The 243,793-nt window shown below is 46.7% G+C and overlaps 1 protein-coding gene, 2 long non-coding RNA genes and 1 pseudogene across 5 annotated transcripts; 3 read left to right on the forward strand and 1 right to left on the reverse strand.

Annotated features, from left to right (window-relative positions):
• The first annotated feature begins 36,622 nt into the window (after nucleotides 1-36,622).
• Nucleotides 36,623-47,201, forward strand: LOC139050516 (uncharacterized). 2 transcript variants are annotated; one of them, XR_011508914.1, is made up of 4 exons: nucleotides 36,623-36,983; nucleotides 37,964-38,068; nucleotides 40,748-40,892; nucleotides 47,092-47,201. It is a non-coding gene; the product is annotated as an uncharacterized lncRNA (long non-coding RNA). The 2 variants fall into 2 exon arrangements; XR_011508915.1 differs by having other exon boundaries at nucleotides 40,748-40,879.
• A 57,026-nt stretch (nucleotides 47,202-104,227) lies between these two features.
• On the reverse strand, nucleotides 104,228-107,872 carry LOC139050571 (uncharacterized). Its single transcript, XR_011508953.1, has 3 exons — nucleotides 107,827-107,872; nucleotides 107,691-107,749; nucleotides 104,228-104,426 (listed from the first exon to the last, which is right to left on the reverse strand). It is a non-coding gene; the product is annotated as an uncharacterized lncRNA (long non-coding RNA).
• Nucleotides 107,873-111,280: 3,408 nt separating this feature from the next.
• On the forward strand, nucleotides 111,281-240,162 carry LOC139050824 (uncharacterized). Of its 2 annotated transcripts, none has more exons than XM_070527600.1 (8): nucleotides 111,281-111,517; nucleotides 118,282-118,373; nucleotides 147,538-147,733; nucleotides 173,790-173,841; nucleotides 198,583-198,686; nucleotides 200,055-200,140; nucleotides 211,650-211,878; nucleotides 240,061-240,162. In XM_070527600.1, exons 1-8 carry the CDS (start codon nucleotides 111,296-111,298, stop codon nucleotides 240,082-240,084), a joined length of 1,005 nt encoding a protein of 334 aa, XP_070383701.1. In that variant the 5' UTR covers nucleotides 111,281-111,295; the 3' UTR covers nucleotides 240,085-240,162. The 2 variants fall into 2 exon arrangements, with proteins under 2 accessions (XP_070383701.1, XP_070383700.1); XM_070527599.1 differs by having other exon boundaries at nucleotides 111,290-111,517; nucleotides 118,276-118,373.
• Nucleotides 164,433-169,906, forward strand: LOC139046717 (uncharacterized; annotated as a pseudogene).
• Nucleotides 240,163-243,793: the final 3,631 nt, after the last annotated feature.

Below are 243,793 nucleotides of genomic sequence, written 5' to 3' on the forward strand. Positions count from 1 at the left end.
TTGTGCTGGCAAACTATTGCCCAATTGCTTATAATTTGTATTGTAGGCGCAGGCGCACGTCCACAGCATGCCGTAATATGATACAGAGGCCACATTTTTGTCAAAGAGAAAATAACACTGGAATAGCATTGCGAATGCCATCTGGTGCTAATATTTGTATTTCTTATTGTGTGCTCTATTTCGCACTTTTGACACCGATCTTTTTTATGTTCCGCCACAAGCAGTCGTTAATGAATAGTCTGCAGGTTCATCTACTTCCCACATAGAAACATGAGAGTGCATCGACCTAGCATGCCACGCACGCATTCTATAATAATGACTTATAGTTTCTGACATGAGGTTAGAGTAGTGAAAACTGACGAGCACGGTTATTATTATATTTTTATATGTATCACGTCAGAAAGACATTCACATATTTTAATATGCTTCGTAATACAATTAATATAAGGATTCCATCGTCTAGCATTTGCATAAATGAATTTGTGGCTCAGTGACGACAGTGTGACGCACGCATAATATGCAGGAAATTGATTAGCACTTGCTGACGCCAGCTGCGAATATACACACTATATGTGCATAAATTGAAGTCATAGCGATGGATGGGCACGGGCAAGAAAGACGACACGACGTGCGCTTAAATCAGTGGCCGGGGGAGGTAAACACGGCAGAAGCGCAGTCTTACCGATGTCCAAGAAGGACAGTGAACTTCCAGATTCGCTGCCGAAGTTGTAGGGTTTTCCCATGCTCATTAGCTAAAATTGCTTGTTTTTCCAGCTTGACATGAGGTAGAGTACAATGCACGTGTGTTACTGATAAATAAAATATGAACATTTAAAAATGGTTTTCACCACATATGCAGCAGTTCCCACTCACAGGTGACTTGTTTTTTGTTTAAGCTTGATGCACCCTTTCCATCAATGTAAATCAAACCAAACTGCAAAACAATTATTGGTTTCTCTTTTTTTTATCTTTTAGAAGCAGCTTAATTGATGTTGCGAGAGCCTGGCGTGCTGCTGCCGTGTTTTTCCCTTCCGGCAGATTAAATTTATAACTGAAGGAAATGTTTTTGTAGAGGGCACCTACAAAATCTTCTAGGCAATCGAGGGTTTCTCCCTGGGCATATACTACAGGCATATGGTGTGATTTCTTACCATAAAATTTCTCTACGCTGTCTAAGGCATTCCTTTTGTCTGCATGCTATTTATTCCTATAGATATATTCTATAAGCCTATTCTTTTGCAGGGTGAGTTCGTTCCAGTACATTTTGACTTATTATGCTTCTAGTTGGCAACTCATAAAGGAAACAACAAACGGTAATTAGATTAGATTACAAGTAATTAGATTTCATTCGAGAAGCACATGTATCATTTATACATATCCTGACAGCATCAATTAAAAACGTCCTTCTATGTGCTAAGGCACCTATACTATAAAGTCCACATATGTCCTCCCACGTGGGATGCATTAGCTTTGTAAATGACTACCGAGAGGTGGCACTGTCTTTCAAATGAAGTGTACTTAGCGACCATTGTTCCCGTTTTGTTATGCTCAAAACTATCGCAAAATTGTGCATTAATTAAAGGATCTTAACCCGTTCGATTCCAGGTAAGGATGACTCGATATGTGCAGGACGACTTGATACTGGCCGACGAACCGTGCCGCGTCATGCATCTAAAACTCAGTTCCATAACCCAAGGACGCAATTAGTGGGTGCGGTCCGCGACAAAGGAAAGTCGTAGGCAAACACAATTCGAGCCAATCGGAGCCGCAAGTCGAGCCGAGCGGGTGACGATGGCTGCGCTTAGTGCTTCGCTGAAGCTGACCTAGAGAGCGCGTTGGCGGTAGTGTCGTGGGTTTTCCTCATTAGCGAGAAAACCACCTAAGTAGCCGGTTCACCTGGCGTGCTGAGACCTTCGGCCTCAACAACGGGCCCGTTCTATTACCTAGTGAGGGTTACTGCATTACGTCACTTTATTGGTCTATTGCATGTTTTGTTTTTACTGCTCGGCACCTTGTTCGAATGTTGTATTCGTGATACTGGATGGAGTCTTTCAACCTGCAGCCTTGTCCTTCTCTCTCTTTTTGTGCACGTTTTGCATGTTTTGTTAAACTGCCTAGCTATTTCTTCCTACCCTGTTATAATCCCGATACCAGCATTGCAGCATAAATAAATAAATAAATAATAAAGCAGTACATAAATTAAATATAATAAATATCATTCAGGTCATTCAATTAATGAAGACCATTCAGATTTGCAACAAGTCACTGATCTAGATTACCAGTACCTGCCATCCATCGATGTAACAGAAGGCGGTATCGCCGGTCTCATAAATAAACTTAAGTTGACTAGTTCTTCGGGTGTCGATAATATGAACTCCAAAATTTCAAAGTTTATTCACACTATCTAGCAAAATTTTGTGCCTTTTTTCTGCCAGTCGTTATCATCGGACCAGTTCCACTCAGGCTGTAAATTGCAAAAGTGATACCAGTACACAAAATGGCAGAAAAATTTCTCAGAAAACTACCGGCCAGTATCATTGACAAAGATTTGCTGCAAAATGCCTGAACATTGCATTTCACATATATCGTCATCTGGAATCGATGAATTCTTTCTTTATGAACCTACGTAAGCTTAGAAAAAGGCTTGTCTTGAGAGACGCTGTTACTAGAGTTCTCTAAAGACATCCATTATAACATGCACCGTAGCTTTCAAACAGATAGCATTTTTCTCGATTTCTCCAAAGCCTTAGACCATGCTGTTGCTTAATTTCCAAATTATCCCTTCTCAAACGGGACTAGTTAACGCTATCCTGGATTTTTAACTTTCTAACAAATCATCAGCGATTTACAGTCGTTAATAATTTTACGTCACTCCTTGCATATGTCAGTTACGGTGAACCACAGGGCAGTGTACTAGGACTCTTGCTTTTTCTTATTTACATCAATGATCTGCCCAATAACAGCTCATCCTGCATGCGTGCTTTTTCCGATGATTGTGTAATATATCGACCAATTCGCAGCCTTGATGATGATATCATTCTTGAAGAGGACCTTTATGTCGTTCTCAAATGTTGGAAAGACTGGAAAATGACACTTCTCTCGTCTAAATGCAAAGTAATGACATTCACGCGAAATACGTGGATGTGTTGATGAGTTTGATGAGTTGACAGCTGCGCTGGCAGCGGAGCATGACCCATAAGCAAATCTATCGAGCTGCATAGGCGTGGGCAACACGCCACGCGCGCAACCAGTCAGAGCCGTTTAGTTTCTGGCGGGAAATGAAAAGGCAGCAAAGGATTTCTGGAGCGCTGCGCCGGCTTGCTTTGCATTCACTTCAGTCCAGGACAATGGATGGGATGCCCATGGGCTGCGCGTTCCTCCTAGGAAGAGACAGAATTCGCCGAGCCGCAGCAATAACTAGCCCTTTAAATGGCTTGCCTCGTCACACCGATCCAGCAGTTTAAGCCGCCCGAGCCCAGGCAATCCGTCAGCAACGAGAAGATCACGAGCTGAGGGAGTGAGAGGCCGAAGCCATCGAACACCGCTACCTGTGGGTTACTTAACTGTGACGAAGGCCAGGTGCACGCAGGATTCACGCAAGATAAGCGAACTTACCCCACTTTTTGTAGGAGAAACATTGTTGATTAGTTTGTTTTGACCAACTGGAAAGAATTTCCCACCGCTATGCGGCATCTCACTATAGTCGGATACAACTTTAGAAAAAAGGGAAGGTCCCGCCCAGATGACCGAAACGCGACAGCCGATTGCCTCCGCGACTAAAATAGTCCCGCTCGAAAAATCGTGCTCCTGAAACGCGTAATTATCTGTATAAATAAAGACTTTTTTATTTTGATGACTGGTTTAGTAGAACTCTCGTGTGATACAGCACATTCCGGATAGTGACAGAAAAAATTACCGACGATTACGTTACTTCCTAATGCGAAATTTGAGCGCAGCAAATAAGCTGTTTCACCTTTTCGACGAGTCTTACACTCACCGCATTAAGTTGTGGAAGGTGCGCTGGCCTCGAGGGATATTTGTAACCGTTTGTTGTCGAAAAATGAGGAATGTCACCTTTCCGCACAGATTGCATGCATGAAGAACACAGTCTGAATTGACACAAGTCCGAGTTCGGAAACGCACACCGGAGATTCTCACGGCACGTATCCGGAAGCGGTTTCACGTCATTTTGGAACCAGAGCCGATCACACACTGAACACAAACTTCCAAACGGATTGTCTGTAAACTATCGCCGGAAAGCATTTGTTGCACCCTGACTGTTTGCGAGCCTTTGTTTGCGTTTGGCCTCGGCCGCACGAACGGTAGAGTCTGCGACGGCGATGAGCTTCTGCTTCAGCCTCGCTTACTGCTGGTTGCTCTCGACGGCGGCGATGAGCCTCCGCTTCGGCGGTGCGAACGGCAGGGTCTTCTCGGCGGCGGCGATGAGCTTCTGCTTCAGCCTCGCTCTGCTGGTTGCTCTCGACGGCGGCGATGAGCCTCCGCTTCGGTGGCGCGAACGGCAGGGTCTTCTCGGCGGCGGCGCTTAGCCTCTGCTTCGGCGACGCGTACTCCTGGATCATCTCGACGGCGGCGACGGTAAGCTTCTGCTTCGGCGGCACGCACCTCTGGATTCTGACGGCGACGGCGCTGGGCCTCTGCTCTGGCAGCTCGTTTAGCAGCAGCAGCAGCAGCAGCAGAAGACGGAGGACTTCCATCGGTCGTCTCGCTCATGGCTCAGAAAGAACTGGCAGATAATTTCGCAGTGGCGAACGGCAGCGGCAATTTCGGCTCGGGCGGTGCACATATACAGATCCGCCGCCACCGATCTGGCTCTCTGATTGCCACAGCACAGGGCGAACGGCAGCGGCAATTTCGGCTCGGGCGGTGCACATATACAGATCCGCCGCCACCGATCTGGCTCTCTGATTGCCACCGCACAGGGGTTGCATTGGAGGAGGAGCGAAGAAAGGAATTAAGTTCGAGCCGGCGCTTTGACAACCGGAGACTCGCAGGAAGAGGGGAGAGGGGGCGGCGTGTACACCCAGCGGCAAACGATGGGGGCAGAAGCGCGCGCAGCAAGCGGACAACACGATAAAGGAAGGAGGGAAGAGATAGCAGCGACTGACTGATGCCGCTGACGCCGATAGTGAGTCAACCCCAGCTGCGGAGTTGGTTTCAGGGACACCGCCACCGATGCCGACACAAACAATATGATACCCTCGCTTCCGCAGCGCTAAGAACCAGGTCTAGCCGTGGGAAGGTGGTCACGTATTCGTCGACGTGCCGGGGCCTACGTGAAATAACCGGCGCGTCGGCAACTGAAGAGCACCCTATCCGCCACACAAGAACAGGGGGGGGGGACCCTTTCCTCCTCTTTCTGCATGGCGGCGACGGTGTTCTATGCAGTCACGTTATCTTGACTCTCTAGCGGCGTCAGCGGCATCCAGCGGTATCAGTCGGTCGCTGCTAGCGCTGGGGGGATGAAAGGGGGGCGGAGCTGGTTACGAGGCCGACGACAACGCCGACGACGATGCGAAACCCAGGAACGGACGCCAAAGAGCTGCGCTCTAAAATAACCCCGTGCCTTCTACAACGCTGCCCGTCGTCTGCTCTTTAGCTTTATTGCACGTGACAAATTTTGAAAGAGCGTCTCGGCAAGGCTTTTGCGCTTGTTCACATGTACACGGCGTATCCACTACCTACTTTCGAAGCTTAAAATGAATCAGTTGCTATTGAAAAAGTACTTATATAAAACAATGAATTTATCGCAACCATTACAAACCTGGGGCGAGTATACGACCGAGGCAGCAAGGTACAGAAATGCTTCATTGATTGTTATAAATAAATACTCTTGGTTTAAATGGCATAGCATTTATATTGTTCGGCTTTGTGTTTTCACAATTTCCCAGCACGCATTCTTCAGCTTGCTCGTGCAGTGAGCACTCCTGGACAGCAATCAAACGATGGTGCTACACAACGCTCGAACACCGTCGCTAGACGCTCGGCTACCTCACTGCTGACAATGATCGTTCACGCTAAGATGACGGCGACAAATCTCTGCGTTGAAGGCTTCTTCTGCAAATATGTTCTGGTGAGACACTCGTACGTTTGTTTCATGCGCGCATACTTTTCTGATTTCCCCTGAGAATGGTTATAACGCGAGAGCATTAAGGAGCTCGTGTCGAAGAAAAGCCGGTGTCATCGGCGTCCGCAGCCTTGGTCGTGAGCGATAAATCACGGCAGGCACTTCATAAATAAAAAGCAACTTCCAAGATGGGCTCGGTGGGAATCGAACCAGGGTCTCGGGAGTGTGAGACGGAGACGTTACCACTCAGCCACGAGTTTGATGCTTGAAAGCGGTACAAAAGCGCTTCTAGTGAATGCGGTGTTGCCTTAGGAACGGGCCGCAGAAAGTTATACTGCGGTGTATATCTGTAATTATGAGCATGTAACTTACAGAAGTCGCAGTTACAGGAGTTGCGAAATACGTTTCCGCTACATTTCTTCTGCGCTTACCGCACACGCAGAGCCATCTTGCGGCAAACACAGAAGACCGCCTCCTCTCAATGTACGGCGCTGCCCCGACAGGTGGCGCGCCACTCGCGCATTGAGGCTGTGCGGGGAACGGTGCCAGGCGCGTCGGGGCCCCGACTCCCTCTCTCCTGACGACGCTTCGTCGTGCTCCCACACGGGTTGCAGAATCAAGCGCCGTTCCTTTCTTTAGATTACTATCTATCTATCTCTCTGCCCGTGCCGATCACGACGTTCGGCCGGCGTAGATCGTTTCCCCCTGCGAGACACCGAGTTCTTTGGTTCGTTCCGTTTGCTCAGGCGCAGGTTTCGTTGCCGCGCCGAACGCTGCGTTGCTCGACGCTCACAGCGGGATAGGTGGGCGCAAAGTCCTATGCGGGGCGACTCGTAAGTGATCGCTGCGCCGTAGTGCATTGTCTTACACCCCTTGGCGGGTCGACGGGTACACTGTCGCGTTCCACTCTTCAAGGCGAAGCTTAAGCGTCCTCCAATTTTTGCTCCAACACTTCTCCCCGTCTGACGAAAAACGCAGCGACACAGTACACGAACACAACCACCGCTAAGAGTAGGCACCAGTCTTTGGAAAACTTTTCTCGTCCTAACTTCACTCGGGAGAGAAATAAAACAACATGGAACAAACACGCAGGATGTGTGTTCGTAGCGGTCGCCGCGGGATCCTGTTTTCAGACAAAGCGTATAGCGCAGCGCCAGCGATGCTCGCTGCAATGTTCCTTCACCTGATCACGGCTGAGAATTAACGCACGCGGCACAAATGCCCCATCGTAAGCTCACAGTAACATTTCCGGCATGATAGACCATCAGAAACAGTTCTGGAATTCACTCTGACGAGGGGCTGGAGCACTCAGCTGACGCGACCTCGCACAGTTCGAAGCGCGGGCGGCCATCTTCTCCGTCGGCGGGGTCACCAGCCGTCCGGCTCATGACGTTAGTCCAGAGTGCGCGCCCATTGGTGGTTGCTCATGTGCCTCCGCTTTGGTGGAGTAATCACCCCCTTTTTTCTAAAGTTGTGTCCGACTATAGATGGTTTGGGAAAATTTTGTCTGTTGCAATAATTACAATTATTATGACCTTCCTAAAAGGTCTCTTTGTAGCCATTGGAAACATGATAATGTGTCCAGCCTTAGTACATGTATAACCCCATGCGCATGTGTATATATGGGTATGCCATATGTGAACGTCATGTCCTTCGGTTTATGTAATGCTCCTGCAACATTTACACGCATGATCGACACAGTTTTACGTTGCCTTAAGTGGAGGACCTGTCTGTACTATTTAGAAGACATCGTTTTTTTCTACAACTTTTCTTCAGCACCTTCAGCGTTTGGACGAAGTTTTCACATGCATTTCCAATGCTGGGCTCCAAATCAACACAAAGAAATGCCATTTTGCCAGAAAGGACATCAAAGTGTTGGGCCACGTTATCAGTAAAGAGGGCGTTCGACAAGATCCGGAAAGGTGGCTGCCGTATTTCACTTCCCTCACCCTGAAAATCAAAAACAATTCAGAAGTTTCTTGGGCCTTACATCCTACTTCCGCTGCTTCATCAGTCATTTTGCTGCCATGGCGTCACCGCCGCACAAGTTGCTCACCTTGGGGTGCTCACAGAAATTTAGACCGTATCGTTATGGACGCCACTTCACGGTCATAACCGACCACCACGCCTTATGCTGGTTGTCGTCAATCAAACATTTTTCTGGACGCCTTGGTTGCTGTGTGGTATGCTTACAAAAGTACGATTTTGACGTTGTTTACAAGTCTGGGAAAAAGCACCAAGATGCCGACGCTCTCTCTCGCTGCCCCCTACCACTATTACCTTCGAGTACATCTCTTCGTGGCTCGCCCCTTGATGATGAGACGTTCTTCACTCTAGTTATTAGCTCTAGCGGATACTGGCATGTTATCTTCCGATCGCGTCACTCAGCTCCCCTCGTTTCAACGTTCTGATCCCTACTGCAACAGCATTATCCAACGCCTCTGCGGAACTACTTCTGCACCAAATGCCAGATTACGTCGACAACTGCGACTAATAAAGCTCGACAACGATGTGCTCCACCGCTACATTTACAACTCCGACGGACACCGCTGGGTACCTGTTCTTCCACGTTCGCTGCGCACACAAGTCCTTGAAGCCTTTCACGACGACCCATCTGCTGGCCATTTGGGTTTCCAAAAAACATAGCACCGCGTTAGGAGCCGTTTCTTTTGGCCAGGCATGTCTACCTTTGTGGCCATGTACGTCGCTTCTTGCGTCCAGTGTAAACGGCGGAAACGACCCACTTGGCCTCCTGGTGGACCTTTTGCCGTCGTTGGGATAGGCCTAGTCGGCCTTCTGCCCATAACGCCGGCTGGTCATCGATGGATTTTGACAGCTGTTGACAAGCTCACACGTTAAGCAGAGACCACTCCTCTACGCTCTAGTTCAGCCTCAGACACTGCTACCTTCTTTCTGGATGCCATTGTGCTGCGTCATGGTGCACCTCGTGTACTGTTAAGTGACCGTGACAAGATTTTCCTGTCAACAATGATCAAAGAAGTACTCGGAGCTTGTGGCACATTTCATAAGACGACATCCGCATATCAGCATCAAACGAATGGTTTAGCGGAGCGATTTCATCGCACTCTAAAAGATATGATGTCAATGAATTTCGGGCCAAACCACGACAACTCGGACAAACTTTCACCTTTCGTGACGTTTGTTCACAACACCGCTATCCAACGAACTACGGGGTACTCACCTTTCTACCTAGTTTACGGCCGTTCGCCGACATTCACCATCGGCGCCGCTTTCTTCAATGCCCCAACTAATACCTCGGCCAGTATACCCGAACAGTTCGTCTCGAGCCTTGAGGAATGCCGTCAACGTGCTCGCTTCAACAAAGAAGTCAGTCAGCTGGATCGCAAGCAACGTTACATCTCTCATTGCGACGTCTCCTTTCGTCCTGGAGGGGAAGTGCTCCTTTGGATGCCCATTCGTACACTCGGTTCGTGTGAGAAGTTTGAATCCCGCTTCCTTGGACCCTACATTATTAACGAACAAACATCGCCCCTGAACTATCGCGTTACACCCGTAAACGTTTCTTCGGATCACCGTTATCGTGGTTCGAAGATCGTTCACGTTTCGCCCCTGAAACGATTCGTTCGGCGTTACCCTACTGTCTAAGTCGCGGCCTGGCTGGCCCCTTGCGCGCACGGGGAAATGAGTTTGAGCATTTGTTCTCCCGCTTCATATTCTCACCTGTGCATACTCATCATCACCGTTTTGGGGCCTTATGACTCCCACTCGGGAGAATAAAGGGGAGGCTGGCTGCCTAAACCTTATCTCACAATAAATATATGTAGTGTAACCGCGGTATTTGAATTGGTAGAGCATCACACGCATAATGCGAAAGACGTGGGATCGTTCCCCACCTGCGGCAAGTTGTTTGTTCGTCCACTTTCCCTGCCATTAATTTGCAATTTCTTTATTTCAATTAGTAAATACAAGTGAATTGCCCTATGTTATCTTCGACGTGACTGTTTCTTGGCTTCTGATGATATAACTAATAAAAAGAAGCCCCTCAGTTAAGCCTCTTTCTTCTCGTTCATTGTGTAACGAGAGTCTCGAATCCGGCAACATTGATGCCTTCAGGTAGAACGGGTGGGTTTATTGACCAGTAGCTTCCCCCACCCCCCCAGAAAGATCACGTACTCATGTACGTGAAAGCATGTTCCACATCCGCTGCCAAGGTTTGTGAGTGGTGGTGCTGACTTACACTTCCAGGGTTAGTTGTAGTAGTAACCCATAAATAGCCAAGAAAGTGGATGAGAAGACAGGGCCGCGATAGCTCAATTGGTAGAGTATCGCACGCGTAATTTGAAAGATGTGGGTTCATTCCCCTCATGTGGCAGGTTGTTTTCCCGTCTGCTTTCAGTTAAATTAATTGTTAACTTCTTACATAGTCAGTAGTAGAGTATAGTGATATCCCTTGTGTTGTCCTCGGTGGCTTTGTTTCTTAGGTTTATGATATATATATATATATATATATATATATATATATATATATATATATATATATATATATATATATATATATATATATATATATATATATATATATATATATATCCACACACGACCCCATGCGTTTATATGGAGCGCAGCTCATTGCAGACTAACGGATGGAGGCACATATTTCCTAGGCAAGTAGCGTTAGAAAGCTTACGCATTAAAATTGCCAGGGCTTCGGGAAATACGCAGCACAGTCACAGCGTAAGCTGCAGGTGCTGCGTCTATGTAGCTCGACGTTAACATTTGCGCGATCATGAACCGCATTGTTCGCCCGGCGTTGACGGCGAGCAGCGGCTTCTGCTGCTCTGTGCACAGTGGTCCGCTGAGCCCGATGTTACCTGGCTGCAACTGCTGACGAAGCTCTACGCTTCGTTTCTTGATCAGCAGTCTGCATTTTGCGAGGAGGCGCCATTGCGTGCATCAAATAGTCAGGGCCGTCTCTGCAGTGCTATTAGGTGACTATAATCGATGTAAGCGCCCGCGCTAGCCAGGGCGCACAGTCAACGAGTGCAGTTTACATGGCGTAACACCTGGTGCTATAGTATACATACGCAATTTGCGCATGCAGCTACATTACAGCACACATGAAATCTTACTCTGGAGGACGTCTTTAAATGGCATCCTTTCGAAGCTACTTGCAAGCGCTCACGTGGCTGTTGACAAGATATTCCAATCGAACGCAGTGGTGCAAGAGTTTGATTACAGATGGAGTTTGGGACTTAAAAAAAAGCAGACACCGGCATATATATCCACTAAAAACAGCTATTGGAGGGAGCCTATGACAACTTGTGCTTTAAAATAATACATAACTGTTTCTGCGGGTGCTCTCATAGTCTGCCGGTGCCACATAGCCAAACACAGTGTCAATGTCTCGCCAATACTTTCAGCATCTGACAATGTACGGTGAAAACCTGTCACAATGTCTTCCGTCTCCTAAATGACGCGGCAGAGCGTGTATAGCGACTCGCAGAGGTATTCCTGTTTGCCAGTTTCAAGAATTTTATTTTCGTAGAGTCGGTGCTTGTCCAGCTAATCTAGTATGGCTGTGAGTGCTGCGGGTTGAAGCGAGGGCATTCGCAAAAAAAGTGCGCGATCATTTCTGCACCAGCAGAAATCAACAAGTGGGCTATTGGCCATTCTCTTATATAATAGCAGTACGCATGAGCAAATGCTTGTCTAAATTACATACAAGACAGAATAATGCAGCGACACAGTGGGAATTAGGACAGAATACGGAGCTGCATATTAGGCTGCCGGTTACGAAGCCGCGTGCTTATAAATTCGGATAAATTCACTGGATCGAATGTTAGGCTACTCGCAAGTGCGCGAAGATTTTTACGATGCGTCAGGTCTCAAGACAAGTATGGGGACGTAGTTGACGCCGTCGTTGGCAGATTGGGCAGCTGCTTCACTTGGCCATTTCAGTGTATGCCACAGTGTGTAGGCAACAATATGAATGTTATATTTTGTATATCGTCGACTACATTGCACTGGGCTTGCCTTATCTCTGATAGGAGCTGCTCATGTTAATGACGACGTAGTGTTGAGAGTAAAGTCTGCACGACTGACCTGTCATCACAGACGATTGAGATTGAGTTGGGTGGCTTCTCCAGAATGAAATGAAGAGCTGCAAGGAAACCTTCCAGTTCAGCATATGTCGATGATATTACATGTGATCTTTGTTAACCACGAGGTCTTGGGGTCGAATCTCGGCCACGGCGTCCGCATTCCGGTGGGGGAGAAATGCGAAAACACCCGTGTACTTAGATTTTCGTGTACCTTAAACATCCCCAGTGCAATAAAGCAGACAGGCAGCATTCCAACAAGCAAAATGATGACCGTGTATTTCACAGTGTACTTATATAAACAAGGGATCATGTGATCCGTACAAAAGGAATGCGCGCACTTGCTGCGCAGTGATATGCGACGTCACGCTATAACACCCATATGGTCCAAATTTGCAGTGTCCCCCACTACGGCATGCCTCATAACCAGATCTCGGTTGTGGCATGTAAAACACTATAGTAATATTTTAATTTTTACGTGTGACGTTTTTAGCTTATTCTGAATGATCTTGCCGTAATCACCACCTCGGCCGATGAACTTGTATTTGTGAATGAGCTACACGAATAAACATGAAGGTGATGAGCACCTCCTGCAAAAGTTGTTATCTGGCCTATTCATGGGAAAACGACGCCGTCTTAGCTTTCTTTGTGATCCTGGGATGGTGACGTGTACGTCAGGTTTGTGCAGGCATCTCAAGTGTTCAGTGGGTAGTAATTCCGGCACGTAGTTCAATGGCAACAAGGTGTGTTTGGCAACACGACTAAAAGTGGTGTGCGGCCTTTCTACAGGTAAAAAAAAAACAAGATGCTGAGGAGGTACACCCAGAAAATGCACCGAATATGCGGCCTTAAAACATATGTGACTGTGTACATTGATAGTAGGTGACCTCACGCTATGCCAATCGTTGCCGCTGTAGACGCACATTTCGGAAAACCTAGACGATTGATAGGACTTTAGCTTGTAGTTCCTGGAGTGCGCGCAAGTTTGTACTGCAGGCGATGGTTTAGCTAGACAGAGCCTCTATTTTGAACATTATGGTATGTTAGAGCTTTTGACATTTTTTTCTGTACCTCCTGAAGTTGCGGACGTCGGTAGTACACGACGGAGCTGTGGGAAGTATTGATTGTCGCCTATGGTCACCAATTTTTATCCGGCTCATAGAAGCAAACGGGATAAAAAATTTCCACTTTATTTCTCTTTACGCAGAGCTGTTACTGAGTGCCCCTTTTGTTAAGATGTTTGTCGTGTATATTAGAAAAATTTTCAAAATTAAGCAAGAATTATTTCCAAATGGATATACGTTAACCGAATATCTTCGTTGCTACTCACTTGCGGGTTATCCGTATTCAATTTAACGCACTGACAAAGCTTAGGAGTGAGCATCAGCGACGAATATCTTACCGACCCACTATTAGCAAATGACTCAGCGATGTTGGACAACGTTGTAGCCGACTCATACTTCTCGCAGCGATGTAAGCAAATGCCAAATCACAGCGCTCATTTTCTTTTCAGTATCTTCCTTTCCAGCGAGCCGCTGCCGACAATGCCCGCACATGACGTAACCCTACTAAATCTTTCAAGTTAATCCGCGAAAGACCACCATTGACAAAGATCAACCTATTGAAATGTTGGGCCGCCTTTCTAATTTGTTTATCCTTGTTTACCGAACTTCCATACTTCACTGTACTGCTCCATTTGTCGGTTCGTTTCTTGATTTGAGACTGATTTGATAGAGAACTGGGCAGAAAGGTTGATGTTTGCAAGAGAAATCTCAATGCTCTGGAAATAAACAAACAAAATTCATTTGAAATCTCCGCAAGTTCACTTTCACGTTTCTCACACATTTTCGATATCTTCAGCCTTTTCTTCATGATTATTTAAATATGAAATACAAACATACAATTAAAAACGTTAGGTTCGAGGACTGAAGGTTACAACACTCGCTGATCCGTCTTCTTTCGGTGGTCATGCATTCAATGCTCATTTTTACTCATTGAGGATATTCTCGTTGCCTTTATTCTTGCAGTGCGAGCTGTACGGTTAAGATATAGCGGCAGAAGATTTTTGGGTGAAGTAATTAAGGCAACTTTCTGTGGGCCCACTTTCAACCTGGCTGTCTCTTATTTGCATTTCGCAGTCCTGAAAATCTGGTAAAAGAATGATCAGAAATATTTTCAATCAGTACGCAGCTCAGATATTACGTACTCGTATTATGGCTGCAAATTCCGTGACAATTGGCAAAATAAATTTCATTAGTATGTATCGTATAGAAGCAACAGAAAACTTTCCTGCTGCGAAAAGCTCGAATTCAAAGACTGCGAATAGGTCAACGGGAAACACAGAAAAACACAAACGAAGGGTTATCTAAATTGACATGGTGTGTATCGCGTTTAAGTTATGTCTCCGCTTTTTCCGATCGCCATAAAAAGTGTTATCAACGGAATGTTAAAGTCAAAAAATACAATACGTTACCGCTCTGGCAATGTTCGTGTGTCAAAATTGCATAATTATTAACATCATTTGATGCTAACTGTTACTCATATGTACTGATTATGAGCTTGGTATGAAAAATGGTGACCTTTCTTTTTTTGCTACGCGACCACTGACCCGCCACGGTGGCTTATGGGCAATGGCCTTGTGCTGCTGAGCCCACCAGTTAGAGACGCGGTCAAGGCAGCCGATTCCAGTCGGGGGGCACCGCAATATAGCTTTTGAACGGAAATTTATGTGCAACTAAGTTATTTGCTAGTAAAGACATTAAAAATTAAAAATGTAACTGGGCAGGTCATGTAATGCGTGGGCCCGATAACTGGCGGACCATTAGAGTTACAGAATGAGTCCGAAGAAAGGATAACCACAGTCTAGTACGTCAGAAGTTTAGTTGGGGTGATGAAACAAGGAAACTTGCTGGTGCAAGTGGGAACCCGCTTGCGCAAACAGGGGTAGTTGGAGATCGCTTTGGCATTTATTTATTTTTTATTTCATAATACCCCTAAAGGCCCCCGAAGGAGTATTTCATAGGGGGTACAGATACATGAAAAAAATGTGAGCTTTGCGCGTTTCAGAAAAAAAAAACAACTGAAGTACACAAAAGTTATACAAAATTTTTGCAAAAGAAAACACAAAAGTTATACAAAAGTACGATATTTAGCAATATACACCAGTAAAACAAAATACGAAATACATTAGGCAAGTGAAACTCAGAAAATACAAAACTGTCTGAGAAAATAAATTAAGGGAATTAAATAGGTACAATGTAAAAGAAGTAAGACGGGGTGTTGCTCGAAACTGCGTCAGTTGTCACGTTAACAAATTAATGAGACATGAATTTACTTGTACAATGTGCACGCAGAATGGTAAGGCAAATGATCAAAACAATATATACACTGAACAACGTATGAAGAAACGGTACATGATGGATGTTTACACGTAACTATTGCGTAAAAGTTCCTGAAAAGTTGCGAAATCGGTTTGAGTAGCAATGTGTAATGGTAGGTTATTCCATGCAACAATTGTTCGGGGAACAAAGGAGTTAGCGTAGTTAGCTGAGCGGCAACTGATGCGTTTTATCTTGAAGATATGGTCTGTGCGTGGAAAGAAGGCTGTCGCTGGTTCGAAGATACGGTGAAGGTGCGGATGATGATAAAGTTTGTGCAGCAGTGAGAGGCGGGCAATTCTGCGGCGATGTGATAGGTCGTCAAGTTGAGCGCGAGCTTTTAGTGCTGAAATGCTAGTATAGGGTGAATAATCAGAAAAAATGAAACGGACCGCGCGGTTTTGCAGTGATTCGATTTCTTGGGTGATATATGTTTGAAAAGGATCCCAGATGGCTGATGCATACTCGATTTTGGGGCGTATTAATGTGATGTATGCTAGTCTGCGTAGTTTAGCTGGAGCATGCTTAAGGTTGCGTTTGAGGAGGCCTAAAGAGCGGTTAGCTGATGCCAACGTCAGGCGGATGTGATGATGCCACGTTAGATCAGACTGTAAGTGAACACCAAGGTACTTATATGAAGTTGTCAGTTCAATTATGTTGTTAGATATTACATGCGATGTTGGAATACGGTGGTTGCGCCAAGTAAATGATAATAACTTCGTTTTAGCTGTATTAAGAGTCATCAGCCATGTTGAACACCATGTGTTAATAGCGTTAAGATCGGTTTGAAGAATATCTGTGTCATTGTCGCATGCAATTAATCGATATATTACGCAGTCATCGGCAAAAAGTCTGATGTGGGAAGACACACAGTTAGGCAGGTCATTAATATAGATTAAGAAAAGTAAAGGGCCAAGAACGCTGCCCTGCGGAACACCGGAGGTTACTTTGGTATAAGAGGAATTACTGTTGTTAAAAGACGTATATTGTACTCTGGATGAGAGGAAATCCTTAATCCATCCAATAACGGTTGGGTGTATGTTAAGGTTCATTAGCTTCAGTATTAGTCTGTGGTGAGCAACGCGATCGAAAGCTTTCGAGAAATCCAGGAAGATAGCATGAACTTGAAACCCTAGGTCTAGGTATGAATGTATATCATGTAAAAAGCCGGCTAACTGTGTTTCGCATGAATAACCACGATGAAAGCCATGTTGGTAATCAACAATAATTTTGTGCTCTTCTAAGTAGTTAATGATTTCAGTATACAAGATGTGTTCAAGTAATTTACGAATAGTACTAGTTAAGGAGATGGGGCGTTAATTTAATGGGTAAGGTCGGTCTCCGGACTTAAAAATGGGTATTGCTTGTGCCACCTTCCAATCGTGCGGAATAGTGTTAGGTGGTAAACTAGGTGGCAAATGCTTTAACACTTTATTATTAATGCCAGTGTGATCAGAGGCGGAAGAAACTTTAAGTTTGTTTAGTAAAGAAGAAATACCTGCTTCGCTAAGAATTATTTCTGGCATTGATATGTTAATGAGATTGACAAGGGTTGGTGAAGATATGGTGTCTTCCTGTGTAAATACAGATGAAAATGCGCTATTCAATAAATCAGCACATTTCGAGTGGTGGACCATATCACCGTGCTCATCGACAAGAGTTAAATCGGGATAGCTCTTCGGGTTTATTATACGCCAAAAACGTTGAGGATTGTTAGTGAGAATAGAATATAGGTCATGGGCAAAAAAATGTCGTTTAGATGATTTTAGCAGTAACTGATATTGCTTATCGCAGGCCTTATAACGGTGCCAGGAATCTGAGTCGCGGGCTTTATCGGCTTTACGATATAAACGCTTTTTCTTTTTATTAAGGCGCCGAAGCTTTACGGTAAACCTCGGGGCTGTCGGGGTGCAGGCTATTTTTGTTAGAAGGACGTTAGAGGATCCCTTGGTCCAGGGTTCAGGTCCATTTTCGTTAGAGGATCCCTTGGTCCAGCGGTGGACCGACATAAAAGTTGGCCAATGATGATAGCGATGAAATTACCTAATGTGGTCTAACCTAACGCGCAGCCTCGACTAGGGGTGGGCATTCGCTACTGAGCAGTTTTCTGGCACTCACATTCAGAGCGCACTACGCATAATGTAACCGCTGTAACCAAATGAATGAGTGCAACGAAGGATGAAAGAGCAGATTCGGGGCACAGTGAGCGACGAAACACGGCGATATCGAAGAAAGTGCGAGGAGGAAAGTGTAGAAGGAACGTACGGCAAAAGGCGTGAGAAGAAAAGCATAGCGCCGCGCAAGACGTCTTTGGCAACGTTTGGCGGACTGACTATTGTTAGTTGGTTCGCTGTCGCCTTCACGGTCTAGTTGGAGCATTATAACTTCTGGAAAAGGGTGTTCTTCGGCGCTGAGCCACGGGCTCCGGTTATCATCACGGTCGTTTGACAAACGCTGCAGCTAACTGCGCAGTCAGCTCTGAAATCAAGAAGCACCAGGTTTAGTCAAGCTTGACCACCCCTGTCTACGAGGACTCTCTCCGCTGGATGTGTTCAGTGGAACAAAAGTGCGGGAGAGAGTGTGTGAACACTCGCCCTCGAAGGCGGGTACATCGACCACTTTGGGCGATGTACCCGCCTATATATTCTGTGTTTTTGCATTACACCAGGCGGGTGCACCTCCAATTGGTGCACTAGAAAAAAATTAACAAAGACAGCTTCCTCGCTTGAACCGTTGACACACGTTCTCCCTTCTGTTAAGCTGTTCACATGAATGCCGCAGAAACAGGTCAGGTTAGTCGCGTTCAGATTTGCTTATCTTTTATATATGAACGGTAGGCGATCCATGTTAGCGAGCACGAGTGCAGCCGGATCACTGCCACTGCAAGCAGTAGGTCCACACATTCCTAACCATTTCAGGTGGGTACGTCAACGCTGACGGGTGGGGTCCCAGTTCGCAACCAGCGAGGTTAAGCAGAGGCGTTGACCTATGTATTCCCTCACTGGAATCTGTCACCATAACTAATACTCAGATGGTCGGTGTTCGTGTAAATGCTGGCGAGTGTGAGATTGTTCGAGCCCTACTTATAACTAAACCTGCATGAGCTTGAACTGTATATTGTGCAGGACCCTACTGTAAAATTCAAAATCAGTGTCCCAGCATGGAGTGTCCTTCTGCGACACCTACAAAGAATAAATTGAAGAGGAATTTTCCGCCAAGAAATTTATACAGCCCTGTTCAGAATTTGTTACCTTGGAATCATCAGGCTCTTAGTAAATAAGGTGATACTTAAAAAGAAAGAAGGGGACTTGGGCAAGCTTCACACTGCAGTAGATGTACTACAGGATAAGGGTGTATTGACTTAGAGGAAATATCAGTTCGATCTCTACAGCGAGGGAACGTGCTAAAAGGTTTTAGGCCGAGCATGACACAAATAAAAATTTGAGCATACGTTAACCATGGAAATTCGAAGCCAATGTATTCTTTGCAATATTGCCATTATGAATGTCATTCCAAGAAAAAAAAGGATCGAAGACCCAGTACTTGTTTCGAAAACTGAGTCTATTCTAAAGCGCAAACATTTTTTATCATGCACTCGTGTGTGTCTCTATATGCTATCGCGCAGTGCTGGACGACATACATAACGAGTGTTCCGACTGATACCTCACACTACGCCAGCTCCTGAGGTTGATATGCAGTTTGCCTAGTAGATTTTAACGCGATAGTGTTAAGGAGCTCGTGTCGCAGAAAAGCCGGTGTCGTCGGCGTCGGTGTCGGCGGCGGTGTCGGCGTTTGCGGCGTTGACCGTGAGCGATAAATCACGGCAGGCGCTTCATAAATAAAAAGCAACTTCCATGATTGGCCCGGTGGGAATCGAACCAGGGTCTCCGGAGTGTGAGACGGAGACGCTACCACTCGGCCACGAGTTCGATGCTTCCAAGCGGCGCAAACGCGCCTCTAGTGAATGCGGTGTTGCCTTCGAAACGAGCCGTGGAAAGTTATACTGCGGTGTATATCGGTAATTATGAACATGTAACGTACAGAAGTCACAATTACACGAGTTGCGAAGTGCGTTTCCGCTGCATTTCTTCTGCGCTTTCCGCACACGCAGAGCCATCTTGCGGCAAACACAGAAGACCCCCTCCTCTCAATGTACGGCGCTGCCCCGACAGGAGGCGCACCGCGCGCGCATTGGGACCGCTGCCAGGCGCGTCGCGGGACTCCCTCTCCCCTGACGACACTTCGCCGTGCTCCCGGTCCTTTCTTTAGATTACTATCTATCTCTCTGCCCGTGCCGATCGCGACGTTTGGCTGGCGTAGATCGTTTCCCCTCCGAGACACCGAGTTCTTTGGTTCGTTCCGTTCGCTCAGGCGCACGTTTCGTTGCCGCGCCGAACGCTGCGTTGCTCGACGCTCACCGCGTGATAGGTGGGCGCTAAGTCCGATGCCGGGCGCATCGTAAGTGATCGCTGTGCCGTAGCACATTGTCTTATACCCCTTGGCGGGTCGACGGGAACGCTGTCGCGTCCCACTCTTGAAGGCGAAGCTTAAGCGTCCTCCAATTTTTTGTTCCGCGATGTAGGAAGTCGCATGCATAAGGAACAAGAAACTGTCAGGCGAGGCGATTTTCGGCCTATGAGGAAACTGCAGGAAACTCGTGGTGAAGAAAATAGACCCTTTAAATTGGATCTTATTAGGCGCGACGTAGCACTGCAGGTCCAGGCACCTTTTTTAGAGAGCAAGGGTGGAAGCCTGCTCGCGTACAATTCCGGAGGAGGCCCACTGTCACCTCATCTAAAGAACACACACAGACGGAATGGCATAATCATGAAACAGGGAATTCAAAACGCGGCGCTGTTGGTCAACCACCCTGCTCTTTTTTAGAGGGGTACATTGCCTACACTTATGCAGCCCCTCTTTCTGAGAACAATGTGGTTAAATTTGCGGGTTTGTGAAAGAAAATATTTCTTACCTCCTTCTTCGTAAACCAACATAGCTTTCGGTGGTCGATTGTTGGTATTTTCTCTCGTGGTATTGTCTATAAGTTCTCCAGTGTAGTTTACTCGTATACTGTGGGTAGCAAAATTAGTATAACAATCTTGTGCAGGTAAATGAAAATTTCAAAACTAAGTACAATAAGCTTTCATCAAACTTTTACTGCCTTTATCATGGCAAACATGGCAGTGCACGTTTCAGAGAATCAGCCGCTTTTTCATTATTATTACAAGTACTGTGACAACCTAAAGTGCTAAGCTCGAAAAATATTCCGGCAGAACAACGGACATCGACGTTTATGCGATTAGTATTGAATCAATGTAGCGACATACAGTATTGGGCCCACCAAAACGGGTCACATTTGAGTTTTGTTCATCTTTGTTCAAGCTCCGGCTGCTGCTTGTAGTAGTGGACATTTTGCCCAACGTATACTTGAACAGCTGAACAGAATATGAAAGTTTATTTCTGGGACTCAGGAGCTAAATCCGATGGTGTGTAACGCTAATCGCATTAACGCAGAAAGTCACCTTTTTCTCATTGAGCTCCTAAAGCCCCTTGTAGACGGAAGCAACCATGACCCCCGTGACTGAAGATGGCGTCAAGAAACGTCAATAGAGAGCAGAACCTACCAGATGACGCATAGGCAGGTACCAAAGATGGTTGAAAAGACGTTCATCGAAGAGAGGCACATTCTAAGCTTTATATATCCAGCAACGCAAATTGGTACGACGGTTAGCTTTCAACTGCGTTCCCTCAGCACAGCAGCCCCATGTTCTGTACATTAAACCGTGCACTAACGAGTGACTCAAGCTGGCGAAAAAACGGTTAGCCGTGGACATACATACTGACCGCCAAGTGGGTGATTTTTCCCCTACGAACGTCAATCACATTAGGATATTCTACTCAACCTACTAAATCCCGACCGTAGGTTTTATCGGAGTTGTCGCGTAACTCTCCCCAAGCATTTCATTGAGTTCATAGAAGCAACCTGAGTAAGCTTCATCCTGGATGCCCTTAAGTACGTTAATCACATCCGTTTAGGTCGCTGCCAACCTTTAATGGCGTTTTAAATCGAACAGTAGCTTCCCCTGGTCAAACATAAATAAATGTAGCGATAGCTTTGCCGAATACATGGGCTGTGGTGGTGCAGGCAGATGATGTTCACGTATGCTATTGGGCAACTGCGGCGAACATACACGATTGCAGTCTTGGCACACCTGCATATAATAATTTTCTACAGACTTCCCGTCCTCTTGAAAAAAGTGAGCTTTAAAGAGTGAAAAATCCCTTTCCGTCGGAGTTTCTGCGTGACGCTGCGACTCAGGAAAAATACTTCATTTTATCAGGACGTTGTGGTTCCTACTTACCCGCAAATTTCTTTCTACCGCAAGTTCGCACAAGAAACAATTCACGGATTTAAAAGGACATTCATTCCTTTCCCCCTTCTTTCCCCAAAATAACAGTTGTACAGAATCATTGGCGATACTACACAGACATAACACTGAGAAAACTGTTTTCTACAGCTCTGTGCGGCACATTCGCTCAATTTGATATTCTAGCTTGTATCAAAGTTATACAATAGAGTTATACACTAGTAGTCGCTTGTGGAAAGTGTGATGCACCTGCCGTCTGTAATGCTACAATTGTTTAAACATAAAGCTTCTATTCTTACCACATCAGTTCCTGCTCTAGTCTGTAGGAAAATATTATTTTCATCTCAGAGGAGACAAAGTTTGTAAAATGTGCAAAAATAAAACCTGATGGGTCTAAAAGACGCACGCCGGTCAGCCTTAAAAATAAAAAAATTTGGCTCAAAACACGAGTCATTCCACACTTTTTGCTGTACTCACTGGGAACGTACAACAGGGAGAAAGGGGAAAAGCACGACGCAGACTAGGTCAGGATCAGATGAACTTTTTGCTTGCCTGAACTTCAATGGGGAAACTGCTTGGAAGGCAGGAAATTGCGAAGTAGGACTCGGTGATACGGACGCTGACGTACAAGAAAGCGCATAATCTACATAAACAAGTCGTAAGGCCCACTAGCGATGTCCTTCCGCACCCGAACTGTTCAAGCCTGCTTGTTGCTCCAAAAATCAAGATAACAAACTGAACAAGTCTTTCACAGTTTAACTGTAGTGATGCACAAGTGGGTTGGAACAGATGAGAGAGTTTTTATTGTGGGTGAGGCTAAGATAAGTGAAGCGGTCTGCAGTTCTCGTCATGGATCGCCCCCAGTAGGTGGCTGACATGTCCAGATGTGGCCGCACCAGTCTTCACGCCCTGGTAAAAAATTACCGACGATTACGTTACTTCCTAATGCGAAATTTGAGCGCAGCAAATAAGCTGTTTCACCTTTTCGATAGATTGAGGCAAAGAAATCGAGCAACACATGTATGCGCTATCACATAATTTTTTTTCTTTTTCACACGTATTCCTTTAAAAATGAGGAATGTCACCTTTCCGCACAGATTGCATGCATGAAGAACACAGTCTGAATTGACAAAAGTCCGAGTTGGGAAACGCACACCGGAGATTCTCACGGCACGTATCCGGAAGCGGTTTCACGTCATTTTGGAACCAGAGCCGATCACACACTGAACACAAACTTCCAAACGGATTGTCTGTAAACTGTCGCCGGAAAGCATTTGTTGCACCCTGACTGTTTGCGCGCCTTTGTTTGCGTTTGGCCTCGGCCTCGGCCGCGCGAACGGTAGAGTCTTCTCTGCGACGGCGATGAGCTTCTGCTTCAGCCTCGCTTACTGCTGGTTGCTCTCGACGGCGGCGATGAGCCTCCGCTTCGGCGGCGCGAACTGCAGGGTCTTCTCGGCGGCGGCGATGAGCTTCTGCTTCAGCCTCGCTTACTGCTGGTTGCTCTCGACGGCGGCGATGAGCCTCCGCTTCGGCGGCGCGAACTGCAGGGTCTTCTCGGCGGCGGCGATGAGCTTCTGCTTCAGCCTCGCTTACTGCTGGTTGCTCTCGACGGCGGCGATGAGCCTCCGCTTCGGCGGCGCGAACGGCAGGGTCTTCTCGGCGGCGGCGCTTAGCCTCTGCTTCGGCGACACGTACTCCTGGATCATCTCGACGGCGGCGACGGTAAGCTTCTGCTTCGGCGGCACGCACCTCTGGATTCTGACGGCGACGGCGCTGGGCCTCTGCTCTGGGAGCTCGTTTAGCAGCAGCAGCAGCAGACGGAGGACTTCCATCGGTCGTCTCGCTCATGGCTCAGAAAGAACTGGCAGATAATTTCGCAGTGGCGAACGGCAGCGGCAATTTCGGCTCGGGCGGTGCACATATACAGATCCGCCGCCACCGATCTGGCTCTCTGATTGCCACCGCACAGGGCGAACGGCAGCGGCAATTTCGGCTCGGGCGGTGCTCATATACAGATCCGCCGCCACCGATCTGGCTCTCTGATTGCCACCGCACAAGGGTTGCATTGGAGGAGGAGCGAAGAAAGGAATTAAGTTCGAGCCGGCGCTTTGACAACCGGAGACTCGCAGGAAGAGGGGGGAGGGGGGCGGCGTGTACACCCAGCGGCAAACGATGGGGGCAGAAGCGCGCGCAGCAAGCGGACAACACGATAAAGGGAGGAGGGAAGAGATAGCAGCGACTGACTGATGCCGCTGACGCCGATAGTGAGTCAACCCCAGCTGCGGATTTGGTTTCAGGGACAACGCCGCCGATGCCGACACAAACAATATGATACCCTCGCTTCCGCAGCGCTAAGAACCAGGTCTAGCCGTGGGAAGGTGGTCACGTATTCGTGGACGTGCCGGGGCCTACGTGAAATAACCGGCGCGTCGGCAACTGAAGAGCACCCTATCCGCCACACAAGAACAGGGGGGGGGGGACCCTTTCCTCCTCTTTCTGCATGGCGGCGAGGGTGTTCTATGCAGTCACGTTATCTTGACTCTCTAGCGGCGTCAGCGGCATCCAGCGGTATCAGTCGGTCGGTGCTAGCGCTGGGGGGATGAAAGGGGGGCGGAGCTGGTTACGAGGCCGACGACAACGCCGACGACAACGCGAAACCCAGGAACGGACGCCAAAGAGCTGCGCTCTAAAACATTCGGATCAAAGACACTTGAGGTGTCCAGCCTACCTTGGACCTCCGCTTTGTCCTTACAGCGGCGTACCCGTCAAACGGGAACAGTGGGTAGTTCAGGAGCGATGCACAGGTTTCAGGCTCCGCTTCGGCGAGGTGACGGCAATGGGCAGTCCACCCAGACAATGCCTATTTACGAGCGTGCCCTCCTTGTACATTCTATCACCGTCGTTGTTCATTCGCTATGAAGTCGCCGCAAGATCACGAAATTTGCACTGGACGGTTCACCTCCAATACACCAATTATACGAGTGAAAATCCATCCCCTGTTTTGGTGCTGAACGTTATGAATCGCAAATGATATAGCCATGTTGACGATATAGAAGTAGTCATAGGATGCGATACTTCATGCATAGGAACCTGTCAGAACAATTTGTAACATCATATTTAAAAAAAATACATTGCTTGTTCCTGGTTTCGCAAACAACATGTTCACTCCTTATCTATAATGACACTGTCATCAATTGCCATAACTCGAAGCCCACATTATTCTGACAGTTCAGGAGAAGCAAGGAGCAGTACAACCAGGCACGTGCCCTATATCCATGGATTGATTTAACACATATGATGTGTCAAATTTACTTCTAGGTTTCACTGCATTTCTTGCCGAAGCCTTTTGCCAGCGAGTAACACGCAGTAGCTGAAAGGCGCCGCAGTGGAAGTAGAGCACAATATACTTCTACAATAGTTGTGGTGAATGACTGGCCACAATTTCTCACAATTTTATCATAGCCACTCAAAATCGCTTGCCGGTTCTCCATGCGGGAAGCCATCTCCAGTAGAGGCTCTGTGATTCGATCTTTCTCTAAGATTTGTAGTGCAACACATCTGGGTACTGCTTATCAATGACCACAATATTTAGCAGGTAGCAATACCCATATGAGAAAGTTGATGTTTGAGGCTTGAGTATAAAAAAAAAGAGCTAAAATGGTCAGCTGAATATGGGGATGCTTCCTAAACAGAAGCAGCCTACTTCATTGTTGAGTACGGTTCTCTGCCATACGTTACAGGACTTAGATCGAATATATTGTACTGTACTACCCGCCACTGAAATGTTTCGAGGACATCACTCGCCCACTTAATCTTCTGTGGCTAACCGGAATGCTGTTATGTGCAATCCTCTTAACCTGCGCGAAAATATGTCACGAACATGGAGTTGTTCGGTATCCCTCCTGGTTGATAAACGGCTCTACCGCAAGAAAACAATAAGAAGCATGAGCTCCCTGAAGGCCGATTGTTTAAAAAATAGTATTTTAAGCATGAAATGCTTTTAGCTCCCGTTGTTGGCGACCTTCAACTGAACTTTGTCCAAAAGCCAGAGTCATTATCCGGGCACTCAAACGAGAACATGCGGGCAAGTTCCGAGACCACAACGGTTTCTTCCGGGCAGCTAGTCAATAGTGAAGAAAATGTGGTCTCTGGGCCCCAACCGTGTCTCCAGGACCGCATTACATACGCCAGTTACTGCCTGAACAAGTTACAAAAAATATTGTTTCCGAGTTATTCCTTAATTTTTGTTTACAATATTGCTACGGAATAGTATTACCATGACGAAGAGGCGAGCAGTAAGAAGACCACGACGACGATTGGCGGCTAGCGCGAGCCTCTTGGCCAAGTGCGGCGTATTACGTTGTAAATATACTTGTATATAGCTTTTCATCTGCGTCTTCTTACGTAACATATCTGGTAGAGGTGGACGTTCCCTGTACCTCGTCACGGAGCTTCGCAGTGGACGGTACGTCGAGCCTAGCTTCATGGCTCCTGCCGATGACAACTCGACTCAGCCGCCTCCGACACCTGACTGCTGTCACTTCGATGACCTACATCACTCTCCCTGCTCCTCGTGATCCTGGCGTATTCTCGGGCAAAGATGGGGAAGACGTCGATGACAGGATCAGCCTGTACGAACACGTCAGCCGCAATAACCGGTGGGACCCTACTATCATCCTCGCCAACGTAGTTTTTTACCTCGATGGCACACCCCGAGTTTGGTTTCGGACGCACGAAGAGGAGCTCACCAGTTGGGATTCGCTCAAGCAACAGCTCCGAGACTTGTTCGGCAACCCCTACGGTCACCAACTTGCCGCGCAGAAGGCGCTTTCCGGTCGTGTGCAGACGTCAACGGAGCCCTACGTCACGTACATTCAGGACGTCTTGGCTCTATGCCGCAAAGTTGATGCACACATGACGGAGTCAGACAAGGTATCCCACATCCTTAAACGCATTGCCGATGACGCCTTCAACTTGCTCGTATTCAACAATGTCACGACGATGGATGCTGTGATAAAAGAGTGCCGCCGCCTGGAACTCGCTAAAGCCGACGTATCTATCAGCAGTTTGCCCGTTTGCCGAACACCCCAGCGACATCTCCCTGTGCCGACGCTCCTCCATATTACCAAGATCTTCCGGCGTGAGATTGAGGCCGCCTATCCGGCTGCCTTCGACTCCAGCCACACCAACGTACCTGCAGTCACGGTTTCCCTGATCCAGGGAGTTGTCCGCCAGGAGTTCGAAAACATGGGCCTTCACACCATCTGCTCGGCCCATCGCCCTGATACACATTCGGATTCTTCGCTTCCGCCACGTCCCGCATCTTCTTACCCACCACGTTTCCGCAACCCCTCTGAATGGCGCACCGCAGACAAGCCAATTTGTTTTCACTGCCATCGAATTGGGCACATTTCTCGGCACTGCCGCAGTCGCTGGAGTTCCCTGAACCACTCTACATATACTGCCTACTCTCGCCCCCCAGGTGGCCTTTCTCGTCCCTATGCTGCCCGCTCAGATAATGCCGCCACCGATTCTCCTGCGCCGAACCGCCCGTATACTCGTTCGCCTTCGCCCCAACGACGACAATGTCGCTCTCCCCAGCCCGGTCGTTCCTATTCGCCGACTCCCTTCGGACGCCGCTCCCAGCCGGAAAACTAGACGATGCAGCGCCTCGAGGTGACGCTGCATTGCTCCCTACGCCGCCAAATCCTCTCCTGACGTTGCCCACTCATCTGAACCTTCTTGACGTGCAAGTGAACGGTGTTCCTGTATCAGCTCTCATAGACACTGGGGCGCATTTATCGGTAATAAGCGCGGATCTTCGTAACCGGCTGAGGAAAATAATCACGCCCGCCACGACGCCTGTTGTCCGTGTCGCCGATAGCGGAACAGCCCCCGTAATTGGTATGTGTGCCGCCCGCGTCTCCTTCGCCGATCGCTCCACTACCGTGCTATTCACAGTCATCGCTCACTGTCCCCACGACATCATCCTCGGCCTCGACTTCCTCACCGCACATTCTGCTCTCATCGATTGCTCCGCCAGTACTCTCCGCCTCGACCTGCCTGTTCTGGATCCCGCTGAAGAACACCTTCCTCGCCTCAGTTCCGTCGACTTCGTTCGCTTGCCACCTTCGGCACTGACTTACGTTGACTTCGTGTCATCCCCACCAGTGCCCGACGGTCACTACATCGCGGCTTCTATGCAAGACGTCCTCCTTACACACGGGATCACACTACCTCACACTATTTTATCTATTACGGCGAATTGCGTCTGCCTGCCAGTGGTCAATTTTGCCTTGACGACATAAGTGCTGCCACGCGGGATGTCTCTGGCCCAATTTTGCTCATTCGAGGATCACTCTGTAGCATCGATTTCAGTAGACGACAATTTAACCGATCCTCCTCTACCATCGCAGTCGGCAACTTGTACCATCGCCAACTTACAGAAAATGATTGCACCCGACATGCCGTCCGAGCACGCTCGTGCGCTCTACCGCGTTCTGAATTCCTACCAAGATATTTTTGACTTTAACGATCGTCCTTTGGCCCAAACAACAGCTGTTAAACATCGCAATAACACCGGAGATGCCCCTCCTATTCATCGCCGCTCGTATCGAGTATCACCGGCTGAGCGTCAAGTGATTCACACCGAAGTTCGCAAAATGCTTGCCAAGAACTTTATTGAACCGTCATGTAGTCCATGGGCGTCACCGGTTGTGCTGGTAAAAAAGAAGGATGGCTCATGGCGCTTTTGCGTGGATTATCGGCACCTTAGCAGGGTTACCAAAACGGACGTGTATCCCTTACCTCGGATTGATGACGCCCTTGACTGCCTCCACGGTGCTCGCTATTTCTCCTCTATTGACCTTCGCTCCGGCTATTGGCAGATTGCCGTGGACGATCTCGACCGCGAGAAGACTGCCTTTGTAACACCCGACTGTCTTTATCAATTCAAGGTGATGCCGTTCGGCCTATGTAACGCTCCTGCCACTTTTGAACCCATGATGGACTCCCTTCTTCACGGTTTCAAATGGTCCACGTGCCTGTGCTACTTGGACGACGTTATAGTATTCTCCGCAATATTCGCTACGCATCTCGAGCGCCTCTCAGCAGTCCTGGACGTTTTTCAGTGAGCCGGTCTGCAACTCAACGCATCGAAGTGCCAGTTCGGCCGCCGCCACATTACCGTCCTTGGACATCTCGTTGACGCGAACGGAGTGCAACCGGACCCAGGCAAGATCCATGCTGTTACGCACTTACCTGTTCCGAAGTGTGTCAAGGATGTGCGCAGCTTCATCGGCCTTTGCTCGTACTTCCGCCGTGTCGTCAAAAATTTCGCGGCCATTGCACCACTAACCGAGCTTTTGAAAAAAGACGCCCCTTTCCAGTGGGGTGATAACGAGGCCTCTGCATTCTCGCTTCTCATCGATCTTCTCACAACGCCTCCCACTCTGGCCCATTTCGATCCTTCTGCGCCTACCGACGTCCGTACTGATGCCAGCGGTCACGGAATTGGCGCAGTACTGGCACAACGCCAGCGTGCCACGACCGTGTTATCGCTTACGCCAGCAGGCTCCTCTCGCCCGCGGAGCGCAACTATTCCATCACTGAGCGTGAGTGTCTGGCCCTAGTTTGGGCGGTTGCGAAGTTCCGCCCACACTTATATGGCCGACCCTTTTCCGTTATCACAGACCATCACGCGCTTTGTTGGTTATGCTCATTGAAAGACCATTCAGGAAGACTTGGTCGCTGGGCCTTACGCCTCCAAGAATATTCGCTCTCTGTCGCCTAGAAATCTGGCCGACTACACAAGGACGCTGACTGCCTGTCTCGCTACCCGGTAGACGAGTCTGACGACGCCGACAGTAGTACCGCCGACGGCATTTTCTCTGTGTCTGCCTTCGCTAACATCGCCGATGAGCAGTACCGAGACCTATAGCTGCGAGTACTCATCGAGCGTCTGCGCTCTAGACCTACCGGCGCGTCCGTTCACCGATATGTCCTCCAGGGCGGCATTCTGTACCGAAGGAGCTTCCTCCCTGATTGCCCTGATCTTCTTGTAGTGCCAAAACATCTACGACAGACTGTGCTCTCTCAGATGCATAACGCACCCACTGCAGGACATCTTGGCGTAACCCGCACGTTCGACCGCGTCCGCCGCCGCTTCTATTGGCCTGGTCTTGCTCGCTCTGTCCGACGCTATGTTGCTGCCTATGATCCCTGCCAGCGTCGGAAAACACCTCAGGTGCTACCTTCTGGTCATCTCCAGCCGATCACCGTCCCTGTGGAACCGTTTTTTCGTGTTGGATTAGACCTCCTCGGTCCCTTTCCCACGTCATCCTCTGAGAACAAATGGGTAGCCGTCGCAACTGATTACGCCACCCGATACGCTATCACGCGGGCTCTACCTACCAGTTGCGCCACTGACGTCGCGGACTTTCTCTTGGGTGACATTATCTTAGTGCATGGCGCCCCGCGACAGCTGCTTACTGACCGTGGTCGTAACTTCCTCTCGAAAGTTATCGCCGACTATGTGCGTTCCTGCTCTATTCAACACAAGCTGACTACCTCATACCATCCTCAAACCAATGGCCTGACAGAGCGCTTAAACCGTACTCTTACCGACATGCTGTCCAAGTACGTTTCGAAGGACCATTACGACTGGGACGTTGCTCTTCCTTACGCCACCTTTGCTTACAATTCTTCCCGGCACGACACCGCCGGATTTTCTCCATTTTATCTACTCTACGGTCGCGAACCGACCTTGCCCCTTGACACGGTACTTCCTCCTGCTACGACCTCAACAACCGAGTATGCGCGCGACGCCATCGCCCTCGCCGATCATGCACGCCAGCTTGCCCGTGCTCGACTGACGGACTCGCAAACCACGCAGCAGCGTCAGTGCAACGCCCGCCACCGTGACGTACAGTTTTCGCCTGGTGCACTCGTGCTCCTGTGGTCGCCCTGTCGTCAGGTTGGACTTTCCGAAAAGCTCCTTTCGCGATACACAGGGCCCTACCGCGTGCTGCGCCAGGTGACGCCTGTGACTTATGAAATTGCTCCTGTGAGCTCAACCTCGTCATCTACTCTGGCATCTAGTGATGTCGGGCACGTCAGTAGGCTCAAGAGCTACTACATTGCTTCAGAGTCCAGCCTTTAGTCGCTCCGGCACGGCGCTTTTGCCGCCGGGGGTAGTGTTACGGGGTAGTATTCCCAATGACGAAGAGCCGAGCAGGAAGAAGACGAATACGACGATTGGAAGCTAGCGCGGGCTGTTGCTTCTTGGTCAACTGCGGCGTGTTGCCTTGTAAATATACTTGTAAATAGCTTTTCGTCGGTGTCTTCCTACGTAACAATATGCAATTCGAAAATTTCTTACCAGCGATGATGTGCCCATCCATGGTACGAACGCTAACGGGCACCTGATCTACTGGGGTGTGTCCCCTAACACCTCGTCTAGCCCGTTTGTACAGCAGGAGGTACGACTTTCCAGGCGAGAGTGCCAGTCCCATACCTTCCAAGGAAGACTCTGTAACATCGAGAGCCTCCTGTAGAGCTTGTTCGACCATCGCCTCCGATCGTCCGGGACACCAGATTGTAATGTCGTCAGTCTATAATGCATGGCCTACTTAGGCAATTACTACAAGGCCAACAACTTGCGGATTGCTATATTGAACAGAAGGGGTGGGATAACTGCCCCTTGGGGAGTGCCCCTCCTTCCGAGTGTGAAAGGCTCCGAGGCTGACTGCTTCAACCTTATGGCCACCGTCCTGCTCTCGAGGAAGGACGCAACGAAGGAGAAGAATTTACCTCCTAAGTTCATGGCCGATAATCGTCTATATAAACGCCCACATAATGTTACTTCATAAGAAAGGGGATGCTAAGGACTTGAAAAATTATAGACCGATCAGCTTACCGTCCGTTGCCTACACTGTATTTACTAGGGTACTCGCAAGCTGAATCAGAAACACTTAGACTTCTGTCAATCAAAGGACCAGGCAGGATTTTGTAAAGGCTGCTCAGCAATAGACCATATTTGCACTATCCATCCGGGGATAGAGAAATGTGCGGAATATACCCAACCCTTATATATAGCTTTCATTGATTACGAGAAAGCACTTGATTCATTCGTAACATCAGCAGTCATGCACTCGTTACAGAATCAGGGTGTAGACGAGCCCCATGTAAACATACTGAAATATATCTATTTGGGGCTCCGCAGCCACCGTAGTCCTCCATAAAGAAAGCAACAAAATCACCATAAAGAAGGGCGTCAGGCAATGGGATACGATCTCTCCAGTGGTATTCACAGCGTGTTTGCAGGAGGTATTCAGACACCTGGACTGGGAAGAATTCGGGATAAGAGTTAATGGAGAATACCTTGTTACCTTCCGATTCACTGATGATATTGCCTTGCTTAGTAACTCAGGGGACTGATTGCAATGCATGCTCACTGAGCTGGACAGACAAAGCAGAAGGGTGGGTCTAAAAATTAATCTGCAGAAAACTGAAGTAATGTTTAACAGTCTAGGAAGAGAACGGCAGTTTTCGACAGGGAGTGAGGCACTGGAGGTGGTAAGGGAACACATCTACTTAGGGCAGGTTGTGAGCGCGGATCCGGATGACGAGACTGAAATAACCATAAGAATAAAATAGGCTGGGGTGCACTTGGCAGGCATTCTCAGATCATGAACAAGAGGTTGTCATTATCCCCTAAGAGAAAAGTGTAAAACAGCTGTGTCCTCCTAAAAGTACTCACCTACGGTGAAGAAACCTGCAGGCTTACGAAAAGGGTTCTATTTAAATTGTGGACGATGCAACGAGCTATGGAATGAAGAATGATGGTTGTAACGTTAAGGGGGGAGGGGATAAGAGAGCAGAATGGGTGAGGGAGGAAACGCTAGTTAATGAGACCTTGGTTGAAATCAAGAAAAACAAATGGGCATGGGCAGGGCATGTAATGAGGCGGAAGATAATCGATGATCATAAAGGGTTATGGACTGGTTACCAAGAGAAGGGAAGTGTAGCCGGGGGCGTCGGAAAGTTAAGTGAGTGGATGAGATTTAGCGGTTTGCAGGGACAACATGGCCACAATTAGCACAAGACCGGCGTAGGCGGGGAAGTATTGGAGAGGCCTTTGCTCTACTGTGGGCGTAGCCAGGCTGATGATGATGATGATGAGATATGCAGATGCATTCCACGCGGGGACTTCGCCTCGGCGGCGCTAGATGGCCCTACAGGCCCAGAGCACCTAGGCTGCCCACACGCTTCACACAACGCATTTAGGGTTTATATGTACAATGTTTCTGATGTTTCGATACGTTGCTTCTATGCTAACTGCAGTCGCGTCAGGATTCATCACGTGATGTGTTCAGCAAGACTCTGCTTTCCACACAGATACCGCGGCTGCGATAAGCTAATTGCAACACCGCGAGCCTGTCGTGATTAATGATGCCTTTGGTGATTTCTTGCCACCATAAATGGCAACAATAGCTGACTTCTCTTTTCAACCATTTGCGTATTTACTTACATCTCTGGTCAACGATACTGCAAAGACTAGCCTCGGGTACATTTTGGCCAGCGTGTGAATTCAAGCAGAGTAACTGGAGCGAATTTAAATGAATGCAACCTGTGGTCTTTTATATCCACATTCTTCTGGAGTAAGTTATGCGCCCGAAAATTATACCATGCTTATGCAGCTAAATATAGTCTGACGTACCAGCTTTCTTTGTGTCGTGTTATTCGTAGCATAGGACATATTAGCAAAATTATTCAGCTTGATATCTCTGACTAGCATGACAGCGGTACGAAATTTCTTTGAAAATGTTTGCAGACCATTTTTGAAAAAGATCATGGGAGAACGTTTATTACGCATACATCTCATAGCCTAATCCATTACAAACTGCAGCAAATGCCGAATTTCTAAACAGTCGTTTTATTTCTGTTTGACTGAAAGTATTGCCAAAGAATAAGAATTGGCTGGGGTGCGTTTGGCAGGTATTCTCAGATCATGAACAGCAGCTTGCCATTATCCGTCAAGAGAAAAGCATATAACAGCTCTGTATTACCAGTACTCACGTATGGGGCAGAAACCTGGAGGCTTATGAAAGGGGTTCTACTTAAATTGAGGACGACGCAATGAGCTATGGAAAGAAGAATGATAGGTGTAACGTTAAGGGATAAGAAAAGAGCAGATTGGGTGAGGGAACAAACACGAGTTAATCATATCTTAGTTGAAATCAAGAAAAAGAAACGGGCATGGGCAGCACATATAATGAGGAGAAAAGATAACCGATGGTCATTGAGGGTTACGGACTGGATTCCAAGCGAAGGGAAGGGTAGCAGAGGGCGGCAGAAAGTTAGGTGGGCGGATGAGATTAAGAAGTTTACAGGGACAACATGGCCACAATTAGTAAATGACCGGGCAGTTGGAGAAGCATGGGAGAGGCCTTTGCCCCACAGTGGGCGTAACCACCCTATTGGAAAATCCTATTTAAATTCAAACTGGGTTATACAGGTTTAAACTGGTTCTAACAGGGACCTGTTTAGCAACAAACAGGTATAAACAGGACCAGTTTACACATGAACAGGTTTGAACGGGGTCCCGTTTGGCATGCAAACAGGTATAAACTGGACCAGTTTACACATGAACAGGTTTGAACGGGGTCCCGTTTGGCATGCAAACAGGTATAAACTGGACCAGTTTACACACGAATAGGTCTGAACGGGGTCCCGTTTGGCATGCAAGGAGGTATAAACAGGACCAGTTCACACACGAACAGGTCTGAACGGGGTCCCGTTTGGCATGCAAGCAGGTATAGGCATGACCAGTTCACGCAGAAATGGGTCTTAACAGGGGCCCTGTTTGCAACTAAACTGGCTTATACTGGACGCAGTGGCACCATATAGGGTCGCCTGTTTGTCACAAAAGCTGGTTTATTCTGGAGCTTTCTGGCAACTATACTGGATGGCATCATGCATACCAGTTTAATGCTTGAATATAACTGGGGAGGAGCTTTTTTATTGTTCGACATCCTGACAATTTAACCCCTAGTGCTAAATTGGGCCATTATCAAGCTCTGCAGAAATTGCGTGAACACCTCGGAACATTCACAGACCAAACTGCGATATGCTAGCTGCGAATTTCAAACCGATTCCCGGTCCTGCCCAGTTGAAAAAGACAACAGGAATTCCTGCTGCAAATACAGAAATTTCTATTGTACGACAGAAGTTCCTAACGTTTCTGTAGCTGCGACAGACATTTCTGACGTTACGACAGCAATTCTGACGTCGCAACAGAAACATTCGGTCGCGACGGCCAAGAGTTCTGAAGTCGCAACAGAAGCACTTTCCGTCGCGGCCCTTTAAAATGTCAGCTTCGCATCGGTGGTGTACACTGTACTTTTCTCTTGCGCGGTATTCAATCGTGCTTCTCTGAAGCCGGCAATACTGATAGCACCGACACCGGTATTAAAGTCGACGTGGCCAATTGTTATAATTGTGCCGTGACGACGCGGCACCAGCAACGCGCTACCGGCCTCCTCAAAATCGGCCGCTGATCAAAATCATACCATCTGCGGGAATGGCTGCGTATCCGCTTTGTTTTATTTGGTAAGATGGGGCACACAGTCCTGTGGACTTACATGTGCGGTTACACTGACACATTAGTTAATTTCCCAGAAATATTGCACAAGCTTATGCGAAGCGGAAAAGAAGTTTTGGATTGTTCCACAAAGTTGCGTGAAAAGCTTTCTCGCTCGGGTCTCATTAATCTGGTACAGCGCTGCCGTGAGAAGCCAGTATACTGTCCGGATCAAGACTCACCCACGAGTGTTTATGTAGCTATTTTGCATTGAACGCACGAATTATATGCGAGCTCAAAACTGTAAAGAGCAAGAGACAACTGTCGAAATTAGCAGTAACAACCTGCAGTGTCCCCGGTCACCGTTGTCTATTTCTGAATTTCTTATTAAATATGGATATCGTTACAGCAAAATTGATGTTCTAGCATTCCACGATGTACCTGGCGATGGTAACAACACTTTTGCGCATATAGAGATGCGGCAGTTGACGCGGTGAAGTGAAAGCGCATCTTAGCTTTTAAAATGTAAATGTAAACAGCAATCCAGAGAAAGATTTATATTGCTAGCCTAGTCTAATTGTGGGCGTGTTCGGCGTGGTGCGGTGGTAAGCTGCTTGTCTCGGAATCGTGAGGTCCACAGTTCAAATCCTGTGCGAAAGCTTTTTTTTTCTACTTTCATTTTTTTTGTATTAATAATTTTTCTTATCCTTAAAGAGGTGTCTGTCAATTTTTAATCAAATATATTGTTCAGATGCTACAGAATTTTCGACTACAAGACGTCACACAACAGAGAACAGAACGACAGTCACAACGTCCCAAAATACGACAGACTGAAAATTTCCTGTTGTGTTATTCAAGTGGGTGAGCCGTCTATAAGGCGTATACGCACATTGCCGTCCTCTTCATTAAAAGCAACGTTGCTGAAACACGTCGTACAAGACGCTGTACGACTCGCATAACATCGAAATACAACGCCGTCACCATCCATGAGATCACCGAAAGCACGGTCGCTTTCGGTGGCGGCCTACAGATGGCAGCACAGGTAGCGCCGGTAAAGTTACAGGTGATATTATTTTGCCGTCTTCAGCCTTAGCTACATGTGAGTGCGCGCTGCATTGACGCCGTCCGATGCAGCTGTTTAATCGTGTGTTCGCTGTGCCGAGAGTAATTGTGGTGCATTTTCTATTCATTGAGAATCACAAAACCCCTGGGACCGCGTAATGTAGCCCGCAGTATCCTTCGTGTGGTGCGCCGATGTCGAAGGTATGAGCCTTCGCCACTTTCTTTGTTCCGGGCTCACGAAAAGGATCTCCTCCTCTGGCACTCTCGCATCGTGTCACACTGTACGGAAGAATTTGGTGAAAATTGTGCTCTTACGTCCTGTAGTTGATCCGCAATTCAACAGTGTGTGCGCCGGAAGGACCGTTGGTGCAGTCGATGCCGCGGCACCTGTGACGCTAAAAGGAGCGTTTTCCGAGTACGCCTAGAAAGGTAAGTCCGGCGCTTGCGCGCATTCTTCCTGTCTATGGTTCGTGAAGTGTGCGTTCTTGTACGTATCGCAAGATCCGTACAACAACCGAATCCGAATGAGTAAAGCAGCAAGAATTATAAATGTGCTTTTCAAATGGTTGTTCTTCATGTCGCAGTGCACATTTAGCAAAAAGTTCCATGGAAATTGCCCTAAAACGTATTCATGTTACCAACAGCTCTATCTGTGGTTTATTTACTTTCACCTATGAAGCACGCTAGCGCGGGTGGTTCTTTGATCTAAATGGGCACAAAAATTCAAGCAAAGAAAGTTACTGCTTGTGTACATAATTTTTCATTGAGAAATGGTATAGGCATTTCCAGAAGTAGTACGTCGATGTGTCGTCTTCACAGCTAACAGCTGCGCGAGATAGCACCCGATTTCTTCGTCGACGCATGGCCAGATTTTCAGCTTGTATGGAAATTCGTCTGTTTATAGAGTGTCGTCAGATGACGTGTATTAGTGTCCTGTGTGTTTTCGTGTACTTGTAAAGGGTTCCGATCTTGCAGAGAAGCCGAAATTACAAAAGCAATGTTTCTTTTTAATCGAAAAATCTTTCTCTTTTCTGTATTGTCTCTCCAGAAAAAGAAGTGGTCTGTTGAAATTTTGAGCGCATCGTCCTTTGGGAACAGTGCTTTGTTGCGCCGCATAAACAAATTAGGTTTTGGAACGCTTTTCATGTCCTAAGGAATTTTTTGATAGTACAATTCACATTTCACGTTATACAGCTGTACGTTTGTGTGAACCTTTTCATAGTAGATTCATGTTTGCTACAGTTCGATTTACGTGTTATTTAACCGCCTGTGATGTTACGGTCAGATATTTGCACAACCAGTTGCAGCTTCATGTAAGTGGTTGTATGAGACTTTTTTCAAAATATGACGTGATCAAGTTTGCAGTTTCAGCAGAGATTACAATAAATTAAGCATTTATTATTGTTTAGGGATGGCAAGATTTTGTGAACCAGAGGCACCTCCAGATATGCACCTGCGGCACTTCTGCAGCCTCAACAGCACGGCAAAGTACCTGATGTGCATGCTGTGACAAGGTGTGTGCAAAGCAGTTGCTGCCACTTACACGAGCTGCAGATTTTGTTGGTATCATACATGTTTGGAAACTCTCCTGAATTTTCCGTGGGTTTACAAATGTGGGCTCATTTTACAATTTTATGGATGTCACTTTAGAAAGACAATGAAGTTGTGTTGGTTAAGATATTTTAAAGCTGTTGAGAGATTAAGGGCATGACATTGTTAAAATGCACGTAAAAATTAATTGTAATGGTACTTGTAATGGTTTATTATTAGCGATGCAATATCTCTAACGAGAACATCAGAGGGGCACTTGCTTTAGGGAAGTTTGGTCAGATAAATTCATGAAGCAGCGTAAAGCGGCAGCAGCAAACACGCTGTAAAAGCTCTGTAATCTAAAGAAAAAACAAAGTTGTCAGTTACAGGTTTCAAGTTCGCTGCTGCTTTTTGTGCTGCACGACAAGTTAAATAATGGTTGATAATGTGTGTGTGACGTAATAGTTCTGCACAAACACACGAGGTGGAGAGAAGTAATTATTAAAGGGAAAATCAGACATCGTAGCATTTGCTACAAAGGAAACCCGTATGTGTTCCTCAAAAGGAAAGCCGCACAGTTGAAGAAAAATTCGTCCTGGTCCGGGACTCGAACCCGGGACTACCACCTTTCCGAGGCAGCCACTGTACCATCTGAGATAACCAGGTGGCTAGCACATGGCAGGGCGAAGTCGAATTAGTTGACAACACGAAGCAAAGGCAAGGGTTTGACGTAATATTTTTTCCCCTTTATTAATTACCTCTCTACACCTTGCGCGTTTCCGCAGAACTATTACGTCACACCCTTGCCTTTGCTTCATGTTGTCGACAAAGTCGAATTCGCCCGGCCATCTGCTAGCCGCCTGGTTATCTTAGATTGTAAAGCGGCTGTCCCGGAAAGACGGTGGTCCCGGGCTTGAGTCCCGGACCTGGACGGTTTATTTTTTTCAACTATGAGGCTTTCCTTTCGAGGAATCCGTACGGGTTTCTTTTGTAGCAATTGCTACGAGTGTATGGATGTGCGATTTTCCCTTTATTAATAATGTGTGTGTGTATGCAACAATGGGGGTGCTGAGAGCAAGCTTTAAAATAATGTGTGTTATGTCCCCAACAAAGAATTTAGTGTCTGCAGCATTTTTACAAAATATTATGTTCACAGGTTGGCAGGTATGACATAATGTACAACAATAATGTACAACACTTTTGCTGTAGATGCCATATTCATAACGTCCCTTTTCTGTCTACTTGAATCGTATACTTAGAATTTGGCCCACCTTCAGTTTGATCAAGGATCATAGGTAGCCCCCTCTGAAATAAATATAATTAGGAGCTATTGTAGATAAGCATGATATACCTACTCACTGTATTGTGACATATATTTTTAGGGACTGTGTTGTGAGGCATGCATATCCTTTTACCTGTATGTCTTGCAGCAGGTTGCCCGACAATAGCATAAATGCTCTGCCCACCTTTATTATTATGCTTTCATGTAGACATCTAACATCTGTGCCCACATAGACTCCATGTTCTTAATTACATTTTTCTAAGTATTCACTGTTGTGCATTACATGTTTTCTTTGTTTTATTTTGGAGGGGCTATTCATTTCTATAATAGTACAGAGAATAGGACTTCAAAACAAAAAACCACGAAAGGTGGCTTAAAAGTGTATGATGCTTGGAATTCTACATTCCATCCCCTAAAGCGCTACCAGTAGTAAAACATTCCTAATTGTCTTTTTTATAAGCTAGCTGCCAGATACATAGTCCCATTATGAGAGTATGTTATTTTTTTTCTTTGGTCTGACTTGTTTTGTTGAATGTTCTCCTTGTTAGTTCAGAATTTGTTTTCTTGCCACCTCATGCAATACTCCAACTGGAGACTATGAGCTATGTGTACAATAAATAAGTAAATTCCTAAAGCATGCAACAAACCATGCAGCATAGCATTTAAATGTTGCCAGTTTATAATGCTTCTCGAGTGCAGCGCAGCATGGAGCTTGAGGCTGATCTCTTCAGATGTAAAAAAAAATGCAGGTTATGAAAATGTGGTCCTACAAACTGCTGGTTACGCATGTCAGTCAGCCTGTTGCAGTGGTCACAAGTGAGAATGTAACCAAAAGCTGGGCGTGCTCGGCCATTTTGCATATGGCACAGGATAGAGCTTCGCCTCTGCTATTGCTTCTCTTATAATGATGGCCTCCGAGTATACATGCCGAGTTATGCTTCTGGGGACACCTATTAGTTAACCTTATCAGGTAATACCATTAGCCTTATGGGTGCTATAATGTTGCAGTGCCTGCAGGATGGCCAGCATTACAATACACATTAAAATTATTGTACAAGTCATGCAATGGTATCGAGATTGGCCCACCAAGTGACACCCTTTACTTACACTATACCTGGGATCAGCCCAGCTCACTCAGTCAGGGAGACATCCATGCATAAGGGGAGGGGTGTAGCAAATAGAGGGCGTTCGATTAATCTTTCTCACATAGATAGCTCATACATATAATGTTTCTTAAATTGGATGTTTGTTGCTCAAAATGAAGTTACTTATGTGCATAATGTCAGCAATGCGATCCTATTTATGCCTACCGAAAGTTGCTTTGTTCACTGCCACTTTTTATATTGTTTCGCTTGTTATTCTAAGCTCACTTGTTTTATAGCTGCTATAGGTATGGCTGGACCTGGAGAAGAAGTGTAAGCAGACCATGCTATGTTGCTGATCTGCGCTGATCTCCACATCCAAGTTGGTCCCGTGACATTTGGGCGCCATTGTGCCTTGCTTCATTGACAAGGTGATATAATATGGTGAGCTTGTACTTCAATATCGGTATTGAAAATTATGTTAAGGAAAAAAGACAAGGATTGGTCTTTATGATAGATACACTCATGTTCTTTCTTTAAGGTGTTCTTTTGACACTGTTCTGCATGGACATATTTTTAGAGAATTATAACAGTCCTTCATTGCAAAGTGCCACGGCGCTAGTTTATGCGTTAAACTAGCACTCTTTCACCAAAAAAAGCCGTATTTAGCACACAATTCACAAGGAAAGAAAGGAGGCAACAGGACAGAGTGCTACTAACAGTTCAGTATTATAGCTCGCACAGTAATATTGTGCAAAAGGTGAAAGGGGAAGAATAGATCTGAATACATATTGTTCGCACAGAAACGAAAAGGATGCATCACATGGTGAGTGTGACATTTGTTTTACAATGATAAGAAGCAGTCTCACTGTCTAGTAATTCTCTGCATGGGGAGCTAGTGCTAGGTTCCTCGTCATACATATAAGAAAAGTTTCAGATATCTCTCCAGCGCTTTTGTCTTTTTATTTTGTCACGATCAAGCAGCTTTTAAACATAGGTGCATGTGCACCGAGAGTAGTGCACTACCACTGCTAACTGACCCACACATCAAGTTTGCTTGGTCACGCTGCCAGTCATTTATACATTTGCCGGTTTATCCGATGTAGCCTCTACTGCACGAAATGGTATGTGATAGACACTTCACCTGTGTACTGTACGTGCTTTCTTACATTATTTTTTTCAGAGATAGTGATGCAGGCCTTCTCATTATTTACATGCCTACACAACAAACGAAGCATTATCTGTGCTTAGAAAGAATTGTAGGAAAATCCAGCATGAGGCAACTGTTCTCAGCACGAAACAAACTTGATTCGTTGGTTTTCGTTCATTATTGCGATCACACTAAGGCAGACAAGCTTGTAGGCTGTGCTTCTGCAATTTGTACAGCACACTGACAGCACTGGTGTGGGCCTCATCTGTGGGCTGACTGATGGCACCTTCTACGGCGCAGACCACTTGTGTTGGCCGAGGCACCAATGTTGACGTTTGTTCCCTTGTGCAAAACAGCAGTCCTAGGTTTAGAGTAGTTGTAGGAAGACAAGGTAAACATAACTTCCATGGCTTGAGTGGGCTCATTTCTCTTGGGGCATCTAGCTTTTTTTCTTGCAACTGTGCAGAGGTGCTTCCCTAGAGTCAGCGGGAAAATGGCATAGAGTTGTGCATTCGGGAACTCCTTAACAATGATCTGCCGTAGTTAGGGCCTTGCGAAAATGCACTGTCTGCCAAGTGGTAGAAGGTGCATTATTCAGCCACAGATTTCCTGTTGGCATGATTGCACTCGTGCTGTCAGTAATTTCTTGGCTTGCCGAATTATCTTGAGGCCCCACGCTGATGATGCTACCGATGTCTTCGTGTGCAGATTTTCAGGATGAGGTTTTTTGCTTTGCAAATGTTGTTGAAAGGTAGGTGGTGCTTACAGGTAGCTATTCTAAATATTAGTGAAATGAATTGGCCCATCTTGCTTCGTCAAACATCGTCACGCCGACATCAGTTGCACAAACAAAAAACCTGGCCTACTTGCAGCGTCGTGCACGAAGAAACAAACAAATCAGCTGCTGGATTGTCTTGGCATCGCATACTAAGCTGAGACCAGAACTGCTGTAGCTACAAACCAGGCAGAAACGATGATGATGAGCAGGGATTTGTAGTAGCGCCACTTCGTGGGGCACCAAGGAGGCTTCGTTCAAAACAAAAATGGCGTTCAGCAAGTAGAACCATGCCACGGTGAGAGTCGGTGCATGGTGCTCTCGATCAAGTTGGCTCAAGGAGTGTCCGAAAAATCAGACGAGAGGTTGCAAGGCGTCCGAATTTTCGGAAGTTGTTATATATTATGGTCCATGGGGAGAATGGCGGTGCCGTGAAGCAGACCGAGTACTCATGTCCGGAAACTCAGTCGGCGACTGTACCTATACCTATGTGTCTATGTATACCTAGGTGCAACAGTGTTTGCTATGATCTGTGCCAGAATTGCTGTTGCCCGTAGATGCCCAACATGTTGGGTGTCAAATTGTAAAATACCTTGCAAAAGTGATCTACGGAAAAATACCGCTTCTGCTATATTTCGCTTTTGCAAGAAATTTAGCGGCTGCTGGCACCTACCTTTCTTTCTTTCTTTCTTTATTGATTTATTTAAGACAATGAACAGATTGTCTTAGGGGACACGGCTAAAGGCAAAACATTTGCCTGACTAGGCCGTGCCACCCGTACATTGGCAGCAACATGACAGTGGCAGGCTTTCAGGAGGTCACACATGAAATTAAAGTAGTACACATTTTCAACACTTGAGTACACAATTCGCGTAAGAAGAAAGAAAAAAAAAGGTTAAAGTTTATACAGTTTTCTAATCAATTGAAGCACAACAACGACAGGGAAAAAAAAAGTATGTACGAAATTTTCCATACCTGTAGCTGAAAGGTTAAAGTTTACACAGTTTTCTAAAAACAACAACAAGAAACATGAACAAAATTTTCTATACGTGTAGTTCAACCTTTCTATTAGTCTTCGGATAGTAACAATTCTTTTACCATTTTCTTAAAGCTTTGCTTTGAAATTCCAGAATTTAGCAGGTCCAATACCAAGGGGTAGTCGTTTAGAAGGTTAGGAAGTTGAACTGCTAGTTTTTGATCTCCGTATTTCGTTCTGCAACGTGGTTTTCCTATCAGAGTTTTTCTGAGGTTATAGTTTGTCGTTCTGCCATGATATTTACTTTGGAAGGAACATTTGTCTTCCCAGAATTGCCGTGAAATTTCGAGGAATAATTTGTAAGTGTGAAGTTTTGATGCTGTTAATATTTTATATTTGTTATAGTATAGTTTAGTGGTATCAGTACGTTCTAAGTTACCTATCGCGCGCAGTGTGCGGTTTTGGAGTGTTTGAATTGATTTTAAGTTAGTTTGTGTAGTGGTTGACCAAACTAGCAAACAATACGTTAATCGAGAATGTATAAGCGCGTTGTAAATATTGCGCTTCACATTTATCGGTAGCAAATATCGCAACCTATTTAGCACACCGACAGCACGAGCGATATTTTTTCTAAGAACGTCTACGTGCGGTGACCAGGACATATTTTCATGGAATATAACTCCTAAAAATCTGGCTGTTGTTGCCTGTTCGAGGTTGACCTTCTGAAACTGGAGTGTTATCTGAGGGTGGATTATTGTTCCTTTTGATTTAAACACTAGATACTTAGTTTTAGTTATGTTTAATTGGAGTTTATTCGCATTTAGCCACAAGCTTAGTTGCTGTAACCAGATGTTAGCTCGCTCAAAAAGATTTCCTATTTCCCTTCCTGAGAAGAACACGTTAGTATCATCCGCGTATAATATAATATTGGAACAGCCTTGAATATTGACAATATCATTAATATAGAGTAAAAGTAAAACAGGCCCCAAGACGGATCCTTGCGGCACGCCGTACTTAATGTGCTGAATTTCGGAACTAACTCCATTTATTGTTGTGTACTGTGTTCTAGAGGTCAGATAGCTTTTTATTAAGGATAATGCGACACCACGAATTCCATAAAAAGGTAGCTTTTTCAAAAGGACATCGTGTTGCACGCAATCGAAGGCCTTCCTAAAATCTAGAAAGATACCTAGAGTTAACATTCGGTTTTCTATGTTGTCAAGGATTTGTTCCTTTATTTCAAGTAAAGCGGTTTCTGAAGATTTAGCCTTACAGAAACCATATTGCTCCTGAGCTATTATGTTATACGTGTTTAGAAACTCACAGTCTTCTATTAATTACATGCTCAGCAATTTTCGCGAAGACAGAAAGAACGGATATTGGCCTGTAGTTATTCATGTCGTTAACTGGGCCACTCTTATGAATGACTGTCACTCGGGCTAGCTTCATCCTGTCTGGAAACACACCGTTGGAAAGAATTATGTTACAGATATGTGAAAGAGGCGTGCTTACAATTTCACTGACGGCTTTCAACGGCTTCACTTTTATATCATCTTCACCTGAAGCACAACTGTCTCAACGATAAAATTATTGTTTGTATCTCGTGCTGCTCAGTAGGCGCCAAGAACAGCGTAGAAGAACATCGATTTAATATATATTCCGTGCAAGAGACGTGTATCATTTTGTGAGGACGCACCAGCATCAATAAAATGAGAATTCAAAGTATTTGCAACCTCAGTATCTGACAATTCACTATGCTGAAATGCAACTTTTCTTGTGATAGCGCCTTTGTTAATTACTTCATTGATCGCTTTCCACATGAGATTTGAATTTCCCATGATAGCAAAAAACTTGTTCACGTAATATTCTTGTTTAGAGCGTTTAATATCGGAATTCAATTTGTTACGCTCAGATTTGAAAGACCGAAAGTCATCTTCGCTTCTACTCAAAAAGATTTGGAAGAGCTTGTTACGACATTTTATCCTGTTATAGAGGTCACGAGTTATCCAAGGCTTTCTAGCTTTCTTGTGTTTTTTAAACTTCTTAAGTGGGAAAGATCTGTTGTATAACAACGCGAAGGTAGATATAAAAACATCGTAAGCCTTGTTTACATCAGTTTCCGCGGTCACTTCGTCCCACCGATAACCAGAGACTAGTTCAACAAATTTCCTAACACTTTGTTCTGAATAAATTCTTTTTAAGCTTTCAGGGCATATATTGGATGGCTGTCTATGAGGTAGCAGACAGTATATAGGCAAGTGATCACTAAGATCGCACATCAAGACTCCTGCCCTTACATATTCAGCAGAAAAACTCGTCACACAGAGGTCAAGTGTTGTCTGGCTTGTAGGTGTGATGCGAGTAGGCACGTTGATGACATTTGAACACCCGTATGATTCAAAAGTTTCCTGAAAACGCGTATATTCTAGGTTGTCTGGGCAAGCATCTATATTAAAATCGCCCATTAATATTGTTTCAAGTTTAAGTTCGGTGCTGAGTTCTAATAATTTTTCAGTAAATTCTAAAAACTTGCACATGAATCCAGATGGCGGGCGGTACACTACCGAAATCAAGGTGTTCATGCACTGAAGACCTATACATTCATAGCATTCGTTAACAATCTTGAGCTCGGGGATTATACTGTACGACAAACCAGAACGGACATAAATAGCAATTCCTCCTCCTAGTTTTTTCGTTCGGTAAACAGAGATGCAGTCATATCCAAAAATAGAAGCGCATTCATCCTCTGATGTAAACCACGTTTCACTAAAACAAAGCAAATCGAAGCAGTGTTGCAGCTCAGACAGATACAAACTGACTTCATCAAACTTATTTCTCAAACTTTGCACATTAAAATGAAATATTGAAAGTGGACATTGGTTCTTTAACGACGCGACGTCCCCAGAAAATTTGAATTCCAGGGTCGCCATTGTGGTTTAGTAAACATAACACATCTTTTGCTATCACGTATGCCGCCATCACTTCGAGGCTGTAAGACTGGCCAGATCCTCCTCGCCGCGTATGACAACAGCTCGGTCGCCGCTCCTTTTTCGCACCAAAACTTTACCGTTTGAGTGCCAGACGTATGCGTATCCTGAGGTCTGGGCCAAATACCATATAAAAGGCTTTATATGGTCTTCGCATGGCCAGGGCCTTCTACTTTTGTGAGTTTACTTATTTCGAAATTTACCCCGGTTTTTATAACTTCAAGTTGGCGGGATCCCTAGTCTCCTTTAACGTGTACCCAATAGACCTTACATAGGGGTTTTGTCATTTCCCTGCCATCTAAATGCAGCCATTGTGGCTGGGATTCAATCCCATGCCCTCTGTCTGAGCAGCGCAATGTCAAAGCCAGTACACTACGGTATTTTGCTGGCAGACGGGTTTAGTTTCTGAATAATTTATTATCTCAACCTGTCGGTGTTGTTTTTAAAGGTATTTCATGTTTGTATTCTGTTGCTTCAATACTAGTAATTATTGTTAATCAAACGATGTGTCCATCTTTTTCCTATAAGACTTGCTTCAATCGCCTGCTAATTATGACAGCTTATTCTCCCACAGTAATCCATGTTCCCTTGAAACATAGGCAGTGCATGAAACCACATATTTTTCAATAAGATGTATTCGTTATCTTCTATGACCGGAATGCTGAACCTTTCTTATCTGTGAGAACATAGGCAAATTTGCCTATGTGCTAACCTGTTGCATGAGTCAAGATAAATTATTGGCTTTACTTTTTCAGGTGCCCTGCTCGCTCTCACCCAAGCAACCCACTCCAGCGGTCTTCTCTCGGCAGACTGGATGCATCGAAATACCGTTAGAAGGTCCAATAAACAGTGCTTGAGACATTTATGACATGCTTTTATTTAGGCCGGAGGACTTCAGGCTTAATGAAAGCTCAAGTGGGTGTACAGAAATACCTACGTAAAGTATACTTGTCTTTTTCACTTACAAGTACATGCCAATACTTTGCCTGACATTTTTCACCCCAAAATTACACTTTACTGTGGATTTGTGTACAAACCATTACAGCAAGAAGCACTGCATTAAGACGAGTACAAGTAATCGAACATATTCTAAACTAGCAAGAATTACATTTGCATACTTGTAGTATAAATATGAAAAGGAGGTACAATCTTCTTCAGGGTGCATTTTCTTGTAGGTAATACATAGAGAACGTACTCGTGGGTCATACAAAACTTGTTCATAATGTATCACCTCAGTGTTGGTAGTGCTAATCAATTTATGCCGAAAATTGTGTTCATCTTCGTATCAAGCAATGTACCAGGCAAACCTACATATGAAAGTGGCTTCTTGTTGCGAACCTAATGCAGATCTACTTCTCTTCAATGCTGATCGCAAATACACAAGTGCACAAAATATGTGTAAAGAGTAAATTATATTAAGCAACATCAATCCATTCTGAAAGGACCTGGTATGAATGTAGCAAAAAATAGGTCTGAACAGGGGCAAACAGGTCTGGGTTAGATAGGACGGGATTAAACGGGTCAGGATTAAACAGGATTTAAACGGGTCAGGATTAAACAGGATTTAAACGGGTCAGGTTTAAACAGGATTTAAACGGGTCAGGTTTAAACAGGAACAAACGGGATTTAAACAGGTCAGGACTGAACAGGATCAAACGGGGTCCCGTTCCATAACCCTATTTGATGAAACCCGTTTGAAAACAAATAGGATTTTCTAGTAGGGCAGGCTGCTGCTGCTGATGATGATTGCCAAACTCGAGGATTCATGCACTTTTGCTTGTGTTGGACACCAGCATACTATACTAGTTACGGTTGGAGCGGTTCTTCTTGCTGTTTCTCGTAGACTTCCATTTCACGAAAACTGCACGCTGTCCCAACACGGTTAAAAACAGAACTGCACACCGCCGGTCGCCGGCCTTGTTCTCTACAGGATTCCACAACAGGACAACAAACGCCGAACGCTATTACAATATAGACGCACCAGTTTCCGCACGAGAGCTTCGTGACGTCTAAATGTTTAGACGCTGTGGCCGATGGTCCTGTCTTGCGCTTTTCTGCCATCTGAGCTAACCGTCGCGGCGCGCGCATCCTGTCTAAGTACGCTCAGCGTCTCTTGCCAGCAATGTCGACATGTACTCTTAGTGCATGGGTATTTAAGATTTTAAGGTCACATGTCTTTGCAAACCTATTTGCTAGTACTTCCATTGTTCTTAGGACACTATAGCGGTAACTTCTGCATTAAGATAAGTTGATTCCGAAATGAAATTTGCAATGCTTTTTTTGCTACATATGGCTTCACTGACCTGCATGCAATTCTTTAATTTTTGTTGCAGAGCAAACAGCCTTTCACAAAAATTTGCATGGCGGAGTTTTCTTCGTAAACCAAATTCCGAAGAGCGAAACTGGAAAATACCTACGGAGAAAGCTGCGTTCAGGACACCTGCGCGTTACGGGAAAAGCATCTGATGCGCCATAAATTATCCGCGCATTTCTGAGCTGCCCTCTAGATGTGCGCGCAGTGCATCGGTGATGTCTATAATGTGTTAATTATATCAGCTTTTCAAAACAATGACATCACGGTTGCAGAAAAATTTGTAAAAATTAGCATAGAACTTTAGCGGATGCTACTTAGGTTCAGAAAAACTATTATAATATTGTTACGTAGGAAGACACCGACGAAAAGCAATTTACAAGTATATTTACAAGGCAATACGCCGCAGTTGACCAAGAGGCAACAGCCCGCGCTAGCTTCCAATCGTCGTCTTCGTCTTCTCCCTGCGCGGCTCTTCGTCATTGGGAATACCACCCCGTAGCACAACCCCCGGCTGCAAAAGCGCCGTCCCGGGTGACTAAAGGCTGGACTCTGAAGCAGTGTAGTAGCTCTTGAGCCTACTGACGTGCACGACATCACTAGACGCCAGAGTAGATGACGAGGTTGAGCTCACAGGAGAAATTTCATAAGTCACAGGCGTCACCTGGCGCAGCACGCGGTAGGGCCCTGTGTACCGCGAAAGGAGCTTTTCGGAAACTCCAACGTGACGACAGGGCGACCACAGGAGCACGAGTGCACCAGGCGAAAACTGTACGTCACGGTGGCGGGCGTTGTACCGACGCTGCTGCGTGGTTAGCGAGTCCGTCAGTCGAGCACGGGCAAGCTGGCGTGCATGATCGGCGAGGGCGATGGCGTCGCGCGCATACTCGGTTGTTGAGGTCGCAGCAGGAGGAAGTACCCTGTCAAGGGGCAAGGTTGGTTCGCGACCGTAGAGTAGATAAAATGGAGAAAATCCGGCGGTGTCATGCCGGGAAGAATTGTACGCAAAGGTGACGTAAGGAACGGCAACGTCCCAGTCGTGGTGGTCCTTCGAAACATACTTGGACAGCATGTCGGTAAGAGTACGGTTTAAGCGCTCTGTCAGGCCATTGGTTTGAGGATGGTATGAGGTAGTCAGCTGGTGCTGAATAGAGCAGCAACGCACAATGTCGGCGATAACTTTCGAGAGGAAGTTACGACCACGGTCAGTAAGCAGCTGTCGCGGGGCGCCATGCAATAAGATAATGTCACGCAAGAGAAAGTCGGCGACGTCAGTGGCGCAACTGGTAGGTAGAGCCCGCGTGATAGCGTATCGGGTGGCGTAATCAGTTGCGACGGCTACCCATTTGTTCTCAGAGGATGACGTGGGAAAGGGACCGAGGAGGTCTAATCCAACACGAAAAAACGGTTCCACAGGGACGGTGGTCGGCTGGAGATGACCGGAAGGTAGCACCTGAGGCGTTTTCCGATGCTGGCAGGGATCACAGGCAGCAACATAGCGTCGGACGGAGCGAGCAAGACCAGGCCAATAGAAGCCGCGGTGGACGCGGTCGTACGTGCGGGTTGCGCCAAGATGTCCTGCAGTGGGTGCGTCATGCATCGGAAAGAGCACAGTTTGTCGTAGATGTTTTGGTACGACAAGAAGATCAGTGCCATCAGGGTGGAAGCTCCATCGGTACATAATGCCGCCCTGGAGGACATATCGGCGAACGGATGCGTCGGTAGCTGTAGAGCGCAGACGCTCGATGAGTACTCGCAGCGATAGGTCTCGGTACTGCTCATCGGCGATGTTAGCGAAGGCAGACACAGAGAAAATGCCGTCGGTGGTACTACTGTCGGCGTCGTCAGGCTCGTCTACCGGGTAGCGAGACAGGCAGTCAGCGTCCTTGTGTAGTCGGCCAGATTTGTAGGTGACAGAGAACGAATATTCTTGGAGGCGTAAGGCCCAGCGACCAAGTCTTCCTGAAGGGTCTTTCAAGGAGCATAACCAACAGAGCGCGTGATGGTCTGTGATAACGGAAAAGGGTCGGCCATATAAGTATGGGCGGAACTTCGCAACCGCCCAAACTAGGGCCAGACACTCACGCTCAGTGATGGAATAGTTGCGCTCCGCGGGCGAGAGGAGCCTGCTGGCGTAAGCGATAACACGGTCGTGGCCACGCTGCCGTTGTGCCAGTACTGCGCCAATTCCGTGACCGCTGGCATCAGTACGGACGTCGGTAGGCGCAGAAGGTTCGAAATGGGCCAGAACGGGAGGCGTTGTGAGAAGATCGATGAGAAGCGAGAATGCAGAGGCCTCGTTATCGCCCCACTGGAAAGGGGCGTCTTTTTTCAAAAGCTCGGTTAGTGGTCGTGCTATAGACGCGAAATTTTTGACGAAACGGCGGAAGTATGAGCAAAGGCCGATGAAGCTGCGCACATACTTGACACACTTCGGAACAGGGAAGTGCGTAACAGCATGGATCTTGCCAGGGTCCGGTTGCACTCCGTTCGCGTCAACGAGATGTCCAAGGACGGTAATCTGGCGACGGCCGAATTGGCACTTCGATGCGTTGAGTTGCAGACCGGCTCGCCGAAAAACGCCCAGGACTGCTGAGAGGCGCTCGAGGTGCGTAGCGAATGTTGGGGAGAATACTATAACGTCATCCAAGTAGCACAGGCACGTGGACCATTTGAAACCGTGAAGAAGGGAGTCCATCATGCCTTCAAAAGTGGCAGGAGCGTTACCCAGGCCGAACGGCATCACCTTGAATTGATAAAGACCATCGGGTGTTACAAAGGCAGTCTTCTCGCGGTCGAGATCGTCCACGGCAATCTGCCAATAGCCGGAACGAAGGTCAATAGAGGAGAAATAGCGAGAACCGTGGAGGCAGTCAAGGGCGTCATCAATCCGAGGTAGGGGATACACGTCCTTTTTGGTAACCCTGTTAAGGTGCCGATAATCCACGCAAAAGCGCCATGAACCATCCTTCTTTTTTACCAGCACAACCGGTGACGCCCATGGACTACATGACGGTTCAATAATGTTCTTGGCAAGCATTTTGCGAACTTCGGTGTGAATCACTTGACGCTCAGGCGGTGATACTCGATACGGGCGGCGATGAATAGGAGGAGCATCGCCGGTATTAATGCGATGTTTAACAGCTGTTGTTTGGGCCAAAGGACGATCGTTAAAGTCAAAAATATCTTGGTAGGAAATCAGAACGCGGTAGAGCGCACGAGCGTGCTCGGAGGGCATGTCGGGTGCAATCATTTTCTGTAAGTTGGCGATGGTACAAGTTGCCGACTGCGATGGTACAGGAGGATCGGTTGAATTGTCGTCTACTGAAATCGATGCTACAGAGTGATCCTCCAATGAGCAAAGTTGGGCCAGAGACATCTCGCGTGGCAGCACTTGTGTCGTCAAGGCAAAATTGACCACTGGCAGGCAGACGCAATTCGCCGTAATAGATAAAATAGTATGAGGTAGTGTGATCCCGTGTGTAAGGAGGACGTCTTGCATAGGAGCCGCGATGTAGTGACCGTCGGGCACTGGTGGGGATGACACGAAGTCAACGTAAGTCAGTGCCGAAGGTGGCAAGCGAACGAAGTCGACGGAACTGAGGCGAGGAAGGTGTTCTGCAGCGGGATCCAGAACAGGCAGGTCGAGGCGGAGAGTACTGGCGGAGCAATCGATGAGAGCAGAATGTGCGGAGAGGAAGTCGAGGCCGAGGATGATGTCGTGGGGACAATGAGCGATGAATGTGAATAGCACGGTAGTGGAGCGATCGGCGAAGGAGACGCGGGCGGCACACATACCAATTACGGGGGCTGTTCCGCTATCGGCGACACGGACAACACGCGTCGTGGCGGGCGTGATTATTTTCCTCAGCCGGTTACGAAGATCCGCGCTTATTACCGATAAATGCGCCCCAGTGTCTATGAGAGCTGATACAGGAACACCGTCGACTTGCACGTCAAGAAGGTTCAGATTTGTGGGCAACGGCAGGAGAGGATTTGGCGGCGTAGGGAGCAATGCAGCGTCACCTCGAGGCGCTGCATCGTCTAGTTTTCCGGCTGGAAGTGGCGTCCGAAGGGAGTCGGCGAATAGGAACGACGGGGCTGGGGAGAGCGAGATTGTCGTCGTTGGGGCGAAGGCGAACGAGAATAGGGGTGGTTCGGCGCAGGAGAATCGGTGGCGGCATTATCTGAGCGGGTAGCATAGGGACGAGAAAGGCCACCTGGGGGGCGAGAGTAGGCAGTATATGTAGACTGGTTCAGGGAACTCCAGCGACTGCGGCAGTGCCGAGAAATGTGCCCAATTCGATGGCAGTGAAAACAAATTGGCTTCTCGTCTGCGGTGCGCCATTCAGAGGGGTTGCGGAAACGTGGTGGGTAAGAAGGTGCGGGACGGGGTGGAATCGAAGATGCCGGGTGGGGAACAGGGCAATGGGCCGAGCAGATGGTGTGAATAGCCATGTTGGCGAACTCCTGGTGGACAACTGCCTGGATCAGGGAAACAGTGACTGCGGGTGCATTGGAGGGACTGGAGTTGAACGCAGCCGGATAGGCGGCCTCGATCTCACGCCGGACAATCCTGGTAACATCGCCAGTGTTGTTGGGACGAGGAGCGTCGGCACAGGAAGATGTCGCTGGGGTGTTGGGCAGACGGGCAAACTGTTGGTCGATACGTCGGCTTCTAGCGAATTCCAGGCGGTGGCACTCTTTTATAACTGCATCCACCGTCGCGACGTTGTTAAATACGAGCAAGTTGAAGGCGTCATCGGCAATGCCTTTGAGGATGTGGGAGACCTTGTCGGACTCAGTCATCTGTGCGTCAACTTTGCGGCATAGAGCCAAGACGTCCTGAATGTACGTGACGTAGGGCTCCGTTGACGTCTGCACACGACCGGAAAGCGCCTTCTGCGCGGCAAGTTGGTGACCGTAGGGGTTGCCGAACAAGTCTCGAAGCTTTTGCTTAAGCGAATCCCAACTGGTCAGCTCATCTTCGTGCGTCCGACACCAAACTCGAGGTGTGCCACCGAGGTAAAAGACGACGTTGGCGAGCATGATAGTTGGGTCCCACCGGTTATTGCGGCTGACGTGTTCGTAAAGGCTGATCCAGTCCTCGACGTCTTCCCCATCTTTTGCCGAGAATACGCCAGGATCACGGGGAGCGGAGAGGGTGATGTAGGTCGTCGAAGGGGCAGCAGGTGTCGGAGCCGGTGGAGTCGGGTTGGCGTCGCCGGGAGCCATGAAGGTAGGCTTGACGTACCGTCCACTGCGAAGCTCCGTGACGAGGTACAGGGAACGTCCACCTCCACCAAATATGTTACGTAGGAAGACACCGACGAAAAGCTATTTACAAGTATATTTACAAGGCAATACACCGCAGTTGACCAAGAGGCAACAGCCCGCGCTAGCTTCCAATCGTCGTCTTCGTCTTCTTCCTGCGCGGCTCTTCGTCATTGGGAATACTACCCCGTAGCGATATAGCGACAGCCTATAGTTTGCTCTCTAGCCAATTAACATTTCTAACATTCTTAACGCGCTTCTAACACAAATAAGCGCAACAATTAGCACGAATGTGCTTCATTAAGTTGTCTTCAAAGGGAACCTGCTTCCAACTTGTGGCGTTTGTTTTGAGGCATTGAACGATAACAACTGTGGTAGCTTAGACGATGTCGCTAGAGTCTGTGAGGAAAGTCAGCCCACCAGCATTAAAGAGGGGGTAAAAGTTCTAAGTGATGTGGTTGCAAGGCACGGAACATTCGCGATTTAATTAAGGAAAGATCTCGCTAAGTTCGGAGCTGCGGGAACCGAAATTCATGTCGAACTTGAAGGCATCTGGGATTCGAATACTTTCGTGAACGAAGGACTCGAAACCATCAGAAAAGATGTGGAGGTGTTCTGGTAGGAATTGGGAGCGCGAAATCTGAGAATCAACTTCGTCACAGGGAAAATGAACAGCTGTGGAAGGAACGTAAAAGTATAAAAAAGAAATTGTGGACCTTAAACAATACTCCATTAGTATGAACATTGAAATAGAGCGGCTTCGAGAAATCCAAAATGAGGACCGAAAGAAAACAGTAATGAGCATTGCTGATGCCTTGGGCATTGAATTGAATATTCATGATATTGATGTCATGCACCGAGTACCGTCAAAAGCAGGGACAAAAGTAAACCCAATGTCATAACGAAGTTTCTAACGCGAACTGCCCGTGACAAGCTCTTGTCAGCTGTGAACAAAGGAAAGTTAGGTGAAAAGCAGCTGGGTTTCTGTGAAGATTAACCCGTGCACATAAATGAACATCTCTGTATTTAAAATAAAGCCCTTTTGAGCAACAGACGACAACCCAGGCGGCAGAAGAGTAGGAAGTATGTCTGGGTGTCGCAGGGTAAGATCCTTATGAGAAAAGCTGAAAAATTGCATATCTTCGATATGACCAACGCTGCGGACCTGGAGCAAGTTCTTCAGGCGTATATCGTGACTAGGACGTCAAATTTTGTCATCATGTTCGACATGTTTTGCCATTGTTGAAATACAGAATTAATATCCATAAATGTTGCCTGCGATATGCACTTGATGATAGATGTGCTGAACAAATCTGCTTTGTGTATTGTAACTTGTGTTTTCCTCTTTCTTTTACAAACTGCTTACGGTTCGCGATATTTTGATGTTTCTTACGTACAACTCTTGCAGTAAAAAGGACAGCTGCCTTATCGCTTTTTCATGCATACCATGATGTTTCATGTTTTACATTGTGTAGCGATTTCCCAGTTGTGTTAAGAAATGACATTGCCCACAGCTTGCTCTGTGTACGCATGTGCGTTTTATTATATTTCCGTGCTTCAATATGTCAACTTTCACTTAGAAGAACGTATTATTAAAATACTCGCAGCCCACTCCCACTTTACGTAATAATGAACACAGCTTACATAGGTCCGACTGAGCTAAATTTACTAGTAGCGTACCAAAGCAACGAACTTTTACCATTTCTGCCCATTAGCAAGCAATCAGCGCGATCTAAGGAACACGACTTAATTGCCTTCATTAAAACATTTTGTTTGAAATTTTCAATTATTGTGGTTACGGAAGCATGGTGTCGAAATAACGCAGATGCTCTTGGTATTGAAGTGTGGAATCTGATTAGCTTAAATGGAGAAAAAAGAACAGGTGATGGTGTCTGCATCTATGTTAAAAATGAGATTACGTGTGAATGTATGACTGATCAGGTACTCTGTTCTAATGACATCGAAATGCTTTCCTTAAAGTGTTAAAATTTTGCGTACTCATTGGTGTACAGTCCACCAGATGGAAATTGTAAGAACGTTTTTTTTAGTATCTCCATAACTTCTTCACACTTATGAATGATGTAAAATACACAATAGTCATGGGCGGTGACCTAAGTATTGACATGTTAGAGCACGCGACAATGAGCTCCGAGTTGTCGGCTCTTCTTTATTCAAATTCTGTTTCAAATAAAATTTGAATTCCTACCAGAATTATGCCGACAACTCCAACTCAAATAGACTTGCCTTGTAACAAACGCTCTGACTGAAGAGATACATTCCGGTGTTTTTGACACGTCAATAAGCGACAATTAACCCATATACCTTGTTTTGGCTACGCAACTTTAACAACAATAACAACAACAAACAATAACCCCTCTCGACAAATAAAATTAAAATAATTAAATTCTTATTCAGTCCTGTCTTTACTAGATGAACATAACTCATTAGTTTGAGAGAGTGTTTTGCCGTTTTTTCGCCTGATATCGCGTACAACTAACTGGTTTACAGCGATCTATCCTCGGTATATAAAACGCACTTTACAACCTAAATTTCTGCGTAAACTACAGATAACCACATCAATCGTTAAAATAACAAAACCAAAAATAGACTTTACAATGTGTTCGTTATCGGACGCGGCCTAGCTGCTATCAAGGCTTTGAAAGATTGCACTAGGTTCGGTGGCAATAGACATCCGATAGAAACATCGATATCAAACAAGAAACTTCCGATACATGAAGGCGCATCCTGCGCTGAGCGATAGCATTTGTTAGACAATGAAATGCGATCATTCGACAAACAAGTACACGTGTCAATATGTAATCCAATATACAAAGAAATTGAGCTGGCAAAAAAATTCAAAGAACGCTTTAATTCTCTAGAAAATAGTACATACGATGCTGCTGGTTTAGGATTTCTAAACTATGTGCCCCTTTCCACACAGAATCCTTGATTTGTTCCCTAATTTCCTAATGAACATGACTTAAAAGAATATATACCGACGCTTTAAAGTGGGTGAGGGTGAAGGAATCAGTGGTTCAAAACTGAAACCTATTATTTGTGTTACTGAGCACTGAGTCCTTATACAAGGTGTTTCAGCTAACTTTAGCCAGAATTAGCGCGCTTCTTCGTAGTCTGGCCTGATATTTCTGAATCATGTTCGTCGCCGAAATCTTCTGAGCGCCTCTTCTCGATATGTGCCGTTCGGACTGGCCAGCTGGCCATAGGCCCGCTAAGACCAACAAACATAGTGCGTGGGACCTGCATGATCGTTTTCCTTTTGTAAGCTTATTTTTCAGTAACTGTTCTGGCCTGGTTGGTGCAGGTCTCCTGGCTCACTTCTATAATTTGTCACTCGTTCTAGGCGCCTTTCGAAAAGTACTGAAAAAGCATCACTCACACCAGGTATGTAAATATTGTTGGCCTTTGAAGGTAAATATTTTTAAGCACCTGCGCGAGAAGAATACACGCTTTTGCTCAATCCGCATAAAACGCATGCACACATACACCCTACATACGTCTCCACTGAAAATAAAGTGAACAAGTTCTACAATACATATTTCACACTTTGTACGTAATCGTGGGTGGAGAAACATTTGTTTCTATAAAAAATGTGGAGTATTTTCGCAGAACACATGGAGTACTTCATGTGTGTCCACATGGGGCACAGTGTGCTTCAATACCGCAGGATGTGTATGAAATGGCAGCTGCTGCGATGCGGTTCCACTTGCTGACAATTTAACAACACTGTGTGACGTCTCTGAAGACGTCATATATAACCAAATGCATCATATTCAACATCGCTCCTAAAGCATCAGTGAAATGCACACTGAAGCCTCCCACATATTCAGTTCTCGAATGTTTGATCATAAATATTTGGTAAGCCATCGCTTGCGTTCTATACAATGAAATATACACAACCCCCCGTAATACCTGCTTGCACAACGTTTTTGTAGGAAGAATAGCACAGAAGCTGAGCCTATTATATGTAGAAGTGTCTCTCTATGGAAACTTGTTTGGTTCAAGAACTCTCAATATAAAGTTTTCGTGTATACATTTCTTCGGAATATATAGCCCTTTTATGGGGATCGTGTGCCGTCCCCAAGAAAGCTTGTGTGCATATTACTGGCGCTTTGTTAAGGACATTTCACGCATCGCCGGGTCATTGATCCATCTTGCAAAATCAGATTTCCATCTCCAGTGGGCAACGCCACAAACTGAAATAATTTAAGATGCTTGAAGTCACCATTAGAGCTCGGTCACTTCGACGCGGTTGCGGATACCGAAATCCACGCCGACGCAAGCTGTGCAGAACTCAGCGCTGTGCTGTCCCAGACAGAAGACAGCCTCGAAATAGTGATAGCTTGCGCAAGCGTCTTGCCCTCACAGTCAACGCCAATTATTCTACGAAAGGAAATGAATGCCTTGCTATCCTATGGGGCAATGTAAGATTTGTGCTTTACTGCACTAACCCTTTAAAACTAACACGCCGAGGATGACGAGGCCGCCTTTGACGAAGATAGGTCCACCTATCGAAACGTTGGCCAGCCTGTCTGAGGTACTTCAACCCTGTTTAAAAAAGTTTATACCACAGTGTGCCATTCCATCTGCCAGCCCCTTTCTTGTTTTTGGACTACCTACACAGTAGGTAATTCAAGGTCGTAAGCGAACAACACACGTTGCACTGGCTGGAAAATTTCAAGGACCCTTAGACTAATCTGCACGATAGATCCTCAGGCTGGAAGAACTTGACGTCACCGGGATTTATAAGTTCGAGCGGAAGCACTCTGACGCGACTACATCTCTTGCGCCGCCATCGACCAATTACCGCAGGACATCCAAATCGAGAACGGCCTGCAGGGAACAATAAGTACCGACGCCTTCACCGAAAGGAAGAAAGCCGACCCCGAGCTTTGAAGCCTTACTGAGTACTTGGAATGCAAGATCTTATTTTTCCGCAGAGATATTTAGGCGCAGATTGTCTCGGTTTTTCTTGTGAAAAGACGTCAATGTGAAAACTTTTCACTAATTCGCGCTAACTACATTCTCGTTGTGCCATCAGAACTACGCCCTGAATTTTGTCATAAACTGCACGGCCCACCCACCAATGGGCATCTCGGGCTTTCCCGTACGCTATCGAGAATACAAGAGAAGTATTACTGGCCCCGCTTCGCCGCTGACGTTGCTCACTAGGTGAAGATCTGCTGATAGTAGCACAAGATAGCACAAGATAGCAGCACAAGATAGCCGACAGGGCCAGCAGATTTGCTGCAGCCTGTTGAACCTGCGTGCCGACCATCCCAGCACATTCGGATGGACCTATTCGGGCCCTTCCTAACATCAAAATCACGGAATATATATCGTCGGAGACATCGACGACCTTCGCGGTTATTCCGAAACAAAAGCAACGCCGAAGGGTCGCGCTGCGGGAGTGGCGACATTCTTCATCGAAAACATGCTGCTACAACGTTGTGTTCCAGAAATTCCCATCGCCTACCCAGGAACGCATTGTGCAGCGAAGATTACGTAAGCTTGAATGAAGGAAATAAAGGCGGAGAGTCAACCACAAGACCACTACCTTCCGCTCCCAGGGAAATTGCCTTACGGAACAATTGAACAAGTCTCTCGCCGATATGTTGAATCTCATGTCGACGTCATACACAAGATGTGAGATGCCGTCTCTCCGTACGCAACCTTTGCTTACAACACGGCAGGGCAAGAGACGGCACAGATGATGCCATTCAAGCTGGTTTATGGAAGCAACCGACGATGATGCTCTACGCCATGCTGCCACACACAGCCACGAAGACGATCTCAGTGTTGCCGCCCCAAGGACAAATCGGTTGCCTGCACATCATGACCCCGCAGCGGATTGACAGACGAAAACACTCTTCGACGACGCTATGTGGATTATGCGCCCAGTGAACGTATGCTGGTTTGTGCGCCAATAGGCCGTCGTGGACTGGTTGGAAAATTCATGCGGTTCTACTATTGCCCGTAGAAGATGCTCCGACGTCTTGGCTCCTGGACTATGAGGTTGTGCCTTACGGTGGCACTCGGACACAGCGGCGCAGCGCGTGACCAAGTCTTCCAAGTAGTGCGTTTCAGGCCGTTCTACGTGCGCTGAAGTGTGCTGTGAAAATTTTTCTCTAACCCATTTTGTTAATTTTCATGTGTTCTGCAATTTACTGTTCCATTCGCAGCGTGATTATGACAAGTGTTTGTCACTTTTTTTTTCTCTTTTTTTGGAGCTGCCACGCTGGTGCCGCTAAAAGCTCATAGATATCACAACAGATAGAGACGCGTGGACGCTTCGGAACATTCTCACACATTATGGTTGTTCTTTCTGTTGTCTACGTTGTCCATAGCGTTGTGTACACTTATTGTACCCATGACATGAACAGTGTTGCGCTTTCTTGAAAGCACTCGGGCACCAGCCATTCATTGGAGTCTTCGGTGAGTCAAGTGAGTCGGGAGTACAAGGGGCGTGCGAGAAGGAGAGTCTCGAACCATCCTAATAATCCCTGATTTTGTAGCAAAATCCAGAAGGGACTCCAAGCGTGCGCGATCACCTTCAAAAAATTTCTGGAATTTGAAGCCTTAGTTTTCGTGATGGCATTCACTATCTTCCTTGTTTGCAGCCTTTATCTTGTATGCATGTCTATTCGTCCAAATAACGTCCATTTCATATCACTAGTGTTTTGCTTATCTCAGTACTCATTTCTCACGCTGTTTCAACTACAAGATAAGCGACAAGTTGTGGGCCATGTCAGCGTTCTCCAAATTTCGCAACAGGCTCCTATTTCGCATTGTTATATCAGGCCCTTGGAAAACTGAAAACAGACATTGAATAATTATTTGCAACTCTCTAAAAACGTCGACTACCAGTGAAGAAAACGTGCGGTTGTGTCACGGAACTATCCGCTAAACATTACGTTCACATAGGTGTGCATAGTGGCAAAATCAGTCGCTGACGACAATTTTCTGGCCTCCCTCGTACTAATTTACGCTGTTTTACAGGTGTTAGTTCAAGCGTGTGACAAAGTGCATAAATTGACATGAGCGTATGGTTAGGGGTGCTAAACGTGAGGCTATTTCAAATGTTTCCATTCCATTTCTGCAATTTTGCCCTCCACGATTCGCCAATGCTTCTTCGGGCCATCCGCACTTCAGCGTCTGTCACTCGACGCCGCGAAACCTGCGAGAACTCCCCATCTTCTGTCACATTTACACACAGATTGTGCATGACTAGACCGAAGCAAACAAAATTGACCTTCTTTAAAGGTTTCTTTCAACACATTTTTTGTCCTCAAAAGTGCTCACGTAAAAACGTAAGCTGAACTTTTTCTTGATCACCAGCAGTCAATTACATAAGAACTAATTCCCGGATATAATCAAGTACCGACGACAATATTCAACAATGATATTAAGTTATTGTTTCAAGGCTTTCTCAAGGGCCCACTTTTGAGACATCAAACCACCCTTGTTCGAACAAAGTTTTTAACTATGCCAAATGCTCTAGGTTAACAAAATGCCTGCTTAGTGCAGATGGCTCTCCACACGTAGGCATTGTTTGTTAAATATACCTGCAAAGCCAACTTGTTCGACGCTTTCCATCAGTCACCAGGCAGGCTAATATGCAGCGTTGAACTTGTGTTGGCAACTAATGCTGATGTCCCTGAAGCACCTGTATTATGCACTTGAAAATTGTTTTTCTTAATACTTTAACACTATGTTTATTTCTTATAAGAGGACTGAGAAATTGCTCTTCTGTATTCCAGCAAACTACTGCACATTATATTCGAAATAAATAAAAATAAAACTTATGTGGTCCGTTTCCTATATTCATGCCAAACATAATTAAGAGGTATCTGTTCCAGAAAATAGACTTTCTGGACACATATAAAGTATTCGCCTAATAATCTCAGGCCATGATAAAAAAAACGATCGAAAGCATCAAGGGTTATAAATGCCTGACTGCTTATGTTCCAGTGCACAAACTCAAGGCCACTATGCCGTTCATCTGCAGCAAGCAAAGCAGGGAACGTAGCTGCCTGTTCAAGTACGGCTCGTATTTGGTGATGTTGAAAAAACGACAAAAAAAACGATTTCCGGCTTTAGCAGGTAATCTCGTGAGGAAAAAAATTTTAATTCCGTATGCACAAAAATTCGAAAAAGCGAATATCTACGACTTTCAAACAGTCTAAAAATCAATGAATGCGGTTTGTGCAATATCCACAAGCGCTACCACTATGTATTGGGCAGTAATCGAGCACAATTGTTTTTATTTATAAGTCGCGATTTATCAGTGTGTCACAAATGCTTCATTAGATTGCCTCGAAGCCCATCTGCAGTGTCTAAGGGCTTAACTTGCTTACGCTTTTCGCTAATTGAAAGCAGCTGGCATTTTCAGATATGCTTTTTCTTTGCATCCTGAAGGTTCTAATGAGATTATGAAAACTATAGAGATTTGTAAGGCCGTACGAATTCTCCACGCAAATTTCACCGAAGTTGTTTATGAAAGACGGCCACTCGTCCTTTCCTCGTGCCACTGTGAAAGGTGCTGAAGCACTGTGAAGCCAATGCCTCCAGCTACGGCCACTCACTTCCCTATGGTCCACGCGCATGGTTCTTTCGCTTGAAGCACAGTTGAGAGTACTGCAATACTCGTAAACTGCGCAACGTACCCGACGAAGCGATATCGGAGTAGAAAATGCCTGACTGCTTGCGATGTCGTCTCTACACACCCTCGATCAACCGTAAGAGCTTTGGCGAACAGTGCTAGGTAATCACTCTCAGTCACCTTCTGGGCACCCTCTGACGAACCCGGCGCTTGGTCGGCAGACAGCCTGAAGACAACGGCCATGAACGAACCGCTAGTAGCTGGTGTTAAATCTGAGACGAGCACGCAAGGTGACCGTGTGTGCACAAGGCAATTATTCTGCTGGAAGCCTCATAAAGAACCGCGCACCTTCTCCATCAAAGCTGATGAGGATGTCGACGACTGGCTGAAGTATTATCAAAGCGTAAGCGGCCACAACGGGTAGCACACAACGGCGCGACATGATAATGCCATTTCCTTTCTCGCTGGAACCGCACTGCTCTGATTCGATAATGACGAGAACACGATGACAACATGGGAAGCGCAAGCTGAAGAAATGAAGAGCTGCTTCGGTGACTGACTTTCAAAGAAAAAGAAGGCTAAGCGTACGCTTTCGCGAAGAACACAGTTGGGCGGGGAAACATGGAGAACTTTCTTTCAACAACTATTGAAACTGTGCAGAATTATGAACACAGGCATGTCAGATAAAGACAAGGTTGGGCATCTCCTGAACGACATCGCTGAAGATGTCACAATTTTCTTCTTTTAAAGAGTACCTATGTAGTCCATCTAATCTAAGCCTTTACGGAATCCTGTCTGGTCTTTTGCTTGACAGAAGTCTAAGGTGTTCCTGATACTAGTTGCGATTACCTTAGTAAATATTTTGTAGGGAACGGACAGTAAGCTGATCGGTCTATAATTTTTCAAGTCTTTGGCGTCCGCTTTCTTATGCATTAGGATTATGTTAGCGTTTTTCCAAGATTCCGCCACGCTCGACGTCATGAGGCATTGCGTATACAGGGTTGACAGTTTCTCTAGAACAATCTGCGCACCATCCGCGAAGTTGGGACACGACAACGCAATGCGTCGCAGGCGACGGTCAGACCTGCGACGCATTGCGTTGTCGTGTCCCAACTTCTCAAGTGTTTTTTTTTTCAAAGCCAGGCGAATCTATCACCGCCGCTGTCGGGGCGTATGCTTCTTCACCTGCACCTTCTTCATCTTCGAAAACAACCGGCTTAACGGAATAAAATTATTTAATCGTATCCTCTATTTGTCGTTAGAATGAACGCGGGCAATGTTTCAAGCTATGGCTCATTTTGATGACAAGTCGATTTATGAATGAACATGTTGCTTCAAATGGATGGATGGAGATACAGACACTAAGCGTCCCCTTTGAAATAGGCCAGTAGATTGCACCCCGACGCTCTTGCTCTTATTTTGCCGAATATCCTAACTCTCTGTAAAAAGACAGACCCACTCAAGAATTTCCGAGCATCAAAGTTTCTGAACCACGATTGCAAACTTGGTTTCTGTACGCTCCTGTCCTTTATAGTCTCCATACTTTATTGCCATCAAACTTCTAATCATGCTTATTCTCTATATCGCACATGTTTATTTATTTATTTATTTCATCCGAAGCGCCCAAAACTTTACAGAGGCGAGTCACACAGAAAGTTGGAGTAAAGGTGCCACGCGAAATACAGTGTACAAAAAATTTAATGCACATGTACACAGGCACAAACACACAATTCACGCGCCATGAAATAAGTAATTATGTATGGTTGCGCAAAATACCTCGTAGCCCAAAATGCAAATTATATCGGAGGGAAGGTGTTTCCAGACAGTGGACGTGTGTAGAACGAAAGAATAAAAAATGTTGGTGCGGCAAGTAGTAACATATGCCATGGGGTGATGATCTAGACGGACTGAACGATAAGATGAGGTCGAAACAAATTGACCTTTCAAAACTGGATGATGGTATATCTAAAGTAAAGGCGTAAGATGACATGCTTTGCGACATGAAACAAGTGACTGCAAGGGAAAGGAATTTTCATCGACGTGATGGTACTAGTGTGGCGGCAGTTAGATTACTTAAAACATGCGGCGTTATTCTGTGTCATCTTAAGAGAATGAGCCAAGTAAAAGTTAAGTACCGCTGACGATATGATAAATTCAGATTTCTGTTACAGCTTTTAAGTATTCTAAGTTGCAACGTTAGGAACTTGAGAATTTCCAAACACACTGCGAGTGAATGACTGACTGGAGGAACATTGGCGTGGCATTGGCGTAGCTGATGACTGCTGCTAAGATGATCCAACCGCGCCACCATGTAAGCTCGAGCATGACACTTCATTTTGGGAATAGTATACCAAGGCGTGATTATAATGTCTAAATATATGTACATGGAATGAAATAATGATGGCACGCACGCGGATATCCTTCTGTTAGCAGACATCGAGGCGACTGGTATGAAGATAACAAAGCAAATACAGTGACGTCAATGACGGCTGACATGTTGCGGGTCAGGCTTATATTCTGAGAAATTATGAAGACTTAGTCGGTGACAACATCTTCTTCCACAGAAGTATAATCGTTTTACTTGTGGCAGATGGCGCAAAAGTAAGTACCCTGAATGCCAATCTATCGCTGTAAGACATTGATGTCTATCGTGATGTCGAGTTGAATGTCAACGTTTGAGCGAGTGACGTCAAATATACGATTGTTCTGCTTAACGTCAATTAGGAACACGTTTTCTGTGCAGCTATGTGGCTAATGGAGGCATTTGCATAAATTTGTATATTATGATGCATTTTAGCATGCACTTCGAGCTGCACGGACATCTGAGCACAGGCTCTGCTCTGATTAAAACTTGTCGCACACATAAACCATGTCCGGGAATGAAAAGTTGCTAGTGACTACGCAATGGCTGCAACTATATGAGCCTAGTGTTGCTTTCGTAATATGCCTGTTTGCTTCGAAATTTTGCAAGGCATTCAGCAATGGACCACCGTAGAGGCTAACTTCGCAATATTGGCTGCGTCCAAAACTTAAATGGCTATATTGTACATCGTTTTACATCATCCATCAAGCCATGCAATAGTACATGAATCCCTTAAAACATGAGCGGCGAACACTTCGCTACGGTTACAAGCAGGCAATCACAGCTGTAAGCAACTGGCACAGGAAATCTTGTACAAATGTTTTGTACTTCACTCGCCGATATGCCTATCAGCGGTTTCATTTGTTATCGCACGGGCTTACCAACGGATGCTTGGGGCAGATAAGCTTGTCATTCACGTGGAGTGAATGCGCTCGCAATTACAGCTTTTTCTTTCGGTGCTTCTAAAACGAAACATTCTGTGCGTCTTGTCTCCTATCCGCGGATGCTGGCTGCAGACTGTTGGCTCCGGTCTTTCTTAGTGTACGACATCTTCCGCCACGTGTATTCGGCACTGGGTTTGTTACCGAATATACAACCTGAGCAACAGCGTGTGTGGTACTGGATATATTCCACTATCAATGCGCGCTAGTGCACAACTTTGAGCACTGAGTGTGTGAAACTGGGCACGGGCCACTCTGAGGTTACATATATCGCTCAACTCACCTACCCGTCCATGTAGTTGTTGTCTGCTGCATGCTGTCTTAAATTTTCTGATTATGAGGCACGCCGTAGTGGAGGACTCCAGAAATGTCCACCACCTGGGGTTCTTTAACGATGCTGTCTACACTTTGTTAGACCTATTCTAACATAAACGATAAACTTTAGGCGGCAATTAAATCTCCAATAGAAGTGGATGAAAGATGCAGGTTTCCTCAGCGAGTTGGGAGACAGATAGTGACGGAGCCACCGCACACTGCACTCTATCGCCGCACCGTTTACATGAGAGGAAAGAGGGGACCGTAGGGCTCATAAAATGTTACAGCAAAGGTGTTAAGGACTGCTTCCCTCAGTTTGGTGTCCATGTGTCGACACAAACTAAAGCCTTCTCCTACGGCGTACGCCACCTGGGTTTCGGTCTCCACTTTCTCGAGAATGCTCGGTAGCCCTCAATCTAGTGGAATATTGGAAAAAATTAATACATTGGCCCCTCAAACCACTGTACCATTCCACCGAGGTTTATTTATTTGTCATAATTATGCAGTCCATACTGAAGCTGTAAACATTACAAAATTAGCGTCTGCTATACCGTTATGAAGAAATCCTCGGATCCTAGCAATTGGCAGCTTCGTTGTAAAAGAAAGTAACAATAGGTAAGGCATTGCTGCTGGTTGCGCCTCAGCTGTGGAAAACGGTGTTTTAGTAAGGAATGGTTCATTAAAGTTAGCGTTACACTCTCTTTATGTGTCATTATTACTTACTTTACAGAACCGGGGACAAGTCTATGTGGTTCTAGGCATCACGCGCGAGTAACAACGTTTCAAGAATAGATCTTGTTGGGTTCCGTTGATATAGTACGTCCCTACCAAGGTCTAACGTCAAATCCATGATTTGATAATGACAGTCGCGGTAGTAGGAGCTTCGGAATGATTTCGACCACCTGGGTTCCCTTAATTTGCTCCTAAATCTATATACACCAGTGCTTTCGCATTTCGCCCCCATCGAAATGCGGCCACCGTGGCCGGGATTCAATCCCGCGACCTCATGCCTAGCATCCTACCATGGCTGGCGAGTGCAACAACATAATAGCCGACATAGGCACAATTTACCAGACTCACCCGAGGGGTGCTATGAACATACCACACGCACGGTGAGTTCAGCTTTCCGATAAAACACGCTGCTCGGTAAATTGGTGCATGAATATATACCGCAACGAAAAGACGAGGGACGATAGCAGCAAAGTAGACAGGCGCACAACGAGCAGTGTCCTTTATGTTGATTCTGTTGTCGTTCGTGTTTTACTGAGCCATAATTCCAGTTATCTAGGGTTTAGTGTACTTCTTTTAAAATCATAAATGACTGAGGTAAATAATCTATTGAGCATCTAGGAGCAGCATGGTCATGTTTGTCTACTTTAAATAAAGTAATATATGCGGTTTCACGTGCCAAAACCACGCTCTGATTTTGAGGCACGCCGTAGTGGGGGACCTCGGAAATTTATACCACCGGAGGTGCTTTAACCTGCACCTAAATCTAAGTACAGGGGTGTTTCCGCATTTCTTCCCCATGGGAATGCGGCCGCCGTGGCCGGGATTCAATCTATCAGCCTAACTTTATATAAGTATTGTGAGCGCGGAAAGATTTGACTGGTTGAGTGTACGACATATTTTATTTTTGTCCATTTCGCCTTATACGTAGATAATCTATGAACTACAGATATACGGTTTTTATTTTAAAATAAAAGCTGGAACAATTACCAACCCGCCTTTCTCATCTGCAATAAATGGGAAATGTAGAAATGCACGACACCACCTCTCAATATATAACATCATATTATGAAGTCAATTTCGTTCTGTTCAATCAATATTATATAAGTGTTTTGCGTAAATAAGGTATGTATTCCCATTCTTTCACGTTAGCTGAGTTGCTGTTGCAATTGTTTTTGTTTCAGGGTTTGTGTTTTCGCTCGAGCTAAATCTTTCAAGATGTTTGTATAGCTAAAATATTTATTAGCCTGAAAAACGTGCCAGGGAGCGGGAAGTGGGGTTAAGGGTTTTTGTCGTGGTGCGTAGAGCAGTTCCTATATTAGTAGGCCTTCCAGCTCTCCTGCTACAGATGTTAATTTGACCTAACTGGATGGACTACTCCACCGAACAAAAGGGTGATAGCGGAAATAGCCCGAGGAAGAAAGCGGAAGAGGACACTAAAGTGAAAGCATGAGGCAGAAAGTAGAGGAGGAGGGCGCGTCGAATTAGTGAGGATAAAAGCAGAAGACTGCGATAGGAGAATTGAGCGTGAGGAGAAATGCAGAGGAGGACACCTTGAAGCACCACCAGATGACGCTCACGTCGGCGCATTCGCAGACGTGTCGTGAGCTTGGTTGCGAAACCGACCACCCGGCTCCAAAAGGGAGACTCATACCATCCATCCATCCGCAGGAGAAATGGTGCCGGCGGTCGGGGGGAAAGAAAAAACAAAGAATCAGATAGCCCACCTTCGCGCAGCGCCCGCGGCAAGCGTTTCCCGCTACGTATTACCGCTGCGTAAGCTGCAGCTGCTGGGAAGCCGCAGCCGTGTAGCCGTTATGTATTATGCGAGTATAGCGCCACTCATCACGGCTCTGCCATTTGTTGCGGTAATGGGTGTGTGGCCTCAATATATCGCGAAATGAAAGCGCCTATATTGCTCCGCTCAAGTTTCACTTTGGGAGTTATTGTATTCTTCGGCGATTTTTTTTTTCTGCCACGGCTTTCTGATGAGGGTGGGTTCACACAATGAGCCAAGCAGGGCTCTCACAATAAAACAGTAAAGATGAAGGTGCAACACTTGCATTTCAGACAGGTTACGGCTAGCCCTTACGCTGCGCGTTCGACATAACGTTTCCGCACCGGCGTTCTAGCGTTCTTAAATTGTTTATAATATACGAACTACTGCTCTACGAAAACACGTTGAACGTTAGGAACACACATCGACGGAAAATAACGCACAAGAAGAGACACACGAACTGCCGAGAAAGACAGGACAGGAACCAATGTGTTCCTAGGCTGTTCGTATGTGTCTTCATGTGCGCTTATTTTTATCTTTGTCTCCGTCCCAGCCGCGCGGCGCCTTTTGAATAGTCATGAACCAACTCGCCCAAATCAAACTTTTACTGCGACATAGTGGCATCAAGTGCACAGATTTATCCTGCTATAAATAAACAAACAAATAAATAAATACTGAAAGACAGTTTATGACAAATAGTATTGTGTTAGTTATGAACGATACCTCGTGGCGAACTAATCAACTTCGTTCTCGGTATAGAAGCTAGAGTACTACGGTATTTGTGGTATTGCTTTGGATATAGTGAAATCTTAATTTAATCAGCGGAATCAACTTGTTTAGGGTAATGGCGTCGGTTGCCAGTTCAGGCAAGTAACAGTTGGTGTTCCCCAGAGGTGCATATTGGGCCCCCTTATTTTCAATATATACGTAAATGACCTTGTTCTTTTCGATACCGAACCTAAATACATCATCTATGCAGATGATACTACGGTGCTTTTTTCATCGAACAACATTGCAAGGCTGGTTTCAACTGCAAACTCTGTTTTGAAAAAAATACAGAAATGGTCACACGATATTGGCTTAAAAATTAACACTGACAGAACAAAAGCTTTTTATTTCAACCCAGAAATAATGGTGTGAACTTAGATACCGACATTCTAATAGGTTCTTCAAGTATTGAGCTGGTTCAGTCTGCGAAGATGCTAGGTGTCTTTTGTGACAGCCATGTGTTATGGACTGATCACGTCGACTTCCTTGAAGGCCAACTTGCGCAAGTTGCTTGGGCGCTCTCCAGTTTAAGACCGCTGCCACGCAAGGTGAAACTAATTTTGTACAACGCTCTCTTCCTGAGCCACGTACACTACTGCTGCCTTGTGTGGAGTACGACGTCTGTTACAAACATAAACCAGTTATTCCTTCTTCAAAAAAATGTAATACATAGAATCTGCAATGCTCCAGTAGATGCTCACACTGCACCTCTATTCAAACAGTTGAAATTACTCAAACTCCCCTCTCTGTTAGAGTTCATGCTGTTACTAGCCTATCGTATAGATGTAAAACAAAGCCAGTCATACATCACGTCTTTAGCGCAATCAATTAGAAACAGAACAGAATACAGCACACGGACACCTGAATACTGGTATGCGCCGCATCATTGCACTAACTATGCTCTTCAAATGTTGCACCATCGCTTACCTCCCGTGTTAAGCACGCCTAAATGTAGTAACATCGATGTCACTTCTTGTCCTATATCGCATTTATGTGAGAATTTCAATGATTTTTGAACACGAATTATTGTGTTGTTTTTTTACTGTTTCAGAGGTAGACTTTCGTTGCACATCTCCGTTTGACATTAGCCTCTGTGAACGGATCAATCATGTCTTATTCTTTCCTTACAGTGATTACTTGGTTAATGATTCTATCACTGGTTTTGTTGCTCTAGTGTGCACTGTGGATTGCGTAGTTTTTTATGGTTTGTAATAATTTTTGACATTGCATTTCTGTTTGCTGGCATAATGTCTAAGCCAACGTGTCATTTTTTTGCTTACGTATGGTTTTCGTCGGTCCTGAATCAGTACCTGTGCCTTCTGCTGCTGCCCTCAGACCGGGTTTAAGGCCCGTCAAGGTGCTGCGAGCAACTTTTTCGTTAAATCCCCCATAAGTTGTATGTTTATGGAAATAAAGGCATAATATAGTGCATATTGTATTGTATATGGAATTTTCTGTGTATGTACAATATCTCGTCTAGATTAGGAGGGTTAAATCATACGAGACAAATTTCTTCGGCTGATCAACGCTAGACGGAAGGTCCGACTCGTACGCACAGGGACCTGTTCAAGATGGGCGCTACATGAAAGTACCCGCTTGCACCTAGCTTTGCATGTTCAAAGCTGTTTTGGAGTATTTTCACTGTTAAACATTTATGCAGAGTCCTGTACAACGATGTCTCTCATTGCCTGTTCGTTGCTTGCTAGTATTAAGCTATATTGGAGTGAATCGACCAAGAAACTTCCTATTCTTCAAGTTTGTTATCCGCTTGCATTCGTTTGATTTTATGTAATGCCACAAATCACTTGCTTGAAATTTAAATTGCGTCATTTTACGTGGGAAATGCACGATATGATTATGGGGCACGCCGTAGTTGGGGACTACGGATTAATTCTGGCCTTTTCGGTTTCTTTGACGCACCCCCAATGCATTGGACACGGGCTTTTTTGCATTTTGTCACCATCGAAATGTGGTGACTGCGGCCGGGATTATGAACCGCGACCTCGCACTTAGCCGCGCCACAACATAGCCCCTAAGCCTATTCTATTGCTCTGGTAACAGCGAAGCTGTCTTAAGTCGAGCCATCGTCGTCCGTTGTCCGGCGTCACGCACGGGGATAGGGAGCAGAGTGTGCCGGGGAAGGAGGAGGAGAGGGGTATAGGAGCAGGTGTTTCGCGGGCGCCCGCCCTTACGCCCCGTGTATTCCGCTCGGCGAGGGCGGCAGCGGCACCTCGCACGAGAGTGGAAGCGCCTACGACTTCACCCAAATCCCGAGCCTGGGGAGCGAGACGCACAAGCGATGCGCCAGCGGAAGGAAGCGGCTATCGCCGAGGATCGACAACGGGAAGCGCCAGCCAAGCGCCGTAAGAGGCAAGCCTACCGCCACATTTAAGAGAAGGCAACAGTAGCCAAGCACCAGCAGAGTCAAGCTAACCCCCAATTTTAGGATTAGGGAGCCGAGCAGAGACGTCGACGCAGAGAGATTTCTCCCACGGTGGGTGCCGATGGAGAGTTCAAGAGAATTCCTCTTCCGTGAGTGCCCCACAGCTGCAACGTGTTTGATAGACTGTTGTTTCTCGAATCTAGCAAAATAACGGCAACGGGAATAAATATTTTCATGAAAATCGCGCTATCATCATCATCATCATCAGCCTGGTTACGCCCACTGCAGGGCAAAGGCCTCTCCCATACTTCTCCAACTACCCCGGTCATGTACTAATTGTGGCCATGCCATCCCTGCAAACTTCTTAATCTCATCCACCCACCTAACTTTCTGCCACCCCCTGCTACGCTTCCCTTCCCTTGGAATCCAGTCCGTAACCCTTAATGACCATCGGTTATCTTCCCTCCTCATTACATGTCCTGCCCATGCCCATATCTTTTTCTTGATTTCCACTAAGATGTCATTAACTCGCGTTTGTTCCCTCACCCAATCTGCTCTTTTCTTATCCCTTAACGTTACACCTATCATTCTTCTTTCCATAGCTCGTTGCGTCGTCCTTAATTTGAGTAGAACCCGTTTCCTAAGCCTCCAGGTTTCTGCCCCGTAGGTGAGTACTGGTAAGACACAGCTATTATACACTTTTCTCCTGAGGGATAATGGCAACCTGCTGTTCATGATCTGAGAATGCCTGCCAAACGCACCCCAGCCCATTCTTATCCTTCTGATTATTTCTGTCTCATGATCCGGATCCGCCGTCACTACCTGCCCTAAGTAGATGTATTCCCTTACCACTTTCAGAGCCTCGCTACCTATTGTAAATTGCTGTTCTCTTCCGAGACTGTTAAACATTACTTTAGTTTTCTGCAGGTTAATTTTTAGACCCACTCTTCTGCTTTGTCTCTCCAGGTCACTGAGCATGCATTGCAATTGGTCTCCTGAGTTACTAAGCAAGGCAATATCATCAGAAAATCGCAAGTTACTAAGGTATTCTCCATTAACTTTTATCCCCAATTCTTCCCAATCGAGGTTTCTGAATACCTCCTGTAAACAGGCTGTGTATAGCATTGGAGAGATCGTATCTCCCTGCCTGACGCCTTTCTTTATTGGGATTTTGCTGCTTTCTTTATGGAGGACTACGGTGGCTGTGGAGCCGCTATAGATATCCTTCAGTAATTTTACATACGGCTCGTCTACACCCTGATTCCGCAATGCCTCCATGACTGCTGAGGATTCGACAGAATCAAACGCTTTCTCGTAATCAATGAAAGCTATATATAAGGGTTGGTTATATTCCGCACATTTCTCTATCACCTGATTGATAGTGTGAATATGGTCTATGGTTGAGTAGCCTTTACGGAATCCTGCCTGGTCCCATGGTTGACAGAAGTCTAAGGTCTTCCTGATTGTATTTGCGATTACCTTAGTAAATACTTTGTAGGCAACGGACAGTAAGCTGATCGGTCTATAATTTTTCAAGTCTTTGGCATCCCCTTTCTTGTGGATTAGGACTATGTTAGCGTTCTTCCAAGATTCCGGTACGCTCGAGGTCATGAGGCATTGCGTATACAGGGTGGCCAGTTTTTCTAGAACAACCTGCCCACCATCCTTCAACAAATCTGCTGTTACCTGATCCTCTCCAGCTGCCTTCCCCCTTTCGATATCTCCCAAGGCTTTCTTTACTTCTTCCGGCGTTACCTGTGGGATTTCGAATTCCTCTAGACTATTTTCTCATTCATTATCGTTGTGGGTGCCACTGGTACTGTATAAATCTCTATAGAATTTCTCAGCCACTTTAACTATGTTATCCATATTAGTAATGATATTGCCGGCTTTGTCTCTTAACGCATACATCTCATTCTCGCCAATTCCTAGTTTCTTCTTCACTGTTTTTAGGCTTCCTCCGTTCCTGAGAGCATGTTTAATTCTATTCATATTATACTTCCTTATGTCAGCTGTCTTACGTTTGTTGATTAACTTCGAAAGTTCTGCCAGTTCTATTCTAGCTGTAGGGTTAGAGGCTTTCATACATTGGCGTTTCTTGATCATCTCTTTCGTCTCCTGCGATAGCTTACTGGTATCCTGTCTAACGGAGTTACCACCGACTTCTATTGCACACGAATTAATGATTCCCATAAGATTGTCGTTCATTGTTTGAACACTAAGGTCCTCTTCATGAGTTAATGCGGAATACCTGTTCTGTAACGTGATCTGGAATTCCTCTATTTTCCCTCTTACCGCTAACTCATTGATCGGCTTTTTATGTACCAGTTTCTTCCGTTCCCTCCTCAGGTCTAGGCTAATTCGAGTTCTTACCATCCTGTGGTCACTGCAGTGCACCTTCCCGAGCACGTCCACATCTTGTATGATGCCAGGGTTAGCGCAGAGTATGAAGTATGGGATATCATAGGGCTCAGTGAAGTTAGAAGGCCAAAAGAAGCATATACAGTGCTAAAAAGCGGGCACGTCCTGTGCTACCGGGGCTTAGCGGAGAGAAGAGAACTAGGCGTCGGATTCCTGATTAATAAGAATCTAGCTGGTAACATACAGGAATTCTATAGCATTAACGAGAGGGTGGCAGGTCTTGTTGTGAAACTTAATAAGAGGTACAAAATGAAGATTGTACAGGCCTACGCCCCCACATCCAGTCATGATGACCAGGAAGTCGAAAGCTTCTATGAACACGTGGAATCGGCGATGGGTAGAGTGAAAACTAAATACACTATACTAATGGGCGACTTTAATGCCAAGGTAGGCAATAAGCAGGCTGGAGACAAAGCCTTGGGGGAATATGGCATAGGCACTATGAATATCAGGGGAGAGTTTTTAGTAGAGTTTGCGGAACAGAATAATATGAGGATAATGAATACCTTCTTCCGCAAGCGGGATAGCCGAAAGAGGACGTGGAGGAACCCGAACGGCGAGACTAGAAATATAATAGACTTCATACTCTGCGCTAACCCTGGCATCATACAAGATATGGAGGTGCTCGGCAAGGTGCGCTGCAGTGACCACAGGATGGTAAGAACTCGAATTAGCCTAGACCTGAGAAGGGAACGGAAGAAACTGGTACATAAGAAGCCGATCAATGAGTTTGCGGTAAGAGGGAAAATAGAGGAATTCCAGATCAAGCTACAGAACAGGTATTCGGCTTTAACTCAAGAAGAGGACCGTAGTGTTGAAGTAATGAACGACAATCTTGTGGGCATCATTAAGGAGTGTGCAATGGAAGTCGGTGGTAACTCCATTACGCAGGATACTAGTAAACTATCGCAGGAGACGAAAGATCTGATCAAGAAACGCCAATGTATGAAAGCCTCTAACCCTACAGCTAGAATAGAACTGGCAGAACTTTCGAAGTTAATCAACAAGCGTAAGACAGCTGACATAAGGAAGTATAACATGGATAGAATTGAACATGCTCTCCGGAACGGAGGAAGCCTAAAAACAGCGAAGAAGAAACTGGGAATCGGCAAGAATCAGATGTATGCGTTAAGAGACAAAGCCGGCAATATCATTACTAATATGGATGAGATAGTTCAAGTGGCTGAGGAGTTCTATAGAGATTTTTACAGTACCAGTGGCACCCACGACGATAATGGAAGAGAAAATAGTCTAGACGAATTCGAAATCCCACAGGTAACGCCGGAAGAAGTAAAGAAAGCATTGGGAGATATGCAAAGGGGGAAGGCAGCTGGGGAGGATCAGGTAACAGCAGATTTGTTGAAGGATGGTGGGCAGATTGTTCTACAGAAACTGGCCACCCTGTATACGCAATGCCTCATAACGTCGAGCGTACCGGAATCTTGGAAAAACGCTAACATAATCCTAATCCATAAGAAAGGGGACGCCAAAGACTTGAAAAATTATAGACCGATAAGCTTGCTGTCTGTTGCCTACAAAGTATTTACTAAGGTAATCGCAAATAGAATCAGGAACACCTTAGACTTCTGTCAACCAAAGGACCAGGCAGGATTCCGTAAAGGCTACTCAACACTAGACCATATTCACACTATCAATCAGGTTATAGAGAAATGTGCGGAATATAATCAACCCTTATATATAGCTTTGATTGATTACGAGAAAGCATTTGATTCTGTCGAAACCTCAGCAGTCATGCAGGCATTACGGAATCAGGGTGTAGACGAGCCGTATGTAAAAATACTGAAAGATATCTATAGCGGCTCCACAGCCACCGTAGTCCTCCATAAAGAAAGCAACAAAATCCCAATAAAGAAAGGCGTCAGGCAGGGAGATACGATCTCTCCAATGCTATTCACAGCGTGTTTACAGGAGGTATTCAGAGACCTGGATTGGGAAGAAATGGGGATAACAGTTAATGGAGAACACCTTAGTAACTTGCGATTCGCTGATGATATTGCCTTGCTTAGTAACTCAGGGGACCAACTGCAATGCATGCTCACTGACCTCGAGAGGCAAAGCAGAAGAGTGGGTCTAAAAATTAATCTGCAGAAAACTAAAGTAATGTTTAACAGTCTCGGAAGAGAACAGCAATTTACAATAGGCAGCGAGGCACTGGAAGTCGTAAGGGAATACATCTACTTACGGCAGGTAGTGACTGCAGATCCGGATCATGAGACGGAAATAATCAGAAGAATAAGAATGGGCTGGGGTGCGTTTGGCAGGCATTCTCAGATCATGAACAGCAGGTTGCATTATCCCTCAAGAGAAAAGTGTATAATAGCTGTGTCTTACCAGTACTCACCTACGGGGCAGAAACCTGGAGGCTTACGAAAAGGGTTCTACTCAAATTGAGGACGACGCAACGAGCTATGGAAAGAAGAATGATAGGTGTAACGTTAAGGGATAAGAAAAGAGCAGATTGGGTGAGGGAACAAACGCGAGTTAATGACATCTTAGTTGAAATCAAGAAAAAGAAATGGGCATGGGCAGGACATGTAATGAGGAGGGAAGATAACCGATGGTCATTAAGGGTTACGGAATGGATTCCAAGGGAAGGGAAGCGTAGCAGGGGGCGGCAGAAAGTTAGGTGGGCGGATGAGATTAAGAAGTTTGCAGGGACGGCATGGCCACAATTAGTACATGACCGGGGTTGTTGGAGAAATATGGGAGAGGTCTTTGCCCTGCAGTGGTCATGACCAGGCCGATGATGATGATGATGAAGTCTATTTCATTTCTAGTCTCACCGTTCTGGCTCCTCCACGTCCACTTTCGGCTTCCCGCGTGCGGAAGAAGGTATTCATTATCCGCATATTATTTTGTTCCGCAAACTCTACTAACAACTCTCCCCTGCTATTCCTAGTGCCTATGCCATATTCCCCCACGGCCTTGTCTCCAGCCTGCTTCTTGCCTACCTTGGCATTGAAGTCGCCCATTAGTATGGTGTATTTAGTTTTTACTCTACCTATCACCGATTCCACGTCTTCATAGAAGCTTTCGACTTCCCTGTCATCATGACTGGATGTAGGGGCGTAGACCTCTACAACCTTCATTTTGTACCTCTTATTAAGTTTCACTACAAGACCTGCCACCCTCTCGTTAATGCTATAGAATTCCTGTATGTTACCAGCGATATTTTTATTAATCAGGAATCCGACTCCTAGTTCTCTTCTCTCCGCTAAGCCCCGGTAGCACAGGACGTGTCCGCTTTTTGGCACTGTATATGCTTCTTTTGGCCTCCTAACTTCACTGAGCCCTATTATATCCCATTTACTGCCCTCTAATTCCTCCAATAGCACTGCTAGACTCGCCTCACTAGATAACGTTCTAGCGTTAAACGTTGCCAGGTTCATATTCCAATGGCGGCCTGTCCGGAGCCAGTGATTCTTAGCACCCTCTGCTGCGCCGCAGGCCTGACCGCCGCCGTGGTCAGTTGCTTCGCAGCTGCTGGGGACTGAGGGCCGGAGCTTCGCACTATACCCGAGTTCAAACTTGAAAAAAAAAACAGCTTCGCCGTTCTGACTGCTTTCACTACGTGAAACTGGCTTAACTTTTCTTTTTTCGATCAAGGCGCGTTTCGTCACAAAGCGCACTCAGCCTTATGCGCCTAACTCAGTAAACCATCGGTAACTATACACATGTAGCACATGCACGACTCCAACTTTCACGAAGGAAGGTGGTGCACAACTTTGCGTCTTCGGCAGCCAGCTTCCTTATATAGCTAAAGTGGCAAAATACATGTCTGCGCAAGAAAAAAAGGCCTAGTGATAAAATACGTCCACCATCTCATTTGCGCATTTTCTCATTGTGCCACTTACTCATCTCTCAAAACCGCTGTCATTATTAGTGTTATGAATCTTGATCCGAAAAGTATAAATCCTTATCAAACATAAACTTTCACGAACCCTTATCGGTTTCTATAAATCGCATCTGACTGTATTGGAGCCTTATCAACCCTTATTTGCCGCTGTCAACCTTATTGGACATCATCAAGCTATATCTGCCCTTATCAACCTCATCGGACTCGATCATACCCTTATCGGTACTTATTAATCTTATCAGAATTGTCTCGACCCTCACCCTTCTTTAGTACTTTGTCCGCCGACATTGTACCATAAACCGTGACCAGACCTATATAAACCCTCACCGTTCCTTATCAAACAAATTGACTCCTTAGCTCTCTATCAAGTGAAGCGAATAAGGCCTGCTAGATCGAAAGTTCCTGAATGAACGCTAAATTGCTGCGCCATTGGCCGCTTAAGGTGCCTTGCGTGTATTCGCTGGCGTCATTCGCATTCGAGAAAACACTCTTGTGTTGTCCTGAGCATTTGTATATAACGTCGAAAAAATGCGTGTATCATCTCCACGTGCTTTATATTCAAGGAGATTTTCACGTGGATAGTAAGTTCAAATTTTATCTGTAAGCCGTACCACAACACACGGCGATGCAACAGGGTTGAATAGTTTTATTGTAGGACGCTCATGAAGCCATACGATGAACTGCACCATACTCTCAAATTTTTTTGTGAGTTTCAGAGCGAGTATATGGGGATGTATTATTTTAAAGATCAAAACAATACGTCCGGTACTTGTCCAATTCATATACCATAGAGTATTATATAAAACATGGAGGTAAAATGAAGCGGACATTAACGCACAAGAAGTATGCAGCAAAAGCTCTTGTTTTCTGAATTTTCTGTAGCTTAGGCTTTCATTCCATCGACGTCAATTCAGCTATTATATCTATGCCCAACTCTACCAAGCTTCAAAGCTATTTGAACATTAGCAGTGAAGCTGTATATAGCTATGGTTCCGTGCATTTTTGTTCGCAATGAACCAAACCATCATCAGTGGCTCATGCCCCTGTAAGCATTCGTGCTCCCCCAAGCAAGCAAAAAATGCAATGGCTCATAGCCCCGCCCCGTAGGCAGAGCCTACAAGTGCTCAGCCACCAGAAACAAACAGGTGTTTTTTTTTTCTAATCAGCATACAACATACAGAACAGCATGTCGAAACGGTGATCATCAATGGCTGATACATCCGTGAGCAATGGTTCATACCCTCGTAAGCAAGCAAAAAAATATAATGCCTCCATGTCCCGCAAGGTTCATGGCTACTCACTTTCCATGAATTTCTGCTGAGCTGCGATTACACTACACCTGTTGTCTTTGTCTCTGATTTCAATGTGGATGTGTCGGTAACCGAAAGGGAGCGCTTTACGCGTTCCGTGTAGCAAACATATCCCTTGTGATGCGACACCGATCCGGCCAAACCGACCATCCAGTGATGTAAGTGCTTTGTATTGACATTATGAAAGAATTTGATTGCAATAAATAAATGTGCACACCTTTCGTCACGATGACCACCACTTAAAATGAGTTCGTACCTTTGTTCACATTTATGTGCCACCTCGGTGTCGTGTGCTAAACAGATTCGCTGGTCAACCATCTTCACAGAGTTCAATGCCCCATGATTGTTTAGAAAGTTGTACTAGGAACAACGGAATAATGTTTTTTTTTCTCTCACTGGAGCCGCTCCCCTTCCAATTTCTTGTCTGCCTTAGGCGGTTTGAAAGGGAGGCATACCCAAGTAATATTTAAGAAGGAAATGCAAATTCGCCACTCGGTTCCGCCGCACACACACGTGAACTAAAATCAAGAACATTACTTTTGCATTAAAATGACTGCAGGGGTGGCTTCCATGGCTAGAGTCTGGACAGATAAGAGAATCGGAGTTGGGGAAGATAAGTCGCACACCTAAAGCGGAATGCCGGTGATAGCTCAAGAACTTGCACATCTCTAAGCGCTGCTCTGAAAAAAAGTTTTTATGGTATTTGCGTATACTACTATTTTATGACAATAAGGAGAAATTACAGGGATTGTGGAGATGGAAATACAAGACGATGAGCAAACTGAGAACAAGGTGAAAGCAGCCAATGCTTCGACAGGTAGACTTGTCCTGCCGACAAGAGGTCCTCAAGAAAGACAAGTCCACTTGTCGAAACGTTGGCTCCTGCTTTAACCTTATCCTTATTTTGCTCATCGTATTACGTGTTAAGGAGCACCCTCCGGGAGCCTCCAGCACACTTCAAAGTCAGAGTTCTAAAAACCTCCATAAGCATTCAGGAAACACGATCAGTGGAACAATAATAACGTACAATGTCTCGCAGAACAATACCATTATATGAACTTGCGGAGTATTTATATTCGAGAACGTCCGTATTGAAGAAGCTAATCATACGTTTATTTACATTAGAAAGCACAAGTTGAATACTCATCACCAGGCATCACTGAACGCGCGGCTGAAGCAAACCCTACGGAAGATATCCCTTTGTGCTGTATTCCGTATTGCACAGTAACTTCGTTGTTTCTCGTATGTGTGCCCAGCGTTCGTGTATTGAAACTACCATCCGACTTAGATCATTACCATTGAACAATTCCAGGTTAAAAAGCTGGCCACAGGCACAAAGATTTCATGCTGCCATAACACGGCTATGTATTATAGTTTCATGATGAAAACACTTTCCTGGGCATCATCAAGTTCCCTGTAGACTGAATGGTCGGAAAGGTGGTCGAACTTCATTATTATTCCAACAACAGTTCACCTTTCACTTGCCCAATTTCGCTCAACGGTGTTGTTTGCAAAGTACTCAAACCTACCGTATGTGCACAATTTGTTAACCAATTATGTGGTAACGCACTTTTTCACGAGCTCAGTGGGACTTTTTGGAGGACTTCTTGCGCGGATCTGAATTGCTTACTTTTATTCACAGCCTTTACCATATTCTTGACAAATGTTCATGCAAAGACGGCGTTTCCTGGAATACTTCTAATGTCTTTGACAGAGGATGTAAAAGATTCTGGCAGAACCCATCTCACGATCAATGTCAACCTTAATTAGCGTTAGTGATGACGATGATAATATTTATTGCAACCCCTTATTAAAACGCGGCCAAGACCAAAAGTCACCTAACCTCCTTGAATTATTGAGGTTTCACTACATGTCTCAGTTAGTTACCGTTTGTACCTAAGCATTCTGTGACTATGTTGTACTAATATTTACGCTTGCATTAACTTCGGTTCAATCCACCTTCTCCTGCTTTTTTTTCACCAATACTCCCATCGTGTCTTACTTATCTCAACTGTTAGCTAGTTCTATTGTATATATGGATATCTACGATAAGTAGATATCCACTATCCAAGCTAGGATATCGTGGTATTCCATCACGACAGCTGGGGATGTTTCCGTGCTTCCTTTGCAGCGCACAGATGCCTCATCCTATAGCGCATATTTCTCCTTGTATGTTCTCGTCCTCAGGCAACTACCTTGGGCCTCAAAAGCAAGGCACTGACCTTTGCATTCTCATACAGATTGTTCTTCCTTATTTTGGCCTCTCGATATCCCTAAATCTTCATGGTATATTAATTTTCCATTCTGTTTATACAGTTTGCCATCTCTATTTCTCTCAGCATTATTTCTATGACTCCTGGCTCTCTATTTACACTTCCAATTCCCCTCCACCTGGTCGCCAATTTTCTCTACCTTTTCCGCCGTTTGGAGTCAAGATCTTGAGCTAGGCGTATTTGCGCTCATTAGCAGGCCATTTCTTTTCATCCATGTTTCTTAATATTTCTTCAAAATTGATTCTGCTATGCACTTCTCTGATTTCAAAGGAAGGCCAAACCATGTCAACTTACGTTCCTCTGGACATGCTACGCCATCCAGCGGCAGCGCCGTGAAGTCCGCTGAGCTACTTGTGCAGACTTGTGGCCAGCTACTCTCAACCTTCAACATGCTGTCAGGAAAGGAGGAAGCCTAAATACAGTAAAGAAGAAACTAGAAATTGGCAAGAATCAGATGTATGCGTTAAGAGACAAAGCCGGCAATATTATTACTAATATGGATGAGACAGTTCAAGTGGCCGAGGACTTCTATAGAAATTTATACAGTACCAGTGGCACACACGATAATAATGGAAGAGAGAATAGTCTAGAGGAATTCGAAATCTCACAACACCGAAAGAAGGAAAAAAAAGCCTTGGGAGGTATGCAAAGGGGGAAGGCAGCTGGGGAGGATCAGGTAACAGCATATTTGTTAATGGATGGTGGGCAGATTGTTCTAGAAAAATTGGCCACCCTCTATATGCGATGCCTCATGACCTCGAGCGTACCGGTATCTTAGAAGAACGCTAAAATTATCCTAATCCATAAGAAAGGGGACGCCAAAGCCTTCAAAAATTATAGCCCGATCAGCTTACTGTCCGTTGCCTACAAACAATTTACTAAGTTAATCGCAAATTAAATCAGGACCACCTTCGACATCTGTCAAGCAAAGGACCAGGCAGGATTCCGTACAGGCTACTCAACGATAGACCATATTCCCACTATCACTCATGCGATAGAGAAATGTGCGCAATATAAACAACCCCTATATAAAGCTTTCATTGATTACTAGAAACATTTGTAACTGTCCAAGCCTCAGCAGTCATGGATGCATTACGGAATCAGCGTGCAGACGAGCCGTGTGTAAAAATACTGAAACTATGTATAGCGGCTCCACAGCCACCATAGACCTCCATAAAGAAAGCGACAAAATCCCAATAAAGAAAGGCGTCAAGCAGGGAGATATGATCTCTTCAATGCTATTCACAGCGCGTTTACAGCACGTATTCAGAGACCTGGATTGGGAAGAATTAAGAATACCTTAGTAACTTGCGATTTGCTGATGATATTGCTTTGCTTGGTAACTCAAGGGACCAACTGCAATGCATGCTCACTGACCTGGAGAGGCAAAGCAGAAGAGTGGGTCTAAAAATTTGTCGGCAGAAAACTAAAGTAATGTTTAACAGTCTCGGCAGAGAACAGAAGTTTACAATATCTAGCGAGGCAATGGAAGTGGTAAGGGAATACGTCTACTTAGGGCAGGTAGCGAACGCGGATCCGCATCACGGGACTGAAATAATCACAGTAAGAATGGGCTGGGGTGCGTTTGGTAGGCATTCTCAGATCATGAACAGCAGGTTGCCAATATCCCCAAACAGCTGTGTCTTACAGTACGGGGCATAAACCTGGGGGCTTACGAAAATGGTTCTACTTAAATTGAGGACGACGCAACGAGCTATGGAAAGAAGAATGATAGGTGTAACGTTAAGGGATAAGAAAAGAGGAGATTGGATGAGAGAACAAAAGCGAGTTTTTGACACCTTAGGTGAAATCAAGAAAAGGAAATGGGCATGGGCAGGACATCTAATGAGGAGGGTAGATAACCGATGCTCATTAAGTGTTACCGACTGGATTCCAGGGGAAGGGAAGCGTAGCAGGGTGGGGTAGAAAGTCAGGTTGGCGGATGAGATTAAGAAGTTTGCAGGGACAACGTGGCCAAGATTAGTACATGACCGGGGTAGTTGGAGAAGTATGGGAGAGGCCTTTGCCCTGCAGTGGGCGTAACCAGGCTGATGATGATGATGATGATGATGACTCTCAGCCTAGTGATAGGTGGTACACAGAGCTCGCAGTGACTGTAGGACATCGTTGACATACATAGACGACAGGTAAAGAGAGCGAGACTGCGAGCCGGCATTAAAAGCGATGTCGTCAGCGCTTACAAGGTCCATGACGGCGTTAGATCACCCGAGGCCATCGGGCTGGTTAGGACGTCGTACTACCGAAATACAAAGTACCGGTGAAGTGCGCCATATGCTTGCACGACATCGCAGTGGTTTGAGTTCCAGAGGCGCGTTTTCAAGCGACCACGGGCTACATTTGCATGCCGGTAGACAGAAACCCGCTGTTCGACCTTTGGAGAGCTAAATCTTCCTCTAGAAGAAACCCCTGGTCGAGACGACCAGTGGCACCAGCTGGTGTTATAGTTGGTTTCGTTCTCCATCGAGTAGTTGTTGTTCTCCATCCAGCATGTGACCAATACCCGCAATATAGCAGTGGACAAGGTGATGAGTATGATCCTGGAAATCTAGTTGGAGCGCAAAAAGCAACACTGCACATAGACATACGCCGACACATGCGATCTCTCCAAAAAGGCTCCTATACACAGGCGCTCATATCGGCTGAGGGACTGATCGAATGTGCACACGAATTTAAACAGTCACTCATCCACATTTAACATAAAAGCAACACATATCTAAATCTCCAAGCGAGATATTTTGTTAGATCCTTGAATAAAGAAACATTCCGCGAGAAACAGAGTTGAGGACAGTTCACAGAGACATTGAGTTTTATTCTTTTCTGTGAAAAAAATAAGGCACTAATGCCTTATAAAAAGCCTTCTAATGTAGCGCGAGCACTTTTTCTTGTGCTTCTGCTAATATCTTGCATCAAGCAGCAGCAAAAATGTGCCATGATGCGTGAATAAACTGGTATATAAGTGAGATAGCGTATCTGTAAATGCGAGGTTTGTGCCTCTTATTCATTGGCAATTTAACTGTTTTAAAGGAACCGCTTAGTGTGTATGGAAGTTTTAGTATTTGCAATATTTTCATTTTACTTTCAGAATCGCGATATCTCAGGACGGTGAAAAATCAACTCTGGACGGTTATGCTGAAACACAGACGTGTTCTTCCGAAGACGGGAACCTGACGAGTTATTCCGCCACAGGCCAGAACATGCACAGCCTTTCGATGTGTTCCAAAGAACAAATACGGCATTTCATGAGGTATCAATGTGGTTACTTTAAATGATAGCAGACCCGCCGTGGTTGCTCAATGGCTATGGTGTTAGGCTGCTGAGCACGAGGTCGCGGGATCGAATCCCGGCCACGGCGGCCGCATTTCGATGGGGGCGAAATGGGAAAACACCCGTGTACTTAGATTTTGGTGCACGTTAAAGAACCCCAGTTGGTCGAAATTTCCGGAGTCCCCCACTACAGCGTGCCTCGTAATCAGAAAGTGGTTTTGGCATGCAAAACCCCATAATTTAATTTTTTAAATGATAACAGGATCTTGGATTGTAGCGCGAAGGGACACGGACACAGACTAGAAGCAGACAGGACGAGCGCATGTCCTGTCTGCTTCTAGTCTGTGTCCGTGTCCCTTCGCGCTACAATCCAAGATCATATTACCGTACCAACTCGCCCACTTTCTATCTTTTACTTTAAATGATCCCTGATAGCCACTTGCGATAATGATGATGATCATGATGACGTCGACGATGATTATGATGATGACGTTGCATTTGGACAGGGTTATCAGACTTTTAGGCGCAGATCTTACGGTTCTTATTTGTAGATATACACTGGCTCATAAAAAAACAGGAAATCGGAATCAAGCCATGATATGTGTTCGCATGTGTAAACTGGAAGAGAAGTGGCAAGCGAGAAAGTATTTAGAAACAGTGCTCTTTCGGTTTTTATTAGGATATTTAATGGAGCAGTGTGACGATTTCACTAACTTACTGAAAAAAATACACCCTGGGAGGGTCTATACACCGGTCAGCGCCGTATAATCCGGTGCGAACTGCTAAACAGACATTAACACAATTCTGATACAAACTTGTCTCAAGCTAAGCCTAGGAGCCAAGAATGTCGAGTGATCAAAAAGCTCCGGAAAACACTCGATTTTTTTTTTCCGTTTGGTGCGAGAAGAGAGTAACTAAGAGCTGATATTACTGTATGACATGTTCCTGTTTTAGCTCTAACAATTTATTTGAAATCATGCGGAGCGTATAGCGCAATTCAAGCTGTTTATTTATTGATCCTCGCGTCTTAGAGCAAGCGTCACTGACAACAGGTGCTAATATAATGTCAAGAATAACGTGTACATACCAAAATATAATGGCCATGACTGTTCCAGCAGAAGGAGTTTGAATTTCTTTGCGACTGGTGGCTCTGGGCAACGACTCTGTGGGGATATTTGTTTCCTTTTGGGAGGTCGTCAAACCTTGTGCCGCTACCTTATAAACTGTTGCAAGGCGTGTCAGCTGGTACAATATTGTGTAAATGCAATGCAAATTCTACATATCGATCTTGCGCGGCGCGCAACTCAGATCGCATGTCTCCTTCTAGGCTACCGCATTCTTCCGGTACAAGCTAGCAAGCGCTGGCGTGACTCACTGGTATAGTAGCTGACTTCACTGCAGCGGGCGGGAGTTAGATCCGGGTGGGAACTGCGAATTCTGAGAAGCAGGACAACGCCACTTCGGAGCCAATACAAGCTTCTCTTGTAAAAACTTGCTTACTGATACCGTTTCCTCCAACAACTTATTCTCCCAACTGTTGCAGTCAATAACGCTTACGAGACTTCCAGCACTGATGCCAAATCATAAGATCGGTCTGAGCAAACACTGTTACTTTGCCAGCGACGTACTCTTCTTTTAACAGGGCAGCGACAATGCACGCTGATCGGCGTGGCACGATGCAGCGCTGAGGTACAATATTTCCCTCCTAATGGTAGTCATAATCACACCATCTTTTAATGATTACGCTCTACATCACAGGTGTCGAGTTGTTTGTCGAATCCTGTGACTTACAGAAATACTCTTTACTGTACCGCCAAAGAAAAGCATTTGGACAAAGGTTGCATGGATTAGGTTTTTAGGCCCGCAGGATCGATGACAGTAGAGAAAAAATCGCAGCCAAGTCCCTATTGTGCTATATCCGTTCAAATCAATCTGATTCCGTCGACTCACTTGGCGCTGTGTTAGGTGGCCACCTTCAAGTTATTACGTTAGGTACACCACGGAAAGAAAAAACAAAAACAAATGGACTCTAATGCTCGCTGTGAAGGTGATTGCAACGCAAAGCTGTAAACGACAACTAGAACGAGTACCCACTTCGACGTAGGTTGAAATTATTTACGTCGCGGCATTCACATGTACTACAGGTAATTAGTAGCTGAAGGTGTTGTGACAGCCTGCGAATTGGCTTGAGCTACTACGTCATACACCTACACAGAGAGTGGACGAGGACGAAAGAAATTAGCCCGTGCCTCGTATTCACGCTTCTCTTCAGGAGTCCTCAGTATAACTGGCCTTCCCATAGCGCTGTCACTACACGAATCACTTCTTAGAGGGGTTCTCCTTTTAGGTATGAAAGCATAGTTTCATCACTCCCTGCTTCCTATGCTAGTCAAGCTACCATCGAAAAAGCAGCTTGTTGAACAGTAATCTTAACCTGGAAAAGTATGCGGGGAACGCTGTGTGCTTGGCACTGCACGTATGTGCAAGAGTGCCTGTCATCAATTAGGCGGTTTGGATGCTTGGTTTTAGCTTGTTCTTTATTGAAACGTATGCTGCTCTGAATGTTCCACGTGTGATTTCAAAGAATGTATGCAATGTGTGCGTCATTTTGCTGAGCGCTTGTAGCCGCCGTCTTACGGAGGCATGAGCCATGAATTTCGGTGGCATAAGCCAATGATGATGATAATTTTCCATTGACGTTACGGTTTGAAGAAATCATGGGTCCTAGTCACTGGCAGCTTCATTGTAAAATAAAGTTACAATAGGGAAGGCATTGCTGCTGGTTGCCCCAGTGCTATGGGAAACGGTGTCTTAATAAGAAATCGTTAATGTAAGCGTTACGCTCTATTTTGAGGTAATTATTGGTTCCTTCACAGAAACGTGGACACGTCTATGTGGCTCCTAGGCATCACACTCGAGTAACAACGTCCCAAGAATATCTCTTACTGGATTCTATTAAAATGATAGGCCCCTATCAAGGTATAATGCACACCCAGAAATGGCTTTTTTTTATGGAGTTTTACGCATCAAAAGCACGATTTGATTATGAGGCTCGCGGCAGTAGGGGCTCAGGAATTATTTGGATCAGCTGGGTTTGCTTAACTTGCTTCTAAATCTATGTACACCAGTGCGTTCGCATTTCGCTCCCATCGAAACGCGGCCACCGCGGCCGGGATTCAATCCTGTGGCCTCATGTCTAGCATCCTACAATGGCTGGCGAGTGGCACAATATAATAGGTGACATATGCACAATTTACTAGACTCACCCGACGGGTACTATGCAAATACCACACGCAGTGCGAGTTGAGCTTTCCAATAAAACACGCAGCTCGGTTAGTTGGTGCATGAATATTTAGTAAACCCCAACTTAACGACGAGCAACGATAGCAGCAAAGTAGACAGGCAGCACAACGAACAGTGTTCTTCTTTGTGTTGATTCTGTTGTCGCTCGTGTTTTACTACGCCATCAGTGCGCTAATCTAGGTTTAAGTGTAATTCTTCTTTTCAAATCACAAATGACTCTGCTAGATAATCTATTGAGAATCTACGAGTGGCATCGTCGTGTGTGTCTTCTTTATATCAGTTTTGTGAGCGCGGAATGTTTTATCTAGTTGAGTGTACGACATATATTGCTTTTATTCATTTCGCCTAATACACATATATATAATCTCAGTATTACAAATATAGATTCTTTATTCAAAAATAAAAGCTGAAACAATAACCTACCCGTTTTTCTTATCTGCAATAAATGTGGAATGTAGAAATGCGCCACAACGTCTCTCAATGCATAACATCATATTCTGAAGTCAATTTTGTTCTGTTGAATCATTATTGTATAAGTATTTTGCGTAAATAAGATCTTTATTCCCTTTCTGTGACGTTAACTGAGTTGCTGTTGCAATGTTTTTGTGTCAGGGATTGTGCTTCTGCACGAGCTCAATCTTTCAAGATGTGTGTATAGCTAAAATACTTATTAGCCTGAAAAAAGTGCGAGGGAGGGGAAAGTGGGGTTAAGGGTTTTCGTCGTGGTGCGTAGAGCAGTTCCTATATTAGTAGGCCTTCCAGCTCTCCTGCTACAGATGTTAGTTAGACCTAACTGGATGGACTATTCCACTGAACAAAAGGGTGAGAGCGGAAAGAGCCCTAGGAAGAAAGCGGATGAGGACACAACAGTGAAAGCATGATGCAGAAAGTAGAGTAGGAGGGCACGTCGAAATAGTGAGGATAAAAGCAGAAGACTGCGATAGCGAAGAGAGCGTGAGGAGAAATGCAGAGGAGGACACCTTGAAGCACCACCAGATGACGCTCACGTCGGCGCATTCGCCGACGTGTCGTGAGCTTGGTTGCGGAACCGACCACCCGGCTCCAAAAGGGACGCTCATAACATCCATCCATCCGCATCAGTGGTGGCGCCGGCGGTCGGGGGGAAAGAAAAAACAAAGAATAAAAAAAGCCCACCTTTGCGCACGGCGCCCGCCGCAAGCTTTTCCCGGTAAAGATTACCGCTGCATAAGCTGCAGCTGCCGGGAAGCCGCTGCTGTGTAGCCGTTATATATTATACGAGTATAGAGCCACTCGTCACGGCTCTGCCATTCGTTGCGGTAATGGGTGTGTGGCCTCAATACATCGCGAAATGAAAGCGACTATACAGCTGCGCTAATGTTTTACTTTGGGAGTTATTGTATTCTTCGGCGATTGTTTTTTTTTTGTGTGTGCCACGCCTTTCTGGTGGCAGCGAGGTCCCGCAATCAGCCAAGCAGTGCTCTAACAATAAAACAGCAAAGATTAAGGTGCAACACTTGCATTTCAGACAGGTTAAGGCTAGCCCTTATGCTGCGCATTCGATATGTTTCTTTACCGGCGTTATAATGTTCTGAAATTGTTTATAATATACATACTACTGGTATACGAAACCACGTTTAATGCTAGGAACACTTAGGGGACAGATTGACGGAATATAAGCGCAGAGGAAGACACACACGAACAGCCGAGAAAGACGTAGGACATGCGTTAGTTTTTCTCGGCTATTCGTGTGTGTCTTCCTGCGCGCTTATTTTAGATCGATCTGAAATTAACACTATCTAGTCCGTCTGCAGATGTTGTTAAACTTAGTGGACAGTGACCTTTAAGACCTTCCACGCCTCTTATCTTTCATATGCATTTATTCGTTGATTGTGTACGGTGATCCTTTAGGAAGATGGGCATGGACAAAAATCAACATATTCTAGCAAATGTTAACAATAACGTGTCGTCATTCTTTAGGGATGACCTGGGGTATCAAAGTAGCAGCAAGAATTCCCCAGAAAATTATCGTCCAATATCATCGACAAGTATTTTGCTGCAAAATGCTTCAACATATCATTGCATCTCACATATATCATCATCTGGAATCAAATAATTTTCCTTTATTAACCAACATGGGCTTAGGAAAGGCTTGTCATGTGAAACGCAGTTACTGGAATTCACTACAGACTTGCATTTTCACATGAATTATAATCTTCGAACAAATAGCTTTTATCTCGACTTCTCTAAAGCCTTAGATCGTGTGGCTCACTGCCGCTTAATTTCCAAGTTAACCATTCTCAAATTGAACTACTTAACGTTCTCCTGGATTCGTAACTTCCCAACAAATCGTCAGCAACTTACAGTCGCTAATAATCTTACGTCACCTCTAGCATACTTAAGTTCCGGCGTACCGCAGGGTAGCGTACTAGGACCGTTGCTTTTTCTTATTTACATCAATGACCTGCCCAATAACATCTCATCCTGCATCCGTGTTTTCGCCGATGATTGTATATTATATCGACCAATAACAGCCATGATGACCATCGCATTCTTCAAGAGGACCTTCACCTCGTTACCAAATGGTGTGAAGAATGGCAAATAAAACTTAGCTCATCTAAATGCTAACTAATTACATTCACACGAAAAACATCAATTCATAGCTTTTCCTATTACATAAACACGAACATAGTATCTCAGACATCAGAAAATAAATATCTAGGCGTAAATTTTACACCGACCCTTTCCTGGGTCTTTCACATTGCAACGATATGCCCAAACGCTTCCAAATCTCTTGGGTATATTAGTCGCTACTTGCGTAATTGCCCATCTAACATGCGTAAATTAGCATTTGTATCATTTGTACGCCCTCAGCTTGAGTTTGCGTCCCCTATATGGTCTCCCTACCATGAATACTTAATCTGAATGTTAGAAGCCATCCAAAACCGAGCTAGTCGATTTATTTCCCGAAATTGCAGCTACCAGTCAAGCATTACTCAAATAAAACTCGACCTTTCCCTTCAATCACTGAGTAGCCGACGTGACATAGCACTCCTGTCCTTGCTCCATAGTTACGTTCACCAAATGAAGCCATCAAACCTGCCACTGGAACGCGCGTCTTGCACATCACGACGACTTTATGATTTAAGCCTCACTCGCATTTGTGGCAACACAAACGCACTTAACTTCTCGGCTCTACCACGAGTGATTCGGTTACGGAATTCGCTTCCTAACAGCACTGTCGCTCAAATGAGCAATGATAAATTCAGACAACTACTGAACCTGCAGCCTTCATCATAACAAATGTATTCATCTGTACATATGTCATGTCATATAATACGTGTCATATATGGGTCATGACTTTCTTGTTGTTTTTGTTATTTTTGTTTCAATTTTCTGTGCTTTATGTGCTCACGCTATATACGTTATTTTGCGCGAGTATTACATTGCTTTTTATGTTACCGTCAATTGTACTTTTCATTCTTTTCCCGACAACTTTATGTATTGATTTACTGTTTTTATTTGTTACACTGTTTTGCAAACACGTTATCATTATCAGCATTTTTAGCTCTCACATTTTTTAGCGCTCATATATCGGTTTTCTCTTGTCAATTGTTCAATGACGCCCCCCTTACTCAACGCTCCCCTTGGGGCCTGTAATGTACTTTGAAATAAATAAATAATATGAACAACACAATTCACACCAGTGCGATGGGTACGTGTGGAATGTTTGGTATATATCCCACTATTATGTGTATTTTCGTTTGGTTTTACGTACATATTCCCTGCGAAGGATAAAGCGGCACCTCGCACGAGAGCGGCAGTGCCGACTTTGCCTAAAATCCCGACATTCGGTAGCAAGAAGCACAAGCGATGCGCCAGCGGAAGGAAACCGCTACCTCGGAGGATCAAGAACGGGAAGCGCAAGCCAAGCGCCGAAGGGGGCAAGCCAACCCCCAATTTTAAGAGAAAGAAACCCTACCCGAGCACCAGCAGAGTCAAGCTAACCCCCAATTTCGAGAGTAGGGGGCCGAGCAGAGACGTCGACGCAAACAGATTCCTCCCATGAAGGGTGCCGATGGAGGCTTCAAGAGAATCCCTCTTCTGTTAGTGCGGGCACGGCTGCAAGGTGTGTGGTAGACTGCTGTTTCTCGGATCTGGCAAAATGACGACAACGGCACAAAAAGATTTTGTGAAAAGTGCGCTAAACACGAGTTCAAACTTGAAAAGACCACCAGCTTCGCTCTTCTAACAGCTTTCACGACGCGAAATTGGCTGAAATTTTTATTTTCGTCGGTCAAGGCGCGTTTGCTCACAAAGCGTACCAAACCTTGTGCTCCAAACTGAATAAAGCATCGGTAGCTATTCATATGTAGCACACGCACGAATCCGAGTTGCACAAATCAAGGTGGCGCACAATTTTGCATCTTCGGCAGCCAGCTCTCTTGTATGGCTCAAGTGGCGTAATACATGTCTGCTCTAGAAAAGAAAAGCCGAGTGATAAAATGCACCCACGACCTCATCGCGGCATTTTCTCATTTTGCCACTTCCGCATCTCTCAGAACCCGGTGGCATTATTAGTGTTATGAACCTTGATCCGAACAGTATAAATCGTTATCAAACTTATAGACTCCCATGAAACCTTATCGGTTCTTATAAAGCGTAACTGACTGAATTCGAGCCTTATAAACCCTTATTTGACGTTATCAACCTTATCGGACATGATCAACTCGCATTTGTCCTTATCAACCTCATCGGATTTGTTGACGCCCTTATGGGTACTTACTAACCTTATCAGAGTTGCCTCGACCATTATGAGCCCTTACCCATCTTTAACACTTCGTCCGCCCACGTTGTACCATCAACCGTGACCAGACCCTCATCACTCCTTATCAACTAATAAGCTGCTCAGTTCTCTGTCAAGTTAAGCGAATAGGGTCTGCGAGATCGAAAGGGCCCGAATTAACGCTAAATTGCTGCGCGACTGGCCGCTCGAGGTGTTTTGCGTATATTCGTGGGCGCCATTCTCGCTCGAAAAAACACTCTTATGTGGCATGTATTCAGCAACAAAAAGCTCCATCGCGTGTTTTTTTCCTGTTGGTCTGGAATTTGGTCATTGACACTTGTCATTTAATTATATTATATGAGAAGTTTATCACCTAATAAGAGTAATTATCTAATTAGGCTGAATGCAAAAAATTGTCTCAGTACCTCCATGCGACGACAAGCAACATCCCCTTGCTACGTGCTGTTTAGGCGCCGAATTAACCACCACAAAAGGCCCGGAACGGTTGTTGTACTTTGTGGTTCTAAATTCTGCTCTTAAACAGTACGTAGTATGGATTACCAATTAGCCCGAAGCAACACTTTACTCCGTGAAATTACCTTGGTTCCGTCAAGCTACGTAATGTTTGCGTATATTTCAAATCTTGGGGCGTGACATTGTGTGTGTGTGTGTGTGTGTGTGTGTGTGTGTGTGTGTGTGTGTGTGTGTGCGTGCGTGCGTGCGTGTGTGTGTGTGTGTGTGTGTGAGTGTGTGTGTGTCCATTTGATAGATGCGGCAGAGTTTACTTTTAAACACAACAAGCTTGCGCAATTGGCACTGGGGTATCTAATAAATACTAGTTATCCATGCATGTGTTTGAATAGAACCTCCGGAATACACCTTCTGCTTGAGAAGCTATATTTTTGTTAAAAAAGTTCTTGCGACTATAATAGGAAAGGAAACACTTTACCAAATTTGGACTTGTGACACACTTCTTCAGGAAAATTCGGACGGTTTCGCCAAGAGAGAGGCGGATTTCGTAGAAGCTCTCGGGAGGCGTTGCGAAGATTAGAACCAATATGGTGCCGGTGGAGACCGCGTGCCCACCCGGAAACGTGGGCTTCGTACTGAGGCATGATTAGAAGCATCACCAGTGGTGTTGAAAACGTCGCATCTCGATGGTGAACGAGATGAGACCAACGGGAAATCGTCGGCATTATTCAGTGCCCAGGAAATATCGTTTACTCTTCGTTCCACACAGACCAATGCATACGCACAGCAGGTGAACAAAAGTGCTAATGTGCTTACAGTTTGCCTGAACACAACGCTCACGTTAGCAGCCGAAGGCGGAATTCTGGGGCATGGTTCCGCCAATTAACAGTTTGAGCGGAGCGACGATAGCCAAACGCCCACTAATCGGACATCTGCAGACCCTCTAGTCATCCGTGTACGAGCGGCATGTATGCCGTGAATTGCTGAATACCGTGACAACGCTTATAGCGCAAGCGCACCTCTAGCTTCCATGTTATTGCTATCGCACTAAGACGAGCAAGTATCATTAGCCGCATTTGGATGTCAAAGGGTTCAAACTGTACTGTGTGCTGGAGCGAATTGTGAATTTATTCAGCATAAGTAGCACGACATCATGTGATGACACCTTGTCGTGTCGTACTGGAGGCTTTTACTGATCCGCTGCCTGAGATTTCATTCATTGCGTTTGTAGAGCGCTTGTGATATTGCTGTGAAAAAAAAGTTTTTCCAGAATGCTCACAAAAAAGAGACTTAAGTTCGCACTGTCGCACATATGGCTTGGGTTCCTGAACTGAACTAGGCTTTCAAACATTCTTGACCTGTGGCAACCAAGAGTTGACTCGTTTAATGTTCACCCTTTAGGAATAAGTGCAGAGAGTGTCCAGTTGTACGCGTTCGGAAATATCAACATAATTCTTCTATCTCACGGACATGTTTCAATCGGTTAGTGTTGTTATAGTATTCACAACTATTCCCAAACTCAATTGAAATTTCATTTGCGTGCAGGATGAAGCAATGCTAAAAAATATTTATAGTAATGCTCCCAGATATACTATGCGCATTCTTTCAACAAATGTGCGACAAGAAAATGAAAAAAATTCAACCAATAAAATTTTCAAAACAATAGCTAAAGTCAAAATAATATTAATTCAAGCTGCCAATACAAATATATTGCGAAAGCTGAACGTTAAGCTAGTAATGTCAATGCCTTGCTGACAAAATAAGTTTAAGAAGGTATTTAACTGATACGAATAATAGCTTTTGCGGCAAATAGCGTTGGATATTATGCATTTGTCTCAATATTTTCGCAGATTTCTCTCATACCATCCAATATTATCATGCACTCGTGTGCATTGTTTTTTATAGATCGGTTGCATATATTCATGATAGGAATAAAACAGGAAGACTGGCATTACTTCTTGATGGAACTATGCCTTCTCACATCGGTTTTGGTTGTACGCTTTTAAACTCATAGCAGCCACATAAACACTTCCTTACAATTAACTTGCCCACCTGTATTTTTAATCACCACTGGATAACTACTTCATAGGTATTGTCCTGAGCATTTCAATATTACGAGGAAAAAACTGCGTGCATCATTTCCATGTGGTTTATATTAAATTCAAGGAAAATTTCACGTGGATGCTAAGTGTACATTCTAGCTGTAAGATGTACAACAACACACGGCGATACACCAGAGTAGAATGGATGTATGGATGCAAAATATTATTGAAGGTCCTGAGGTTCGCGACTCAGCGTGCTGCGGGGTGCTCCCACGTTGGGACAGTCAGGCCACGCCCGACCGCCGCATCGTGGGCCCTCTGGACAGTCCATAGTTGCGCCTCGGCATCGGGGCTTTTGATAGCGGAGAGCCACTTCTCATTGATTTGTTCTGTGCCTCATAACGAGGGGCAACGCCAGAGCATATGGTCCAGGCTAGCGATGAACATTTTTATTTTAGGACGCTCATGAAGCCATTCGATGAATTACACCACACAATTCCGCAAACGTTTCGCTGACACGCCGAGGTGACTGGATTCTCGTGGTCACGGTGCTTGACCCGAGCAGGCGCCTCAATCCCCGAGCTGACCTCGCACAGTGGCCGCCGCGGCTGTCCATTGTCTGGCGTCTTCAAAGGCCCGTGAGAAGGCACCACAAAGCATCTCCTTCCAGGAATTCCCCCTGGTTCAGCCCAACCGTGAAGGCGTAGGCGATTTAACTAACAATAATTTGTCCGCCGACCATATTTAGTCATAGCGGCACTGAGGGAGTGTTATGCGGCACACCGTCGTCCCTACAAAACGAGTCGCCGCGGCAGGTGGGGAAGGCCTCCATGGTCGCTTCGGGGACGCTCGCCACGCTCGCAGCTGCGGCTGGCTGGGAAAATTTTGTAGGTCGGTACCCTTGCAGGCCGTTCATAACAGCTCCTCCATAGCCCGGAAAATCTCGACTGGCCAGTGCTGATAACCGCTGGGCAGGAAGAGAATGGTTGGTGGCAAGGGGGGGATGCCTTGGCTTGCAGCGACCAGCTGTGAAATGATAACGCTGCCCCAAAACATTCAACAAGGACAGGCAACTGCAAAACGAGCCCCACAACACAGCTCTGCGCCGAGATGACGTATCTCGGATCTCACGTTAGACCCGCTAGGCTTCAAAGAAATTAGAGGTGCAGAAACCAAAAATGTTGCATTTCGCTACGCCAATTTTTGAAACAATTTGGTGCTGACAAATTGAGCAATCACAGATGGTGTCCTGCTAAATGAGAGGGGACCTTCTTGGCTTAACAAAATTAATAATAACAACCCTAAAATTTAGACGGGCCCCTAAACGCAGAATTCAAATTAGCCTGCTCAAACCATCCGCATTGCTACGCAAGTTTCCCTTTTTATGTCTAATGAAGAACTTGTACTCTTGAAGAGTGAAGCTCCATCGCAGCAAGCGGCCATTTTTGTGTGACATTTGATTGAGTCACTTCAGAGGACAGTGATCGGTCTCGAAGATGAACCTCGCTCCGTACAAGTAACACGACAACTTACGGGCTGCCCAGACTAAACAAGCACATTCTTTCTCTGAAGCACTATAGGCTTCCTCTCTTACAGTTTACGGCTAGCATAGAGGATAGGACGTGCCTCATTATTGTCGCCGACCTGACTAAGCACTCCGCTTATACCTTTGTTGCTTGCGTCGCATTGAACTATGAATTCCTCTGCGTAGCCTGGCGCGCGAAGCACCGGACGAGAAAGCAATAGTGTTTTCTAACTTCGGAAAGCGTTCTCTTTCTCCTTATCCCAGTGCACGCTATTCGGTGCTCCCTTTCGGAGGGCATCAGTTAAAGCACTTTCCATTTGCGACTAATTCGGAATATACCAATGACAGTACCCCACAAGTCCCTAAAATGAACGAACGCCTCGTTTCATACGCGGCTGTCAAAATTCTCCAATCGTAGCTATTTTCAGCTCGGCCGGCCATCTCATGCTCTGGCCGACATGGCCCAGATAACCAACATGCGAACAGCCAAACCTACACTTTTCCAACTTCATCGTTAAGCCGGATTCCCTCAACCGTTAGAACACCTGTTTGAGGAGCGATACGCGCTGTTCCCAGCTGTCCGAAAAAAATTGCTAAAACATAAAAATATCTCAAGGCGATCTGCTGCATGTCTTTTAGGACAGCATCTATTAACTTAGACAAGCTAAACGGTGCGTTCTTCAGCCCTAAGCTGAGGGCGAGAGGGGGAAAAGTGCCTATAGGTGAGTTAAATGCGGCAGAGCGCCTGTCAGTTTCTGAAAAGGGAACTTGCTAGTATCCCCGCACGAGATCTATAGTTGAAATGTATTTAGCCGCGCTAACTATTTTAGTTTGTTCCTCAATGTTGGGTATCGGGTACAGCTGATCCATAGAGATGGTATTAAACTTCCTGTAGTCAACACACGGACGAGCGTCGTTGTTAAGGGTTTCGACCATTATTAGCGGTGACGTGTAGTCACTCTCAGCAGGCTCAATAACTCCCAACTATTGCTTGCGCTGTATCTCTTCCACCGTAATTTCTCTCTGTCGGGAAGGCACCCTGTAAGGCTTTGATCTTACGGGTTCGGTTGATGTCAGCTCTATTTCATGTGTTATTAGTTCGGTTTTACCTAGCCGATTGCTGAATTTGTCGAGATATTCCCCTATCACGCCTTGTAGCTCGTTTAGCTGCTCGGGTCTAAGAGCGTGCGAGCTTACCCAATGTTTTACTACTCCTTCTAGGCTGATTTGAGAGTTGGAGGTCCCCTTATACTCCTTAAACTCGGTATTAGTGTCATCCTGCTCTTTGATGGTACAGTTAACGACTCCGCTCCGCTGTGCGTACGGCTTCGTCAAATTCCAGTGGTATATCCTCACCTCCTTCCTGTGACCGGGCCTTTTCAGAGCATAGTTATTATCTGAATGTTTGTGCAACACTTTAAAGGGCCCGTCCCAGTGAACTTCAAGCTTGTTCTTTCTTGAAGGTTTGAGGACCATTACCTCGTCTCCGGCATTAAACGTACGAAGCCTCGCATTCTTGTCGTAATAGAATTCGGCGTTTTTTTGGGCTACTAACATGTTCTTCTCGACTACTTCTTGGGTTGCACTTAGCTGTTCCAGCAGTTTTAGCATGTATTCTACCACTTTTGAACTCTCTTCTCTTTCCTCCCACATCTCTCTTAACGTTCTCAGTGGAGAATGGAGTTCCCTCCCATACACTAGTTCTGCTGGCGAGAACCCTGTAGCCTTATGAGGTCTGAGTCGTCTGGAAGGTTCCGTTGTTAAGGGCACTGCCTTTAGCGGAGTTTGTTTGTTTGTATCTTTTGTTTCTCCTGGTTTACCCGAGCGCTGGCAGGTGTCGCATGATCTTACAAATTTTTCTGCGTCTTTGAAATAGCCAAGGTGTAGTATTAAATAGGCAATTTTTCGTTCGATTTGTTTATACCTCATTGGCCAGACCACCCATTTCTATGACAGAGACTCAAAAGATCCTCGTGGTACTTAGTAGGTACGTCTAACTGATATAGGATCATACCTTTTCGATCTCTGTAGTGCCAATACAACAATCATCCTCTCTCTTGTATCATCACGTTGCGCATAGCAATGCCTTCTTTAACTGTGTGATATAGTCTAGCTAAGCTGCCATCCTTGTTTTACTCGGCTGTCAGTGACCTGCGCCCACTGGCCCGGGGGTCGATGGGGCTCCCAGTGGGATTTGGTTGCGCCGGCTGTTTCCAACGCCGGAAGGGCGCGGGGAGGGTGAGGCAGCCTTCGCTGCGCCTATTTTCGGGCCCGCTATAGGTCCTGCGGGATCGCTGCGTGCAGCGCAGGTTGGCGTAGATAACACTTGTGGGGCCGGCAACCCAAGGGTAGCCTGGCCTGTTTGCTGGTTGGATGGAGTAGGCTTACCTTCTTCCACCCCGGCGGCAGGAGCCAAATTATACCTGCTCGCTGCACGCGGTCTTGGCACTTGGCAATGGCCACTGCGACGCGGCTCCCCGACGCGCCGCATCAGCACAAGGTGCGCTGTGGAAAGCTGAGCACCTCTTACGGGCTTCCTTAAACGAAATGTTTTCTTTGACTCTGAGGGTGATTATTTCTTTTTCTTTCTTCCAGTTCAGACAGGACCGTGAGTAGGCTGGATGGTCACCATTGCAGTTCACCATGTGAGGTGTGTCACTGCAGTTGTCGGAAGGGTGGCCTTGGACTCCACATTTTGCACAAGTTATTTGACCACGGCAGAACTGCGAGCTATGGCCGAACCTCTGACATTCGAAACACCGTCTAGGGTTGGGGATATATGTTCGGACAGTTAACCTGATATAATCTGTTTCGATTGTTCCTGGCAGTACGCTGGATGTAAACGTCTGGACAAGATGCTTGGTGGGGATTTTCTTGTTGTCTCGTGTAAGTATAATACGTTTCGCCTTGGTGACATTTTGTTCTTTCATCCCTTCCAGGAATTCAGCTTCTGTAAAACCTTGAAGGTCTGCCTCTGACACGACTCCTCGTGAGCTATTCATTGTTCGGTGTTGTGTAACAGAAATTGGTATGTTACCAAATGTCACAACGCTGCCGAGCTTCTCTTACTGATGTTTCTGAGGGATCTCAAGAAGAAGGTCTCCGCTAGCGATTTTCGTTACTTTGTAACCTGACCCTATGGCTTCGGGTGAAAGTTTTGCAACTATCAAAGGGGAAATGAATCTGGCCTGTTTTTCGGGGCTCTCGCTGTGTACAACATGGTATTTCAGATAGGTCTCTCTTGTTCTGTTGAAGCATGTGATTAGGTCATCGGTGCGTCCCCTCTTTGGAGGGTGACGACCAAGTAATCGGGGAAATGCGGGTGTTCCCACAGTACTTTCTTTTCTTTTCGGCGGCAATAGCGGCCACCCACCATAGAGCCCAACTTGGGGACGTTGCAGCACTTAACGGGTGAGGCTGCAGGCGCCAACCATACATTGCCACTATAGCCTAATATATTATACCCAAGGGAGGGCACTTACGCACCGTTAACCCTAGCCGCCTAGGAAAACTAGCAAGTGACGCAAGAGAAGAGACGAAAGGACAGTAAAAGAAAGAAGATACGAAAGAAAAAGGTTGAAGAGGCGGACAAGAAAAGGTGACTGCCAATTTCCCCCGGCTGGGTTAGTCCGGGGGTGCCGTCTACGCGAAGCAGAGGCCAAAGAGGTGTGTTGACACCGCCGGGTCGGCACAAAGTTATTTCCGTCAATGTTGCACAGCCATTGCTGCTAGCACACGCATTCACGCTTTCGTTGTGGTATTATAAAAAGTGCATAACCATCTTCAGGAATCTTGCTGCAATTATATGCGCTGCAGCACAACATAGAGCTAGCACAACTCCGTAAGAAAGACAGTGTGCAACGTTCGCTGCGCCGAGCCAGCCGAGCTAAGGAGAAAAATGGCAACAACGGAAACGAAAACACGAGCAAAACGCAAGATCCGCGCGTTTCCAAGGGGAACGGCAAGGAGACCAATCGTTGTGCAGAAAAGCGAATGCAAAACTGGTCTCCGCAGAGAAGCGCAAGGCGTGAGGAGGAGGCGAGGAGGTAACGCGGCAGCATCAGATTTCAAAGGGTGGCGATACTTTCAAATTATCAAGTGACTTTATGCTAAAAGGGCTCCCGCGTTCCCGGTAGCAGTGATCGCGCCTGTACATAGATATGAGTGCAAGTACACGCACTATTCGACGTACCCTACACTATTTTCCTACATAGTCCCGACAGCGGCTCAAAAATCTGTCCTATAGCGACAATAAATGTGAGATGTCGCTGACGCAAGCGGCCTCCCCGAACATTCATCATGCTAGTCTTCACGTACTTTTGCGAACTCACACACTGCCTCCTCACACTTGTCAATACATGACGCCTTGCCGCATACTTAGGCTGCATTTTCCTGTGTATTTATATTGGCGTTCCTTCCTTGCTCCAAAGAAAACGAATCACACTTCGTCGCTCGCTTTCTGTGGACGTGTGAAGCACAACTGCCGTAATCAGCAACTTACTGCAGCGCCGTACCGCGGTGCGTCCGGCAGATAAGGCAGGGCAGGTTTAAGATGCACTGCTGATAAGGAATATACTGACTTTGCATTTACAGCTGTAATGTGGCTAAAACATAGGGGAAAGAACTTTCTCGTTTGCCCTAGATTTCACACTTCTGATGTGCCGCTAAACCATAAATACCCCCTACATGTCTATTTTGCCAAGTGACACTTCGTACCTCACCTACCCACCGTGGTTGGTCAGCAGCTGTGGTTTTGGGCAACTGAGCACGCGGTCTGCGGATCGAATCCCGGCCACCGCGGCCGCATTTCGATGGCTGCGAAATCCGAAAACGCAAATGTACTTAGAAAAAGGTTCATGTTAAAGAACCGCAGCTAGTCGAGATTATTCCGGAGTCCCCAATTACGGCATAGCTCATAATCAGATTGTGACTGTGGCATGTACAATCGTTTATTTTTTACACATACATCGGCTAATTAGCGCCCCTCCGCCTCCGCCTTTCGTTGACCGACGTCATTTTTTTTTCAGCCCTCCTACTCAAAATTGTCCATAACAGCCAGCTGCTCCGAATCTCGTTGATGCGATTCGGTCAAGCCCTACATGCTAGTAGCTTCATCACTCAGCTATGTTTATGAATAAAGGGAAAATGAGACATCCACCTGATCGTAGCAATTGCTACAAAGGTGGATGTCTCATTTTCCCTTTATTCATTTCTTCTCTCCACCTTGCGGGTTTCCGCAGAACTACTACGTCAGCTATGTTTGAGCTCCAGCCATTGTTCCTGCTTGTGCCCACCCTGCATGTTTGCGCAATAAATTGTACCGCCTCTATTCTTATCTTTGTGCCCATTTTCTTGGATCGTTGTTGTGTCATTTTTCCCCTTGATGTTGGGTGACTACATTTAATACTTGACCTTCTTTCCCGATTGCCTGCTGCCCACCTCAAAAACATATATACTGCGCGTGCCCCTAATCGGCGCTCAACCGGTATTGCTACGCTATTACTAAAATATGTCCTGTCACGCACATCCTCTCAGTGCTTCTTATGCCGCTATGCGGATACATGTGCATGTTATGATTCTCCCTTGCTTTCGGATATCATTGGTTTGTTGTTTTCTATTCACTGGCGCATGTGTATATGTTTGTATTTATGGATATTTACTACTCCTTTCTTTCTACACCTACCGGTACTTCTAGGCACAGTCCTTTGTGAAGCTGATTTTTCGCTTCTTGGTTGTGTCACCGCGACATTTTGGCGTCGGAAAAAAAAGGTATGAAACAGGCTCGCTGAACGAGCAGGAAGGCCTCAAGTGGTCCTGATACACGTAATTTTAGCACAACGTCAATAAACGATTGGTCGTATCCTCGGGCAAGTTGGCAATGTACATGCATACAATTATTCCATGTCTTCTTTTCTAGATTACAAATATTTTTTTTATTTTCTGTGGATAATTATAACGGCGTAAGTGGGTTAATCCTAAACGCTTTAAGCGTGCTGACGATGGCGAGAAGAATAGGGGCTCATTCTGGAGGAATGAGCTAACCATTGTTTCATAAAGGGTTAACTTAAAGGAAGTCGCTGCAGTGTAATAATGGTGCATAGTAAATGGGTAAAAATGTGAACATTGTGCCCACCTCATTAGAGCTGCATAGTTATTCTAGGATCAAGGTACTGCGTGCATGCCGCAGGCAACTTACATGCATTATTTAGATGTTTGCCCTAGTAGTTCAAGTGGTGACTCGTTTGTGACTGGAGATGTTTCCTTTACAGACATTCATACAGCGTTTTGAACACCACTGTGTCCTTCGTTGACATCGTGTCACTGCTTATTGTACCGAGATGTAATAGTACCGCAGGAGCGACATTGTTGTATATGTTGTTAAATAACGGGTTCAATTAGAAGCGCACATTTCGAGGTATATATATATATATATATATATATATATATATATATATATATATATATATATATATATATATATATATATATATATATATATATACAGAAAGTGTGACGCTCGTCGAAGCACGACGAAAGTCTCAGACGTAGGCTATTCTACAAATATTAGCCGTGATAGTAAGGCACAATCACGATCTATTCAAGAAGGCGAATAATTGCCCTATTGCTGCAAATATATCTACGGAAATTTAAACCGCTGTGAGCGAGCGGCGATTTCCACTACACTGTTAAATAATTTACACCCCTAAGGGTTTTTTTGAGTGTCTATAACCCCTTGGCACAATGGAAAAGGCTGGTTTTTCAAGGGAAGTACACCTGATGATGGTTCTTATATATTCTAATAACACGCTATCCCTTGAGGGTGTTTTGAACAAAATATTACCCTCTGACCCAAGGGGTGTAAGGGTGTGATGTGCAATATAATAGCCTTTGCCATGAGGGTGTTGAAGTAGAGCATGCCGTAACGGGTACATATGAACTTCATTGTATGTTTCGTACGTCTACAGTCAGGCTAGCAGACGAGAAATGTTATGTATGGTATGCATACAATAGGTAATGTGTTTCCAAATGCACGGCATAACAACTTTGAGAGAAAATACGTAATCACATGTGAGTGTTCTGCCTGAAATGGTTCCATTACCACAGATACAGAAAGAGTGACTGCATTGAGGGTCATTTATTCTCGCATTAAACCTTGTACGCAGTGACAAGTCTTGTGGTCGTGCTACATTGAAGAACAGTCTCATTTAAACTAATGTTCCAGGGCACAGGCGAGACCGGTGATGCATTTACGTAACTTCATTCCAATGTCTAAAGGAGAGCCATCTTACATGAAGCCATTTCTTCATTGATCGCTCTAGCCAAATGCTTCTTTTCTGCCTGCAAAATGATTTTTTGCAGTGTAATATCAGGAAAGGTACCCGAAACATGACAAGCATGAAACTTCCCTGCATTATTCACTCTAATATTTCAAGATCTCATGACGACCAGGATAAAGAAAATACAAGCACAAATAATGCTTACTTCCAAGAAATTGGTATTTGGAAAGAATGAGGTATTTCATACTGCCACATAATAAATGTAGGAGAGACCGGCTGCATAATTATAAGAGGGCGATCCAGGAAGTAATGACTTCAAGTCCAGTACTTTGCCCATAGTACTACAAACATTTCGAATTCTTTATCATTATTGCATTGATGCTTAGGGTATAGAGTGTCACTTGCCACACCTTCCGATCTCTTCTCATTCCAGAGTAATCGAGCAATCTATGGCATTCAGTGGTGACGTCCAGTTGAAACAGAAAGCTGTAATTGAATTTCTGACTGCGGAAGGTTGTGCGCATATCAACATTCATCGCCATCTGACTGTAGTTACGGGGATGCCTTTGCTGACGTCAGCACTGTGCAGAAGTGGACAAGGACTGTGAAAGACCGAAATCCTGCGCATCAAATCTCCAGGATTAGCACCGAAGTAGACGGCCCACAACGGCTTCTAATGAGGATAATAACATCAGGCGGACGAGTTGACTCGGGGCAATCGCAGGATCAAGCAACACCAGACTGCTACAACACTCGCCATTTTTATTAGTTCAGTGAATCACATCATTAAGGACCTTCTGGGTTACAAGAAGATTTGAACTTGTTGGCTATGCTTCCTCGACTTTTTATGTCAGTCGTCAGTTGCCGTGGTACCCAACAAGCGCAAGTCTTCTTGTAATGCAGAATGTCTTTAATGATGTGGTTCACTGAACCAATGGAAATGGCGAATGTTGTTGCAATATCGTCTTGCTTCATCCAGCGATTGCGTCGAATCAAGTCGTCCACCTGAGGTTGATGATCCTCATCACAGGCATTTGTCGGCCGTCCAATTTGGTACTGATCCTGGACATTTTATGCAGCTGGAGTTTTATCTTTCACAGTCCGTGCTCACCTCCGCATCATGCTGACTTCAACACAGGCATCCCCGTAAACTTCTGTCAGACAGCAATGAATGTTGATGGGTGCACAACATTCCGCAATGAGAAGTTCAATTACAGCCCGCTGTTTCAAGCGGATGTCACCACTTGATGCCATGGATTGCTCGATTACTTTGGAACGCGAAAAGATAGGAAGGTGGGGCAAGTGACATTCTGTAGCTTAACCATCATGCAATAATTATTAAAAGAAAATGAGACATCCACCCAGACTAGATAGTTATGTGGCACTGCGCAGAACTATTATGTCAAACTCTTGCCTATGCTTCTTAGTTGTTGATAAATTCGACTTCGCCTGCCATCTGCTTTGCCGCCTGGTTGGCTCAAATGGTAGAGCGGCTGCCCCAGAAACGCGGCGGCCCCGGGTTCGAGTGTCAGACCAGGACGCATTTTTCAACTGCGAAGCTTTCCTTTCGATGAACCGTGTGGGTTTCCTTTGAAGCCCTTAGCTATGTTTGGTTGCATGTCACATATTAAATTTATTAAAAGCTTCTCTCTACCTTGCGGGATTCCGCAGAACTATTACGTCAATCAGTGCATTAATGATAAAGAGTTCAAGATGTTTGCAGTACTATTGGTAAAGTAGGGGGCTTGGAGGTATTACTTTCTTTATCACCCTCGTATTACAGCAATAACGCCGAACATGTTCCTGTGTGTGACATCTGACGCAAAAGTACAATTTAGAATGTGCACAAATACAAATACTCGCGTTGAGCACAATCAGTTGCTCACAAATATAGCAATCCTTTCTTAATCAATAAGGTTACAATGAGAAGCCACATCATCTTACTGCAACTTTTTCCTACAAGCAGGTTTTAGTTAATATAAGGTGCAGCCATATGCTTCAGTATGCATTGCAGAGTAACCATCACGAGGTACTCTGACATTAATGGCTGGTTCCTTAAACCAGCTGTTTAAATGCGAGCCAATATCTCACAGGAAGTGGTGGCCACACGACAAAAAAAAACAATAGAGGTGTTTACGGGCCAGAACAATGATCTTGCATGCATCGGTTGATATAACACTTGGCATTGTTGTGCCTGCCCCCTCTGGAATTTTCATTGTCAATAGGAGCAGAAATCAACTTACATTTTCACAGCAGCTTGCTCCTTTAACAAGGAGCACAAACGATGCTGTTCTTCAAGTTTCCCAGTTAAGCAATGCAAGCGAAGAAATCAAATGTTGTACTGAAGGGCGTTGGACCAAGAAATGTCTCACTATATATTTGAGTCACCAAAAGTCCTAAGCTGTAAACATTCTAGTTAGGATAAAGGCGGATGTCACTGCGCGCTACTATTCATTCTAGAAAAGCTATACAGAACAAGAGACAGACGAAATATAATGACAGCACATGCTGCCCTTCGCCTTGACGTTTGTTTGGGCATTTTGTAAACTGATCCCATGTCAACTTGCCGAGCTAGCTACTGCTCCTTTCCATATGCTAGTGCTTTCGAGAAAGCATTACAAACAGATATGTCAGTGTCCAAAATACTGCCCTAATGAAGACAAAATATAGCAAATATAGGGTGATCGGTGCTTTGCATGACTGCAAGGAATGCAGATGCAAGCCCATAACAGAAGCCTTAGTTAAAAAACAAACAGAACAGACATTATCAAAGCGGCTGACTGCAAAGTCGAATTAGATGGACATGTGTTAGTAAAAACTGGACTGCACTCTTTGAAAACAAAAGCCCCTTCGTACATGTACTATATTGTCCTCTGGAACTCGGCAACATAAATTGTTTCTCTCACAGTCACGGCAGCCTCTCCCTATAATCGTCGCCATGTGACATATGAAAGCACACAATACACTTGGAGTGCGATCTTGTACGCGTTCCAAAATAGAACGGAGGTGGTTCGTTCCACCGAGCCAAATGTGATTCGTCAATTTGAACCGTGCCAAACGCCATGACGTCAATTGTGACGTGATATCTGCTGTCAATCATTCCGTGTCGTCTGCTATCGGACGAACGCAACGGAACATACCACTTATTTCGTGACGTAAAGAACGAACCGCCTCCGTTCTATATTGGAACGCGTACAAGATCGCACCCTTGGTGTCTAAAAAAAAAAGGTTATTTGAAGTAAGTTCTATGTGGTGTCTTTATACACTGACGTCTTTTTGAGCACTTGAGAAATATGAATAAAAAATATGCCATACCGCCACTCACCAACAGCCTGACTTGTAGACTGCAGTTTTCTGCATCCAGCAGGAAGTTTTGACATTTTCCTGGAACAGAGATACAATCATCTTGACAATAATGACGAACAAGATAGTCACAGTTCCTTAAAGGACCGGCCCCTCACCAGGTCTGGTCATTTTGAGCAGGCACGCGCAGAGCATACACTACGTCATAACAATCGTGTCTGCAAAGTATTACATTGCTACGCGCCGCACAAGCCTCCCCCGCGTCCCTCTCATGTACATTATACATGCTCTCAAACCACCCAACGACGCGGCTGGCGAGGCAGTCACAGCAGCAGTAGCAGCAGAATGGGAAAGGATGAGGGAGGAGGCATATAAAGCTTCACTTTAAAATGTGGCATCCAGAGCTCTGGTATTTTGACGGAGTTCAGTTTTATTCTACGAAGTATTTCTTTCCCGCATTCAGCATGTGCACCTGTCGTACCCGTCTCGCGAAGGGAGACGGGCGAGTCTCTCGAAGGTCTGCATATGCCAAGACATCGCGAACGTACTTGGAAGGTGGGAAATAGTGCGCACATTTGAAAAATGTCTCGACACGGTCCCGTGAACAAAGATGGTTGTGCAAATGCCCCCCCCCCCCCGAATACGCTGTATGCATTGCAAATTGTAAGTTAGTTCTCTATGCGTTCTCACATTCTTCACCCTCGCTTTTTGAGCACTCCATTCGGACAGCCGTTTGCAAGCCAATAGAAGTTTCCTTTCTAATACAACTACTAACATAATAGTTTCTTTTTGTACAGCCAGCTGCGTAAATTGATGCGCACGCGAAGCCATGAGCGCTCTGTACGGCTCTTTCTGTAGATGCTGCTTGAGCAAAGAATTGTGGTAGGTGAGAAGGCTCAAGTTTGCCAACGAAGCTACCTTGATTATAAATGTGAGAGAAACAGAACGGACTGGGGTTACTGGTTCGGCAAAAGAATGTCAGGTGAGGTCAAAAGTTCCAGAATCGGCGTATTTTTTGTCCGCATATATCATCACGCCCTTTTCTGCCTGTTTTGTTGTGCTTGAGAGAAACCTAGACGACCGCATAGCTTTGGAGAAATAGTGGCACGCCCAGCTGCATGCTGTCCCGTGGCCTATCTAATTTCCTTAATTCGTGGCGTCCCAAAAGCAAGAGGTGCACTATTCTGCCTTGCTGAAAACGTTTTGAACATTTCCATTTTGGTTAAATATGCAATATAGAAAAAGTATATCTGTGGTTTTCGATTCCGCGGAATTTGTGCACGACGACATTTGAGAGCTGTGTCCCACCTAGCCCAATACGACATAATTGAGAGTAGTGCTTCAGCGGCACATTTTTTGCAGGACATTTTTTAAAATGGCTCACCAAAACCGACAGTGAAACGGAAGGGGACTCTCTTCAGGAGTTTTGTCGGCATTGAAAGCACGACATGTCTCGAGGGGAAGGGGTTAGGGTAAGGGAGGGCCCGCTTCTGGATCCGCCACTGGTTTTTAGTGCCATGGGACACACTGTCTCTTCGTACAAATGTATGTTTGTGAATGTAATAAAAACAAACAAAAACATTCTTGCACCCACCCCCAATATTCTTAGTCAATGCACCCTTTTGGTGGGTAAAAGGGTGTTATCACATCTAGAACCGTCCTATGCTTCGCAAAAAGTCATGATGATGGGATGTTTCTTGAATGAAAACAACCTTCAAGGATGTTATGATTCGCAATTCTAACCATCAAGGGTGTAAATTATTTTACTGTGTACAGCGTGTGAGGCCGCCGTGGCACCGGGCACTGTCAGTAAGGCAGAGTCACGGTCTATTCAAGAAGGTGAATAATTGCCCTATTGCTGGGTGTAAATGTGTACATAACTCTGGCCCTTAGGGTGTCAGTTATATGAATCACACCCTAAGGGCCTGAGTTATAGACACATTTACACCCCTTTTCACTTTTGAGTGGGTAAATTTTTTCACAGTATACTGCGCGTGAGGCCACCGTGGCGCCGGATACTGTCAGTACGGCAGAGTCACGATCAAGAAGGCGATTATTTGCCCTATTGCTGCACATATCTCTACGGAAAGTTATACCGCTGTGAGCGAGCGGCGAACCACTATACTGCGCGTGAGGCCGCCGTGGCGCCGGGAACTGTAAGTGCGGCAGAGTCACGATTTATTCAAGAAGGCGATTATTTGCCCTATTGCTGCACATATCTCTACGGAAATTTATACCGCTGTGAGCGAGCGGCGATTACCACTATACTGCGCGTGAGGCCGCCGTGGCGCCGGGAACTGTCAGTGCGGCAGAGTCACGATCAAGAAGGCGATTATTTGCCCTATTGCTGCACATATCTCTACGGAAAGTTATACCGCTGTGAGCGAGCGGCGATTACCACTATACTGCGCGTGAGGCCGCCGTGGCGCCGGGAACTGTCAGTGCGGCAGAGTCACGATTTATTCAAGAAGGCGATTATTTGCCCTATTGCTGCACATATCTCTACGGAAATTTATACCGCTGTGAGCGAGCGGCGATTACCACTATACTGCGCGTGAGGCCGCCGTGGCGCCGGGAACTGTCAGTGCGGCAGAGTCACGATTTATTCAAGAAGGCGATTATTTGCCCTATTGCTGCACATATCTCTACGGAAATTTATACCGCTGTGAGCGAGCGGTGATTACCACTATACTGCGCGTGAGGCCGCCGTGGCGCCGGGAACTGTCAGTGCGGCAGAGTCACGATTTATTCAAGAAGGCGATTATTTGCCCTATTGCTGCACATATCTCTACGGAAATTTATACCGCTGTGAGCGAGCGGTGATTACCACTATACTGCGCGTGAGGCCGCCGTGGCGCCGGGAACTGTCAGTGCGGCAGAGTCACGATTTATTCAAGAAGGCGATTATTTGCCCTATTGCTGCACATATCTCTACGGAAATTTATACCGCTGTGAGCGAGCGGCGATTACCACTACTGCGCGTGAGGCCGCCGTGGCGCCGGGAACTGTCAGTAAGGCAGAGTCACGATCAAGAAGGCGATTATTTGCCCTATTGCTGCACATATCTCTACGGAAAGTTATACCGCTGTGAGCGAGCGGCGATTACCACTATACTGCGCGTGAGGCCGCCGTGGCGCCGGGAACTGTCAGTACGGCAGAGTCACGATCTATTCAAGAAGGCGATTAATTGCCCTACTGCTACACATATCTCTACGGAAATTTATACCGCTTTGAGCGAGCGGCGATTACCACTACTTCGCGTGAGGCCGCCGTGGCGCCGGGAACTGTCAGTACGGCAGAGTCACGATCTATTCAAGAAGGCGATTATTTGCCCGACTGCTGCACATATCTCTACAGAAATTTATACCGCTGTGAGCGAGCGGCGATTACCACTACTGCACGTGAGGCCGCCGTGGCGCCGGGAACTGTCAGTACGGCAGAGTCACGATCTATTCAAGAAGGCGATTATTTGCCCGACTGCTGCACATATCTCTACGGAAATTTATACCGCTGTGAGCGAGCGGCGATTACCACTACTTCGCGTGAGGCCGCCTTGGCGCCGGGAACTGTCCGCATAAGTCAAAGTTAATTGCCCCCTTCTTTCGTAACAATGATGCTGTAGCCTATATGGGGGTTCGGCGCTCATTCAGCGAAATCACTGGGCTTCAGAGCAGACGTGCGATAACTGGCCTGCCTGCAAACGTTGGAAGCAGACGGAATCGATACGCGTTTTTTGTCAGGCGCTTACCAAAGCTCGAAATGTCACTCGGTACATCCAAAAAACGAACGGCATATCTCGCATTCCTTGGCGAGGTTTTGCAGCGGCCTGGCCATCACTACATGTATCACGTAAGTATTCGACAGATACCAATCCTGCAGCGCGTATTGTGAGGGGAAGGCTTGTTCCTTAATCACAAGTTGAAATGGCCTTGTTTACTCTCATTTCCGCCAACAGTTTTTTTTAGAGCGCAGCTCTTTGGCGTCCGTTCCTGGGTTTCGCGTCGGCGTTGTCGTCGGCCTCGTAACCAGCTCCGCCCCCCTTTCATCCCCCCAGCGCTAGCAGCGACCGACTGATACCGCTGGATGCCGCTGACGCCGCTAGAGATTCAAGATAACGTGACTGCATAGAACACCGTCGCCGCCATGCAGAAAGAGGACGAAAGGGTCCCCCCCCCCCCTGTTCTTGTGTGGCGGATAGGGGTTGAGTCACTATCGGCGTCAGCGGCATCAGTCAGTCGCTGCTATCTCTTCCCTCCTCCCTTTATCGTGTTGTCCGCTTGCTGCGCGCGCTTCTGCCCCCATCGTTTGCCGCTGGGTGTACACGCCGCCCCCCTCCCCCCTCTTCCTGCGAGTCTCGGGTTGTGGGAGAATGCGGGAAAACATCCCGTTCCTCTCGCTCGTAACGCGTCCCACGGCTGTGACAACCTCGCGAGGCACTTGTATAGATCTCGTCTTTGAGAATCAAGCATTGGTGTACCAAGTCGAACATATATCAGCCTATTTCTCCGACCACAAAGCTTCCTTCATGACTGTCAAGAACTGTTAGTGGAGTCTTTGTTAAAGGAATACGTGTGAAAAATAAAAAAAAAATTCTGTGATAGCGCATACATGTGTTGCTCGATTTCTTTGCCTCAATCTATCGAAAAGGTGAAACAGCTTATTTGCTGCGCTCAAATTTCGCATTAGGAAGTAACGTAATCGTCGGTAATTTTTTAAATGTCGATGTATATATCCAATTCGATTTTCAGAGCATTGAAGGACGTGACTTAGGAGTCCGTTGTTACTATACGTGGTTCTAGAAGCAAATTACAAGTGGCTGATTATCTAACTGTATATGCTTCAGAACCACCATCAAAGCAGTCACGAAATCTATTACGCTCGTTGAGAATCATCAGCGCTGTGGTTATGCCATCTACCCGACAGACGAAGAGCACTAGAGATGTCGGGTCGCTAGTATCGACAAATCATTTAGCTCACCTTGAGGGTGGCACCCGGGAAGCCTTACTCCCTCTTCGACATGGCGAATTTTAGAAACATGTTCTTGTCAAATGTAAAATACTAAACTAAGGATGATGCATTTAGGGAGCTAGAAAAAAATTCAAATAAAGTTGGCCGAACGTATATTGAAGAAGGATGGGAATCGAGCCGTACAGTTGTGGTTATTCACGACCACATAAAGCCAAGAGTCAGTGAACCAACAGAATCTTAGGGGAAATGATTTCGCTATCTGCAAACGTTCCGTAGAAATGATGAGCCGAGGGCAAACAAAAGGGAATGAAAAAACAACTTGCCGCCCTTGGGAACCAAACCCACACCTTCCTCACTACGTGTTCGTTACTCTACCCCTTCACCTACGCCGACGGCTGTTCCCTCGATCACATTCTCTGGTGTGTATGCATTTATACAAGATCTAAACCCCGCAGCGTGAGCCAGCGCGGCTCGCACTGATGGCAGCGGATGCAGGACATCCTAATGATCTCAGGCCTAACGCAGCAGCTGAACTTCATAACAAGGCGGCTGTAAGAATAAATCCTCGTTTATTACCGCAGTCGAAAAACAGATACGGTGTCTGAAAGGCGCCGTCTATTTGCAGGGCGAGTTGACCACGAATATGTTCGGGCTTCATCCCTTTGCCGGCTGGAGCACTTCAGCGTTGGGTGGTTATCATTTCCTGTCGTCTACAACCACAGCTCAACACGCAAAAAAAAAGAAAACGTATTGCCTTGCAGCTGCAAAAATGCATAATTTGCGAAGTTTAGGCATTTAATCTTTATAATAATGCAAATGTCGATGATTGGTACCTTCATAGCGATAAAGAACAAATGAAACAGAAGATGTTGATCAGAATTATTACCCATAGGGATCCTTGGCGCCCATAGAATATGCGTGGGGAAGCTTTAGTAGGCGTAGGCAAATAAAATTTGAGGCTTCGCTTACGCATGCTCGGACAACTATAGATGAGTTTCTGCCACTATTTGAACACTGTTTTGTTCACGAACAATCACCATCACATTATTCCTGCAGTATAGTGCATCATTCACACGTAAATATGTATCCCGTGCATTTGTGCACGGGTATTCGTGCATTTATGTTTCTTGAATTTTCGCCCAAGCGTGCCATGTTAACCTTCAGTACGCTACGTGGACACTACTCGGCACAATTCAACGTTAGAATAGAGTAAGTTGAAAGATGCTCTTGATTAAAGTAACAAATAATAAATCTAACTTCCGCGCTTAGTAGGAATGCGCTTGCTTGGCAAGCATGCTAACCACGAACATCGCTGCAATTGGCAAGCTGTCGTTTCGCGCCTTACGCACAGAATTCGAAAAACTGCACTTCGCAACAGCCGGGTGGTTTTACACTTGTCATAATATTGACCACAAATCTGTTTGGGCTTCATCCCTTTGCCGGCTGGAGCGCTTCAGCGTTGGGTGGTCATCATTTCCTGTCGTCTACGCACAGAACTCGAAAAACTGCACTTCGCAACAGCCGGGTGGTTTTACACTTGTCATAAACCATGAAACACGCTGTCGTTACACTGGACCTCCACGAGTTGTGAACCACAATAAGGTCTCCACAGCGCTAATAAGCTGAGTGCTTTAGGCGGCTAAAGCTGAGCTTGCTTCCTAAAGTATCGTCAGACGCTGCGACTAGTACACAGGCAAATATGGGACAATTTACTAGCGATTCTATTGAAGAGAAGCACAATGTTTGAGTCGCATCGCGCATGGAGCCAGCTGTTGTCATTGACCCCCAGTAACCCGTGCCAATTCACAAGAAAAGCGCAAACTGCGACATCAAAAATCGCCGGTCCCGCAACGCCGTTCAGACACCTTATCTGTTCTTCCACCGTATTTAGTACCGACACCCTCTCGACGCAGTGAGAGGGAGGAAAGCGGAGTTGAGGTTCCCAAATATTGTTAGCCACATTATTAAGAAATCAAAAGTTAGCGAAGCGAAGGAACGCACGCGATGTCTTTCTTTAAATTAATGTGCAGAAATGAGAACGTAAAAGGTAGATGAAAGTGCAACAAAAAATTAATCGCCAGTTACGATTCCTTAATGTCAAATTTCAGCGCAGCTCTATACGTGTTTTCACTTCGCGATGTACCTAATAGCTGGCGCGGGCAATTTGTCGCGCGCGGCCCGTTGCAAACGACACGAAACGAAGTGTGGCCTAACTCCCTCGCCAACCGGGAGATCGCGAGAGACAGCGCGTGGGTGACGTGTGGGCGCGATTGCCAGCAGCCGCCGCAGACATACCTCCCCTCATGCAGCGCTTTGTTTCCCTATAGACGACGCATGCTACTGTGGCGCCATCTCGTAGCCATCTGCGCCGCAACGCCCATCTTCCGCGGTGCTTCGCTTTTCTTATCACGCTTTCACCCTACTCTCTGCTCCCGCATTCCTGCTGATCGCTGCTGATCTTCCGAAGTAAGTGTGCGGGCGAGCTTTCGGCACTCTTCCGCGTGTGCAGCAGTTTCGGACAGGGTAGTAGCCTCTGTTGCGTCAAGGCGATACAAAGGATGGCGTCCATTGTGCAGGAAGGCTCGCGTCCGTAAAGAAGAAAGAACGGGGAAAATCCTGTAGTGGTATGTGTGGCGGTATTATAAGCGTACGTCACGAAGGGTAGGATTCGGTCGCAATTGGTTTAGTCAGATGCGACGTACATGGCTAACATATCGCGAAGAGCTGGTTACAGCGCTCAGTCATGCGATTAGTTTGCGAGTGGTATGCAGTAGCAGTACGGTGAATTACGTCGCATTCCTTGAGCAGGGCTTCTATAACATGAGACAGAAAGACGTGGACTCTGTCGCTCAGCAACTCTATCGAGGCTCCATGGCGAAGTATCATGTTACGCAGAAGGAATCCGGCAACATCCCACGCAGAAATGTTGGGTAGAGGCTAAGTTTCCGCGTAACGCTAGAGATGGTGTATCGCTACTATCACCCAGCAGTTGTCATCTGAAGTACTCGAAAGGGCCCCATAAAGATCAACTCCGACCCGGTCAAAGGCATCTGCTGGACAAGGCAATGGTTGCAGCGGAGCAGCTAAGACATGAGGGGTATTCTTGCGGCGCTGGTAGGCGAGGCAGCAGAGGACATATTGGCGCACGAGTCGGTGCATACCGCACCAGTAATAATGGATTCGAAGGTGCACGTATGTTTTTAGTACTCCTTCATGTGCGCATTGCGGGTCACCGTGAAACGCTGCACATATGTGGCCATGATGCAGTCGTGATCACGGCATTGCCTTCATTTACGCTAGGTCATCCGACTGTCATCGTGCCATCGTCCTCCTGCTACCATCGGCAAACTGTCATCGTGCGTCCATTGTTGTACCATCATCGTGATAGCATCGGGGTCATTCTACATGCGTCACTCCAGCATCATCATCGAACTCTCGCCATACCGCCAACCTCACGCCGTCATTGTCATACAGCCGTTACAATATCGTCGTCACACATCTGCCTTCTTTCCACTCTCCTGATGCCGTAATCATGCCACCATCCTCCTTGCTTCGCTACCTCACGGCCGTCATCTTGCATAGTCAACCGTCATTCTAACTTCGTCACTCGACTCCCGTAATTCCTTCGTTGTACAGCCGTTGTCATACAACTGTAGTCATGTTGTCGCGCTAACACTCCTCTTAGCGTTGTCATTCCTTCAGAAACGTCAAGCGACTGTCGTCATGCCATCGTCACCATACCGATTTAATTCTTTCGTCGAAATGATTTCGCCTTCGTCGTAGCCGTGCAGTCAACCTTGAAGCGGCATTAACGCCATTTTCGTGCCATCATCATCAATTCACTTTAGTCATACTGTCGTCGTGACAACATCGTCCTGATATCGTCATCAAACCATTGTCATCATGCCCTCGTCGTCATGCTGTGTCGTGTTACCGTCATTATTTTAGAATCGTCATCTCATTTTCGCAATGCCTACTTTTTCGTTCAAATTATTTAATTTCTTAGTTGTCAGCGCGACGTCGTCATGCCGTCATGCTCATAGAGAAGCATGGCAAGCGAGTGGCGCAGGGAAGTGGACTGATACCGGAGACAGGGCATACCGCATATAGCTTAACAAGCGAAATACTCAGCATGACCACTGCAGATTTCAAATAAATGTGACCCCCTCAATAAGGTGAGTCGTTACTTGCGTAAATGGTAATCTCATTGCCGTCAACATTCATCTAGAGAAAGCCTCTGCCACATTTTTTCTTCCTTGTCATTCTTGGAAATCTCCCCGATCTTTTTTCTTTGTAGCCCTTGCATCCAGTTTACCATCTCTTTTTCTTTTGTCACTTCTCTTTTCTAACTACTGCTTGTCTATGTACACTTTTAAATTTTGGTATTCGCTTGAGAGCTCCTTTCACCTCTTTGTCCATTCAGTGTCCACTATCTTGGAGTACAGATATTTGTTAACTTTAGCCACCCATGAATTTTAATACGTCTTCCTTAGTGTTTGCTGAAAACTAATCTTGTTCTGCGTTTATAAGATTTCAAAAGAAGCCGAAACCATGTCACCTTGCAATGCCTCATTTTTGATTTTACTGTTGGCTCGCAAAACCTCTCGGTCCACCTTCTTCTGGTTACTCTCCATCCCTGACAAGATTTACTACTTATAGAAAAGAATTTCATTTGCAAACATTGCGCTTGTACCATTAGTCCATTTCTGTGTTCCTCACACCACCTCATGTTTATAGTAACCACAAAGCGTTTTGTTTCATTACTGCCGCCTTCCGCTACCCTTTCATTCTCGGAGTACGGCATCCTGTTAAATTGATACCACGTCATCACTCATCTTGTCATTGAAGATGATGATTCCCATTCACTGTGCTATGCTTTAATTAAGCCTTGATTCGCCGCTACATTGCCGCCAATATTCGCAAGTCTGAGCAAGTTACTTGCATTTTCCGCTAGAAGCGCCGCATCGTCCGCATACAAGAACTTCATGGATGGCATCGTCACCTATTGTCGAAGTCGAGAGCAAGGCACGACGGTGCGTGGCCTCCGAGATCGGGTGATCTCAGAGGCCATGAACGGCAGGATTGTACTGATCTCACCGCAGATCGACAGACTTTCCATAGAAAGTACCGACGCAGCGTACTTCCGGCTGTCATTGCGCTGACTCTCCTACTTTTCGGAGGCACGCCCAAAATTTGACCAACAGACAGAACCACTTATACGTGCTATGCATCCGAAATTTTAGCGTGCACTATCACGCCATACTACGAGTCAAGCTCGGTTTCTGCAAAGTTCGTTTACGGAACGGTTATTTCCTTTAAACCTAACGGCAACGTTAAACGAAACTGGATAATATTCCATCGAGTCACTGTGGCTGACGATCTCTGTATTCTAGAGTGTGACCTTATGTTTGAAGCATTGGAGCTGTATGGTTATTCTGCCTACGGTGGCATCACTAGATTTGACGTAGACCAAATTCGTCCTGTGGTTTCAACGAGCTGAGGAGGTCGTACGTTTTGCAATAGTGTTTCGGCGCTCGGTGGTACACTTGCAAAAGCTGCTAAACAATGTTCTTCAATGTTGCACTTCAGATGTCTAAATGCAGCAATAACAGGTACAAAATGTTTTATTCCTTTTCAAGGATCAGATGGAGTACAAAAGTGAACAAGTAATGGAGCACGCGCGCCACATAAACCCTGGGTTCACGGCACGAGCTTTTTTCTACAACAAAGAAGGCCGGTAAGTTGCTCTTTAAATCAGCTACAATAAGCAAGTCGGATGTTTCTTGTAATTAGTTGCCACTATTCTGACGCTAAAGCGACAATAATGCTCGAATGAAGTGAGTACTTTGGCTCGTAGACGTCACTCAACAAGTAGAACCGGAACTCTGCATGTGTTTAGATACATTTTAATGCTGATTCATAATAGTGGTTACGGAAGAAAATGAAATAAATTAAGTGTTCATTGCAATTGTCTCTGCATAAAAAGTGCCAAAAGAAAAGCCACCTGACGAAGGGGCCCTGAACCACCCCACCCCTCGAGTTTGCTGAAAAAACATACTCCCCGGATAGCATACACTGCTGCGCACACTTGAGCAAAGTTTTGTATGGCGTACGCGGTACATGGATCCCCCAAGCGTATCGCTCGTTCACCTTTCTCTCAAATGTCCTTATTTCAGCAGGAGGCCCAGTCCCCACTATCTTCTGGACGCTTTAGTTCGTCATCGGACGCTTTATTGCGTCATTCCCTTAGATGGCTGCTATTGGCCGATAGTCGACATCAGGATGCGGTCGTCTACACGGCGTAGGTACCGTGGACGCCGCGGGGTGCCACCACGAGTCCACTGGTTAAGCGCACTGCGGCTCGCCGACAACAACCACGTTTGGCTGATGCTTAGCGCCTCATCGGCACCAGAGGTGGAAGTCGTGATCTCTACAATAACATCGAAAACGAAATTTGAACTGCGAGGCACGGTGACGCTTAGAATGCGGAGAATTGGGGCACGCGCCACTGTGCCGTAGTCGCCGCAGTGCAAGGCATTGCAGAAGGAACGGGGGGCACAGCGGAGGCAGTGCTCGATTGCCAGTAACTGCGCTTCTGCTGAAAGCACTAAAGTACTTTTTTGTGGCAAAGTATTTCTGAAATAACCTATTTTCACTTCAAATGCCTTTCTCCACTCCGACAAAAAGTGGTTCAGGGCCCTTATGGTTGTATTGGCGAATATCGCCGCGACATGACCGTAAGTAAACACATACTAAGCTACCGGAATAGCTTTATGACGGCAGTTTGACATATTACAAGTCATATATTTGTTAACCTTCTGAACGTCATGTCGTTGACAGCTTTCGCCATATTATCACTTGTAATTAACTTATTGCTGTCTACAACAAATGTTTTCCAGAATTGAATTAACGTAGTGCTAGGCCTGGGCTATATATCGCTTAACTTCTGCATTACTTGAATAATGCTTGGCCTCGAACCTTTTCGTATAAGATTTGGTGGAGCGCACATGAAGAAACTTAGGCGAACTTCAGCACCAGCGCTCTACTTTCATTTGTTTTTGATGGTAGGAAGAATACTACACGGTGAACACTCAGACTTATACAGCTACGCCGTTCTACTATTAGCCTTTTATTCTCATAACCGCTAATATGCCATAAAAAGCAAAATGAAAGTACCAGTTTCTCTCACTAGTCGGTACCATTGCAACTGGGGCGCGCTACGCTTTTAGTCGCAGGACACGTGATTCAACTGCAACATTATGGATGATTTCTTCTGACTGAGCTTGATATGGGGTAGTAGGAAGCTCTCTCTCTCTCTCGTTATATATATATATATATATATATATATATATATATATATATATCAACGAGAAGAAAGGGGGTTAACCGAGGGGCCCGATTTTTATTAGTCATATCATAAGCCAACAAACAATGACACCAAGGACAACAGAGGGGAAATTACTCGTGCTTAACAAATGAAACAAAGAAACAACAAAAAATGCGAACATAAAGTGTATGAAAAAACAACGTGCCCCAGGTGGGAACCGCACCCACAACCTTCGAATTTCCCATGTGATGCTCTACCAATTGAACTTCCGCGGCGTCGCTTTCCCATCCACTTTCCATGGGTATTTATGTGTGCTAATAGAACCCTGGGAGTGTTAGCGAGCGCAACCACTCAAAAAACTTGGCGGCGGACATGGAACGTCCTTTTTGCCGCAAGCTTCACGAGAACGTGAACTTTCTCTTTCTCCGGGCAGGCAAGTGGACAAACAAGTGGACAAACAGCCCCTAAGTTTGGACAGGTAGGGACAAGAAGGAGTGGGAGGGAATGAACTGTTGAACGTTACCTCGCTCGCTTGTTCATCGCGGGAAGGGCTGGGAAACGACGCATGCACTTGGGAAAGCGAGCATCCCCTTAGCGTCGTTATCAGCAGTTCGGACTTGCAAGCAGCAGGACGCTCGTCGTACGCTCTGAGGAAGAAGAACGTGCCCTCAAAAGCGAAAACAAGAGCAAAATTGCCAATTGGCGCGAAAGCGTTGACAAGCCGCGTCCGCCGAACGCTCAGCGACTGGTCGGGACCGTCGAGTATGTGCCGTGCAGACGGAAGATGGGACCGTCGTCGCGACGGTCTACCTCCACCCGGCTGCGTTCAAAGGAGATATTGAGGCGTTTCACCTTTGGTTGCATTGAATCCGAAGTTGACAAGTCGATGGTAATAGTGGGAGGCTTTCACCTCGACCTAGCGCGCACCCACTGGAAGTGTATTGTATTCTCCCTGTTGGAACGCTTTAAAATTGAGTGCTACACGGGCCTCAATGTGCCGAGAACGCGTCAGCTGTCGTGTGTAGATGTAACCTTTGTCAAGAGCGTGGCTAGCATAGCATTACAACCTATCACGCTGTACCACAGCGACCACACAGCTATGGTCACTGTGGTAACGAGTGAGACAAAATAAAGACGGTACCAACCACGTAGATACGTGTATGTAATTGTTAAATCAAGATAGCAACGAACATATATGTCACTATAGTCAACATAGTTATCCCAATACAGCTTGGCTGACTATCCTTCTTCGCAGAGTGCAAGGGCAGTAAATTTTCTTCGCACGCTTTCGCAGAACGATGAGGGCTAAGTTCCGCCTTCACTGGCTCTGCGTTATGATTTGACGTTATGCCGTCTACTGCCGATGTCTTGTAGCCACCGCGCGAAACCTATCCCACCTCTCCGTTATCCGCTTGGCCGTAGATCTCCAGCAAAAGCTTTCCATGCAGCGTTTGCAGTGTAAGCTTTGTCGTAGCATCGAGCGTGTGTGAGCTTTGTTGTAGCACCGAGCGTGTCCGGCGTTCGGGTCAAAGCAGGCGAGCTGGGCGTTCGGAGGAATGGGTAAAGTCGTAAACTAAAGCCATACTGGTCCCGCTGAGATCGAGGGCGTTTAGCGCAAAGATGAGCGGCCTGAGCGGCCTGTACTGTGCAGCCACCACCTGGTACCGTAGAGCTTGAGAAGCCACACACAATGTTAACGTTGCTGCAAACGAGGGTAAACATTTTAAACATTTAATACAACTTGCTTACGATTGCACTGTTACCGAAAACCTACACCAGCAGCGAAATAGAATACACTAGGTAAGTGGTGTGGCTACATGCTACCAGGTAGCTGCAAAGTGCACGTCCGTCTTGCGTGAAAGCAAAATGAACCTCGTCTACAAAGACAAAGGCAATAAGGATAATACTAGCACGTGCAAGCCAGTTACTGTAACGTCGGTGATATATTGCCACCTGGTGTTTTGAGCCAGAAAACGGTCAGCAATGTGTGCCCAGCAAAAACGGTCAAGAAGACGACGAAGTCAAACATCCCACGCCAGCTGGAGAACCATCCCTTCGTGTCTGGTATTTTTCGTGTCTGGCTGCTGGTACTGTTGCTTACTCTTGCCTTAGCGCGTGACAAACTGGTGGAGGTGCAGGATAATCTAATCTATGCACAAAACCCCTCCGAGCAGCAGGAGCTCCAGCCCCGCACCGGTGGTTACGTTTCTACACCGCGCCAACAGAAGCATCCGTGGACAAGCCCCTAAGTTTGGACTCCTCCCAGAGAAAATGGCAGCTCCGACCGCCCCAAACAGTATGGAAGGCACAGCGCCGATTCATTGTACGCAACTCAATCCGCCAACGGCGAATCCCTTCTACGGCGCCATACATGAGGAAGCTGAAGATTGGCTGATGCACTATGAACGTGTTGCCGCGTTCAACAAGTGAGATGACGCAGAGAACTGAAAAAAACGTATATTTCAGGCTTATCGATGACGCACTTGTTTGGTATGAGAGCCGTGCAGATGCCCTAACTTCATGGGTAGAATGCAAACGCCGGATTCCTGAGACGCATGCGAGCCCTCATCGCCGAGAGCGAGCTGAGCGCGATATCCAGTCCCGTAAACAAATGCTGAACGAAGGGGTCGCAGTGTATGTCATGGACATGACGCGTCTCCTTCGACAAGGCAAACCCAGCATGTCGGAAGAAAAGAAGGTGCCGTACCTGATGCGCGAGGTGAAAGAGCAGCTGTTCGGCGGTCTCGTGCGCAGTATTCCTAAGACTGTGTCAGAGTTTCTTTCCCAGGCCGTAACCAACAGACTCTTCGGCAGCAGTCACCATCATACGAACGCCAACTGAACCCTGCCTCACCTACGGACTGCTTCGGAGCTCTCGGGGGCCACTTCGATTTCTTTCGAGAGCTCATTCGTTCCGTAATCTGCTAAGAACTCCAGAAACTGTCGCTACCCTCACAGCCGACGCTCCGCTCCTTGTTAAGCGTTCTCCGTGACGAAGTCCTGCATACGCTAAGGAAACCACCCTTCAACACAGAAGGTCGACCGCTAAGAAGTGGCAGCCCCCGTATGTCATATTTGCACGCTTTGAGCAACTTGCCCCACCCCACCTTCCTCCCCACTTCGAACCGCGTGCCCGGCCTGGACGGGCTGTCTAAGCGGGCAGCCCGTCCAAGCGGCCTCGTATTACCAGGACCACTGACAGGCTCCAAGAAAAGCAGACGTGTGGCAGGCGCGTGATCACCGTCCCCTTTGCTATCCCTGTCGAGAGCTCCTATCGAGAGCTCGGACTACGCAGATTCTCAGCAAACTCGCCGCGGCCTAGGCTCGGTCAGCTTCCTCACGAAATTGAAGGATACGTTGCCCAGCAGCGCTTAGCGCCATCAGCTCGACACCAGTCACGCTCCCCTTCGCCGCGGCGGTTTCCTCCAACTCGTTGTACGTGTTCGGGTGCGGTTCAGGGTCGGTCGCCCAGCCCGCGCCGGGAAAACTAACCACAGCGGCCTTCGGTGGTGAGGCCGCTCACTCTGGACGTGCTGAAGGACACCGTACTGACGCGTACGGCGACCGACCATACATCGACGGTGACATTACCTGCTGAATACGTAAGAAGAATTTCCTTGGACATTCCTGTACTGCTCGACGGTCGTGAATTGACTGCTTTAGTGGACACTAGAGCGGATTATTCTGTAATCAGCAAAACACTGGCCAAAGGTTTGAAGAAAGTGACGATGCCTTGGAATCAAACGCCATTTCGTACAGCTGGCGGGCACACCTTCACACTACTCGGCATGTGCACGGCACGGTAGTAAAACTAAGTGGGCAGGTAAGGTGCACAAGTACGTCTGCCTGTAAGCGTAGACGCAGAATGAAAGAAGAGGTCAAGAAAGCTGGCATTCAAGTACAGGGTAATTGAAACAGTATAGGCAATCACCAACAAGAAAGTTAGCGAAAGAGAGCAAGTTAATTGGAATCCAAAGAATGGAAACAAAAACGACCATGGTGATTTACAAGAATGAGCACAAAGAAATTGTACGGAAAATGTTTACGATAATACAAAGGGCAGTGCGTTGCCACTTCAGGATCCGGCCGACCGGCTAAGGACAAAAACATACCGGAGCAAACATTCGGAGCTTGATGAGGCATGTGTATCCTGCAGCAAAATCCGGAGACCACTCAACACACCCTTTTAAAATGCGAAGGGTTCACCCAGTGAGAACAGTGGGTAACGTACACCTTCCACAAGCGCTGGTGTTTAAAGTGGATGGAAGCGTCATCCTGTCGGCTGCCGAGATAACAAAGAGACGTTTAGAATATTGGCGGATAAATAGTAGGGAAGAGATTGAAACCACCGGATCTCTGACAATCATAGCTAGCGTTACAAGGTAGATTTGGAAGGAAAAGGAAGATTACGGAGATGTATACAAAATGCTGGATATTATACCTGTATTGCGTTCCTGATTAAACCAAACAGGTAAGTCACTATTTTTTATCATCGCATTTCAAAAGAGCTGCAATGAAATCATTATAATCATCTTCGCGTTTACACCTCCGCCCATGAATACCGAACAAGTTAAAAACCATCGTTTTTGGTAGTAGTCTACCAGCGGGAAGCTGCGACCACAAAGGCATAGATTCTGGTGCTGATGGGCTACCGATAGCCTCATTAGATGCCGCCAATCCTCCCTTCTGTTGCCTTGACGAGGGACATGACATCGCAGCTTTAGTTGTCGTCAATCACTAGTTTTGCAACACATAACGCAACAAGAACAATTCAACAAGGAGAAAGCGGTAGCTGGCCCATGCCGTCGTCCTACTCATCCACGCTAACGACGTTGTTGAAGGGAGGAACGTTTCCTCATCGAGAACGAGGAGCACGGGATTTATGAGTGCCTACATGAAGGGTGCAGAACGTTACATTTCAGGATTCTAGCATGACTTGAACGAAGTGCACCGAAGAGACTGAAACGGGTGCGCAAAACCCCCTTTCTCTTCCCTGCCTTCCAACCTTCGTCCAGTCGGAGCGTTCAAAGTCGTCCAAGGACTCGCTTTTGAGGGTGAAAGTTCGCACACTCACTCCCGCACTTTTGTTTCACTGAACACAACGAATGGAGTGGGGCCTCGTAGAAAGTGGTTGCCATGCTTCACTCAAGCTGGCACGTCTTGGTTCCAGAGCGGACTCCGCAGTTAGCTCTCGTGTCTTTCAAACAATCGTGACGATGACCGGTGTCCGTGGGGGAACGCTGTAGAACACCATTTCCCAGGAGTTTTCTTGCTCAAATGAGTCAGCGAAGGTGACAGCGAACAAGCTAACAATACTCCGTCCGCTAAACGTGCCTAGCATTACTAGTTTACTATTAGGCCATTACTAAGCCATCCAACAGCGCACCCCCGAAGGGAGTGCGCTGTTGGCTTCACGAAGTGATTCGCCACAGCGGGGCAGGAGAGGCCAGAAGGTCACTACCCTCGTCGGCCGAACAGTTGACTCAAGCTTGATCGGTGCAGTTGGTGTCAACACAGAGCACGTTGTAAGACAAGCAGGCGTATTCTTGCCCTTCGCCGGGAGTTCTCTAGTGTAGCGATACATTGTCGCTTTGCATGCTCTTTGTGCTGCTTTTTGCAAAGAAAGTAATCAGTTACCATTGCAACTATTAAAATATTATTTCGCCATACATGAAAAAAATTCTCGATGATGTTGCATGGGTAGCCAACGGGAATTACAGCTCCACTGACGTCAAGTGTACCAGCTTCCTAGATTTTAAGTGGGTCACTGGAAAAAACATTCTGTGCACCGCAGAGGTACGCGGCATGGCTACGGTTGTGTCAAATAGTTACGAGACAGTAACAGACACCCCCACACGTATCATACCAAATTCGGCTACTTTAATTGATGTTTTTATTACCAACATAAACAAAGATAACGTGGAGTCAGGTGTATTGTGTTGCGATATGAGCGACCACCTAGCACTTTATTTTATTACAGACAGTACTACCAAAAAACCGACGGAGTTACCGATGCAGCCGCGATGTGCACCGCGTCACAACGCGATAAAGCCGCGATGTGACGACAAGAGATAATTGTAACGCAAGGCCAAGAACCCACGATCTCGACGTGGTTCTCGGCGGCCACGCAGTCACCACCTTAGGAGACACAGAAGCCGATTACTCCGTCATAAGTGGACCCACCGCCGCCAAGTTGAAGAAAGTAAGATAGCATGGAAAGCCCTCACATTCGGACCACTGGAGGACACATCATAACACCGACTGCTGTCTGCACGACAAGAATTACAGTCCATGACTGTACATACCCTGCCGCCTTCGTTAGCCTCCAACAGTGTTTATGAGACTTCATTCTCGGCATGGACTTCCTGTACCAACACGGTGTAATCATCGACCTGAAGTCTAAGTCAATAACGCTCTCACAAGATCAAGGCATGCCGCCGGAGAGCTCTCGCAGTCACCACGCTTTGAGTCTGCTCGAAGATCAAGTGACCATCCTCCCTTGCTTCAGCATTCATAATTATGTCGGCCGATGATTCCGTCGGCTCGACTGTGAAATTTGTGTCGCAATAGGGATCACGCGACTACATGGAGGGAAATCGGAAGGGACGCTAACCAAGTTCAGCCAGAGAATGCGCACATCAACAAGGGCATGACAATCGCGTACATCAAGACAATTGGCGAAACCAGCAATGCGTTTGTCGTCTCGGATTCTGCCGCTTCTATCCCGACGACCACAGTTCCCGAAGCAGACTTGGATCACTCCAAGTCTCCCTATGAGCAAGCAGCAACAGCTCAGGACTTTTCGCCGACGATACAAAGACTGCTTTTCGACGTCACGGAGGATTCGACGAACACCAGTCGCAAAGCATTGCATAATAACTGAAGTGTGTGCTCGACCACTCTGCCAGAGCCCTTGACGAGTTTCGACGCGAGAACATGAAACTATAAGACAACACATCAGCGAAATGCTGCGCGACGACATCGTCAAGCCGTCTAAAAGCCCTTGGGCGTCCCCTGTTGTATTCGTGAAGAAAAAGGATGGAACCTTACGTTTCTGCGTAGATTATTGTCGACAGAACAAGATCACTAAGAAGTACGTATACCCCCTACCATGGATAGACCACGCATTGGATCGGCTCTGCAACGCTAAACACTTCTCGTCGAGCGATCTGACGTCTGGCTATTGGCAAATAGATGTCGGCGAAAGAGATCGCGAAAAGACTGCCTTATTCACTCCAGACGGCCTCTATGAGGTAAAGGTTATGCCATTTGGACTGTGCGCGGTTCCTGCAATGTTCCAGCGCTTGATGACGTGGTTTTAACAGGATTGAAGTGGCAGACCTGTCTTGTTTACTTGGATGATGACGTTGCCTTCGCTGCAAATTTAGACGATAAGCTTAGGCAGCTTGCGACAGTAGATGAGGCCACCAAATCAACAGGACTCATCTGAAGATGTAAAAGTGCCGCTTAATTTAAGTTTATTTTTCTTTACATACAATGCATTGGTAACATACAATATACAGACGATGGTTCCGAAGTCAACGACTGCAACGGGACCCTCGGTAAATAACAATGTAGAGAAGTATTAAAGAATAGCAAGCTAACTAAAACAAACGAACACAATCGCGAAAATACAACATAGAAAAATAACATAAATAAAAACAAATGGTATTTATATAAGCCTGTAGTGCATAAAAAAACTGTCAATACATACAAATGACAAATATAGTGTAATGAATGATGTAAAATTAGTTACAAATATAAAACAGCTTAAGGGTATGACTGAATATATGAAAAGATGAAGATTTAATGCTAACGGGATAATCATCCAACATTTTTAGTGCAGCGAATGAAGATGTCATTTTTCTATAGTTAGAATGAGCCATAGGTAGTAGAAAGTTAGAGGTACGTGCAAACCTGGTATTATTGTTATTTTTGAGGTGCCTGGATCAATGAATTGGTATGAGAGCTGTTTATAAGTTATTTATAAAAAATATTGATTAGATGATATTTCAACAAGTTCGTTTGAACAAGGATGTTATTTTCACGGAGTCGTGGAGTAGCACTCGTGAAAAACCTACTGTAAGTGATAGTGCGTATTGTTTGGTTTTGTAAGTGCTGAATGCATGAGATATGACATTTATGTGTTTCCCCAGTAAGCAATGCCATAATAATGTGACTGTGAATGAAGGCAAGGTATAATGCTAATAATGCGTCTTTCCGTAAGTGTGGTCTTGATTTATTTATTTATTTATTTATTTATTTATTTATTTATTTCATGTACCCTCAGGGCCATTGCCATTGGAGAGGGGAGTGGTTACAGGCATACAAAACAAGAAAAAAATAGGAAATGTGATACAAGGAATAGGAGTATTGCAAAAAGTTAACAAGCGTGTCTCCTCATACAATACAGTGAAAGCTCGTTAATTCGAACTTCAATCATTCGAATTTATGTATAATTAGAACTGTAAGGCTTGGTCCGGCCAAGCTCCACAGAAGTTCATGTATAAAAAAGCCCGTTAATTCGAACGCGAGAAGGTTCCGCTACGGATAATTCTAACTACGCGCCACCGTGCTGGCGGCTTGGCGCCTGGCACACGGCCGGAGAAACGCGCCTACTGCTTTAGCACAAGGCTGCGTCGCCTCCGAAACGGAGAGAACGGCGAGAGAAGGCGAAATTGGGAAAAATCTAACCGGCGCGGGGTCGGCCAGAAGGCAGCGGCGGCTGCCTCCTCTCCGTTCTACGTTGACCTCCGAGACTTCTTGCCCGTCGCAAATATGGAGGCTTTGCAAATCTTGTGTAGCTGCTAATGTTGTGCGGCAGATGGCGCGGCAAGCACCAAAACACAGCAAGTCAAGTGCGTCGCAGCTGCGCTTGCAATCAAGAACCGACGAATCGGGGCCTTCGCCACCTTCACATGTTCAGCGTCTTTGTCTCGGCCGTCTTCATCGGTTGTGCAGGTCTGTTTTCAGCTTAGGGTGTACCAGCTGTCACGATTCTTGGTGATGGTTTTAAGCCTCGGTAACATTCGTTTTGGTGGACATCGGTGGTGTGGCACAGTCGGACCCAGAGCTGCGACGATTTGAAAATGGCATCTGCCCGCGGCACACGCTATCACTGCGCCAAAACACTGCAAGAAAAGAGTGATATCCTGCGGGAAGTGGACGCCGGACTCTTGCCTAAGCAAGAAATTGCAAAGAAGCATGCAATACCGAAAAGCACGCTATCTACTTACATAAAGAATAAGAGGGCTATTGAAGATGCCTTGGCGGCAGAAGTTGCCAACGAAAGGAAGAGGCTGCGGCCCGCAAAGTATCCCGACCTCGAGAAAGCGCTACTGCTTTGGATAAAGGACATGCGTGCTCAGGATATTCCACTGAGTGGCCCTGTGATACTGGCAAAGGCAGCGGACTTCGCCATGCAGCTGCGTTACAGCGATTTTGCTGCTTCAGATGGGTGGCTGCACCGTTTCCGCGAGCGCTACAACCTTGTTTTCCGTGCTGTGTCGGGAGAAGCAAAGGCCGTAAACGTTGAAACGTGTGAAGCTTGGCGTTCGGAGGTAATGCAAGGCCACATGGAGAAGTACTCTCCGCAGGACATATTTAATGCGGACGAAACCGCTTTATTTTTCAAATTGCTGGCTTCCAAAACAATAACATATAAAGGCGACAAGTGCACTGGAGGGAAAAGAAGCAAGGAGAGAATAACTGTATTGGTTGCAGCGAACATGGCAGGAACTGCAAAGCTGCCGCTTTTAGTGATCGGCAAATCTAAAAGTCCGCCTTGCTTCAAGAACATCCGGTCCCTCCCAGTGGACTACGCGGCCAACAGAAAGGCATGGATGACGGGGGAACTGTTCGGACAGTGGCTAGCGAAGATCGACAAAAAGTTTGAGCGTTGTGGCCGGAAAGTCCTCCTGCTTGTTGACAACTGTTCGGCTCATAAGGTCGACGTTGAGACGAAGGCCTTTGAGCTAGCCTTCCTTCCACCTAACACTACAGCGGTGCTGCAGCCCATGGACCAAGGCATCATTAAAAATTTGAAATCATTTTACCGGCGCCATCTGTTGGAGCAAATTGTTTTGTGTAATAATTATCAGGTGACGCTATTAAGTGCGCTACACATGCTTGTACGTGCTTGGGAGCAAGTAACTGCGGTTACGATAGCAAATTGCTATCGCCACTGCGGCTTCGGCGCGCAAGCTCTACGAGGAGGAAACCAGCCACCTGCGCTCGAAGATGGCGTCACCGCTCCCATGGCAGACGTTTTGGATGACATCTCCTTTGCTGACTATGTCGACGTGGACGAGAATGCAGTGGTGTGTGGTGCGCTGACAGATGAGGACATAATTTCTCAGGTCAGAAGCGCTGAACCTGTCGCTGTCAGTGACGACGAGGAGGAGGAAGACGAAGCACCAGTGCGGCCTTCCGCTGCGGAGGTCATGGCTGGATTGAATGCTGCTCGTCTCTTCTTCAGTGTTGAAGAAGGCGAAGAGGAAGCCTGCCGCCACATTCGCTTGTTAGAGCAAAAAGTGATAGCTGTCGCCTTCAAGGAAAAAGGCAGACTACGATCACAGATTTTTCTAGCATTAAATTTCTGACATGCCCTATTGCTTCCAAATCGCAGTGTACTGTTATTCTCCTTCACTTTCGTTAGTTCGAACTTTCGTTAATTCGAACTGAAGCCGCTTCCCCTTGCGGTTCGAATTAAGGAGCTTTTACTAGCTAAGGCGTTCTTGAAAAGCTGGCAATCTTTGATGGTGGCTGTCAGTGCGGGAAGGTGATTCCACTCTACTGCTGTACGAGGTATAAATGACTGGAAGAAAGCGTTAGTTAATGCTCTAATACAGAAGATACACTTTTTTCCTAATGAACGCAATGTGTTGAGAAAACTTAAGGTTAGATTCTAATTTGATGCCCAAAAATGATACACAGTCGGAGACGGGTGTATGATGACCATCTACAGTTATCTCAGGTTAGCCAGGTTTCTTCTTCATCAGATCATCAGATCAGGTTTCTTCGCTAGATCGAAAAATCATGAATTGAGTTTTTGAAGGATTGATAATTATGCGATTGGACGAACGCCAAGCAGCAATATGGTCAATCTCATTGTTTAGTTTAATGATTAGGTTTGTTAAAGAATTATTACGCAGCGAGACAGTAGTATTGTGTGCGTATAGTACACAATGTACCGACTTAAGACAAGCGGGTAAATCATTATTATGAAGAGAGAATAGTAAGGGACCTAGTATGGAGCCTTGTGGTACACCTTGGTTAATAAAGTTAGTATCAGAATAATCACCTCCAAAAGAACTATTTTTTCTCTATCATCTAGGCACTTTTTTAGGAGTTTTACAACTAGACCGGTAACTCCCATGGCTTCTAGCTGATTAAAAAGTATGTCATGATTAATTGTAGCAAAAACGTTAGTGAAGTCCAAGAATACCGAACCAACGAAGTTACCCGTATCAATGGAGTGACGATTGTAGTCGGTTAGAGATATTAAAGCTAAGGTATTCGAACTGCCTAAGCGAAAACCAAATTGAGATAATTGCATCAGTTTTTTTAATTATTTAGGCACTTACAAAATAACTTGTCAAATAATTCACTAATCGACGAGAGAATAGAAATAGGACAATAGTTAAACACCTCCGTTTTATCACCTTTCTTGTGTGCAGGAATAATTTTAGCCCTTGTAGGCGAAGTGTGAACAATACCACATTTAAATATTATTAACTATAATACAAAATGTATCAGAAAAAGGCGGTGCAACAAGTTTAAGATGAAATACAGAAATATTATATAAGCCAGGGCTAGAATTCTTTAGAGCTAATACCATGGAACATACCTCATCCGCAGTTACGGGAAAGAGAAAAAAAGAATGATTGCAGCGATAAATGGGATAAGTAGTAGTCACGGACGACTGATGTATACATTGTAGAGGAAGCCACTGAAACTATTTGCTATGCTGGAAGAATCTATACGAGTATTATTGTTGTAGTTTATTTTATCAGCAGTATTACCAGACTTAGGTAAGTTCATGAACGCATTAAGAAGTTGCCATTGCTTTTTCGGATTGTTCTTGTGCTTAGCAAATTTATTTTCTGAATATTGTCATTTAGACTTCTTTAGCAAGTTATTCAGAATGTTACAATAATTTTTATAGCGTGCCGCCAAGCGTACATTAAAAAGTTTCTTTTTAGTCTTTTTAGATAGGTTCTCTTTTTTTCTCATACTAGTCAGTAGACCTCTTGTTACCCAAGGGTTACCGGGAAACTTAGAATGTCTCTTGCATAGGACGGTAGTGGTGTTAGCATGAACGGCCTGTAGAAAGATGGAACATTTTCAAGAGCTTGATAGGGATCATGCAAGGAGTTAATCGCAGACCAATCAGTATTTGTTATAGAGTTAACAAAACTGTCTCGGTAAAGCTTGGATGAAAAGTAGCAAGGCTCGGACTGAGGTATTTCAGCCTCAAAGGAGACGAATATAGGGAAAGGGTCTGTGATCTGAGTATATATGACACCAGAGTTTGGAGTTGGCGCCATGTTAGAGCATGGTGAAGAAGCGTATTGGTACCATGAGTAGAACACCTAGTAGGACAAGCACCGTAGTTCCAAGTCCAGCGAAAACGCACAGTCAGCCTGCTGAGTGCGCGCACTATGCTCTGCAAGGCAGCTGGCAGGATGAGGCCTTCTGCTGCGTCAGAGGGGAGGCACGGTGATATGGACTGCAGACAGCGGGAAACACGAGCTGTAGTAAAAAATGTCGGACGGTTAGGCTGCGTCCTATTTTGTTGCAGCCGCTGCTCGCTAATTATGAGCTTCTGTTCCGAGGCCACGTAATCAGCAAATCTGGAATCAACCCCGACCCGCAAAAGACAGCTGCGATCGCAATGTTCCTGCAGCCCATCGAGAAGAAGGTAGTGCGTAGATTCCTTGGCATGTGTGCCTACTACAGGGGCTTTGTCAAGGACTTTTCTCGCATCGTCGAGACGCTCGCTCTTCTGAGCAAATGTGATGTTAAGTTAAAGTGGGAAATGCCTCAGGCCCATGCATTTCAAGGACTCAAAAGACGCATGCACCCACAACCAGTACTTCCGCACTTCGACAAGGACGCCTATGCCGAAATCCACACTGACGCCAGCAGCTTAGGCTTCGGTGCCTTCCTAGTCCAGAGGAATGGCGGACTTGAACGGCTGATAGCTTACGATAGATGGTCGCTGTCGAAAACGGAAGGCAAATATTCTAGAACTGAAAATGAATGCCTTGCCACCATTCAGGCTACACCTAATTTATACCGTGGCTTACATGGCAGGCCATCCAAAGTGGTCAGCGACCATTGCACATTGTGTTGGCTAGCAAACTTAAATGACCCTTCAGGACGGCTCGCGCGGTGTATCCTCATACTGCAAGAACGTCGCATCACTGTAATCTAAACGTCCAGAGGAAAATACTCTGATGTTAATTGGCTGTCACTCGCCCCCATTGACCCTCAGCCGCTAGATGACGAGGATGACGACGCCTCCCTTAAAATAATAAGCGTGCAAGGCTTCGCTGAACAGCAACAAATAGACACTGAGCTAAAATGCCTCGTCGAGAATTTGGAAGAGAACGCCATCGTTGTCCCTAGGGCATTTAAGCGAGGATTGTCTTCGTTCTCGCTTCAAACAACTACTCGTAAATAGCAACTTCTCACCAGTCCGCGCCAACTACCTTCGTGTTGTCCTCTCAGCGCTGCGTCCAGAAGTACTGCACACCCTACATGACGATCCGCCCTCTGGGCACGTCAGATTCTCCCGGACGCTGCCGAGGATAGATGAAAAGTATTACTAGTCGCACTTGACCACCGACGTCGCCCGTTACGACAATACATGCCGAGACTGTCAGCGACGTAATACAGCACCGACAAAGCCAGCGGGATTACTACAGCCTGTCAAGCCTCCTTGCCGACCTTTTCAGCAGATCGAGATGGATTTTTTCGGACCCTTTCCGACGTCAACATTCGGAAATAAGTGGATCGTCGTGGCGATGAACTGCCTTACCCGCTTCGTTGAAACAAGATCTGCCAAAAGGTAGCGCTGCGAAATTGGCGAAAGTTTTCGACGAGAACAGCCTGCTGTGACACGGTGCCCCAGATGTCCTCATCTGCGAGAGAGGAATGTCCTTCACAGCAGAGATAACCCAAGCCATTCTGCAATACGGCTGGACAAGCCACGGGAGGACAACTGCCTACCACCCGCAGACGAACGGTCTCATGGCGCGCCTGAACAAGACCCTCGCCCACATGCTAGCAATGTACATCGACGTCGAGTACAAGACGTAGGACACGGTCCTTCCATACGTAACCTTTGCTTAAAAAACACGGTGGTGCAAGAAACACAGATCACGCCGTTCAAGCTGATTACGGCAGGAATCCGACGACTACTCTCGACGCCATGCTGCCGCACGTCTGCGACGAAGAGAATTTTGACAGCGCTACCTGTCTCCGCCGCGCCGAAGAAGCCCTACAGACTGCCCACCTGCGGATCAAGAACCAGCAGAGGACCTTATTCCGACACTACAAGCTTCGACGGCGCCAACACAACTCCGCAGATGGCTTTTGCCGTCTGCGGAGTTGTGTTGGCGCCTTTTTCTTCGCGCGCAATGCACTGTGGTGCGAGAGTTCCGCCGACTTCGACGCGCGAATGGCTCCGGAGCCAAATCGGCGCCGGGCCCGTCGGGGCGCGTTGGAAGCCGCCGGTTACGTTAGCTGCGCCGGTGCGCCCGACTATAGAGGTGTCGTTTTCACCGACGTGACGTAGCGTGCGCGCGTGCTACGTCACGCAATGCATTGTGGTGCAATGCATTGTGCAATGCATTGCACCACAATGCGCACAATGCATTGTGGTGCGAGAGTTCCGCCGACTTCGACGCGCGAATGGCTCCGGAGCCAAATCGGCGCCGGGCCCGTCGGGGCGCGTTGGAAGCCGCCGGTTACGTTAGCTGCGCCGGTGCGCCCGACTATAGAGGTGTCGTTTTCGCCGACGTGACGTAGCGTGCGCGCGCGCGCGCGCGCGCGTGCGTTACGTCGGACTATAAACGGCCCTTTAGTTTCATCTTTCACAGTGTTGCTACTGTGTTCTTTACGGTCACTACCACGTGACAACAGACATGTTTAGAATACCGTTTGCGCCTTACGTATGTTCAACATAAGCGCCTTTGCGGGAGATTACGGTGCGTATCCTTTCAAGTCCTTTAGTTTACCTAACCGAAGCACGAACGTAAATAAAACGGTATAAAACAGGGCGCCGACTGGTGCCTCGTGCCAAACGTATCCAAACTGCTGTTAACGTAACCATCGCTGTTGACGTAACCATCCTGCTGTTGGTATGTGGACGCGTCTTGTTAGGCGTACGGGCGCCAGAATCGCCGAACAATCTCAGAAAATGCGCTCATAACTAGCCTTTCAGGAGAGTTTAGAGAAAGCTAAAGCTCATTACAATAGTTACTGGCGATCAACGAGAGTGAGAGCATAACCACCACGAAAATTCACGCTCAAGTGGGAACCATGGGTCCCGCTATGTTCGACAACGCTATTTCTTGGCGTCTGTAAATATTACGGACGTTAAACTCACCAAATAGCGCGTGTAAACCACAGAATCTCATTAACGTTTCGCGCATGCGCATTGAGGACGACGCATTTCTTTACGTACGTAATGCTGTTACATTCGGGTGCAAATGCTAAACTAAAACTGCCTTATATAATCATAAACGTCGCAAGAGCTTTTAACAAATATTTGTTGCTTTGGCAAACTTAAGATCACTGTGTATGCGATAGTATATTGGGTGCGTCACCTAAGTTTAGCCAGAATCCGAAAATTTGTAAGTACGACGTAGCTGGACAGAACAAAGAAAATGTGGTTGCCGTCGCAGTTGATACCCAAAGTATTTTTCTTCTGATTCCGCCTAATTTGATATCACTCATAATAATTTAATCAACTTCTCCAATATTATAATTACCTAGATAAAAAATGTCAATCCGAAAATTGCAGAGCGACGTGAAAACCTCCCGGTGTAACTTTCCATTGCTAGATTCTTGCTGCATAACTGTTTTCCGAGCTTGAAAGAAGCCCCTAAATGCATGCAGACGTGCCGCGTCACTGGCCACTCCAGGAACTCTGCATGTATTGGCGGGCTCTCGCGCACTCGGCAAAGCACTTTTGTGTGGCACATATCGAGCAACAGAAAGCTTAACGGGAGTTTTTGATGTCACTCTGCAGTTTTGTCAATGATACTTTTCATCTAATCGTAGTAATACAGAAGCTGAATAATTATTTAAGACTAATTATCGCATTAGGCGGACTGCACAACATAATATGTGTATCTTTGGGCGACGGCAACTGACAGTAGGTTTGTTCCGCCCAGCCACGTTGCATGTGCATATTTTGCACGTGCATGTGCACGTCGCATGTGCATGTGCAAGCCAAGCGCAAGCTACCTGGCACAGCCTGTATAGTAGTACATGGCCCAGAACGGGAACAACCTTGAACACAGTTTGGAAAATCACGTCCTAGATTAGCACTGCTTGTTTTCTTGATTGTCTTAATTTTGACCAGTATGTTCTCGCCACGGTAGGAATGCAGTTTGTCGGGAACAACAAGAAGTACCTCCAAAATTTGGTGAAGTTGCAGCTGAGAGAGTAAAGCGTACATGCAAAACCAACAGCATGCCATCAAGTTTGCCTGCTTTTAAACGGCACTGAGAGCTGCGTATCTTTTATTCCGATTGAAATTATATGGAAAACCCAGGTGCATTTCTGCCTTCGGCGTCGCCATCATTGACATGTTCCGCATAATGTCTAAGGATAATATCACCGTCGCTGCTCGCCCTACGCTATTGGGGGAGAGCTCCACCACTGGAACAGCTGGCGCCTCCGTCGCCGTGACGTAGGATGAGGGATTACGTGGACACAGCAGCCGCGTCGGCTGCTTCTGAAGTGCCGAAGTGCGCTGAAAAGGAAAGTTTCAATCCACCACCTGTGCTATAGGGTTCTGATTAGGTGATGTCATTTTCGCGCTTAACGTCTGCGCTTAACACTTGAAAGCACTATAATAGATAGTGGCTGCAGTTGAAGGCGTCAAACATAGTAGGCCACTGATTGGTGCCGCACCAGCGGACATACACAATACGGCCCGGTGTCAGCCTTCAGATGTGCCCGCAGGACAAGAAGCTGCGTTAGGCCTGGATTATAGACAAAAAAAATTCAACAAGAGCGGACACTCCCAGAGAGCCCAGCGGCCGAATTGACTCTAGCGCAACAAGCGGATGGTATTAATACATTTCTGTTTCGGTTTTGGGAGCACGCGTTTTGAACGCCAGTTGGTGCGCGCCACGCCCGCTCCTCTGATCGGCATGGCGTGTATTTCGTCTTTCGCTTCTACTGCTGAACCACGTGCGGCCTTGGCGCGGAATCATTTTATTATTTCGTAAAAGTGGTTGTGAACGATCTTCACAAGCCTCCACCGTTATGTGTCACGTGCAATTTCATAAAAAAAAACGCAAGACTTCGTCTGAATTGATGAAATGTTTATTTTGCTCTATATAAATGTTCGTTCCGGGCTTCTTGTGCATTCATCTCAAGTTGTGGCAACAGGTAAGCAGCAGTCGTTACCGTACGAAGCTCCACCGGATGCCATCAGCTAAAAAAAAAGTATATTACAAGCGTGTATCATTTCGGTATCTTGACCTAACAGGTATGTTGCGTGTAGAGGTGAAACGTGCGTAAGTGGCAAATGAGCGGCATTGCAGATAAATTCACTTTTACATACATTTCGTAGCAAATAGACTCCAGCCAAACAATGCCTTAAAATCTGAAGGAAACATTAATTTCAAGCATCCCTCCCTTCCTGGGCATTAAGTGCACTGTAAGAGCACAAATACGCGGGTGGCTGCTCGTTTCCAAAACAACTTGACCTCAGTCCACGCGATGGCATACCTAGTTGTACACAGAGGTGGCTACCATGCAGGGTCTCAGCCAGACCATCTTATACGCTCGCAAAATGTCGTCTAGTCACATATAAGACGGGTTCGTTGGTTCCAAAGCCTGTTTTCAGCTCCTGAGAAGACAGAAATGTCAAGTTCTTGAGCTTCTCGGCGTTATCTTTTACGCGTCCTGCCGGCGCAATCAACATACTCCCGTGTAATCATTCTCGGTAATCGCTCGTTGCGTTTTCCACAAGCGTGAGCCCCGAAATAAGGTAAATGTTGTTGTAGTGTCATAAAAACCATCACAAACTTGTTTTGCTAAAATTCAGTACACGCAAAAATAACTCACCATAGCCTGGTTGCTTTTTTGCTAACAGCTTCACAACCCCAGGCGCGGCGAGCAGGTCTCAAAATTATCCCCTAAAGTTACGAAAATACAATTATTTTTTAGGCCAGAGAATGCGTCACGAACTTCTCCCACTAAAATTCAGTACACGTAAAACTATCTGCGGCACACAGCCGCGCTGCTTTTCTATCTGCGCCACTATGCCGAGCGCGGCCACTGTGCTTGAAAAGTACCCCAAAATGTAGTGAAATTAGTTACAACAATGTGTGGGGTGAGAGAAAGCGCCAGAACTTGTCTCGATAAGATTCAGTACAGGCGAAACTGCGTCACACGGCCGAGGTAGTTTTCGTCAGAAAGCCAGGTGCGGCGAACCTGCCCAAAAACTACCGAAATAAGTTATAATAATGCCTGGGCTCATAGAAAGCTTCGCAAACATCTCCCAGTGCAAGTGATGAACTCAGATTAAATAGACGTAGACGGCGGAGCAGTTTTTCGATAACTGCATCATTATATAGGTTCAGTTTTGGGCAGTAAGCATAAATGTGCTTGAAATGCGTGGCAGACAGTCAAACCAAATTTCTCACACTGCTACAGTATAGTAGTGGAGCTGTGCCGTGTCGAAATACAGAGAGAACGCAAGAAAACGCCGGGTGCCCGACTAACGGGCAGCATCGAAAAGGTCGCCAAGCAGGCGAGCTTCACATGCGCAGCCGGCCTGGCTCGCTGCTCGTATAAGTAACTTATACGAATGACGCACGCCTATGGCGCGTCTGGCATTCAACTAGCTTGTTGGTAGGTTACGCAAGAAAAGTAAGTCGCGAAGTATAAGTTAATTTATACGCAAAACTTTTTAGTATTTGTGTGAAAGATTAAACTAATTAAACGTTGTCTGTAAGTTTATTTCACATGCTTTTTTCCGATGCTCGCGTCAACTAACGGATGGAGTTGACACTAGGCGTGACGTGTTTTCTGTTGCCAGTTTTTGCCGAGTGTCCCCTGTTGTTGAATTTCAACCTCTTTGCTTGGATCCCGAAACTTAGCTTCGGGCTGCGGTGTTCGGTGAGCAGCAGAAAGCGCCCACTGAGGCGCTCGCCCATGTGCGCTTCCCGGTTGTCATGAAGCTTTGGTCTATGAACTCGTTGCTTCTAGATACTAGGAAGTTCACTGGAAAGGAAAGGGAGTAGTAAAAGTAAATAAAATGAGGCATGGCATATGTTCATGCCTGTGTAGCACCAGACAATGAATATTGTACGGGATTAGCAAAAAAAGCAGGGGCCAATTGCTCGCTCCGACGACCAATAAACGTACATTGCGATCCAACTTCAGAAATATTGATCTTCAAAGTTCCATAACTTTAGAAGAATGCAAAAAGAAAAGATTGAATTGTCACGACAACACATCACAAGTCACCGTAGGCGTTGAAGTCTCTAGGTATAACGGAATTATTGTTGAACAGCTCTGATAGGGTCCAGGCAACCATGGTACTTGCTTATTGTATAATGCTCATGTGCTGCGGCATAAAGCTCACGGCACGGTACGACAACTCGCTCGTATCTAAAGCAAAACATTGTGCGCTGACATGCATGCAGACGCTGAGTCGGTCACAGCGAATCTATGCGATCAGTGCATTGAAGCGTCATTCTGTTATAATCAGAATCAGAACCGCCAACTATAAAAACATACTTCACATTGTTTTATCTGAATGACTACCTTCCTTTCACGCAAGGAATCGGTTCAAACGAATCTGTCGCGGCGATGACGCACAGTGTCCTAGCTTAGTCTACGATGTAGGTAAAGAGACCGTGTGTATAAACCACTCTTTGCTTTCTATTTTTCCAAGATCATTATTTTAATCATGAAATGCTTCTGTCATTTCGAGAGTACTTGAAAAAAATTGGAGGACGCTTAAGCTTCGCCTTCAAGAGTGGGACGCGATAGCGTTCCCGTCGACCCGCCAAGGGGTATAAGACAATGCGCTACGGCACAGCGATCACTTACGATGCGCCCCGCATCGGACTTAGCGCCCACCTATCACGCGGTGAGCGTCGAGCAACGCAGCGTTCGGCGCGGCAACGAAACATGCGCCTGAGCGAACGGAACGAACCAAAGAACTCGGTGTCTCGGAGGGGAAACGATCTACGCCAGCCAAACGTCGTGATCGGCACGGGCAGAGAGATAGATAGTAATCTAAACCGGGAGCACGGCGAAGCGTCGTCAGGGGAGAGGGAGTCCCGCGACGCGCCTGGCAGCGGTCCCAATGCGCGCGCGGCGCGCCTCCTGTCGGGGCAGCGCCGTACATTGAGAGGAGGGGGTCTTCTGTGTTTGCCGCAAGATGGCTCTGCGTGTGCGGAAAGCGCAGAAGAAATGCAGCGGAAACGCACTTCGCAACTCGTGTAATTGTGACTTCTGTACGTTACATGTTCATAATTACCGATATACACAGCAGTATAACTTTCCACGGCTCGTTTCGAAGGCAACACCGCATTCACTAGAGGCGCGTTTGCACCGCTTGGAAGCATCGAACTCGTGGCTGAGTGGTAGCGTCTCCGTCTCACACTCCGGAGACCCTGGTTCGATTCCCACCGGGCCAATCTTGGAAGTTGCTTTTTATTTATGAAGCGCCTGCCGTGATTTATCGCTCACGGTCAACGCGGCAAACGCCGCAAACGCCGACACCGACGCCGACGACACCGGCTTTTCTGCGACACGAGCTCCTTAACGCTATCGCGTTAAAAGTGTCCAGAAGGGCTCACGCATAGAGCTTTTATTGAGCGCTGATAGCCAAAGGTATGCGGAGGAGGCCACGTTTTCCCTCAGACTACGGAAGTGAGGCGCTTCCGACAGATCGTGACGCCATAAGTGCCCCCCGCCCCCAAATATGGGGAGAAAAGCGGGGATGAAGCGTGCCATCTTCGCGCGCAAGGCACCCGAAGTTGCCTGGCGCCAGGAGTAGGGAAGGGAGAGAGGATAGCGCTCTACTCCGGTTGAAACTGCGTAGTACGTGGCGGCTGCGCGCGGTATCTTGAGCGCGATCTGGGTAGGGATCAGATTCTAGGTATACGTCGACGGCTTTGTGCGTGCTGCGTGCTCCTGGCGCAGAGTTTCCCTTGAAGCGACACACAGCACGAAGGTCACTTTGTTCACAGCTGCGGCCCCTATATATCGCGCGAGCGTTTTGACAGCGAGTGTCGTAGGTCAGTAATGGTTGTGCGTTCATGGTTTCTGTGCGCGCTGACACCGTGCTTGTTAATTTAGTTAGAAAGCGAACGATTAAAATTTGACACGGCCGAAAGAAGTACAATCCTTGCTTCATATAACCGTCTGCAATTCTGTTCCCGCAATGTATGCTGTCCCTTCCGGACGAAACAGCGACATTTTATTATTAAATTACTTTTTTATTTTTTGTTAGGCATACTTTGCTTTTTACTTCTCGTTCGACATGCGAAGGCCCCCTCTGCCAATAAAACTTTAGACACAAATGCGGCCGTGGTTCAAGCCGTGTACTAAAATGCTCGTAATAACGACCTACAGCCTTAGAGCGCAGCTTTAAAGCTCGCCGACGCTCCCATAATAGTATGGCGAAAGCGTGATATTATTGTGTCCTTGTATTCAGTGCAGAAGGGCAACCAGCGAAGCTGGACTGGGATGACTATATCGACGACTGTATAGATTTATATGGTTATTGCTATATTGAGATATATAATGATACATACACGTAACTTCGTGGTTTATATCGTCTTTATTTTGTCTCATTCGCTTCCACAGTGACCATAACTTTGTGGTTGCTGTGGGGCACCGCGATCGGTTGTATTACTATGCTAGGCACGCTGTTGCAATCGCCAAACCTATATGAGACTGGTGACGGGTGGTTGGCACGTCTGTGTAGCACTTAATTCCCAACCATTCCAACAGGACGGCTACAGTCCAGTTGTCGAGTGCGCTAGGTCAACGTTAAGGTCTTCCACTATGACGATCCACATGACCGATGAGATCCAACCAAAGGAGTCTGTTAGAAATGTCTCAATGTCTCCTTTGGATGTAGCCGGATGGACGTAGACCATCGCGACGACGGTCTCATCTTCCATCTGCACACACTCAATGGTCCGTACCCGCGGGCCGCTGAGCGTTTGGCGGCTTCTCGTCGCTTTCGCGCCCATTCGCGCTTTTTCTCTCACTGACGCTTTTGAGGACGCGTTCTTCTTCCTTAGAGCGTACGACGCGCGTCCTGCCACTTGGAAGTATTGTCTGCCGATGACGACGCTAATGGTACGTCCACACTAGCGACAAAAACACCCGCGACACAACGCGCGGGGCGAGCGGTGCTGTCGCGCGCGGCAAGATTCGCGAAAAGCGGCAGCAACGCGCGGCAAACGCGCGAATGGGTGCGAGACCAGGGTTGCCAGGTCCAAAATGTGAAAAGTAGCCAAAAAATCTCGGAAAGTAGCCAGAAAAGTAGCCAACTTTGGCCACATACAGAAATGTAGCCAAAAAAGTAGCCACGCTATGGAAAAAACGTTGTATTTTCATTTATTATGCAACTATGAAGACATTATCACAGCCAACACTTAAAGTTGCTTTTAGTAAGTGTAGGAACATACAAAAAATATTAAGAAACGTGTATAAATGACTACAGCTTAGAGCGCTTTGATCAGCATGTAATATGACTAGAATATTATCACTAATCAGAATCACAGTGTACATGTTTGAGGTAATCTTGGCGCACATTTCTCGAAGAAGGTCAAAGCTCGAGGCATCGCGATCGCTTTCGCGATTATTTACGTGCGATTTTGCGTCTTGGCATCGGACGCGTCGCAGGCCGTTTGTTACGCTCTGCAAAGTGAGATGCCCAGTCGCGCGAAATCTCGCAAAATGATCGTATTCCAGAATGCAGCTGTATATTTTCAAGCTGGGAACACATAAATGGACCGACTACGCCGAGAGCGCGCCGGCCAGACCGGCCGCTGACATGCTGGTAGCATGTTTACGTTTATCCCGTGACCAGCTGTCCAAGTGTTCGATTTTGCAAACTTCGAGCAGCTTCGGGTTGTCTTAGGATCCCACCTCGCGTTGCCTTCCCATCAGGACCGGCACTAGCGGGCTGCCGTCTGGCTGCCAGAACTCCGAAAATCGAAGAAGCCCTATGTGTGGAAGGTAAAAGGCCTGACGCGGAACGTCAATGCGAAGATGGAACACGCTGTGACGTCACCAGTGCGAAATTCTTTGCACGAAATGAAAGCGCCAGAGTCAGATCGACAATGATGATGGACCAGCTTGAAAATATTTGAAGTGTCATTGTTGCGGGTTGGCCTAAATATCTGCTAATGTTGCTGCGTAATATGAGCTACACAAGTTTCTATCCAATTTTTACAATAGTCAAGCTGTTTCAAAAGTAGCCAAAAAAGTAGCCAAGTAGCCAAGGCATTTTTTCCCCGCCAACAGCCTCAAAAAGTAGCCAATTTGGCGCAAAGTAGCCAAATGTGGCAACCCTGTGCGAGACCCATTTTTCGCGGCAGACGCAAAACGACCACCAAAAAGAAGCGAGCCGCTTTACGAGCCGCGCTGTTGTGGCGCCACCTGTCGCATAAGCAAAGAATGATAATCTACGGGCTCGGAGACTGAACAGTGACACGCGCGCCGTAAAATCTCAGAGGCCGTTTCGAGTCAAGGGGCCTGTTTTTGTTAAGCCTTACCACGCCGCCACTGAGATGTCGACGAAGAATTCGTCTTGCAGGAGGCGTTTTTGGAAACCGTTCGCGGACATGCGTGCCTCTGATAAATCGAACGTCGGACAAGGAGCTGCGCGCCAACCGTTGGCACATTATTGGACAGCAGTTTGGCATGACATGTGCGTAATTGGTGAAGGCGGGGAAGCAGAGTGTGCGCCTGGCCCTCAGTGTCCGTGTACCGCACTCAAAACTTTCTCGTCCGCTTTCTGGCCCGTCGGCGTCGCACAAGTAAAGAACAAATAAGTATTATGGTGTTCACAGTCACCAGTATAGCCCCTCGTCCGTATCCGACATGCCTGAGCGGGGTCGGCAGTGGCGCAAAAAAAAAACAAACAGACACTTCCGATGGAACGCGAAATGGGCAGAACGGAGAGCGCGTTGTCACGAGAAGTATCAAATGGAACGAGACAACGCCGGACGCCACGGGCCGTTGCCCCGTGTCGCAAAGACTGTGTACTTGCCCGCACGCGTCTGCCGCGCGGGCGCTCGCCGCTTGCGGCGTGTCGCGCGCGTTTTTGTCGCTAGTGTGGGCGTACAGTCGAGCGCGATTTGAAGGTTATCGCGCGAGCGTCGACCGGGAACGCGAACAGCGCCATCGCCCAGAATTCTCTGCCGAGGCGAGGGAGGCACAGAACACCTATCCAAACTTAGAGAAGGGAAACTGTACCTTCCACAGTGCTACGGAAATAAGCGTAGCGGTGGCGTCGTGAACTAAAGTATGCGACCACGGGTGGCGCTGTACAACAGGAAACGGAAACGGGGTTTTGCACACGCTTTACCAGGTGTACTGTGGGTTTACTGGGTTTCTGGCTGCTGCGCCAGCTGCGCCTCGATCGTGCTCCCGCCAGTTTGGTTGCTGTATGGCAAACGTAGCGCCTATGTGTATATGTAGGCGTTACGTTTGCCACACAGCAACCAAACTGGCGGGAGCGCGATCGAGGCGCAGCAGAATACATGTAGCGCTGAGTCATATCGAGTTAAGGCACACTCTGAACTGACTTTTAAGGGCATCCCGAGCGGTTTTTCGTTTATTACGTCGCCGTTACCCCGAGTTGTGCCGCCGCGCTCCAGCTGTTGCATTTCGTGTAGGGCTACTGACAGAATGCGGTTTCCAGGTGGCACGATGGCCTCGACTGGAATAAACGCACATGTCACCAAAGATTGAGTAAGCCTGAAAATATTTTATTTGCATTTTACAAGTACAAACATAAAGCACACGTCTACGCATCCACATAAACGCGGTTACATAGTCAAGAACATAATCAAGAAATGGCTCATTAATAAGGGTAGCACAAACGCACAAGAAAGAAGACCGAAACTACAAAACGTACGGTCGGCTGCTAAGTATAATAATTTCCCTGTCACCGCGTGTCACTTTTATACAGCATCATTACAGCACTACCAGGCAGGGTAGTTTGGCCGAAAGAACGCAACAGCTTACGGCCGTCAGCTGCCTCTTCCTTACGGGTGTCATAATTATCCTAATCTCCGCATCAACGCCGTGCAATCTGAAACATATGTGCCAGCTTAATACATGTGTAGTGAAATTATGATAACCACTGCGTCTTATCAAACGTATTGGTTTTGCAAATGCGCATTACAGCTGACGGAACGACATACTGTGAGTGAAGCACAAGAGAACAAGAACAAAAGGAGGGTACAACACTTGAAGAAATGAAGAATTAGTAGGCGTACAGCAAACAAGCGATGACGAAGAACACACGATGCATCGGGTGTTCTGTGACATCGGTTTGCGTACTCACGGTGTTATGGAGATCAACGGCATAAAAACGTACCTTCAAACGTACTCCCTCAACCTCCGCCGCATTCATTATGATAATGAACGCCTAAACAAAAGGAGGCACTATTTTTTGCCAAGAGTAGACCTCTTTACAGCAAGTCAATGTATTGACTCGCAGACGAAACCAGCATGCTTTCGAAAATGTTTTACCGGTTTTACCGCCGCAGTATTCGAACGCCAACGGCCAGGAAACACATCAATACCAATAGGCTGTCGGCTGCCGGTGGTTAATCAAGTACAAAAACCTTGACGCTATGACTAAAAAGCAGCTTCAACAATCAAATTTAAAAAAAATCAACTGCCTATTTGCCTGAGGTATCAAAACAACCTTAGACGCCTCGATTGTTTATGTCAATGGCTTGTGTGAAGTAAAAAATTCAGCGTGTTCAGCGCCCCTAGCAGAGAAAGCACAAATTAAAGTATTCGACCAAATTACAGTAGCTCCACTTACGCGCTTACGCTGAAACGCGCCTCGATTGATTTTTCGCCCTCTGTGGCCATTTGTTGAACTTGAGAGTGTACGGGGCCTGAGGGAGGTATCAGGCCTGCTTCCCTCACTCTTTTTGCTGTTCCTTCAACAGCCGTCACTCCCTGCTGGGCTATCGATTTCTTTCTTTTTCTTTTTTTTTGGGATCTGCGAACAGGCAGTGATCGCAGTGCGCACGACGTATTCTTCGGTATTATCTGAAATTGGACGTTACGAAGCTGCATCTAGCCTATGTAACGTCATTGCTGCTGAGCCAGGAAGAATGGTTGACCAAGGACATTAGCTTAAGCCCGCGAAGATACGGGGTAACCAAGTCCACACTTTATCGCAACAAATGGAAAGCGTAGAATAGAGAGAAAGGGCGGTGAGTTTGTCGCGGGGTGATGGTTGTTGTATGTAACAGCGAACGAGGGAGAGAAGAGTGCAAAATCATGATTTTTCCTGTCCCGAAACCGGCCGCCAGGTGCCTGGAGTGCTGGGCTGGTTGACGCTCGCGCGATAACCTTCAAATCGCGCTCGACTGTACTTTAAGGGGATGCTCGCTTGCCCAAGTGCACGCGCCCTTTCGCAACCCTTCCCGCAACGAACAAGCGAGCGAGATAAGATTTGACGGTTCGTCCTCTCCCCCTCCTTCTTGCCCTTCCCTCTCCCGTTGCCTGCCCGGAGAAGTAATACATTCAGAGCTACCGCCGCGACATCACGCGGAAACAGTTCGACGAATGATTGCCCCAGCGCATTGGCAACACCTTCGGCAGCTGTTTTCCCAGATACTAGCCATGGACGACTGTGCTGTAAAAAGCTTCGGGCTGTGCACGAAGGCCTTTGCCACGATGGCTACGAGATGGCGTTAGAGTCGCGCGCATCGTCTGTATGAAAAGAAAGCGCTGCATGAGCGGGAGTTGGCTGCAGCGGCTGCTCTGAATTGCGCCCACGCGTCACGTGCACGCTTACTCTCTCCCGATTATCGAGGCCGTCTCGCCACACTTTGCTCCATGTGGAACCTGCCGCTCGAGACAGATTGTCCGCGCCGGCAAAGATATCGCGAATGAAAGCACGTAAACATGTGCGCTCAATTTCGCATTAGGCAGTATCGTAATCGTCGGTGCATTTTCTAGACACCGCTTTGCGGCTTCTTCATTGTTTCTCTTACATTTTTGTGGTGTTTAGCCTTGAGAAGTCTTAAAGATGATCAGAAAAGCATGCACGTGCGCAATTGTAGTGTGTCATTCCACGCTTTCTGTTTTTCAGGGGCTTAGCAGAAATCAGTATTTATTATAAAAGCGGCGCCTTTGTGTGGTACATGGAAATGAAGTACGAAAATGGTAAAATGCATGCTATACATAAAAAGAAAACCGACGGTAAATCTGTAGAACCTGACATCAACATAGAAAATGACTCTATCTACTCACTCATGGTTCATTGCAAGGACGAAGAAAATATGGAGGTAAGTTTTCACCACCAACTGAAGCTAAAGAAGGCCTAACCGGTTCAAGAAGCCTGGTTTTTCTATGTTTTAAGGTTCTCAAAACATGGGACCAGACTGTTTATCAGACTTCGGCGACGTGTCACGTTTGATGAGGTAATGTGTGGCGTAATCGGGGCATGAGAATTTTTTTTTCGGTGCTACCCACTCTTTAACCACTCAAGCATAAAACCACGCTCCTCTGGTGTGCTTGGCCTTACCACACATGAAGTCATTTCGTGCTCCCCGAACAGCTGATCTTTAATGACATTGTGGTAACGCACAGACTTCAAGCATCGTTGCCGTATCTTTGCCGCATCGTTGCCGTATCTATCTATGTTTCACGTAAAATACATCCCTAACTTGATCGCCAACTCGCGCTAGGTTCCTGGAGGCAGTAAATGCAAGCTTGACAATAAATGCGCGCCTCCAATGTACCCAAAAAGGTGGTCGAACTAACTAGCGAGTTCCGTATTATGAATACGGCCGCTCCACATTAGAAGCGAAACGGCTTTAAAACGTTCAATGCGAGTTGTTTTGCAGTAACTAGAGTTAAAAAAAAACTTTAGATTATTGTCACGTGTAGCTTTGCATCCATACTACCAAAGTACCATGAAGTTGTATGGCTGCGTCGATAAAAAAAAGCGTGCCTATCTAGCGAACACTTTAGAATGTTTTTTGTGGTGAAACTTTTGTTATGAGTTTAATAAAGTGCTATATATTTTCCAGTTTCTTCCTGCGCCTTTCAAATAATGGAAACTTGTGCGCCCACGTTCACTCGCTCGCTCCTGATACGGAATGTGAAGAGGCTTATGTTAGTATGTGGTCCTTCACGTGTTTTTTTTTACATGAAACGGCCGGTACTAGGCCGATTGGCCGTTGTGAGTATCACCTTAAATCATCATAAACCCGCACCACCAAGGTATGGTAGGTTTAGGCCAATCGAAAATAAATGACGAGGGGTAGGAACCGAAAGTGTAAATTGAGAACAAGATAATTGAACAAAGAAAAAAAACGAGGTAAGTCGACCTAAAGTGAATACAAATGAAAAGTAAGGAGCAGGAATTACCGCGATGTATAGGTCTGCATTGGCACGGCATGCGGCGACTCGGGATTCCGACCAGTTCTTCATTAAGTCACACAGCAGAAGTATGAAGAGGGAAATCGAGGGAGAAAAGGGACAGCGAAAAACAAAGAAGAAAGAGTCAGTGCGACAGAAGAGGGCAGGGCAAGAGGAGGCCTGGGCAGGTCCAGCAGGATACCGGGCAGCAGATGTTCGGTTGAGCCGGGCTGCAGGAGGCTGCAGATGGACTGGCACTTGGTAAGTGGCTCCTTGTTGATTAACGCAGTGGTATATGCGTGAAGGCTCGTGGGGCGGCGCGCATCTGGTACAGGTGACCGGAGGTCTCAGGTAGGTGAGACAGTGGGCCAGGCAGCAGAAGCAGAGCACAGGGGCCGCTTGACTGAATATCTGCGCGACTGAATATCTGCAATAGGCTTGAAAGCGGTAGCAAAGCAGTTTCATTAAGTGTATATTTAGCATTCAGCAAAGGAGACAGACAGGAAAAGGAGGGAAAATGAAAGGGGCTGAGCCGGGAGGTCTGGCATTCCGTCTATCGTGTCCCTGGAGACGAGCTCCACCTTAGTTGGCTTAACTAAGGACACTATAGAGCGAAATACGAAGAGCCAGGTGGAAACCGTAAGGCAAAGAGAAAAGGAGATAAAAGGAAAAAAGACCAATGAAGAAATATGGATGGCTGAAGGAAAGAGCCTATTAGGAGGGATCAGGAAAAGTGAACCAAGGGATGACGCGATAAAGACGAATAAGGAGTGCCCGGCTTTTTTGGTCAGTAAGAAGAGAGTTATAAAGATCAGGTGTCACCGTTGTCGAGTGATTATCTTTAAGGAGATGAGCAATATGAGAAGTGAGGGGACAGTCGTTCAAATAATTTAGCAAGTCTGACCAAGGAGTGCCACATGCGCAATTACAGGTAGATGAGAGATGAAAGCGGAATTAGTAAAAAGGGAAGCTGCCATGAGCGGTGTTGAGGTGAACGATGGGTCTTTTTGCCAGGAAGAAAGGGGGAATGCGATTAAACTTTTTGATCCATTGAAAAATTCCAGTGTCACTTTTCTCTCGCGTCCAATGAGCATTCCACTGGGCGAAGGACTAGGCACGCATCTTAGATTTTATGGAAGAAGGAGTGGCAAGGAGAAACGTAGAAACACCATGGGAGGTGGCGGAGTTAGCAAGGAAGTCCGCCATCTCATTTCCATCGACTCCCTGATGTGAGGGCTCATGAAGAAGAGACACCCGTCGCAAGGTAGAAATGGAAAGGAGGAGCTGCTTGATGTCCCGGACATAGGTATTGGTGATTGTAAAGGTGTTCAATGCAGTGAGCAATGACAGACAATCGGTGTAAATGTGCTGAGGGGTGAAATGAGGAAGAGTCTGTAGGCTAGTGCCTCTAATAAAGCGAAAGTTTAAGTGGCGCAAGAAAAAGTGGCACCAATGTGTATAAACTTGCCGACCTTGGTGATATCGCCAGTTGGATTACAAAGTATGAAAGTAGCGCCAGCAGGGTGGGAAGTATATGAGCCATCAGTATACAGTTGGTAGGCGTGCACAGCGGTAACAGAGGGTACCTCTTGAAGTTGAAGGCGATGATAAGAACGAGATTTAAGGCTGGGAGGACAGTCGCAAGGGTTCAGGGGGTAGGGGACAAGCGACGCATGGTAGGTGTCAGGGCGATAAAAGTTAAGCGCCATGAGCGTGAATAAGGAAAACTTAGCATTTAGGCAGTCGAGTTCAATGGGGAGCGGTAGTTCATTAGTCAAAAACTGAAGAGACGAGGTACGCGTCGTAAGAAAAGCACCGGTTATTGTAAGAACAATGGTACGTTGGAAAGAGGTAATTTTGAGTTTAAAACTGTGACGTAGGGAAACGTGGGCCACCGGACAGGGGAAGCATGTGTTATGGAAGGAAGCAGAACCTGATTATGGAGGAGACTGAGAGCGGAGGGAGGCATCAGAGAGTGCATTCGAAGGAACAGGAGAAGAATGGAAGAGAGAAGGTCTGCTTTAGCACGGAGATACGTTAAATGCGCCTTATGTGTAAGATGTGTGTCCAAGATACGCCAAGAATTTTGATACTCGACCGAGATTTGAGGGTGAAACCGTTAAGGTGAACAATGGGAAGAAGGGTCCGTGAAGGGGAAGAGGAGTGGCTATTGGGGAAGTAGAGGAAAGAGGATATATCGGTACTGATTGTGAGTTTAGTGCGCTGCGCCCAGGTCGAAATAAGAGTGAGAGTGAGACATGCTTTCGATTCTAAGGCACGACGATTGGCTGCAAACAGCGCGACAACAGTGTCATCGGCGTACGCTGGCGCAAACGCGTCCGGGGCAAAGGGGAGATCAAGTAATACGTAAATAACAATATTCCGCAGTACCGGACTTAGGGGTGTCGCTTGAGGGCTGCCGAAAGTAACCGTGGCAGACACCGCACCAGCCTGCGATCGGAAAGTGACCACGCGGTGCTCTAAGAAGGATTTTAGGAGCTATTATAGGTTAGACAGGCAATTGGAGGGGCGTAACAAGTGGCGAACGACCGGGTGCCAAACACTGTCAAAACGCCTTTGAAGTCTAGGCAGATGAGAATGGCTTGCAGTTTTAGGTCTTTGTTGGTGTTTAAAGTTTTTCGAAGGCAGTACAAAGCGGTGGACGCACTCTTTCAATGCGTAAAACCAAATTTACCCGGATGAGGTAGGTTATTGGAGTGAAGAAAATAGTGGAGCCGGAAATTGAGAAGACGTTTCAAAATTTTTCTAAATAAAGAATTCATAACAATAGGACAGTCTGATGAAGGAGAGTCAGGAGGGCGGTTGGGTTTGGCAATAGACAGTTTTAGTTACACGTACGTAGAGGCTTTGCGGACGTTGAGCTCCTACATGTGAGCAGTGCGCATGCGTAGAACGTAGCGTGCGCGCGCGCGTCTCGCGGAGGTACGTGAGATTCAATTCTTTGCGTGCGTTTCTAGCGCACGTAGACAGCTTTGCGCGGGAGTTCCGCGAGATCACAAACAAGCGATAGGGGGCCGCGCGCGTGCAGACGGCTGGCATCGAAACACGGCGACAGGATTGAATTGGCTACCGCCGTGCTCACATTTCCCGATAGATGGAGATACGGGGTCGCTCTTGGCGTGCGTCGCGCACGTGTAGCTAAAAGCCTTTCAGATGGCGTGCAAGTAAGGTACGTAGGCTTTTTGCGTTTGCGTATGTGAAGCCTCTACGTATGTGTAACTAAAACTGTCTAATAAAGATGACACGTCCTTTACGCCAATCAGGAGGGAAGTAAGATAGATTGGGACATTGGTAAAAATGAAGAGGAAAAAGGACAAAGAGGACGGGTGATGGGGAAAAAAGCGTTTTGAGCATGACAAGAGCCAGTCCATCAAGGCCTGGGGCAGCGTTCGTGTTGCTTGAATTGAGGGCATGTTCAATCTGGCCGATGGAGAAAGGGAGGTCAATAGTCCTCGTAGAGTAAGGCGTGTCGGTTAAAGTACGAAAGCGGTCGTTGTCACATCATCCGTTCAGGGGGAGTCTCTAGAAACGTGAACAGTAAAGATAAAGCGGTCAGAATCAAGCACGCTGCATGTTGAACGACCATCGGGTAAAAGGAGGGAGGAGAGTTAATTGGTGCGAGAGAGTTTATCAAAGCAGATGCGGAAAGGAAGGCGGAAAAGATTACGTTTCGAGAGATGGGAGCAGATAGATCGGGAGGCAGAAGATTGGGCCTGGCGAATGTGCATTTTATAGTTGGCACGGGCATTGTAATATTAAGCCTTAAACGTCTGTCGAAGGAGAGGTTCAGTGGTGCGTTAAAAGTGCCGGTGGAGAGACCGGATGCGTTTGCGTTTGACTGTGAGCTCCGTTGTCCACCAAGAATTGGTCGGCAAGAGGCACAGCCTAATCCAGCGAGAATGGAGATTATAAATCTGGTCAAAGAGTGTGTAAAACTTCGCTAAAACCAAATCGACCGCGTTGGGTGATAGCAAAGTCGTCTGCTGCACCATCGAGAACCATGGAGAAGTAATGAGTGACTGCAGGAGATGAGATGTAGTCGATTTGGTTAAGCGTTTCTGCCGCGGTTTGGTATAGCCAAAAAGATAAACAAGAGATATTTGTGGTCGGATACCGTTTCGGCATCGTGTATCGAGAGGCTGTAGCTGCATAAGGCGAGAGGATGCAAACCGATGCAAAGGAGACATCGCTCCAACTCTCAGCAAGGTGGAATTGGAAGGTAGGCGGCCAGCGTGGATCGTTCAATGCTTAAAAGTTGTTTGCGGCAGCAAATTGTGCGATCTGCGCGCCACGGGTATCACCTTCCACGGGGCCCCACAGTAAATGTTTGGCATTAAAATCACCCGCCATCACCAGAAATGGCTGAGTGATACAAGACAGGTGAGCCTCTAAGGCATAAAACAGGGGTTCCAGTGGTTCGTGGCGGGGGGGGGGGGGGAGGAGGAGGAGAGTAAACTGGAGGATGACGAAAGAGACGGAAGGGGCGACACAGGAGACCATGACATTGAGAGGATGGGAATGTATTAGAAATATATCATATATATATCATCATATATATCAGATATCAGATATATCGTCATATATCATATTTAGGTGCTAAGAAATCCAGGCGCGGAACAACTGGTGAAGCGAAAGTGATGTGAGTGTGAGGTACGTCCGGAAGAGAGTTGCCTCGTGTATATGTCAATGTGCTACTGCTGAATAAAATCTGACCACAGCAATGTTGGTTGTCGGGAGTGCGCCAGATTTGGCTGCAGGAATTTAATAGGCGTGGAATGGGCCACGGGTGACAGTATACGCGATGGGGGAAGAGAGCATTAAGATGGATATAGATGCGGAGATGCCAGCAATGATGGAAGGTAAACTGAACGGAGTAAAGAGGAGACAAAACAAACAGATAAAAGGAAAAGAAGGAAGAAAAAGAGAGAGAAGAAAGAAGGGCAGCAACAAGAAAGAACGAAACCACAGAAAAGAAAAGACGAAATGTTGAGCAACAGAAAACGAACGAAGATGGAAGAGGAGGGAGGGACATATGCACCCGCCTTGGAGGGAAAAGGGCTGCACAGTGGCGAACTGACCCTAGCGTCAGGTCCAAAAACCGAGGGATAGTGAGCAGGCTGATGCGTCTGACGGCAGGAAGTACAAATGAGAAGACCCACCAGGAAGCCCCCAAGTGACAGGAAAAGGGGGTGCGCGTTTGCCTAGCCATAGCCGTGCGCATGCGCATACGCGTAATGCGTTCCAGCAAAACCTGTCAACTCGCATCGCCCGTGGAATGCGACGACGCCTGAGCCACCCACCGCGTCCCCCTTGCGGACCGAGCACGTTTCCGCAAGATGTGACTCTGCACACTTCGTGCACCCTATCTGCTAGGGGTCCGACTTGTGCGGGAAGGCGCGTTAAGAGGGCCCGTACATCGAGCAGTTGGTGCACGTGGGGACATGAAAACTTCCGGCACCGTAATTGAAGTCGATCTAATGATTAACCTTCCGAGGGCGGTAAGGAAGCGGAAAGAGGCAAGGAAGTGGGTAACGTTACCGGAGCGTTTGCGGAAAGAGACTCGCACTTTACAGGATTCAGGGTCGAGCTGGACAGATGGGTTACGCGCATTGATGGCTGCGAGGAGGCCATGAGTGGGCACGTCAGGATCGACGCCTGAAATGCGAACATGGTTGTCGTTTTTCGGCTAGCTTGATGGATATCTCTGTAATAGTTAGTGGGTTCCTCTCGATTGCAGCCATAAGATGGTCGAAGGAGTGTCGCTCATGAGTGAGAATTGTTATGCCGTGGCGTGTACGGCGCATTGAGACGTCTACTATCTCCTCAGTGATCGGGTCTATATTGGCCTTCAGAAGGGCCACGAACCCGCGTGCAGGCGAGGCGGATGGCGCAATAGTTCTCAGAAACATGATAAAATCGTGCTCTCGCCTGAGTGCACCATGTCGTGGAGGAGGTACGCGCGGGTCCGGGTCAGTGTGTAGAAACTACTATGGAGCAAGTGTTGGGGGTTGCCGGGTCGTCAGCGGAGAAGCCTGCATCCCAAGATGCGCCGCAGCACCGTATGTTGTGGACTGGCTGGGAGCTGGCGCAGGAGCCGCCAGCGTATCAGCAGCAAAGCGCCTCGCCTGCTGCAGCTGGTCCCGCAATTCGTCGACGCACCCCGACTGATGGGCAGCAATTGCGCGCAAATCGGAACATGCCTGCAAAATCTCAGCCAATCAGGTGGCAGCGAAGGGTGACCATTCGGTACTTTTGAAGATGGATGGAAAATCAAGTCGTTGATTTGTTTTTGTTTCGCCACTATACGATGGATAGAGGCGGTAATCAGTTGTTCGTGATCCGGTTGTATGGTGGAAACCGAGATGCCACAATCGAAAGGCGGGAAACTGCGGGCAGCAATATTAGGAGGTAAAAGCGCGGTAGTGGGGACATCCCTTCCAGACGGATCGCGTTCCCTCCCAGGTATCTCGGCATCGCTAACTAATGCGTCCCCATCAGCAGAAAAGACTGACTCGTTTGAAACGTCCGAGAGAGGCGATTGGACCCCACTATGGATGTCTCCCGCGGACGGCTGCACGTCCTGGAGAGTCTCAGGATTAGGCATGGCGCCGTACATAGGCGGCCATGGCAATCGGCTGGCCTGCAGCTCACGGTACGAGATGGTTCAGAAAAGCAAAAGGAGCGCATAAAAGGCTCCAAACGTGCGATGGAGTGACTGCTAACAAACTCAAAAGGAGCCTCAATGCAAGATTGCGTTGGCGGGTTCGAAAAAACCTCGCCTTTTTCGAGTAAACCGAGGAGCAGATACAGCCGCTGAACCGTACCCACTGCCACGGCATACAGAATATTTCCATTGTATGGAAATTATCACCATCACCAGCATATAACATGCCCACTGCAGGATGAAGGGTTCTCCCTGCGATATCTAAAAACCCCTGTCTTGCGCCAACTGATTCGAGCTTGTGCCTGCGGATTTCCTAATTTCATCACCCTACCTAGTGTTGGCCGTCCGCGACTGCGCCTTCCTTCTCTTAGGACCCATTTTGTAACTCTAATGATCCAGCGGATATTCATCCTACACATATTAATGCCTGCCCTGCTCCGTTTTTTGCTCTTTATGTCAACTATAATACAGGGTGTTCTGGTTTTCTCTCTGATGCACATCGCTCTCTTCCTGTCTCCTAGCGATACGCCTAGCATTTTTCGTTCCATCGCTATTTACGCGGTCAACTTTTTCTGGAGCTTCTTTGTCAACCTCCGAGTTTCGGCCCTATATCTTAGCACCAGTAGAATTCAGTGATTGCACACCTTTCTTTTCAATGATCCATCATCCTAAACAGCACTTGGACAAGCCTGATAGCCGATCGTCAATTGTGGGTACAGGGTATGGCAGAGAACTTATTATCATCCTCAACATAAGGCAATAATTGCATATGTTCTAGTTGGTCGCACGATATCTAGCGCTCCTCTCTGAACCAATCTAACGCTGTGGATATGTGCCATAGTATGCAAATCATCATCATAATGAACACATGGCGACTTGTTATTGGAATAAATATTTGATACGTCGAGGCGCGCGGTTGTGTGATGAAGTGCTCCGCTCGAGCAACTGTAGCGTCTATGCCTTGCTGCGGGACTATGGAGCTGTGGCAAGTGATGAGCATTAGGTTGTTTTGCCTACGCTTCCCATCAGACTTATTGCAAAGGGTATTGTTTTCTTACGTAGGTAATTTCCGTGCGAGGTCATACAATTTCGAAGGCTTTATAGACATCCTTAGTCACCTATCTGTGCTCCTTGAGGTTTTGCTTTTGGACTGCACTGCATGAGTGATGCCTCGGTTATCACATCTGCTAATCTTAAAGCCAAAAATCTGGTCAAATTCGGTGAGTTGAAAGTAGAAGAGCCACGATGCATCTTGATAAATCCTGGGAACCAAGGTGTAGGATGAAGCTACGCTGACTTCTACACAACATTCCTGACGAAGTTGTCCGACTGGCCTTTATTACTAACGGATAGGTCACAGCGATTGGTAAGGAATGCTGGGGTACCCTTGGTGTGGCTGACAAAGTATCCACTCTGAGGTAACCCACGTTGGCACTGTTTCTTCGAGAACTACAGCTGGATGACTTGCCGCATCTCGAGAAAATTGCTGGTAAGGTAGCGCTGGTGGCCGTCACGGTTGGAGCGCCGCTTTGGCTGATGTGCATGGCAAGTACCACATCAGACGCGAAAGCCATGTTCCACGATGCTAAACTCGTCACCGGTTTGGGAATAATGAGCGGCAGTGCATACGCACATACGCTGGCGCAGCCAGTCCTGAGGGAAGCGAAGGGTTATCTGAACTGTCCATTAACGAGATGGACGCCGAGATGGCCTCAGCGTAGAAAGAAGGCGAGACAGAGACGCCGCCATCGATGTTGTGTACAGACAATACAGCCCCCACGCGTCACCAAGGACTTGTCGCTCGTTGCTCTGCTCCGTGCCGCTGCAGCGAGAACAGCCAAATCCCTCCTCCTCGTTCTCGGTGACTGCAACGTCAGGCATCCGGACTGGGGATATGCCAAGGCCGAAGGCCCCGGAACGAGGCTGTGGCAGCTCGCACACGACCTCCACCTCTACCTGCTCACTGACCCCACGCAACCCACGCGCAGCGGCCACAGCGTGTGCCGCGACACCACTCGGGATCTCAGCTTTTGTCATTACGCGCAGGACGCGCTGGTCGAATACACATCAGTCCCTGGGCAGCGGCCACTACGTCCTCGCCATCCAAGCCTGTACTACCCCGTGCAAGCCGCGCCCACACACGACCCGCTATACGGATCGAGATGTGTTCCGAGCCCGCCGGCTGCACTCTTCCGCCCCCGGCATCGAGGGCCTTTCGATGTGGACCGACCAGCTACTGGCGGACCTCGACGGGATCACCGCCTCAATCCCCACCACGGAGGGCCATCCGGCACTTGACTCCCACCTCGCCCACCTGTTAGCCGCTCGCACGGGCCTCACCAACCGTTGGCATAAGCAACGTCGCAACCATCGCCTGCGCCGCCGCATCGCATACCTCGATCGCGAGATCGAGCATCACACAACTGTGCTCGCCCGCCAACAGTGGGAGCAGCTTTGCTCAGGGATCTCCGGTAAGTTCGGCCGCAAGCAATCCTGGCATCTCCTCCGCCACCACCTCGACCCTGCTTCCGCCAAATCAGTCGCTCGGCAACAATTACAACGTGTTGCCTGGGCCATCGTCGCGGATGGCAGACCTGGCCATCAAATACCTCCAGCTGCCATCCCCTGGCACCTCTTCTCCCCTTCTCGCGTCCTACTCCGGGGCCCCCAACCCCGAACTAGATGCCGATATCACGGAAGCTGAAGTCCACGCGGCGCTGCACAAGCTCCGCACCCCCTCCGCTCCCGGTCCAGATCGCATTCCCAACAAACGTCTCCGAAATCTTGATGCCCCTTCTGTCGTTGCCCTCACGTCGTTCCTGAATGAGTGATGGTGCTCCGGCAACCTCCCCCAGTCGTGGAAACACGCTCGTTTGGCTTTCATCCCGAAGCCGGCCAAGAAACTCACAATTGAGAACCTCCGGCCCATCTCACTCACCTCGTGCGTCGGCAAGCTCATGGAGCACGTCGTCCGAGCTCGCTTGCAAACGTACACAGACGCTCACCACCTCCTTCCCCACACCATGATTGGTTTGCGCCCCCGCCTCATCCCACAAGACGTCCTCTTGGAACTCCACCACGACCTTCTTGATCCGCCCACCTTCTCGGACACTAAAGCTCTCCTTAGCCTCGACCTTCACAAGGCGTTCGACAACGTCTCCCATTTGGCTATTCTTACCGAACTCGCCATCACCAACACCGGCACTCGCACCTACCACTAGATTCGCTCCTTCCTCACGGCCCGCACGGCCGAAATCATCGTGGGAGATCTCTCGTCTACCACGTATGCGCTTGGATCTCATGGTACCTCTCAGGGCGCCGTCTTGTCACCTTTCCTTTTCAATCTCCCTCTTCGCTCACTACCCGACAAGCTCGACCGTATCCGCGAGCACCCGAGCCGTATCCGACGGGCACATTGAGCAGACGTTGCAACGCGCAACTGACGTCGTTACAAGTCACGTGCACGCGGCCGGTCTCGCTTGCTCGCGGCCAAATTGGTCCTCCTCCTCATGCGGCCCCCGACCGGCGTCGTCACAAGACGCCTCCCCCCGCCATCATGATTCATGCCAATTCTACTCTCGTTCCCGTCGTCTCGCATCTCCGGGTGCTCGAGCTGAAAGTACAGTCAAACCGCCATAATGCTCACACCATCGACCAGCTCTCGCTTTCGGTTCAGCAAACCACGCGCATGCTCGCTCGTGTCTGAGCGCGGCGCATGGGCATGTGCGAACACGATCTCCTCCGCCTAGTCGACGCTTTCGTCGTTTCCAGTATCACGTACGGCCTTCCTTATACTCGTCTTCTCAAATCGGATCGCGACAAGGTCGACGTCCTCATCCGCCGTGCATACAAGACTGCTCTCCGCCTTGCCCCCAACGCGTCCACGGCGCGTCTCCCCCGCCTGGGAGTCCACAGCACGCTAGACGAACTGATCGAAGCTCACCGCACCGCTCAGGTGCAATGCGTTCATCTTTCGCCGACCGGTCGCTACATCCTCTCTTCCATGAGTCATGACACCACTTCTAACCCGCCAGACCTGGTCTCACTACCACATGCTCTTCGGGCAGCCTTTTCCATCAAGCCACTACACAAGGATATGCTCGCGGCACACCACGACGCCCGTCGCCAAGCCCGTGCGGCCATGCTTCACGTCAAGTACGCCGACCACCCGGCCATCGCCTACGTGGATGCGGACCGATACGCCTCGCCCGGGGACGCTTTCGCAGTCGTCTCCGTATCGCCATCCTCGGCACCCTCGGCACCTTCGTGGCAGACAATCATGGCTGCCACCGTTTGAACGCCCTACGTCCTCGAGGCTGAGGAGGCGGCCACAGCTTTAGCCGCCACCTTGACCGACACCAGCGTCATACCCTCCGACTCCAAGCACGCCATCTTCAATTTCGCCCGAGGTTTCGTCTCGCCTACCGCCTTACGGCTCCTTCGCCCACTCCTACTGGAGGACGATCCGTGTCACATTGAACTGGTCTGGGTCCCCTCCCCCTCGGGTCACCCCGGCAACGAGTCGGCTCACCAACGTGCTCGAGGATTGGTCGACCGAGCGGTGGGCCCCTCCGCGTCGGACGCCCCGGTGCCGGAGCCCCTGGTCACCTACCACGACATTACCCAACGTTATCGCTGCCTCGAGCGGTACGCCTACCCACCCCCACATGGCAGTCTTCTCAGGCGGTCCCAGATCGCCTGGCGCCGCCTTCAGACCCGCACCTTTCCGTGCCCCCTAGTGTATTCGCACATCCACCCTGGTGTTATTGATCCACGCTGCTGCCTGTGCGGTGACGTTGCCTCCTTAAACCACATCCTCTGGGGCTGCCCGGAAGACCCCCCCGCCCGCCGACCTCGTCTCGCCACCCCTCACCGACGAAAAATGGGAGGCCCTTCTCTCCAGCACCGACCGAGACATCCAAACACGGGTCTTGGCACGAGCTGAAGACTCCATCGTGAAGCACAACCTGGCAGCCTACGTATCTTAGCATCCCTTATCCCTTACCACTTCTAATAATAAAGTTGACACTCTCTCACTCTACCGACAAGGTGGACGCAGAAACAAGAGCTCCACCGTGCACAACTCAGCAAGGCTCTAATTACGACTCCGCGTTTATGCCATGCGATGTTAGTGGGAATTTGATTGATTTGCCTGTTCCGAGATACAGTGGATGGATGCCACGGAAGTCCGGGAAGACGAAGTCGCTAACGAAACCGCTATGCGCCATAGCGAAAAAAAAAACGTTGCCGCGATAGTAACGCCAGACGCAAGCAGCGGTCCATAGCTACCACCCAAAGCAACCATAACGTATAAGAAGAATAAAGCGAGCGACACCCAAAACGCAGCCAAATATATATGCAGATAAGTGCCAGACACCCAAGACGGACACCTAATCGCACTACTGTGTTAGGTAGGGCGTGTGGGTGATGATGCGGAATCAGTTTCAGTGACAGCAGTGAGTAGTGCATCGATGAAGAGAAGTGACTCTGCAGAACACTTGGAGGGTAACCAACGTGCACGTAAAGGGATGTGTAGCTACGAAGACTGACGCTATACTACACTGTGGGACACGATTTTGGTGAATTTTACCGATTTCAAGCAATAGTAATTCAAATTAGGACAACCCTTCGTTCCGCCATGCTGAATGTTAGAAGTCTAGGGATGGAACCATGCCAATGTGCGTTGACTTGTATTTTGCTTTAGATTTATCTAGATTTTGTTGCGGTGAAAGAGACAACAGCAGAAACGGAAGAGAAGACAAACCAAATGCTGGCTCTTTTCCGAGATCAGTATGGCGTACGTGTAAGACACTGTTAGATGTCAGGAGGATGTGCTGTCTATTCGAGGGAATTTAGAAATTGTAGAAGTTCTATCTGTATGCGCAAGTAGTCAGTTGTTGGTTATGCACTTTTTTATCTTGGAGTAACTTTTAGGGGTGCTTTATGTATTTATGCACGAAATATTCAGGTGGACCACTTTGTTATTTGGAAACCTTATAAAGTATATCGGTTCCGATAAAACGTTAACCAGTCTAGGTAATTTGAACAATGTGTATACCACTGCCCACAAAGCTACTTGTGCTGCTCTGAGTGCACGAGTACCATGATATTGAACTTGGTGGCAAAGCATAAGTTAGAAGATATTAACAGTACTATAACTGTCTCAGCGCCGATGTGCGGACGCACTGACGACGATGAAGCTGGCAAAGGCTCGAACGGAGCGAGCACTTGATCACTGTATAAATAAAGTAGTTGGTACTTGCATTTCAATGTGGCAACTGCGTTTCGTGATCCGCCACAGGGGTGACTCCGGATCACCAAACACAACGTTGACGAAATTTCCACCGGACCGCTACCAAGCACGGACTAAACCAAGTCCCCACCTCCGACGATGAATTACAACTCATTGCGGCTGCTTCCGTTCTGGTCTGAAAATCCGGACGCATGTGGTTTTTGAAATAGAGGCGAGTTTCCAAGTATCTAACATAACTTCGCAATACGCAAGGTACGGCTACCAACTCTGCGTGATACTTTACCGCTGAAATGTTCGACACAATAGTAGAGCCACCAAGCCAGACACCGTACGACACGCCGATGATGGTCATCCTTGACCGCACAGCAATTTCTCAGTCGAAGCGGCACAAACGGTTGCTATGATCAATGGATCTTGTTGATCGCCGTTCATCACCACTCCTCAGATAGATGCAAGCACTTCTCAGCACTCGGGTCGGATGTTTCGACGGCGGTATACTAAAGAAACTTTGTCCAGAGCCTACCACCTATGCTTCAGTGGGTCTTGGCATCAGCATCGGAACTGAACCTGTTCGTGCTCGCCGATCTCGCCGATAAGGTATGCAAAAAAGCGCCTGCCCAGCTATTCGTAGCTCCTACATTGTGGGAGCCGCACACTTATTCCACGCTTATAGGGGCATTGCCCACGAACCTATTTTCCATTCCGCAACCTACTTCGCCATAGCCAGATGACATCGGCGAGATTCACGCCGACGTTCAGCGAGTCACAGGTATTGTGGCGAGCAACCTCATCACAAGGGACGACGATACCTTAGCGAGATATTAGCAGTGGCGGTTGGAGCTGTTCTCCTGAACAAACTCATCACCATTTGGTCGTTTTACATATCCCCGCATTACCAATTAAACAAACATGAATTCCAGTCCTTTAGAGATCAATTGCCAGAACCCTATGCTGTTCTTTGCAATTACAATGCACACAGCAGCTTGGGGGAAGACTCTCGTACCGATGCGCGAGGTCGTCTCGTTGAACATTTTCTTTTTTCGTCCGGTGCATGCCTACTGAATAAAAAGGAAACCACAATATTATTCGCTTGCAAACAGAACCTCTTCTTGAATTGATCTTAGCATTGTTTCCCCGTCTGTACTGCCTGAATCGAATGGGAAGTTACCAACAATTCTTACGGAAGTGACCACTTTCCCATGCTGCTAAGAACACCTAAAGAAAATGAATATCTACCACAGGCTCCTAAGTGGATGATTGATGCAGCCGACTGGGAGAAATTCGGAATTCTCGCTAGTATCTGATCGGATGACATGTCCTCATTAGGAATTGATGCTGCTGTTGAGTATTTTGCAACCTTCATAATAGATGCCGCATCTAAATGCATATCAGAAGTAAATGGCTTGGCATGCAAACGGCGTGTCCCGTGGTGGAACGACGATTATGGGATCGCTCGTAAAAAACAGAACAAAGTGTGGGGGTTGCTACGCGCCTCTTCCATTGCAGAGAATCTTATTACCTTAAAAAGAGTAAAGTCCCAAGGCAGGCGAACTCGCCGACAGGCCAGAAGAGAGTGTTGGCAGAAGTTTTTACCGGGCATCAACTCGTATACAGATGAGGCCAAAGTCAGAAACAAAGTTAATAGGATAAGAGGGCGAAAAACATATTCACTCCCTTTGGTAAATACACAAGGCCATACAATGAAAGACCAGACAGACTCACTTGGGGAGCACTTTGAGTGCGTGTCGAGCTCAACCCACTATTCCCAAAACTTTTTTAAACGGAAAGAAATAGAAGAACGTAAGCCAATCATAAGTAAATCCAGACAGAATGAACTGTATAACCGGCCTTTTAGTATTGCCGAGTTGAGAGCTGCATTGAACCCATGCAAAAGCACTGCACCGGGACCTGACAGAGTAATGTATGAGATAATCAGAAACTTGCATACTGACACACAAGTTTACTGCTCACACTGTTCAACAGTATTTAGGCTGCGGGATACATCCCACCCACATGGAAAGAAGCGATTGTGGTCCCTGTTCTTAAACAGGGTAAAGACGCTTCCTTGGCAGCAAGTTGCCGTCCGATAGCTCTTACAAGTTGTCTCTAAGCTTTTCAAAAAAACTGTTAGCCGCAGACTCATGCATTTCCTTGAACTCACCAATATGCTCGATCCCAATCAGTGTGGCTTCAGAGAAGGACGATCGACAACCGATCATCTTGTGCGCATTGAAGGAAATATCCGTGATGCATTCGTTCATAAACAGTTTTTCCTATCATATTCCTCGACATGGAGAAGGCGCATGACACAGCGTGCCATTACGGGATCTTGCGAGACTTGTCGGGAATGGGCATCAGTGGAAATATGCTGAACACAATTGAAAGCTCTTTGTCAAATCGTATCTTCCGCGTGAAAATCGCCAATGTATTATCGCGACCTTTTATACAAGAAACTGGTGTACCGTAGGGAGGAGTGCTCAGTTGCGCACTCTTTATCGTCAAGGTGAACACACTTCGTTCTTCACTGCCACCAGCCATTTTTCATTCTGTCTACGTAGACGATATATAAATAGGTTTCAAATCCTGCAACCTTACAGTGTGTGAAAGACAGATACAGCAGGGCCTAAGCAAGATATCCAAATGCGTAGACCAAAATGGATTTAAAATCTGTTGTGTCATCACCTCTTAGATAGAACCGGCAGTGGCACTCTTACGTCACTGAAGTCTTGAATTGTGTATCTTAGATAGAGCGCACGTGCTTGTTTGTGTGTGTCTGTGATGTCACTGATTAGTAGCACTGTATAGCTATATAAGACGGCCACGTAAGTACCTTGTGGTTCTTTTTCGTTGTATTGCGAGTGGCAATGAACATGTCTTCTTGAAAGTAGGCTGCTGCGTACTTGAAGACACAACAGTGGCGACGAGGATGAGATACGCATAGCGGATGATAACCAGGCCATGGCTGAAGCGCTGCTTGCGGCTCCAGCAGTTTGGGAACAGCAGGCGTCTAGGCAGACTACCACAGCATGGCTTCCTTCGGCCGCTTCAAGCCGTTCACGGAGGAGGGAGACGAATACTTCAAATCTTATGTGGAACGCTTTGAACACTACATCCGTGCCACCCAGGCCAGCGACGACTTGAAAGTATCCGCTTTTGTGACGGCCATTGGAAAACAGACCTACCGCACGTTGAAGAATTCGTTGGCCCCAGTGAAGCCCGAAGACAAAACATGCGACGAACTGGTCAGGCCTCTCAAAGGGCACTATTCACCGAAGCCCTTAGTGTTAGCGGAAAGGTTCCGGTTCAACCGTAGGTCGCAGCAAGAAAACGAACTAGTTGCTACGTTTGCATTAGAACTGAAAAGGTTGCCTGCATCCTGTGAGTTCGGGCAATTCCTGGATCACACTTTGCGGGATCGGTTCGTGGCCGGGCTGAGAAACGAAATAACAGAAGCTGAGCCCCTCAAGAAGAGTGCCCTGACGTTCAAAGCTGCTTATGACCTTGCCAAAAGCGGGGAACTCGCTCGCACCGAAACAAGGAAGATTCATACAGCGAGGTGAACTTGGTCCAGCAACCCCAACAAAGGAAACCCGAGGCCACTGCATGGACAAGACGGGCAGCGAGCAAGCACACGGTGCGGCAAGCCGAATCAACTGACTGTTTCCGTTGCGGATCAACGCATACCGCCGCAACCTGCCCCTTTCGGAACTATCGATGCCCGGCCTGCAAAAAGGTGGGACACCTGGCAAGGGTCTGCAGAACGACGCCACGTTCGTTACGCGCCCTTGAAGAGAGCACTGGATTAGAAGGCTCCTGTGACTCGGACAATATAAGTGGTGAGGACGATATTTTGCTGAGGCATATTTTTTCATGTAACACTAATGACGGTAGCTACATTGTGAAAATTAGGGTGGCAGGTAGGAATGTCAGAGTGCAAGTTGACACAGGAGCATCTGTGTCTATCGTACCAGAAAAGTTGTACCGGCAATATTGGTCTGATTTACCTCTAGAAATTTGTAGTTTACGGCTAAGAATGTACGGAGGTGTCCCGCTGGCAATTGCAGGCAAGTTGACGGTGCGCGTAGAGCACAATGGCCAACCAGCGACCTTGCCTTTAATTGTAGTCCAAACACCACAAATGTGTGACACTTTGTTGTTGGGACGTCATTTGCTAGAGGCTTTGAAGTTGGGTTGGAGGAGCGCGTGTAATATCGGTCTTGATAAATCAGCCGCTGTCATCGAAAAAATTTCGGAAGTGTTTGAGCCGGCACTAGGACTGATAGGTGGCGCATCGGTGAACTTAGTGCTAAAAGAGCTGTTTACCTGTACACCTGTTTTCTGTAAGCATCGACCTGTGCCATTTGCACTCAGGAACGCCGTAGCACAGGAATTGCATTCACTGGTGGTATCGGGAGTACTGGTGCCTGTAGAGCAAAGCGATTGGGCTGCGCCCCTAGTAGTCGTACACAAGGCTAACAACAAAGTTCGCATATGCGGAGACAACAAAGTCACTGTAAACCGTTGTCTGAGAACCGATTATTACCCTTTGCCAACATTAGAAGATGTTTTTGTCACGCTGCACGGAGGCAAATGTTTACTGTTCTTGACCTTTCTACAGCGTACCAACTGTTGCAACTGCACCCTGATTCGCAACCTTTGGTCACTGTGAACACCCACTTAGGCCTTTTTCGATACACTCGTATGCCGTACGTAATAACAAGTGCTCCGTCTATTTTCCAAGCAGTGATGGATGACATGTTAAAGGGTTTACACAAAGTTTCATGTTATCTTGATGATGTGTTAATAGCAGGAGAAACAATGGAAGAATGCTATAACAAGGCCGAAGCTGTACTGACACGGTTCAAGGAACGGGGTGTGAAATTGCGGAAGGAGAAATGCAAGTTTTTTGCGAAGGCGGTGACCTATTTGGGTCACGTGGTAGATGACAGAGGAATCCGTCCTTCAGAAGGCAAGGTTCGCGCTATCAAGGAAGCACCAACACCAAAAAACAAGAACGAGCCTCGCGCCTACTTAGGCTTGTTAAATTTCTATAGGAAATTCGTGCCGAACATGTCAGCACAGCTTAAACTATTATGACTTGCTAGCTGAGAATGTTAAGTGGAACTGGGCGGCGTCCGCAGAAAAAGCCTTCAACGAATCCAAGGGCTGGCTGCTCAGTGCATCCGTACTCACCTACTATGACCCTTCCAAGGAGCTAGAGTTGGTTTGCGACGCGTCTTCGTACATGCCAGTTGACCCAAAATGTGGCACCCAAAGTTCCTGTAACGTCATGGGGAGTATCTAGGCGCCGGTGGGAGCGTGTGCACTCAGATTTTGCTCATCGTGACCAACATTGGTTTCTAGTGACAGTTGACGCCTATTCAAAGAGGGTTGAAGTGTTTGTCATGAAGTCAACTAGTAGTGAAAAGACAATAGAGAAGCTGTGCACAGTATTTGCCGCGTACGGGTTACCGGAAGAAGTGGTCACAGACAATGGCCCGCAGTTTACGTCAGCACTTTTCGAGACGTTCATGAGACGGAATGGCATTCGGCACACTAAATCGCCTCGTTATCACCCAGCATCGAATGGAAGCGCGGAACATTTTGTACAGACATTAAAAGAAATCTTCTTAAGCAGGTCATGGACGAACAAAGGAACGTGGACGAACTATAGGAACACGCTAACAGGGGTCACTGAAGACACACCAGCCCAGCTATTCTTATCGTGGAAACCTAGGACAAGGTTGAGCCTTCTCCATCCAGACATCGAGCAAAGGATGAAAGAAAAACTTAAGCGAACAAATCAGTCGGCAAATCAGCGATGAGGTGCGTGGAGGGACTTCGAGGAAGGAGAAGGCGTCCTTGTACAGGGTCTACGACCCGCGTAAGGGGAGTGGTCGAGCGGCAAGGTAAATAAACGTCTGAGTTAAAGCACTTATGTGGTCGGGATAGGGAACGAAGAGAGGTACGTTCATGTTGATAATCTGCGAGTGCGAACATTTCAGGACTGCTTCCCGCAATCGGTCCATGCAACATCTCCAAACACGCCAGCATGTAGCCAAGACATTGTGTCTCGCACGTCTCAAGCTGCACACCCTGTAAACGATGGCGGAGCGCGAGAGACGGTTCAGGCGCCGTTTCCAAACACCGAACCGCCAGCATGTAGCAAAGACATTGTCTCTCGCAGGTCTCTAGGTGCACACCCTGTAACCGACGAAGGTGCGCAACAGACACCTGACACCGATCAAGCAGGTGAGAAGGCAGTAGCTACCGACAAACAAGCCACCCCTCCGGACCCATCGTCTGCAGGCGGGGAGTCCAGCGGTGGCGCATCGCCATCTTCCCAACAAGAGCTTCGACGCAGCACCAGGCAAAGACGACCGCCTGACCGCTACTAAGAACACTTCAGGGGGGAAAGGAGTGTTGTGTCATCACCTCTTGGATAGAACCGGCAGTGCCACTCTGACGTCACTGAAGTCTTGAATTGTGTATCTTAGATAGAGCGCACGTGCTTGTGTGTGTGTGTATGTGATGTCACTGATTTGTGGCACTGTGTGGCTATATAAGACGGGCTCGTAAGTACCTTGTGGTTCTTTTCCGTTGCCTAACATGAACACATGTTTATTGCCTAAGTGGCAATAAACATGTGTTCTTGCAAGTAGGCTGCTGCGTACTTGAAGACACAACAAAATCAACTCCCACAAATGTTCTTGTGTTCAAGAAATAGAGGTCTTCTCCCAGATCCTTGTGTAAAACTGCATGGACAACAAATACTTGTGAACAATGAACACAAATTCCTAGCGTTTATCCTTGACTCTCGGCTTACTTCCATCTCACACATGAAATGTCTTAAGGCAAAATCTCTAAACACTGTTCATTTACTTAAATCCTATCCCACACAGCATGGGGTAGCGACAGGAAGTGTTTACTGAATATTTACAGGGGCCTAGTTAGATCCCGATTAGATTATGGTGCCGCAATATATCACTCTGCTGCACCGAGCGCGTTAAAGATGTTAGACCCCGTTCATCATCTGGGTATCCGCCTGGCCACTGGCGCATGTAGAACGAGCCCGGTCGAAAGTCTATATGCAGAGTCAGACGAGTGGTAACTACATTTTCAGAGAACGTACATCAGCTTTACCTATTCTCTCAATGTGCGCTCCAATAAAGAACATCCGTGCTTCAAAACTGTTAACGACATGACGTGTGAAACAATTTCTCATAATAAACCCTCTATGAGTCTTCCTTTATCACTACGTGCAAGAGAACTTAGCACGGAAATGGATATCCCAGTTCTCGAACGTCGCTTAATGCCTCCAGTTAAGCTATTACCGCCCTGGGGGCGGCAGGTGAAAGACTGTGACGTATCCTTTGTAGAGGTCACAAAGCACGCACCTGACCTCGAAATCGCTATGCATTTCCGTGAACTTCAATCGAGGTACAGCTGCTCCGAATTCTACACAGACGCGTCAAAATCGCATGCTGGTGTATCTTATGCTGCTGTTGGTCGCTCTCTTTCTAAATCTGACTTATTGAACCCGCTAACAAGTACGTTCACTGCAGAAGCCTATGCAGTGCTGTCTGCACTGAAATATATACAGAAATTAAAACTCGACAGAGCAATTGTATACAGACTCGCTAAATCTCGTAAAAGCAATAATTTCATGACGAAAGCATAAAAATCCTGTTTCAATGAACTTTACTCCTCTTATGCAGTACTGATCTATCCCATATACATGTAGTAATATGCAGGGTACCTGCCCATATAGGAATCGAGGGTGATGTACTGGCTGATAAAATGGTGACATCACTCACATCACTAAACACTATTCCTACAGCTGCTGTCCCTGTCACAGATCTGAAGCCTTTCTTGCGCAAGAAACTGCGACAACACTGGCAACGCATGTGGAACGCATACATAAATAATAAACTGCACATTATAAAGCCACAGTTAGGTTCTGGGCCTTCCCCAACAAAATCACGGCGAACATTCTGCCGCCTTAGAATAGGGCACACATTTGGTACTGACAATTTTCTGCTTACTGGGAATGAACCGCCAACATGTGATCAGTGTGGCGAGAGGCTGACCGTCCTCCACGTCCTCTTGGTGTGTCGCAAAGCCGAATCTGAAATAAAGAAACATTTTCCTCTTGCATATCGTTATTGCGTACCTCTTCACCCAGCTATGTTTCTTGGTAAAGAAGCATTTTTCAACACCAAAGTAGTCCTCATTTTTTTTAAATGAGGTTGTCCTACATGTTATAAGCCCAGTAAATTCGTAACCCATCCTCTTTCCAGAGGATGCCGCTGTGACAGTTGTTTTATATAGCACATGTCTCCAGGCCCTTGTGTCTCAAGGGCTCTAACGAGGCCATGGTGCTCTAGTGAAATTTAGAAACATAAACATTTTTTATATCGTATCATTATTTTGTAATGCACCTAATGCTCATAGTACACGTCATTTGTCATCGCCATAATCTTAGTACACGTACATTTTAAGCACTTCAGAGTAACTATATTTTAGGCCCCTTCACAGCCACGTGATATAAACTTCATAGGACCCATAACTCCACTGCGAAATCACTAACACTTGGCCTCGGCGGCCGCATTTCGATGAGGGCGAAATGCGAAAACACCCGTGTGCTTAGATTTAGGTGCACGTTAAAGAACCCCAGGTGGTCAAAATTTCCGGAGTCCTCCACTACGGCGTGCCTCATAATCAGAAAGTGGTTTTGGCACGTAAAACCCCAAATATTATTAATAAATCACTAACACTTGCGGGTCCCTCTTTGGCCATACCTGGCCCTTGCGCCAATAAAAACCACACATTCGTTCAATCAAGGGGGAGAGTACGGAGCCCAGCGGCGTGCACGCACCACCCATTCGGACCGCCCGCGGCGGTGCCCCATCGATGTTGACCGTCGCCTCGCGCCCATTCAGGAAGCTGCTGACATGTCGGCGGATCCTCGCCCCGTGATTGAGTGGGGTGATGTTGTCCAATATGGCCATGTGCTTCAGTGTCAAAGTCGCTCTTGGGGTCTATCCTGAGCAGGGCGCGCACGTGCGTGCTCCGAGCGTTTACGACGTGTTCATTGATCTGCTGCATGTCGTCCTGCGTAGAAAGTTCCTTCCGGAAACTGGTGATGTGGGTGCGGAAGGCGTGCTTGTTCTCGAAGAGCGTCGTCACCTTGTCGAGGGAGGCACGCTCCATCACTTTCCCGACGCAGGATATGGGGCAGATCAGCCTGATGTTTCGGTCCTCTGGCTGTTTTCCCGGCTTTGGATTGAGTATAATGTCCGCGGTTTTGCACTCTTGCTCAAATTGGCCCTCCTTCCAGCATGCGTTGATGTACTCGCAGAGCTTCTCGATGGCGTCCTCGTTCAGGTTCCTCAGGATTTTTGGTTATCCTCTCAGGGCCGGGCGCCGATTTTGTCCTCAATAGCTGGAGGAACCCTTTAAATTCCTGCACGGGAAAGTTCGCGCCCAGCTTCTCGTTGGGAGCCCAGCGTTCCTCTAGGTGACTGCACGATCTCTTCCGCGAAGACCTCCGGGTCGTCGTTGTACTTGTGTTGCAGCTTGGCCATCTCTGTACGGGTCGCGGTTCAGGTGCTTGCCGGATCGAGCAGGTGCCTGAGAATCTTCCAGGTGCGTCCCGTGCTCATGTTCCCATTCATAGAGTCGCACAGCTCCTGCCATTTTCGCTCGCACAGGCGGGCGCAATGCGTCTCGATCTCCCGGTTGATTTCGGCGATCTTCCTGCGTATCTTCCTGTTGATTTTTTGCTTACTCGCTCTCTGTTGCATGGATTTCCTGGCCGCAACGAGATGTGCCAGCCGGATGTTCACTCTGGACGGTTGGGGAGCGCCATCGTCTCCGGCTCCGCGGGATCTGTCTGCACCTTCTATGGGGGGTTCTTGTTGCCAGTCCGTACATTCGATCTCATCGGTAGCTTTCTCTACGTCCGCGAGCAGTTCTCCGCACCATTCGCCAATGTCTTCAATCGGGCCCTCCTTCTTGTCTCGTTGTCTATTTTTCCGAAATCTGTCGCAGTCCACGATTCTGGCCTTTCGGCAGACATCCACCTTGCTTTCAACTTCTCCCATGGTCACGCACAGGGTCCTCTGGTCACTCCCCACGTCCTCGAGAGTGCACCTTTTCGCGTACCCTTCTCACAGCTTATACAAGGCGGATCCCAATAGGTCACGAAGCTTCGGGCGAAAAGCGGTTCAGAACAAATTGTCACCGACATCAGCAAGGGTGGTTATGGCAGCAGCGATTGAAGCGCGACAAAGTTTGGAGGGAACAAACATTGGGAAAGGAAAGAGCGTGGCTTAATTAAAGGGAGACACGTATAGATTCAATCAATGAAAATAAAATTATTGGTCAATTTTGCATATGCATGACGAGTAAAGAAATAACTGGACCATTTTGTTTTGTTATTCTGAATAAATACATTTTTTCAGCGGCCAACGCCGCTATCACTTGCAATGCAACGCAGATCTTGGAGTGTGCAGAAAGGCGCGCTCGTAAAGTACCCTGCTACAACACACCCTCCCCCTCCCTCCTCCTCTAACACTTTGTGCTGTTTGGTTGTCGACGTTTGCCTGAATTTGGTGACGCGGGTAGCTTCATCGTTTCTTAACCTGTTCAGTAAAAGTAGTGCTAGCAGTAGTGCTGCTAGCAATGTGCTAGCAGCTATCACATTGCAGCGCATGTAGCAGCAAACAGTGCACCGCTCCAAGTCTCTTCGCACGCCAGTTCAACGCTGTCCGCTGGATTTCGAGTCGTTGTGCTTCTGCATTTCTCTGTAGCATTTCTCAACCAGACCAAAAAGAGAACGTGCTGAACCTGAACCCAACCAGTATTCTTTTCAGTTCAATACCCATGGTATATATATATATATATATATATATATATATATATATATATATATATATATATATATATATATATATATATTGACTGTGATTCCAATTCCATAACTTTATGAATTTTTCAACTGAGCCTGGTACCGTGAAAAACTGTTTCTGGTTCAACGATACGTGCAGGAATCCCGATGCTTAGATAACTCTGCGATGTGGATAAAAACATGGATTGATAACATGAAAAATCTCCGTTAAAGCGATCCTGTTAGCATTCATGGTATACTGACTTGTGCAGCTTTGGAAATATGACGTCATGATCCGCCCAGCTCAAGCTACGATGGACTTTAATGTTTAGCAAAATACGATGATATGAATTTTTATTCTGATTGCCTTTTGCTAACTTAAAATGCCCAAAAATGAATCAACAAATGTATACTATACATTTGGGCCAGCAGAGGTTAAAAATGAAGAGCAAATAATGGAGACAAGGTTTCCTGTAGAGAGAAATGTTGCCCACATCTTAATAAATATATATATATATATATATATATATATATATATATATATATATATATATAGAGAGAGAGAGAGAGAGAGAGATACGCAGGAAAGACACGACGAACTTTTTGGAAGACTTCCTTTACTTAACGTTTTCGGCTGGTGGACCAGCCTTCGTCAGAGTACAGTACAGTATATATATATATACACACCTACACACATGCACCCATATTGCTGTGTTGAAAAATTGGCTTAATTGCTTCATCGACAATGTGCATTTTTATGTGGCACACATAGCTTATTGCATGAACCAACTTCGTAATGTTGAATGGTCAAGGGTGAGTGGTTATGTTAACGGTAATGATTATTTATTGACACCCGCCGTGGTTGCTCGGTGGCTATGGTGTTGGGCTAGCTGAGCACGAGGTCGCGGGATCGAATCCCGGCCACGGCGGCCGCATTTCGATGGGGGCGAAATGCGAAATCACAAATGTGCTTAGATTTAGGTACACGTTAAAGAACCCCAGGTGGCCGAAATCTCCGGAGTCCTCCACTACGGCGTGCCTCATAATCAGAAAGTGGTTTTGGCACTTAAAGCCCCACAATGTTTTATTATATATTGCCGTTTTTATTTATGATCACCGTCCTATACAAATGACTGTTGTTCTCTCCAGGGTTACATAGACAAGACCATGGTACATGAAGGATCTGTAGAGAAAATCCCGGGTAAGTACTCTTTCTTACAAACAACAACTTTAGTCTAGAAACTGCAGAAGAATATTAGCACAATTGCAAGTAAGTATTCCTTTCTATAAAAAGCACATTTGGGTAACAAACTGCCACACAGTATAGGGCAGAACGTAAGAACGGGAATGCCTGCATGCCATATACCCTACGTTCTCGTTGCAATAATTTGTATGCAACGTGCAAGATATATTTGCGGTGGAGAACCTTCGAGGGCATTCGGTACAGCAGTTAAACGATGCGTTGGGTATCTTACAACAAAGCTTGTTGATGAACGATTTGATGCTTAGTTTGCATGGCGTAGCCAGCGCAAGCAATGCGAACACGAACGACAACCCCGCTTTTTTGTTCATCTGTGTGCTTTCGTTTGCGTCCCTATTCTTTGCGCTGGCGTTACCATATACTGTATTGACCACTTCACTGCATTCCGTTCGTTCTCTTTCTGCATTAGTTAGAGGGAAGTTTCTGATAAGTAATATCTTTAGGCGTGCTATGAAAATCGATGAGGTGCTAAACCGAGGAAGCTAACTTTATTTCAAATATTTAAAAGCTTCACTTTCCCCACCATTGTGTGCAGATGTCCATCTTCTGTTTCAGCTTTCTTCCGCGACTAGAGACGCCCAACCTGACATTACTTAGGCGCCATTCTATAATATTTATGTGCACATTGCTGTCTCTCACATTTGCAATATATCACCTAGTCCTTATTTTCTGAACGTTCTAGAGGGTTCATTGTTGGCATTAATCCGCAAGTCAGATTTGCTGTTCTCGTAGGATTGCATGGTGGTTTGTGCTATGGACGTTATTCGCTAATGGCTGATATTCGGATGCTGGAAATTTGAGATCAGGCATTCTACAAATCTAGTTTACAATAGTAATGTCTAGGCTTTATTGTGAATATTACATACTGTCTCCATAGTGCGTTTATTTGGCCACTTTCCTTCTATATATCGTGCGCTCCAAGTCAAGGATTTGCTCCTCTACTTCGCGCATATACGCTTGTTTTCGTGCTATGATTCCAAATTGTAGCCAAACGGCACAACCTCCTGGTCACATCGCTTCCCTTCGTTTCAGTGTGCAAGGCAGATTACCGAAGCCCATTTAGGGAGAGCAAGAGTTATGTTCCTTTCTCTTTTCCTTCTGCTAGCTTCCGTATTATTTAGAAAGCAATATTTTTGAAGTTCGAAGTCTTCGGCCCTCGACTACTCACGTGCGAGGCAACAGCTCAGATGGAATAGCCGTTGCCTCATAAAGAGCTGCTTCATTCAAACGCCAGAGTCCGTGTCCAAGGTCGAACCTACGCTCCTCACTCAACCACAGCGTGGTGGTAAAACCCTCGGTGGCCTAACCAGTCGCTCACCAGCCAATCACACATGAGTATTCACAACATTACCAGCAATAGCACCAAAGCTTTCGTGAAGAAGGCAGCATAGCTCAAAACAATGACAACACGCAAGGAGATATGTTCTTTTAAAGAGACGTCATTACACTCTTCCCTACATTTGACACCGAGTCTTCGCCTTGACGTCCTCCGGCACCGGAGGCCAGGCTCGAGCTCGCACTTGTGGCAATAAACTGTCCGCATGGTTCACTTTTGTCTAGGCACAAGCACACGTGTTGAACACACAGCACGCCTGTTGCTGTTTCCAAACAGCTACGTCTATTTGCGATATGGCTGACTGACAAGAACTGCCGAGGAAGCGCTAGAAAAACTTGGACACTCCATGCTGCTGTGGGCCGGGTGGCTTGAATGCCCCGAACACAGAAACTGCCCACAGTCAAGTTTTCTGTGCAACCTCGTCCAGTCAGTTAACATGTTTTACGAAACAAAACAATTACCGTCACTGGCAAAGTAAAAAGTATTAGACGTTTAGTGACACACACGAGTTCCTTGTTAACAGCGCTGCGGACAATTCATCGTGGTCAATTTATATCCGTATCACGTGACGTAGGGAGCGAAAATAAACTTTGGGCAGGGTACCGTAGGTCCTATTGGGTGTTTTCTGTTGCACGTATATGCAAAGAATGGAGCAGCAGCCTCGTGGTCACGCTCTTTTCCTTTCCGATGATTGAAGCGTTGTACCCGTTTATCGTGTGATTCGACTTGTGCACGTGTTCCGCCACTGCGTTCGACACACGACAATATTTCTCGACATCGAGTTCACGTTTTTTTTCAATCGCCTTGCGAAATTTCTACTTTCGATCATCTAGCAAGAAGCTCACGGTAGCGATCGCATACAATAGCACCCACCGGTCGCAACCGAATAAATGTTCATAAACAGATCTGCGTTTTCTCAAGGCGAGCGGAAAAAGCGCGCGGATGCCAAACAGCAGTACTGCAAGCGGGTCACCGTCGGCCACGTTGCCCCTCTTCCGTGCATACGCCTCACCGCGCGGCGACGACGCCCGTAAAGAGGCGACAGTAGCGGCCGCTAATGTCAACGTAGCATCTGGGATTCCCGAGGGCCCCTCGAGGTAGTGTGTGGCTGGCGCCACACGTTTTCATCTTCTGCTTACGCTAGTCTCACCGTAGGTTTCCCAATTAGGTCGCACCGTCCTCCAGCGAGGATTCGGCTTTGGCAACTCTTGCACAGCGCCGCTAGGGCATCTTCCACGCATACATATCGCCCGCATCCTGCATTTGAAAGGTGCAAACGCGAATGGACCATTATACGGAAATTGGCCCATTGAGCAGATAGAGAAGTTATCGAGCACTTTGCAGCATTCACATAAACTGGGCGATTCTGTTCATAAAGCTTCGTAACAAATCTGGGAAGCCCCTAGCTTTCCTGGACAATCTTCATTGGGAAACATTTCAGCTTAGCTCGTCGAAACACCATTGCGGCCGCTGGCAAATTATCGTGTTTGGCCACCTCGTGCAAGGTAACGGCGTGCAACCAGACCCGTAGCGAATCTACGTCATAAGAACATCCCTGTTCCCCGCCCTGCTAATTATATTTGTAGCTTCCTCGGAATAGAGTATTGCTTGTATTTTGTGAAATATTTTGCCGTCAACGCGAATCTGCTTACGGGGCTTTTCAGAAAATGTATCCGTTTTTGAAGGCGCATCCAAGAACCTCCCTGGTTCTTACATATCATGAACCTGCTAACCAGCCCTCTGATTTTCCTACATCGACCACACTGTACCTGCCAAACCTGGAACTAAAGAAATAAGCCACGTAGTCGGCGCTGTATTACACCAGCGCTAGCATGGTCATGATATTGTCATCGCTTACATCAGCTGGAAAATATCGATCGCGAAGCACAATTACGCCACCACAGAGCCCAACTTATGGCTTATGGTGGGCGTTTGTGAAATTCCTAGTCTATTTATACAGCAGGCCGATTCTTATATTGCCGCCCACCGCGCGCTCTGCTGGCGGTCCTCATTCAAATAGATATTCCTTATTATTGATAATTTCCCTCAAAATTGCTATTCGGCTCTTTATGAATCTGGCCGCCTACATCGTGATGAATATTGCGCTTCCCGCTATTCGGTCGACTACCGTAACGATGCTGATGTGCACACCATCCAGCCCTTGTCTGACTTGGCTTGCATTGGTGAGGAACCGAACCGATACTCCCTGCGAGCGATCATCGAAAGTGCGATATATTTTGCCTGACATGCTTCCATTCGTCAATTCGCGTTCCAGGATGGCATCTTGTACCACTGCTATTTCCACCATGACCAACCTGACACTCTTATTGTCGTCGCTAAAGATTTACGCCGGAGCATTCTCCATGATGCACCAGTGCCGGTTAACTCGATGTATCTGCTACCTACGAATGTGTCCGCGGTCGTTTCGTTTAGCCACGCCTTGCAAGCTGATCTATTGTGGCAGCTCGCCAGTCATGTCAACATCATCAAACGCACCCGCCGCTATCTGCTGGTTCCATTCGCTCGCCTTCCCTACAGAACCGTTTTTCTTGCGCTATGCTGAACTTGCTAGGGCCTCTTCCCACATTTATTTGAGGAAATAAACTAGCAGCCGTGGCTAATCATTAAGCTATGCGATCACTCGATCCCTGCTGACCAGTTCTGCAAGTCAGGTTGCGTTGTTTCTACTATCTGATGTTACCTTACTTCACAATTGCTTAATGACCACGGCTGTAACTCTTTGTCCGAACTTATTGTCCACATTCTAAATATTGCTCTACTCAACCTGAACTAACCAATTTTATCATTCCCATAGGAATGACCACACGGAGCGCTTGAACCCCACTTTCACATGTATGCTGGCTATGTATGTTCTGGCAGATAAACGGATGGCGACGAGGTTATAAGAGGTTTATACTAGTTGGTACTGGTAGAGCATCGCACGCGAAATGTGAAGGTTGTGGGTTCAGTTCCCACCTGCCGCAAGTTGTTTTTTTCAACCACTTTAATTTCCAATAGTTTATGGTTTCTGTATATCATTTATTAAGCACAAGTAATTTCCCCTATATTGTCCTTGGTGTCAGTGTTTGTAGGCTTCTTATGATATGACTAGTAAAAATCGGGACCCTCGGTTAACCCCATCTCTTCTCGTTGAAGTAAAAACGTAGCTTACATCCCACGATGCGGGAAGCTTTCTTCCCAGTGAGGCCTTCCCAGTTCAAGCCGCCGCAGCCCCATTTCAACGACATCTTCATGATAGTTAGAATTACCATATTTAAGTATGGTCACTCTAGCCATCATAAATAACTAATTAGTCATTCTAGTACGGGTGAACTTGAGTTTTCAGAGGCTAGTTGGAAATGGTTCTGATTTTTAGGTAAGGCGCCTGCAAACGCAACTTCGCACGCATAGTATATTTCATAAATTGCCTAAGGACGTTTCTGGCAAATTTACCGAATGACCCCTACACGCTACTTATACGTATGTGCTACGTGCAAATGGTCTTTTTTCTTGTGTATTTCGTGTGTATACCGCTTGACCGCACGCTCCATGTCAGTTGCAAATGAAATTAATTTGTACTGCACGAATGTGTGTTCTAGTCGCAGTTTCTAAAATATTAAAGTTATGTTATATTAAATTTTAAATGCTCCGATTTTGGCGCTTTATCTGGCCCACAACGCACTGCCGAGTCATGTAGTAGGCAAACATGACAGATTAAGACTGCAGATTAAGCAGGTTACTTTGGTCTTACAAAAGGAATTCAGCAGCCAAATATTGGTGTACCTGGTAGTTACAGCCAATTTCCATCCGGCGAGGACACGTTTGGTTCAGCGCAAATTCCAAATATCAAGGAGCAACACTTAGCTTTGTAATCGTGGAATGGAAAGTATCGCACAGCAGCTGGACTTTGCAAGGAAACGATATGACCAACATCTATAACATCGATACGGCACATCGATAGGCACATCTTTTCACGCATTGTTCATGTCTAAAATCTGGATGCGAGATGTCAGGTGATTCACCAGTAATGTTATGTCTTCGGCAGTTTTACTTCAAGACTCATATTATAGTCTCAGGTGACACAACGTTGTTTTGTTCCATTAAAATAAATACCTTAAGTAGTATTCCTAAGAATATAACACATGTTCTGCCTCGGAAAGCATTTTAGGAAGCGCTATCATCATTTGCCAAAAAATGGCCAAAAAACCTGCGCGACACGCGGCCCGATAAAGAAAAGCAGCCTCTGCAGAAAAGGCTGCTTCTCATATATATGCAAGTTCGCATTACGCAAACGTCAGCATTCTCCGCAAGACATGCCTTTACCGAAGTAAGAAGTTTTTGCTGTGGTACATATTAAAATATGTCCTCCCCATCCAGCGAGAAGACGTTCTCTCTGAGTTCGTTACTGCCAATGTGTTGGCATGCGTTCGTTGAAATTCTCGTACGAAAGGAATCATTCCCCGTTATCATAGAGTAGAACTTCATTTCGTTTTAGTAGCTTACAGACCACTAAGAAAAGATGTAATACACAGGAACAAAGTAAACACGTTTTACAGGTATTTCTCCGGCTCTGGGTTTGGTCGCTCTCCTGCGCTTTATAGCACTTTGATGCGTGATTCGATATTTGGCGGGTTGAAACGGAGCTCTCGAAACACGTTCAGCTGGTTCCATCGGTGCAATCGTATGGGGTGGGAAATTCTGTGAGAGAAAGTCGGAGCAGCTCCGAGGTCTTAGCGAACTCCGCTAACGTGGTGCCCGAAATTTCTGTTAATTGGGTGATGACCGCAGAAGTCGTCATCTTTTTCGGGTTTCTGGCGAAGTCGCGTAATTAGCGTGCGCTACAATGTAGTTAAGTGGAAGGGAAATCTTTCGCGATGACGCCACAAGACGGCGCCATCCGCAGCAGGCGCGTGCAGAATAGATCAGCTGCAACGCACAACCTGCGCTTACACATGTTGGAAATTTGTTAAAACCAAAAAATAGGCGTTTCTCTTGTATATACAGATTTTTTCTTCCGAGTTCATTCTCCTACACTTACATTTGCTTCCTAGAGAGAGAAAGGACAGGAAATGCAGGTAGGTCAACCAGACGACCGCTCGGTTTGCTACCCTACACTCTAAGGGTAAGGGAAAGGGGAATAAAAAGAGGGAGAGATGGAGCATTGAGCGCGCGTGGTGTTATGCACGGGGACACTATAAGCGGTCTTTTAGGCCTGTGCACTTCACGTAATATACAAGTGCAGGACTCGCTTTTTGCGCCAGTGTCGCGTTTGGCCACAGTTCGAGTGTCTTTGGCTCAGAGAACGGTCTCGAGTCCAATCGGTTTAAACTTGTCCGCAGAGAGCGGCGTTGTACGTCGTAGGGAAGCATGGTACACAATAGGTGCTCGATGGTTTCTTCGCGCCCACGGGAGTCGCACATCGGACTTTTGGCGATGCGTAATGCGAAGACATGGGATCTTTCCCCAGCTGCGGCAAGTGGTTTCTTTATCCACTTTCATTGCCATTATTTATCATTTCTATAATTCAATTACTAAGTATAAGTAATTTCCCATATCTTTTTTTCGTGTCCTTGTTAGTCGACGTCTGATGATATGATTATAGAAAATCGGGACCCTCGGTTTACCCCCTTTCTCCTCGTGTAAGAGATGTACGATTATATGCGGTCGTGAAAATATCTGTGCTATAGGTATCGCTATAAATTATGTAGCCCTGAAACTAAGTTAAAGTGTCGAGGTAATTCTCCATTCAAAGCACAGTTGTCAACGCCCCTACGCTCTCTCCAGGGCCCAGAAACAGCTTGGTCATTCTAGAAATGGGTTCTTCCAATGCACCCCAAGTTGCAACTTCTTCCACCTATACCTTTTCTTGCCCCTCAAGCGTACACTTGCGATTGCAATATCTCGGCTTTATGTACTTCTATCATGCTTCAATACTGACAAGGGTATTCGCTGCTAGTTTGCTGCCATGCTCTGCAGCTTCAATTTGGCCCTCACCGTACAGAAATCAACTTTTGATGTCCGAGATAGCGATTTATGACCAAGCTGAGGACACATTGAAACTTGAAAATGTATGTGCTGCCTTACTGGTATCGCCATTCTCAATCCTGAGGCCGTTTACGTTGAAGTTGCACATCTCAGACGCTTCGTTTTCAGCAGAACATCGTCGTCTTCGCTTCAGCGCAGAAACACTGGTCGCGCTGTGTTCTCTCTTAATTCTCTTCTATGTGCGCTTTTACAATTTCAAGGTACGTATAGCAACTCGTCAGATATGTTGCTTCCTCTCCTCTCCATTGGCAGCAAGCACTTCGGCGCGTCCGGAAATGAAGGAGAAACAGCGTCATACGTGAAAATCGGCAGATCACGGTCGCTCTAAGAGTTTCACCGCGAATTTCGTCTGGGAGGCACGCTCTGCAAATTGAGGCTTGAGCGGAAGTTCACCGACGACGCTCCCGTCACCGATGGTCCTGTCTGTTCTCTTGACGAAGCGGGACGCTTCGCGACGGTCAGATTCTTCTGCGGCATGAAAAATTGACAGAGCTTCACGCGAACGGCAGGCACGGTTAGAACATGCTGACAAGGCGGCCCTGGCTCGCTTGTATCGCCGCCTTATTGTCACCTTATTGACATTATGTTGCATCACAGTACTTCTTCTTACGCGATCAAAGACGACATAATGAAACAAAATAGCACAAGGTTATTTCGCAGCCGGCGACAGTGGACTAGCTCTCAACACAGGCGCGTAGCAGAGAGTGGACATTTCGTCGCACGCCTGCTGAGGACAGCGCCAGGTCGGTGCCCGATTGCTGCGTGGCCCCCCTCGACTTCTTTCTTTTGCGCCGCAGATGGCACACTTCCCATTATCCTTGTACATTGCAGCATGAATGCGTAATTTGCTCCATTTCAGTCTGCTGCACGGGCTCTCTTCCCGGGAAGCATGGCAGTTACACGGCCTCCATTATCCGCCGCGTTTACGCTCTGATTGGTTGTGAGAGCTCACGTGCCTTGATATTTGAGCCGGGAAGCGGAAGTTTTGAAAAATGTAATTTCGCGTTTTCATCAAGATAGCGAAACGTGACGTGTAGGTGCAATTTTTATCGACTAATACATTTTTCTGTTCCTTGACAGCTATTGGGGCCGAGGAGCACCTTTTAAGAACGCCTGCCTTGCGCAGTATAAGAGACAACGCGGCGCGGTCCTCACACATTCGGCTTACGGCGTTCAATAAAAAATACCAGGTGGCGGCCCTCCTAGAGATTGTTTGTATGTACTGTCAAAACGAGGGAAGTTTTTTACTGTAAAATAATAAAATTGGGGTAACTGAAAGTACAGAATCGTTTACAGACGCTATCTCTGCTAAATAGGACCAGTGAACGCCACTGCGCGCGGTCGCCGCTATGGAGTCTCCCGAACCGGCTTCTTGCGTGAAAGGTAGCCAAACGCTGAGAGCAAACTATGCGAAATATGACCTTACCGTGGGCTGTCTGCTTGACCAAATGTAGCATAACAGAATGAAGCCACAATGCGGCGATCGCACGGGTTCTCAGCTACCGAAAGCACGTCCGCATGAATGTCCGCGCGCATGGTTTTGCTTTCGCTGCGAGCGCGTTTTCGCACCGTGCCGTGATCTTTGGGCCGTAGAATACGACCATTTGGCAGTACACAAGCAATCATTGTTACGTGGTCGCTCAAAGAGCTGTTCAAAAATAATTTCGTTGTAGAGACTTCGATGCCTAAGGCGACTGTGATGCGCATCGCGACGATTCAATCTTTGTTAGAGCGACGCTGCATAGCTCTACCGTCCAAGGAAAGTTTCGTGTCGTTGGCGGGTAAGCAAAGAGCTCCCCATACATGGGCCGATCCCGGAGATAATGAAATGCCAGGCCGATTCGTGGCGGAGGATTGCGCCGTCCCTTCGACGCACAGTTCCCAGGTTTCCCAAATGTGCATGCAATGAGAAGAAATTATGCCTCAAGAATTTCGACGCTCGCCCGTTTGGCTGCACAGCGGTGGACGCACGAGCCGAGCATGCCTGCAAGCAACGCAGGGTGAGTCGAATCCTCGTACCGCTACTCCGAGGTCTCAGCACAAAACCTAAATTCAAGAAGAACATTAGGGCCGCAGTTATTCGGGCAGCTCGTATGCCCGCGATGCGTCCAAAAAAAAAATGAAGATCGTTGTGCGGCCACGCGGAGGGCTCGATATTTCCAAAGCAGGAGCGGCATGAGTGGCTACTGCCATCATGGCGGCAGCGAGAAGTGAAAAGGCAGATCGAGCTGAGGATACGGCGTGTCCCAATACCCAGCATTATGGCACACAACACTCGGAGCGAGGAGCGATCGGAGAAGTATGCTCGAAATCAAGCCATCAACGTCCAAGCCAAAATATACGAAGTGAGCGTACACAAAACGACCGCCCATGACATTCAAGGGCGTGATCCGGGGCATAGCGCTCGAGGAAAGCGAAGCAGAAATAATGCAGCAGATCGTTGCCAAGTGCAACCCCCTCGACGAGGGGGCGAAGCGTATGCGGAACTCGACGACAGTAATCGTAGTTTTTAACGGTATCAAAGTTCGCAAGTATGTGCGTAGCGCATCCAGGCTGTACCCATACAGTCTTTACGGGAAGCAAATAGAAGTTTGCAAAGTATGCGGCGAGGTCAGCCACAGGCGTGACGTGTGCCCCACACCGATCGTCTCTGTTTGTCTTGCATGCGGCGTTTTTAACTCTAGATAGGGCCAAAGTTGTCCCCAAGTGCAAGCTCTGCGGCGAAGAACACCCCACCCGGGGCCGCCTCGGCAGAGCCAAATACAAGGTTCCATACGTCGTGCGAAGAATAGCAAAAGCAAGCATCCGAGTCAAGCTCGTTTCCGCGTCTTGGACGCTCACGCTCGCGCAGTGCTTCCCGTAGCGGATCCCGCAGCGCTTCGTGCCATGCCTGACGCCACGCGCATCCCGCCGTCATGACTCTTCTGAGAGGAATAGCTGCGGCGCCAGGCGATCATGCTCCCGTGACAGAGTCAACTGGGCCGACGCAGTAAAGGGCGAAGTTAAAAAGCATAAGTGCTGGCTCCAGCAGCGCCACTAGTGGCTGAAGCACTCCGAGCAGCCGGCAGGCGTGGACTACCAGCACCTACTACAAGGAACTCGAACAACTCCGCGCAGCCAACGCGGCGCTGGTAGAAACCACGTGCCAGCTTGCCCAAGAGCTAGCCATGGTCAAGAAAGAACTCCAAGTAACGCGAACTCAGCCTAACACTGACCCAGATTTGTTAGTCTGTGCTCGTATTGTGGACTTGCTCTCGTCTTTCGTCCGAGTGGCGCTGCCCACCCATAGGAACATGTTCAGCTCTGTCACCAGAGACACCTACACCCTCCGTTATCCTGGAGCAGAACACTGACACGCCATCACGGCAAGGCACACAATCAATGGACACAACCCAAGACGAGCCCCAGGAGGGGAATACCATTGACCTGACCCCCAAGAAATGAGCACGCGCCGAACCTAGACCCGCCGTTAGCCCTGAACAGAACACCGTTACGCCATCACCCCAAGACACACAATCAACGGCCACCACCCAAGCCTAGCACCGGGAGGAGAAGACCGCTGACCCAACCCTCAAGAAACGAGCACGCACCTCAACATGACATTACAAGGACGTGACCCAATTGGAAACTAAGCTGGACGCCAAAATTAAAGCTCTCGCCAGAACCTACGCCAGCACGGCTGCCATCACCGACCAACAACTGGAGTGGCTGGAGGAGCTGATCACCACGTCCTTCCGTGCCATAAAATAGCATTTCGACTTTATTGAACAGACCCTCAAACCCATACCTGTTGTGCCAAGTCCCAACATCGCCACAACCATGTCCCAGCCGCAATTCACAATGGTAGCGCTACCGGGCCTTACGGTCTGGCAGTGGGACTGCCATAGTTACAAGAGAGCAGCGCTGCAACAACACATCACCACTGTAATCAAGAAACCTGACATCATCTTGCTGCAAGAAACGGCGACGGCGACCCCATCCTTCTTGGGTATCGTGCTCATGTTAGCCTGGTGGAGGGACCGGGCGTCTGCACGTTCGTCCGTAAAGGGCTCACGTTCCACGAGCACCAACTCATACAGGGCAGCATCAGGGTGGAATACACCTTCACCGAAATCATCCCAAGCAAACAAATGAAAGGGAGCCTGTTCATCGCCAACATCTACCATATCTCCGAGCACCAAACACAGAAATTAAAAACCCTACTACACATAGCTAGCTCCAAAGCCAAAAATAACACGTTGCTGATCGGAGGGTACTTCAACGCCGCCCATCAAGCGTGTGATTACGTGAAGGACAACGCCAGAACAGAAGTTAGCCCCTTAGGAGACAACCCACACCTACGGACGAACACCAACTGTGTCCTAAGGAGTAATTTCTGCTCTGGGAAGTCAAAACTCAATGTGAAAGACAGTGTTGACTATTTATTTTCCAATTATCTTACTTTGCTTGTGTCCGACAAGGAGGGCGGGTTTGTAGTGATGCCGAAGCAACTGCAAGGTAAATATACCTTGTAGCGAAGCTTCCATAGGAGCCCATAAGTTCAAAACATGGCGGTCCATCGCCGGTTCATGGGGCTTAGCGCCATCTGTATATGGTGGGAACACTTCCGGCGAAAGAAAAAATAACGTGACGCCATGTCCGTTAAAAGCAGAACTGACGTCATTTTGTTTTCGAAGGCGCGAAATTTGTTTTGTTGTTCTTCCTTTGGAGTTATATATTCAAATGCCCCGCCATTCGACTTGATGGGCCTTTCGAGCTTGCAGCGTGGAAAGCGATGCAGGAAAAAGGCCAGCCATACGGTTGTCGAAATCGCATCCCTGCACAGAGCATATGGAACATACTTTCTTTGGAGGCCGACGAAAGCTTTAGGTGTAGAGTGCTGATCCTATTGTCGGATGCCAAGCCCGTCGGCCAGCGCAGTCGCACAGAAGAACAAATATTGTTACTATGTAAATTCCGGAAACGATGTCAGACGTTATCAGGGTATAACGCTGCTGACCTCGGCAAGTACACGACATCGCAGTGCCAACTCTTCTTTGCTGAGGACCCATGCCTAAAGGCGTATTAAACTGCCCGTGCCACTCCGCAGCAAATTTAGAGCAGAAATGCCAAGCTGCGAAGGGGAAGCTGACCACTCAAGGACGCCGTTACCCCTGTCCCGGTTACCAACATACATTGCGGACGCTTGGCCCCAACAAACTTCTCTTTGCGCAGTCCTCGATAGTCGATTAGATAAGGTAAACCTGTCGATGTAGACAGTCCAAATCACTTTAAAACGAAACGTAAGACACCTCCCATGGTGAACGAGCGCGCCAAAGTGAAAATGGGTATGTCCTTTATGTTTAGTGTGTGTTTCCTGGAGATGGCAGGACGAAACATTCTTTGTATCTTACAAGTTGAAATTTGGCCACTGCTTTTATGTTACCTGCGTCTGTCCGTCCTTTGTGTATATTTTATCTTACCGTACTTTATGTATCGTAGATGTTGAAATTCGGGCACTGCTTTTGTATTTCCTTCATGTGTCCGTCCTTTATGTATCGTTTACGCTACCGTAATTATGCATCCTAGGTGATAAAATACGGCGACTGATTTGATGTTTCCTTCATGTGTGCCACCTTCTTGCGCCCTTTGTGTGCCTCTATTGATAAAATTATGTAGCTCACGTAGACATTCATAGATGAAGAGCTCCCTGTGCCAATTTTACACTTACGCACATTTTGTGAGTTTTAATGCTTCGCATTGGTGTTTACTATAAGGTTGCTGATATGTCGTGCCCTGGTATACAAGAGAACTGTATGGTGAACATAGAAAGATGAAACGTTTACTGTTAGCTTCGCGCAGTTTTATATATAGGAGGTCCATGACGTGCACATCACGTGCCTAGAGTCCCGGATGCTGTCTCGCGTTGTCAGCTGACGACACATCATCTTCTCCCCCCTACAGATTGAGGCACACAGGAACTCTGCGTTGTCGAATTGACTTTCGGACTGATGCCTCTGGGTTTGGAGCTTTGACCATTGGCACAGCCTCCGGGTCCGACTCTGACGGCTCATGTCTTTGTGCGGCCCGCTGGACGGTCCAGACACAGCGTTGTCTCTAGGCTATTGATATTGTTCCGTCTGTTGATCACTCACTGTTTGTGCAGAGGCTTCTCGTTGTCGTACTTGGTCCCATTGTCTCCGCTGAATCACCTGCTGTGACCAATCTTACTCAATGTTGTTCCCTCATTGCCGCAGGTATTTATTTCGCTCTCGCCCAGCTTCGCGTTCACACACATTGACCCTCTTCCCATTATTGTGCACTCGTGTTCTGCGCCACTGTATCCGTTGCGTGCTTGTTTGGTGTGATGCAGTCGGTCTTCGTCCTTATTTGGTACCCAAGTAGCAATTCTGCAGGAGACCCTACTTCTTTTCCTGCGGTGCGACGGTGAGCGCACTAGCATCGGGCCACCCGTGTCTCTAGTTTCACCTGGTCTGTTTTCTTGTGTCCTTATTTTACTGTGCGAAGTGCCCTTTCCGCCATGCCATAGGACTGTGTATGATATAGAGCCGTTTTGAAATTATGTTTGCAATTCTGCTTCTCGATGTCCCCGAAGAAAGTAACTGTGGCCCATTTTCGGTTTCTATGGTTTTGGGAAGACCTAATCTAGCAAAGATGACTGATGGGGCGTCCACAGTAGTTTCTCACGTGGCTGTGTTCATAGGACACGCTTCGATCCACTTAGTTGCTGCATATACCATGACTGATATCGCGTGCCCCTCCCATGCAGCCCGGATGCAGGCGGCTCCACCTTTCATTGTTGACTGGCCACAGTACGGGCGTATGCTGTGGGGGCGTGGATGCGGTTTCCATACAGATAGAACATGCGCGTAAAAGGCGTTCAATTTCAGCATCCACATTTGGGAACCAAGATAGGGGACCTGGCTGTTTTCATAGCAGCCATCCCTGAGTGACTCTCGTGTAACACATTTAAGACGTGTCTGACGGCAGCTGCTGGTATGAAAATACGGTGTCCCCAGACAATCAACTCCTGCGTAAGCGTCAGTTGCTGTCTTTTGTTGAAACATGGTTGGGTTGACTTGACACTCCGCTAAGGCGTTGGGCCAGCCTTTACCAATCCAGCGTCTGACTTGCTGCAAGGTAGCATCGGAGCCAGTGGGCTGTACTGGGTTTCTTGCTGTTACGGCTTTGTTTGCTAAGGAAGCAGTGTACAGCCCGTGGTCGGGTGTTTCTTGAAGACACTTGGCGTCTTCGCTGGTCGGAAGTGGCAGCCGACTCAGTGCATCCGCACTGGTGTTGTCCACACACTTTTTTTCTCTACGCCACGTCTGCTCACAGCAGACCTCGAATTTGGTGTCTGGATGGGAGCTCCCAGGGCCCCGAAAAACAAAGCACACAAAGGCCATTTTTTTTTCATTTACGAAATAAATTTCATATAGGCAACAAAAATTTACCTGCATGCTCACAGCTAAGAAACATTCAGAAGTCAAAAGGTAGTTCATAAACAAAACAACAGGGTAACACAGAAGCCTTATACTAACTGTTGTTTAAAAGAGACAGGGCTCTTTCTATCTGCCTGTTCAGGTAGGTATGAAACTGCTATTTGATTTCCTCAGTAGTTTTACTGACACTTCAACTGCGTTATCAACTGTAACAGCCACACATGAACGGTGGGTGATAAGAGTGACAAACATCGAGTGGAAAGCATCGCTTCAAAATAGCACACCTTATTTTATTACGCAATGCTGCAAGCTACTGCCTCAAAGCAAGATCACAAGAGCTGAGATGTTCTGCAGATGCAAATATTAATAAAATCAACGTCTGATTTATATGTCTCGATCAAAAAACAAATTTGGCTGTTGTAATATAGGCCTATGTTTGCCGTGCAACATGGAGTACAACTACGCGAGTACATTCAAGAATAGAAACAATGCAGACAGGTTCTCGCGAAGAAGGACTTACTAAACTGTATCTAGAAAAAGATCTTCACACAAGCGAATATCTGCTCAATTGTCAAATACAACAGTCGCGCACTCAATTGCGCTGCCCACCATACATCGACATACATTACACACGTAACCTGCGGAAATGCACATGCACGGAAGAATTTCTTGCCGGGAAACTACCAAACAAGCAGTAACTTTCACCGTTTACGTAAATTTTTGGCCTTTCAGCCCAACAATCAGTGGTGGTAACGCAAACTTCACTGCACAAGAAAGTAAGCGAGAAGAACACATTTCGGAGTAACTCTCGGGAAACTGATTGTTAAATATGTAGAATCGCATGAACAACCTAAGATCCGAAAGTGGTCTGTTCGCGCTGCACAAAGCTTATCAGATGAACTACAAGCTAAAAGCTAGAAAAATGAGCGCAAGCGTGAGACATGCTTACTTTTGAAGATGTAAACTCATCAGAAGCTTCTTCGTCTCGCTGTCACCACGGCACCAAAGCTCTTTGCGGCACGAACACTGTCGAATTGCCAACGAACTGCAGCAGGAGAAAGCGCAACTTACAACAAATTCATCCCGATACCGCGATTACAAGCCATAGTACCACGTTTTTCACAGGAGAACGCGGACAGGCGAATACAAAGGCAGCTCGTATGGCCGCTGTAGTACACACTGGCGTATCGCACAAAACCTACGGCGAAATAATAGCGTTACGAGTCCAGAGGTTTCGTGATGGTGAATGCACAGAATAGGGACCACATTTTATTTAGGCACTTCCAAGATATGGTTAAATTACCCTAATTCTGCAAAGACCACTCATGCGCATAAATGTGGTCCAGCGGCCGCGCTCAATATAACGTCCAGTACTTTTACCGGTCATACGCGTCACGCTGCGGCAGAGCCGCACCGTGGCTAACAAATGAATGTAGCGTCCGAAATCAACGTTCGCTTCTGGAGAATGCCGCTTGCGAAAGCACGGTCTTCGGGATCTAGTTTTTTGTTTTTGTTGTTACTGAGACGAAGTCTTAGCTGGAAAGACGGCTGGTGTTTAAACACTATTTATTTCCATCAAAGTACCTGGGTATGCTGTCGCTTTTATCAAGCATATAGAGGGATTTCAGGTGGACTAGGCGCAAACATTCGCTGGCGGACACGAGCCAATCAGCGCGCAGCATGTGCAGCTCCATCTGCTTGCAAAGGCGGACCGCGTCTACAGGTAACTGCGAGACCCGCCGAGCAGAAATTGCTGATCACCGCCTATGTACACGCTTCTTGCGGCGCTAAGTGTTGTGTTTAGGAGGCTATGCGACCACATCTTGAATCAGCGGTAAATATTTCTTTGTACCGTATCGAAAAAGGGTGGCAAAACGCGATGATGGCTCGTTTGCTACGGCAGCTGCAGCTTTGGCGGAAGTGAAATAGGCGTACTGCTCGCATGCACGTGCAAACAAATAAATAGGGCCATGCTCTGTATAGAATTTTCAATACACAGCCCACTTACAGTTACAAATTATTCAGTTGTGCACCCAAGCAAGCATTCGCGAGATCGGCGCTGCCGTACTACTACCCCTGCTAAGGTCAACAGAGCAATCACACGTAGTTTTCTGAAGAAATGAACCTCTACCAGCGGCCGTAGGTTCTGCATTTGTTAGTGCGCGGTCTTTATTGCATTAGATTATTTTCGTAAAGTAAGAGAGGGAAGGCATAATAACAAGACCGGAAGTCCGAAAAGGCCAAGCTCTCCTCCCCCCATGCTCTTTACCTGGAGATGCCAGGAAATACTATATATTGCAGTTACATTATCTATCTCTAGCATGTCTTAACAGATAATCACTGTGTGCACTCTATCTTACCTGGATGTGCACTCGAAGGAGTGCAGAGCTAAATAACATAGAGTGCACATACAGGTAACATCCTGCCGTAAGCACACAGGACACATACTACACGAAAGAATAAGTTTCAATTCAATTGCATTCTTTATTTGCACATATAGAACATACACAAATAGCAAAACTAGTTGGACCCACAGCCACAGCCTAGCTGTGGGTCCAACACACAGCCTAGTTGCGGGTCCAATGAAAAATGAATAATAATTGCAAGTACAAAGGAAGAAAGATACATCACGTGCATACACATATTTGTCGCATACCATTAAATTGCATGAGTATACATAATGAACTACGAAACAGTGAAAAACATGTCGTACTGTTAAACATTTCTAAGTAAACACATAATACATTAGTTAGGTGGATTTCAGGCAAGTTCCTGCATAATTATGAGCATACATTATTAATCTCGACAAAATTGAAGCACTAGTTAGATATGCTCAGAAGGTTTCAGCGAGTTAGTAAAGAAAAGAAAGGAAATCAAGATTGTTCACATTGAAAAGCATTATTGAGGCTAAGCAAGTATTTCTTAAGCACGGATGTAAAATTATTTGCTTGTGTTATTTCTGCTGGTAGACCCTGAAATCTATAGCAAACTTTGTCCCTAAATATTTTTAGTTGGAGGAAGATTAAAATTACCGCACGTTTGATTTCTGGTAGCACGAAACGATGACTAAAATGTAGAAACTTTAAAAGGCAGGTTGTATTTAACAATGTCGAAGGCACGCGTGGCAATTTTTAATTCGTGAATCTTATCATACGGCAAAACATTCATTCTATTAACTAAGATCAGACTTGGTTCATCGCAATATGAATGGGTAATTATTCTCAGGGCCCGCTTTTGAAGTTTGCGTACAAGTTCAAGGTAAGTTTTGTGTGTCGCACCCCATGATTCATTACAATATGTGATATGGCCATGGATGAGTGCAAAATATAAAATACGCAGTGTGTTAGTATCGAGATTATGCCGTGCTTGTGGAAGGGCATAGCATCCTGATTGGAGCTTTTCACAAACTGCGCTTGTTTGTTCTTGCCAGTGCAGATTTCTGTCGAAAATCACGCCAAGATATTGAAACGAGTTTACTTCGTGAAATGGAAAATCGTTTATTTCTAAATCTAATGATTTAGCAGGCAAGGTAGTGTTACGAGTTTGAAATAGCACATATTCGCTTTTATTACCGTTACTCGTAAGTTTGTTCATTAAAAACCATTCACTTGCTTTTTTCAACTCTTCGTTTGCTTTAGTTTTCAGATCACAAATTTTGTCGGCTGTTACTCAATACAAGTGTCGTCGACGTACATAAGGGCGTCACTTGTACCAAAAATAAGTGGGAAGTCGTTAATGTTTAAAAAAAATAAAAGGCGTCCAAGGACGGATTCTTGAGAGACCCAGTGCGCGTACGGTTAAGTGATTATTTCAAATTGTTAAAGGGAAGCTGAAGAGTCTGTCGAATTCTGTAAGACGCTCATATACGGATGCGGGAACTTTTTAAACCATGTATGTAAAATTTGGGGGTTTTGTTTCAATTAGGGGCGATGTAATCATCGGTTGAAATTGCGCTGTAGCTCCGCCCCCCGTTGAGTGAGCGAGCGGAGCGGAGACCGGAAACCGCGGTGCTGTGACGTCAACACTGTTTCGTTCCTTCGCAGCGTCGACGACCGTGCCTGACCGCGCTTATTTCTGCGTGCGTGCCATCGTAATCTGCTTCGATCGACCCTGCATTCCTTTGTTGGTGCGTCTGCGTGTATGTAGAGTGGTAGTCAACGTGCGTGGTAGTCAACGTGAGTGGTAATGAACGTGAGTGGTAGTCAACAGATGAACGTCACTACACGTACTGCATGAACCGGGAAGCTTTTCACGCGCTTAAACCGTCTTTGTAGATTGCCGACAGCTTGGACAGCGCACAAATGCCGACGATCGCATCCCCGCTTACGTTCCACGAGGAGGCATGCAGGAACACAACACTACAGTTGTTTGACCGGAAGCGAGCTCAATAGATCGGCGAAAGATCGGCGAGATCACTAGATCGCTTTGCAGAAAACATACTCACCAAAGAGCATTTCCAACACGAGGAGATCCCAAGACTTTGCTTTCGTTCGCGTCGAAAGCACTGCTCACACCAGCATCGTTTGCTTCTTCGAGAGGCCGGCTCTTCGCAATCGGCTCGTACATGTAAGGAGTAACGCCGAACTCCTCACGAAAACGCAGTCTCTCTAAATTTTCCATTACCGTCTCCGAAAAACAGTACCAAACTACCTGGCACCGCGCTTCATGTGTAGCGGCAGCGGTCGGTTACTAAAGTTGATGTGACGAGGCGCACCGACCAATCACAGGCGGAAACGAGACGCGCGAGCTGGGCGTGCCCGCTGCTTCACTTTTCGTCGAAATAAAATATAGTTGCGCTTTCTTTCGCTCAATTTCGATACGATATTCGAATTCGGAGGGTTGATAACCGTTATGTACAGATGTTCACTAATTTTTTCTGGAAAACGTTTCAGCTTCCCTTTAATTCTGACTACTTGCACCCGTTCATAAAGGTAGTCAGTAAGAAGATCTAATGAGCAACCGCGAAAATCACAATGTTGTAGTTTGTGTAGGAGTATGCTGTGATCAACTGTATCGAAGGCTTTTTATGCCCTGAAATATGACACACACAAGTATATTATTTTTCAAAGCTACAATAATCATTTGAATTAATGTTAAAACTGCTGTCGAAGTTGAATGATTCGGACGAAAGCCATGTTGCTGTGGGCACATAACCTTGCACTTATGAATAAATTTGTGGAACCGATGCGTTAGAATTTTTTTCAACTATAGTAATAATGGCACTGGGCACGGATATTGGCCTGTAATTTAAAGGGTCACTTCGGTCTCCATCTTTCAAGATAGGGATCACCTTAGCCATCTTCAGTTGAGACGGATATCTAGAGCACTTCACGGAGTGATAGAACAGGTGGCACAATATTGGCCCTAATATATCTGTAGTCTCTGTTAGCATTCGAATAGAAATACCATCTAGTCCAGAGGGTTTAGAGGCTGACATCTTACTATTTCCATCACGTCTTCAAGTTCACTGGTATACATAACGAAAGTGTTAGGTACGGGACTCTGAAAGATAGGTATATTTTCTGATTTACTAAACTTTTCAGCCAGGGATGGACTCATACATGCGAAGTATGTGATAAAATTATCTGCAACACCTTTATCAGTGGCTTCAGGAATTACAGTTATCTTGCGTTGTTTTCCTGTGATCTCGTTTTTAATTTCCCACAGCTTTGTTGTGCTACCAGCGGTATGTGTAATTAGGTGAACATAATACGCCCTTTTACGTGATCGAATCATAGCGACAGATATGTTCCGCTGTACATTAAATTGCTGTAAGTAGTATATATTAACTTTATTAGGCGCCACTTTTCATGCCAGTATTCCTTGGCCTTACGTGTTTGAAGTATGTGCTCTGTGATACAAGGGCACATGGGTGTATCATGTTGACTCTTCGAGGCCTTGCGATTACTCCTATCTACAGCGATATTGAGATACGCACATAGATTAGTTATTTCAATGTTGATATCCTTGTTGAATATTTCACTGAATTTAATGCGAAGGATTTCTTCTCGTAATACTTTGTAATGTACTTTCATTGCAATGCTGTTTCTTATTTCCTTGGCACTAGTTGGATGATCTAAAGCGGAAAGATAGGTAGATTATCAGAGATGGGCTCTAGGTAAACGCCTCCGATAATCCGAGTGTCTAGATTTGTGAATGCCTGGTCAATTAAATACGAAGGCGCCTTAGTAATACGCGTCGGTGGAGTAATTAAATTACGATAGCTTTAAGATTAAAACAAATAGCTGTATTCACGGTTATGCATGCTATATGTGTTTATGTTCATCTCGCCTGCTGTATTCACTGGTTCATTTCGCTGCTTTGACAGAGCGCAGAAAATTGTTTCCAGCTTATCAAGAAATGCTACGAGGTTACCGCTCAGTGGCCGATAAACTGTACCAATGATGACGTATGAAATGAAAATAGAGTCAAAGTCATAGCAATGATATGTCGCCGCTGCAATTTTACGATATATTATCTTTTACAAACAATGCAACGCCACCCCCACGTTAACGTGAGTCGCCCGATCAGTCATGTTCAGTAACGTGGAAGAATGTTTATTTCAGTTTTCCACAGCTACGTTTCAGTTGTTGCAATGACACTGAACGAAGGTGCATGTAGGTACAGGAAAGCAGAAAGCACGTCTACGTTTTGGTTACTACTACGCATATTGAAATGAAGAACTGATGTAGATTTTGCTGAATCTGTTTCATTGAATAAGGCATTGTTAACGAATAGGGTGCGCAGTTATAAAAAATATTAAACTATTTCTGGCAAGTCTTCTTTACGTGTTAGATGCATTACTCCGGAGTTGTCAGATTACCGCATTTGTATTTTCCCCTCAGAAATCCATACAAATTTCCATCCTTTCTCTCGTTATTGTTGGATGTCTTTTCCAAGCAAGATTTTGTTTTCAGGGCTCAAGTGTTCGTTTATGTAAACTGGATCGCTATTCGGAAAATCCAGCATGGCTGTATTCAGTAGCCTCATTTGGCTGCCTTCAACAGTTTGTCATGAACTGATCTGGATCTGAACTTCACAACCACGTTTGAAGGCGCATTGTTCTTCGATGGGACGCGGTGAGCTACGTCAATGTCACCATCACGCAGCTGGACGCACAAGGAAGCTGCAACTTTTGCTATTGTTCCGAGGACGTCTTCATTGTCAACCTTTGGTACACCTCTTAATTCAAGGTTATTGAGGCTGCTGTACTGCTTTAACTCAATAAGCTGATTTGTCGTTTCCTGCAGCTCTTTGTTTAATCTTAGGTTCCCATTCTTGCATTCCAGGCCCGGGTTTTTCATTTAGGTAAGCTCAAGTCGAAGGCTTTTTATTTCTTTGCGGTAATCTTCAAAGTTTTCGTTCTCGTACCCGATTGATTGGCTGATGGAATTGAGCTAAGCTTTCATGAGTTATTCGTCGCATTCATTTTGTTCATATCCTTTGTTCAGGTCCCCCATTGCTTCAACAAATTTCGAGGTCATCTCAACGAGCACCTTTGATACCTCTTTAATGCTAGCTAGCCCCTTTTCAAACAAGGCTTCACCAATATCCGACAGAGGTTGCCAGAAGCTATTTCTACAGTTAACTACGCACACTTGCAAACCTTAACACAACCGCGTAAACACTATAGACACGCACTGTGGTATACTGTGGCAGCAGTGACAGCGAAACTTCAAAAGAGGTTTAAAGAGGCAAAAAAAAAATGAATGCTAACCTGCAGTGTGAAGCAGGAACCGTTTAGCAGATGTGCAGTACATGCTGTCACTGCTGCCAAATGATTTCACTCCCGAGCATTTTCTTCTGTATAGGCTGTAAGTTGGTCACGAGGTCCTGGTGTTCAGCGCCATTTGAACAGGAACGATCCGGCTTTGCGCAGTTGCGCAGCTCAGTCGTTCGTCACCTTTATCGTAGGCCGGCTCACCAGTGATGCTGATACGGTTTTCGGGTTTCGTGAGCAGCAAACCGACAATGTGAAGCAGGAACCGTTTAACAGATGAACAATTCGATGCAGTCACTGCGGCCAAATGTCTCTCCGGAGCATTGCCGTCTTTATAGGCTGTAAGTTGGTCACGAGGTCCTGGTGTTCAGCGTCGTTTGAACAGGAATGATCCGGGCTTGCGCAGTTGCCCAGCTCAGTCGTTCGTCACCCTTATTGTAGGCACGTTCACCAGCGATGCTGATACGGTTTTCGGGCTTTCATGGGCGGCAAATCTGCAATGTGAAGCAGGAAGCGTTTAGCAGATGTACAGTCAATGCTGTCACTGCCAGAAAATGATTCCTCGAGTCGTATGAAAGGATAACTAAAGATCCAGTACATATGAAGTATGTTTCCTCAAGTTTCCATGAAATACAAGGGAACAGAAAGACCACGTAGGGCACAAGAAGGAAACATACATGAAACATAAAGGTCATGGCCATTTTCACAGGGGTGCCTCCTACTCAGCTGAGCAGGAGGCACTGTGGTAGCTTCAGTGTGAAGCTTCAGCATGCTGACACCACGAGAACAAGCCATGAAAACAGTACGAAACTTTGGACGATAGGTTACGTGCGCCTCTATCAACATTTGCTTTAGCTCTGTGCCTGCAGCCATGGCGAGGCCATAACCGCTATTGTAGAAGCGCATCCTCTAGTACGTTCTAGCACGCCGACTACCAGTCATGCCGGAATACTGACCCGTGTATCTCAATATAAGCGATAAAATTGATGACACGAAATCACAGCATGTGCTGCTGAAAACTGCTTTGGATGTATGTTAACGGTGCAGCTGTTGATACGCAAAGTTCCATCGCTGGCCGCTTGAAAAGGAAAGAGTTTGACTGAGGATGTCCAAGTAACGTGGCAGGCCATCACCCATGCTTGCGGAGGTGGTTCCGTCAATTGACGTCAGGAGATTGGAATGAAGTCACAGTGGAATGATTTTGCATTATATCGCTAGTGCTCTCATGTTCTTGGGTCATTTTTTATGCAAATGGTTGCCATTGTGCTGCTCGATGTTGTTGGAGCCGGTGTTCCCTGGCTGCCACAGTACTGGCGGCATCGGAAAGGCGTTCCGTTAATGCTACAAGTTAATCCTTCGAACCAACGGCAGCTCCGTTTGGAAGAGTGTTTGACGGTAAAACAACGAGCTTAATACAGGAGTAGGTGCAATGACTATTAGGCCTGGCAAATACACGTAATATCCACTCGTCTTGTTTTGTCTCCTCTTGTGTCGTCAACTCGTCTTGACCTGTTCTGCACATGCTGGGTACTTAAGGGGAATTACCAGATATGTTAATGTGGTAGCATACTGCTACCCAGGACTGAAGAAGTATAATGTTCGTTAGGTATGGGCATAAAAGTGCAGGACAGCCTACTAGGAACTCGTACACATAGTAACTTCGGAATCGAGTGCTTGCATTTCTCGAGTCCAATGTTTCGTTTGAGATAAACACCGATGCATCTAAATACATTCCTGGTGCATCCTAATGCTGTAAGCTGGGTAAGCGAAATCATACGCTTAATACTACCACTAATTGTATTTCTTGAAAACCATTGTATGATACAGTGTTTTGACTCACCGTTGTTAAGTTTTCTCGCCATTTCCGCATACGGTTCTTGTTGCTAAAGCTATTTGCAACTTGTGCACAAATTGTTACAAAACTTGCTCAGCTTCTACCGTTCCTCGAAAAAGGAAATGTAAAACAAAAAACGAAAACGCTTCCTAGGAATAAAGAAAGTTTTCCAGGAAAAGCAATCTGGCAGAACAATACATGAAATCCTCAGAAAATTAAGCAGATGTAAAGATAGAATGTGCTCAATGTACGTCTTTGTTGACTCATTCGCTGTACAATCACGTTTCCTGTTTCCTTTTCACAGGTTACAAATGGGACATCACCCTCCAGAATGAGCACCAAAAACTTCTCTCTCTACATTTAACATATGAGAATCCGGCAGCGGAACTAAAAGTATCAGACTATTGGGTAAGCTTCCCTTTGCATTAGATATATTCAAAATTACGACATAGCAATAATTTTTTATATGAAATGTAAAAATAAAGAAATTTTTTTTGTCCTCCTCAAGGAAATAAACGCGATTTTTTTTTAATGCCTGCGGAAATCTTCATGTGCATATCCCGTTTCTAAAAGCGGCATAATATCTGTAATATCATTGCTCACAATGTAGTTTGTTTTAAAAGCGGTGCTCGTTTTATTTATAATTGTTTTCCGTGTTTCGAAGCGAAGCTCTCCTGAGATAACCGTTCCGGCATGCTCAAAGTGCTCGCATAAAATAGCGGTATGAAAGAGAGATATAGAAACGGGACAGGAGAGGCATATTGATGAACAGGATAAGATTCTCGTGTGCTACTCTCCTCTGGGGGAAGGGTAACGGGAAACGAAAGGCGAAAAGAACAGTGGGGAGAAAAAGTAAAGAAGCGAAAAAAAATTTAAAGAATGTCCTGAACGTCCATGAGAGTTACAGTCCCTCCAACAGGCCACTAGAACGTAAACGATTACAAGAGTGTCTTCACAGTCTTATGGTGTGATGACTGCATAGGTCGGCGTTCCAGGACTGTCTGCTCCCAAAACGACCGGTTATCAAGACGCACCCGCGCGGTTGGGAATGGCTGCCTGTGTCCGCTGGATCGGGCACAATGACAAAGAACTTGTTCGATAGTTTTCTCGTCGCCGCAGTGGTCAGACGGAGTGCCATCGTCCCAACCAATGCGGAAAGCAGACGACTTCGTAAATGCGACGCCGAGCCACGATTGGTAAAGTACCGTTGTCTCGGGTCGCCATAGTCCAGGTGTAGCATGAAGCTGCAGACAGGGAGATCCAGTCAATGTAGACGTGTGTGCTGGAAAGTTAAATGCGTACCGCGATGAGTGTGACGCACCATATGCAAGACCTCGCAGTTGCGCTACTGAATCTGTTCTTTACAGCGGAATAGGTTCCATGCACGCCGTCTTCATGAGCACATAGACCAGCTTCATCGGCGCGTTCATTACCCATCTATTACTACGTCCTCAAAAAAAACTTTGAAACTTAAGAGCCCCAAAAGTGAGCACATTTTTAGAGGCAACAAAAGTGTCAGACAACGCCACGTTTTCGCGAGCCCCGCCTTAACAAGCCGAATAAACGGACATTTTTTTTTCTCAAGCGCTTCACCTCTTAATGTCTGAGATTATTATCTAAAGGAAAATTTAAAAGAAGTCGAGCCATTCTCTCGTGCAGTGTTATTTATTCGAAGCGAGTTTGTACGATGAGCACTGAGATCTATGAACATTTAATTAGGGCGGTATAACATAAATTTTAATACCTGATATTCACTACGCGTGTTTTATTTTTTAGGGGTCGATGTCGTACCTTGAAAAACAGTGGGTTCCAACAGGAACCGTTGGAGTTATCCAATGTGTTTTAGTAGACAAATCTGCACCGTAAGTATTACGCTTATCCTGAATATAGAATTATGCTACACATCTGCTTTCTACGATTTAAATTAAAGGTCTTAAGCAACTGAAAAATGAGTTAGATAGAGCACTCACAATTATGATACGTTAGGTAAACATCCGTGATAGAGTCGCGTGTAAGGCCCTGAGTAGAGGGCCGTAATATTCTTTCTTCTAAGAGCTTGAGGCGCCTACGTAACATTCAAATAAACATTCATGTCCGCTCTCTATATCCATTGCTAAAATACGCCTAGTCTAGACTGCTGAACTCCCGTCATAAGAGGACATATCACCAACATACTGAATAGCAACCCGACGAACGCCTACGCAAGAATGCATGCTTTATAGTATAAAACTTGTTTTATCATGACGCTCACGTGGATATTGGTATTACCAAGCCCACAAACACTACACACACGCTGTGAGGACCACATACGTGGTCCTTATTAAAATAGAGTACCATGCGGAGGTACCAATACTGGAGTTCATGTAGTACTTTTTAGGAGTTGGCAGAAAAGACTGCAGCAAGAATACCTATTTTTTTCCACTTCAGCGAGAAAGGTGGTCGAAGTCGTAAAAACAAAACACTCGGATTCTCATCCGCATACCTACATATCTTGGAGATAGCAGCTGTTCCTAATTCAACTTCCAAGTGCCCGTTGTATTGTGCCAGCAAACCCCCGCTTAGCACGGACCCTGTGCAGGAAGCCATGGCAACGCATTATTTTTATGATTACAGACATCTTTAATTCGAAGTACGAATGCAGAAAAAAAGGACATCCGTAAGTTTGATCATGGCTATTCTTGCGTGAGTTCTGGAAACTTGAGTTGCCTTGCCATATATACGTCCTGATGCCTTCATGGAGAGGTCCAAGCAATGCATCGTAGGCTTAGGAACAACACAAGTCCTAAATGCCGGTTGAACAGGCACTTATTCGTGGAAACCATTCGCCTGCATGATAAAAGGGGTTAGTAATGGTGGCCGGCCGGCCGTAGTTCTTTCCCTACTCGATAATTTACAACTAGCTGCTTTATCTGTTTCTTTTAAGGGGAACAGGATTCTTTGCGTACTTTAGCCGTTTTGAACCTATCTATCTATCTATCTATCTATCTATCTATCTATCTATCTATCTATCTATCTATCTATCTATCTATCTATCTATCTATCTATCTATCTATCTATCTATCTATCTATCTATCTATCTATCTATCTATCTATCTATCTATCTATCTATCTATCTATCTATCTATCTATCTATCTATCTATCTACTGGCGTCTTACGACTTCTTGTCAAAATGTTTGGGCCAGTAGGTATGTGATCCTGGTAATGACGCCGTCGTGACTGCTATGTTGTCGCATATGCAGCTTCGTGATCTTAATATTGTCATGCCGTCATCCTTTCGCTTTCTCACCTGACCCAGTGCTCCAAGGTGTCTCATAGGTAACTGTCTACTGTATGTATGGCTACGTTGTGGTGACATCGACGGGTTCGTAGCATCGCGTCATTCCAGTTTTCTCATCGGACACTCGCCGTCTCATCATCGTCATTCTATCTGCATCATTCAGTCGTCATGCATGCGCTGTCCCCCAGCAAAAGTGACGCCTTCGTGGTCATTCAATAGTTGTCGTTCCAGCTTCGTTATCTGACTCGTGTCGTGCTGACCTTGTCATGCCAACTACTGCGACGCAGTGGACCAAGTTGGCTACTTGTTTGCGCAACTAGGTATGTGTTCAGGGTGGTTATGCCATCGGGGTCGTTGCGTCCGCGCTTTGTCATCTTACTCTCGCCTTGCCGTGATCACACCATCGTCGGCACACAGTGGTCGGCATGCCATCGTCGTCACGCTGTCGTTTTAACAACGCAGCTTCTGTAACGTCACTTCGTCATTCCATCGACCTTAATCTTTCTTCGTCACTGTTTTATAATCATGAAGTCGTTATTCACTCGTGGTTATGTCGCTCTTGTCATGCCATAATCATCAAACATTACCTATCATGCCTCCATTCTCACACCGTCGTCGTGGTGCCATCGTGGTCGTGTCACCATCGTCAGTGAAGCTTCGTGATCCGACCCGTGTCATGCAGTCTTCATCACCGCATCTTCGCTATACTGCTCTTCTGACGCAGGTAATGCCGCGTCATTCACATGATACACTCCTCGGCACCATTGTCATCATGACGCTGTGACGTATGTGCTTTCACTGCATAGTCGTCATGCTTTTGTCCTCATAGCGTTCTCGTGGTGCCGTCGTGGTCAATCCGTCATCACCGGTGCATCTCCGACATCCTACTGTCGTTTTGTCGTCATTGTGATCATTTTTTGTCTAACCGCTGTCGTCATGTCGTAGTGGTCATACCCCCTTCGCCGATCCCTCGACGTCTTTCCATGTTTTTCATTCTATCGTAATCATGCGGTCTTCACTGAATCGTGATTATGCCATCGGCATCATTACGCCATCATGGCACATATATTGTTATACATCCATTATCATACCGTCGTTGCAAAGCAGTCTTGGTGGTGCCATCGTTGCCATTCTCGTTTCCTCATTCTTTTGCCGTCACTTCATCGTTTTCACGCAGTTGCCGTCATGTTTTTTTTTTTTTTTGCTGATGTCTTCGTTATACCTTTCTCATAATTTAAGAATCGAAATCTCCTTGTCGTCACGCTACTGTTGTTATATGCCTTCGCAGTGTCACCAAAATCATTCGTTCTTTCTCATTCCTTCGTCAGTGTGTCAACCTCAAAGAGTAGTGGTCTTGTCTCTATGCTCGTGGGCGAGATTGGCTAGTGAGTGCCATAAGAAAATGGAATTATATCAGGATACGTGGCATACAACCGAAGCAACAAAAGTCTCTGAGATACCACAACACGTGTTACACAAACGCGACTCCGGGAATTGGTCGGCCGCTACATTGCTCGATTGCTATTCCCACTGATATCGACAGTTATCGTGAGATGAGTTGTGCATTATATTTTTGTACGTTTACATTCATGTCTTATTGCATCCCGCTTTCTTGTTCGAATTTCTGTTCCTCGAACAAAACCACTTGCTAGTATTCCGCATTTACGTTTTCGTCTTCCGTTGGGGCTCATCAGTTCGCTGTTTGTCCAGTACATTATATTGTTCAATCAGCTGAATTTAGCACTCTTGTTCATTATATTTCTTCTACAGCGGGCCCTTCTGTAGCTTTAGTTTTTCCCGTGCAGCGTCGTATAGGATTAGTACACAAAACTTCTGGTTCCGGCTTATGTCCATACCCTGCTCTTGTTCGCCATGAAGAACTATGTCCTCTTTCCGAAAGTAGCATTCCTCTTCGGTTCTGTACCGCATTCTCTGAACCAGGGTCTCATTTTGTGCCGCAATCTCCGAGCCGAAGATCCGCATCAGGTATGCCTCCTGAACAACTCACGGTACGCGTTCAAGAAGCACCTGCGGCACAATACCATCGAACGTGTCGCCTAGAACTTTGGTGTGCCAACCAGCCACTTGATTGTGGCGCACACCTTTCCCGCTCCTGTTCAGAAGAAACCTGTACCTTAACCCACCAATCAGGTTGTCACCCAAATTGGGAGCGCGAAGTTACCAACAGAAGCAAGGGAAATCCTCGAGAACGTTTAAAGTTCTGCCTGCCCCCGAGATTCACAATAGTAAAATTTTCGCCTTCATTCGGAACAAGGCGGCTGGGCCGAAATCCAAAAGTGTGGATGACAAATTAGTCCTGGAGGGCACACACGTACTGCATAAGATTCAATCATCTAAAGTGCGACTGAATCACCCAGCCATGCCATAGTCTGTGGATGATAGGCAGAAGTGGTGCAATGGAGAGTACGGCATGCAGTAAGGAGCATGTCAACTACATCAGAAAGGAAGACACGTCCTCTGTCGCTAAAATTTCCCAGGGGCGCACCACGGCGATGTACAAAGTGTTGCAATAGAAAACACGCAACATCGCGGGCTGTGGCGTTTGGTAGGGCAGCTGTTTCTGCATAGCGCGTAAGGTGATCTACAGTGACAACAATCCATCAATTCCCAGCAGGTGCGCAGGGTAAAGGCCCGTAGAGGTCGATGTCTACGCGGTAAAATGGTCGCGAGGGGCGGGATTGGCTGCAAGGGATCACAAGGACGCCGGGCAGGAGACTAGCGGCGTTGGTATTCTGACGTGAGCGGACGTACGTCTGACCAGAGGTGTACGTCCCAAGCCAATAAAAGCACAAGTGGAGCCTGGTGCACGTTCAGAAGAGGGCAGCGTGGGCGCGTTGTGGGTCTACATGGAACGCGGAGATGGTCAGAGACGACTAACAACCTCTTTCGATCGCTGATAGTGCAGTTGTGGCGATAGAGCAATCCATCCCTCACCCGCAAAGTGGGAAGCTTGACGGCGGAGAGTACGGGAAGGGCGAGTCGCCGTGGAGTCAGGTAAGCAGTCCAAAAGAGCCGCAATCCACGGAACTTTGGGCTGCACCGCAGTGATATCAATGGGCGCTCGTGACAAAAACACCGAGCCAATGGCAGAAAGCCAAACCGTGCCACTTGACGTAAAGGGGCGAGAGAGAGCGTTCGTGTCGGTGTGTTTGCAGCCAGATGGATAGGTAACGCGCATGTCGAAGTATTGTAACCGGAGGGCCCAGCGGGAGAGGCGGCCTGATGGGTCTTTCAATGGCGACAGCCAACACAGGGCGCGGTGGTCCTTAACGACATCAAAGGGACGGCCGTGGAATTATGATAGAAATTTTCCGAGGGTCCAAATTATAGCTAAGCACTTCTTATCAGTGACGGAGTAACTGGATTCGGCATTGGTTAGTGTCCTATTGGCGTAGGCTACTACATATTCAACGTATCCACTTTTGCGCTGACCAGGCATGGTGCTCCATGTCCTATTCCGCTGGCGTTTGTGGGAAGTTTAGCTGGAGCTATGGGGTCGAAATGGCGCAGCATAGGATGCGAGCGAAATGAGCAGACGGCGCTCGCGATGTGAGCGGATGGCGCAATGTGGTAAGCGTGTCGTCGCAACCTAGGGACCCGGCAGAAAGGCCGGTGTCGCCTCGCAGGAGTTGAGTTAACGGAGCAATGATAGAAAGAAATTCTTCATAAAAGGATGAAAGTACGAGCAGAACCCAATGAAGCTTTCAAGTTCCTTCAGGGTAGCCGGTTTCGGGAAATTGGTGACATCGCGAAGCGTAAAGCATCGCGGTAAATGCCCTATCGGAATCACTTGTCTGAGTACTGTAAGTTGCTTGGCTCAAAGCGAAATTTTTTCATATTGAGTTGGAAGTCCGCGTTAATTAGGCACTGCAAGACTTGCTCGATACGGCACAGGTGGCAGGCAAAGTAAGTAAAAAAGACAACCACGTTCTCAACGTAACATAAGCACGTCTTTCTTTTTAGACGACGGAGGAGATTGTCCATCATCCGTTCTTAAGTATCAGGAGCATTGCAAAGACCAAACGGCGTAACGAGAAATTGATACAGACCATCTGCTGTTACAAAAGCAGTCCTTGGGTGATCGGCTCGAGCCATGGGCACTTGCGAATAGCCGGAACTTAAGTGTAATGAGGAAAAGTAGTTCGCTTCTTGCAAATAATCGACGGCGTCGTCAATGCGCACCAAAGGACGTACGTCTCTGCGCGCTATCGTGTTAAGACGGCGATAGGCCAAGCAACACCGGATGGACCCATTTTTTTTTCTTCACAAGCACCACAGGACGCGCTGGGACAGTTTGAAGGTTGTACAACTCCGCGCTGAAGGATATCGCTGACTTGGTCTTGAATAGCGCGGCGCTCTGTGGGTGACACGCGACAAGGTCGTTGGCGCAGCGAAGCGTGGCCACCCGCATCAATCTCGTGATACCCCGCTGATGTGCGGTCCGAAGCCGCTTGTTGACAGTCGAATGAAGAGGAGTACTTGTGAAGCAGCTTAAGAAGCTGGGAACGTTGTGCGAGGCTCACGTTTGTATCCATAGAACTGCCAAAGACGTCCCGTGGACACAGGGGGCAAGCAGGAGAACAAGCCAGTGTACAGATCTCGGAGCAGGGGCCATCAAGAAGTACGTCGAAGTTGATTATAGAGTCGATGCGCTCGAGACGTCCAATACACTCACCGTGACAAGAAGTGAAGGGGGAGGCATAACCGTCGGAGCAACCATATGTGTGAAGCTCCCGTTGACAGAGATGACAGCGAAAGGAAGAGGAAATCGTCGATGAACAAAAATGCGCCGCGGTGTAAAAAGAGCAATGGTATCTGTAACAGCATTGGAGCAGGCACTCGAAATCACATATGAGTGCGGAGGTATCGTAGTGTCGTGAGCAACGAGCAGCTTGACGCCGGAATCATCGGCATCATGATGTTAGGCGTCAGGAAGCGGCGAAAAATTCGACTTCGGTGCGAGAACAGTCAATGACGGCGGTGTGATCGGAAAGAAAGTCCCACCCCAACATTAGGCATGAACGTGAAGACAGAACGAAAAATTCGACCGTGTGCATGAATACTTGAATGGCTATGCAGCTATTGCATGCAGCAACAGGGGTAATATGCCGTGCGCTTGCTATAAGGAGCGATAGGGCAGACAAGGGTTTGGTTACTTTTCTTTGCGAGCGATAAAGTTCTTTGGTAATTACAGAAACGGTAGCTCCTTTGTCGACTAGTGGAAGTGCAACACTTGAACCTACAGATACTTCAATAAGGTTTGTCCGAGAATAGCGAACCCTTCTTGCCTCGGGAACTGCGGCGACTAGTTTAGCTGTCAGGGAAGAGTTGGACGACGACGCATCGTAACTCTGACAAAGATCAGTGACTTCGATGATGGTCTGCGTGTTTTCCTATAGGACAATTGGAAAGGCGTCGTCTTCGATGGCCTTCAAACTATGAAAGCTCATATCGGATTCGGTCATTGGTGCATTGACGCGGTTGCAAATTTCGACAACGTTTTCAATGTAGTCGAATGTCTCATCGGGCTGCTGGGAACGCTTATGCAACCGCTGTTCGGCACGATCTTTCCGCATCGTGTGGCAACCGAAACTTGCGTGAAGCTCGTCTTGAAGTTGAACCAGGGGAGAAGGTCAGCTTCGTGGTTGCGGAACCACATGACGTGACGACCGTGAGGTAGAAGGCTGCGTTGTTCAGCTCTTGATCATCGCCCTATTTGTTGTGGGCACTCCCGCGTTCATAAGATAAGAGCCAGTCTTTGACGTCGTTTTCGTCAGAGCTACCGAACAATGCTGTATCCCTTTGAAGCAACGAGCCGGAACAGAGATCGTTGGACGAGGCCTGCGTAGGTGTTTGGCTCGGGTCGTCAGGCATGATGGGAGGCAACTTCTCGCTACAGAGTTCCAGTATGAGGATAATCTAGCAACCTCCACCAAATACATCATCATCAGCAGCAGCAGCAGCCTGGTTACTGCAGGGCGAAGGCCTCACCAATACTTCGCCAAACAACCCGGTTATGTACTAATTGTGGCCATCTCGTGCCTGCAAAATTCTTAATTTCATCCGCGCACGTAACTTTCTGCCGCACCCTGCTACGCTTCCCTTCCCTTGGAATGCAGTCCGTAACCCTCAATAGCCATCGGCTATCTTCCCTCCTCATTACATGTCCTGCCTATGCCAATTTCTTTTTGTCGATTTCAACTAAGCTGTCCTTAACTCGCGTTTGTTCCTTCACCCAATCTGCTCTTTTCTTGTCGCTTAACGTTACGCCCATCATTGTTCTTTCCATAGCTCGTTGCGTCGTCCTTAATTTAAGTACGACCCTTTTCGTAAGCCTCCAGATTTCTGCCCCATACGTGAGTACTGGTAAGACGCAGCTATTACACACTTTTCTATTGAGGGATAGTGGCAAACTGCTGTTCATGATCTGAGAATGCCTGCCAAACGCACCTCAGCCTATTCTTATACTGATTATTTCAGTCTCGTGATCCGCATCCGCGATCACTACATGCCATAAGTAGATGTACTCCCACAACTTCCAGTGCCTCGCTACCTATTGTAAACGGCTGTTCTCTTCCGAGACTGTTAAACATTGCTTTAGTTTTCAGCAGGTTAATTTTTAGACCCACATTTCCGTGTTGCCTTTTCAGGTCAGTTAGCATGCATTGCAATTGGTCCCCTGAGTTAATAAGCAAGGCAACATCACCAGTGAATCGCAAGTTACTAAGGTATTTTCCATTACCTCTTATCCCCAATACTTCCCAATCCAGATTTCTGAATACCACCAGGAAACACGCTGTGAATAGCATTGGAGAGGTCGTATCTCTCTGCCTGACGCCTTTCTTTATTGGGATTTTCTTGCTTTCTTTATGGAGGACTACGGTGGCTGTGGAGCCACTATAGATATATTTCAGTATATTTCTATACGGCTCGTCTACACCCTGATTCCGTAATGCCTCCATGACTCCTGAGGTTTCGACTGAATCAAACGTTTTCTCGTAATCAATGAAAGCTATATATAAGGGTGGTTATATTCCGCACATTTCTTTATCACCTGATTGATAGTGTCAATATGGCCTGTTGTTGAGTAGCCTTTACGGAATCCTGCCTGGTCCTTCGGTTGACAGAAGTCGAAGATGTTCCTGATTCTATTTGCGATTACCTAAGTAAACACTGTTTAGGCAACGGACAGTAGCTGATCGGTCTATAATTTGTCAAGTCCTTGGCGTCCCCTATCTTATGGATTAGGTTTGTGTTAGCGTTTTTCCATAATTCAGGTACACTCGAGGTCATGGGACACTGCATATACTGGGTGGCCAGTTTCATTAGAACAATCTCTCCACCAACCTTCAACAAATCCGCTGTTACCTGATCGTACCCAGCTGCTTTCCCTCTTTGCATAGCTCCCAAGGCTTTCTTTACTTCTTCCGGCGTTACTTGTGGGATTCCACATCTACGTCTAGACTAATCCACATCCACGTCTAGACTAATCTCTCTTCCATTGTGGTCGTGGGTGCCACTGGTCTGTATAATAATATATACAACTCCTCAGCCACTTGAACTATCTCATCCATATTAGTATTGATATTGCCGGCTTTGTCTCTTAACGCGTACATCTGAGTCTTTCCTATTGTTAGTTTCTTCTTCACTGCTTTTAGGCTTCCTCTATTGCTCATAGCGTGTTCAATTCTATCTATATTATACTGCCTGATGTCAGCTGTTTCACGCTTGTTGATTAACATGGAATGTTGTGCCAGTTCTATTCTACCTGTAGGGTTAGAGGCTTTCATACATTTGCGTTTCTTGATCAGATCCTTCGTCGCCTGCGATAGCTTACTCGTATCCTGTCTAACGGCGTTACAACCGACTTACAGTCCACATTCTTTAATGATGCCCATAAAAGTGCGGTTCATTGCTTCAACACTAAGGTCCTCGTCCTGAGTTAAAGCCTAATAGCTGTTCTGTAGCTTGATCCGGAATTCCTCTATTTTCCCTCTTACAACTAACTCATTGACCGCCTTCTTAAGAACCAGTTTCTTCAGGTCCCTCCTCATGTTTAGGCTAATTCGAGTTCTTACCATCCTATGGTCACTCCAGCGCACCTTGCCGTGCACGTGCATATCTTGTAGGATGCCAGGGTTAGCGCCGATTATAAAGCCCATTGCGTATCTAGTCTCGCCATTCGGGCTCCTCCACGTCGAGTTTCGACTTTCCCGCCGGCGGAAGAAGGTATTCATTATCCGCATAATATTCTGTTCTCCAAATTCTACTAATAACTCTTCCCTGCTATTCCTAGAGCATATGCCATATTCCCTCACTGACTTGTCTCCAGCCTCATCTTGCCTACCCTAGCTTTGAAGTCGCCCATCAGTATAGTGTATATACACCAGTATATAGTTTATAAATCTGTAATGCGGTTTAATGAACAATGACGTAACATGACGTAATAACGTAGCACGACACGCAGCCTGGCCTCTTGATCAGGCGTTGGGCACCCAGCGCGAGCTCTGTTATCGAGCGAGGCGTTGACAATGCGCCTGTAGTTCACGCCTGTCTTCTTCGCTACAATATTTACAGTATGCGAACATATATTTAGAGGTAGGCAAAAAGGAGAGAATACGGAAGCCGTAGGGCAGGGACCTACTTTTTTGGTAACACAATACCCGATGTCTGTCACGACCCTCCACTGCACAACTCTAAATTTGACACTCAACACCAGTGCGACAGTTTTCGTGCGGTCACGTGCATGTCTCCTTTCCCTCGGTTAGTCCGACCCCCGACACGGAAAACAGATTTCTCAGCAGTTAGCACGGGTCAACTCGCTCGACTCAGGCATACCGAGGACGTTATATTCTTGAAGTCTGCTCCCAGCTCTCCTCTTGTAATTGTGTCTAAATGAGCAGTTATGCAGCGGGCGTTACACTACAATAACCGCTGCGCCTGTCGTTGTCTGTCCAAGTGAGTAATACACTGTTAATTAACATGTACCAAATTTAGCTGTGAAACAAACCACTTACACCAGACATATCCCATAAAAAGGTCGGAGCTATGTGCCTGCAGTTGCTGCACAGCATAGCAATGAAGAGTTCGCACCTTCGCTCGTTATGTAGGCCGCCGTCAGAAAGGGCATACGTGCAGAGTTCCTTTGGAGCGTAGTTCAGGTTGCAGAAACAAAGAGTTGCGATTTGCCGACAATAGAACAGCGATGATCGAGACGGCTTTGATGGAACAAACGCTGGCTCCGACCATAATAAACGTCGACATAAACGTATTCAGTAGACAAAGGCGTAGTAGCTTTACACAGGCACTGACTGCAGTCTCGCGACAAGGCCTATTAACCCATAATTTATCACCAACATTCTTTCTACAACAATGTTCAGTAATGCCAGATGGCGGCACTGTGCGTCACAAAGAGTGTTTATTGTCCTTTATTTCGAAAAAATTATACGCCCCATTACTCGAAAATCTGGCGTGGTCAGTGACGGCGTGACCAAGCGATCATAAAAAATTGACGAAGGCGCAAAGAGGAAAAAGCCATCATGAATCCTGTGACTGACACCTGATTTCTCATGGAGGTTCCTGTACACAAAGTAGTGGCTCTGAAAAAAAAAATCGGAACAATTGGTATGGGTGGAAATAGAAGACGGGCCTCCGTGGTGCGGGATGGGCACTCTTCCCCGACTCCACGGTGGAGCCACGTTTCTGGCTGACTAAAGGCGTGGCCTAGTGGGTGCACGACTGGGCACTTGTCGGCGAGGCCGATAAGGAGAAGGTGGCTCCACGTCATGAGCGTGTAAAATATGGGTGGTGCCTCACACGCGTCCTCAATCGAAAAAATTTCACCAAAGGATGTATAATGCTTCGCATTCGCACACCTGGGTAGCCTTAAGTGTTTCCGGCCACTATTTTTCTTCTGTCATCTGGTATAGTTTTGACGCACTCCCCACGCATACACAGGTACCGATTTTTGACGTTGCCTTATTTAATTGTTCTAACGAGCTTGCGGAACCGTTTCTTTTAATGAAGTGTGAAGAATTTTGTTACAGCAGAGCCCATTTCTCTATTATTGCAGGCATTGGTTACAACTTAGAGATTATAGGAACAATAAGCACAAAGTGGAGTTCCAAAGCGGTGCTTTGAAGCAGGACTCTGAGCTCTGCTATATTATACGCCTATCACCCGTAGCATACATTGTGACTACTAGTTTTGACTTCACCTCCAAGGCCATATACGACTCTAATGGTGCCAATTACATTCAGGTCGAATTCTCCCCTGCTGTGTACATCAAGCGCTACGATATGGTAAGTATCTTTACATTTCGCAGATCGCATATCGCAGTTTCTGCAGGCATGAAGAGCACGCGCGTCACCTGTTTTGGGGGCCGCGGTTTCGCTACGTTATACACAAACACGCTACAAGCAGGCTTTGTCGCTTTCAAAGCAAGAACACTGACCACATCTTGGCCGGCGCGGACGAGGATAACGCCCGCGAAGCACAGGGCACGGCGATGCTGATCGGCAAATACTTCTGCTCATTCCATTTAGATTTGTTGCACAGGGCCTGCACGCGGTGTCAGCGGGGCGCAATCAGTATCGCAAATTTAGCCAAACAAGGCAACTGTCATCCACAACCTAGCAGGGCCTTATATCACTGGCACGAGAGTTCCACTCCACTGGACCAATCTCAGGTTCCTGACGTCCCCGGAGGGCACAGGTATAAATGGGCAGGTTCCCGTGGGACTTTTCAGATGGCGCGGCGGCGATGATGGGCAAAGATCCCTAACTACGCCATTTACCTTCGTTGTGCAGTTTATTTACCGCTGTTCAGTGCGTAGTTGCGATAAGTCTACAGTTATTCTGCCCTGCCCGCACACGCGCTTGTGCAGTGGGTATCAGGGCTTTTGCTCTAGCAAGCTAGTTCTTCGCGCTGTCATCAAAGAAATTTCTGGACCTTCGGTGGACGAAATGTTTAAGAACTTCATGAAAGGCCACGAAGCCATATGGTCTAGCATTTTTTTACCTGAAGCCCTGAAAGCCTTTTGGCCTTGAAAATACTAAGAGTTCTGAAACTATAAAAACCGCTTTTCAAACATTGAATGAAAGACACGGTCGGCTGATCGATGTGTAACTGTTACAACAGATCTACGAACAGCTATGGATGCAGTACAGGGGACTCTGAAGTCATCGCACGTCAAGCTACACTTTTTACTTTAGTAGACTTTGTAATCTTGGTGTACTTGGAATTCCGAGCAACCTTAATGAATCGGGGTAAGCTTTTCTCAAGAACAACCTGCTTCATGAGAAGTTAGGCGTAAACTGCCTATCTGTTATCGGCATATATTGTCTACGAAAACGGGCGCCAAAAAGGCTCATTAGATTACGCTTCCAGGATTTCAGAGAAAAGGAACTAGAGCGCAAAGCTCGCAAGTTCAAAAGAACAGGTATGTATGTACAAAACGATTATTGCGCTGAAACACTTCGAAGGCGTAAACTGATTTGACAACGCTCAAAGTTGGACAGAGATGAAGGAAAGGTGAAAAGTCTAGTTCATGTCAAACTTCGTATCATTGATGACTGTCGGATGACGTGCAAAGAAATTTCACAAAGAAAAAAAGAAACGCCGTGACAAAGTTACGCAGGTAAGGACCAATGCGCTACACTCACGTTTGCTTCCTTTAAACAACACAAGTATATTCAACAAAAGCTGCCTGCCTCTAATACTTTTACTTAAGATACACATGTTTGTGTAATCTGTGAAAGTTAACTGTTGAACGCTATTAGTGATTCCAAAATCATACCATCGGGATAGAGCTTGCATCGGCGAAACCTTGACAAAATCGAGAAAACCTTACGATGCATCACAAGTTCTGTTCAAGGTCCCATTTACAACAGCTATGCGAGGGCTAACCTAGAACACGTCGTTATTCTGAGGAACCTACATAATAAAGGCGAAAATGCACAGCTGGACCGAATTCACAGAAAGCCACTGCGGTATATTTTCAATACCGCACATATGACTCGTCCACACGATTTTTGCCTCACGATTGTATTTGTTTGCAGGAGACTCGCTGGAAATAAGCAAACGCGTTTTTGCCATACCTATGTAACTGGCAATAATAAACTTACCATCCCAGCATGTGTAAAGCCCCACACAACTAAGAAAGTCTCCATGCTCGAATAGAGCACCTGCACCTTTTTTCATCAAGACAAACGCATTTAGCAGCAGTTTCTTTCGCAAACTGCATCATCACGATAACGTTAAGGGCCCTATGTCGAAGAAAAGCCGGCGTTGGTGCACCGCGTCGAGCGTCGACAGTCGTTTCGCGAAAAATCGTTCCGAACAATGCACACCCTAGCCTGCGTGTAACGGAGGGAATTTACTGAAGTAATTGAATATCTCAAATAAAGTGCGTCATAAAAATGCTAAAGAAGTACCTACGCACAACCTGCAGACGTGATAATGTCGGATTGCAAGACGACTATACAAGAAAACATAATTCTGTTAACCGGAAACTCAAACGCAAACACGTTTTCTAGCGTTTCTACCATTCGTAGTCGAAAGCTCAGCCGCCATGGAGGCGTTACGGAATCAGGGGTGTGGACGAGCCGTATGTAAAAATACTGAAAGATATCTATAGCGGCTCCACAGCCACAGTAGCCCTCCATAAAGAAAGCAACAAAATCCCAATAAAGAAAGGCGTCAGGCAGGGAGATACGATCTCTCCAATCATATTCACAGCGTGTTTACAGGATGTATTCAGAGACCTGGATTGGGAAGAATAGGGGATAACAGTTAATGAAGAATACCTTAGTAACTTGTGATTCGCTGAAGATATTGCCTTGCTTAGTAACTCAGGGGACGAACTGCCATGCATGCTCACTTATCTGGAGAGGCAAAGCCGAAGGGTGGGTCTAAAATTTATTCTGCAGAAAACTAAAGTAATGCTTAACAGTCTCGGAAGAGAACAGCAGTTTACGATAGGTAGTGAGGCACTGGAAGTTGTAAGTGAATACATCTACTTAGGACAGATAGTGATTGCGGATCCGGTTCTGGAGACTGAAATAATCAGAAGAATAAAAATGGGCTGGGGTGCGTTTGGCAGGAATTCTCAGATCATGAACATCAAGTTGTCATTATCCCTAAAGAGAATAATGTAAAACAGTTCTGTCTTACTAGTACTCAAGTACGGGGCAGAAACCTGGAGGCTTACGAAAAGGGTTCTACTTAAATGGAGGACGACGCAACGAAGGCTGATGGGTGTAACGTTAAGGGATAGGAAAAGAGCAGATTGGGTGAGGGAAGAAACGCGAGGTAATGACATCTTAGTTTAAATCAAGAAAAATAAATGGGAATGGCAGGGCATGTAATGAGGAGGGAAGATAAGCGATGGTCATTAAAGGTTACGGACTGGATTCTAATGAAAGGGAAGCGTAGCAGGGGGCGGTCGAAAGTTAGGTGGGCGGATAACATTAAGAAGTTTGCAGGCACGACATGGCCACAATTAGTACATGACCGGGGTAGTTGGAGAAGTATGCGAGAGACCAAGCTGATGATGATAACCATTCATAGAGCAGCGCGCCCCCTTTCTTGCAGCAGCTCCAGATGGTGCTCGCCTCCACGCAACGCGGCCAACGAAAGAGGCCGTGTTTCTACCACAAGGCCAGTATAGCGTTCGCGACAAGAGTTTCCTGGTAAACATTACGGTTACAGAAGTCGCAGTTTTCAGCAAGCGTGAGAAACTGTCAGGGATCTTCGAATGTTATCGCATTCCACTCTTAAAGGCGAAGCTCCAAATGTTTATTAGGGGAGTGAATAATCTGTAACCATCTTTGATGCTAATTATTTTGTTCGTGAACTGAAGCGCAATTTTCATTTTTGCAATATACTGTCCAGGTGCATGTTGTTGACCTGCTTCAGTTATATTGAGTAATTGGTTGTCTTTTCCTCTTGCTGTCTTCTTTGGTACAACTGAAGGTCCCTCCTGCATGATTCACAGAAGTGGTTAACAATATATTGAAAGAAAAATAAATAAACATTTAGGCGACCGCTAAGCTTCATCTTTCAGATTGGAACGTGACAGTGTTTAAAGATCCCGGAGTCTGTTTCTTATGCTTCCCGGAACTGCAGCTTATGTAACCGTAATTTTCACCGGGAAATGCTGGTGGCGAATGCTATGCAAGGCGAACTTTCTCGTAGAAACGCGGCCTCTTGCCTGGCCGATACCGGGGGTTGTGCACAGCTTGGCCAAAAAATTACATCAGTTTCAGGTTTATGTTATTTGGTCGTGCTTTCAATATTTAACTATGAGAAGATTTGACATGAAAAGCATGGACTGTTGGTGTTTAGTTTCATAAGATTTGTGTGTAGGCTATCATCATCAAAGTTCCGAGAAATAACTTTGTCAGAAATGTAAGACAATGTGGAGTAACTTCAGGTATAGAATGGTTCGGTATTGAAACCCTCATATACCACGTTATATAGCAAGATGTCTTTCGCTCACTCGCAACTTCAGCGACGCCGACACCGGATTTCGGGCGACACGGGGCCCTTAAACGCTTCGGCGGTAAAAATTCCACCCTCTCCTACCCCGTCTTTCTTTAACTACGTTGCCTTGGAGTTGTTTTGGGACTCGCCTACTTCACTTTTATTTTTATAGTGCAAGTGAGCGAAGTATTTTTGTGTAGCAGCTTTACATGTAGAGGCTTGCGGATACCCCATAAGCAAGCCACACCTAAAAATTTCGGTAACTAGTAAGCAACTGCGCTGCTAAAAAAAGGAGGGAAGGCAAAAGAGAACCCACTAAGACAAGCAAAGCTGAAGGATACCCTGAGTTAGTGTATCCTTGGGCCCTGCTTTGCTTAGTAGAGGAAGCTCTCCACAAGTCTTAAAGGGGCGCTCACGCAGCCTTTGACCATGATACACACGCCTGAATTCAGGTACCAGTGGTCAATCCTCACGTTCGCCCAAGACCCGCCGCGGTTGCCTAGTGACTATTGTTGGGCTGCTAAGCACGAGGCTGCAGGATCGAATCCCGGCCACGCCGGCGGCACTTCGATGCGGGCGAAATGCGAAAACAACCGTGTACTTAGATTTATCTGCACTTTAAAAGTGCCCCACGGTCCAAATTTCCAGAGTCCACCACTGCGGCACGCCTCATACTCAAATCGTAGTCTCGGAACGTAAAACCCCAAATATCTTTTTTTTTCGCCCACGAGATTGAAGGGCTGGTGTCGACGTAGTATTATCAGCGCCAGTGCGGTTCTCCGCACTCTGCTCAAAGTAGACATACAAAAGAAACCAACGAGGGTCTGTGCAATCAAGCACAAGCAAACTTAAGTCACCTGCCCGGAGCGGATAATTAATTCGATTCCGCTGACATGTGATCACGTGTACGGTGGCCAGACAGTTATGTGGTTAAACAAAGACTTCCAGAGCATACATGCCAGTGCTCTAGGAAAGATACCGATCACATGCCGTTCGATAGTAGGGATTGCAGTTGAGTGCCGGTGTTGAAAGATACGAAAGTGGCCTGAAAAAAAAAAAACGGAACAAACTGACACATGATATCGCCACATGGTGTGGCACAGCAAGAGGACTGAAGAAGAGGAGAACGAGGTTTGTCCCGGCATCGCGCGTCGACGCTTACGTTTCGTAAAGGCAAACGCCAGCATCTTCTGTCAGCGTGTATACTGCTACAGGGTATAGGCGTCAGTTTGTTGGAACTTGCTGGGTACACTCAACTTATGCAGGAGACCCCACTGGCCAGCAAGAACCTGACCCACAAGTAGAGTTGACTCCCTTCACCGCACAAGCCGGCGAGTCCGAGGCTTCTCTCCAGAATGTGGAAAGCTGCAGGAAAAGTGAGGACTGCGACCACTGCGACTTCTACGGAAAGGGTGACACCGACTTACCTAACGCTGCTAAACCCTCAAGTGCCGATGGCTTTTTATGGTGGCACATTTCAAGACGTGGAAGACTGGCTAGCGGAGTTCGAGCGCGTGGCTGCATTTAACGAGTGGGACACCAACGCCAAACTCAGGAACGTCTACTTTAGCCTTCGCACAGTGCGTGGTCCTCCCCGTTCATTCTGGTCAAGAAAAAAAGACGGAACGCCTCGTTTCTGCGTTGATTATTGATGGCTCAACGATGTTACCAAGAAGGACGTGTACCCACTACCACGTATCAATGACTCTTTAGACAAATTGCGGCGAGCTAATTATTTTTCGTCGCTCGATCTAAAGAGCGGTTACTCGCAAATTAAGGTAAAAGAACGAGACCACGAAAAAACTGCTTTCTTCACTGCAGATGACCTTTACGAATTCAGAGTACTTCCTTTCGGTCCCTGTTCGGCACCAGCAATTTTCCAGCGAATGACTGACACCGTTCTCGCAGGTCTGAAGCGGCAAAGCTGCCTCGTTTATCTCGATGACGTGGTTTCTTTTTCGGCGACATTTGACGACCAACTGAAACGACTGCGGCAGGTTCTCGAAGCCGTCCGATAGGCTAACCTCACCCTTAAGCCTCAGAACTGTCATTTTGGCTACACGAAGCTGTTTTTTTCTGGGACACGTGGCCAACGCGGAAAGCGTTAGTCCCGATCCCGCGAAAACTGCCTGTTTAGCCATGTTTCCAACACCGACCGGAAAGAAAGGTATCCAACCCTACATGGGCCTTTGCGTATATTACCTGTGTTTCATCGAAAATTTTTCAGAGATGGCGCAGCCGCTCACTCGCCTCACGAGGGACGATGTATCGTTCGTCTGGCCCTCACAGCAAGAGGCTGCTTTCACCGACCTTCGACAGCGCCTGGTGTCAGCACCAGTTGTGGCCCACTAACGAGGAGGCGAACATGGAATTTCATACAGGCACCAGTAACGTTGGTGTTGCTGCGGGGCTTGTACAATGGCAGGAAGGTATTAAAAGAATGATCACCTGCGCAAGTCGCACACTATCCTGTGCAGAGACCAACTACCCCACCACAGAGAAAGAGTGTCTTTCCGTCGTGTGGCCACTGGCCAAATTTGAGCCCTACCTCTACAGCCGCCCATTCGAAATTGTAACCGATCATAACTCGTTATGCTGGCTTGCAAATCTGCGGGACCCTTCCGGATGACTAGCATGGTGGAGGCTACGTTTGCAGGAGTACGACGTGATCATCGTGTACAAGTCTGTCCGCATATCGAAAACGCAGACCCACTCTCTTGCGCCCCTATTGACACTATCAACCAAGACATTGAGGACAATGGCGTTTTTCTTGGGACCGTTAGCGTTACTGATTTGGCCACACGGCAGCGCGCAGATGACGCACTACGACCTATTTTCGAACCTCTCGAAGGACGAAACGCATCAGCACCCCGGCATATCGCTCGAGGATTGTCGTCTTTTAGAGCGCAGCTCTTTGGCGTCCGTTCCTGTGTTTCGCGTCGTCGTCGGCGTCGTCGTCGTCGTCGGCGTTGTCGTCGGCCTCGTAACCAGCTCGCCGACGAATCTGCTCCGCCGCCGCGCATGCGCGCTGTCGGCTCTCCGGGCGAGGGAGGATGATGGAAGGGAGGAGGAGAGACTGTGGAGGAGGGCTGGCTACACAAATGGCTCTTTGGCGTCCGTTCCTGGGTTTCGCGTCGTCGTCGGCGTTATCGTCGGCCTCGTAACCAGCTCCGCCCCCCTTTCATCCCCCCAGCGCTAGCAGCGACCGACTGATACCGCTTTCGTGACTCCGCTACCGCACTCACGAAAGACGTCGTGCACTTCCTGCAACTCGCATTAACCGTCCATCGATCCACACCGATGTTAGTAGTGGGGGACTTTAATGTTGACATAAAGACAAACAGCAATTTCCTAACACTTATGCGGGAGAACATCCCGTTCCTCTCGCTCGTAACGCGTCCCACGGCTGTGACAACCTCGCGAGGCACTTGTATAGATCTCGTCTTTGAGAATCAAGCATTGGTGTACCAAGTCGAACATATATCAGTCTATTTCTCCGACCACAAAGCTTGCTTCATGACTGTCAAGAACTGTTAGTGGAGTCTTTGTTAAAGGAATACGTGTGAAAAATAAAAAAAAAAATTCTGTGATAGCGCATACATGTGTTGCTCGATTTCTTTGCCTCAATCTATCGAAAAGGTGAAACAGCTTATTTGCTGCGCTCAAATTTCGCATTAGGAAGTAACGTAATCGTCGGTAATTTTTTTTTGTTAACGACATGGCTTCTTGTATAAGAACTCCGCTGCCCCCAACAAAACCTATCTTTTGGTCGTTCCAAGAGACCTCCATGCCGAAGTGTTGTTCGCCTGTCATGCCGGGCCTCCGTCTGGCCATATAGATTTTATGGGAACGTTTGATAGAGTGCGCAAATCCTAGTACTGGCCGAAAGTTGCCGACTGTATTAGGCAGTAGGTCTAAGCCTTCAGTGAATGCCAGCACCGAAAGTGGCCTGCGGGATTACTGAATCCGATTGAATCACCTGGCAAACCTTTCGACCAGGTCGGCATGGATCTTATGGGCCGGTTTACACTTTGACCTCCTGGCAAGAGGTGGTTAATCGTCGCCCCAGAGTATTCAACGTGGTATGCCGAGACAAAGGCGACGCCTCGAGGCACAGGTTCCGAGGTCGCCCAGTTTTCCATACAGAGCGCCGTCCTCCGGCATGGCGTCCCATCGCACATCATCACAGGCCGAGGCAAAGCCTTTACAGCACAGCTCATTGAAGACGTTTTTAAACTCAGCTGCACAACCCATCGAAGGACAACTGCCTATCATCCACAGACAAACGGCTTGACGGAACAACTGAACAAAACGATGACTCGCATGCTGTGTATGTATGTAGACGTACAGCAGAAGACGTGGGACCAGACAATAGGTAACGTTTGCCTATAACACTGCTACGCAAGAAACAACACGCTTCACGTCGTTTTACCTCGTTTAGATCCGTGAAATTCAGACTATGCTAGAAGCAATGCTGCCGTGCTATAACATTGAGCATGTCGACCTCGTCCAAGATGCCAAACTTTTCGTGCAACGCGCGGAAGAAACCCGTCAGCTTGCCAGAGTGCTCACAAAGAAACAACAGTACATCAATGCGCACCTTTACAAGCTCCGCCATTGAGAAATCGAGTTCCAACCTTGTGATCAAATTTGGGTCTGGACTCCCGTGCGCCGAAAAGGATTATCCTAGAAGCTTTTGAGTCGCTATTTCGGACCTTACAGAGTGTTGCAGCGAATTAGTGTAGTGAATTACAAAGTCCTACCTGACCGAAGCCAGTCTCTTCTACTTCAACAACCGCAATCTGAGATTGTGCACGTTGTGCGGTTGAAACCGCACTATTGCTCCTAATATTCGAACTTTTCAGCAGCTTAGGTTAGTTTATGCTGTGGCTCATCCCCCAGTGCCTCGTGACTATATCGCACACCACAGTGATTGTGACTATAGCCTATGTGTTCACCCTAGGTCATCTCGGCGCTCTCACGTGAAGGCTATGTATGTTTTCCTTCTCTTTGTTTTGATGCGGGCGTAATGCCACAAGATGTGGCACAGAAAAGTTACTGAAGAAGAGGAGAACGAGGTTCCTCTCGACATCGCGCGTTGACGCTTACGTTTCGTTAAGTGAAAACGCCTGGATCCTCATTCAGCGTGTATACTACAACACAGTATACGCAACCTTATAGAAGCTGAGAAGGAAGCACTCAGTGCCCTTTCTCTGTGTGAAGCATGATGACCTGCGAAACTGTATATGTGGACCCGTTAATGGCGAACTGCACCTCCGTCGCGGGTTGGCCCGGTATTGCACCATCTTCGTGATCGGCAGACGTTGAGGAGGGCTTAACGCCTGTTTCACCTCCGCCGCGCGTCGACCCGCAGCCGCACTATGTGGGGGGCTTTGTGTCTTTACACGGGCACGCACCTGGGGGAAGTAGCACTTAACAGCATCTCTGGAAAAGTGCACGTTCGCCCATGGTCGCTTTATCTGACAAAGAAGAAAAGGTGTTTATGTATCTGAACGAAGCAACGCCAGATCGTGCGCTTATATCGCTTTTTTTCTGTTTTCATTTCCTTTTCGTGCTGTACAAAGGTTTGTGAAGTATGATGTTTTCTGCCACATGAATGCTGTTTACTCTGATGAGTTGTCGAAAATGTGTGTCGTTCTCTTCTCTGAACTGATCCACGCATGTGGTGGAAGGCATCTTCATGTATGATTTGCCCATCATTAAAGCCACAGCTGATATAGACCACGTCTGTTTGTTCATTCTGCGTGACGTCGTTGTTTCAAAGTGGCGGTGCCATGTTCCATCATCACTAGCGAGCTAGCCAACCAACTAGCATTTAAGTGAATTCCGCGGTTTTACTTGGAAGAACCCCGATTTGAATATAACGGGCGCCGTATTGGCGGCCTCGGGATTATTTGAACACAAATGAGGGAAGAACGCTTGGCGCTTCGAGTCGTGCGGATGGGCTCCCGAGTTCTTGGTCTTTTCCGAGCAACTATCTGTACCAGAAGACCCGGACCTGCTCCCACAAGGTCACGGAGAGTGCCTGGAACCCTGCCGCTGTTTTTCGAGGCACGCAAGACCCCTTTTTGCCCCTTTAGGGGCATTTTCGTTCACCGGCCGCAGCAAGTCGAGCTGGGCCTACTACAGGCCTAGCGCGATTAGGGACGCTATCGGCGTCGCCACCAGCCCCTCGAGCCGTCACCGACGATGTGGTGATGGAGTACGCCGTAGACGGAGAAGAAACCTTACCGAAGGAATATAAAGACCGAAGCCTATGGATACAGGCTGCCATCAATGCCCATTATCGAGCTCGGCCCAAGCATGGAGACGCCAACGCCCAACAGGCTACAGCTATGACACCGACGGACGCCACCGCCAAGGCCGTCCAGACCAGTGGGGTGCGCCCTTCGATAAGATGCCGCCCATATAAAAAAGCCGCTCCCGCGTCTGCCAGAGAATGACTACAAGATCGTACACCGGCCGAGAGGCGGACTTCGGCTCCGAGACCACACGCCACTACACTACTGTACGCCCTGTGCCTGGACATCGGAATGAACTTTGGAGAAATCAAGCAACACGACCAAGTAAGGATCAATCCTTTTAACAACTCCTTTTACCGTGAGCACCCCTTCTATAGAACGCGCAGGGAAATACGCGGAAGTACAACATATCAAAATCCTAGACCAAGTGTATTCTACGTGTGCCTACGTAGCGGCACCGGACAACAGCATCAAGGAGATTGCGGATCACGTTCTAGAAGACCAAAGCCACGCCGAGATCATGGACGACATCGGTAAAGTCAAGCAGCAGCTAGAGATTGTGGACGCAAGAAGGATGGGGAAATCATGAAAAGCCCTGCTCATCACTTTCGCCAACACCAAGGGAGTCCCGGACTCCATTCGATTCGGCGTAGGAATCCACAACTGCTACCTCTTCAGACCCAAAGTGGAAGCATGCTACAACTGTAGAACACCGGGACATAGCTCGGACGTGTGTCCGGAAGAACGAAGAAACCTCTGCTACAGGTGCGCCGATGAGCATCCAGTCCAAGACGAGCCAACGTGCACGCTGAAGTGCATCCTGTGCAAGGGAGAACATTTCACGGGATCCAACCAATGCAAGATCACATACGAGAGACCGCCTGCCAAGGGAAACAGGAAACGGAATGGCAAGCCTAGATTGGAATTTCAGCGACCAGAGGGACAGGGAGCGCAACCTGCGCACCCGAAACAGCAGCAGCAACGGTGAGGCCGAAGCAGATCGAGAAACCGAGCCCGGGGTAACGACCGAGGAAAACGAGACCACTCGGAGTCCTACCCGGCGCTACCGAACGCCTGGCGGGAAGGAACACCACATCAGGTGAGCGGGACACCGCAATCCTCCCACGAAAGTAATGAAATTAAAGAACTTAAAGCAATAATACAGAAACAGGTAAGAATCATTCAGGAACTAATGAAGGCAATAACGCAACAGCAGCAAGAAAGTAAAACACATATTGCACCATAACCCGCGATCTTAACACAGGAACCGCGGAAGGCCTCCCTCCCCCCTTCAAACGCATCCTCGAGGGCACCCTCACCTGCAAGAGGGCCACCGGCAAAAAAGAGGTTTATTGAAGGCTCAGAGAATCACGAAAACCGGAATCACGCGAAAGTTTTCACCCTATTAGGAACAGCGGCAACGAGATTACACAAAATTGAGGAAAGGCAAAACAATATTGAAGGAAAACATAGAAGCACGCTTCACAGCTATCAGAAACGAGACCAGGGAACAATATCAAACCTTAGCAGAACAAGTAAGAGTCCTTACAAACGCAGCGAACGCTACAAACGAGCTAGTACAGAAACAAGACAAGCAACTGGTTAAGGTGATGGGCAAAATCTTTCCGGCCCCAGGACCCATGACCTCCACCACAGCGCAGTCCATCTCCATCTCTAAAGCCAATCATGGGGAAGGGTCAGACGAAGATAAGAATATGGCAATCGAACTGTAGGAGCTTCCGCGGAAAGCGGGATAACCTAGAGCTCCACATTCAAAACCTTCAAAAAGAAAAGAAAAATCCCGGATGTCATAGCCCTACAAGAAACCAGGAAAAAAGTAAAGTTTCAGGGTTATAAAACACAAAAACGGCAAGGAAGAAAAAACGACTCACGGCCTTCTTGGTCCATAGAAATCTAACGGCAATAGAAATTCAATCAAACGGTGCAGACTGCCTCCTCATAGAGGTCATACCGCTAAAAAAGGAGGGAGGCCCCGCTCTTCATCCTAAACATATATAGTACCCCCAAGGCAGAACCCTCCCCCATAATAAAAGGCATGAACGAATCCAGAAAAATCAGTGAAACGAATCCCTTAATAATAGTCGGAGATATGAACGCACAACACATGGCATGGCGTTAGAGAACACACTTAAAGAAAGGAACTAGCCTCTAGCAACATGTTCAGGACGAAGGAAACATGCTGCTGACATATCCGCTGGTGCCGACTAGGATAGGGAAGAGAGTGCAAGCCAACACATGCCGTGGCCTGACCCTATGCAAAAACATAGTAGACGCACAATGGCACAACACGAACGAAAACCTAGGGAGCGACCATTACATTATAGAGACCACTATACCCAGCAGTACGCTCAACAAGGAAAGAAGAAGGGTGACACGCGTGGTAGACTGGGATAAATTCAGAGAAAGGAGACAGGGTAACGCAGATGGCAAGAAGATTGAAAACCTAAATGAATGGATTCACAAACTCTTGAAAGACGCGGAGCACACCACCAAGACGATAGAGATAGCAGCCGAAAACAAAGCCGCTGACAGCAGATTATTACACATCTGGCAGGCACATAATAGGTTACAAAAAAGATGGATGAAACAAAAACACAACAGAAAACTTCGAATGAGAATAGCCAAACTAGAAAGAGGAATCGAAAGTCATTCTCAAGACTTAGTAAAACGACAATGGGGACAAGCATGCGATCGAATGAGCGGAAAATTGGGGCTCAAAGACACATGGTATCTTCTGGGACATCGTTTAGGCCCAGAAAACAGCACAGCTACTCACCAGAGAGATGTAGCACGCATAATTTATGCAAGCCCACTTAGTGATGAAGAAATGATAGCGGAATCACCAAACCGATACCTATGCACAAAAAAAAAACCTGGCGCTTCCCAACTACAGTGGCAACCCCAACCTTGAACTTGACGAAAACATAACGGTAGCAGAGGTGAAGGCGGCCATGCAGAAACTTAGAACAGCCTCCGCTCCAGGAGCGGATGGGGTAACGAACAAAATACTAAGAAATCTAGACGAGGACTCTATTCAAGAGATCGCGGTGTACTTTAACAAGTGCTGGAAGTGTGGGTGGCTGCCAGAGACGTGCAAACACGCCAAGCTAACTCTCATACCTAAGCCAGGCAAGAAACTCGAACTAAGCAACCTCAGACTCATGTCCCTAACATCATGCTTAGGGAAGCTATTGGAGCACGTGGCGCTATCCAGATTACAAGACCACATGGACAAGCACAATCTCTTTCCGCAAACGATGATAGTCTTCCGGCCCAACCTGTCTAGCGCAAGATATATTGCTCAGGCTTTCGGAACAGGTAATAAACACACCGAATAACACCTGCACTAAAGCAATAATGACACTGGACCTCACCAAGGCCTTCAATAATGTCACCCACAATGCCATCATGGAAGTCCTCTCCGACTTAAACGTGGGGGAGAGAATATGCTCATACATCAAGGCTTTTCTAACCGACAGAACGGCTCAAATAACATTCGGAAGCATCAAGTCCGACACACTACAATTAGGAAGCAAAGGCACACCGCAGGGGTCAGTGCTGTCACCCTTTCTGTTCAACATAACCATCATACCCATGGCCAAGCTTCTTGCCGCCATACCAAACTTAACCTCGACACTCTACGCCATCATCCTCTGCACAGTCAGGAGAAACGAAGGTGATATCGAGAGCACGCTACAGACGGGAGCAAATATAGTAACCGGATACGCCAGGAGAGTTGGACTAACGTGTTCGCCACAAAAATTCGAACTTCTAGTTATCAGACACAGACCTAAGAAAAACGATCCCCCGGCACAATCGGATGTTAGGGTGGATGGTACAAAAGATCCAGAAGTACAAACCTTGAGAACCCTGAGAATGTACATTCAAAACAACGAGAAAAACGCAACTACACTAAACAAAGTAGTCGCATGCGTTGGACAAACCAACAGGCTCATAAGACGAATAGCTAACAAACACGAGGGAATGAAAGAAACCGATTTTAGGAGGCTAGTGCAGGCTTTCGTTCTCAGCCGCATAGTATATTCTCTCCCCTATCTCAAACTTAAGGCAGCGGAAAAGAACAAGGTTGAATGCCTCATAAGACAATCATACAAGGCAGCTCTTCATCTCCCTAAGTATACATCAACAGAAAGGCTGCTAATGTTCGGCATACAGAACACGCTTCCCGAGCTAGTTGAGGCACTCAGAATCGCACAGTACGACAGGCTAACAAAAACACCACGGGAAGACACATTCTAAGGACCTTGGATAACAGGCAAGAATACACAGCGACGGATGTCTTGCAAATGCCTAGAGACATACACAAGTATCTGAGAATAGATCCAATCCCGAAAAACATGCATCCCGAACACCACGCAGAAAGGAGGAAGGCGAGAGCCAAAGCCCTCCACAGGCAATGTTCAAACCATAAGGAGGCAGTCTGTACGGACGTTGCAGAGCTCTGTGATCACGATGCCTTTTCGATAGGCGTCGTTGGCACGGACCTAAAACCAATCTCAGCCGCCTCTGTGCGGCGCAAAAAGGCACACGAGGCGGAGGAAGCGGCCATCGGCCTGGCCATTATAAGCACTGAAGCCAACACGATCTTCAGCGACTCGGAGACAGCCTTTCGAAACTTTGCAAAAGTGAGGGTCCACAAGCCCACCAAAGAAATCCTAAAACCGCAAAATTTCAATGTCAGACCCATTAGAATCATATGGGTTCCGGCCCACGCGTCGCATCCTGGGAACGAGGCGGCCCACAACTTAGCCCGAGGTTTCGTCAACCGGGCAGTGGGCGAGCCAGTCCTGAGGTCGGCCAGAGAGGCCTTGACCACCTACCAGGAGGTAATATTATATTACAGAAACAATAGAAGGACGCTCCCGCCGCCGGACAAAAGCCTTAAAAAACATCAACAAGTGGCATGGCGGAAGCTACGAACTAACACCTTTCCCAACCCCTATATATACTCAAAGGCCTACCCAGGAATCTACACCCCCGAATGTAAGCTCTGCGGGGTCACAAAGGCAGATTTAAAACACATTTTATTCGACTGCGACAATATAAAACCGAAAAGAGAATGGCAACTCTCTAAAGAGCAAGCGCATAACATGTGGCACTAGATGAACTGATCGGACGGGCACCTCACGCACCCTGGAAGCCCATTAAAGTAAACCAAATCCTTTCTGTTGACGAAATAAAGTTTTTACCACCAGCAACACAAGTGAATCTTTAACGTACCCCCGACACACCCGACGCGGACACTTTTGCATTTCTCCCCCATTGAAATGCGGGTGCGGCAGCTGCGATGTCATCTCGCGATCTCGTGCATAGCAGTGCAGACCCATAGGCACTAAGCCACCGCGGCGGGTACTGACGATGTGGATGTAATGACCAGAAGAAAGCGACATAGACAAAGCGACCCGGACACTATGAAAATGGTTCAGACGTTTCTTATAACTGCGGGAAAAAACGAGGACAAAAGAAAAGAACACACACCACACCACGAGTGCAGACTGCCAACTGTTTATTTTTGGAAAGCAAGCCACATACATTTCATTCGGGAACCTGTTCACGTTTCTGCATCGTTACTCTCACATGTGCCAACAAACATAAGCACGTAAAAGAATATGTACTGGGCAACAGGGTATCCAAGATTGCGACAAGCGATCTCCAAAATAACCATGAGCCAATCTTACAGCATCATAAAAGAAGGAGAGATAAAATAGAAGAAGAGTAAGAGACTGCGAAAATCTGAAGGAAACGGGTATGGCACTTACCAATAACCAGTGTAGAGGCGAAACATTAGGCCATAAAATCGTTTGAAGAAAGCCAAAAGAGCGACAAAAAACCAAAAATAAGAGGAACATAACAACAAAGGGGGATATCACACCGATCAACAAATGAGGAAATGACGGTATGAAGTGATGAACCCTCAAAATATGGCCTAGTGAAAATAACCATGGAAAGTGGGGATGGCAGCGACTGTTGAATTTACAAACGTGACTATTGAAAGAGTGATACCTGTTGAAAAAGCTAACGTTTGGCGGCACTCACAGCACAAAACGCCAACAAGAAACAAAACAAAAATAAACAAGAAACAAAAACCTCACACCGCCAAAAGGAATATTTTAAAAGGAATTTTCCCCGAAATTGACCTCTGGAGGCAACGAGACAGATGGCGGGCTGATACATTTGTCGGCATTTTTATATGTGAAACGCTTCGATGATCTCTCTGTCAGTGTGATCCCTCTAAAAGAACCGGCACGTCGTTTCACCAAAAATTGCTTTGCAAGAATTGTTTCTTCCGCCCTCTTCCTCTGCATCTGCCTCATTGCATGGCCAAAGGGTCTCCTGCCTTGTTCTCTATATGCAGCTGGTGTTCCACTTTTCATTGAAGCACCTGTCCGTTTGTTCAAAATAAATCTTGCCACATGTCTAGGGAATCGAATACACTACCCCACAAACACAATCTGTGTAGTGCGTTTTCTGCATCGTTGAACATTGTGGCCCACTATTTCTCTTCCCTGTAAACATGGGGAACACTCTACTGAGCATGCATGGAGCCGAAAAAACGATCTTGACCCCGTAGCGGCTGGCCACTTTTTCGCTGATGTGCGAAACTCGATGAATATAGGGTATGACCTACAGACATACCGTGGATACAGGGGAAGACTTACAGGGTATACTCGAAAAAGGGCCGATGTTTTCGTTCGAGCCGTTACCTGAGCGATCGGAGCTTTTTGCCCTTGTGCGTCTAATGCGGCAGCGAGTCCTGGAAAAGCAGCGGGAACGCGCTGTGGGGGACGGTATGGACTGCCTGCAGCGCACCGTAAGTGATCAGTGGGGGAAAAAGAACCCCTTCAGGAAAGTAGTGAGCTACATCAAGAAAAATGACCTCGCCATCTGACAGGCAGATAAAGGAGGAGGCTTCGTGGTTATGCCTGCTGCCACCTTTGACAGAAAGGCAACTGAAGCTGTAAAAAATAATTTCGAGATGGCTGATTTCCTCCCGAAGAGACAGAAACGACTTGCCGTCAAGTTTCTAAAAAATCATTCACCTGGATTTGTTAAGGAATGTAGTTGAGAGCGAAGGAACGAGCCACCTTGAGACGTCTTGACTGGAAAGACACATAAATCGGGCAGCCCCCTGATATCCATCATTTCAGAAAAAGACACTTCGCAAAGGATAATTGGGAACTTTCTTCAATGAAACCTGCAGATGATAGTTGGCAAGGACCCTTTTATAGTCCGATCTTCCACCAAAGTCGTCAGACACCAGGAAGAAGATCTTCCTAGGGCTACAAAGGGGTTCTCGATTGACATTGAGGACTTGTCCTACTCAATCCCACATGACGGTACGTTCACAGCTATTAAGCCACAAATTCAAGAGACTAAAGAAGTAGCCTGTCGCAATACGGCAGGGGTGAGCTCAGAGGATTTCCTCGAACTGTTAACCTTTTATTTGAGTTCCACAGTATTGCCTTTTATGGAAATCGCTCTGTGAAGATGGCTGGAATATGTATAGGTTCTTTAGTTGCACCTATTGAGATATATATCTGCAAGCGTTTGATAAACGAGTGCAGCAATTATTTTCCGGGAATCAAGTCGTGTACAATTTCCTTTATGTTGATGACTCCTTAGTCATAGCCTACGTGCCCGCACAATATAAGCTTAATAGTGCGGTAGATAACCTATATGAGATATTCCAATCAGCTTCGAGGCGGCACCTTTTCACCCACTAGTTAGGCAGGGTTATATACCACCCTTCAGTTTTTGGAGCTCCGTCATAATTTTTAGCCAAAACACATCTGTTTGTATTACAACCCAAGGACAAAGAAGGCCCCACTGTCGTTTGAAAGTGCACATTCCTAACTAGTTAAGGGAGCCAACATAGCCTAGCTTGTAAGTCCGCCCTGAAAAAAACATGCGAACACAAGTTAGAAACCAGTTTCAATCCGCAAGTTAAGTCGTTTTTTCGGCTCCATGAAAGCTCAGCAGAGTGTGCCCCATTATTACAGATAATGTAAAGAATACGCCACAATAATCAACCATTCACAAAACGCACTACACAGTTTGTGCTTGTGGGTTAGTGTATTCGATTGCCTTGACTTGTGACAACATTTATATTGGACAAACGGGCAGGTATTTCAGTGAAAGGGCACGAGAACACCAGTGGCTTGTAAAGAACAAGGCAGGAGAAACGTTGGCCCTGCACTGTGACAGATGCGGAGGAATAAAAGAGCGCGGAAGAAACTACCCTTCCAAACCCATTTTGACTACGACAACGTTCCTGTTCTAGTGGAGGGATCAGACTGTGAAGGAGATTGTCGAAGCGTTCTACCTACAAAAAGAATAACTACACATGTATTCGCACGCCATCTGTCTCGTTGCTTCCAGAAGAAGTGATGTTTCTGGAATATGTATTTTAAAAAAAATGGCGGTCTAAGTTTTTTTTTGGTGTTGTTCGTTGTAGGTGCTTTGTGCTGGGAGTGCAACCGAGCGTTGGTTTTTTTCACCAGGTCTCACTCTTTCCATAGTCCCGTTTGTAAATTCAATAGTCGGCGTCATTCCCAATTTGCATGGTTGTTTTCATCAAGCCATGTGTTGAGCCTTCGTCCCTTCGTGACGTCATTTCCACATTTGTTCATCGGCGTGATATTCCCCGTTTGTTGTTACGTTGTTTTCTTGTTTTTGTATTGCCCGTTTTCCTTTCTTCAAACAATTCTATGGCCTCATCCTTCGCCTTTACATTGGTTATTTGTTGGTTGCCTTATTCGTTCTCCTTCACATTTTAGCGATCTCTGCCTGTTTTTCTTTCTGTGTTTTTCTTTCCGTGTTTTTCTTTCTGTTTTTTTTTATTTTATGTCTCCCTCTTTTATAATGCGCTAAGATTGGCTCGTGGTTATTTTGGCCATCGCTTGTCGCAATCACTGATACACTGTTACCCAGCAGATAACCTTTTACGTTTGTACGTTTATCGGCACACTTGAGAGTGACAATGCGACACGTGCAGAGTTTCCCGAACAGGTTCCCGCAAATACGCTGCGCTTGGCCAAGAGGCAACAGCCCGCGCTAGCTTCTAATCGTCGTCGTCGTCTTCACACTGCTGGCCTTTCGTGATCGCACATATTGTGCCGTAGCAATATATATGTATGTTGCTTGCTTTCAAAAAATAAACACTTGGCACTCTGCGCTTGTGCTGTGGTGTGTGTTTCTTTCTTGTCCTTGTTTTTTTCGTGCAGTTATAAGAAACGTCTAAAGCTATGAACCGACTAGCCCTCCAGAACGTCCTACTATGACAATGGTGGTATGACGATACGATTCCTAAATGATTGACATGTTACATTGACGATAATGTGACGACGAAGGATTGAGGACAAGGACTGATGGCGTATGTGTGACTGGATAGCACGGCGACGACTTCATTCCAAGGACTGTATAACGACAAAGCTATGACAAGAAGCGGATGAGGAAGCTTCATTGATGTTGAAGAAACATGCACGATCGTATGATGAGGCCTGTTGCATGCCGATGCAATAACGCCGGTGGCATGGCTATGGCGGCATAATCTTCAGTGAATGACGACAGTTACGACACAATGACGAATTTATAATGACGTTGATAGAATGACGAAACCATTTGATGAACCATGACGACACTGGGATGACGTTTGCGAAGTGATGAAATTGCAAAGGGAGCAGCACGACGACAGTGGTATGAAGATGGCTGTGTGACTGCAACAGAATTACGAGTGTCAGGTGAGCGAGTTAAAATGCCGAAGATGGAGCAAGCGCGACGCATCACACAATGCTTTGAAAGCGGCAACATGATGAACAATACATGACAAGGACGCAATGAAGACGGTAGCATGACAATCGTATGAATTCATTAGGATGAAAAGGGGGGTACGATTAGAATGGCGTGACAGTGACTCAATTAGCAAAACACGTTGCGGGACTTGGTGATTAAAACACTTTGGCGGGCTAGTTGGTTACAATCCATGGTAGAGTGTATAAGCGCGACAGTACGAGGACATCGGAAGAAACAGATACACAGACACAGCTCTTCGCTTTCAGCTATGGATTTTATAATCGCACGCATCGATAAAAATACACCGTACGAGTGGAAACAAATGTAACAGCAAAGAAGAACATTCAGTGGTGAATTTCGATAAACCATGCATGTGTGCGAAGCACAGGGAAAACATGTACTGCAGTTATCACAAAGATAAACCGAGGAATCGTATCTCCTTTTCAGGTAGCGATACCGAAGGCTTGCTTACGCACTTTTCCTCTAATTTTGCAATCTCGTAGGCCTCCACAATCTCCTTCGTCATCCTGTTGTTGGTGATGCAATTTTTTCTTAAGGACACTGAAAAACAGTATGGGAAGGCCACCCACTCTTCATGTCTATCCCTGTCCTCGTCAAGAATGTAGCACTGAATTATTTGCTTTGGCAAAAAAAAAATTATGGCAATTACGTCGGGACGGTGACGGCATGATGAGGATCGCATTAGGAAACTGGAGGGACGTTACGCATGAAATACATGACGACTGTGTGACGACGATGGCAAGATGTCGGTGGTGCGGCAAAGCTGGTGCGACAACGGAATGAGCATGGTGGCACCATGCGTGCGAGCACAAACTAGTGGACAAAGTTATTAGAGAATTTGCGAGAAGGGTAGACGTAGAAGGCGTGGCGACAATGGTGTGACGAGAGTCGTATGACGAGCCTGGGGTGACGGTCGAAAACCACAGCGGCGTACCACCGACGGTACGGCAACGAATTCATGAAGGTTTTATGACGTATTTGGCGGGACGACGAAAGCTTGACGATACTCGTTTGACGCGGCTGGAAACGCGACGATGAAACAACCAAGACGGCATCACCACCACGAGTGCATACCTTCACTGGCATAAGCTGTTGGACAACTTCGATCAGTGGGTCCTTCTAATAAGCGTGAGGCTCTCGCATAACCAAGCTGTAATGCCGGCGCCGATACAATGACTGCGATGGCATTGCGACCACAAACACATGCCAAGTGGCCCGAATTAGCACGCAACTTCGGCCCATGGGTCGATTTAATAGGACGCACCAACGGACGGACTGATTGACAGACCTGTCTAATGTTACGTCAGACGCAAGCGCCAACAATCCAGTGTGTGACCTGAAGAGGTGAGAAATGGTACTCGGCTGTTCGGCAAAGCATGGCGCGGATATTCGCACCCCCTTCCGAGTACAGAGGTAAACATATATGCAGAGCTGCTTCTCGCAGGTACGCTTTCCTGTCACCACATGTGCTCGCGATGAACCCGCACAAACATGAGGGCGTAGTTTGTGCCGTGAAGCATTTCGACGGCAATCAATGCTAGCGCGGCGTACGGCTTACTACCCTAAGGTGCATTTAGAAGCGTTCCTAGGTAGCAGGGTGGTTATATGACATGATATTTACGCGTAATGTTCCTAAAGCACACAAAATGCGCGATTGCAAACTCCGAGAGGAACAGAAATATTGCGGTGAAGGCTTTAAGAGAAATTCGGCAACGGGCAATATAACAGCTATGTAAGCGATTCGGCAAGAGTCGCCGGTGGCGTTTGTAAGCGCAGCAGAATGTGCGACAGGCATGCTGAACGCGTTTGTGCGACAGGCATGCTGAACCACCGCCAAAGACTCGTTTTTTTTTTTTTGAGGATCTCCTCACGTTCGTAGAGTGTGCGCGGCACAAGAAACACTGCTGGGCTGGATGTCTTTGTTGGACGCCTGCACATGTTTGCCTGACTTTTGAGTGTGTTTTCAGCCACCTTTAACTTCGCTGGCACGCCCTTTTGTGTTCCTGAAAATTCAACTCCCGTGTAATAAAGTATAAAAAGAACAGTCAGCGGTGGCGTTGCGGTTACGTCTGTACTTGATACGCCGCGATCCAGGGTTTATTTATTTATTATTTTCGTGTTTATTTTCCCGGGCCTAGCATTCTTTTCTTGCGTTTTTTTCATCTTTCTTTATTTTTATCTTCGGCAATGTCTTGGACGTGGCGGAAAAAATTTTCGCCACTTGGATGCGATAACGGCAAGTGACCGCAAGCAACACGTCCTGACGTCACTCAACCAAGAGATCTGATGCGAAATCGGGTCATGTATATGAGTACGCTGATTGCGCTGTTTCTTCGATAAGTTTACCCTGCTCTTATTGACCCGTGCCTTCTTGTGCGTGTAAGAGTAACACCAGAAACTTCCGTGCGTCACCCGACAGCAACTACGAAGCTTTACCTTGTAAGATGTATAAAGGGGGAAAACCATTCATCACGTCAGGAAAGCTGTCAGAGACAAAAACAAGTAACACGAAAGTACGGAATCAAACTGCTATCAAACCCACGTGCCCCGAATAGGAATCGATAATTTTCCTGCAATGACAGCTAACTAGACGGCTGAATTGATACGAGGGACGTGCTGGTTCAACGGCGGAAGGAACCCCGGCGGTGCAGGAATGACGCATACGCAGAACGGCGAAGAAGAGCGAGTAGTTGCAGATCACCGCGGCCCAAAGATATTCTAGTACAAACCACGATGACAGAATGACTTGTGCTGACAACGTGGTCGGTTGTGGAAGCGTGTGCCGTTGTCCGGTATGAATGTGCAAGCTGGACTAGTGTGTCCGTCATCTATGAACACCTACAGATCGTGTATGATAAAGAGGTAACGTCTCAGGCAATGCATCGCAGGGCAACGAGTTCTGCCAGAGTGGTTTCTTCCAGCTGATTCCACGCTACGACAGCAGTCTCCTTGTTGGTGGTGACTATGTAGACAATTAGTGCGTGTTGTGTAGTTGATGATGCCGTGGTGTATTCTGTTTATATCCGGTAATGATTCCGTGTGAAAATTAATGACGAAACCTACTTTCGAAACGTACCTCGCATTTTATGTGCATTTTATGTTTCTAAAAACATATCTTTGCGCGCTTTACACAAGTTCAATACTGAAATGTCGTCTATAATATACTGAACAAAAACAACCACTGCATGCTCAGTTAGAAAAGCAGCCCTCAGGCGCACTGTCACTGATTACCATCGAAGTATGTCCCTTCTGGATCACGTTTGCGCAGAATCCCCTCTGCATTGCAATACGTAGATTGTGTAGACGAAGCTATGACAAATTAGAAGTGGGTATACTCTACGTACACACCCGTAAATGATTTTAAACGTAAGCAGAGCGATGACGACCAACACGACGCTCTCACTCGCGCTACTAATCTTAAAATTTTTGTAACTGATTTCCATAGGGATGTGCCAAAAGCATTATCCCACCGAAGCGTCGAGAAGGAACTGCGTTTAGCGAAAAAGCAAGTGGTACGACAAGGGTCGCTCGTGCCTGGTGGCGAACGAAAACTGAAGGTTACTTGAAGAGCGCTTGGCGGAGCTAACTGAACTGAGAAGAGTTGCGCTTCACTGCTTTCGTCAGTTAGCTATCGTGCTGCTCCGTGGATTGCAGTTTCGACTTCCACGTCTTCACAACTGTGAAGTGCTCCGATTCGACAGGACGTCCACCGATCATTTAGTGAATCGGTAGCGAAGCGCAAATGCAGCAAAGGCTTATTTGCGATACGCATGCGTTGTCAAAGCATCGAGTCGAAGGCCACCAAATCGAACGCCTTTTTCCAACTCTGGAAGCGCGCACAAGTAGCTGCGGCAGTTGTCGAAGCAGTGAGGAGCACAGTGATTTGCGGACGCTGTGCCGAGACAGGCACGCAGAACGCTGCTCTACACCGCACACGGGAAAAGCTCTGACGCGAGATAACATTTAATCAGCCGTTCAACAAGCCTGACGTATTCCAACTTAAAAGATAGTGAAAGCAACGAGAACATCGGACGTACTTGAACAAAATCACTGACCAATCCTTTATAACGTACTTCTAAAGAAACCTGAAGAAAGACGTCGGACGCACTTTTAGGCAAAGCATAGATAGATAGATAGATAGATAGATAGATAGATAGATAGATAGATAGATAGATAGATAGATAGATATAGATATAGATATAGATATAGATAGATATAGATAGATAGATAGATAGATAGATAGATAGATAGATAGATAGATAGATAGATAGATAGATAGATAGATAGATAGATAGATAGATAGATAGATAGATAGATAGATTCAAAGCCTCCAAAGAAGGGGATCAATACTAATCGCCATAAAAAGTATTCGTGAGGAATCAGATAATGAAGAAGTATGTAGGACCTTCTAAATTTCTGGTGCTTACCTCCTTGACAAATGTCTGAGGAAGTTTTTTACAGTCTTCAATAGTGTTTTGTAGAAAAGAATGCTTGCAAGATTTCGTATATCCATGAAGTCACTGCATACAGACTCAATTGAAAAGACGGCGGGAATTACTATAAAGAATTAGCAGGAGAGCACCATGATAGCAGTTATAGTATAGTTTGTGGAATAAATGAAAAAGACAATTGGTCCTGTGGCGCACTGAAAAAGGTGGAAGACAGTGGGATGGCTTGATGTTTTCACTGATGTTTTAGGCTGGATCTAGATGCTCAGGCTTGGGATGAGACCTTTATACGGTGCCGAGGGTGTTCACGCTGTTAAAAACGTCTCGTCTTCGGTCACGACGACGAGCTTATCCCAAACCCATCGCTATGGGCCTGAGCGTCACCTTCACCTATATATATTTATTCATTCATTTTTTGCACAGGTATTGGTCTGTGAACATATTTCTACTTGTTTTCTTGAGGACCATGTATTGGATGGTTACACTATGTGGAAGCAAATGTTATGCGGCTTGCTATCCATGAATAAAACAATGATCCGGAGATATTGTATTACATATAACTACGTTTTGTCTTCTTAAGCATTAGGAATTGTTATTAGTAATACCTAACATTAAGAGGACAACCTAGAAAATATACCTATTCGCCTCTGAAATGGCTTATTCCAAATTTTCTTGCAACCGCAACTTTCATACTTTACAAAAAATATAGGGGACTGCACTTTTGGGCATCAATCTTCCATGATTTGCGTCATTTATTTAAACTCATCGCTTAGTTCGAAATTCCCACCAGTGCACAATTTTCGCATTTCTATTTTTTAGCTCTCTCTGTCTTACATATTTCTTGTCATAGCGCAAATCGTTTTTGATCTAACGACCCTTACGTAGCGTAATATATCTGGTTATTTTGCTGTCATTTATGTATTGTTGTCCTGTCGTTCCCTGTGCTCGCAGTCAGGAGCGCAGCCACATGTACGACATTCGCTTTTACCTTAGCTGCCATGTAAAACTTGATCTCTCGTGGGTTTGAATAAAATTGTCGCTTTATTTAGAGCAGCTAACGTCGATTTAGGCCATGCTCCCGAGCTGCGCGGACTAAGACAATGTTGGCATAGACCCGCATGCCTCCAGCACGCAGACGTAGCACGGCAGCTCACCATTGCGTTGGGTGCCACTAACAGATGCGCACGCGGCAGAAGTGTCCGCTAGAACACGACGCGAAATGTCAGCCCCAGGAGCGTGTTCGGGTTTGGAGTACAGATCGCGGATGCCGACGTAGTGGAACATTTGTATGTCCCACACTCTTACGCAGAGTCGACGGTCACGCGCTTTACGACACCACGTAGTGTGACCTGAGCACACTGCGCAAGCTATCGAAGTGTTTCTCTATTTCGTTTCGTTATTACGGGATTGAGAACTAGCACTTTTATATTTTCATGAGCATTAGGTCGATGATTGTTGAAAAGAGAACACTGCAAAACGTGCGCTGCGCTACTGTCTGCCTCTCACCGCTTTCAACAAACTATTGTGACATCATCAGGTAAAAGCGCAAGAGATTTGCCGAATCAGATGACGCATGCAACGGCGAAACTGTCACATAATGTAGAATAAATGAAGGAATCAGAATGTTAATTTGGATCGCACGTTGACTTATGCATGAACACTGAACTGACTTGATCCCTCACATTAATTTTTATGACCGGCGAAGGTCCTTGAACGATACGTTGGTCACAAAAGCGTAAGCTTTCGGCCTAGCCATAGGTTCCTGTTCAATCGCTTAATCGCCTTTCTACTACTCATTACAATTTATTACCGTATCTATACACCTAAAATAAGCTCCGTTGACACGGTGTCTAATGTCAGGTGTCATTAGACAATTCTGAAATAGCGTCACAGGGTGCAGACATCAGACTACGGGAAGTCGCAAATGCACATGATGTCGAAAATGGCAGGGCGAGTGTAGAGGTTATTAAGACGCAAATATATTTCCACTGGTTCCGCATACGTTGTGGAACGTTGAGCTGCCGTATGTTTCAATAGCGCCTTTCACACTTTTCCTAAGTGCACCGTGGGTCACGTAAAAAATGCATGTCTTCAATATGAATGAAATATAAAAGACCAGACGTGGACGCTGGGTTTCCAGAGTCCGAATCTTCCACAGGACATCTCATTCGTAACGTATCCCGCACTCAAGGTAACCCGAGGCAATCCTGAAAACACCCTACGTACGGCTTTCGCCATGCATTGTTACGCTCAGAGACGATGACATGGAAATGGTAGGCTTCTTTGTAAGATCCGAAAAGGAAACAAGTTCCTAGGAAGATAAATTATTCATTCTTTATCGAGGCTCTCGGGCTTCGCGTGTCTTGCGTGCGCTGTTTATCCTGTAAGCCGTGGTTAATCGAAATATCCTTAATTGGCACTCTCCCGTACAGATTAAAATAGCTTTGACAAGCAAACGTAGGTATCACGTACCACTGTTTGAGTTATGAGGACATTGCACCACATAGGACAAGACTCTTCAGCACTGTTTGAGCAATAAATGTCTTTGGTGCAAGGAGAGGACATCTCACCTAAAGAGCCAAGTCCGCTTATTACATCAGGAACATTTGTTCAACCACTCCAGATCGCCTGAACTATTCCTCTTAGAGCGAACCTCTTTTTTTGAGTAAATCACGATCAGGATTTGCGAGCGACTTGCCGTTAGACGTGACTGAGAGCGCTCTTGGCACTAGCTACTGACGCCTGCCTCATTGAAGCGAAAGAGTTCGATTTATTTATCTTACCATATGACGGCTCACTGGTCACTCAGCAGGAAAACAGTTCAGTTTAATGAGTCATACACACATTCATCATAGGTGTATCAAACTTGTCTCTGAAGTACAGCAAAATATAGTCTTTCTCTACGCCCGACAAGATATGGCTATCAGAAAAGCCATAGAACAATTTTATTTTTACGTATCTTTATTTATTTATTTATTTATTTATATAAACACATTTTTACAGCGCCAATGAGAAAGCGGTAGAACTTTCAAGGAATCCTGCCAACACGGATATTCACGTAAACTTAGCAGTTCTTAATACGTCAAGGAATATTTTGCTTCATGCTTCTGAATACGTACAAAGCTTTATTTGTGCGCTAGAGTTTATGCGAAAATGTTAACGCAAGCCTTGTTGTCTTGTCGCTTATATCGCTGACTTATCTTGATTTCAATCAATGTAATTCAAATCAAGAAGCTTGAAACGCAATATCGATGAACACCCACGGAAGATATCTGATGGAACTCGCGGTCATCATAATGAGAACAAAACAAATTATTGCCATTTTATTGTGGTACTGTAAAAACACGCACATTCTTAAACGGCACGTTTTTTATATTACATTTTTGTTTCAATACAAATCGCCAAGTTATTATTCGATATGTTTTTCTTCCAGAAAATTCCATACTTCAAGCCTTAATAGCCATCGCTGCATCATTCGGATACTGGTCAACGTTTAAACAGATTCAATAAAATTACCACTCGGTTCTGAAAAGAAGTAGCGTTCGCAGCAGAGTCCTCGTTCTTTCATGCTTGAGTGAATGTTTAGATGTATGATATATGTATGAGTAAGTACAGAAGCATGAATATATTTTATAAGTTGCCGAATTGGATGACATCAGATCGGTGGACCAAATTTCAGCAGCGAAATCAGAATAATTGCTTTTTTTTAGAACAACATTTTGACAGCTACATGTGGTTCCCAACAAGAAAATCTGATTGAAAGATCGGTGAATGAAGCAGAGAGAAATTATTCTGAATAAAAAAGGCAATTTCTTATGGTTATCGGAATCTATGATATGACTGCTTCCAGTGATAATATGAAAAAACCCAGCCAAAGAAGATTGTTACCATTAGATTCGCTGCCATTTGCGCTAGAACATGGAACGCTTACCGTACTTTCAAGCGTATAAGACGTGGTCTTTTCTGATGATTCTGCCTGTGCGTCTCACACAGCGACGCATCTTATGTATGAAATTGAACCCATTGAAGATCGGATGTGCCGAATGTCTGCGCTAATGACAAAGTCGAAAGAACGTTCAGCTAACAACTTCGCTTGACGTGAAATAAAGAGTTTCATTTTGTGTATACATGAAATGCGGCGAGTTGTTTTGGCGGGTGGAGGTGGGAAGTTACCTAAATCTCTTATAAAGAGCGCTTTGTGGGAGGTGAACCTTACTTGCCTCAAAATTGCATAAGTATGGAATTTTGTGACGAAGACGCGCGCATGTGAACCCATTAGTAGCCCGTTGCAAAATGTGTGCATTTGTATAAGACGTGCGTCTTCGCAAAAGTGAATCTCATGTATCAAAAGTTTCCTAGAAATCACTGTTTTTAGTTGGAGAATATTATAGATGAATGCGGCTTTTACACCGGGAAATAGTCGAATTTTTCTCTTTAAAGATCTTTCGATACTTCGTTTACATACTCAATAAAAATAACCTAGCCTTATTTCCTGAGGGTTATGCGATTTCGCACGTAGTTCGCGAAATAAAAATTTGCTCAACCGTTCTTCCGTGTGCCGCAAAGGTTATGCACACCGGAAGCATTATTAAACAGTTCAAATATGACAATTTCCTGCTTCTTTTCTCGCACATTAGAGACAGCGCAAGCAAGATAACGAGCAGTGACATCAGGCCATGTGGCAGGACAAGAGACAGAGAGAGAGAAAGGCAAAGTAAAGACAGGGAGGTTAACCAGTGATTAGCTCCGGTTGGCTACCCTGTACTGGGGGCGTTGCAAGGGGATTCGATACGTGAGACAGAGAAGGATTTAAAAAAGGAAACAAACACCTAAACACATACACGCACGTACACACGAACTGTTTCTGTGAGCACTGTCACACAGCCCGCAAAGACGTTTTTAGTGTTAAACAGTGTCACCGTACAATCCTACATCAGACAGTGTACAGTCACAATTTGTCAAAAAGTCCGGTGTCTTTTAGGTACCGCAGCAGCGGCTTCATAGCGTATCGCGCTGATTTTCGCGTAGGCCAGTTTTCCAGGATCTTGTTTTCTGTCATTGGGCGCTTGTCCAGTTGGTCTAGGGTGGCTGAGAGGACTGCACTTTGCGGATTGAAACGAGAGCACCGACAAAGAAGGTGCGCGTTTTTTTTTTTCATTCATTGCGCCCGCAGAAGTCACAAAGGGGGCTGTTGGCCATTCCGATAAGGAAAGAGTACGCATTTGAAAATCCTACTCCAAACCATAGACGGACCAGAAGGGTGCAGTCACGTCATGAAAGCTCGGTCGGAATACGGAGCTGTAAATTAGGTCCTTGGTATGAAGGCATGCACTCCTGAACTCAGATGAATCCACTGAGCTAATGTCAGGTCACGCGCAAGTGCGGAAAGCTTCTTCGCTGAGTCGGCTCTCGAAAGAGTAGTGGCAACGCAGTTGACGCTGACATGGGCAGATCGGGCAACTGCGTCTGCTCGTTCATTGCCATGTATTCCACAATGACTAGGCAACCGCAGATATATTATATGGTGTCCTTCAACTATGCGATGGTGGACTTCTCTGATCTCTGCGACGAGCTGCTCACGTGATCCATGGCGCAGTGCTGAGAATACACTCTGTAGGACTGCCTTGGAATCACAGAATACTGACCACGCATTGGGTGGTTCCTCCTGAATGAAATGAAGAGCTGGACGCAGGGCCACCAATTCAGCAATTGTCGCTGATGATATATGTGACGTATTTAGCTGTATTTTGACGGATCTTGGTATCACCACAGCGGCAGCTCAACTTGCAGATGTGAATGAACCATCGATGTAAACATGTACGCAGCCACTGTGCACCTTATGTAAAATTTTTAATGTGGCTTGCTTCAGGGCGAACGACCGCATGTTGGGTTTCTTCATGAATCCTGGTGTGGTGAGGCGTGTTTCAGGTGTGTGCAGGCAACATAAAGGTGAGGATGGTCTTGCTGCAGGCACGTAGTTCGTTGACAATGAGGTACGATTGGCCACAATTATACGACTGAAACTCGCGTGTAGCCTTTCTGTGGGTAGAGCGCCAACATGGTGAGAAGGTAGCCGGGCAACGTGCCGAATATGCGCCCTGAGAGCGTTGGTTGCAAAGTACGTTGATATTGGGTGATCTCGAGCTATGACAATCGTTGCCGCTGCAGACGAACACCTCGGAAGGCCAGGACACATCCTTAGGGCTTGAGCTTGCAGTCCCTGGCGTACACGCAGGTTTATATTGCAAGCATTACCAAGCGCAGGAATATATATCAAAACGTTTATTTAAAGGAGAAAAAAAATGCAGAAAGCGAGTGGGTGGAGCCCCTAGTCCAGGGCCCCACTGGCTTGAGCGGTCCGCCGTGCTTGGTCGAGAAGCGCTAGTTGCATCTCCCGATCCTCGCTGGCGAGCCAAGTCTCCCACTGCTCCCTTCCGGAAAGTTTGCCGGCTATTTTTGGTGTATTAATTTTGGGTGGCCTGTTCTGGCAGTCCCACGTAATGTGGGCGAGAGTTGGCCGGCCTCCGCACCAAGGACAGCGAAGGCTGTACAGCGTTGGGTGAATGGCATTTTTCAAATAAAGGTTTGGAAATGTGTGCGTCTGTATTCGGCGCCAGTCATAAGAGTCCTGCCTGGATAGGTCAGGGTGTGGTGGACTGTACTTTCTTCGCTCGCGCCGCTGGTGCTCAAGGATGTCTCGTGGTAAAAAGGGGTTTTCGTCAGAGTGGTCGGCCGCTCGGTTGACAAAAGCACGAGCTGCGCCGTCCGCTCTCTCATTGCCCTCGAGTCCTGCGTGACCCGGGCACCAGATGATCATGTGTTTCTGCGTTAGGTTGGATCCTAATAGGTTAGTGGTGCTGTGTGGTAGCCTCCCGGTGAGGAATAGTCTACATGCGACTTGGAAATCTGTAAGAGTTATCGACGATTGTCCCAGAGCGTCCTTAGTTTTAATAGCTAGCGCGATGGCTGAAGCTTCTGCGGTATTCGCAGATGCAACTCTAGCCGTGGCACAAGTCACAAGCCCTTGATTTGCGGCCGCTCCTACCACTGCGAGGGTGTATTTGTCAGCACCACATCGAGCGACATCTGTGTAGACTGTATCCGGGTTTCCATCGAATTGCTGCATTAACTTTCGAGCTCGAGCATTTCTACGTCCCTGGTGGTAT

This window comes from Dermacentor albipictus, chromosome 10, assembly GCF_038994185.2.
Source record: "Dermacentor albipictus isolate Rhodes 1998 colony chromosome 10, USDA_Dalb.pri_finalv2, whole genome shotgun sequence".
Classification (NCBI taxonomy): Eukaryota; Metazoa; Arthropoda; class Arachnida; order Ixodida; family Ixodidae; genus Dermacentor; species Dermacentor albipictus.

Coding starts and splice junctions, on each gene's coding strand:
- LOC139050824 (XM_070527599.1), top strand. CDS start 111,296: ATGGGGGTTCGGCGCTCATTCAGCGAAATCACTGGGCTTCAGAGCAGA. Junction 118,374..147,537: donor TTCTACAACAAAGAAGGCCG/GTAAGTTGCTCT, acceptor TCTGTTTTTCAG/GGGCTTAGCAGAAATCAGTA. Junction 200,141..211,649: donor TTAGTAGACAAATCTGCACC/GTAAGTATTACG, acceptor CTATTATTGCAG/GCATTGGTTACAACTTAGAG.